The sequence below is a fragment of the Rhinatrema bivittatum genome, chromosome 3 (genome assembly GCF_901001135.1).
Source record: "Rhinatrema bivittatum chromosome 3, aRhiBiv1.1, whole genome shotgun sequence".
In the NCBI taxonomy this organism is placed as follows: domain Eukaryota; kingdom Metazoa; phylum Chordata; class Amphibia; order Gymnophiona; family Rhinatrematidae; genus Rhinatrema; species Rhinatrema bivittatum.
This window is the reverse complement of record NC_042617.1, coordinates 318,988,485-319,258,868: the sequence shown is the minus strand read 5'-3', so window position 1 is coordinate 319,258,868 and position 270,384 is coordinate 318,988,485. Positions and strand designations below refer to the sequence as shown.

General features: G+C 47.4%; 3 protein-coding genes across 7 annotated transcripts in view; all 3 read right to left on the bottom strand.

The window, feature by feature from the left end:
- The window catches only part of TRAF3IP2 (TRAF3 interacting protein 2), a 58,908-nt gene extending 50,768 nt beyond the window's left edge, over positions 1–8,140 (bottom strand). Inside the window, exon 1 of the mRNA XM_029595252.1 lies at positions 7,971–8,140. The gene's annotated coding sequence lies outside the window, so the exon portion shown is untranslated. The remainder of the gene's footprint in view (positions 1–7,970) is intronic.
- Positions 8,141–25,991: 17,851 nt separating this feature from the next.
- On the bottom strand, positions 25,992–111,689 carry LOC115087730 (CD209 antigen-like protein C). Of its 2 annotated transcripts, XM_029595250.1 has the most exons (9): positions 111,569–111,689; positions 108,423–108,554; positions 87,430–87,555; positions 76,347–76,409; positions 73,305–73,358; positions 52,168–52,248; positions 51,568–51,713; positions 44,029–44,135; positions 25,992–26,672 (listed from the first exon to the last, which is right to left on the bottom strand). In XM_029595250.1, the coding sequence occupies exons 2-9, from the start codon at positions 108,508–108,510 to the stop codon at positions 26,525–26,527; spliced, it is 813 nt and encodes a 270-aa protein (XP_029451110.1). In that variant the 5' UTR covers positions 108,511–108,554; positions 111,569–111,689; the 3' UTR covers positions 25,992–26,524. The 2 variants fall into 2 exon arrangements, with proteins under 2 accessions (XP_029451110.1, XP_029451111.1); XM_029595251.1 differs by lacking the exons at positions 52,168–52,248; positions 111,569–111,689 and having other exon boundaries at positions 108,423–108,596.
- Positions 111,690–144,887: 33,198 nt separating this feature from the next.
- Positions 144,888–268,301, bottom strand: FYN (FYN proto-oncogene, Src family tyrosine kinase). 4 transcript variants are annotated; one of them, XM_029595248.1, is made up of 13 exons: positions 266,944–268,301; positions 204,794–205,052; positions 200,718–200,814; positions 194,977–195,075; positions 191,272–191,375; positions 190,200–190,349; positions 180,974–181,138; positions 180,447–180,602; positions 177,759–177,938; positions 164,723–164,799; positions 157,916–158,069; positions 147,097–147,228; positions 144,888–146,093 (listed from the first exon to the last, which is right to left on the bottom strand). In XM_029595248.1, exons 2-13 carry the CDS (start codon positions 205,038–205,040, stop codon positions 145,885–145,887), a joined length of 1,770 nt encoding a protein of 589 aa, XP_029451108.1. In that variant the 5' UTR covers positions 205,041–205,052; positions 266,944–268,301; the 3' UTR covers positions 144,888–145,884. The 4 variants fall into 4 exon arrangements, with proteins under 4 accessions (XP_029451108.1, XP_029451105.1, XP_029451107.1 ...); XM_029595245.1 differs by lacking the exon at positions 180,447–180,602; XM_029595247.1 differs by lacking the exon at positions 180,974–181,138.
- Between the last annotated feature and the right edge of the window lie 2,083 nt (positions 268,302–270,384).

Sequence of the window (270,384 nt, the reverse complement as noted above, 5' to 3'; positions counted from 1 at the left end):
ATGCGGGGGGGGGTGCAGAGACACTCATGAACCTGTACTGATTGGAGGGTAGAGACACTCAGGTACCTAAAATGATGGGGGGCAGAAATCACATTCAATGCTCTGTTCATGCTCTCTCCATCTCATCCGGCTGGGAATAAGGAGGAGGGTGGAAGGACTCAGAGGAGGAGTCTCAGGGTGGGGAAGGGGGTCCCAGTTATCTCTGCCCTGCATGCTGCCCATTAGTTACCAGGCTCCAGGGCTCGTGCTGCAGCTGGGAAACAGGCAGGCACGACTGCACGTCTTCTCAGAAAGGAGCTCCCGAGCGCAGATCCCAGCTGCTGGCCTGGATCTCACCTGCTCAGCTCTGAAGGCCCCCACGCTGGCTCCCATGAAGCTGCTGCTCTCTGCCGAGGCCCTGGGCAATATGTCCTGCAGCTTTTCAGGAGGGCACCTTTAAAGGTACAGCCCTGACTTTGGCACCCTGTCAGTGGAAGTGCTTAGGGCCATAGCTTTAACCGGTTTTGTTTTATTTGAGCCCAGAGGACTCAAAAATGACCCACACAATGCAGAGATTACATAGTGCCCAGATGCTTGCCAAGACTTTTATATTCCAAGCGCTTTTTCAAGTTTCCCTAGCTAGCTATTTCTATTTACATTTCTCCTCATCCTTTCCATCTTTTTTGGCATCTTCGGGCCAGCTTTGCTGTGGCCCTGTCAGCCACGGTGCCGGCATGCAAGGGATCTGTTGTTATTACCCTAAAGTTCACGGGTATTGCTGATCGCGTCGCCTGTGGAACCCCTTGCACCGACCGTGTGCCAGCAGGAGTCACCTCTCAGCCTCGGGACCAGTACCTCCTGGGAGACTGGGTTCAGGGGGGTTTCTCCGCACTGCTCCAAACGGCAGCGGTGACACCGCCTCGGGCTTCCGAGAAAGCACTGAGGTAACCCGGATGCAGGGGCCCTGCTGACTCTCCCAGATGTTCCGGCAGCTGTGTGAATCATTAGGGGACCTGGGTGCAGGACTTAGTGCTGGTCCTATAGGGAACGCAGAGGGAGATGAAAGACCTGGGACTCGTACCAGTGCAGGCGGGGGAAGCAGCAGTTTAAAAGATTCTGGGAAGGCTTGGGACCGGTACGGAGGGCAGGGGTAGGGAAGGGGCTGAAACTTCAGGTAACAGACTTAGGGTGAGGAGCTGATGTTCGGCTGAGTTTGGGAATTTATGGAGTAACCACAGCTGGGTAGCCTGGATGGGCCGATTTCCTCTTTTTCTACCATCCTGTTACAGTGTCACAGGAGATGATCTGCCACTGCTCTAGCCTTACGCACAAAGCTGCATCCTAGCACTGTGCCTGTGTATGTACAGGAGCCTGCACTGTGCCTGTGTGAGGACAGGAGCCTGCTCTAAGACTGTGGGAGTACAGGAGCCTGCACTGTGCCTGTGTAAGTACAAGAGCCTGTATTGTGCTTGTATGAGTACAGGAGCCTGCACTGTGCCTGTGTGAGGACAGGAGCCTGCTCTAAGACTGTGGGAGTACAGGAGCCTGCACTGTGCCTGTGTAAGTACAGGAGCCTGCTCTATGGCTGTGAGTACAGGAGCCTGCACTGTGCCTGCGCGAGTACAGGAGCCTGCTCTATGGCTGTGTGAGAACAGGAGCCTGCACTGTGCCTGTGTGAGTACAGGAATCACAGCTGGGCAGGCTGGATGTGCTGATGTGCTCTTTTTCCACCATCGGTTACTGTTACAGTGTCACAGGAGATCTTCTGGCAATGCTCTAGCCTTACGCACAAAGCTGTAACCTAGCACTGTGCCTGTGTGACTACAGGAGCCTGCTCTGTGCCTGTGTGAGTACAGGAGCCTGCTCTTTGCCTGTGTGTGGCCAGGAGCTTGCACTGTGCCTCTTAAGTACCAGAGCTTGCACTCTGCCTGTGTGTGTACAGAAATCACAGCTGGGCAGCCTGGATGGGCTGATCTGCTCCTTTTCCTCCATCGATTACTGTTACAGTGTCACAGGAGACCTGTATGGCACTACTCTAGCCTTACACACTGAGCTGTACCCTAGCACTGTGCCTGTGTGTCTACAGGAGCCTGTACTGTGCTGTGTATGTACGGGAGTCTGCTCTGTGCCTCTGTATGCACAGGAGCCTGCTCCATGGCTGTGTATGTACAGGAGCTTGCATTGTGCCTGTGTGAATACAGGAGCTTGCACTGTGCCTGTGTGAGTACAGGAGCCAGCTCTGAGACTCTGTGAGTACAGAGCCAGCACTGTGCCTTGTACTTACAACAGCTTGCAATGTGCCTATTTAGGTACAGGAGCCTGCACTGTGCCTGTGTATGTACAGAGCCGGCACTATGCCTGTGTGACTACAGGCGCCTGCCCTGTATCTGTGTGAGTACAGGAGCTTGCACTGTGCCTGTGTTAGTACAGGAGCCTGCCCTGTATCTGTGTGAGTACAAGAGCTTGCACTGTGCTCGTGTGAGTATAAGAGCTTGCACTGTGCCCGTGTTAGTACAGGAGCCTGCCCTGTATCTGTGTGAGTACAAGAGCTTGCACTGTGCTCGTGTGAGTACAAGAGCTTGCACTGTGCCCGTGTGAGTATAAGAGCTTGCACTGTGCCCGTGTGAGTACAGGAGCCAGCTCTGAGACTCTGTGAGTACAGAGCCAGCACTGTGCCTTGTACTTACAACAGCTTGCAATGTGCCTATTTAGGTACAGGAGCCTGCACTGTGCCTGGGTATGTACAGAGCCGGCACTATGCCTGTGTGACTACAGGCGCCTGCCCTGTATCTGTGTGAGTACAGGAGCTTGCACTGTGCCCGTGTTAGTACAGGAGCTTGCACTGTGCCCATGTTAGTACAGGAGCCTGCTCTGTGCCATTGTGAGTACAGGAGCTTGCATTGTGCCCGTGTTAGTACAGGAGCCTGCTCTGTGCCCGTGTTAGTACAGGAGCTTGCACTGTGCCCGTGTGAGTACAGGAGCTTGCACTGTGCCCATGTTAGTACAGGAGCCTGCTCTGTGCCCGTGTGAGTACAAGAGCTTGCACTGTGCCCGTGTGAGTACAGCAGCTTGCACTGTGCCTGTGTGATTACAGGAGCCTGCTCTGTGCCTGTGTGAGCTGAATAAATGTAGAGTGTTGGTGTCGGCTTGCCGTCGATATGTATACATGTAACAAGTTGTTGTACACAATAAAAAGTAATAAATTAAAAAAAGAAGCCTGCATTGTGCCTGTGTGAGTACAGGAATCACAGCTGGGCAGGCTGAATGAGCTGATCTGCTGTTTTTCCTCCATCGGTTACTGTTACAGTGTCACAGGAGACCTGGATGGCAGTACTCTTGCCTTACGCACAGAGCTGTAACCTAGCACTGTGCCTCTTGTACAGGAGCTTGCACTATACCTGTGTGAGTACAGGAGTCTGCACTGTGCCGGTGTGTGAACAGGAATCACAGCTGAATAGGCTGGATGAGCTGATTTGCTCTTTTCCATCATCGGTTACTGTTACAGTGTCACAAGAGACTTGTATGGCACTACTCTAGCCTTACACACTGAGCTGTACCCTAGTACTGTGTGTGACTACAGGAGCCTGTACAGTGCCTGTGTTCAGACTGAAGCCTGCTCTGTGCCTGTGTACATACAGGAGCCAACATTGTGCCTGTGTGAGAACAGGAGCCTGCTCTATGGCTGTGAGTGTACAGGAGCTTGCACTGTGTCTGCATGAGTACAGGAGCCTGCTCTATGGCTGTGTGAGTACAGGAGCCTGCACTGTGCCTGTGTGAGTACTGGAATCACAGCTGGGCAGGCTGGATGTGCTGATGTGCTTTTTTTCCGCCATCGGTTACTGATACAGTACCAGAGGAGATCTTCTGGCAATGCTCTAGCCTTACACACAGAGCTGTAACCTAGCACTGTGCCTGTGTGACTATAGGAGCCTGCTCTGTGTCTGTGTGAGTACAGGAGCCTGCTCTGTGCCTGTGTGAGTGCAGGAGCCTGCATTGTGCCTGTGTATGCACAAAGCCTGCATTATGCCTGAGTGATTACAGGAGTCTGCACTGTGCCTCTATTATGTACAGGAGCTTGCACTTTGCCTGTGTGTGTACAGGAATCACAGCTGGGCAGGCTGGATGGGCTGATCTGCTCCTTTTCCTCCATTGGTTACTGTTGCAGTGTCACAGGAGACCTGTATGGCACTACTCTAGCCTTTCGCACTGAGCTGTACCCTAGCACTGTGTCTATGTGACTACAGGAGCCTGTACTGTGCCTGTGTATACATTGGAGCATGCTCTATGGCTGTGATGCACAGGAGTTGACACTATACCTGTTTATGTACAGGAGCTTATGCTGTGCCTGTGTGAGTACAGGACCCTACTCTGTGGCTGTGCGAGTACAGGAGTTTGCACTGTGCCTGTGTGAGTTCAGGAGCCAGCTCTGAGTCTGTGTGAGTACAGGAGCCAACACTATGCCTTGTACTTAACAGAGGCTTGCAATGTGCCTATGTGGGTACAGGAGCCTGCAATGTGTATGTGTGACTTCAGGAGCCTCCACTGTGCCTGTGTATGTACAGAGCCTGCACTATGCCTGTGTGACTACAGGAGCCGCCACTGTGCCTGTGTATGTACAGAGCCTGCACTATGCCTGTGTGACTACAGGAGCCTCCACTGTGCCTGTGTGAGTACAGGAGCCGCCACTGTGCCTGTGTATGTACAGAGCATGCACTATGCCTGTGTGACTACAGGAGCCTCCACTGTGCCTGTGTGAGTACAGGAGCCTGCTCTGTGCCTGTGTGAGTACAGGAATCACAACTGGGCAGGCTGAATGAGCTGATCTGCTGTTTTTCCTCCATCGGTTACTGTTACAGTGTCACAGGAGACTTGTATGGCACTACTCTAGCCTTACGCATAGAGCCTGGGTACATACAGGAGACTGCTCTCTGCCTGTGTTATGTACAGGCACCAGCACTGTGCCTGTGTATGTACAGGAGCTTGCACTGTACCTGTGTGTGAACAGGAATCACAGCTGGGCAGGCTGAATGAGCTGATCTGCTCTTTTCCACCATGGGTTACTGTTACAGTGTCACAGACTTGTATGGCACTACTCTAGCCTTATACACTGAGCTGTACCCCAGCATTGTGTCTGTGTACAGACTGCAGCCTGCACTGTTCCTGTGTATGTACAGGAGCCTGCACTGTGCCTATGTATGTTCAGGTCCCTGCTCCATGGCTGTGTAAGTACAGGAGCCTGCACTGTGCCTGTGTATGTTCAGGAGCCTGCTCTGTGCCTGTGTGAATCACAGCTGGGCAGGCTGGGTGGGCTGATGTGCTAATTTTCCGCCATCGATTACTGTTACAGTGTCACACGAGATCCTCTGGCACTGTTCTAACCTTACGCACAGAGCTGTAACTTAACACTGTTCCTGTGTGAGTACAGGAGCCTGCTCTGAGACTATGTGAGTACAGGACCCTGCACTATGCCTGTGTATGTACAGAGCCTGCACTGTGCCTGAGAGATTACAGGGATCTGTTCTGTGCCTGTGTGCACAGGAGCCAGCACTGTGCTCTGTTAAGTACAGGAGCTTGCAATGTGACTGTGTGTGTACAGGATTCACAGCTGGGCAGGCTGGATGGGCTGATCTGCTCCTTTTCCTCCATCGGGGACTATTACAGTGTCACAGGAGACCTGTATGGCACAACTCTAGCCTTACACATTGAGATTTACCCTAGCATTGTGCCTGTGTGACTACAGGAGCCTGTACTGTGCTGTGTATGTACGGGAGTCTGCTCTGTGCCTGGTTATGCATGGGAGCCTGCTCTATGGCTGTGTACACACAGGAGCCTGCTCTATGGCTGTGTATGTACAGGAGCTTGCATTGTGCCTGTGTGAATACAGGAGCCTGCACTGGTCCTGTGTAAGTACAAAACCAGCACTGTGCCTTGTACATAAAGCAGCCTGCAATGTGTATGTGTGACTACAGGAGCTTGCACTGTTCTGTGTATGTAAAGAGCGTGCACTATGCCTGTGTGATTACAGGAGCCTGCTCTTTGCCTAAGTATGCACAGGAGCCTGCTCTGTGCCTGTGTGAGTACAGGAGCCTGCACTGTGCTGGTGAACGTACAGCAGCCTGCAATATGCTGGTGGATGTACAGCAGCCTGCAATATGCCTGTGTTATGTACAGGAGCCTGCAATGTGTAAGTGTGAGTACAGGAGCTTGCACTGTGCCTGTGTGAGTACAGGAGCCTGCACTGTGCCTGTGTATGAACAAGAGCCTGCACAGGTTGTGTGTGAGTACAGGAGCCTGCAATGTGTAAGTGTGAGTACAGGAGCTTGCACTGTGCCTGTGTGAGTACAGGAGCCTGCACTGTGCCTGGGTATGAACAAGAGCCTGCACAGTTTGTGTGTGAGTACAGGAGCCTGCAATGTGTAAGTGTGAGTACAGGAGCTTGCACTGTGCCTGTGTGAGTACAGGAGCCTGCATTGTGCCTGTGTCAGTAGAGGAATCACAGCTGGGCAGGCTGGATGGACTGATCTGCTATTTTTATGCCATTGGTTATTGTTACAGTGTCACAGGAAACCTGTATGGCACACTGAGCTGTACCCTAGCACTGTGCCTGTGTGACTACAGGGCTGTAGCCTGGCATTTCTTTTGTCTTCTTTTGGGCCAGGTTACTTTACTTCTGCTCCTTTTGGGCTTTCAGCTCAGCAGGAACCAGGGCTGGGAGCTGATGTCGTGAGTCTTCAGTCACAGCTCCCTGGGGAATTTTGTCCCTGTGTTATATCCTTTCCTAACTTACTTTAGTACAGTCACTGCAGTGCCAGTCTTCATCCTGGGGCCATGCATCAGCGCACCCCCGAACCCACCCATCAGGTGCCCCTGTGGCAACCGCAGCCTTGACCCCAGAATTCAGTCCCGCATGACTGCGCCCCAGCCTATAATTCAAAGCCTCCTGCTTTCTAAACCCCTAATCCCAAGGGATTGGATGTTTACTATTCCCAGAACCCTTCATATGTTATTTACTTCTAGTTAATTCCTTTCTGTCTACTTCCTGGCTACTATAGCCCCCAAGTTCAATCCCCTTGTTATATGTAACTTGGCTTCGGCCTTCTTGTTAACTAGTTAACCCCTAAGTTCCATGTAAACCGGTCTGATATGAATCCCTTCATGAAGACCGGTATAGAAATATGTTAAATAAACAAACAAACAAACAAACAAACAAACAAACCAACACATAGATGTACCTGGAGAAACCCCAATGTGAGCAACTCAGCCGGAGTCGCACCCAGAGCCCGAGCCCAGACCTCTCTGCCTTTTCTCACCACAGGATTTTGTGCTCTGGGGACTACATGTCCCATCATGCTGCGGGAGTGGGGGGGGGTACTGCCACATTATCCTTTCAGGCCCCAGGAGCCTCCATGGGTGTCTGAACCCAGACAGAGAGGCCGTGCCCAGGCAGCAAGGACACAGCCACACAGGAGAGGGTGGGAGGGAGAGGAAGAGCATGCCCAGGGTGAGGGATGGAGACAGGGTGAGGGGAGGAGGGCAGGTCTTTGTGGGTACAGGGCTTCAGTACCAGCTCATGAGAGATTTCCTGCCACCAGGCCAGAAATGAAATCTGGCAGGGGCAAGATGGACCTGTCCCAGATGCTGTTCTTTCTGTAACCTGTACCTTTACCTGACTTATTCACTAATTTCCCCCTTCTTTTCCGATCCGTTCGTTTTAATCATTCTGTACCTTACTTTACACACAGGTAAAAGTGTCCTGCCAAGAAAGCCATCTGAATCTGAGAGGGAGGCAGAAGTGGGGCAGGTCCTTACCTGCTATCAGAAGAGAGGGAGACCTAGGAGCAGTCTGGGGGGGGGGTCTTACCTGCTGTCAGGAGAGAGAGACATGAGCAGTCTCGGAGTGGGGAGGGGGGCTTTACATAATCACAAGAGGGCGAGGTGGGGCGCATTAGCTGCTATCAGGAGGGATAGAAGCGGTTTCTGCGTGTCCTTACCTGCTCACAACAGCTGGGGTAGGGTCCCGGGAGGAATTGGGAGACACTCCCTTTCACTCTCTCGCTCTGTCCGTCTCTCGTCTCTCCCCTCCTGCTGGGCCTCACTTTCTTCCTGTTTCTCTGCGCCAGAGATTGCACAAGCTCTGAATCAGGAAGAAGAAATTCTATGCAAATGAGAGCAAGAAGACGATATGCAAATTCCATGGGCCCTGGGGACGAGGGACAGAAGCAGAAATAGAAATTAATGCATAGGACGCCATCTGCTGGCCCCTACAGGGATAGCACTCACACTTACACTGCTAGGGGATAGGGCTGTCTGCTGTTATAGAGGGGTCACTTTACTGCTGCTGAGGAATAGCCACTCACATTCACACTCCCCCATAGGGGTTGATGCAATACAGTGCACTCAGCCGAGCGCACTGTTAACCTGCAGTCAGATGCGGGTAGAATAGGTGCTAATCAATCCCCTAATGCAATAAGGGGATTAGCACATATTCAATGCAAGTCCAACACGGAGTGAATCTAATAGCGTTCTTCACATGCAAATGCATATGAATGAGGCTATTAGTCATTCACTCCTGATGCAAAAAAAAAGTGCATCTCGGAGCAGGAGTTAATAGCTGTGCACATCAAAAAAAAAGTACAGAAAAGCAGAAAAAACTGCTTTTCTGTACTGCCTCCTACTTAATATTGTTGTGATATTAAATAGGATGAAGAATAAAAGAAACAAAAGTTAAAAAAAAATAGACAGTCGGACCCATCACGAAAACTGACGCCGAGTTTATCGGCGTCGGTTTTCTGCCGGTGGACAGCCGAGTCACGAAAACCGACGATGGTAAACCCGGCGTCAATTTTCGTAACTGCCATCCGCTGGTAAGGAAAACTGATGCCGAATCTATCGGCATTGGGTTTTGTGACTACCGTTTGCCAGTAAGGAAAACCGACACTAACTCGGCATCAGTTTTCCTTACTGTCGTACACCGGTCACGAAAACCAATGCCAGGTAAGGAAAACCGGCGCTGGTAAACCCAGCATTGGTTTTCATGACCGGCGTACGGCAGTCATGAAAACTGATTGGGTTCGCGTTAGCATGACCCCCTAATTTAAATATTGCATGGCGGCCCCCCTTGAGGGCAACTTTATTGCATCGGCCCCATAGAGAGCAAGGAACAGGGCTGTTATAGAGGGTCAGCTGCTGCAGAAGAGCCACTCACACTGCCCCATAGAGAGCAGGGGACAGGGCTGTTATAGAGGGTCACATTACAGTTGTGGAAGAGAAGTCACTCACACTCTCCCACAGAGAGCAGAGGACAGGGCTGTTATAGAGGGTGTAAGCAAGGCACGTCAGTAGAAGCAGCCCTGTGCTTTTTCCCTTATGTCTGTGTGTCAGTACCCCAACCGTAAAAGAAAACAAGATGGAAGACGATCAAGCCATAGCCACAGCCAAAAAAAAACGAAAGCAAGACCGTATATCATGGAAAGAAGTTCCTTTATTAGTGTAATTAAATGACTTGCCCAACTCTGGCCGAGTTTCGCCTAATCTGCTGCATCAGGGGCTGAAAAAAACAACAAGCATAATTTAATTTAATTAAATAAAAGGGTAAATAATTTCTTATATATATTTAGCAATTAAAAATAAAATAGAATTAGACATGGATAAAAAGACATAAAAATCAATCAATTGAGACAGAATGTTAAATTAACCAGGCACACAATTAAAACTTAAATGGTCCTTATTTGTAACCAAAGAGATGTAACTTAAACATTACCTTAATTGTCTTTATATTGGAACAAAATATACAGTTGTTCTTGTGTGTATCGGTACAACAAAATAAACTGGAAAGGAAACAATTTTATAGACAAAATCATTTTGCTTAACATAACAAAAAATCCAAATTAAACAGCTTATAATCTAAAGAATAAATATTTAGGAGTAATCAAGATTTTCTATATAGAGACAACGTATTCATAAAAAATTGTTTTTTTTTTAAATTTATCGTAATATGTCTTTGAAATCAACTGTTAATTGTTAATTAATGAACATAGGCCTGGATTCATCATTCCTCGCAAAATGATGAATCCTGCGCAAACGGGGGGGGGGGGGGGGGGGCCTATGAAAGCCTGCAGCCTTCGCACCACGGCGGTGCGCCAGCTGCCGGCTTTCGCACTGAATAGTGCCACCGTGAAAGGTGGTGCTATTTGTTGTGCTACTGCCGCCGATAATGTTAGTAACATTATCGCCGGCAGTGAAACCACCGCCGACTCCGCCCCTCCCCTCCCCGACTCCTCCCCTCCCCCTAATTTGCATTCTATCGCATGTGAAAAGGTCCTTTTCGCATGTGACAGAGGCTTATCGCACGCGATGCGGCCATAACGCGTGCGATAAGCCTTTGATAAATGACCCCCATAGTTTTATCATTAGGATTATTATATAATGTATTTATTAAATACTTAATGTGTAAACACATTTTTCTTTTTAGAATGTGATATAATATAATAACATCTATTAAGTTATATAGAAAAAATTAAAAATAACAAGGTAACCATTTTTTTGACAATGGTATTATATTAGGTGCCATAATAATAATAACAAAATAGTGAAACAAAATTAATTACTTACTAGTGGTTAAAAATATAATTAACTTATCGAATTAACAACTGTACACAAACCATTGCCTCGTATTACGTCTTGTTTTGGCTGTGCCGGTGTAACTACAAAGCAATACTATTAAAGCATTGTTTATTTAAGGATTGTTTTGATATGACTTTACCGCGTATATATTGATTTAAAGATATCATTAATTGCTGTACTTTCAGAACTAGCTTTGAATAGGTAAGAGAGTTTGATCACAATGGTTAAGCATAACAATGGTTAAGTTTTTAGTAAAGAGTGATACTAATAAGGCAGTCGCATCTCTAAAACCGCACCGTTTTTTGTTTTTTTAAAAAGGGCTGGTTGGAACATTTTGAACGTTTGACAGTCAATGGAGAGGACGTGACAACATCAGTATTTTCGCGCTATTTTTGAACTGTCGTGTATAAAGAGAGACATACACGGGTGCCCTCTATCTAAACATCTTTCTTGCAGCGGCAAATTCTGACATGCTGGCTTATTACTTCAAGGTATGGTTTGATATAGTGAAATGTCGATATACAATAGTTAGCTAACCACGACCATGACTGATCAATTATCTGCACTGAATGAATAATATTGTTCTTTCCTGATAGGTTTCTATGTAAAATTGATTCCGAGCAATTTCTTATGGAAACTGCGTTTTTAGTGTACATGTTTAAAACACAAACTGACACAGTTTAACTTTATAACTGAAAGAAATCCATAATATATCGGGCTTGGTAATCTGTCCGTCAGTGCTCGCGCACCTTCCCCAGCCCGCCGATAGATGGCGCTATAATATATCGGGTTTGGGGGCGCAGGCAGCTCTCTGGACAACACCAGGTACAAAAGGTACTCCTGGGGGAATTCTGCAGTGGCCATCGCGGGACAGGCTGTAAACAGCTGAGGAGACCCTGGCATGCCGCGAACGGAGCGTGTCCTGTGGCACACGCTCCGTTCGCAGTGAAGATGAAGGCCTGGTGCGCCGTTCGTGGTGAAAAGGGAAGGCCCCTGTGTGCCGCGATCGGCGAGCTCGGGCCTTCATCTTCGCCACGAGCGGAGCGTGTGCTGCGGGATGTGCTCCATTTGCGGCATGCCGGGGTCTCTGCTGCTATTTTCTGCTCTAGGCAAAAATGGAAGGCCCTCGTGTGCAGCGAACGGCGTGCCGGGCCTTCATCTTCGCAGCGAGCGGCGCACTGGGCTTTCATCTTCGCCGCGAACGGCGTGGGTCCTGCTGCTTGCCTGTGAGAGAGAATGTGTGTCGGGGAGGGGAGGGTGGGAGAGAGCAAGAGAGTGTGAGAGTGTGAGAGAGAGCATGGTGGGGGGGATGCCAGTGAGAGAGAATGTGTGTGTGTGAGAGAGGGGGAGTGACAGAGAGCATGGTTCGTAAGAAGGGGGTGGGGAGGGTGTGAGAGATAGCATGGGAGGTAAGACAGGGTGAGTGGGGGATTGCTTGAGTGTTGGTTTCAGAGGGAGGGAGACTATATGAGGGGAGGGGGATGCCGGTGAGAGAGAATGTGTGTGTGAGAGAGGAGAGGGGGTGTGGGGGGAGTGCAAGAGACAGCTTGGTTGGTAAGAGGGGAATAATAAGGCTTGCCGCCCGGGCGTAGAATGAGTACAGTTGCTAGTTGTTTATATTGCTATTATTGATGCATTTTACTGTGAAGTTAATTTTAAATGATTCTTTATGGTAACTGTGTTTTTCAGTAGATTTGTTAAAAATATGTATGCTGACACAGAATGGATCAATAGCTGTACATAAATCATTGCCTCGTGTTATGTCTTGTTTTGGCAGTGCCGGTGTAACTGCAAAGCAAAACTATTGAAACATTGTTTATTTAAAGATTGTTCTAATATTACTTAACCGTGTATATATTGAATTAAAGATATTCATTGTTATACTTTTAGAACTGATTTTGAATAGATAAGAGAGTTTGATCACAATGGTTTAACATAATGGTTAAGTTTTCAGTAAAGAGGGATATTAATGTTGTTTTTGTAAGGATGTGAATCCTGGGCCAAGATGAGAGATGTCTCCGTCCACAGGGAGGAGCCCTGTGAGCCTCACCATCGGTAGGCGTGGTCTCAGTGGCATATCACACACTGCATGATAGAGACTTTATTATGAAGGAAGGAAAAGCAGAGCCCACAGAGCGGAAGATGCAAATAAGTACAGTTCTGAGCAGTGGGGTATACCCAGGGAGATACCACTGAAGTGAAGATCCGGTAGTTGCCCGCAGAGCGGGGTACGCCAGGAAGTCCCTTCAGATGAGTAGAGATTACCTCAGAAGTGCAGATCCTGTAGTGGCCCGCAGAGCGGGGTACGCCCAGGATGACTGTACTGAAGATGATGATGATGATGAAATAGTCTGAGGTGCAGGAACCCGGAAGTGGATCTTGTAGATGGTATGGCAATACCCTCCCCTGCAGCACTACTGAAGAGGAACAGTAGTGGCCCGAGGCACGGGGTACACCGCAGAGAAGCTTCAGTAAAGCTAGTATCGTTGAAGTCTGTAGTAAGGTACTCACAAGTGGTAGTTCCAGGAGAGTGACCCGAGAAGCGGGTCAGATAGAAGTCCAAGGCAGGAAGGCCCTCCGAGGAGCGGATAGCCAGCAACGCGGAAGGGCCACCGAAGAGCGGGTACCCAGAGCGTCCACACACCAAAAGAGGAATCTAAAACTGGAAGTCCAAGGATGGAGCGGATTCAGCAATGAGGGAACTCCTTGCTAACTCGTTGAAGCAAAGGGCCGGTCAGCTTAAGTACAGCAGCGAGTTGACATCATCCAGAGGGGACGCCCTCGAGGTTCCCGCCATGTTGTGTACAAAGGAGGCCCTTGCGCTCGTGTGCGCGCCTTAGGTGATTCCGATGATACTTTCTTGTGGCAGGTTTTCGTGAAGCTACTAGGACACAGGAAACCGGCTCTGAAAGGTTAAGAAGCTGAAGTATTAAGCTTTCAACATCCAGGCAGTCAGAGATAAGGCCTGGAGGTTGGGGTGATGTAGGCATCCATTGTTCTGAGTGATCAGAATCGGGTCCTTCCCCAGAGGAATGTGCCGGCGAATTGATAGGTCCTGAAGTATTGGAAACCACACCTGGCGTGGCCAGTGAGGTGCTATCAGAATCATCAATCCCCTGTCCTTTCGCAACTTTACAAGAGTCTTCGAAATGAGTGGAAGTGGAGGGTATGCATAAAGGAGATCGCTGGTCCACAAGAGGGAGAAAGCATCGCTTGGCTGCAATTGTTGGCTGCGAGTGAGAGAACAGAAGTTTCCTACTTTGCGGTTGTGGATTGATGCAAAGAGGTCTATGTGAGGGTAACCCCAGCGTTGGAATATTGAGTCTGCTACTGTGGGGTTGAGGGACCACTCATGCGGTTGAAAAGTGCGACTCAGCTTGTCTGCCAACACATTGTTCACTCCCAGCAAGTAGGTGGCCCTGAGGCACATCGAGTGGGAAAAAGCCTCCGCCCATATCTGTGCAGTTTCCTGACACAGAAAGTCGGAGCCCATTCCCCCTTGTTTTTGATGTACCACATGGCCACCTGGTTGTCTGTTTGAATCAGGATGACCTTGTTGGAGAGGTAATCCTGAAAGACCCTGAGAGCATATCTAATTGCACGAAGCTCTAGGAAATTTATCTGGTGTTTGGTTTCCTCTGGAGACCAGATGCCCTGAGTTTGCAGGTTTGCAACATGTGCACCCCAGCCGAGGTTGGAGGCATCTGTTGTCAAGGTTATTTGAGGTTCTGCAACCTGAAATGGAAGGCCTTGAAGAAGATTGGATTGGTTTATCCACCAAGCCAGTGATAAGCAGACAATGGTGGACATTGGCTGAGAATGTTATGCTCAGGCTTGTGGACCCTTGGCCGACAAGAGGATGGTATACCTATCGGAGGGTCCGTAGGGTCTCTTGTCGGGTGGCGAGGCAGAACAGGAGGCGGGACCAGCTGACCCTTGGCACTGGAGGCTGAGGCGAATACGGAGGTGATGAAGAGACGAGATGAGGTGCTGAGTCTTCACCACTGGTGATCTGCGGTCCCCCCGGGAGGAGCCCGTAGGGACCCAACCGCTGGGACTTAGGTGGACCTAGGGAGGTCAGAGCAATGGTGCAAAGGCCAACTGGAACTTCGCCCTGGAAGCCCGCGGTCCCCCCAGGAGGAGCTCGTAGGGACCCGGGCCGCTGGGACTTAGGTGGGCCCTTGGAGACGGAGTCTTGGAGGAGTCCTAGGTCGAGTGCCAGAGGGTCGTCACTCACCAGTCCAAGGTCGTGCACCAGAGAATCGCCGCTTGCCAATCTGAAGTCAGGAACCAGAGAATCACCGAAAGCCAATCCGAAGTCAAGAACCAGAGAATCACCGTAAGCCAATCCGAAGTCAGGAACCAGGAACACCAAGACGTAACAGGAGCAAGAAGCAGGAGCTCACCGAGGCAAACAGACTCAAACAACACTCGCAAGAGACGTTGCCAAGTCAAGGAATGAGCAGAGGAAGCCTCCCTATATACTTCCTCTGCTCTGGATCATTGGAAGCAGGTGAGTCTAGTTAAAGGGACCAGGTCCCTTTAAATGCAAATGAGTTGATGGCGGCCATCTTGAATCTCCCCGATGGAGGAGAGACGCCGCTGGGGGAAGCAGAACGGCTTCTCCTGCAGTGGGCAGCACAGGCCCGAGTCGAAGCCCTCCCCCGGGGCTTCCATGGCGCTGAGAGTCAGGTAGGGGAACGCGGTCGTGGGGCGTCACGGCCGCGGAGCACAACAGAGAAGACTGAATCCACTGTGATTTTAGAGTCCACCTCATTACTCTCATGGCAAGATGGGCCATCGGAGTGACATGCACCGAGGAGGCCATATGACCCAGTAAGATCAGAAAGTGACGTGCAGTTGAGTGTTGTCGAGACTGCAGTTGATAGGCCAGAGAAACGAGAGTGAGAGCCCGATTCCGGGGTAGGAAGGCTTTCGCTTTTAAAGTGTCCAAGTCGGCCCCTATGAACGATAGGGTTGGGATGGAACTAGCTTGGATGTTGGATAGTTTATGAGGAACCCTAGGGAGATCAAGATATGTAAAGTGAGACGTATGGACGTCAGTGCAGTTTGATGAGTGGGAGTCCTGATCAACCAATCGTCGAGATAGGGGTAGACGTGGACACTTTGAGTCCTGAAATAGGCTGTTACCATGATGAGACACTCGTGGGGCAGATGATAGGCCGAATGGCAACACTCGATACTGGAAGTGCTTTGGGCCTACTAGGAACCGCAGGAATCTGTGATGTGACGGAGTGATTGAGATGTGCGTGTAAGCATCCTGGAGGTCTAGAGAGCAGAGCCAGTCTTCCCTTTGCAGAAGTGGAAGTAGAGAACACAAGGTCACCATCTTGAACTTCTCTCTTTGTAGGTATTTGTTTAAGGCGCTAAGGTCCAGAATTGGGCTAACACCACCTGATTTTTTAGGATTAGAAAACACTGGGAATAGAATCCCTGGCCCTGCTGGTAGAAGGGTACTGGTTCTATTGCCCGATCGAGAAGGTGAGAGTGGTCAGATGTTTCCCACATCAGCCGAGGTGGGGAATCCGGTGGAACGGTGAGGAAGTTGCGGTGGTAACCTTGAGTCACTACAGCTAATACCCACTGATCTGTCATGATTGTGTGCCAAATGCTGGTGAAGTGGCACATCAACCTCCTACAGGTATGGAAGGAAGAGGAGGCTGGGCACTGCTCTCCAGGAAGGAGCCAAAAGCCGGATGCTGGGCCCAGCTGAGGGGCTGGCTGTGTCTTTTGGGTCCGAGGTTGTCTGGATTGGCCTTTTTGGTAAGCCTAGAGGGACGACCTCTGGAAGCCAGAGGGTAATATCTCCTTGGTTTATACGCAGGCCTCTTGGAGTCTCTTCTGAAAGATCTCTTGGAAGAGGAAGAGTAATCAGAAGGTACTAAGGAGAGTTAGCGGAGAGTCTCATGGTGGTCCTTGAGCTGCGCCACTGTTTCTTGAATCTTTTCCCCAAAAAGATTATCACCAGCACAGGGTAAGTCAGCTAACCTATCCTGTACTTCTGGTCTGAGGTCTGAAGACTTGAGCCAGGCCCATCTTCTTACACTTATTCCTGCTGCAGGGACTCTAGAGGTAGTGTCGAAGATGTCATATGCAGCACAGACCTCATGCTTGCCATTATCTAGACTTTTTGAGCAAGGGTATGAAGCTGGTCTTGAAACTGTTCTGGTAGAGATTCAGAAAAATCTTGGATCTTTTTGAACAGGTCCCTATTATACTGTGTCATGTATAATTGGTAGGAAGCAATGCAAGAAATTAGCATTGAACCATGAAATACACATCTGTCCAATGCATCAGGAACTTTTCTTCTTTTCCTGGAGGTATAGAAGAATGAGGCTTGGACCGTCTTGCTCTTTTCTGGGCTGACTCCACAACCACTGAGTAATGATCTAGCTGTGATCGTTGAAAACCAGGAGCTGGCTGTGATAAGTAAGCAGCATCTGTCTTGCGATTGACAGGAGGTACAGAACCTGGATGCTCCCAATTTCTTTTCAATAGATCAATAAGGATCTCATGTACTGGAATAGACATGATTTCCTTAGGAGCATAATGAACTGGAGTACTTCCAGTATCTTGTGCCTGGAGTCCTCTTCCGACTGAAGTTGAAATGGAATTGTTTCAGACATCTCCTTTATAAAATTAATGAAAGATAAGTCCTCTGGAGGAGAACATCTTCTTTCATCAGGAGGAGAGGGCTATGAACGTAGATCATCAGTATCCTGGGATGTGTCATCGGTCCAGAGATCATAAGGCTCATCACCAGCTCCCATGGGATCATCAGATGGGAGAAAAGGTGCTAATCCTGAAGGTCCAGGCCTAGGCACCGATGGAATCGGAAGAGGCATCGAAGGCATCGATGGCATCGATGGAGGCATCATAGGCATCAACGGGGGCACTGATGGAATTGATGACATCGATGGACGCGTCGGTGGCAGCATTCCGGAGGGTGGAATGGAGATCAGTGTTTCTTCTTCATCTGATGATAAGGCTATTGGTGTAGAAGGAATTGGGGGCACCGGCTCCCTCGGATCCACCGGTGGAAGGGCACCGATTAATGCATCCATTCTAGCCAGTAGCAGTGCAAGAGCCATGGGTATCGGGTTGGTGACTGGCTCAGGAACCGGCACTGCTATCGATGGAGGTTTGAACCCCTGGAGTGCTTTTCCGATGGCCTCTTGGATCATCCGATCCAATTCCTCGCGGAAACCTGGAGCATGGAGCCCCGTTACGGAGTAGGAGGCAGCACTGGCATAGCCAGAGGGTCCACTTGTGAAAGTGGAGTTGCGGCTTCCGGCACCTGTCCAGGTTGGGAACGCCTTGGTGACCCAGACACAGAAGAGGATGGTGCCTTTTCTGGACCCCAAACACATCACGCAGACCATATGAGGGTCAGTGATGGACATTGTTTGAGTGCAGTCGGGGCACCGACAGAAACCCGACGCCACGGCCTCGACAAAATTTAGACACAGTGCGGTTGATGGCCAGTAGGCCGCGAGGGAAAAACTGGACGGGAATCAACCGCAAGCAGGTAAAATACTTACCGGTCGACCATGGAATAAAGTTATCGATAGGGGGACCCCTGTGGGGTAAAAATTTCGAAATTTTCTTGAAGAAGTTCCGTGAGGAGAATTCCTGTCAGGAATATCTGAAGAGCTCCTTAACCCGCATGGCTACTGCTGCGCGGAAAAAAGAAGACTGAAGGCGGACCCCTGCTGGATTGGTGCTATGCTGGGCATGCCCAGAAGGTGCCAGTCAAAGTTCTAGAAACTTTGAAAAACGTTTTCTCTGATTGGGCTCCATCCTGATGATGTCACCCATATGCGAGGACTACCATCCTGCTTGTCCTGTGAGAAACCTTCCTACCGAGGGAGGAGAACTGAAGGACAGCAGCAGACCTGGAGGTGGTTTGGTCCCCTCCTTGAGTGAGGAGACCCTGGTGGCGGATCTGGAGATCAAGTTGTCCCCCTTGAGTAAGGGGACCCCAGTGGCAGACTGGGAGGTGGAGTTGGGTTCCTCTGGAGGGTGTAGACCCCAGCGGCAGACCAGGAGGTGGAATCAGGTCCCCCAGGAGGGCATGGACCCCAGCGGCAGCTGGAGAGGTTGGAGTTGGGTTCCCCAGGAGGACGTGGACCCCATCAACATACTGGCAGGCAGAGTCGGGTCCCCAAGGAGGGTGTGGACCCCAGTGATAGTCCAGGAGGCAGAGATGGGTACCTCAGGAGAGCATGGACCCAGCAACAGACCGGGAGGTAGACCCAACCTTTCACAGAGCAGAAGGAGACGGTTTAGATACAGTGGACCTCCCCTAGGCCAACACTGCCCACCAGTCCAGTTGCATCTGTTCCCATGGGTGAGATCTGGGATAAAATAGGGAGGATAATAATAATGCTTGAGTATGCGGGAACACAAGCGGTCCCTTCTATTCTATTTGTGGTATTTTGTGGGGGCCAACAGCCCCAAATTGCCAAATACTAAATGTTCTAGCTACCTTTTAGAAATGTATATAGATGTGTAGACTGAGACTATTTACCACAAGTAGATAAGTGTGATGTTTGACATCAATGTACATAGTCATGTAGAAATGTATATGTTTGTATGGTCTAATAAACCTGTATATATTTGTACAGACTGCCAGCCTTGTTCACAGCCCCATTTGTTTTCCAGGGCTGAAGGGAGAGAAATTCCACCAACTAACGCCTTCTTCCCCAGGTGGAGGCGCCAGGAACATGAGGACCAACGGAGTCTGCCCTGGTGGGGTTACCACCAGGTTGGTTCCAGACCCAGGAATGCCCCACAAGGTAAGCAGTCAAGGGGGCACTACAGTTGGAAATATATCTTTGAAGTGAGTCCCTGCTTTCTGGTTATTTAGAGTTTGGGGCAATGTGTATATAGCAGTCAGAGGGGGGGTCATGGAGGAGGGGTTTTCATAGGGTGAGATTCCTATCCAGTGCAGGCATTCAAAGCACCCTTCATAGCCTCTAGGCCCAGGGTCGATTCCAATTCCTTGTGAACTCTTCTGAGAGACCAGCACTTGGCTGACTCAGGCACCAGACCCTCTTACGTTTTATTTACCCTGTCCGGATGGGGTTATGTGTGTTTAGTTAAACTTAGCACACCACCTTTCTACAAGGAATCAAACTCATTTACAAAACTGCTCCTCTCTTCTTTGCTCTCCTTCACTTCTGTTTCTCTTTCCTTGCCTTGCACTGCTCGCTGATCTCCTATGTGGCATTATTCCTTTTGTTATTTTTTTTTTACATTTTGGCTTCTTTCCCTTTATTTTCCCTTTTTCTTTCTCTCTCCTTCCTCCCACTTTTACCTGCTTCTTGCATTCCTCCCTCCCTCCTGACACTCTCTCCTCCATCGCACCCACAAACACCCTGTCCTCCCTCCCTCACCCTCCCTTTGGGAACTAATCCTTCCTGCCAGCACTCTCTCCTCCTTTCTCCCAGCACTCTCTCCCCTTCCTCCCAGCACTCTCTCCCCTTCCTCCCTTCCTGCCAGCACTCTCTCCTCCTTTCTCCCAGCACTCTCTCCCCTTCCTGCCAGCACTCTCTCCCCTTCCTCCCTTCCTGCCAGCACTCTCTCCTCCTTTCTCCCAGCACTCTCTCCCCTTCCTGCCAGCACTCTCTCCCCTTCCTCCCTTCCTGCCAGCACTCTCTCCTCCTTTCTCCCAGCACTCTCTCCCCTTCCTCCCAGCACTCTCTTCTCCTTCCTCCCTTCTGGCCAGTACTCTCTCCCCCTTTCTCCCTTCCTGCCAGCACTCAGTGACAGAGGCCCTGCTGGTGGCTGCAGCAGCTTCTTTTACCCATCTGGACATGGACAGCTGCAGTGGCTTCTCAGACCCCCAACACTGAGAGTAGCAGTGGCCTCTCGATTCTGGTGGGCCCCTGACATTGGCAGTGTTTCCTCTCTCTTGCCCAGGTATAATCATCTCCTCCCCCCATTGCAATCTTTTCCTCCTCCCTCCCTCAGTGCAATCATTTGTTCTCCCTCCCTCTCTCCTGGCAGAATCAGCAATTTTCTTCCACATCTTTCTATTACACCCCCTCTCATACTCCTCCTCTCCCCCCACCATGCAATCTCCTGTCCTCCTTCCTGTGACCTTCTTGAATTGGCAGAAATTGGCGAGCAGTACTTTTTTGCCTGCTGCTGCCTCCTGTTCTGCCAGATTCCCTGGTGCATGGTGGTGAGACCCGCTGGCCCTGTGTGCTTCTGGCTGCGGAAGGAAGCGCTGTTCGCCGACACCTCCTGCCAGCGGGAGGGAGAATGAAGACAGAGATGTCCTGCAAGTGGCAGTGGCTCTCCCCCAGCCTTGCTCTTCTCTCTGCACACTCGCATGCTGCCTGGGAACCTCTAGCCTATGGGATTCCCTGACCACATGGGGCATCTCAAGGTCAAAGGGAGAAGTCACCTGCACCGGGGTTCTTACCTTTGGTTATATTCAGCTGCACTCAGCCCTTCCCGTTTGAAGTCTTAATGGCCATGCAGTTGTTGAGTTTAGCTGCATTTTAAGTTGAGGGGTTCTCGTCTCTCACTGCCCCTAGCAGCTCTTGGAAAATGTGAGTGGATGTCTGCCTTCTTCAGAGGAAGGGAGAGTACGTTTCTCCTCTGGCACTTCTAGATTGCAGGGCTGGACATAATCTTCAGAAAAACTATGGTCTTTCAGTGAAGAGAGAGGGTTAACTTCACAACAGTTAAAGAAAGAGCGACTTGAACAGCTGGCCCATACCTATGGCACTCACTTCCAGAAAACATAAGGCTTCAAAATGACACTATGCTCTTCAAAAAACTACTTGAAACTTGGCTATTCCGACAAGCCTACAAAGACGGTATCGGATAAGCAGATGGTACTGGACATGCTGAGTGTATCAGAAAAGCAGTGATCAACTTTTGCATTTCGTTTTGTTTAACTCATAGGTTTGCTACTTAACTGCGCTCCCATGATTTGTTATTGGCCTCTGATTATTTATATATTTTAGTCAACAATATTTTAGATTTTAACTGCTATTACCAATGCTTTACCTCTGATATATATTATAGCTGTTATCATTCCTTTACTATATCATTATTGTACTTTCCTTGCTAAATGTTTGTAAACCGTTATGAAGGTTCCCACTAATATGACAATATAGAAAACCAAATAAACCTTAAACACCACAGAGAAGAGATCCCTAATTATTTGGAGGCTCTGGGGGAGGCAGGGGTACCCTTTTGTGTATCCCAAACATTTATGCAGTAAGGGTGAAGACAACATTTTAATGACCTTTTTTCTGGAAGCCGGCCGAGTTTGCGAGGTGGCTTTAAGGGTGGATCCCCTGTTAGGCATCCCTTTTAGGGGCTGATGTAATAAAACAAGCGCTAAAACCTGCATCAGTTTTTTTGCATGGACTTTCATTTTCATTGCAGGATGCAAATGAGACGCAGAGTGAAAACAGGCCTAGGGATCCAAGCTGCCTGACACCGCACTCACACTGTAGGGCAGCACAAGGAAGCAGGCAGACAGCAACTCCGTGCAGCCCTGTCTGAGGCCCTCAGATGGCCATGTCCTAGGGGCTTGGTCCTACATGCAGTGCCCCCTTTACAGTGCCTCTGCTGTACCTCTCTCTCTGGCCCCCACTGTTCTCTGGCCACCTCTTTCTTACTGCTCAGGAGTCCAGGGAAGCTGGAACTGAAGATGCCGATCGGGTCAGCCACGTCCTCAGGCTCCGGCGGCAGTCGATCCGGAAGGCTCTTTTCAGCCCCGAGTGCTGCGGCTGGGGCAAGGTGGGAGTGGGCGCTGCTGCTCCTCTTTCTCCTGCTCCCTCCAGCAGCAGGGGCACCGCGGCGCACTGCCCACAATCTCTCCAGCTGTGTCCTCGAATTTTAGTCCTGTGGTGTACCCCATTCCCAGGCACTGCCGACCCAGGCAAAATACAGAGAGTCCTCTGGTGCTGTGAGCTGCGGTCCATTTTGGGCCTCAGACACAGGGCTCTGGCCACGGCGGCAAGGTCTGATCTCGGGCGAGCAGGACTGCCAGGTCAGCACCCTTGGGGTAAGCGAGTGTTGCAGGAGCAGGAATGATAACTCTTGGATCAGAGGTGGAGTAAAACTAATTTGTAAATGTTACAAAATTGCACGCAAAGTAGTCTGACCCTTATAGATTTATTAACATGGGATTTGCATGCAGATGCACATTTTGACCCTCAAAAATTAACACCAGCCCAGAGCTGGTGTTCAGTTTTGAAGCACCCCAAGCCATGCTCAGAAGAGCAAAAAAATACAATATTTATGTTGCTTTTCCTACTTAATATCGTTGCGATATTAAGCAGGAAGACCCACAGAAAGCTGCAACATGAAAAAAAAAAAACAAACAAACTTGACAGCGGTCAGGTTAGGAAAAGGGAAGCTCAGTTTATGAGCGTCCATTTTCCCAACCCGTGGCTGTGCATGTTTTTTGCGTGCATGATATCGCATCGGCTCCTATAAGCCCTGTTGCATAACGTGGTAAATCTGTGCAGATACATGCGTGCTAAAATGCTGCTTAAAACCTACAGGGGCCGCTGCAGTAAGACGCGCATTCCTAATGAGCGCCCATTGTCCTACCACAGGCAAAGCCGCATTCCCTATGCGCCCAATGCAGTATTTAAATGGGAGGGAAATCTGGCCAGTGTAAGAAAGGGCGCGCTACGGGGGGAATTGTGCGTCTGTAGTGCACAAAGGAGCTTACTGATTCGGGCACCCACAAGTGCCAGGGGCGCTCAGCATGAGAGTCGATTTTAATCGGGCTTCTTTTTGGCTGTTTTGCTGAGGTGTTGAAATTATTATATCAGGCGCTCATTGCTAGGGGGATCTAAATCGTGCGGCCATAAGAAAAGTGCAGTTCTTTTTGATAAAATCAATAGTCAGATATTTTTCTCCACCACAAGCAGTAAATTTAAGAGTCAGGGTGGAGGACACATTTATTGCAACACAGAGGAGGAATTTTTAAATGTTTCTCATGAGCCCTTGACTGTGAGTTAACTTTACTTCACCTATGGAGCTGGTGTTAAAGAATGTGCATCAGACGTTCAGCCTTTGGGCGCACTTTCCTGCGTTGGAGGGTAGCAGATAACGTCTTCATCTACAAGAAATCTGCATGCGTGGGTGCTATCAGGTATGTGTTTGTTAGGACATGTGTTTTGGTCGGTATAACAGGGAGTGCTGACTGTGCTGTGTTGGGTTGCAAGGTCTCAGTGTTCAGGTGTCACAGGGAGTGCTGACTGTGCTGTCTGGGGTTGGGCTGTCTCAGTGTGCAGGTATCACAGGGAGTGCTGACTGTGCTGTCTGGGGTTGGGCTGTCTCAGTGTGCAGGTGTCACAGGGAGTGCTGACTGTGCTGTCTGGGGTTGGGCTGTCTCAGTGTGCAGGTGTCACAGGGAGTGCTGACTGTGCTGTCTGGGGTTGGGAGTCTCAGTGTGCAGGTGTCACAGGGAGTGCTGACTGTGCTGTCTGGGGTTGGGAGTCTCAGTGTGCGGGTGTCACAGGGAGTGCTGACTGTGCTGTCTGGGGTTGGGAGGTCTCAGTGTGCAGGTGTCACAGGGAGTGCTGATTGTGCTGTCTGGGGTTGGGAGTCTCAGTGTGCAGGTGTCACAGGGAGTGCTGATTGTGCTGTCTGGGGTTGGGAGGTCTCAGTGTGCAGGTGTCACAGGGAGTGCTGATTGTGCTGTCTGGGGTTGGGAGTCTCAGTGTGCAGGTGTCACAGGGAGTGCTGATTGTGCTGTTTGGGTTTCGGCGGTCTCAGTGTGCAGGTGTCACAGGGAGTGCTGACTGTGCTGTCTGGGGTTGGGAGTCTCAGTGTGCAGGTGTCACAGGGAGTGCTGATTGTGCTGTGTTGGGTTGCAAGGTCTCAGTGTTCAGGTGTCACAGGGAGTGCTGACTGTGCTGTCTGGGGTTGGGAGTCTCAGTGTGCGGGTGTCACAGGGAGTGCTGATTGTGCTGTCTGGGGTTGGGAGTCTCAGTGTGCAGGTGTCACAGGGAGTGCTGATTGTGCTGTCTGGGGTTGGGAGGTCTCAGTGTGCAGGTGTCACAGGGAGTGCTGACTGTGCTGTCTGGGTTGGGAGTCTCAGTGTGCAGGTGTCACTGGGAGTGCTGATTGTGCTGTCTGGGGTTGGGAGTCTCAGTGTACAGGTGTCACAGGGAGTGCTGATTGTGCTGTCTGGGGTTGGGAGGTCTCAGTGTGCAGGTGTCACAGGGAGTGCTGATTGTGCTGTCTGGGGTTGGGAGTCTCAGTGTGCGGGTGTCACAGGGAGTGCTGATTGTGCTGTCTGGGGTTGGGAGTCTCAGTGTGCAGGTGTCACAGGGAGTGCTGATTGTGCTGTCTGGGGTTGGGAGGTCTCAGTGTGCAGGTGTCACAGGGAGTGCTGACTGTGCTGTCTGGGGTTGGGAGTCTCAGTGTGCAGGTGTCACAAGGAGTGCTGATTGTGCTGTCTGGGGTTGGGAGTCTCAGTGTGCAGGTGTCACAGGGAGTGCTGATTGTGCTGTCTGGGGTTGGGAGGTCTCAGTGTGCAGGTGTCACAGGGAGTGCTGAATTTGCTGTCTGGGGTTGGGAGTCTCAGTGTGCAGATGTCACAGGGAGTGCTGAATTTGCTGTCTGGGGTTGGGAGGTCTCAGTGTGCAGGTGACACAGGGAGTGCTGATTGTGCTGTCTGGGGTTGGGAGGTCTCAGTGTGCAGGTGACACAGGGAGTGCTGATTGTGCTGTCTGGGGTTGTGCTGTCTCAGTGTGCGGGTGTCACAGGGAGTGCTGATTACACTGTCTGGGGTTGGGCTGTCTCAGTGTGCGGGTGTCACAGGGAGTGCTGATTGTGCTGTCTGGGGTTGGGCTGTCTCAGTGTGCAGGTGTCACAGGGAGTGCTGATTGTGCTGTCTGGGGTTGGGCAGTCTCAGTGTGCAGGTGTCACAGGGAATGCTGATTATGCTGTCTGGGGTTGGGCTGTCTCAGTGTGCGGGTATCACAGGGAGTGCTGATTGTGCTGTCTGGGGTTGGGCAGTCTCAGTGTGCAGGTGTCACAGGGAATGCTGATTATGCTGTCTGGGGTTGGGCTGTCTCAGTGTGCGGGTATCACAGGGAGTGCTGATTGCGCTGTCTGGGGTTGGAAGTGAGATACACAGAGTGAGATATAATCTACATAAAGAATTCAGTCTTTATTGGGATAAGGCCTCTTTTTTTTTTTTAAATTTATCTTTTATTGACTTTTCAAAATAAACATCAAAGTATACACTTTGTACAGAAACATGGCATCATATACGCAATAACTTTATATAACAAGTAAGGTATTCACCTTTGTTATAATTTGTTATTTCCAATTATATAAAGGGATAAGGCCTCTTTTGATTGGTTCAATGCCCCCCCCCCCCCCCCTTCCCGTCAGTAGTTTTCTGTAGAAGCGAAGGATCCTGGATGGCATGCTCTCTTGACTCATGCATCCTGTCTTACCAGGCACAGCATAACAAACTAGAACCTGAAGCTAAGCTAGCTGGAAGCTCACCCAATAATGAATGCACAGAAAGCATGCTGTCTGATTACATTACTAGCATGTCTGAGCTTAGCCTGCGGATTACATGTTACTGCTCTGCACTTCTTTCTGGAATGAAAGCTGCTTACTGTTTGCATATTAAAAGCTTTGGGCTGAATTATCATGTCTTAGGGAATGGCCTGCCTATCTGTACTACATCTCCCAGGATGCACCCTATCCCATGATGTCATTCTGCAGCTCTTCGCAGCTAAGCTGGACAATCGTAGCACACACCAGCAACAAGCTGGGAATGTCGACCCTCCAGCGAACTGCAGAGCCTCCCTTCCCACACTACAGCTGAGTCCCAGGTGCTGATCAAGCCACGCTCGGTTAGAGGTGAATATGTGGGAGAGGTGGCTTGCACAAGCTAGATAGGCGAGGACATGGACTTCTCGCAGATCCAGTTCTGCGGGAGAGTGCAGGGTCCATCGTTCCAGGTCCCATAGCCGATCACCTCCACGCAGTCCTCCCCTCGCAGGGCATCAGCGTCGTTCGGCTCGCCTTCACTCCAAGCTCTGAAGGAATAAAAAACGCTATTACCAGTGACACTGCGCAGAGTCTGAGTAGCTGGATTGGGAAAAATGGCTTCTTTCTTTTGGGCTGCCTATGATATTTTTTATTGGACCAGAACGATCCAAAAATAATATTGAATTTGAGCTTTTTATAATACGCCTTCCCCTTCATCCCATGCCACCAGGGATCTATGGTAAGATCTGACTTACCGCACATCCACATCAGCAGAAGGCTCGGTTCTGCACTGGGCCAGGAGATCCCAGTGACAGTACAGGAACTGATCTAAGGGATTTACTTTCTTTCCAGCTTAATCAAAACCAGGCCTAGGATCTGCTGAAATGAGCTTCGTCCACAGCTGTTACAAAACCGGGTCGGCTCCCGGTTCCCCCGCTTACCCCGAGGCAGCTCCGGGCGGGTAGAAGAGCCCCGCACACTCCAGAGCCGGAATCGCTGCCTGCCGCGGCTCCTGCACAGCGTCGGAGACGCTGCCGACTTCCGTCGCTGGCCCCGCCCCCTAGATGCACGGGCGCGCGAAGAGGGCTGGTTCTTAAAGGGGCCAGCGCGGGAAATGCCTGGGATGACGTCAGACGCCCAGGGTATTTCTACCCTGCTCCTACAGCTCTCCAGTGCCTTGCAACAAGGTTCCTGGAGTTGGTGTGTGCCTGCTGTGGTCTTGGTTGCCTTCGTCCTGCTTCAGCCTTCCCCTTGCTGTTGACTCTTCTGGCTCTGACCTCTGGATTGGCTTGGATCGCTCTCTGGCTCTGATTCCTGGACTGGCTTTGGATCGCTCTCTGGCTCCGACCCCGGACTGGCTGCGGACCGCTCTCTGGATATCGACCCCTGGACTGGCTGCGGACCACCTTTGGACTTCGACTCCTGGACTGACTTTTGGATTTCCTACGACCTGCTGGAGGCGCCAGCCGTCCGGAACCACGACCTGCAGGAGGCGCCTGCATCCGGACCACCCGCATCGCCAGGAAGTCGCCTAAGTCCCAGCGGCCGTGTCCCTACGGGCTCCTACTGGGGGGATTTCGGCTTCCAGGGTGAATCTCCTAAAGTCCCAGCGGCTGGACTCCTAAGAGCTCCTCCCGGAGGAGTACCGGTCTCCAGGGCGAAGAGTCTTCTTCCTCTCCAGTCCAACACTGTCCATTCGTCCCGTGAGGGTCTAAGTCCTTGGTCGCAAAGGACTTCACAGTAGACCACAGCGTCAGCCAGCACTGAGCTTCCGGACCGCCTCCTGGTTGGGACATTTTGCTGTGGACTTCTACAGCACTCCATCTTCTGTTCCACCAGCCCAAGGGTCCACGAACATAACACAGCTACTTGGAGATTTTTTTTTCTCAGCTACTGCAGTGACGGTGCTTGGCCAGGAACCACAGACCATGGCTCCCCCTCTGGAACCCATCCAGGTGGACCTGCAGTCTGGCCGCTGGGTGTCACTGCTGCATGATGAGTGCCATTTTAATCCCCAGTTCTGCATGGTCTTATGGGTCAGGCTGTGCAGTACATGGGAAACGCTGGTGTGCGGGAACTGATAACAGGTATACAGGGAACTAACTGTGAGTTAGGAGATTACATGGGAACAAGCGAGAGATGCACAGGAAACTCTAAGTTAAGCATGTACACTAGAACTGGTGATGGATACACAGGGACCTCTGAGTTAGGTATACAGGATAGTCAGGCATGCATGCAGGAACTGGTGAGAGGTACACAGGAACTCTGAGTCAGGCATTTATGCGAGAAATTGGCGACGGGTACACAAGGAACTCTGAGTCAGGTGTATGCACGGGAACTGGAGAGGGGTACATGGAATTCTGAATAAGGTGTGTACACGGGAACGGGTGATGGGTACACAGGGATCTCTGAGTCAGGTGTGCATATGGGAACTTGTGACAGTACAGGAACTCTGAGCCAGGCATGTACGCAGGAACAGGTGAGTTGGTCACAGGGAACTCTGAATTAGGCATGTATATAGGAACAGGTGAGAGGTACATAGGGAACTCTGAGTCAGGTTTGTACACTAGTAACAGGTACACAGGGAATTCTGAGTCAGGCATGCATGCAGGAATAGGTGAGAGGTACTCAGGAACTCTGAGTCAGGCATTTATGCGAGAACTGGCGAAGGGTACATGGAACTCTGAGTCAGGTGTGTACATAGGAACTAGTGATGGGTATATAGGGATCTCTGAGTCAGGTGTGTACATGGGAACTGGTGATGGGTACATGGAGCTCTGAGTCAGGTGTGCTAGGGATGTGAATCGTTTTTTGACGATTTAAATTATCGTCTGATATTTTTTAAATCGTCATTAATCGTTAAAGAGTGCGATACAATAGAAATTCCCCCGATTTATCGTAAAAAAATCATTAATCGTCTTAGTGCGCACTAACGGGATGTTAGTGCGCACTAACAGAAAATGATACAATTTGGCACTTTTCAGGTCAAGTTAAGGTCAGTTAAGTCAGTTAGGAATGAATATGTATTCCTATTGGCTGCCCTCTCATTTATTGATGTTACCAAGGTTCCCACTGAGGTGATGTTTTAATATATGGGGGATGGGAAATGGAAACGGTTGGTAGCTTGACAAAAAAAGCTGCTGAATGCAGGGGCTGTCTCCCCCTTCACTGCTGGTATATGGGAGAGAGAAGGGGAAGGGAAGGGAAAGGGGGAGGTGAAGGGCCAAGCAGTCCCACTCCCTGGTCTCTGAAGACAGATCTCTTCAGAAAATCAGAGCTGCTGAATGCAGGGGCTGTCTCCCCCTTCACATCCCTCTCTCCCCCCCCCCCCCCCATTCACTGAGCTCAAGTTTGCAGTTCCTGTGTTAAACTAAACTTCTTTTTTTTCACTAGAGTAGAATAAAATAAAATGAAGTACTTTGTGTTTTAAACTAAAGAAACTTTACATAAAAGGAAATTAAGTACTTCTCTATTTAATATGCTACTTTAGTGAAACAAAACATTTAATAAAGAAACTTGCAACCTGAGCTTCAAAGTATTAACATACTATAGAAAAACTAAACAAAAAACTTTATTATTAATTTATTATACTCACAGTGGTTAAATTTAAAGAGCAGGCTGAGGCTAGACTGGCTACTGGCTAGGCTACTGCTGGCACTGTCACTGCTGCAGCCTGCTGGCACTTTTTTTCTCTTTCTGGCTATATCTGGTAGCAAAATGGCCATGGGGACAGCACCAAGCATGCACGTCTTAGTGCACACTAAATCGCGGTTAGTGCGCACTAACCTTCCGTTAGTGCGCACTATTCGGTAAAACGATTTTTTTCCCTAAAATAATCATGCCGATCAGATTTTTTTCTCCCTCCAGACGAACCCGATCATTAAAACGATCGGGCACACGATTCACATCCCTAGTGTGCACACGGGAACTGTAGATGGGTACACAGAGATCTCTGAGTCAGGAGTTTATATGGGAACTGGTGATGGGTACACAGGGAACTCTGAATTAGGCATGCATGCAGGAACAGGTGAAAGGTACATAGGGAACTCTGAGTCAGGTGTGTACACAGGAACTGGTGATGGGTACATAGGGAACTCTGAGTCAGGCATGTATGCAGGAACAGGAGAGACCTGTATGGTGAGACCTGTCTGGCGTGGCAGATGATACCATAGGCTTGCGGAGCAGACTGGAAGAAGCGTTTGGTCCTTTTCTGCCGTCATATTCTATGTTTCTAAGTACACAGGAACTCTAAGTCTGGTGTGTACATGGGAACTGGTGACGAGTACACAATTACTTTTCAATCAAAGGAAACAGAAAGTAGGATTAAATGGTCAATTTTCTCAGTGGAAAAGGGTAAACAGTGGAGTGCCTCAGGGATCTGTACTTGGACCTGTGCTTTTCAATATATTTATAAATGATTTGGAAAGGAATACGACGAGTGAGGTAATCAGATTTGCAGATGATACAAAATTATTCAGAGTAGTTAAATCTCAAGCGGATTGTGATAAATTGCAGGAGCACCTTATGAGACTGGAAGATTGGGCATCCAAATGGCAGATGATATTTAATGTGGATAAGTACAAGGTGTTGCATATAAGGAAAAATAACCCAAGCTGTAGTTGCACGGTTAGGTTCCATATTAGGAGCTACCATCCAGGAAAGAGATCTAAGTGTCATAGCGGATAATACATTGAAATCTTTGGCTCAGTGTGCTGTGGTGATCAAAAAAGCAAACAGAATGTTAGGAATTATTAGGAAGGGAATGGTGATTAAAACGGAAAATGTCATAATGCCTCTATCACTCCATGGTGAGACCACACCTTGAGTACTGTGTACAATTCTGGCCACCGCATCTCAAAAAAGATATAGTTCTGAAGGTACAGAGAAGGGCAACCAAAATGATAAAAGGGATGTACAGCTCCTCTATGAAGAAAGACTAAAGAGGTTAGGACTATTCAGTTTGGAGAAGAGACGGCTGAGGGGGGATATGATAGAGGTGTTTAAAATCATGAGAGGTCTAGAACAGGTAAATGTGAATCGGTTATTTACTCTTTCGGATAACAGAAGGACTAGGGGGCACTCCATGAAGTTAGCTAGTAGCACATTTAAGACTAATCGGAGAACATTCTTTTTCACTCAACACACAATTAAGCTCTAGAATTTGTTGCCAGAGGATGCAGTTAGTGCAGTTAGTGTAGCTGGGTTTAAAAAAGGTTTGGATAAGTTCTTGGATGGGAAGGCCATTAACTGCTATTAATCAAGTTGACTTACGGAATGGCCTCTGCTATTACTGGCATCAGTAGCATGGAATTTGCTTAGTTTTTGGGTACTTGCCAGGTTCTGGTGGCCTGGTTTGGCCTCTGTTGGAAACAAGATGTTGGGCTTGATGGACCCTTGGTCTGATCCAGTATGGCAATTTCTTATGCTCTTATCTTCTTTTATTAGCAGGTATTTATTTGCATCCTGTGTCCTAAGACAGGAGCTCCAGTTTTGGCTCAAGGGCCAGAGCTATCCTTTTTGCTGCCCTTTGCAAACAATTACAATGCTACCCCCTCCTCATTCAACTTTTTAAATTCTAAATTTATTGTTTTTCCAATGAACAACCCACAAAAGAAACAGTTTCTGTCTGTCTCGTTTTCTCTGTCTCTGTCAATCTCTCAGTTTCACACACTCTCTCTTTTCTGTCTCTGTCTCAGACTCTATCATGAACCCTCCTTTCCCTGCTGAAAAAGTCCAGCAATCTAAACTTTACAAAGTGGGGAAGGGGGAGACTTTTCCGAAAGGATGGGCTCCACCTTAACCAGAGTGGAACCAAGCTGCTGACACTAACTTTCAAAAAGGAGATAGAGCAGCTTTTAAACTAGAACAAGGGGGAAAGCCAACCATCACTCAGCAGTGCAAGGTTTGGAGGAATGTATCCTTGAAGGATACTAATGAAACAGGAGAGTTAGGGCATCCCAACAGAGAGGTTCCAATAAAAGCAAACGTAGTCCATGTGCCTATATATAAAAAAATCACCTGAGCTAAAGATTTCCTAATTATCCCTAAGTACTGAAAAGCAGGTTGTTAAAACAAGCAAAAACCACACTTTGAAATGTCTGTATGCCAATGCCAGAAGTCTAAGAAGTAAGATGGGAGAGTTAGAGTGTACAGCAGTAAATGATGAGATAGATATAATTGGCATCACAGAGACTTGGTGGAAGGTGGATAATCAATGGGACAGTGCTATATCAGGGTACAAATTATATCGCAATGATAGGGAGGATCAACTTGGTGGGGGTGTGGCACTTTATGTCCAGGAGGGTATAGAGTCCAACAGGATAAAGATCATACAAGAGACTAAATGCTCAGTAGAATCTATATGGGTAGAAGTCCCATGTGTGTTGGGTAAGAGTATAGTGATAGGAGTGTACTACCGTCCACCTGGACAAAATGGTCAGACAGATGATGACATGCTAAGAGAATTCAGGGAAGCTAACCAATTTGGCAGTGCACTAATAAATGGGGGATTTAAATTACCACGCAACAACACTGGTGCAAGATCAAGATTTAATCACCACAATTTCTATGGTGGTTATTAGCAATTACAATAATGGAAAGACTCAATTTTTTATAGTGGCAACTCCATGCGTTCAACGAAACAGAATTTGAACAGGTCCTCCGACACGGTCCCGTGTTTCGCTGGGCTGCTTCGGGAGGGACCAGGGATATATTTTAATCTAAGACATAAAACAAATATCAGTGAGTATAAACAATGGTGAAGAAAGGCTACACAGTACCGACCTTTACAAATGTACATACCTTTATGAAAATACCCGGAGCGCGCAAGCTCACACAGGTGTAGGGCATTTAAACACAGAAAAGGCGCGAACGTGACAGCTCTCGCGAGAGCTGTCAACTTACAGCTGGTCTCGGCGGATCCGCACAGTGGATACCCATCTAATAAAACAGGTACCACTCAATTTCTTTATTGAGGCCAGAGGGGGCTACCGTGTCTAGAATAAAGATCCATCTCTGCTCCCTCCTGCCTAGGATCTCGGGGTAGTTGCCTCCCCGGGGAGGGCGGCGCACAACCTCGATCACCAGGAAGGAGAGATCAGAGATGGTATGTTCGCATTCAAGCCAGTGGGACACCAGGGGTTCATCAAGTCTGTGTAAACGAATGTTAGAACAATGTTCAATTATTCGAGTTTTTAACATGCGTATCCACTGGGTATCCACTGTGCGGATCCGCCGAGACCAGCTGTAAGTTGACAGCTCTCGCGAGAGCTGTCACGTTCGCGCCTTTTCTGTGTTTAAATGCCCTACACCTGTGTGAGCTTGCGCGCTCCGGGTATTTTCATAAAGGTATGTACATTTGTAAAGGTCGGTACTGTGTAGCCTTTCTTCACCATTGTTTATACTCACTGATATTTGTTTTATGTCTTAGATTAAAATATATCCCTGGTCCCTCCCGAAGCAGCCCAGCGAAACACGGGACCGTGTCGGGGGACCTGTTCAAATTCTGTTTCGTTGAACGCATGGAGTTGCCACTATAAAAAATTGAGTCTTTCCATTATTGTAATTGCTAATAACCACCATAGAAATTGTGGTGATTAAATCTTGATCTTGCACCAGTGTTGTTGCGTGATACTTGCTTATGTGCAAGGGTTCGCTCCTTCTACATTTGGATTTAAATTACCCCAATATTGACTGGGTAAATGTAACATCAGGACTTGCTAGAGACATAAAGTTCCTGGATGTAATAAATGACTGCTTTATAGAACAATTGGCTCAAGAACCAACATGTGAATAAAGGTGAACCGGTAGATGTAGTGTATTTGAAATTTCAGAAGGCGTTTGACAAATCCCTCATGAGAGGCTTCTAAGAAAACAAAAAAGTCATGGGATAGGAAGTAATGTTCTTTTGTGGATTACAAACTGGTTAAAATACAGAAAACAGAGAGTAGGATTAAATGGTCAATTTTCTCAGAGGAAAAGGGTAAACAGTGGAGTGCCTCAGGGATCTGTACTTGGACCGGTGCTTTTCAATATATTTATAAATGATCTGGAAAGGAAAACAATGAGTGAGATAATCAAATTTGCAGATGATACAAAATTATTCAGAGTAGTTAAATCACAAGCTGATTGTGATACATTGCAGGAGGACCTTGTGAGACTGGAAGATTGGGCATCCAAATGGCAGATGAAATTTAATGTGGACAAGTGCAAGGTGATGCATATAGGGAAAAATAACCCATGCTATAGTTACACGATGTTAGGTTCCATATTAGGAGCTCCCACCCGGGAAAAAGATCTAGGCATCATAGTGGATAATACATTGAAATCGTCGGCTCAGTGTGCTGCAGCAGTCAAAAAAGCAAACAGAATGTTAGGAATTATTAGGAAGGGAATGGTTAATAAAACAGAAAATGTCACAATGCCTCTGTATCGCTCCATGGAGAGGCCGCACCTTGAATACTGTGTACAATTCTGGTCGCTGCATCTAAAAAAAGATTTAGTTACCCTGGAGAAGGTACAGAGAAGGGCAACCAAAATGATAAAGGGGATGGAACAGCTTCCCTATGAGGAAAGGCTGAAGAGGTTAGGGCTGTTCAGCTTGGAGGGGGGGGGGGGGGGATATGATAGAGGTGTTTAAAATCGTGAGAGGTCTAGAATGGGTAAATGTGAATCAGTTATTTACACTTTCGGATAATAGAAGGACTAGGGGCACTCCATGAAGTTAGCAAGTAGCACATTTAAGACTAATCGTAGAAATTTCTTTTTCATTCAACAGGGGATGTGGTTAGTGCAGTTAGTGTAGCTGGGTTTAAAAAAGGTTTGGATAAGTTCTTGGAGGAGAAGTCCATTAACTACTATTAATCAAGTTAACTAAGGGAATGGCCTCTGCTATTAATGGCATCAGTAGCATGGGATCTTCTTAGTGTTTGGGTTCTTGCCAGGCTCTTGTGGCCTGGTTTGGCTTCTGTTGGAAACAGGATGCTGGGCTTGATGGACCCTTGGTCTGACCCAGCATGGCAATTTCTTATGTTCTTATAAAGTGAACCTTCCCCTTCCCCTTCCCCCAACCCATCTCATCCTCTCTGCAGGTCCAGAATGCTTAAATGGAGTAGAAGCAATCTGAAGGCATTCATGCCTCACCTGCCCCTATATAAAAAGGGCAGAAGCCAGAAGTAGCTCCATACAACTAAACTGCACTAGCCACATATCCAGCTGGCGCTATTTCTGCATACGGGCAGACGGAGCAGGAATGCCTGGGGCTCGCTCCTGCCACATTTAGGCACTTTGGATCCACATATGGAGTAAAAAAGGGTATTTGGGGGAAGGGAGTAGGTGGGTGAAGGCCCAAGGGGAGGTGCAGGGCTGGTGAAAGGGTATGAGGCATCCTGTCACAGATTAATATGGTGTGGGGTCGATACAGAATGTCATATGAGATGAGACTGTAGGACCTTAATATGTTTACCCTGGAAGAGAGAAGAGACAGGAAAAATATGATACAGACCTTCAAATACCTGAAAGGAATTAATGAGGCACAAAAATCAAATATTTTCAGATGGGAAAGAAGTTGAAAATTAGGAGTCACGATATGAAACTCCAAGGGAGCAATGTCAGGAACAATGTCAGGTAATAATTCTTCATGGAAAGGGTGGTGGATGCAAGGAATGCCCTCTCGGAAGAGGTGGTGAAGACAAGAATTGTAGAGGAATTCAAAGGGGCATGGGGCAAACACAGAGGATCCCTGCTAGCTTGGGAATGGAAATGAAAGAATGGAATAGCCTCTGTTACATATATAGAGCCGACATTTAGGCTTGGGGGGCAACCTGTCTTCGGGCATCATGAAAGGGCTGACCCCAGGACTGTCCCTGAAGAGAAAACTGCCTTTGCGGACCTGGCTCTGCTCTTGCCGGACAAGTCCTCCTATTACCTCGAAAGCGGGAACGCACCTGAAAAAAAATCTCTTGCCCTTAGGCTTATCCTCCGGTAACCTGAGAACCTTACTGTCACCCAGAGACTGCATCGACTTCTCAAGGTCCTCACCAAACAAGAGCCGACCCTTAAAAGTCAGCCAGCCTAACTGCGACGTGGAGGACACGTCCGCCGACCAGTCACGCAGCCAGAGCAACCGCAGATACCATAATCCGAGATGACGCATGAACCAAATCATACAGAGCATCCGCCCCGTAAGCCACAGCCACCTCAGCACGCTCGACCCTGTCTGCCTCCTCGCCCGACTTCGGCAGGCTTTCTTGCAGCTGCTGCACTAGCGCAGACAAGCATGCTGCATAAAAATGGAACAAACTCAGAGCCGAAACCTCGAAAATCCACTTGAGGTGTGCTTCCAATTTATGATCCCGCACGTCCTTCAGCACCGCGGATCCTAACACCGGGATAGTTGCCTTTTTGGTAACCGCCAAAACTGCAGCATCAACCTTAGGAAGGGCAAAAAGCTCCAACGTCTGTTCCGGCAATGGATAAAGCTTCGCCATGGCCCTTCCCAACTTTAAGCCGGATTCGGGAGTTCCCCACCCTGCTTCCACCAGCTTCCTCAGCAGTTTGTGATATGGGAAGACCATCAGGGGAGCCTGCATCCCATCCAGGTCTGGATCCGCACCCTCCAAATCAGAGCCCTCCTGGGGAATTTTAACCCCAAGCACACGAATAGGCAGAAGAAATAAGGCATCTAGCTTTTCCTTCCTAAAAAGTCGGACTACCTTCGGGTCATCCCCCTCAGGGACCGGGATCCCCTCCAGACCATCCCCTTGTCCCAACTGGGGCATTGTCAGAATCCTCTGACTCATCCCTACCTGGGCCTGATCCCGAAGGCGGACCCAACAATCTCTGGAAAGGGAAACATGTTTTCTAGTAGAACGATCCTGCCTTGGTCCTAGAGAACACCCCTCAGGTGGCTGGGGCCGAGGCTCCACACCAGCACAAGCTGCCTGCTGCTTGGCAAATAAGCCTCATGCAGCAGCAACACAAAATCCACTGAAAACGGTCTTGATGTTCCAGCCCCCACAGGATAGGAGCTAGGGACCAGCAGTATGGACCCCTCTTCTTCTTCCAAGTCTCAAGGGTCGTGCCTGGAGACAGAACGGGATGGAGCAAATGTGGGGGAACATACCCCTCCCTCACCCCCGATGGCACGGGAATGGCTGAAAGCAAATCCAAATGGCCGCCGTTCACATGTTGAGCAGGAAGGGATCAGCACCCCAGCTCGAACCCCGAAGTGATGCAGGAGCAGAAGCGGTGGTCCTCCAATTTGTTTTGCACCTGCCAGGCCCTCAGAGGAACCCTCTCCACTCTCAGAACATCCAGCGCGCAAACCAAGCCGGTTGAGATGCGACTGCACCGAGCTCCACGCACAGCAAACTGACCCATGGCCCATCACGATTGTGGAAAAAGCTGCCTGAGAGCACAATCGGGGAAAAAACCTGCCTCAGCACAAGCCAAATATAAAAAACAAACACACCAGCTGCCAAAGCAATGAGGAGGAAGCCATCTGCACAGCAAAGCTGTGCTACTGCCTTAAACTCTCTTTTTTTTTTCTTTTAAACTTTATTTCACTCCTCAAAGCTGGGAAAGAGAGGCTTCAAAGAGGAATAGACTGCCTCAGCATAAAAGAATATCCCAAGCCTAAAGCCGCCTCAGCGGCCTGGTGAAGGGGAGGGATCTGGACCACTAGATTTACACCCCATGAGCGCAAGGACCGAGCACACAAAACGGTCAACAACTCCTGACTTGTCCAACTCGACCAGACAGGGAAGAACCCATTAGGATTCAAAACCCCTCGGGAGGAAGGATCAAAAAGAAAAAATTGTCCAGACTGCAGAACTGCAGGTTTTGTACCCATCCACCATCTGCTGGAGACCGAGAAATACTGAGGGACTGCAGGTGGCACACGTGGTAAAGTAGCAGCGTCAATAAAACTTTCTCTGTCTCCATCTGCTGGAAGGGAGGCATAACCCAGCAGTCTGGACTGATCTGGGTACATACAGGGAAAGGCAATTTATCAAATATATTAAACATTAAACATTATATCTGATGATGGCAGGAGTTTGTATTACTGTTATTGAAGGGATATCAGAATTTTATATTTATTTTATCTCTCATTATGAAAGTAACTGGGTAGGTAGTAGTTCCCCAACTCACTGATTGTACTGATTGATTGTACTGATTAAAAGTCAATGCACTTCATTCAAGGAAATCTGGGTTTTAGAGAATATATAATACCAAAACAGTACTGATAGCACTGACTAATGAAATCAGGATGAATATGCCTATGGTGATTTTTTAATGCAATGCTATCAGTGGAAAAGAATGGTCAGAAGTGTCTTTTTATATATTTGTTTTCTTTAAAACAAACATTATTGATTTCTTAGTCCTAATTTTTGTTTTCTTTATTTTATTTTAAAATATCTTTATCTTTAGATTACTTTTAATTTTTGCTTTATGTACTTTATTTTACTTTCATTTTAATTTTAATTTGTATCTGTTTTAACCAATCTTATTGTATTTCTCATTAACTCTTTGTATTTTAACTGTACACCATCTAGTTGGTTTTACAGATTGATGATATATAAAATAAATAAAATAAAATAAATAAATATTAATAGAGGTACCAATGCAATTTTGGTTTTGATTGACACAAGCTCTGCTTTTGATATCATTGACCATCATCTCTTTCTTTTATGACTCAATGAGTTGGAAATAGCTGGCACAAGTAGGTTGGGGTCAAGAAGTGTCGGACGTCATGGGGCTAACATGTGGAGTAACCTGAAGATTCTGACCTTTCCTACTTATGTTCAATTGGTTTTTAATCCCCTTTAGCCTTGATTCAAGACTGGGAATTTAGTTGTCACTTACATGCAGATGATATATAGGTTTCAGATTTTATTAAATTCAAATTCACCATTGGAAATGTCTAGATTTAATCAAGGCCTTGATGACATAGTCAATTGGTTATGCCATCACAAACTGAAAGTAAATCCAGAAAAATCACATGCTATCCAGTTTAGTAGGCGCAGTCTGGATATCAAACCGATTCCATAGATGAAGGGGATAAGTTATCTCTGTTGCGCTGGAGGTGGACCCTTGGGCCGAGGTGGGGTTGACGCAACCATGGAACCATGGTCAACCATGCTCACCTCTCCTCGCAGCCGACTGTCTGCTCTGGGCTGAGGTCAGCAGCGCGGTGGTTTCCCGTGCAGCCTGCTCTGCGAGCCAGAGGCCTTCTTCCACAGCAGGAACGCCGCCACCGTCTAAGCCCTGCCCCTGACGCTGCTTAGACGCACGCACCGACGACAGCCTCTTCTTTAAAGGGCCCAGGGCGGGAAACCCTGGGTCAACCTTCCAGATGTCATTACCCTGCTGGGGTATTTAAGGCCTCTTCTCTCTCTCATCCAGTGAGTTAGCAAGGATTCCTGTCCTGATATTTCTGCCACACTGAGATTTCGTCTCACTTTCCTACTGGGTGACCTAGGTACCCACTCCTCGGGGGCCTTGCCACACTCAGGGCTATCTGCTCCTCGGAGAGCCATTGCTTTCTGTTTTTCTGTTCCACTGAGTTCCTGCATTGTCCTTGGACGACCCTTGCTGTTCTTGTTCCGGACCTCCTCAGGTGCCTGATCATTCATCTACTTCCACAGTACCAGCGTGAGTACAGAACCTGCTTGTCTACCTTTGTGGCATGGATCCTCGGGTTACCCCACTTGCGGGCCACTACCGGATCTCTCCAGCCTTGTGCAATTTACCTTCTGCTACTGGCCTACCCCACGCTGTGAACCTCTACTGGATTTGCCAGCACAAGCTATGCCTAGATAAGGTATTCATCAAACTACTCCACGCTGCAGATTACTAATGGACCGACCAGCTGCAGGTCACTCTCTCTTTGGACTGACTCTGTTGATCCGCTCCTCGGATCACCATTGGCTGTATAATAAAGTTGTTTCCTCTGCTGTCCATCACTGCTGAGACCTTGCCTGTTGTGGTAAGGGCCCACAGGGTTCCTCCCTGTGAGTGGAGTCTTCACTCACCTTGACCCAAGGGCCCACTATTAGTTCAAGACACACAGAAAGTAACAATGGGAAAGAGAAAGTACTGCTGCAGGCTGGGGAAGGGCTGGCAGCAAACAAGCAAATCTTTTACATAACGATATGTCAGTGCTGGGGGGGGGGGTCACTCACTGAGTGAGCACATGAGCAGCAGCACAAAAGCAGAATGTGTTTGTGTGTGTGCGTGTCTGAGCCATTGCTGGCAGTGTGGCTGCCTTTAGGGCCTGTGGAAGCACTAGGCGAACTAGGCCTGGGCCTAGGGCACCAAGCATTAGGGGGCGCGGAGCAGTGGTATACCGAGGGGATGTCAGGGGGAGCCAATGTGGTCGCCGGTGGACCTCATCCCACTGGCGGCTGAGCAGTGAACTACTGCTGTGCTGTGCTATGTGCCGGACACACATAGCAGGAAGATCGGCAGGGCCGTGGTGGAGCTCATGTCACCACGGCCCGAAGAAAAAGGTCGTTTCCAAACCTGCAGATGTTCCTCCTCCTTCCTGCCCATGCAGCCCCGGAAGAAAATGTTGCCGGAGCCGCGTGGGCAAGAAGGAGGAGGAGCATCAGCTGCATGCAGAAGAAGAGCAGCGTTTATAGTCATCCGCGAATCTCAAGTCGCAGCGGACTGAGAAGAGGAGGATGCCCAGTAGCAGGGCCGCTGCCACGGATCCCACATTGTGGGCGGCCCAAGAAGATCAGGGCCGCTGCAGAGCCCATCCTGCGGCGACCCGTGAAGAAGAGGCCCAGAGCCAAGAGAGAGGCTGAGGATCTGTAGAGTGTGTGTGTGCGTGTATGAGATGAGTTGAGAGATTGTGTGGGAGTGAGGACCTGAATGTTTGCAGAGACAGCATGTGAGAGCCTGTGTGTGTGTGTGTGAGAGAGAGCATGTGACAGTGAGAGCCTGCTTGAGAAAGACAGCATGTGGGAGTGAGAGAGAGCCTGTGTGTGTGTGAGAGTCAGACAGCATGTGCAAAAGAGAGACTGTGTGTATGAACAATTGTATGAGAGAGAGCATGTGAGAATGAGAACCTGACAGTGTGTTTGAAGGAAGAAGATAGATGGAGAGAAAAGAAATAGAAAAAAAGACAATATAAAAGGAATTGACAAAAAAATAAGAAAGGGAAGGTGAAAAAAAAAGCCTGTGACCAACCGATTAGAAAGCTAAGATCAGACAGCAAAGGTAAAAAAAAATAAAAATTACTTTTTACTGATTGGTACATGTAATCTTTGGGAATGTGCAAGAGTAGCACTTTCTCTATGCGGATCTCACAATGTACGAGATCAGCATGGAGAAAGTGGAAGTCCATGGGGCCTGCACAGAGGAGGCAGCAGAATGGGCTTCAGTGCCAGTAGCAGCAATCAGCACCTCCCCAATAGCCATGCGGCATCAGTGACAGTGGCAGCAGAGGAATGAGAGAGGCTCCGAGGTTGCTGGCAAAAGAAAGAGAGGAGGTTTTCCTTTAGTGTGTGCATTTGTATGAATGGGGGTCTGCCTGGGGGTGTATGTGTGTGAGAATGAATGGGTGTCTTCCTGGGGTTTGTATGTGTGAGAATAGGTGCCTGCCTGTGTGTGGTGTATGTGTGTGTGAGAATGAATTGGTGCCTGCCTGGGGGTCTGTGTGTGTGAGAATGAATGTGTGCATGCCTGGGGGATGGTGAGGGAGTGGTGTGAAAAGGAATGGAAGCCTGCCTGGGGGTCAGTGTGTGTGTGTGTGTGAGAATGACTGGGAGCTTGCCTGGGTGTGTGTGTTTGTGTGAGAATGATGGGAACTTGCCTAGGTGTGTGTGTTTGTGTGTATGTGAGGGAACCATGAGAGTGAGAGCATGAGTGTGTATGAGAAAATCCAGGGGAGAAAGAGTTTGTGTGTGGGGGTGTGTGGAGGGGGAGAGAGTGTCTTAGAGCCTGAGAGTGGGTCAGTATCTGTGAGAGCGAGAGGTTATGGTGGGTATAAGAGCATGGATGTATATGTATGTGACAGTGTATGTGTGAGAGGGAATGGACATGTGAGTATGTGTGAGAGAAAGAGGATAACCTCCTAATCCTCAAAATATCAGGGAGACCTGAAATCAAGAGCTCCCACATATGGACAGCAGGGGCTCTTTAAAATCCTTATTAGTTTTAATTATTGGGTGTTATTTGATATATGTGCTGTTTTGAAATATTTTATTGGTGTTTGGGAAATTGTAAAAAATTAATAGAAATTCTATTTATCAGTAGTTTTAAAATATTCTTTTATTAGTATGGTTTTACTATTATAACTGATGCTTTATGTTTCTTGATTTTATTTGTTTTATGAGGAATAGTGGTTCTGTTTTTCCATTGTTAGACACAGAATCTGGCTTCTTGGGGTTTCCATTTGAGTTTTTTCTAATTTGTGCTCCTTTATTTTGTATTCTGTATTTAGTGAGGGTCTGTCTCTGCTCTGTGTGTGTGAGACCATGATGAGAGATTCTGCTAGTACATAGTGTCTGTATAGGGATCTATAGATCGGGTTTGTTTTGTTTGCTCAGTAGGTGGTGTATTGGTATTCTAGGACCCAGTGTAATATTTACCCTTGCTTTTTCACAGGTAGGGTTATTGTTGTTTGAGTCCTTGGTGTTATTACTGTTATGTTACGATGGGACTGCAGTATAGATTTTGAGTGTCTTTTTTGCGGGGTTTTGTGTTAGTTCACAATGTGCCTGGCAGTGGAAGGTGTTTGTGCTGCTGTTACTGTGAGGTGACACCAGAATTTGAAAATATCTTTTAGTATGATGAGCTGTAAGGGAAACATCCAAGCTCCATTGTTTGGGGGAATTTCAGTGGATGCACAGAGTTACAGAACTGAAGGTGCAGGATTTATATTGACATTCTGTCCCTTCCTATATATTCCAGACTTCACTCTCATAGCCACATAGAATTAGTTGAATGAGGCTATCAAATAATTTTATAGTAGTTTTACTAGAAGTGTGAAACTGGCCAGCTTTTTTAAATTACGCAGAAGACCCTTTGGACTTTTTATTAACACTTTTTTTTTATAACCAATTTTAAAGCAGGATCCATGCTATAGAGGTGGGTGTGATGAAGAAATGTCAAAAAAACTTCTTCTGTCTAGAAACGCCACTGATTTTCTGTGACCTTAAGCATTAGTAAAAGAAGGATTATGGGGGGGATGCTAGAGAGGCACACAAATGCATTGGCCCCTGGGTGCCGGAGACCCTTAGTGCGCCACTGGGTGCGAGTCATATGGGGCCGCAAGCGGTGGCAAAGAGGAGTGGAGATTTGGCGGGTCACAAGCAGTGCCCAAACTGCTCGCGACCCAGAAAACCACCCAGTCAGCGGGCGTGATCGAGAATGAGGTAGGAGTCGGGGCCGAGACCAGGGGGTGGCGGCGCGAGCGGGGGGTGGGGCGCAAGGAAGAAGGTTCGCCTAGGGCGCCAAATCCCCTTGCACCGGCCCTGGCTGCCTCATTGCTTGGTTCAAGAGCTATTGGTTGACAAGAGACTTTAACACCAGGCCAGGAATCCAGCTTCTGTCTGTCTGTCTGTCTGTCTATATGAGAGAAATTTGTGCTGGAGATATTTTTGAACAATTGTGCCAGCCTTCAAGACACATGATGCACATCTCAAAGTTTGGCTTGACGTGCTTTCAGGAGCTGTTGAAACATATGTGGCACAGAAAATGCATGAGGGAGCCAGACAAATATTCTATGGTCTGGTTTTGAAAAAATACCCCGGGCTGATAGTTTGCTACAATCCACCCCTGTTTATCTATGTACAGCTCTATGCTTTGGGTGCAGACAACTGGGAAGTGGAGCTGGAAGGCAGCCAGATAGTTAATTCAGCAAAGCTGAATTAACTATCTGGCTCTGCTACTTACGTAAATGTTAAAGGAGATTGATCAACCCATATCCATTCTCCTTCCTTCTCCGTGTCATGTAGGCCAAGCCATCTCCGTGTGGATCCAGTTTTCTTGTTGATATAACTCTAAGTGAAAGGAAAAAACACATGTACAAACAGAGATAGGACCTAAATGTGGATTCAGCTCTAAATACCCCTCTTCCCACTGCAGTAAGACATGAATAAAAAATGCACGTGGAATATCAGCATGGCACGCATTTTCTTCATGTGCTAAAGAAAATTAACTCCCGATGCAGGAAGCTAATAGTATGTAAATGCATCAAGAGTTTAAAAAAGCATGCAAACCTAAAAGTGAATAGCACACATAAAAATGCGGTTTATGCTTAGGATATATGACTTATAAACACAAACCAAAATATAGTAGCACAAAACATAATTTCTGCACACAAACAATGTTTGGCCTGCATAAGTCAATGTTTATGCACACAAAACAGAATTTAGGAGCATCTGAAGTTGTGCCCCCAAGCATTTTGCACACAGAATGAGGCAGGAGCACATAATGTGCACAAAAGACACATCGTGTTTTCTCTGCATTAATCCTGAGGACAGGAACCCGAGGTTCAGCCCCTTAGACTAACACCGGCCTCAGACACTTTACTCCATCTCTGACCAGGAGTTACATTTCCAGCATTAAGAAAACAGGAGTTAAGCCAGGGGAGCAAAAGCCAATGACCTCATTAACATGGGCTTTGCATGGAGGAGCGCTGATTTATGGCTCCAGTTTTACTCCTCGTTACATTGGTAGTAAAGTTATGCACACAAGAACACGCACAGAGCCTAATGCACCTTATTTCATTGGCCTAGGTGATTTCCAGAACTTGCCACTGCTAAAAATCCCTCCTCAGGCCTTTACATATGATCAGCAGTCCTCATGGACAGGATGAGTCGGTTCTGGCACTGCTGCACTACATCTGTGTGCACGGAGGGGTTTAAATACTGAGGTAGACTTAATCTCCTCCTTGGTGCTCCTTCATGGAGTAAAGAAAGGGGAAAGAGGAGGTCCAGCATCAAATTCCACCTTAGCCCCTGTGCCAACAATTGTAAGCAGTTACCGCCTGCACTGGGTGCCTACATCAGGACAAAGAAGCAACCAGTAGGCACAGGGTTAATTGCCAGAGGCTGGTGAAGAAATACTTGCTGCACAGTCCGACCTGGGTTCCTCTGAACCCAGTGTAGACTGAGCTTCTTCTTTCTTCCCTCTGTCCTGTGGAGTTTCGGGGAAGTTATGGAGAAACCTGCTGAAAGTTATCTGAGCAGTTCAGGCTTTGGGAAAAAGAGCCAGAGTCACAAACAGGAGCCTGGGAGATCAAGGGGATCTGGAGGAGAATTTCAGCACTTTCCCGAGAGCAGGAGAGCCTGAGCTGTTGAAATGTTCCCTGCTGGAACCTTCCCCTACGTGGCAAGAAAGCCATTTACCAGGATCTTAAAGCAGGGGACCAGAGGCAGGCAGAGCTCCATGCGTGCATGAGCAATGGTGCAGGGAAGAGGCGATTCGGTTTGTAAGGAACTGGGGAGACTTTTCCGAAGGGATGGGCTCCACCTTATCCAGGGTGGAACCAGACAGCTGGCGCTAACCTTTAAAAAGGAGATAGAGCAGCTTTTAAACTAGAACAAAGGGGAAAGGCAACAGTTGCTCAGCAGCGCATGGTTCAGAGGGAGATATCTTCAAAGAATACTAATGATGCATTAGAATTAGGGCATCCCGACAGTGAGGTTCCAATAATAAGAAAAGTAATCCAAGTGCCTATAATTAAAAACTTACCTGGGTTAAAAGATTCCAATTTATCCCTAACAATTAAAAAGCAGAGTGTAAATACACACAAAAAACACACTTAGAAATGTTTGTATGGTAATGCCAGAAGTCTAAGAAGTAAGATGGGAGAGTTAGAATGTATAGCAGTGAATGATGACATAGACTTAATTGACATCTCAGAGATATGGTGGAAGGAGGATATACTGGGGTACAAATTATATCACAATGAGAGAGAGAAGCATCTGGGAGGCGGGATGGCGCTTTATGTCCGGGATGGCATAGAGTCCAACAGGATAAAGATCCTGCATGAGAATAAATGCACGATCTAATCTTTATGAATAGAAATCCCTTGTGTGTTGGGGAAGAGTATAGTGATAGGAATATACTACCGTCCACCTGGCCAAGATGGTGAGACAGACAGTGAAATGCTAAGAGAAATTAGGGAAGCTAACCAAATTGGTAGTGCGGTAATAATGGGAGATTTCAATGGCGGATTTCTTTTTTCAATAAAGGATTATATTTCAGAATATACATTCAGGGATGATCTCCCAAATGAAGATCTATGTGATGAATTGAAGATCTGATTGTTCCCTTAGGAGGAATTTACATATCCATATGATCACACTTATTTATTTATTTATTTATTTATTTATTTATTTATTTATTTAAATGATTTTATATACCGATAGCCGTTTGCACATCGTATCGGTTTCCAGAAAACTAAAACTTTTTGACAGTGTCATTAAACAGAACTTTTGGCACTGCCATTACATAGAACAGTAAACTTTGCATACAATAGAAGAACATCAGCAAACAGAAACTGGGTAACTATTTACAAGGAACGAAGGTTCCTAAAATTGGGAGCAGATGAAGGAGAAGTTAACAAACGTATGAAAATGTATGTGGTGTTGAAGAACTAGCATGTGAGGAATTAAAGAACTAATTGTTTTCTCAGGAAGATATTTTAGTATTTAAAAGAATTAAGAACCAATACCTCTTTCTGGCCTTGCATTAGGAAGAATTGAAGTGTTTGTTGCTGGGATTTAGCTTTATATTGTATGTGTGTATGATGATTGGTATTATTTTATGTATATATTCTATATATGTTTTTGATACACAAATAGTATATACGTCAATTGCCTTCTACTTGTTTATAAGTATAGTTGATTAGATTAAATCTATAAGTTGTTTAAGTTACTAACATTTTTTTATGGATGTATGTTATTTGATATTTTTGAAATTGATTGTATATGTTGTGCGCCGGATGCGGCAGACCCGCAGCTCGGCCCCCTTACCTCTTTCAAAGTAATCCAGTATCTGGTCCCTCGTCTCTGGCGACTGTGGGCCACCGGCTCCATCCTCGGGCCGCCCCTGGTGCCTCCGGCTCTGCTGCAGCTCCTGATGCTCCGTGTCGGGCCTCTCCGTGTGGCCCGTGGAGAGACGCCGTCCCAACCAGCAAAGCGCCCCTCCCTAGGCGTGCGTGCACAGCTAGTCTTTAAATAGGGCCCGCAGTGGGAACCTGGCTGCAGCCCCGGATGATGTCATCGGCAGGGATCCGGTATATAAGCCTGGGCCCCGCTCTCTCAAATTGCCTTTGCAATAGGTCCCCTCGCTAGTCGAGTACTCGTTGCCTCTTCAGTTCCTGGTTCCCGATCCTGATTGCCTTCATTCCTGTTTCCTTGTTCCTGTTCCTGTGTCTCTCCTTTGGATTGCTGACCAGGTTTGACCTCTGCATTGCCTGACTACTCCGTTGCTTCTCTCCATGTTATGATTATTGATGTTTGGGTGGATCCTTGGACACTGTGGCAGCTGACCACGCCCAGTCAGGCCTAGACTCTGAACACACAAACACAGATTTGAATCTTTTATTAAACAGTTTTGGAAACTACCATAGGTGGCAGTAGTGAGTAGTGGATGTTGAGCCCGGCTGGGCAGGTCTCCCACAGAACGCTGGAACAGCAAATCCTCTGCTAGGCAGTGCTGTAGTGGAAAGAGACTGAGAGTTATGAGTACACAATAAGCATTCAGAGTCCCAGATAGAATTAGGAGAAGCACCGAGACAGGGAGAGCAGGCCCTCGAGGAGCGAGTGCCTGATCCCTTAGAGCAGAGAGACTTAGTTGTATTGTACTCATGTAGCAGTAACAGAGATTCCACTAGATGAGAGGTCTGGCACCGGAACAGAGGGCAGGCCCTCGAGGAGCAAGTACCTGGTTCCAGGGAAGCAGTACTGTGGAATAGATGGTAGTTGTACTCACAGATGGAAACTGTTAGTAAAGCCTTCCAAGTAGAAAGGTTTGAAGATGCAGGCAGCGACTCAGGGAACATGGGCCCTTGAGGAGCGAGTACCAGTTTCCTGATAGCACCTGAAAGAATCAGAAGAGGCCCCAGAGGAGCGGGTACCCCGTTAGTAACCCCGAAGGGTGTAAGAGTTCCAGATAGTGCTGGAGTGGCAGAGCAGCTTCGATACAGAGAGCAAATCCCATCCATAGGGTTTCCGTTGCTAACTTGATGAGCTAGCAAATACTGTAGGCTTAAATATCCGGGCAGTGTGACATCATATCAGGGGGATGCCCCTGAGGTTCGCACCAACGTGGAAATAAAGATGAGGGCGGCGTGCGCGCACGCACCCTAAGGTACCTTGGAGGAGCATGGCAGGAGGCAGCACCAAAGCCGGTCCGGGGACGCCGGAGAGGATGGCAAACAGACGCCGCAGCAGCCAGTAGTCCAAGGTGAGCGGGAGGAGCCGCAAGTAGTGAGAGAGGTAGGTGGGGCGAAGCCTTCGAAGACAGACGGTCGCAACACTCCAGCCCCGGACCTCTGCATTGCCTGACTACTCTGTTGCCTCTCTCCAGCCCTGGACCTCTGCATCACTTGACTATGCCATTGCTTCTCTCCAGCCCTGGACCTGCTTCGTCTGACCATCTTTTTGACTCTCTCCTTGTCTAGACCTCAGCCTTCTTTGCCACTGCTTCCAGATTGCCGCCAGCCCTGATCCCAGCTTGCTTAAAGACACCTCATCAGCTTTTGTCCTGGACGTGGTTCATTCAGGCTTCAGCCTGCTCTTGCTCGGGCACCCTCTGTCAAACTGTGTTCCTATTGGCTCCTGGGTCTCTGGGACTCCGCCTCATCCAGTACAGACTGATACCTACACTAGTTGCTGCCTCTGGGCTGACCAAGATCCACCCATCGACATCCACTGACGGAGGCCACATAATTTCAGCTGGCCCCGGCACCCAAAGGCTCAACCCGCGGGGAACGAGGGCTGATATTGGTGAAGCACCAGCTGGCCTTCGTCCATCAACCCTCTCTGCCTGCTGACGGTGGAGACCCGTAGGATCCTTCCTATGGGAAGCGCCAACTGCACCTTGGCCCAAGGGTGCACCTCTGGTGCAACAGTATACTTACCCTTAATGTGGTACTGAGATTTCAATTACCCCAATATTGGCTGGGTAAGTGTAAGATCAGGACATGCTAGAGAGATAAAGTTCCTGGATGGAATAAATGACAGTTTTATGGAGCAATTGGTTCTGGAACCGACAAGAGAGGGAACAATTTTAGATATAATTCTCAGTGGAACACAGGATTTAGTGAGAAAGGTAATGTTGGTGAGGTGATTTAGTGATAGTGATCATAATATGATCAAATTTGAATTAATGATTGAAAGGGGTCAGTAGGTAAATCCACGGCTCTAGCACTAAACTTTCAAAAGGAAAACTTTGACAAAATGAGGAAAATAGTTAAAAAAAACAAACCTGAAAATTGCAGCTACAAAGGTCAAGAGTGTACAATAGTCGAAGACATTGTTTAAAAATTCCATCTTAGAAGCGTAGTCCAGATGGCAGAAAGCCAAGCGATTACCAGCATGATTAAAAGGTAGGATGAAAGAGGCTATTTCAGTCAAAAAATCTTCCTTCAAAAACTGGAAGAAAGATCCATTTGAAGAAAATAGGAAAAAGCAAAAGCATTGGCAAGTTAAATGTAAAACATTGATAAGACAGTCTAAGAAAGAATTTGAAAAGAAGTTGGCAGCAGAGGCAGAACTCAGAAGAAAAATTTTAAATAATATAACCAAAGCAAAAAACCTGCAAGGGATTTGGTTGGACTGTTAGATGACCGAGGGGTTAAAGGGGCTCTTAGGAAAGATAAGGCCATTGCGGAAAGACTAAATGAATTCTTTGCTTCCATGTTTACTAATGAAGATGTCAGGGAGATATCAATTCCGGAGCTGATTTTCAAAGATGATGATTCCGATGAACTGAACCAAACCACGGTGAACCTGGAAGATGTTGTGGGCCAGATTGACAAACTGAAAAGTAGCAAATCACCTGGACCAGATGGTATACCTACCTGGGTTCTGAAAAAACTCAAAAAGGACATTTCAGACCAATCATAAAAATTTGTAACCTATCATTATAATCATCCATTTTACCTGAAGACTGGAAGGTGGCCAATGTAACCTGATATTTAAAAAGGGCTCCAGGGGTGATCTGGGAAACTATAGACCAGTGAGCCTACTTCAGTGCCATGAAAAATAGTGGAGACTATTCAAAGAACAAAATCACAGAATATATAGATAAACATAGTTTAAAGGGACACAACCAGCATGGATTTACCTAATGGAAGTCTTGCCCCACAAATCTGCTACATTTGTTTTGAACATGTGGATAAATGTGAACCGGTAGATGTGGTGTATTTGGATTTTCAGAAGATGTTTGACAAAGTCCCTCATGACAGTCTCCTAAGAAAACTAAAAAGTCATGGGATAAGAGGTGATGTCCTTTCGTGGATTACAAACTGTTTAAAAGACAGGAAACAGAGAGTAGGATTAAATGGTCAATTTTCTCAGTGGAAAAGGGTAAACAGTGGAGTGCCTCAGGGATCTGTACTTGGACCAGTGCTTTTCAATATATTTATAAATGATCTGGAAAGGAATACGACGAGTGAGGTTATCACATTTGCAGATGATACAAAACTATTCAGAGTAGTTAAATCACAAGCGGATTGTGATAAATTGCAAGAGGACCTTGCGAGACTGGAAGATTGGGCATTCAAATGGCAGATAAAATTTAATGTGGATAAGTGCAAGGTGATGCATACAGGGAAAAATAACCCATGCTGTAGTTACACGATGTTAGGTTCCATATTAGGAGTTATCACCCAGGAAAAAGATCTAGGCATCACAGTGGACAATTCATTGAAATCATTGGCTCAGTGTGCTGCAGCAGTCAAAAAAGCAAATAATGTTAGAAATTATTAGGAAGGGAATGGTTAATAAAACGGAAAATGTCATATTGCCTCTGTATCGCTCCATGGTGAGACCGCACCTTGAATACTGTGTATAATTCTGGTCGCCGCATCTCAAAAAAGATATAGTTGCGATGGAGAAAGTAGAGACAAGGGCAACCAAAATGATAAAGGGGATGGAACAGTTGCCCTATGAGGAAAGGCTAAAGAGGTTAAGGCTTCTGGATTGGAGCCTTGCCTTTGGAGATTTGATGAGTACAGCTTACTGATGCCTTGATTTTGTGTGAAAGTGATTCAACTGACCAAGTCATTTTGAAAGTAGGTCTATGTTTTCATCAAAGCAACATTTTAAATAATTGATCTGTAATCAGGAGCATGTTCTTTGATTTTTTTTTAATTGAATGATATGTGAGAATGTTTAGTGAATGTTCAAGGATTGTTTTTTCCTGACAGGCAACGGGTGAAAAGCAGGGCTGGCTGAGGTTGGGAGCTCATGGTACCTGTTCCTCCTGGTTGTTGACTACAACCAGGTCAGCGTCGTTGTCCATGCAGTACTTTCTGGCATCCTTCCAGGTCTTGCTGCTGCTGGAAAAGTAGTAGCAGCTGTTCTGGAACTGGACCCACTTCTCTCCACACTTTGGAGGCTCTGTGAAGCAGACAAGGTGCAAGAGTCATGCAGGCAGTGAGGAGCAGCACAGGACGCCCCAGGCTTGCTGCAGGGCCATGGAGAACAGAATGAGCAGTTAATAATTCTTAATATAACACCCTCTTCAGCTACAATCCATTCAAAGCAATTAACAACACTCTAAAACATAAAACCCCCCATAAAATATCGGTCTTATAACACCATACCTTTAAACCAAATAGCAAGCTAACAGAGTAGATTTTAATTTTCAGAATCCTGCAAAAAATAGTGAACATTAGCCTGCTTAGGAGAAGTCTTATAACTTAACAGCCCCCTGAAAGGAAAGGGTTGGGAATTAGCATTAGAATGAGGGATTAGCAGTAGAAGAAAGACTCCTAGGGGAGACCAGCACCGCGCAAATCTGACCCCCCCCCCTTCACCCCATACAGAGGGGCGTAGGAAAGAGGGGACGTACCGTAAGTCTTTGTTAAGAGTTTCTGCAGCACATCTCGCATCTTTTCCTGCTCCACCTGCAGCTGTTCCAGCTGCTGAGAAACTGTAAACACAGTGAAAAAAAATGACACTCTTGGGATGCTTTCACGTTGCCCTGATTTTGTACCACTTTTCCCACAGCTCCCTGCGTCTCCTGCTGGCGGGGACGAGGACTGCAGGCCACTGAATTCTGGAAACCTGTGGATGGGGCCCCTGGCTCTAGAAAGCGGGGTTCCCCTTCCCTGCTCGTGACTGTAATAATGCACGCGCGAACAATGCACGAGGCCATTGCTGCACGGGACCCTGAGCATCTGAAATCTTCCCTCCCTCGTGCCATGCAGCTAAAAGCACCCGGGCTATTTCCTGATGCATTACCAGCGGGTTTGCATGCGGGGAACAGGACGCACACTGCTAGCTCGGGGGACGGCTCCTCAGAAGTGGCGGGCACAAATCTGTGCAGAGGCTTTTCCCCGGGGCACAATAACAGTGTGCCTGGCTTTTTCCTTTGGAAATGGGTGCAAGATTTCGGTAAAAACGTCCCGGTGGACCCTGCAGCAGTGCAGGTTGTGCGGAGGCTCCCCCAGGCAGAGGAGGTGTTCGGCTTGGGAGTGTGGAAGAAAGCAAGCGTAAATGGCCCAGGTGCTAGGGTTGCCAACTGTCTCCAGATCTTCAGGACAAGTCGATCCGGTTCTGGGTTTATCCCATTGCATGCAGGGGACTCGTAGTCTTGCTTTTCTCAGGGAAACTGAACCATAATTTCATGCATGCAGGACTGCATCAGACTGACCTGAAAATCTGACATCGGTTGGCAACCCTAAGGGCGCAAGCAGGAGACCTTTCACTTTGAAACAGGTAAATTGCACCCGCAGATAACATCTGAAAATTGTGTCCCTAAACGCTTCTTCATTTTCCCAGGTTAGAGGACCCCCCAAAGAGTTCCCATTAGAAATAAGATTGTCACGCTTGTGTTTAAATGATGAAAGCCTCTGGAGCTGTAGGAAGGCTGCCTCCCTCCCTAGCCCTTCCAGAAGACCAGGCAAGGCCAGATTGGATGGGCCTTTTGGCCTTTATCTGCCTCTCTCTGTTTTCTGTTTCTATAGCTATTTTGCCCCCCCCCCCCCCGACCACAAGGAGCCATAGGTAGCTCTGAGTCCCTCTATAGTCACCTGTGGAGCTGCAATATATAATGCTGATCAAAAGATCAAACACTAGTCACCTCCAGGAGGAGAGACTTAACTTTAGATGCCAAGCTGAAGAGAAATGTTTTATTTAAAGCATTTATACACGACATTCAACCACTGAGTGGCTAGATAAATTAGCCGGATACACCTATCTGGCTTAACCAAACCAGGACATTCAGCAGCACAGCAGCAGCGCCACTAAATATACATGGCTATCTTAAAAGCTAGCCGGATATGTTCACCAGCTAACTCTGAATATCAGAATTAGCCGGTGAACCTAATAGGCTCACTCTGCTCCTCCCCGGAACACCTACCACCCAACCCAGGAATGCCCCAGACATATCCTGCTAAATTCTAGCCGGATAAAGAGTTATCTGGCTTGAAATTAGCTGGATATTCTTGTTGAATATCACAGCTAAGCCATTTAGATGGATAACTTTTGAATATCTACCCTTATCTGTTGTGATAGACAAAATCCGGAAGTGGATCCTTAGGCCGACTGCCCGACGGGAACAGTCGGGAGGCAGAACTCCCACTGGGTAACTGGAGCTTCACCTGGAAACCCGCGACTCCTCCAGAGGAGCTGTGAGAGCCCGGGTCGCAAGGTCTTAGGAGTCTTCGCCCTGGAAGTCCGAGGTCCCCCCAGGAGAAGCCCGTAGGGACCCGGACCGCTGGGACTTAGGCGAGGGTGAAGAAGCCCAGGAGTGAAGTACGGACCGGAGTCTAGGCAGATGGCAGGCAAGCAGGAATCGGAGTACGAACCGGGGTCAAGGCAGGCAGAAGACAAGCTGGAATCGGAGTCACGAACCGGGATCAAGGCAGGCAGAAGACAAGCTGGAATCGGAGTCACGAACCGGGGTCAAGGCAGGCAGAAGACAAGCTGGAATCGGAGTCACGAACCGGGGTCAAGGCAGGCAGAAGACAAGCTGGAATCGGAGTCACGAACCGGGATCAAGGCAGGCAGAAGACAAGCTGGAATCCAAGTGCAGGCAACAGGAATCAGGAACTGGGTAGCAGCAAGGCAACTAGTACTTCAAGGAAGGAACCTCGTTGCAAGGCAATTCGAAAAGCCCCGGGTCCCGGTTTAAATCCCTACCCGGCGTCTGACATCACGGGGGGCGTGTCAGCACATCCGGGTGCTGACAGCAGAAAAACCCTCCCGTCGCGCGCGCGCGTTCCCCCGAAGGGGAGGAGTCCCCCGCGACGGCCGGCGGCGTCTCCCACGAGGAGGAACTAGGCCCATGCTGCCCGCACGGGCTCCGAGCCCGCGGACCGCGGCCCAGACCCGGGACCTGGAGGGAAGGTAAGGGCTCGGACGCCCCCGTGGCGGCCGAGACCGCAACAGTACCCCCTCCCTTACGCCCTCTCCGCCGAGGGCCAAGTTTCCCAGGATTGTCCAAATGGAACTGAGTTAGCAGTGATTTGTCCAAGATGTTCCGAGCTGGTTCCCACGAGTCCTCCTCGGGACCGCACCCCTCCCATGCCAGCAGGTACTCCCAGCGACGGGCGTGGAAGCGGACGTCCAGAACCTCCCGTACTTGATACGTATTCTCACCTGAAGAAGCAGAAGAAAGTGCATCCGAGGAGGGGTGATGGAAGCGTGAAGAAACCACCGGTTTCAGCAAGGAGACGTGAAAAACGTTATGTATGCGCAGGGTAGTGGGAAGACGAAGTCTATAAGATACCGCTCCTATACGTTCCGCAACTTGGAAAGGGCCGCAGTAACGGGGAACCAATTTGCGAGAACGATTGGGTAGGTGAAGATTCCGGGTGCTGAGCCAAACCTTGGTGCCTGGCAGGAAGACTGGTGCAGGACGTCGGTGGCGATTAGCAAACTGCTGAGACTTCTTCGCTGCGCTGGTTAGTCTGTGCTGAATACTCCTCCAGAGACGATGCACTTGACTTGCTGTGGTTAGTGCAGCAGGGGAAGGAACGGAAACAGGTACTGGTATTGGGGGCCGCGGGTGGCGACCAAACACAATCTGAAAAGGCGTTCGTCCCGTGATGGCATGGGTGTGGTTGTTGTAGGCGAACTCAGCCCAAGGCAGAAGAGAAACCCAGTTAGTCCCCTTCTCAGAAACAAAACTTCGGAGGAAAGTCTTAAGAGTACGATTAGTGCGCTCCGTTTGACCATTGGTCTGTGGGTGGAAAGCCGTAGACAAATTCAGCTGTACCCCAAATTTCTTACAAAGGGCACGCCAGAAACGGGCCGTAAACTGTGGTCCTCTGTCAGATACGATACTCTGAGGTAGTCCATGAGCCCGGAAGATGTGTTGAGTAAACAAAAGCGCGAGCTCAGGTGCAGAGGGTAGTTTAGGCAGAGGCACCAAATGGATCATTTTAGAGAAACGGTCTACGGTTACCCAAATGACCGTATTACCTTCTGAGGATGGCAGATCCACCACAAAATCCGTGGCAATGTGGGACCACGGTTCCGCGGGAATAGGTAGTGGGTGCAGCAGGCCCCAGGACCGGCCATTCAAGGGTTTTTGCCGAGCACATACTGGACACGAATCCACATACAACCGTACATCCTGACGGATTTGAGGCCACCAGTAATAGCGATTTAGTAGATCGAGAGTCCTCGCTCTGCCAGCATGACCTCCTGAAAGGGAATCGTGGGCCCAGGCTAACGCCTTTCTTCGGTCCCTGCGGGAAACCACAACTCGACCTAGAGTAGAAACAGTGGAACTGGCCACCTGGATCTTAGCCGGGTCAATGATGTGTTGGGGACAATTTTCCTTTTCCTCCTGAATTTCATAACGGGAGAGTGCATCTGCCCGAACGTTCTTCGCGGCTGGCCGATATTTTAATATGAAATCAAAACGGTTAAAGAAGAGTGACCAACGTGCTTGTCTGGGATTCAATCGTTGGGCCTGGTTTAAGAACTCCAGATTCCTATGATCAGTGTAAATCGTGACCGGATGGAGAGAGCCCTCCAACCACTGTCTCCATTCTTCCAGTGCAAGTTTGACGGCCAGCAACTCCTTATCTCCTATGCCGTAATTACACTCAGCTGAAGAAAACTTTCTGGAGAAATAGGAGCAGGGTAGGAGATGTCCGGTAGTAGAAACTTGCGAAAGGACCGCTCCCACCGCAATATTCGAAGCGTCTACTTCAACAAAGAATGGCCGAGTGGGATCCGGGTGACGTAGACAAGTATCCTGGAGAAACGCCTTCTTTAACTGATCAAAAGCCTCGCAAGCTTCTTCAGGCCATAGACGGGTGTTAGCCCCCTTCCGAGTCAAAGCAGTTAAAGGTGCCACCAAATGAGAGTACTGGGGAATGAAGTGTCTATAGAAGTTAGCAAACCCCAAAAACCGCTGCAACGCTTTAAGCCCTTCAGGGCGGGGCCACTTCTTGATGGCGGACACCTTGCTGGGATCCATCCGGAAACCGGTAGAGGACACTATATACCCTAAGAAGGGTAACGACTCCCGCTCAAAGAGACATTTCTCAAATTTCGCATACAGGTGATGGTCCCGTAGGATCTGGAGGACTTGTCTCACATGTTGTCGATGGGAGGAAAGGTCTGGAGAATGTATTAGCACGTCGTCCAAATAGACTATTACACAGGAATGTAGTAACTCTCGTAGAATCTCGTTCATTAAGTGCTGGAAGACGGCAGGGGCATTACACAGCCCAAAGGGCATTACTAAGTATTCGTAATGGCCGTCCCGGGTATTGAACGCCGTCTTCCATTCATCCCCGGGACGGATCCGGACCAAGTTGTATGCACCGCGCAGATCCAATTTGGTGAAAACTTGAGCCCCCTGGAGTCTGTCCAACAACTCTGGGATAAGAGGCAGCGGGTAGCGATTCTTCTTGGTGATGGCGTTGAGCCCACGGTAGTCTATGCACGGCCGTAAGGCTCCGTCCTTCTTTGCAACAAAAAAGAAACCAGCTCCTGCGGGAGACTTTGAAGGGCGGATGAAGCCCTTCGCCAGATTTTCGGTAATGTATTCCGACATAGCCCGAGTCTCAGGCTGAGACAAAGGGTATACGCGTCCCCGAGGAGGAGTAGAACCCGGGAGCAGTTCAATAGCACAGTCAAAAGGTCGGTGGTGTGGTAACAGTTCCGCTTTCTCTTTGGAGAAGACATCCATAAAATCCGCGTACGGGGCCGGTAACTCCGGTTCGATGAGTGCCAATGGAATCCGGTGGACTTTCTTAGCTTGGAGACAGGACTGGAAACAGTCGGGGCTCCACTGGGTGATCTGAAAGTCCTTCCACCGGATTACTGGAGAGTGCTTTTGGAGCCAGGGTAGACCAAGGACCATCGGATGTACAGCTTTCTCCAGAATCAGAAATGAAATTTCTTCGGTGTGCAATAACCCCGTCTGCAGAATAAGCGGGAAGGTCTCTGTGGAAATGCACCCAGATAGAGGAGTACCCTGAATAGAGGTTACCCTCAAGGCAGGAGTCCTAGTTCGTGTAGAAAGAGACAACTGTTGCACGAACTCCTTAGAAATGAAGTTGCCTCCAGCCCCGGAGTCGACCAAGGCTTGCGTGGAAAAAGAACCACCCGGGTATTCCAAAGTTACTGGTATGGTACATGGAGGAGCAGTGCTAAGGCAGCCTAGGGGACACTCCTCCCTTACCTCTAGGCGCGGGAGTTTTCCGCTCGTTCCTTGCATTGCGCAAGGTAGTGACCCTTACCGCCACAGTACAGACACAACCTCAGGTCGCGGCGACGCTGCCTTTCCTCGGGCGACAAAGAAGAACGACCCAATTGCATGGGCTCCTCCGAAGAAGTTGCTGAAGAGGCGGTAGTACCTCGAGAGCCAGAATTCAGGGTCTTTGGTGCCACAGATGTCAGGCGTCGAAAAGGGCGAGCCTCTCTCGCCCTCTGCTGTAAACGCCGATCGATTCGACCCGCAAGGTCAATAAGAGAGTTGAGGTTTTCTGGCAGATCGCGAGCCGCTAGCTCATCCTTTATACGGCCTGCTAAGCCCTCCAGAAAAACGCCCCGTAGAGCTTCATCCTGCCAGCCTACCTCGTGGGCGAGTGTGCGGAAATCCAATGCATAGTCCGCAAGAGACCGTGTTCCTTGCCGAAGCTGGAGCAACTCAGTAGTAGCGGAAGCTTGTCGTGCTGGCTCATCAAAAGCCGCTTTAAACTCTTCAACAAAACGGTTCAAATCGCCCAGAGCCGGATCACTATTCTCCCACATGGGTGAAGCCCAGTTCAAGGCCCGTCCATCCAAAAGGGAAAAAATGTACGCCACCTTGGCGCCGTCAGTAGGGAACTGGTTAGGCAAAAGGGCAAAGCGCACGTAACATTGGTTTAAAAACCCTCGGCACGCCTTGGCATCCCCAGAGTAGCGGGATGGGGCTGGAAGCTGTGTCGGAGTCTGGAAGGTTACCAGCGGTACAGGAGCAGGTACCGGTACCTGTACAGGTGCGGGCGGCTCGACATCCATGCGAGCTGCCAACCGCTCTACAGTAGCGGCCAGAGAGTCCAAAACTTGTTGTTGCTGAACTAAGCGTTGGGCCAAACCCGGAATGGCCTGTAGCCCGGCGAGGTCTGCCGGATCCATGGCCTTGCAAACTGTTGTGATAGACAAAATCCGGAAGTGGATCCTTAGGCCGACTGCCCGGCGGGAACAGTCGGGAGGCAGAACTCCCACTGGGTAACTGGAGCTTCACCTGGAAACCCGCGACTCCTCCAGAGGAGCTGTGAGAGCCCGGGTCGCAAGGTCTTAGGAGTCTTCGCCCTGGAAGTCCGAGGTCCCCCCAGGAGAAGCCCGTAGGGACCCGGACCGCTGGGACTTAGGCGAGGGTGAAGAAGCCCAGGAGTGAAGTACGGACCGGAGTCTAGGCAGATGGCAGGCAAGCAGGAATCGGAGTACGAACCGGGGTCAAGGCAGGCAGAAGACAAGCTGGAATCGGAGTCACGAACCGGGATCAAGGCAGGCAGAAGACAAGCTGGAATCGGAGTCACGAAACGGGGTCAAGGCAGGCAGAAGACAAGCTGGAATCGGAGTCACGAACCGGGATCAAGGCAGGCAGAAGACAAGCTGGAATCGGAGTCACGAACCGGGATCAAGGCAGGCAGAAGACAAGCTGGAATCCAAGTGCAGGCAACAGGAATCAGGAACCGGGTAGCAGCAAGGCAACTAGTACTTCAAGGAAGGAACCTCGTTGCAAGGCAATTCGAAAAGCCCCGGGTCCCGGTTTAAATCCCTACCCGGCGTCTGACATCACGGGGGGCGTGTCAGCACATCCGGGTGCTGACAGCAGAAAAACCCTCCCGTCGCGCGCGCGCGTTCCCCCGAAGGGGAGGAGTCCCCCGCGACGGCCGGCGGCGTCTCCCACGAGGAGGAACTAGGCCCATGCTGCCCGCACGGGCTCCGAGCCCGCGGACCGCGGCCCAGACCCGGGACCTGGAGGGAAGGTAAGGGCTCGGACGCCCCCGTGGCGGCCGAGACCGCAACACTTATGTATATAAAAGGCTTGTGTCAGTTGGTTGGTCACACTGTCATAAGAACATAAGAACATGCCATACTGGGTCAGACCAAGCCCAGCATCCTGTTTCCAACAGTGGCCAATCCAGGCCATAAGAACCTGGCAAGTACCCAAAAACTAAGTCTATTCCATGTTACCGTTGCTAGTAATAGCAGTGGCTATTTTCTAAGTCAACTTAATTAATAGCAGGTAATGGACTTCTCCTCCAAGAACTTATCCAATCCTTTTTTAAGCACAGCTATACTAACTGCACTAACCACATCCTCTGGCAACAAATTCCAGAGTTTAATTGTGCGTTGAGTGAAGAAGAACTTTCTGCGATTAGTTTTAAATGTGCCCCATGCTAACTTCATGGAGTGCCCCCTAGTCTATTATCCGAAAGAGTAAATAACCGATTCACATCTACCCATTCTAGACTTCTCATGATTTTAAACACCTCTATCACATCCCCCCTCAGCTGTCTCTTCTCCAAGCTGAAAAGTCCTAACCTCTTTAGTCTTTCCTCATAGGGGAGCTGTTCCATTCCCCTTATCATTTTGGTAGCCCTTCTCTATAACTTCTCCATCGCACCTGGAACAGTGGAAGGTGCACTGTGCAAAGACAACATGAACTATCTGCAAAGCACATACACATACAAGCACACTGGTATGTGCATGGGAAGACACACACTCACACAAGCACAGGCGCCCACACATATGGGCACATGCCCCCCATACACACCCACAGGCTGTTATTGACCAGACAACCCAAGCAATGCCAGGTAACATTTGCTAATATGCTCTGTCTGTCTCTCATGCTGCCACCCACAGGGATTGGCAGGCATAGGCATACACACATAGGCATGCACGAGCACACACAAGCATACACAGGCTCGCACGTGCACACAGGCTCATACGCGTACACGCACACACACATTTTTATTTATTGATAACCCACAGTTTCTTGAACATCATTCGTTGCTGAATCAACATCAATTTGGTTTCCGTAAGGCACACAACACTGAGACTCTCCTCATCTCTCTTTCAGACATATTTCATCGCGGTTCTGACTCAGGCACAAGTTATCTCTTTGTGCTTTTAGATATCAGCACTGGATCATTGTATCCTGCTGTCGCAGTTGAGAGAAATTGGCGTAGGGGCATAGTTCTCAATTGGTTTTCTTCTTGTTCAATCAATGGTAATGGAACCCATGAGGGAGGGAGCTAAACTCAATTTAGTGCTCACTAACGGAGATAATGTCTCTAATGTCCAGGTGGGTGCCTTCCTCAGCACCAGTGATCATCAAACTGTATGGTTTCATATCACAAATAGGATACGGAGAAGTCGCATGAAGACCAGAGTTTTGCAGTTCAAAAACATGGACTTTGTTGAAATGGGGAAGTACCTGGAGGAAGAACTAGAAGGCTGGGAGAACAAGAGAGATGTGGAACAACAGTGGGCCAAACTAAAAAGAGCAATTACCAAGGCAACTAATCTATATGTTAGAAAAGTAAAGAAAAGCAAGAAAAAAATGAAACCTATCTGGTTCTCAAAGGAGGTGGCTGATAAAATAAAAGCTAAAAGAACAGTGTTTAAGAAATATAAAGGATCCCAAAGGGAGGATCACAAGGAAGAATATCTGGTGGAACTGAGGGAGATGAAGAAAGTAATCAAGACAGCAAAAGATCAAGCAGAAGAAAGGATTGCCAAAGAGGTAAAGCGAGGTGACAAAACATTTTTCAGGTACAACAGAGAAAGGAGAAAAGTCCAAAGTGGTATAGTGAAATTGAAAGGTGAAAAGGATCAATGTGTGGAGAGAGACGAAGAAATGGAAGAAATATTAAACGAATACTTCAATTCGGTGTTCACTAAAGAGGATCCTGGAGAAGGACCGTCACTAGTTAACAAGAAACTGGAGGGGAGTGGAGTAGATGAAACTCTGTTTACAGAAGAGAATGTATGGGAAGAGCTAGGAAAACTGAAAGTGGACAAAGCCATGGGGCCTGATGAGGTTCATCCCAGGATACTGAGGGAGCTCAGAGATATGCTGGTGGGTCCGCTGCGTAGCCTGTTCAATAGATCCCTAGAAACGGGAGTGGTGCTGAGTGATTGGAGAAGAGTGGTGGTGGTCCCGCTTCACAAGAGTGGGAGCAGATAGGAAGCTGGAAACTACAGGCCAGTTAGTCTCACCTCAGTGGTGGGAAAAGTAATGGAGTCGCTGCTGAAAGAAAGAATAGTGAACTATCTACAGTCAGAAGAATTGCTGGACCAGAGGCAGCATGGATTCACCAGGGGAATGTCCTGTCAGACAAATCTGATTGACTTTTTTGATTGGGTGACTAGGGAATTGGATTGAGGAAGAACGCTTGATGTCATCTACTTGGATTTCAGCAAAGCATTTGATACGGTCCCGCACAGGAGGCTTGTGAGTAAAATGAGAAGCTTAGGAGTGAGTGCCGAGGTGGTGGCCTGGATTGCAAACTGGTTGATGGACAGAAGACAATGTGTGATGGTAAATGGAACTTACTCTGAAGAGAGAGCGGTGTTAAGCAGAGTGCCGCAAGGATTCGTGTTGGGACTGGTTCTGTTCAATATCTTTGTGAGTGACATTGCGGACGGGATAGGTTTGTCTTTTTGCAGATGATACTAAGATCTGCAACAGAGTGGACACGCCGGAAGGAGTGGAGAGAATGAGACGGGATTTAAGGAAGCTGGAAGAGTGGTCAAAGATATGGCAGCTGAGATTCAATGCCAAGAAGTGCAGAGTCATGCATATGGGGTGTGGAAATCCGAAAGAATAGTATTTGATGGGGGGTGAAGGGCTGATGTGCACGGAGCAGGAGAGAGACCTTTGGGTGAAAGTGTCTAACGATCTGAAGTTGGCGAAACAATGTGACAAGGCGATAGCTAAAGCCAGAAGAATGCTGGGCTGCATAGAGAGAGGTATATCTAGTAAGAGAAAGGAAGTGATGATCCCCTGGTACAGGGCTTTGGTGAGCCCTCACCTGGAGACCATATCTCCAAAGGGACAGAGACAGGATGGAGGCGGTCCAGAGAAGGGCGACCAAAAAGGTGGATGGTCTTCATAAAATGACGTACGAGGAGAGACTGAAGAACCTAAATATGTATACCCTGGAGGAGAGGAGGAGCAGGGACTTTCAGATACTTGAAAGGTTTTAATGATCCATGGTCAACAACAAACCTTTTCTGATGGAAAAAAAATCAGTAGAACTAGGGGCCACGATTTGAAACTCCAGGGAGGAAGACTCAGAACCAATGTCAGGAAGTATTTCTTCACGGAGAGGGTGGTGGATGTCTGGAATGCCCTTCCGGAGGAAGTGGTGAAGACTAAAACTGTAAAGGATTTGAAAGGGGCATGGGATAAACACTGTGGATCCATAAAGGCTAGAAGATGGGAATGAAGAGAAGAGCCATGGGGGTGGCTTGCTGGAATGGAGGCTACTATCTGGTAATTACTACCCTTACTCAAAAAGCCTTCACACAGTTAATGCAGCTCCAACATTGCTCTCTGCTTCAACGGCAAGAGGAAATGTGGAAAAGATTTGCATTCAGACAACAACCAACAAGGACTGAACTACACAGTCTGGGTAAGCAAATAAGCATGGGAGTTGCTTGCTTATTGAGGCGGTTACTACCCTAAACCAATTAAGCCTGATACTTCACTTTGAATGCATATACAGCATTGCTCTCTGCTTCAATGGCAGGGAGAAATGTGGAAAAGAGGATTTACATTCAGAAAACATCCAACAAGGCATGGATCTGTGCAGTCTGGGTAACAAGCATCGGGGTAACTTGCTTGATGAAGCGGTTACTTCCCATAACCATTAAGCCTTATGCTCACCTTTGATGCAACTCCAACATTACTCTCTGCATCAATGGCAGAAGGGTGGCAGGAAATTTGAATCAAACAGTTACCAACAAGTGCCCTGAACATGGTGGTCGGTGAAACAGATAAGTATGGGAAAATAAGTGTGGGAGCTTGCTGGGCAGACTGGATGGGCTGATTGGTCTTTTTCTGCCATCATTTCTATGTTTCTACACTTATCAGATTAGGATCAATTCATTTACCTCTTCTTGGCATTACCCACAGTCTGCTGTTCCCCAGGGTTCATCTCTTTCCTCAGTTCTATTCAACATATATCTTATTCCATTATGTCAAATACTTGGTCAGCTTGGTGTATCATTTAAACTTTACGCTGAGGACATTCCGTTTTTTTTTCCTCTGAAGTCTACTTGGCATGACACAAATTCATTCTTTGCTCATTGTCTTTCTACTAACAGGACTGGCTCTCCAAGAATAATTTCTTGATCAATGTGAAAAAGACCGAGGTCTTATCACTTGGACAGCCAGTTTCATATCCCAATCCACCTACACTTATTCATAATTTTGTATATAATGCTTACCATGTAAGCACTCACGTTTCTGCTTATTTGCTTTGTTCTCCAGTTAGAAATTGTTTAACCTATCCTTTTTCTCTAACAACCAAGTTCCACATTCCCTGTTATAATGTAATTTCTTGCTTCCATTGTTAACTGGTTTTTTCCCCCTAGTTCATTGTAAACCGGTACGATAAGACCTGGTCTTGAGCATCGGTATATTAAAAGAATTTAAATAAATAAATAAATAAATAAATAAAGGTTCTGAAATCCCTTTATCAAAAAATGCCTGTAATTCGGGTGTGGTAATTGACTCACAACTTTCCATGAAACCACATATTCAATCAGTGGTTAAAGCATCTTTAAGTTAAAACTACTGCAAGATCTTAAGCCTCTATTAGAACCTTTCAACTTTCGTTCTGTGTTATAATTGTAATGCTCAGGCTTGTGAACCCTTGGCCGACGGGAGGATGGTATACCTTTTGGAGAATCCGTAGGTTCTTTTGTCGGGAGGTGAGGCAGAGCAGAAGACGGAACCAGCTGACCCTTGGCACTGGGAACTGGGGCGGCTGCAGAGACGGAAGAGAGACGAGAAGAGGAGCTGTGTCTTTACCCCTGGAAGTCTGTGGTCCCCCCAGGAGGAGCCCGTAGGGACCCAGACTGCTGGGACTTAGGTGGACCTTTGAGAGGTCAGGTGTTGGTGCAAGGGCTGACTGGAGCTTCGCTCTGGAAGCCCGCGGTCCCCCCAGGAGGAGCCCGTAGGGACCCAGGCCGCTGGGACTTAGGTGGGCCCTTGGAGACAGTAGTCTTGAAGGAGTCCTAGGTTGAGTGCCAGATGGTTGTCGCTCACCAGTCCGAAGTCGTGCACCAGAGAATCACCGCTTGCCAATCTGAAGTCGTACACCAGGGAATCACCGTAAGCCAATCCGAAGTCGTACACCAGAGAATCACCGTAAGCCAATCCAAAGTCAGGAACCGGGAACATCAAGACCGAACAGGATCCAAAGCTCAAGAGACTCACCGAAGCAAGCAGACTAGACAGTGCCGGAGGACGTTGCCAAGTCACTGGACGAGCAGAGGAAGTCTCCTTATATACTTCCCCTGCTTAGGCTGCTGAGGAACAGGTGAGGCTTGTTAAAGGGATCAGGTTTAATTTAATTTAATTTAAAACTTTTTCTATACCGCCCCTTTAAATCAGTGGAGGGGGCGTGGCCTCGCACCTAAGGATGGCGACGGCCATCTTGGATTTTCCCCCGCGGAGGAGAGACGCTGGAGAGACGCTGCTGGACGCTGTGAGGGGGGAGCAGGACGGCTCTCCCTGCAGCGATCAGCACCAGAGGCTGCGCGGGGGCGACGGCCCGGTTCAGAGCCCTCCCCCGGGGCTCCCGCGGCGAGGGGACAAGGTAGGGGGCCATGGCCGTGGGGCACCACGGCTGTGGAACACAACAGTACCCCCCTCTTTAGGGCGTCTCCCCGGAGGTCTGGGTTTAGCTGGATGGTCCTTGTGGAACTGCTCCAGCAAATTCCGGCGACAGGTTGTGGGGTCGGGGGCGTGCTGGAAGGCCATGATAATACCAGAGGCTTCAATAGGGAGACGTGGAATGTGTTGTGAATCTTGAGAGGTGGAGGGAGGCGAAGTTGATACGAGACAGCTCCCACCTGCCGGATGATGGAAAACGGGCTGGTGAATCGCGGGGCCAGTCGCAATGATGGCAGCTTTAAGCAGAGGAACTGTGTGCTCAACCAAACCTTTTGGCCCGGCTTGAGAGGCGGGTACGGTCTCCTGTGCTGGTCAGCATATTTCTTAGCTGCTTGGCCGGTCCTGATCAGGGCGCGTTGCGTGGATATCCACAGACGATGCAACTCGTCGGCAGAGAGTTGAGCTGTCGGAGATGCCACCGTGATGGGAACGGGCAGTGGCGGGCGTGACTGTTTCCCATACACTATCTGAAACGGGGAGGCTCCCGTAGCTGCGGAGATATGGGAATTTAGCGCGAATTTGGCCCAGGGTAGCAGGCTAGCCCAGTTATCTTGTTTCTCATTAACATATAGACGAAGGAATTGTTTCAAGGTCTGGTTGGTTCTTTCTGCGAGACCGTTGGTTTGTGGATGGTAGGCGGATGTGTAATCTAGGGTGATGTCGAACTTCTGGCAGAGAGCCTTCCAGAATCTGTCAGTAAATTGAGGCCCTCGATCAGACAGGATGCCCTTAGGTAGGCCATGAAGCCTGAAGATGTGCTGGTTAAAGGTGCTTAACGAATGCGAAAACACCATAACGCGATTTGATAAATGACCCCCTAAGTGAGCTACGCTGGGCACTTTTTCTTAGTTCATAATAAAACCAAGAAACACATACAGTACATAACCAATTACATACACAACCGATAAAATCACTCCACATTCTTACAGCAAGACAGGTGCAATCAAAGATGGAATTGAATGGGTCTGCAGATCAGCTGAAATGTACCCTTTTTAACATTCCGCTGTCCACGCATGAGGTCGCCTTTTCCACAGGGACCGAAAACAATCCTAGCAAGAGTTCTGCAGAGGCGAGCCAAGCACATAGAAGGAACATCAAGCAAGTCACACCCTGAAGACCTTATAGTACAGAAGTTGTTAACATTAAACATTAACATTAAAATCAGAACTTTAAATTTAATTCATAACTAAACTGGCGACTAATGCAGGGAAGCCCAAATTGGAGTGATACAGTCACTTAACCGTGCACCTGTTACAATCTGGGCCACTGCAGTTTGGACAGCCTGCAATGCTTTAAAACAATACAGGCAACCGCAGAAAGAGCGAGCCACAGCAGTCAATGCTCATTAACACTAATTGCTGTTAGTCAGGACTAGTTTCAGTTTGCCTAATAAACGCAATTTAAAAAAGACGCCTTCACTATTGAACTCATGTGCGGCTACAGAATCTGAAATTATTCCTAGCCTTTATGGCTATCAGAATCCATAAACCCTCAATTACCAGTCACTGATGGAAATCTAGTGAGATAAAGCATCTCTCTTTTCCCCAGCTCCTAAATTCACCCACAGTCTCCAGAGAGAACACAGGCAGATGTTACCAAGTAGGGCTGAGAGGACAGAACTCTATGGAGCCCCTGAATCCCTAGGAAAATAATTTCCCAGAACTATGTGCTGAGTACTGTTAAACAGGTAAGTCGTGAGCCATGAGAATACTGCAGAATCAAAAACATAGAAACATAGAAATGATGGCAGAAAAGGACCAAATGGTCCATCCAGTCTTCCCAGTAAGCTTATGGTAGTATCTGCTGTGCCATGTAGGTTACCCCATGCTTATCTGTTTCCCAAACCATAAAAGTCAGGGCCCTCATTGGTTGCTGTTTGAATTCAATTCCCCATTACCCCCATGCTTATCAGTTTCCCACACTAGCCCTTTTTGATTGCTGTTGAATCCAATTCCCTATTATGCCTTGCTTTTGAAGCAGAGAGCAATGTTTGAGTTGCATCAAAGTATCAGTCTTATTGGTTAAGGGTAGTAACCGCCGCCTCAGCAAGTTACCCCCATACTTGTTTTACCAGAACTCAAAACTCAGGGCCATCGGTTGCTGAATGAATCCAATTCCCCCTTTTCCCCCTGCCGTTGAAGCAGAGAGCAATGATGGTGTTGCATCAACAGCATTAAAGCTTATTGGTTAAGGATAATAACTGCCTCACCAACAAATTACTCCATGCCATCTTTTCTTCATTTCCATCCTTTAGCCTCTAGGGATCCGCAGTATTTATCCCTTGCCCTTTCGAATTCTTTCACTGTTTTGGTTTTCACCACCTCCTCTGGAATGGCCGTCCAGGCATCCACCACCCTTCTCCATGAAGAAATATTTTCTGATGTTGGTTCTGAGGCATCCTCCCTGGAGTTTCATTTCATGACCCCTAGTTCTACTGATTTCTTTCCAATGGAAAAGGTTTGATATTTGCACATCATTAAAACCTTTCAGGTATCTGAATGTCTGTATCATATCACCCCTGCGCCTCCTCTCTTCCAGGGTGTACATATTCATATCCTTCAGCCTCTCCTCATAGGTCTTCAAATACTGACCCCACACCATTTTTGTCTCTCTTCTCTGGACTGCCTCCATCCTGTCTCTGTCCCTTTTTGAGGTACTCCAGGTGAGGCCTCACCAAGGACCTGTACAAGGGGATCGTCACCTTCTTTTTCCTACTGGTTATTCCTCTCTCTATGCAGCCCAGCCTTCTTCTGGCTTTAGCTATCATCTTGTCACATTGCTTTGCTGCCTTCAGATCACTAGAAACTATCACCCCAAGGTCCCTCTCTTGGTCCATGCACATCAATCTTTCTCCTCCCATCATATAAAGCTCATTTGGATTGCTGCACCCCATTGCATGATTCTGCAGATCTTGGCATTGAATCCAGGCTCCCAAATCTTTGACCACTCTTCAAGCTTTCTTAAATCACTTTTCATTCTTTCTACTCCTTCAGATGTGTCCAGTCTGTTGCAGATCTTGGTATCACCTGCAAATAGACAAACTTTACCTTCTATTCCTTCCGCAATGTCGCTCACAAAGATATTGAACAGAACTGGTCCCAATACCAATCCCTATGGCACTCCACTTAACACGGCTCTTTCTTCAGACTAGGTTCCATTTACCATTACACGCTATCTAATGTCAGTCAACCAGTTTGTAAACCATGCTACTACCTTGGCGCTCATTCCGAAGCTTCTCATTTTTTGTTCACAAGCCACCTATGTGGAACCGTATCAAAAGCTTTGCTGAAATCCAAATAGATGACATCGAGTGCACTTCCTCGATCCAATTCTCTATTCACCCAATCAAACTAAATCAATCAGATTTGTCTGACAGGATCTTCCCTCTGGTGAATCCATGCTGCCTCGGGTCCAGCAACTTACTGGATTGTAGATAGTACAGTATCCTTTGTTTCAGCAGCATCTCCATTAATTTTCCCACCACCAAAGCGAGGCTAACCGGCCTGTAATTTCCAGCCTCTTCTCTGCTACCACTCTTATGAAGAGGGACCACAACCACTCTTCTCCAATCTCATGGCACCACTCCTGTTTCCAGGGATCTATTGAACAGGTCATTTAGTGTACCTGCCAAGGCATCTCTGAATTCTCATAGTATCCTGAGATGTACCTCATCTGGCCCCATGGTCTTGCCCACATTCAGTTTTCCTAGCTCTTCCCATACATACTCTTCTGTAAAAGGAGTTGTGTCTAGCCCATTCCCTTCTATGGTCTTGTCAACCAGCAATGGTCCTTCTCTAGGGTCTTCTTTAGTAAACACAGAAGTGAAGTATTTGTTTAATATTTCTGCCATTTCCTTGTTTGTCTCAGCACATAGGTCCTTGTCACCTTTAAATATCACTATACCACTTCGGGCTTTCCTTCTTTCTTTTATATATATCTGAAAAATGTTTTGTTAACTCTCTTTATTTCTTGGGCAATCCTTTCTTCCGTGTGACATTTTGCTTTTCTGATTTCTTTCTTCATCTCCTTCAGTTTCACCAGGTATTCCTTCCTGTGTTCCTCTTTTTGGGATCCTTTATACTTCCTGAACACTGATCTTTTTGCTTTTATTTTTTCAGTCACCTCCTTTGAGAACCAAATTGGTTTCTTTTTCCTCTTATATTTGATTACTTTTCCAACATATGGATTTGTTGCCTTTGTAATAGCTCCTTTTAATTTGGCTCACTGTTGTTCCACCTCACCAATTTTCTCCCAGTCTTCTAGTTCTTCCACCAGGTACATCCCCATTTTGTCAAAGCCTGTATAAATTCAAAACTCGGGTCTTTGTGTTACTTCTTTGTATTTTATTTGCAATATCAAACCATACCATCTAATGATCACTTTAACTCAGGTGGGCACCTGTCTGGACATTATAGACATTATCCCCATTTGTGTTTTGCGCTCGGGGGTGGACCCTTGTCCTGGGGCAGAGATGGAAAGCCTCCTGAAAGGGAACAGGAGGTAGCTGCCCCCAGGGGGGCAGAGCACTAGAAGAGACAGAGGCTGGGAAGAGCTTCACCAGTAGAAGTCCAAGGTCTTCCTGGGAGGAGCCCGTAGGGACCTGGGCCGCTTGGACTTAGGTGGGCCTCGCGGGGTCTCCTAATAGAATGAAAGTCCGGCATGCCCATGGAGACAGGGGGAGCGCGATCTGGTTCACAGGTGGCTGCTGGTTGGAACAAGGAGAACCAGAACAGAATTGGTGATGACAAGGTGAGGAACAGAGTCAGGATCTGGAGACGAAGTCAGGCAGGGAAAAGTCAAGATCCAGAGGTCAGACTGAGGAATGGTCAGCGAAGCAAGGGTCAGGTACCGGAGGTCAGACGAGGTCAAAGGCAGGCTGAGGTCTTGAGGCAGACGGCAGGCAGGCAGGGAGGTCAGGAGCAAACTGAGGTCTTTGAGGCAGGTGGCAGGCAGGCAGGCAGGTCAGGAACAGGTTGTGGTCTTTGAGGCAGGCGGCAATCTTAGAACAAACTGACCCGATTGCCAAGGCAAGGAAGTAGAGAAGGGAACTTCCTATATCGAGGGGGTCAATCAGGGCGCGCTGCGGAGCTAGGACCCACCCTTGGCCCTACATGAGTCCGGGCAGTCCACGCGCGCGTACGGACATGGTTAACATGGCTGAGGACGCCGAGCCTTGGCGTGAGGCCTGGCGCGCAGTGGAAGGCCCGGCAACTGTCGCCGCAGGATGCCGGGGCCTGGCAGGACTGGCTACTACCGCGAGGGAGGTCGTCCTGGGTTCCTGCTATGGGACCATGAAAGTGAGCAGGCCCACGGGATGGCCAAGGGTGGGGTGCGTAACATTGTGAGGACCAGGTCGAGTATCACACCCCCCTCTTGGGTTCCATTACCATTTGTTTGAGCAGAGCCCCTTGCAGGGCATCCACTGTCTCTCTACTTCTCGCAGATTCCGCAGAAGGGATTCTCCAGTCTACATCCAGCAGATTAAAATCTCCAACGAGCAACACTTCTCTCTTCTTTTCCATATTTTTGATATCTTTGATCAGATCTTTGTCCAGCTTTTCTGTCTGAATTAGAGGTCTATAGACCACACCATTGTAAATGGAAGCATCATCATCTTTTTTTAAGCTAGCCCATAATGCTTCTTCCCTACACCACATCCTTTATATTTGAATTGCTTGGATATTGCTTCTGACATAAAGTGCTACTCCTCCTCCTTTCCTGTCCTCTCTGTCCTTCCTTTTGCCCAACTCCACCAAGCATGGCAGCAAAATCTGATGTTTTAGGTGTCAATGCTGCAGGATGTCAAGAAAGATCCAGCAGAAACTGAACACCAGAATCAAATTATCTGCAAAAGACCTCAGAACACACCTGCAGCAACTCTACTGTGCTGTGAACTGAACAGAACTCAAAATGGGTCAAGATTCATGGTTAACCGGGAAATTTTCTCATTAAAAAAAAATTGGTGAATTGCTCACAAGAGGGTGACACATTACTGGTCAGAAGACTATAAGAGCTAGTGAGTTTCCCATCTTTATCTTACTGAACAGAAATTTGTTTCCTAGTTCTGTCTGTCTCAAGTTATTAGCTTCCTAACTTATGGGCCGATACAGTACAGTGCGCTCCGATGGAGCCGGCGTCCAGTTTCTGAGCCCGTGGCTGTCAGCGAGCTTGAGAACTGACGCTGGCAAAATTGAGCATCGACTGTCAAACCCGCTGACAGCCGCCGCTTCCATCAAAAAAGAGGCGCTAGGGATGCGCCAGGCCTAATTTAAATAAATTAAGATACTGTATCACGTGCATAGGAGAGTGCTCTCCCGCGTTTTTACTGTATCGGCCTGTTAGGAAGATATAAATGCTAAATTATCAGGTGACTCACACTTTTGTCATCTGTTTCAAGAACTGTAATGTCTCTCTTGAAGCCTCTAAACTAGAGAACCATGGCAAGCTACTTGTCCTATGATCAAGATCTGCCTCTCTCCCTAGCCCCTGAGAAGTCACAAGAAGGCCTGCCTTCTCCCCTAGTCCCCTTTCTCGTCAAGGAGTTACAGGAAAGTCTGTTTCCTTCCCTAGATCCCCAGATGCCTCTCTTTGTGCCTGACCCAAACCTGAGAAGACTCATGAAAGCCTACTTCAACCATAGAAAAAAACCTTGTTGTTGGCCAGTGAGGATCGTCTTTTTGTTTGTAATCCTTATAGGTAAGGATTGACTCTGAATACATTTTTACACTATGTGAGTTTTGAAAAGATAATCTGAATAATAATAAAAGCCAGTTTGTCTCACCTCCTCCTCTCCATGAGAAAGAGAATACCTGAGAGGTAGTTATTATAGCCCCTTGGGCAGCTTCCCCCTGGTTTGTGGAGGGGAGGGTAAAGGGGTGGAGTTTTCTGGGGTAAACCAACTTTTATTATTATTTAAAGTCTTTCCAAAGCTCACAGTGATGTAGAAGCACCTTCACAGCACACAGTCCATTGCAGTCAGCCCCGGATTTACAGTGATAGAATGCCAAGAGACTCTTATGAACATAAGAGCTGCCTGACATGTTTTCATTGATGCGAGCCCCACCTGAAATCTATAGAAGACGTCTGGAACAGGCACTCTCTCCCTACAGGGAAAGCTCTCATGGCACTGGATTGCTTGAGCACCCCAACTGGTTACATAGCAGTGTCTGTCTCTGCAGGCACGGTGCAGGGGGTCTCAGGCGCCTGGACACTTGAAGACTCTTATTCCAGTTCGCTTTTATTAAGATCATTTCAACAAGTATGAATTATTGCTGGACCTGAACATGTTTGTTAATACTTTGTGTGTGATTTAAGATGTTTTTCTGTTTTATAATTATAATAAATGTTTATGTAGGTGATATTTGAAAACTGCCAAGAACCTCAGATTGAGCAGCCTATACATTTTTTAAATAAATAAGTAAAATACGCTCAGAAAGTCGAGAGGGGTATGCGCATACAGAAAACATCTGGTTTTATTTCCTTTTTTGTTTATATTTTGTGTTTTTATTTCATTTTTATTTTGCTTTTAGTGTGTGCTACTGGCAGATAATGAGCACAGAATGACAGAAAGGAGAAAAAAGAAGCGACTGCACATCCCAACAAGAAACAGGACATACCGTTTGCTGCCGAGTCCTTCTTGAACCCTTTCAGCACCGACAGCATCTGGAAGTCTGAGACAGAAGCAATAACTTGAGGTGAGCCGCTACAGCAACAACTTTTATAGCCCCCAAATCCCAGTTACAGGGCAAGCAAGAGCCAACCTGCTATGGCTTTAACTTAAAAACAAGAACTCAGTTAGAATTGTCTAAGATTGGAAAGATGCTTCCATGGAGCGCCTACAGTTTCCAAAGACAGTCTTTACCTCCAGCAGTTATTTTAAGGGACTCTCATCACCTCAGCTACTCCATTCCCCAACTTAAAGACAATCCCTAACTCATGCCCCTTTTATTCCTTCTCAGTTCCCCAAATGACAACCCCAGACCTTTCTGAACCTCCCTTCCCCATTCTGTCCGCCAGTGATTAAGCTGAAAGGAGGAGAGTGGCAGTGCATTAGGTCAGATCCTCTTCATCTGAAACTTGGAGCCAACTTATGTTTTGAACCATGAATGTGTGTGTGTGAGAGGAGAGATGTGAGGAATGTATGTGTGTATTTGAAGAGTGTGTGTGTGAAGGAAGGGAGTCTATGCGTGTTTGGAGGGGTATGTGATGTGTGCGTGGGAGTGTAGGCTGTGTGTCTACATTAGTGTGCTCCAGCTACCATTGGGGTTGTTTGTGTGTATCGTGGGGAGGTGTATTGTGTGAGTGTGTGTGTGTGTGTGTGTGCGTGTGCTGCAGCTGCCATTAGGAGTGTGTGTTTATGTGTTTGTTGGGGGGAGGAATGGAGACTGTGGACTATGTGTATACAGTCTTGCTGCCAAATTTTCTTGCTGTTTTCTTTTTCCTTTTCATGTATGGACTATTGAAGTGCATAAAAGTCTGCAGCAGAAAAATACAGTCATAAGTTTCCTAACTTTGGAATTTTGCCTGTGTAAAATGTGCTAATGAAAAAGGACAGAGATGGACACGTCAGGTGCACAAAGTGTCCTACAGTAATTCATAGTAATGTAATATAAGACAGTGGAAAAAGACCAACTGGCCCTTTCCTGTCCACACTGCTAAGGATATATCTCAGTTGTCAGTCGTAGAGTGTACGACCTGCAAAATTTCTCCTTATCAAGGACAATCTTTCATTTTCATTTCATTTATAGAATTTATTAATCGCTTCCCACAAAAAGGCCGAAACAATGTACAATAAAATATACATAAAAAATAAAATGTATTCATATAAAACAAGTAAAAGACATAGAAATAATATATTCATTAGACAATAGGGATATTACAGCATAAAATCAACAACAAACCTACACATAGGTCATTAATCAATAAAATCAATAAAATCAAGATATCTGCTGTAGAAGAAAGGCTTGGTCAGAATCTTTCTTTGTTGCATAGCAACATAGGAAATTACAGCAGATAAAATTCAAAGTGGCCCAACCAGTCTGACCATCAGTAACCCATCCCCAGTTACCCTCTCCAGCAGTTCTCCTACTCCTTTCCCTTGCAGGCCACAGCAGACGCAGCAGTAGCTGCTGAAGCTGTCCTCACAGTCCTCTTCCTTAGGGACCACAACCAGTCTCTTCTCTCTCTCTCTCTCTCTCTCACACACACACACACACACACACACACACACCAGTCATACCCTCAAGACCAGTTTCTGTCTCTTACACACCAATCATCTCCACAACCAGTCTCTCTCTCACACACACATACACACACACACACACACACACACACAAGCACACACATACCAGTCATCTCCCTGATCAGTCTCACACATACACACTTCACCTCTCTGGCCATTCTCTCTCAATCACACAATGCTCTCGCTCCCTCTTACACACAGGATTTCAATCACACACATGCTCTCTCTATTTCACTTACACACAAGCTCTCAATCACACACATGTTCTATCTCACTTACAAACAGGCTCAATCACACACATGCCCTCTCTCTCACAGCCACAAGCCAGCCAAAAACATGCTCCATCTCTCTCTCGCACACACACATTGACTCACACAAGCACCCTCCCTGACTCACATATACACCGTACACAAACAGAAGTACTCTCCCTGCCTCACACACAGAAGCACCTTCCCTGTCACACACAGAAGCACCATTCCTTTCTCACGTACACACAAACACACACAGAAGCACCATTCCTTTCTCACATACACACAAACACACACACACACACAGAAACACCATTCCTTTCTCACATACACACACACACAGAAGCACCATTCCTTTCTCACATACACACACACACACACACACACAGAAGCACCATTCCTTTCTCTCATACACACACACACACACACACACACACACACACACACACACACACAGAAGCACCATTCCTTTCTCACATACACACAGATGCACCCTTCCAATCTAAGGCCTCCAGCTGAACAGCTGTCTCCGGCGGTGGTTAGCAGCACTGGTGTTCACTTCTTCGGCCCCCTCCGGCCTCGATTTTCATTTCTTCAGCCCCCGCTGGCTTGGTCTCCGGCGGGGGCCAAAGAAATTAAAATCGAGGCCGGCGGAGGCCGAAGAAAAGAAGATGGGCGCCTCCCAGCAGGTCCCTGCTGGAGGCCAAGCTGGCGGGGGCCGGAAAAAGGAAGATGGGTGCCGCCCAGCCAGCCCCCGCTTGAGGCTGGCTGGGAGGCGCCCATCTTCTTTTCTTTGGCCCCCGTCGGCTTCGATTTTAATTTCTTCGGCCCCCGCTGGCTTGGTCTCTGGCGTGGGCTGGCTGGGAGGCGCTGAGGCTGGGCTGAGGAAGAGCCACGCGGTCGAGACCACATGACCAGCTAGACCGGCCCACCGGGGGAAGCCCGATCCCCCAATAGGCCAATCTGCCCCTGCCCAGAGGCAATGGCTGAGAGGGTGCTGGATGCCTGGAAAGCAGGACCCTGACAGAGTTCTGCTTGGGATGGGAGGAGAGGACAGTGCTAGAGACATGATCAGGCCCAACTTTCACTCCCTCTGTCTGCCCTCATCTACTCTCTCACTGTGGCTGGCAAGTCACCCCTAACGGGAGGGACCGGGAGGGGACACCTACATTTGGTGGTAAGCTCTGAGAGGTCAGCCTGTTCTCTTTTCATCTCCGAGGACATCTTGGAATCTGGAACGAAAGAGAGAGAGGAAGAAATTGTGATAGGCTGTCATACTGAGGACATTCTTCCAGAAGCTTCAGTTCCTTTCCATTGCAGAAAAAAATGCAATTTCAGTCAGATTGTATCTTCTTGTACAATTGAACACTGCCAGCGTGTCTCCCCCCCCCCCCCACCCCCACCCCCTGTGTAGGTAATGGTCTTGAACAGGTCTTGTAATCAATGGAAGCATTATTTTAACTTCCTCATCTATTCCACCCTCGTCAGCACTTCGGGTCCTTAAGGTGTCTAAGTCTCTAGCAAAATCGTGCAGAAGCCTGCCAAATTCTGAGCCCTGGGGCAGGCCAAGTGAGGAGAGTGCCACAGACAAGCTGCTTCCCTACTAATGCCAGCAGTACAGCACTGGTGCAGAAGCCCCCAGAGCAGAGCCTAAGGTTAATGGGGGTGGTGGGGTTCCCCCCTGCAAGGGATAGCAGACAAATCCTGAGAAGGGGTGAATTCAGTCTGCTAGGCCAGCGGCAGGCCAGCCTGGTTCTCCAGGGACCCAAACAGGTCTGGGTTTTAGAACAGGACTAATGAGCTTGCATGAAATAGATTTGCAGGCAGTGAAGGGAGTGTGCATGCAAACGTCTCTCAGGACTGGCTTGCGGCGTTGCCCACCCTGTGGTAGTGTCTGGGAGTAATCGGGGGGGGGGGGGGGGGGGGGGGGGGGGAGGGGGGAGGAAGTTGTGCTTCTGAGTGCCGGGACTTGCAGGCCTGCACAGGAGAAGGAGAAGGCTCAGGGCCGTCGCATCCTATCAGGGGCACCATGCGGTGGCCAATAGTGGCGAACATTAGGGGGCGCCGAAGAGCGGCCCAGGCACCCTAATTCGAGCCGGGAAAACTGGCAGCGTGCATGAAACCCTTGTCTGTGATCTGGGGCAAAAAACGAGTCAGTGCACTACATCTTAGCCTGCAGATACTGCCGGTACGTCTGTTGTTTGCACACTTTGCCCATGAAGTGCAGGGATGGGGAGGCTTTAGTGTTTGCGAGGACTCGCTCTCCTCAGCTGCTTTTCTTCTCTCTCCCTCTCACTCCCCGACTTCCGATTGCCCAGGCACCCCTCCAGAGTGTGGCTTTCCAGTAATAGGAAGTGCAGACAGAGCACCGGAAAGCGATTGGTAAAGTGTGAGCTCCAGCAGAGGGCAGGACTGGCTGGTGGGGGAAGAAAGTGTGGGGGAAGGGAAGGGGCCGAGATGCATGCTGTTCGCCCGGGCCATCCCTCCAGACTGCGGCTCTCCGGTAATAGGAAGTGCTAACAGAGCCCTGGAGGACCGGACAGCGATCGGTAGAGTGTGAGCTGCTGCAGCAGCAGAGAGCAGGACCGGATGGAGGGGGAAGAAAGTGTGGGAGAAAGGAAGGGGCCGAAGTGCACACTGTTCACCCGAGTAGCCCTCCAGAGTGCGGCTCTCCAGTAATAGGAAGCACTGACAGAGCCCCAGAGCACCGGACAGCGATTGGTAGAGTGAGAGCTCCAGCAGAGCGCAGGACTGGCTGGAGGGGGAAGAAAGTGTGGTGGAAGGGGCCGAGCTGCACGCTGAATATTTACACCTGCAGCTGAGATAGAGGTTCATCTTGTACAGAAAGACGCTCTTCGTCTCCAGAACCTGCTTTACCAAGGACTGCGGCCTCTGGACAAGCTGTCCAATAGTTTGGACAAAAACATAGATACTTAGGTCTTTGTTGTCAGTTCAAGCTGCTAAGTTATTTCAGGTACACAGAGGCTGGCGCAAGGCAGAAGGGAAGGTCCAATAAAACAAATCGGTAGGCGGTCCTACGTAGCCAAGGCAAAAAACAACAAAGGGACAAATTTTTACCGTGGAAAGAATTTATTAACAAGCCCGACTCTGGCCGAGTTTCGCCAATTAAGGCTGCATCAGGGGCTAAAAATTAAAAACCAAAAAAAATTCTTAAAATAACACAAAATCTATTAAGTGTTATTACCTCAGGTCACAATTGAAGGCTATATGAAATCACATATTCTATGTTGTAAAATTCCACATAAATTTATACACAATCAAAAAATATATATATATAATTTTTCATATCAATCAAAAAAAATTTTTTTTTTATACATAATCAAGAAAAAGGCATTTCCTATCAGGATTAGAGATGAATCCAAATTTCATATCTATAAGCTTCACATAAGTACTATTTATTATCCTAAAATTAAAAACACAAATAATATATAAGAAAAAGTGATTACCTTAGTGCTGCAAGAAACTCTCACTGCTGCGTAAGCTGGTATATCTAATAAATATCTAATATTTATATCTAAATATCTAATAAATATCTAATATCTCACTGCTGCATAAGCTGGTATATCAGTCTAGGCCCGGATCTTGTGCCGGCACCAATTTTGAAAATATAGAAACTATTGAAACTTAAACAAGAAAAATGGCATGAATATTGCGTTTGAAATGCTACAAAAAGTGTTTCTTGTAAACAAAATAAACCCACTATATTTATCAGCTGCATTTCTAAAATATCTGCTATAAAAGTGGTCTAAAAAGTTGCACCAACATGATAGTTATAGCCAGTGTTCTATAACAATATAAACAGCATCCCAAAGAGAGCATAATATAAGCTTTATTCCCAGAAAAAACTGTTTGAATGAGTAGGCTGTTTTGAGTTATACAGCATTGAATAATTTTGGGCTTGGCTGTAGAAGTATAGTCGGATTAATAATATAAATAATACATTAATGTATATTTCAATACAGCTTTTTATAGTAGATATTTTAGAAATGCAGCTGATAAATATAGTGGGTTTATTTTGTTTACAAGAAACACTTTTTGTAGCATTTCAAACGCAATATTCATGCCATTTTTCTTGTTTAAGTTTCAATAGTTTCTATATTTTCAAAATTGGTGCCGGCACAAGATCCGGGCCTAGACTGATATACCAGCTTATGCAGCAGTGAGATATTAGATATTTATTAGATATTTAGATATAAATATTAGATATTTATTAGATATACCAGCTTATGCAGCAGTGAGAGTTTCTTGCAGCACTAAGGTAATCACTTTTTCTTATATATTATTTGTGTTTTTAATTTTAGGATAATAAATAGTACTTATGTGAAGCTTATAGATATGAAATTTGGATTCATCTCCAATCCTGATAGGAAATGCCTTTTTCTTGATTATGTGTAAAAAAATGTTTTGGATTGATATGAAAAATTATATATATATATTTTTTGATTGTGAATAAATTTATGTGGATTTTTACAACATAGAATATGTGATTTCATATAGCCTTCAATTGTGACCTGAGGTAATAACACTTAATAGATTTTGTGTTATTTTAAGAATTTTTTTTTGGTTTTTAATTTTTAGCCCCTGACGCAGCCTTAATTGGCGAAACTCGGCCGGAGTCGGGCTTTTTAATAAATTCTTTCCACAGTAAAAGGTTTGTCCCTTTGTTGTTTTTTTGGCAAGGCAGAAGGTTCACCCAGGGTGCCTAAAATCCTTGCGCCGGCCCTGAGAAGCCGACGTGCCTAAGGCAGGATAAAGGACCATGAATAACTGTGAAAGGATCGCAGACCTGCTTACAGAAGAGGAGGTATTGAAAGGCTTACAGAAATGAGATGGACTAAACCTCAGTGACCTGAAATCCGCGCCCCTCACAGCTCTGGTCAGCTCCATCTCTGGAGACAGGGGGCCATCCCAGGAGCCTGGAAGAGAGCACATGTACTTCTAGTCCTCAGTAGTCCCAAATGCCGCTGCCCACGGTGGGGCGAGGAAGAAGGAAGCATTTACCCCTCTCCTAACGGCACTTCATGTGCTGCCTTTAGACTGAGGTTCAGGCTGGTGGTGCTGGTGTTCACGGAGTTGCGGGGGAGGGCTCCAGAATATTTGTGTCCTCATTATAACCGCATGCACCAACACGGGCCTTGTGGTTCTTTGAGTCAGGGCATGCTAGCAGGAATTAAAGAACGCCATTTACCATTGGCTAGGGTCCAGGCCTTTTCAGTTGCCAGCTTGGTAATGTGGAATAAGCAGCCACTTCCCCTTAGAAAGGAAACTGGTATTATGAAGTTTTGTGAGTGGCCGAAAGCTGTCTTGTTTCAGGGGAGTACTGTCTTGAGAACTGATTGAGAATATAAGTCGGAACATGATGCTAGGGGTAGAGGCGCGGACAGTTTATCTGCTTTGATAGTAAAGTATATGTATTGTCTAACCCTGGAATCATTGTTAAATGGTTTTCTTTAGTTGTAATCTGCATTGTACAACATTGTCGAGAATGGCGCAATCTGAGTTTTTAAATAAATAAATACAGTGCGGCCCTAGGAGGGGCGAGCAGAGGGGCAGGGCTGTGCCTAGAAGCGAGCAGGTAACAGGACTCCAGACAGCACAGTTTCATGGCAGATCCTGTCCGACAAGGAGGAACTGCATTTCAGAATGAGGTGACGAGTGTGGTGGATTGGGAAGGTGGCACTAGATGTGGCCTGTCTGGGCTTCAGGAAGGCTTTTGATACATCTGTACAGAAGACTGGTAGATGAGCCGGGCACAGAGTGAATGTAGAAGGTGCCCTTTGAAAGCGCTTAGCTGGCTCATGCTGTGAGTTGCTAGAGGAAACCTCTGACATTAAACATTTTGCCACTGAAAGAGTGAGTGGCCATGTGGAGGTGGGTTAGGTGGCCGGTGCTGGCTGACTAAATTGGTGGGTCATTTACTAAGCCGCGTTGCTGCATGGTAGACGCGGTTCTGATTGCAAAATCTCTACACGTACCACCCTCCAAAGCCACTCGGCACATAACCGCCAGAGACAGGGCGTTCTCCACGGCAGGACCAACACTATGGAACTCCATCCCGTCAGATTTGCGACAGGAACCCTGCCTTCCTACTTTTAGGAAAAGACCTAAAACATGGCTATTCATTAAAGCCTTTCCAGACCTAAACTGAACCTTAATACACCATTAACCAATTTGCCTAGACTTTTCATCAACATGGCAATAATTAACTCCACTTCAATAGGGTAATCCACTAATGTTACAAATGCCGTAATTGGCATATTTGTTATCTATGTTTAAAATCCTAGCTTCTCTCTCTGTTCCAAGTTGTGTAACTCCCTTGTTTTATTGTAACTGCAATCTTTTGTCTTCACTTGTTTAATGTTTATTATTATTATTATTATTTATTATTATTTTGTTCCTTCTCCACTTGTTAATTGTAAACCGGCATGATGCGATATCCATCGCGAATGCCGGTATAGAAAAACTTAAAATAAATAAATAAATAAATAAATAAAATTTTCTATCAATAGTTCAGTTCTGTATGCTTTATGGGGGTGATTTCCAAAAGCATTTACCTGCTGAGGACACGCACACATTCACTTGCCTAAAGTCACAGCTCTTCTTCGGAGGATGTGATTTTCGCCTGCACATTTAAAGCATGCGAAAGTGCCAATCAGCCCAATGCCAGCCCTGAAGAGATTCTCTCCTGGTGTGAGGGGAAAAACGTGCAAAACCGGGATACGCACACACTGAGCTCGGGTATGATGGAAGCAGGAGCCTCGTTGCTGCGGTGTGGTGGGCACAGACCAGGGAGTGAACCCCTAGGCCCACACTGGCAGCTGGCGAATGTACCCTGGGATGAAACTGGTCAGGAGCTTCACCTTTACCCGCAGGTTGGGCCCTTGGGTTCTGGGGGCCGGCAGGACAGTCTCTCAGGGTACAGAGTGGAAGAGAGTCCAGGGCCAGGCAAGGGTCAGTGGCTAGGCCACAAGCAAGAGTGGTCGATGTCCAGGCAAAGGTCAGATCCAGAAGTCAGTCCGAGGGGAGAGAGACAGGAACGAGGCAAGAGGGACTGGCAGGGCAGGCTGGAGAGACGAGGCAAGGCTGGGCTGAAGAAACGATGGCAACGCGCCCTGCGAAGGCTGAAGCATCTGTTCATCCTCCCAGAAAGAGTTTATAGAGCAGGGAGACAGCTGTGTCCTCAGGAGGTGCGTTAAATGGCAGGACTTCGGACGCGCGTGGAGCTGGGGAGAGTGCGGCGTGGCGGCGTCCTGAGCTGCTCGAGGCAGCAGTCGGCAGCTGCGATGAGCGAGCCAGCTCACGGGGCCATCTCTCGAGCCACCAAACAGAACACCAGGTCACTTTTACTCTAAACTATAAGTGCATGAACAGCTTTTAAAATGAACCCTCCCCTAGTTTCCAACCAAGCCTCTGAAACGTCCCCTCCCTCCCACGGACAAGAGGGAATGTGCATGCGGTTGTCTGGAGGCTAAAACGTCTCCTAGCCAGAGGCGACTGATTTAGGGAGGTTAGCTCCATCATTAATCGGTTCTGAAGGCGTCAAAACCTTGGAAGATTTCCTCCAGAGTTAACAAGGAAAAGGGGATGGGGGGTACAGCCATTCAAGTCCTTAAAGATGACAGAATCGATTCAGAGACGTGAAGTTGCAGAGAGAGGCTCGGGGCAGCGTGAGAAGATGCTCCTTCACAGAGGGAGGCGGTGGGTGGGTGCGTGCAGTAGTCACCGCAAGAGGAGGTGCAGGGCAGTCCTGTGACAGAGTCTGAGGCTCTGCAGAAGGAGAGTTTGTGGGGGAGGACCAGGGATGGAACAGATTCTCTGCTGACGCCTGGGCGGACTTGGCTGCAGACCTTTCCCAGCATCATACAGGCCAGGGAAGATGCAGAAGGCAATGCCTGCAGCTCTCTTCCCATGTCCGGTCTTTCCGGCCTGGAGAGTGGCCAGTGAGGTACCTTGGGGAACAGCCCTGGGGCCAGTTGTTTTATGCTGGCAGATGTGCGTGAGGGACAAAAAAAGTGCATAAAACAAGCAACAGTCTGACTCAGCATAGCAAGTCTTTCATATTCTTATTGTGCAGACTGTGCACCATCTTAATTTTGTTTCTCTCTCTTTGTATCTTTTTGGAGGTTTGGCCTCTAGTATTGGACACAGCACTCCAGGTGAGATTTCACCAGTGAGCTGAACAGAGGCATTATCACCTCCTTTTTTCTGCTGGTCATATTTCTCCCTATGCAGCCTAACATTTCTCTGCCTCCTGCTACTGCCCTGTTGCACTGCTTTGCTACCTTCAGTTAGGATTACCCTGAGATCTCTCTCACTGTGCATTGCTACCTTGCATGTCTGCAATCCAAATGCATGACTCTGCACTTTATTTGCATTGAATCTGCCAGCACTTGGCCATTCCTCAAACTTTCTTAGATCACTTCTCACTCTAACTAGTCCCTTAATCGTGTCCACTCTGTTGTAAATCTGTCATCTGCCAAAAGCCAAACCTTCTCTTCATGACTTAATGGGTACTCATGATTAGTCAAGGTTCTCTGAGGGGTCTGCAATGATTGAGGAGCTTGTGTGTGTGTGTGTGTGTGTGGGGGGGGGGGGGCAATTTATTGATTTTTTTGACTGTTGTGTTTGCTGTTTTTATTTTCTCGGTGTTTAATATGGGGGGGGGGTTATTTATTTAGTTATTTTGATGCAATCTATCATTGTTATGATACTGATATTTTTGATTGTCTCAGGGAATTGTGGGCTATGAAACTGTAATGAATAACCTCTCTACAATACTACTTACTAGAACTAGACCCAGGATTGATCCCTGAGATACTGCCTTGATCACTCTTTTCCTCAGCGTGAACTCAATTTACCACTATCTTGTGTGGTCTATCATTTGAATCCCTGGCCAGACTGAGTGGACCAGCTAATCATTTTTTGCCAACATCTTCTCTATTTCTAACCCCTTGGGGCCCACACTTTGGTCACTCAGTTTTAGTTCCTGGAGGAAAAGTCCATAAACCATTATTAAGGCAGAGTTGCAGAAATCCCCTGCTTATTCTTGGGATGAGCAGCTTGGAATCTCTCTACCCCTTGGGATTCTGCCAGGTACTTGTCACCTGGTTTGGCCACTGTGGGAAACAGGATACTGGGCTTGATGGACCCAGTATGACAAGTCTTATGTTCTTATGTAATTATGAGCCTTCTATATTGAACAGAACCAAAATATTTGGCAAAATCCAAGTGCAAGACCCTGATTGAATTCTCTGGTCACCCATTGAAAGATGAGGTGATACAGTAAGACTGATGGAGAGAGATAAATGGAAAGATGAGAGAGAGGGCAGCAAAGGGAAGAGATTGGAGAGAGATGAGGGGAAAGGAGGAAAAGAGTGGAGAAAAAATGAGATGGATAGTAATTGGGAAGAAATGGGGATAGTGACGAGGGATGAAGTAACAGTGATGGGAAAAATGAATGACCAACAGAGGCATGATGATACAAGAGAAGGGGAGCTATAAAGAAACAGATGAAGGAGAGATAGATAGTGATGGGAGAATGATGGGGAGTGATGACAGGAAAGAAGTGGAGATATGAGGGGAGTGATGGGGGAGTGATGAGTGTGCAATGGGGAGTGATTAGTGGAGATATGAGGAATCAGATGATTGAAAAGATGAGGGAACGATGAGGAGAGAGAAGTCAAGAAATGAAGAAACAGATGGGAGAGTGATGGGGAAAATGGAGCAATGGGGGAGTGATGAGAGAAAAAGATATGAGGGAACAGATAATGGGAGTGATGGAGAGTGTTGAAGAAAGAGAAAGGGTTATATGAAGAAGTAGATGGGGAGTGATGGGAAAGGGATGGTGGAGTATAGAGGGGAGAGAAGAGGAGGTACAAGAAAATATGATGAAAGAGATGAGGGAGTGATGGGAGAGTGTTGAGGGTGCAATGGGGAGTGATTAGGTGAGATATGGGGAAACATGATTGGACAGATGAGGGAGTGATGAGGAAACAGAAGGGAGAGTGATGACTGAATGATGAGAGAGAATTGAAGATATAAAGAAACAGATGGGAGAGTGATTGAGAGCAATGACGGGAAAGATGAAGGAGCAATGGGAGAGTGAGGGGAGAGATGAGAAGATATGAGGGTACAGATGATTGAGAGATGACAAGGAAGGGGAGATATGAAGAAACAGGTAATGGGAGAGATGAGAGGGAACTGGAGATATGAGGAAATGGATGATGGGAGAGATGAGGAGGGAAATGGAGATATGAGGAAATAGGTGATGGGGCGATGAGGAGAAGGAACTGGAGATATGGGGAAACAGGTGATGGGAGAGATGGGAGAGGGAAGTGGAGATATGATGGAACATGATGGGAGAGATAAGGACAGGAAAGTGGAGATATGAGGAAATGGATGAGGGGAGAAATGAGAAGAGGGAAGTGGAAACAGGAGGAAATGAAGAGTGGATGAGGAAAAGGAATTGGAGATGTGAAGAAACAGATGGTGGAAGAGATGATGGAGCTATGGGTGTTCATGCATGAGTGAAGAGGAGTTTGAGGAAACAGGATGGGAAAGATGAGGAGAGGAAGTAGAGATCTGAGGAAACCTGATGATGGGAGAGATGAGTGGGAAGTGGAGATAAAGGAAACAGATGATGGAAGAGATGAGGATAGGAGGTGGATTTAGGTAGTAATGTATGATACATATGTAATTTAATAATTACATATTATTGTAATTACATATGTAATTTAATAACCTATCCTTTCTCTTCCTTCTCATCCAAGTTCTTATCACCCTGTTATATGTAACTGCCTTTTCAGCACCTTTGTTATAGTTATGTTTTCTATGCACCCCTGTTTTATGTGAACCAGCATGATGTGACTGCTGTCTCGAATGCCGGTATATAAAAATTTGAAATAAATAAATGAAATAAATGATGGAAGAGATGAGGAGAAGGAACTAGAGATATGAGCTAACTGATGATGGGCGAGATGAGGGAGCAATGGGGGTTGATTAGAAAGTGAAGAGGAGATATGAGGAAACAGATTGCAGATGATGGGAAAGAATGAGAAGAAATGTGATGTGAGAAATGAGGGGGTAATGGGAGAGTGATGAGGGTGCGATGAGGAATGATTACGGAGATGAGAGGAAACATGATGGGATAGTGTAGGGGGTGATAAGGGAAAGATGAATGAACAACAGGAGAGTGAGGGGGAGTTATGAGGGGAGAAGGGGAAATATGACATGGGGTGAGTGATGGGACAGCAATGGAGAGTGATGAGAAGAGAAGGGGTTATATGAGGAAACCGATGATGGGAGAGATGAAGGAGTGATGGGGGATTTATGAGGGAGAGAGGAAGCAATATGAGGAAAAGATGATGGGAGAGATGAGAGTGAAGTAGAGATAGGAGGAAATGGGTGATTGGAGAGATAAGGAGAGGGAACTGGAGATATGAGGAAACATGATGGGAGAGATGAAGGAGCGATGGTGGGTTGATGGAGAAGTGAGGAGATATGAGGAAACAGATGATGGGGGAGATGAAGGAGTGATGAGGGGGTTGAAGCAGGAAGAGGAGATATGAGGAAACATGATGGTAGGGATGAGGAGAGGAAGTGGAGATGTGAGGAAACCTGATAATGTGATAGATGAGTGGGAAGTGTAAATATGAGGAAAGAGATGATGGGAGAGATAAGGAGAGGACGTGGAGCTAGGAGGAAATGTGTGATGGGAAAGATGAGCAGAGGGAACTGGAGATATGAGGAAACTGATGATGAGAGAGATGAAGGAGTGATGGGAGTTGATGAGGGAGAGAAGAGGAGATAGGAAACAATGATTCGAGAAATGAAGGAATGATGGGGGATTGATGAGGAGAGTGAATTGGAGATATGAGGAAACATGATGGGAGAGATGAAGGAGTGATGGGAGTTGATGAGGGAGAGAAGATTGGATATGAGTGGATATGAGGAAACAGATGATGGGAGAGTTGAAGGTGTGATGGGGATTGGTGAGGGAGGAAGAGGAGATATGTGGAAAAGATGAGAGAGATGAAGGAGCGATGTGGGATTGATTAGGGAGAGAAGAGGAAATATCAGGAAAATGATGAGAGATGATGTGAAGGAATGAGATGGGAGAGTTTGGGAGTGATGGGTAGAGGAGAGTTAGGGAGGGTTGGATGAAAGAGACAATGGGGGAGAGACAATAGAGGAGAGAGAAAGGAAGAGATGAGAGGGAGAAGGAGGACTTACAATCTGAATGCATCACAGAGAAGAGAATGATCCACAAGACGAAGGAGAGGAGCAGCAGGCCGAAGAGGATGGTGATGGACTTTTTGTCCCCAGCTTTCCTCTGAAGAGATTCCAGCAAATGGAAACCTGCAGAGAGCATACAAGAGGTAAAGACCGGATGAGAGACATCACAAGCATGGGAATGCATCACAGCCTCCTTATATCTCATTCCTGGATAACGAATTTAATATCCATCCCTATCTCACTGCATGGTTGGATTCATTAATGAAGTCTTATTCTGTTAGGAAATGACTTCTCTTATTTCTGATTTAGTTATTTTTAATAGTCTTGATTTCTCAGGGGATAACAAATGTGGTAGTTAGTTCTGATGAGGTGTCCTCCTGGTTATTATTACAAATTGATTTTGAGGAAGTAGGGTTGCTAATGGTTTTAAGTAATAAGCTGGACCAGGGGCAGCTCAAGACAATCTGCTACCTGAGGCAAGGGATGAGATGGCGCACCCCCCCCCCGCGCCTGCCCAGTGTATTCTGGGACCCAGTGTAAATATTACACTGGGTCCCAGAATACCAATACACCACCTACCAAGGAAATGAAACAAACCCGATTGCTATAGATCCCTGTACAGACACTCATGCTAGCAGAATCTCTCATCTTGGTCACACACATAGAGCAGAGACAGATCCTCACCAAATACAGAATAAAGGATCACAAATTAGACAAAAACTGAAATGGAAACCCCAAGAAGCCAGACTATGTGTAACAATGGAAAAAGAGAACCATCATTCCTTATAAAGCAAATAAAATCAAGAATCATAAAGCATCAATTATAATAGTATAACCATACTAATAAAAGAATATTTTAAAACTACTGATAAATAGAATAGCTTCTAGTCATTAAAATCATATACATTTTTTTAAATTTCCCAAGCACCAATAAAATATTTCAAAACAGGACATATATCAAATAACACCCAATAATTAAAACTATTTAGGATAAAAAAAAAGCCCCTGCTGTCCATACCTGGGAACTCTTAATTTCCAGTCACCATGAGATGTTTGTGGATTGGGGGGAGCTGCACACACTTCATTCTCTCACACACTCATTTACATATATTCATTCTTTCATACACTCCCTCACATACTCTCTCTCTCACACACACACACACACACACACACACTCTCATACATATGCAGGCTTTCACACACATATATGCAAGCTCGCTTTCTCTCTTTCTCATACACATGTAGGCTCACACATACACACAGGGTAGCTCTCTCACATACAAACGCAGAATTTCATACAAACATGCAGGTCTTGCTCTCTCTCATACATATGCAGGGTCTCTATCTCTTTCTCTTACCAGTGAAGAACCCAGAACTGATTTTTTTTGGTGGGCTCAAGATTAACATGAATGGGCAGTACTACTGTGTTTCCCTGATAATAAACCCTACCCTGAAAATAAGCCCTAGCTTGATTTTCAGGATTTTTGGAGTAGGGCTTGAAATATAAGCCCTACTCCAAAAATAAGCCCTAGTTATAGGTGGACATGCGGTTGCACCCCAAGACTTGCCCAACCCCTCCAAGACTTACCGAAAGTCCCTGGGTGGGGGCCCCGAAACCCAGGGGGGGCAGACAGGGGTTGTAAAAACAAAAACAAACCCCCTCCCAAACCCACCCCAGCCCTTCAAATTTAATTCATTGCAAACCCCCCCCCCCCACTCTCCTGACCTCCCCAAAACTTGCCGAAATTCTCTGGTGGTCCAGTGGGGGTCCCGGGAGCGATCTCCCACTCTCGGGCTATTGGCTGCCAGTAATCAAAATGGCGCCGACGGCCTGAGGAGCTCCTACCATATGAGAGAGGCCGGCCAATGGCACCAATAGCCTGTCACATGGTAAGGGCAAACGGCCATCGGCGTCATTTTGATTATTGGCAGTCGACGGCCCGAGAGCGGGAGATTGCTCCCAGGACCCCTGCTGGACCACCAGGGAATTTCGGCAAGTTTGGGGGGGTTGGGAGGGTGGAGGGGTTTGCAATGAATTAAATTTGAAGGGTTGGGGTGGGTTTAGGGTTTTTTTTGTTTTTTTTTTTTTTTTACAACCCTCCGTCTGCCCCCCCCCCCCCGGGTTTCGGGCTTTGTTTCGGGGGTGGGGGGCAGATGAAATAAAATCGGCCCGAACCACGGGGAAACAAAATTTCCCACGGCGGGCCGATAACGAAGGCCGAACCAAAAGGTTTGGCCAAAAATTGAATCTGATTGGTGAATGAAAGTGGAGGTGGGCTTAGCCTTGTCCTCATTTACCAATCATGGAAAAAAATAAGACATCTCCTGAAAATAAGCCCTAACCGTTTTTTAGGAGTTAAAAAAGAATATAAGACCTGTCTTATTATCGGAGAAACACGGTAGTTGTACTCTTATCGATAAATAATGCCTTAGAGTGCACCTGACAATGGATTTCTAAGTAGTCTGCAACAGCTGTTATGCATCATGAGTGAATTTAAAAAATGTTTAGTTCTTTTATTTCAAGCACTTGCCAACAGTAAAAAAATCCTTATTAACGTATATTAACTTATTTTATATTTATTGCAGTTTATAAATACAAGTAGAATATCATGTAAAAAGCAAACAAAGAACATATAACAGAAACATCAGATCCAATAATTTAATAAAACACATATCCATGTATTCTTTCATGAATCCTCTCTCCAGAAAAGGCAGAGATCATCATAACTACAATAAAACAGCAATAATCATAATCATAAGACTAGGTGCAGAGCAGAATTAGGACAGTTCACATTACAACCGCCCAAACTCAGCAAAACAAACTCCCTCCACTGCCAAATATTTTGTGAAGTAACACAAACACCTGCAAAAATAAAAAAAGATACCTTGAACCTTGCCACACCATAGAATCACAGCAATAATTCTCAGGATTCAAACAGCAGCAACCTCATCTAGGAAAAGGCAACAATACACATATTACACCAACCCTGGAACACTAATGTACCAACTATTGGCCAAACAGTACAACCTGGACTGCTACAAATCTCTGCAGAGAAACTAAACCTCAGTCACACACAGACTAACCCTTACCTAACACAGAAATAAGGGACTACAAATTAGAAACAGAATCATGTAGACAAAACCAAGATAAAAATCCTAAAAAAACAAAATGAAGTGGAACTTTAAAGAAAATGCAAAATACAAAAAAATATAATAGTTCACATTCCCAAAGTTGGCATATCACAATTGCTAAAAACTCAACATTTTTTTTACCTTTGTTATCTGATCTTATTTTTCCAACCAGTTGGTCCAGGTCTCTTTTTTCCACTTTCCCCTTGTTGGTCTTCTGATTCCTTTATCAGGGTCTCTCTTCTCTTTCTGATTCTTCATTCTTCTTTCTTCTCTTCCTCCCTCCCCCGCACACACGCTTTCTCTCTCTTACAAGCTGTCTCATACACACACACACAAGCTCTCACTCTCTCATGCTCTCCCACACACATAAGCTTGCACTCTCACAAGTTCTCCCATTCACATAAGCAAGCTCACTCATATGCTCTCTTACACACACAAGCTCTCACATGCTTTCCTACACACACCTACAAGCTCTCACTCTCATATGTTCTCCCTTACACACAAGCAAGCTCTCACTCTCATATGCTCTCCCCCCACACACAAGTTCTCACATGCTCTCCCCCTACACACATGCTCTCCCCTCACACACAAACTCTCACTTGCTCCCCCCGCTACACAAGCTCTCTCACACACACATACATACAAGCTCTCACACACACTTCCTGGCCTCCCCAATGATCTCTGATTTAATTCACTTTGGTCGCACTGTGCGCGGCGGTTCCTGCAGCTTCCTGCCATCTTCAACTGTCAGTGGTTTGGCCTCCATCAGCGACCCTATGGCCTCCTGCCATCTTCAGCTGTTGGCAGTCTGCGCTCTGCTGTTGGCCCTGCAGCCTCCTCCCAGCTTTAGCTGCTGACAGCTTGGACTCCGCCGGGTGACCCTGCAGCGTGCTCCCTCTTTCACCATCAGATCTGGAGGGAGGCAACTAGCACCCTATTGGCTGACACGTCAGGCGATTACCTGATTGTTCCGGGCCCGCTCACATGCACGCAGCAGTCTGCAGGCAGAGCAGGACTTGAAAATCTGGACAATTTCCGGTTTTTCATCAGGAATTCTGGCAACCTAAGGCAGGGCAGGCAGTGTGAGTTGGACGCCACAACAGCGTACTGAGAGGGACTTTTTTTGATGCCTCAAAGTTCTGCCGCCTGAGGCGGTCGCCTCACCCTGCCTCATTATAGAACCGCCCCAGAGCTGGACTGTAGGACAGACATCGGGTGTCAGAAGCCTGATGTTGGGTTTAGCTTTGCCTATGAAGATAAGATTCTTCTTTGGTGATCTTCATCAGGTGGAGGAACTGTTTCTCTTAGATTTTCCTGATAAAGATTGTGATGGGGGAATTGTAAACATTAGCACTGTGATCTGGCAGCAGCTTGCTTGCAATGAAAAGCAGTAAAGCAGTGGAAGCCGTTTCTGGACCAAGAGGCTTCGGGTGATTTAAAGAAGCGCTGTTAGACTGGTGTATGGCAAGAATAGACAGGCGAGGGCTTCTCCACTCTTCGTCTCTATGTATTGCTTATCCATAGCACAGAGAACAAAATGTAAAATGCTAACAGTGTTTTTTTTGTTGTTTGTCAAGAAACGGCACGAAGCACCTGGTTCAGGACTTTTCCTGACAGATATGATACCAGGGTTGGGGGAAGGGTCCTGAGATTGTGCAGGGAGCAGGAAAGCCGAAAGAGAATCACAGTCCAGAGAGAGAGGAAAACCACCAAAAAAATCTGACCAAAACCAAGCAGAAAGGGTCAGGAGGGCTCTCTGAGGTGATAAAGTCACTAAGGTTTCCCCTGGAAAATTCTCATTAAAAAAAACATCCTTCACCTTATATTCTGCCCTGTGTAAAGGAGACCTGCCCCCTCCTCAGGCTTTAATCCTGTGCCCTGTGTAAAGGAGACCTGCCTCCTCCTCAGGCTTTAATCCTGTGCCCTGTGTAAAGGAGACCTGCCCCCTCCTCAGGCTGTAATCCTGTGCCCTGTGTAAAGGAGACCTGCCTCCTCCTCAGGCTGTAATCCTGTGCCCTGTGTAAAGGAGAACCGCCCCCTCCTCAGGCTGTAATCCTGTGTCCTGTGTAAAGGAGACCTGCCTCCTCCTCAGGCTGTAATCCTGAGCCTTGTGTAAAGGAGACCTGCCCCCTCCTCAGGCTGTAATCCTGTGCCCTGTGTAAATGAGACCTGCCTCCTCCTCAGGCTGTAATCCTGAGCCCTGTGTAAATGAGACCTGCCTCCTCCTCAGGCTGTAATCCTGAGCCCTGTGTAAATGAGACATGCCCCCTCCTCAAGCTGTAATCCTGTGCCCTGTGTATAGGAGACCTGCCTCCTCCTCAGGCTCTAATCCTGTGCCCTGTGTATAGGAGACCTGCCCCCTCCTCAGTCTGTAATCCTGTGCCCTGTGTAAAGGAGACCTGCCTCCTCAGGTTATAATCCTGTGCCCTGTGTATAGGAGACCTGCTTCCTCCTCAGGCTGTAATCCTGTGCCCTGTATAAAGGAGACCTGCTCCCTCCTCAGGCTGTAATCCTGTGCCCTGTGTAAAGGAGACCTGCTCCCTCCTCAGGCTGTAATCCTGTGCCCTGTATAAAGGAGACCTGCTCCCTCCTCAGGCTGTAATCCTGTGCCCTTTATAAAGGAGACCTGCTCCCTCCTCAGGCTGTAATCCTGTGTCCTGTATAAAGGAGACCTGCTCCCTCCTCAGGCTGTAATCCTGTGCCCTTTATAAAGGAGACCTGCTCCCTCCTCAGGCTGTAATCCTGTGCCCTGTGTAAAGGAGAACCGCCCCCTCCTCAGGCTGTAATCCTGTGCCCTTTATAAAGGAGACCTGCCTCCTCCTCAGGCTGTAATCCTGTACCCTGTGTAAAGGAGACCTGCCTCCTCAGGTTATAATCCTGTGCCCTGTGTATAGGAGACCTGCTCCCTCCTCAGGCTGTAATCCTGTGCCCTGTATAAAGGAGACCTGCTCCCTCCTCAGGCTGTAATCCTGTGCCCTGTGTAAAGGAGACCTGCTCCCTCCTCAGGCTGTAATCCTGTGCCCTTTATAAAGGAGACCTGCTCCCTCCTCAGGCTGTAATCCTGTGTCCTGTATAAAGGAGACCTGCTCCCTCTTCAGGCTGTAATCCTGTGCCCTGTGTAAAGGAGACCTGCCTCCTTCTTTAGCTGCAATTTTGAGCCCTGTATAAAGGAGACCTGCCTGCTCCTCGGGCTGTAATTCTGTATCTTTTGAATATTCCTCCATGTTACTATGTTGTCTGGTATCCTGTGTGCTACTTGTTTCAAGGAATGGCAGTATCTTTCCTTTAGATGCGTTTAATTGATCGTGCCATTACTGGAGTTAGAATTGAGGAGGTCAATATTCAAAAGCATTTCATAGGGTAACTAAGGTTAGCCAGTCAAATTAATATTTGGGCACTTATCCAGCTATATTCTACCCACCTAAGCTATGGGCATTGCAGGGGCATACCTGGGAGGAGTTGATTTACCCAGCTAAGTTTGGCTGGTCCAAAGACCTGTCCTAAAGTTAGCAGGCTGTCTTCAATACTATGGCTTGACCACTGACTATAAGTCCAGAGTGAGCTGCATCCATTTATCTGGTTAACTTTGCTAAGCGGACAGTGATTGAATATGCATCTCCTGGATCTGTAGCACTGTACCTGTTAAGCTCTGTGTATAGTGTGGCTGATCCTTCAGTTACTGTAGCACTGTCCCTGCTAAGCTGTGTGTGTAGTGTGGCTGATCCTTCAGTTACTGTAGCACTGTTCCTGTTAAGCTGTGTGTATAGTGTGGCTGAGCTCCTGTTACTGTAGCACTATACCTGTTAAGCTGTGTGTATAGTGTGGCTGAGCTCCCTTTGCTGTAGCACTGTTCCTGCTAAGCTGTGTATAGTGTGGCTGAACTCCCGTTACTGTAGCACTCTTCCTGCCAAACTGTGTGTAGTGTGGCTTAACTCCTGTTATTGTTTCACTGTCCCTGCTAAGCTGCGTTTATAGTGTGGTTCATCCTTCAGTTACTGTAGCACTGATCCTGCTAAGCTGTGTGTATAGTATGGCTTAACTCCCATTACTGTAGCACTGTCCCTGCTAAGATGTGTGTTTACGTGCATAGCTTAGGTACCTCCGGCACACAGTTGCTGATCGGGGATATTATTAGCAGTGAGGAAAGGCTCACTTACACCTTTTCCGATGCTGGCACAGGGCTGCTTTTGGAGCTCCTTCTAGTAGCCACCAGAGAGGAGGCCTGTATGCCACTGTAGGTGAGAGAGCGATGCTCGGGAAGGTAAGTACTAGAGATGGAGAATTCAAGCAGACCCACAGGTGTAGGATAGCAGTCAGGACGTGGGGTAAAAGTGTGAAAAAGCAGCCCAGCATGCAAAACCTCTCCTTCTCCAGTAAGAAACAGCCCACCATAGTGGCCCGCTCCACCCTACCTGAGGAACAGCATGCCATGGGGGGACTGCTTCTCCCTAAGTGAGAATCTGCCCTTCACAGGGGGATCGTTTCACCCTACATGAGAAATGGCCCACCATGGAGCACCACGCCACCCTACCTGAGAAACAGCCTACCATGGGGCACCTCTCCCCCCTACCTGAGAAACTCCATGAAGTTAGTATGTAGCACATTTAAAACAAATCGGAGAGCATTCTTTTTCACTCAACACACAATTAAACTCTGGAATTTGTTGCCAGAGGTTTGGTTAGTGCAGTTACTGTAGCTGAGTTTAAAAAAGGTTTGGATAAGTTCTTGGAGGAGAAGTCCATTAACTGCCATTAATCAAGTTGTCTTAGAGAATAGCTACATAAGAACATAAGAACATAAGAAAATGCCATACTGGGTCAGACCAAGGGTCCATCAAGCCCAGCATCCTGTTTCCAACAGTGGCCAATCCAGGCCATAAGAACCTGGCAAGTACCCAAAAACTAAGTCTATTCCATGTAACCATTGCTAATGGCAGTGGCTATTCTCTAAGTGAACTTAATAGCAGGTAATGGACTTCTCCTCCAAGAACTTATCCAATCCTTTTTTAAACACAGCTATACTAACTGCACGAACCACATTACTAGCATCAGTAGCATGGGATCTACTTAGTGTTTTGGTACTTGCCAGGTACCTGTAGCCTGGATTGGCCACTGTTGGAAACAGGATACTGGGCTTGACAGACCTTTGATCTGAACCAGTATAGCAACTTCTTATGTTCTTATGCTCTTAAGACATGCGACTATAGGACACTCAATCTCCCTAACTGGACAGCATCCTGAATACCCACCCTCACTCCCACAGAGAAGACAGGCAGCCAAGATTCAGAATCCTGGGAATAACTGGATTACAGTGGACACTGGCAGAATAAGGCCTGTGAAGAAGAGACACTCTCCCCACTGTTACCCTTACATAATGCTTTTTCTGCTTTGGGAAATGAAGAAGCCACAGCAAGAGAACATGAAGGGGAAGTAGTCACCCAATGCACTCAGAAACCCTCCAACATGGTCAAATGGCATAAAAGAAAGCTGCTTCTTCTGGGAGATTCAGTCATCAGAGGAACCAATTTGGGAGCTCATTTTGATGGGGACACAATGGTTAAATGCATTCCAGCATGCTCAACTAATAGAAATGCAAACCAGGTGGTCAGTGCAATTATAGAAGAAAGTAAGAACGCTGATATCAATGTTATCATCCATCTGTGAACCAATGAAGGTACAGGAAGATCTCCAGAATCTAGGGGAGAAGATTAGACACACACCAAAGACTATTGCCTTTTCAGACGTATTACCAGATCAAGGAAAGGTTATGCCATATAGATAATTTCAAAACCTGTGATAAGGAAAGTGGTTTTGGATACATTGGAGGCTGGGGCCATGTATGGGAGCAGTAACAGATTATTTGGTAAGGAAGGTCTCCATTTCTCTATGGCAGGAAAGAGGATGCTAAGTGGGAAATTCAGATTATGCATTATTAGGCATTTAAACTAGGGAGCGGGGGTGGCAGGAGATGGCCTGTTCATTTGGCATGTCACCCCCAAGCAATACAGGAAGTGGGAAGGGAAAGTAACAAAATCAATCAGTTAAAACAACAGAAAGCTATGACTACAAATGCTCGTAATCTGGGCAACAAAATCCCAGACCCGCAGGTTTCTAATGGTGGAGGCAGAATTAGACATTGTTGCAGTTAGGGAGACATGGTTCACTGAGTCTCATGATTGGTATGCAGCCATCCCGGGTTATAACTTGCTAAGGAAGGATAGAGAGGACAGAAAAGGGGGAGGAGTAGCTCTTTATGTCAAAAACAATATCTACCCCACATCCCTTGAACTGCAAGGAATGTGGGGTAGAGAAGAAGCATTATGTTCCATCCTAAAAAAAGATGATGGTGCATCCATTTTTACTGGAGTGCTTTACAGGCCTCTGACTCAAACGAAAGAACTAGACAGAGACCTGATCGAGAACATCCAAAAGGTGGGAAAGAAGGGAGAAATGTTGCTCGTTGGAGATTTTAATCTGCCAGCTGTGGACTGGAGAATCCCTTCTGCGGAATCTACCAGAAGTAGAGAGATGGTGGATAACCTACAAGGGGCTCTGCTCAAACAAATGGTAATGGAACCCATGAGGGAGGGAGTGATACTCGACCTGGTGCTCACTAACAGGGATAATGTCTCTAAGGTCCATGTAGGTGCCCACCTGAGCACCAGTGATCATCAGACAGAATGGTTCAATATCACAAATAAGATACAGAGAAGACGCACAAAGACCCACATTTTGAATTTCACAAATACGGATTTTGTCAAAGTGGGGATGCAGCGGGAGGAAGAACTGGAAGACTGGGAGAAAACAGGTGAGGTGGAACAGCAGTGGGCCAAATTAAGAGGAGCTAATACAAAGGCAACAAATCCATATGTTGGAAAAGTAATCAAATGTAAGAGGAAAAAGAAACCTATCTGGTTCTCAAAGGAGGTGACTGAAAAATTAAAGGCAAAAAGAACAGCGTTCAAGAAGTATAAAGGATCCCAAAAAGAGGAACACAGGGAAGAATACCTGGTGAAACTGAGGGAGATGAAGAAAGCAATCAAGAAAGTAAAAGGTCAGGTGGAAGAAAGGATTGCCAAAGAGGTAGAGGAGACAAAACATTTCTCAGATACATCAGTGAAAGAAGGGAGGCCTGAAGTGGTATAGTGAAATTGAAAGGTGACAAGGAGCAATGTGTGGAGAGAGCCAAAGAAATGGCCGAAATATTAAACAAATACTGCAATTCGGTGTTCACTAAAGAAGACCCTGGAGAAGGACCGTCGCTGGTTGACAAGACCGTAGATGGGGAGGAGTAGATGAAACTCCATTTACAGAAGAGAATGTATGGGAAGAACTAAGAAAACTGAAAGTGGCAAGGCCATGGGTCCAGATGAGGTTTCATCCCATGATACTGGGGGAGCTCAGAGATGTGCTGGCAGGTCCGCAGTGTGACCTGTTCAATAGATCCCTGGAAACAGGAGTGGTGCCACAAGTCTGGAGAAGAGTGGTTCCACTTCACAAGAGTGAGAACAGAGAGGAGGCTGGAAACTACAAGCCAGTTAGCGTCACCTCGGTGGTGGGAAAATTAATGGAGACGCTGCTGAAGGAAAGGATAGAGAACTATTTACAATCCAATAAGTTGCTGGATCCAAGGCAGCATGGATTCACCAGGGGAAGATCCTGTCAGACAAATCTGATTGATTTTTTTGATTGGGTCACTAGAGAATTGGATTGAGGAAGAGCGCTAGATGTGATCTACTTGTATTTCAGCAAAGCTTTTGATAGGGTCCCACATAGGAGGCTCGTGAATAAAATGAGAATCTTGGGAATGAGCACCAATTTGATGGTGTGAATTTCAAACTGGTTGACTGATAGGAGACAATGTGTAATGGTAAATGGAACCTATTCTGAAGAGAGAACAGTGTAGTGGCGTAATCACGAGTGGGCCTGGGTGGTCCATGGCCCACCCACTTTGAGCTGAGGCCCACCCAACCAAGACTGTCTGACCTGGAAAAGGGCTGGAGCCTGGAGCAGCAGTGCTGTCGCAGAATCCCATCCCTGTGATGGTGAAGAAGAGGATTGGAGCTGAAATGCCGTCATGGGTTCCCATTCCCACAACGGCAAAGAGGAGGGTCGGAGCAGAAAGGCCATTGAGGGATCCCATCCCCTGTAGTGGTGGAAGTAGGAATTTGGCTGTGCCTATTAAAAAGACCTCCATGTGTGTGTGGATGAGAATGGGAGGTTTAATGTATGTGGGGTGGTTATAATTGGAGCCTGGGGTGTGTGTGTGTGGGGGGGGAGCATGAGAATGGTAGCCTTGGCATGTATGTATGTGAGTGAGAAATGGAGCCTGAGTGTGCATCTGTCTGAGGGTGAGAATGGGAGCCTGGATGTGCATCCGTGTGTGAGAGAATGGGAGATGGGGGGGGGGGGGGGGGGCGGGGGGTTGAGAGAGTGAGAGCTTGTTGTTGTGGTAGAGCATGTGAGAGTGAGAACTTATGTGTGTGCATGTGTGTGTGTGTGTGTATGTGTAGAGAATGTGTGAGCTTAGGGGGGAGAGCATGTGAGAGACAGAGCTTGTGTTTAAGTGTGTGTGTGTGTGAGAGGGAGGAAGGGAAGAATACAGTAAGAGAAGAAACATCGAGAAAAGAGACCCTGAAAAGAAATTAGGAAGAGACTGACAAGGGAAAAGTGGGAAAAAACAGACCAGGACCAACTGATTAGAAAAATACAAAGATCAGACAACAAAGGTAAAAAAAAAATAAAAAAATTTGGAGATTTTAGTAATGGGAATGTTCATTTCTTATATTTTTGTACTTTGCTCTTTCTTCAGTATTCCACTGTTCAGAGTCTGGTTTCTCTGGCTTTCGATTTCATTTAATTTATTTATTAATTTGAAATCTTTTATATACCGCCTATACAATAGGTGTAGGTCTAAGAAGTTTACAAAGTAAAACATTCATAATTAAAACTGAGCAAATAAATCAAACAAGTAGTAAAACAAATTCAGATTATAGCAAACATAAAAGGCTCAATAAACTGGAACTAAAAAAGCCTCATGAAAGGGGGGTAGATGGACTCAAGCTGCTGGAAGCCTGCCAAACGCCACAGACACAGGTACGTTTCCAGTTTTTTCCTGAACTCTTCTGGATTGGACAGAAGCCTAAGGGAATCAGGAACCAAATTCCAGAGGACTGGGCCTGCGACGGAAACGGCACGCCTTCTACTTACATCTAGCCTTGCAAGCGATGTGTATCTGTGGAGTGGAGGTGGCGTGCGGGTGGTAGAGCGGAAGGTTTATATAAGAAAGCTTGATCCAGAATGACTTGACCTTGTAATGGTTCAGGCCGGATAATCATCACCTTGGACATTGTGTCTCTCTTTTTTTTCTCTTCTTCCGAATTGAGCTACGAAGGCCAGGGAATTTCAGGGGGGAGGGGGCGGGAGACTGGTTGACTGTAACTCTGTGATTTTCTGCGCCTGGGTGTAGCAGAATACACGCACCTTGGCTCTACTTGTTTATTTGTTTAAATAAGTATCTTTAACCATCAAAGGTTAGGGATAATTGTTAAAATTTAGTATTGGATTCGCTGCCGCACAGGGAGCCGGTGCAAGGTATTAAGAGTTGGAGTAATATGGTCTCTGATATTTCTTTTAGCAAGCAGGCGGGTGGGTGGAAGCATTTGTGTTAGTTGGAGTAGATGGGAGGGCAATGTCAGGGAGCCCTAGAAATAGTGCATTACAATAATCTAGTCCGGTCAGAATTAATACTTGTAGAACAGCACAAAAATCGTCAAGATACAGTAATGGTTTTAGTCGTTTTAACAGATGCATTTTGTAAAATGAATTTTTTACAACTGAAGACATATTAGAAGCCATAGGCAAATGTGAATCTAAAGTGACCCCTGGGTTACAATTTGGTTTTGTCTGCATGTTTCATTTCTAATTTGTGGTCTCTTATTAGGTAAGGGTCGGTCTCTGTTTTGCCTGTGTGTGTGAGACTGAAGTGCAGTATTTCTGCTCACGTGTAGTTTCTCTGTAGTAGTAGTTCAGCTTGTTCTGTTATCCCAGTAGGTGGTGTATTAATGTTTTAGGGCCTGGTGTAGTATTTGCATTGCTGCTCTTTCATAAGGTTGCTGTTATTTGAATCCCGAGAGTCAGTTCTGTGACTGTATGGTATGGCAAGGTTCTAAATGTCTCTCTCTTTGCAGGGATTTGTGTTACTTCACAAATGGGTAGACTTTAAAACCCCTGTGCGCGTAAATCCCGGGGTTTCCGCGCTTGGCTGGGCCTTACGCGCGCCGAGCTAATTTTCAAACAGGCCCAGCACTCACGTAAACCCCGGTACACGAATAAGTACCGGAGCCTGAAAAGGCGGTGTGTTCTGGGTGGGGAGGGGCGGGGTGGGATGGAGGCCGGCCCAGCGGCTGAGGTAGGTTAGGTTTAGGGGGTGGGGGAGGAGAGGGGAAGGGGAAAGAAGGTTAGACAGAGGGTTAGGGAAGTTCCCTCCCAGTCAGCTCCAATTAAGGAAGTGCCAGTTGCGGCGCCGTGCGGACTTCGCAAAAGTACAATCCCCCTTGCGCATGCTGCACACACGCATCCATGTGTGTGCACCGGGAAGCGCGTGCACAAGGACGGGCGCACGCGCGTATTAAAATCTACCCCAAAATATTTAGCATTGGAGGGATATTTTTTTGCAGAGGTGACACAGAATTTGAATATTTTTTTCATGTTGATTGTAATGTAAATTGTCCTAGCTCTGCTCTACACCCGTTCTGATGATTAATGATATTTTATTGTAGTTATGATGATTTCTGGCTTTCTGCAAAGAGGATTCATGAAAGAATACATTGATTTTTGTTTTATTACATGATTGATTGGATCTGTTTGTTTTCTTTGCTTTTTACATGATATACTTGTGCATTTATAAACTGCAATAAATATAAAATAAATTAATACAGATTAATAAGGAATTTTTAATTCTAGTAAGTGCTTTAAATAATTGAAGTAAAATATTTTAAAGTTTCATGCATGATGCATAATGGCTGTTGCTGCAAACTACTTAGAAAGCCACTGTAAGGTGCAGTATATGGCATTATTTGTCAATAAGAATATAACTACTATGTCTCAGACCTGCATGCCTACAGCCCACCCATGATAAACGTGTGCCCACCCAACATAATCAGTTTTGGTTATGCCACTGGATCAGTGTTAAGTGGAGTGCCACAAGGATCGGTATTGGGACTGGTTCTGTTCAATATCTTTGTGAGTGACATTGCGGAAGGGATAGAAGGTAAAGTTTGCTATTTGAAGATGATACTAACATCTGCAACAGAGTGGATATGTCAGAAGGAGTAGAGAGAATGAGACATGATTTAAGGAAGCTTGAACAGTGGTCAAAGATATGGCAGCTGGGATTCAATGCCAAGAAATGCAGAGTCATGCAGCTGGGGTGCAGTAATCCAAAAGAGCTGTATGTGATGGGGGGTGCAGGGCTGTTGTGCACGGAGCAAGAGAGGGACCTTGGAGTGATAGTGTCTGATGATCTGAATTTGGCGAAGCAATGTGACAAGGCGATAGCTAAAGCCAGAAAAATGCTGGGCTGCATAGAGAGAGGAATAACCAGTAAGAAAAAGGAGGTGATGATGTCTTTGTACAGGTCCTTGGTGAGGCCTCACCTGGAGTACTGTGTTCAGTTCTGGAGACCGAATCTCAAAAGGGACAGAGACAGGATGGAGGTGGTCCAGAGAAGGGTGACAAAAATGGTGTGGGGTCAGTATCGGAAAACTTATGAGGAGAGGCTGAAGGATCTTAATATATAAACCCTGGAGGAGAGGAGGTGCAGGGGAGATATGATACAGACCTTCAGATACCTGAAAGGTTTTAATGATGCACGATCCTCGAATCTTTTCCATTAGAAAGAAATCAGTAGAACTAGGGGTCATGAAATGAAACTTCAGGGAGGACGACTCAGAACCAACATCAGGAAATATTTCTTCCCGGAGAGGGTGATGGATGCCTGGACTGCCCCTCCGGATTTGGGGGTGAAGACAAAAACAGTGAAAGAATCCAAAGGGGCATGGGATAAAGACTGTGAATCCCTTAAGACTAGAGAATGGGAATGAAGAAAAGAGTGCATGGGGGTAACTTGCTGGTGCGGCGGTAACTACCCTTATCCAATAAGCTTGGTAATTTTTAATGCAGCTCTAACATTGCTCTCTGCTTCAAAGGCAAGGGGTAAAGATGAATTTAATTCAGACAGCAACCAACAAGGGCCCTAACTTTGATGGGCTGGGAAACTGATAAGTATGGGGGGGTGACCTGAACTGCATGGCAGATGCTGCCATAAGCTTGCTGGGCAGACTGGATGGACCGTTTGGTCCTTTTCTGCTGTCATTTCTGTGTTTCTATGTTTCTAAGTACTTCAGTGCTCCTCACTGGTTTAGACCCCAAAATATTATGAGAGAGGAGAGTGGTCTGTAGTTGCCTGCCTTCTCCCTATCCTGAGTTTTCTGTGTAAGGGGATGTCGCCCACTCCCCTCCAGTGCCTTCAAAAAGCCACTCGGGCAATCTTCAAAGCAGGCAGGTTGCGGGCAGAGTTTGAAAATCCAGGGCTGCTTTGCTCTTGCGTGACAGAGGGGATGGGAAAATGAAATGCCTGCAGGGTTTCTTTCTTCTTGCTCTCTTCAAGGCCACGTGCCCAGAGCTATGAGGGGCACCGTCAGCACTTCCTGGAGCTCCTTCTGACCTGGGGGCTGCAGTGCCTTATCTCTTCCCATTGCTGTATGTGCTTCAGGCTCTTCCTGCTGTATGATAATTTCGCAATCATTTCTGCTCCGTATCCTGCCTCTGGAAATTCATCTTCCTCTTCTTCTATAAATACCCTGAGCGAAGGGCTTCTGCAGTCTTCACGCGTCACAAGTTCCCCCTGTGTCTTAGCCTGGTGCCTCCGTGAGGTCTCCTCTGAGGAACACTTCATTTCTTCACTGCAAACACTGAGCGGCCTCCGTCCCACCCCTCCATCGGTTTTTCCTTTTGCTACAGATTTGTCGAATGCTCTTGGCTCTCACTATTTCTTTTTCTGCAGTTGCGAGTTAAGAAATAAGAACATAAGAAATTACCATGCTGGGTCAGACCAAGGGTCCATCAAGCCCAGCATCCTGTTTCCAACAGTGGCCAATCCAGGCCGCGAGTACCTGACAAGTACCCAAACACTAAGTAGATCCCATGCTACTGATGCAATTAATAGCAGTGGCTATTCCCTAAGTCATTTTGATTAATGGCAATTAATGGATTTCTCCAAAAACTTATCCAAACTTTTTTTAAACCCAGCTACACTAACTGCACTAACCACATCCTCTGGCAATAAATTCCAGAGTTTAATTGTGCGTTGAGAGAAAAAGAATTTTCTCCGATTAGTTTTAAATGTGCTGCTTACTAACTTCATGGAGTGCCCCCTAGTCCTTCTATTAACCGAAAGTGTAAATAACCGATTCACATCTACTCGTTCAAGACCTCTCATGATTTTAAACACCTCTATCATATCCCCCCTCTTCTCCAAGCTGAAAAGCCCTAACCTCTTTAGTTTAATGTTTAGTCCTCCCAAGAACCATTTCAGAGGACCCCCCCCTGCCACCCCGACTCTTCTCTCAGTATTCACAGCCCTTGTGTTTTTAAAGTGGGAGGTGGCCCATCCGACCCCCTTAAAAGCCAGTGGCTCCTGAGCTACCATGAGGACGTAGAAACAGGATGCGAGCCTCGCAACGCTCCTTCTCCTAACCTCCGTGCTGCCCTCCTCTAACCTTCCCATGTTTTCCCCCACCTACCTCCTGGCGTTCCTTTTCTATTTTCCCATTCCTCCTTTGTCATGGCCTCTTCCCAGGTTCTCTCACTCCAACCCCAAATCCCCATGGCCCCATCCTGAGATCTCTCCCTCCTCACCCCCATCCTGACATCTCTCCCTCCTCACCCATCTTGGCCCCATCCTGAGTGCTCTCCCTCCTACTCCCCCCACCATACCCCTTTCTGCCTGCTTTCTCTTCTGCTCCCTACACCCAATCTCCAGTCCTCCTCTCGCTTCAGGTCCTTTGGCTGGTGCCAGGCCCAGTGAGAATACCAGGAATGAAAATCAGTGTGGGGCCTTTGAAATGGTGTCAGGGCTGGATTTAAGACTGAGAGTGCCAGAGCAGTGCCCCTTTCAAGCTGTGCCAGCACATGGCCCTAAGGCAAGCAGAAGCAGGATCCTCCTGTTTGGTCTCAGGCTGTGGAGGAGGCAGGTCTCCTTTATGTTTTAATATTGTTTTTATTGCTCCTTCAGATCCTGGACAGTGAGTAAGTGGAGCACTGGATGCACTCCTGCTACCCAAAGGTAGTGTCTGTGTGCATGGGGGAGGAGAGAAGACGTTCAGCAAAAACTGAGCTTGGCTAAGACTTACACAATTAAAGGCCGGCGATTTTGTGTTCATTGTAACATACTTCCAGCAAGAGAAATGAATAATCTTCCTGATTAAAGTGTGATATCAGACTCGGCACTGTCATCCGTTACACAGAATCAGAGTGTGCATGGAGCCTCCCTAGGATCTCTCATCAGACACAGAACTGTCTTACGAGATCTTAGCAAATCAAAGACCACCAGTTAGACTTTTCAACAGTTTTGCATCCCAGATATTCCCTGCCCAATCACACACACACACGCACACACACATGTGATTTACACTTTTTTGACAGGTTTCGGGGCTGGTCTCCATTAGACAGTGTCTGACTTCAGGCTGTGGAGAAAGTAGGTCTCCTTTAGACAGCATCTGATTTCAGATTATAGGGAAGGCAGGTCTCCTTTAGACAGCATCTGATTTCAGGTTATAGGGGAGGCAGGTCTCCTTTGGACAGCATCTGATTTCAGATTATAGGGGAGGCAGGTCTCCTTTAGACAGCATCTGATTTCAGATTATAGGGGAGGCAGGTCTCCTTTAGACAGCATCTGATTTCAGATCACAGAGGAGGCAGGTCTCCTTTAGACAGCATCTGATTTCAGATCACAGAGGAGGCAGGTCTCTTTTAGAAGGCATCTGATTTCAGATTAGAGAGGAGGCAGGTCTCCTTTAGACAGCATCTGATTTCAGATTACCGGGAGGCAGGTCTCCTTTAGACAGCATCTGATTTCAGATTACAGAGGAGGCAGGTCTCCTTTAGACAGCATCTGATTTCAGATTACCGGGAGGCAAGTCTCCTTTAGACAGCATCTGATTTCAGATTACCGGGAGGCAAGTCTCCTTTAGACAGCATCTGATTTCAGATTACAGAGGAGGCAGGTCTCCTTTAGACAGCATCTGATTTTAGACTACAGAGGAGGCAGGTCTCCTTTAGACAGCTACTGATTTCAGATTATAGGGGAGGCAGGTCTCTTTTAGACAGCATCTGATTTCAGATTACAGAGGAGGCAGATCTCCTTTAGACAGCATCTGATTTCAGATTACAGAGGAGGCAGGTCTCCTTTAGACAGCATCTGATTTCAGATTACAGAGGAGGCAGGTCTCCTTTGGACAGCATCTGATTTCAGATTATAGGGGAGGCAGCTCTCCTTTAGACAGCATCTGATTTCAGATTATAGGGGAGGCAGCTCTCCTTTAGACAGCATCTGATTTCAGATTACAGAGGAGGCAGGTCTCCTTTAGACAGCATCTGATTTTAGACTACAGAGGAGGCAGGTCTCCTTTAGACAGCATCTGATTTCAGATTATAGGGGAGGAGGTCTCCTTTGGACAGCATCTGATTTCAGATTATAGGGGAGGCAGGTCTCTTTTAGACAGCATCTGATTTCAGATTACAGAGGAGGCAGGTCTCCTTTAGACAGCATCTGATTTCAGATTACAGAGGAGGCAGGTCTCCTTTAGACAGCATCTGATTTCAGATTACAGAGGAGGCAGGTCTCCTTTAGACAGCATCTGATTTCAGACTACAGAGGAGCCAGGTCTCCTTTAGACAGCATCTGATTTCAGATTACAGAGGAGGCAGGTCTCCTTTAGACAGCATCTGATTTCAGACTACAGAGGAGGCAGGTCTCCTTTAGACAGCATCTGATTTCAGATTACAGAGGAGGCAGGTCTCCTTTAGACAGCATCTGATTTCAGATTATAGGGGAGGCAGCTCTCCTTTAGACAGCATCTGATTTCAGATTATAGGGGAGGCAGGTCTCCTTTACACAGCATCTGATTTCAGATTACCGGGAGGCAAGTCTCCTTTAGACAGCATCTGATTTCAGATTACAGAGGAGGCAGGTCTCCTTTAGACAGCATCTGATTTCAGATTACAGAGGAGGCAGGTCTCCTTTAGACAGCATCTGATTTCAGATTACAGAGGAGGCAGGTCTCCTTTAGACAGCATCTGATTTCAGATTACCGGGAGGCAGGTCTCCTTTAGACAGCATCTGATTTCAGATTATAGGGGAGGCAGCTCTCCTTTAGACAGCATCTGATTTCAGATTATAGGGGAGGCAGGTCTCCTTTAGACAGCATCTGATTTCAGATTACAGAGGAGGCAGGTCTCCTTTAGACAGCATCTGATTTCAGATTACCGGGAGGCAGGTCTCCTTTAGACGGCATCTGATTTCAGATTACAGAGGAGGCAGGTCTCCTTTAGACGGCATCTGATTTCAGATTACAGAGGAGGCAGGTCTCCTTTAGACAGCATCTGATTTCAGATTACCGGGAGGCAGGTCTCCTTTAGACGGCATCTGATTTCAGATTACAGAGGAGGCAGGTCTCCTTTAGACGGCATCTGATTTCAGATTACAGAGGAGGCAGGTCTCCTTTAGAAGGCATCTGATTTCAGATTACAGAGGAGGCAGGTCTCCTTTAGACAGCATCTGATTTCAGATTACAGAGGAGGCAGGTCTCCTTTAGACGGCATCTGATTTCAGATTACAGAGGAGGCAGGTCTCCTTTAGACGGCATCTGATTTCAGATTATAGGGGAGGCAGGTCTCCTTTAGACAGCATCTGATTTCAGATTAGAGAGGAGGCAGGTCTCCTTTAGACAGCATCTGATTTCAGATTACAGAGGTTGCAGGTCTCCTTTAGACAGCATCTGATTTCAGATTACAGAGGAGGCAGGTCTTCTTTAGACAGCATCTGATTTCAGATTACAGAGGAGGCAGGTCTCCTTTAGATGGCATCTGATTTCAGATTACAGAGGAGGCAGGTCTCCTTTAGACGGCATATGATTTCAGATTATAGGGGAGGCAGGTCTCCTTTAGACAGCATCTGATTTCAGATTAGAGAGGAGGCAGATCTCCTTTAGACAGCATCTGATTTCAGATTACCGGGAGGCAGGTCTCCTTTAGACAGCATCTGATTTCAGATTATAGGGGAGGCAGGTCTCCTTTACACAGCATCTGATTTCAGAATACAGAGGAGGCAGGTCTCCTTTAGACAGCATCTGATTTCAGACCACAGAGGAGCCAGGTCTCCTTTAGACAGCATCTGATTTCAGATTATAGGGGAGGCAGGTCTCCTTTAGACAGCATCTGATTTCAGATTACAGAGGAGGCAGGTCTCCTTTAGACAGCATCTGATTTCAGACTACAGAGGAGGCAGGTCTCCTTTAGACAGCATCTGATTTCAGATTACAGAGGAGACAGGTCTCCTTTAGACAGCATCTGATTTCAGATTACAGAGGAGGCAGCTCTCCTTTAGACAGCATCTGATTTCAGATTACAGAGGAGGCAGCTCTCCTTTAGACAGCATCTGATTTCAGATTACAGAGGAGGCAGCTCTCCTTTAGACAGCATCTGATTTCAGATTACAGAGGAGGCAGGGCTCCTTTAGACAGCATCTGTTTGCAGACTACAGAGGATGCAGGTATCCCTAGGAGGTTTCACACCTACCTAATTTTGAAGGTGATTGCATGGCTTGCTCTTCTCCTTCCATCTCCCCGGTTAAGTAGATATTCCCACAGTCAAACTCTTTCTCCATGTATTGTTGTTAACTCGAATCAACGAAAGGAGAAGTTTGCTTTTCTAAAGAAAAGGAAATCAGGTTAGAAGCCACCCAGTCACACATCCCCGAAATAATATTGTTTCATTGACTCAGCAAAATACTATCAAAAGCAAGGAAGGCGTGCCCCCTTCCTAGGAATAAACAAGTCATGCATATCACGTAGATCTGTTAAGGAAGGAGTTGCGTACCTCTCCAGTGAGCTATTTCATGGGTTGCCTAACTAGGGAGACAGTGTGCAGTGTTGCCGGGGGAGGGGTAGATTTAAATATGCTTGGGACAATAGTGCAAGTGCGTCAGCAGATGGGGAGGGGGCCTGAGTATTTGCTCAGTCGTATGGAACTTTGGGGGGGGATGAAAGAGGGGAGATCACAAGGCAATGAATGGGTAGAGCGTGGAGGGATGATAGTGTTAGGCTTCCACAAAGTCCGAGGTAACCTGTACAGAGCATCCATAATTGCAGCCCTAACATCAGTGAGCACGGGGTAGCCAGACGTTTTGGACAGCAGGAGGCAAAGTTGTGTCCCCCAGGAAGGCATGGACCCCAGTGACAGATCAGGAGGCAAACTCAGGTCCGCCAGGCGAGCACAGACCTATCGCTAAGGAGCCAAGGAGATGGCAGCAGCAGTTAGGACACAACGGACGCCCCCCATGACCAGCTGCACCCATCAATACATTTGCATTTCTTCTCATGGGTGAGATTTGGGGGTAAAGGGAGGAAGATAACAGTTTTTGTGAATGCAAAAATTCCCTCTTTTTCTATCTGGTGGAATTCTGTGTGGACCTGACATCCCCAAACAGCTAAATGTGCATGCCTTCTTGTAGCAATGTACATAGCTGCATAGTCTGAGACTAATATCCATGAGTAGATATTACTAATATGAGAAACTTGCCAGGCAGACTGCATGGGTCGATGGTCTTTTTCTGTCGTCATTACTATGTTACTATAAATGTGCTGTTTGATATCCTGTGGAGATGTATATAGTCATGTAGAAATGTTCATAATCTGTACTGTTCACAGGTTCATCTGTTTTCCTGGGGTAAAGGGAGGGTCGTCCCAGCCACTAACACCTTCCCCAGATGGATGCACCAGGCACCAAGAACACGAGGACCAATGGAGTCTGGCTGAGGAGGGCTCCTGCCGGGTCGGTCCCAGACCCAGGAATACCTCCACACGATAATTGAGCACAGGGGCGTTATATACATTTTTGGAGGCACTACTGGGATTTTGATAATTTTCATTTATTTTAGTTGTGAACAGGACTGGCAGATTGGGAAAAATGGATGGTAAGGATGTATTGGTGTTGAAAATTGGTATAGCGTTGAAGGAGATAACTTCTCCCGGGCAATATTAGTGAATGGTGTCCCTATGGGTGTGGATTCAGCTGCCACTGAGCAGGCTATAGATGAACTCCAGGTACTGTCTCAGAGGTAACGGTTAGGGGAGACTGTATGATGATGCACAGGGTACTGTCTCAGAGGTAACGGTTAGGGGAGACTGTATGATGATGCACAGGGGAATGTGAAAGTTTTCTGCATTTGCTCTGTGCATTTAGATCCTACCAAATTACCTCTGAACCCTTTTTATTTGGGGGGGGGGCAGGTTGGATGTTTCCCAAAGGGCCATAAAAACATTGATATCTGGGGGCTGTCTACATCGGCTTGTTTTCCCCTATGCTTATCCCAAGGTGTTGGTCCTTTCTATTGCGGGAAAGCTGACCTTCAAGGCCCAGGGGCTGTAGTGCATTCCTTTTTTAGTGCATGCTACTATCCTCTGTATGTGCAGCTGCAGGGAATAAACAAGACACAGTATGCATGATTTTTCATCTGGACCAATGCTTGCTGCTATCCTCTGTACGTGCAGCTGCAGGGAATAAACAAGACACAGTGGGCCAGATTTTAAAAAGCATTTACATGCGTAAATCTGGGTTTTACGCATGTAAATGCACTTTACTCGAGTAAGTGGGCTTTTGAAAATTGCTACAATATATGCCATTGAATCGTCCATAGGATTTATTCGCATAAGTGCACTTTACGTGAGTAAATGGCTTTTGAAAATTGCTACAATAGTAGTTACATTTATGCGCGTAACTCCTTTGAAAATTACCCCCTTTATGCATGATTTTTCATCTGGACCAATGCATGCTGCTATCCTCTGTACGTGCAGCTGCAGGGAATAAACAAGACACAGTATGCATGATTTTTCATCTGGACCAATGCATGCTGCTATCCTCTGTACGTGCAGCTGCAGGGAATAAACAAGACACAATATGCATGATTTTTCATCTGGACCAATGCATGCTGCTATCCTCTGTACGTGCAGCTGCAGGGAATAAACAAGACACAGTATGCATGATTTTTCATCTGGACCAATGCATGCTGCTATCCTCTGTATGTGCAGCTGCAGGGAACAGAACACAATGTGGGTGATTTTTCAGAAATAGATAAACTCTTCCAATGTACATCTGTGCTCACACTGGGGTGTTCACATTGCAGACTCTTGTTCCTTTCCTTGGTGTATGTGTCCTTAAACTAATCTGCAACTCCATCATTGCTCTCTGCTTCAACGGCAGGGGGAAAAGAGGAATTGGATTCATACAGTAACCAACAAGGGCTCCAATTTTTACGGTCTGGGGAAAGAAGTATGGGGGTAACCTGCTGATGCGGCGGTTACTACCCTTAACCAATAAGACTGATACTTTGATGCAACTCAAACATTGCTCTCTGCAATGAGCAGCAAGGCATAATAGGGAATTGGATTCAACAGCAACCAACAAGGGCCCTGACTTTTATGGTGTGGGAAACTGATAAGCATGGGGGTAACGTACTCGGCGCAGCAGATACTATCATAATGCAGACTGTTTGGTCCTTTTCTGCCATTATTTCTATGTTTCTATGCCTGGGAGGATGGTTTATCGCTGTTATGTTTAGTAGTAAACTGTCCCAGATGGGCAGAGAAATCCTGATTATGAGGGGATCCCTTTAGTCCCAGAAACATCCTGCCTGAGGTCCAAATAACCAGCCTTCATTCACCTACCTGTGTCCTATGTCCCAAAGGGGCAGCCTCCACTTATGGGTCTTCAAGTTCTTGTCTCTTCTCCCCAAACTCCTCCTGAAATGACCTCTTATTGGAAAAGATATGTTGCTGGAAAAACAGGTTAATATAGCCCAGTTTGAACTGTGAGGAGAGGTAGTGTGAAGCCTCTTCACCAACCAAAAAGGAAAACCACTTTCCAAGCCCCAACACTTCCTCTAAAGTGATGAGTAACTGGCAGAAAGATGAGCTCATAGATCTTCTTGCATCTTGCCTCTGGATATGGGCCGTGTCCCTCAGCAGCAGCCTGGGCCAAGATCTCACCATAAGAAAAATCTAAAAATATCCAAATGCTAGTGAAAACCCTCTCCCAAGGGAGAGAGGGTAAAGAGCATGCAGAGAAAAAAAAGATGACAATTGCAGCAATGTGACATGAGTCACCAGCCCAGGAAACCCAGAAAGAGATTGAAAAGGTTGCCAGACCTCTTACTGTAAAAGTGCTTAAATGACCATTGAATAGATGAGTTAGAGACTCAAGTAGGGAATTAGAAAAATCCTAAATTACAGAACTATGACTGGAAAAGACTTACATTGGAAAATTCTGAATGAAATAGGAATTTGTAAGAAAAATGTACTGAAAAACAGTCCTAGGAAGCAAACAGATTCTCACCCTGACTAACAAGGGACGTCAGACCCTTGCGTACCCAGTTCTCAGACAACAGAAAAAAAGGCCTGGCAGGACGGAAGAGTGTGCACATATTCTCTTCCCATGGTCCTGCTTGGGTCTTGACCTTTTGACTGAGAGAAGATAACCCTTCCAGGCTGGGTAACAGTGAATGACTGGCCATGAGCTTAGTGGAACAAAAATCAATGAAAGCTGAGACTGCAGAGGGCCTGAATCACTGAACGCTAAACAAGCCATTGGTCTAGTGGAGCTGTAAACCTAAGCCAGAAAAAGCCCTCCTACCAAGGCAGAGGAACTGAAGGACAACATCAGATCTGGAGGTGGAGTGGTCCCTCAGGAGGAAGGGGCCCACAGTGGTAGATTGGGAGGTGATCCTGGGTCCCTCTTGAGCAAGGGGACCCTAGTGGCAGATTGAGTAGTCCACCAGGAGGATGTAGACTCCAGTGGCAGATTGTTGTGGTCCCCCAAGAGGGCATGGACCTCAGTGGCAGATCAAGCAGTCTTCAAGGATGGCGTGGACACCAGTGACAGATTAAGTGGTCTCCCAGGAGGGTGTGCACCCCAGCAGCAGATTGAGCAGTCCCTCTGGAGGATATGGACCCCAACAGCAGATCAAGTGGTCTCCCAGAAAGGCGTGGACCCCAGTGGCAGATCAGGAGGCAGAGTTGGGTTCCCCAGGAGGGTGTGGACCCCAGCAACAGACTAAGTGATGGAGTCAGGTCCCCACAAGGGCATGGACCCCAGTGTTGGCAAAGACCTTTCAGCAGAGCAGAATTGGCACTGAGGAGATGGCAGCAATTTAGATATAATGCCCCCCCCCCCCCAGGCCAACACTGCCCACTAGCCCAGTTGTATCTTTTCATATAGATGAGACTTGGGATAAAAGGGGGAGGATAATAATAATGTTTGATTAAGCAGGAACTCAAGAGTTCCCTTATATTCTTTATGGTGGTATACTGTGGGGGTTCCGACAACCACAAAATTGCCAAATTGTAAATGTTCTTGCTACCTTGTAGAAATGTATATAGTTGTATGGCCTGAGACTATTAATCAAGTGTAGATAAGCGTGCTGTTTGACATCCTATTAGCAATGTACATAGTCATGTAGAAATGTATATGCTTGTATAGTCTAACAAACCTGTATATATTTGTACAGACTGCCAGCCTTGTTCACAGTCCCATTTGTTTTCCTGGGGTGAAGGGAGGGAAATCCCACCCACTAACGTCTTTTTCCCCAGGTGGAGGCACCAGGCACCAAGAACATGAGAACTGATGGAGTTTGCCCTGGGGAGGGGCTCCCGCCAGGTCAGTTTCAGACCAGGAATGTCCCGTGAGGTAAGCAGTCATGAGGGGTGTTACGCTAAAAAAAATCTCTGCACCAAACTGGAGACAGATCCTGACTGCAGGAAATTCACCTCCCATAACAGTAAATTAGGCAAGGAGGTCCTAATTCAAAATAAGAGGAGTCAAAGCAGCTCCTATCACTGAAACAGCTAAACCCAACCCCCCCCCCCAATCTCTAGACTGCTAGCCCCAACTTGTGCACCTCTGAGGGAGGTGCTGTTAAGAAATGGTATCTCCCGCTATGCTGGAAAACCCAGGGCAGGGGTCTAGGGCCATCTAGTGGAGACCAGGGAGTATCTACACCCCCTGTGGTGTTCCTTTAGTCACTGCAGGGAGTGAAGGGTCTGTCCCCTTTATCTCCAGTGAGAGGATCGATGCTCCATCCTGGCCACCTGGTTACAGGACAAACTATTGACCCTGTTAAGAAGTGAAGGAGAAAGTCTGCAGTCTAAGCGGCTACTTCTGGGCAGTGACTCGCCCACTGCGGATGGCTAAGATGCAGTTATATTATGGGGTTTCTGATGTTGCCTTGGAAGTCACTCAATCCACAAAAGCTATGGTTCCCATCCTTTCAGTCGGGGTCTTCCAAGTAAAGAAACCAAGGGGACTGAAACCCACTTAGAGTTGGCGAGGAAAGGCAGGGTCTTTAGAATAAAAAGTCTCAGATGCATTCAAGGCGAACTAACAAAAGCAGTCTGCAAATTTTATTCTTCACCAAGGAAGTAACAACAAATTAGCAATTTCAGTTCTTTGAGTTATCCCTATGATCATGCAAAGCCATTTCCAGGTGTTAGAATGAATTTTAATCATTATTTAAAACAGGAAATGGGTCACATGGCTTCCCAATCAAATTTTCCCTTTTTCCAGTAGATTTTTCCCAAATAGAAACTTTTTAGGGCGTCTCCCCACCTTCCCCAGCTGGACACCACTGTTTTGTCACAGACAGGTCCCTGGTTGGTAGCTGTTTTGGACATTTTAAGCAGCGTTGTCGAATGCGGCCGTTTTTTGCCTTTTAAAGCCTTCCAAAATTCTTTTCAAATGCAGGATGGGGGGGAAGGGGCCTTCTTCACCTGATCTGACAAATTGGGGCTATTTTTAATATTTGGACACCCGTTTTCCGCAGGGTTCTCAGAGTGCTTTGGGGGCTCTATTAGCAACAGGGGCCACCTCAGGAGATCTCTCTGACCTGTTCCCCATCTTTACTTTTCCCCATTTTCACGTTTTTAGGGAGGGTTGGGCACTTTTAAACTCGGGGTGGTCGATGCACACCCGGGGTTCTGAAAATCAGGTGGGAGCTTCAGCGGGGTCCCACCACCCTGAATCGGCACTTATTTTGATTTTTCACCACTTCGTCTCACTTTTACTAAAGCTTTAAGATTGCCCTCGAACTTGCTGCAAAATCAGAAGTGACCCCGAGGTTCATTTCCTGTTCATGGCCTACATGCTGTTAGGGCCGGGGACTTTCCTGTGGGTACCCGACGCTGAGCTCCTATTCTCTCCAGCTGTGCCAAGGCGGCCGCTGCAATACTAACAGTGAATTGGGGCAGCCCGGCATGAATGCATTGATCGGGGCTCACGTCCAGCCCCCCATCCTTTCTATCACTGTGTGACCCGGGACCAAAGCTCGGAGCCGACTTTTCTCTGGAGGTCCTGCTGGGCTAAGAGCAGCCTTCAATTCATAGCCGCGGGAATCGGCTGCCGTCAAAATCATCTGTCCTCTGCTTCTTGTCCTTTCCCCGCCAAGGCTGCTCTCCTCAGCAGCCTTTCCGTGTCCGCCCCAGCAGCACTACACCAGCTGCCACTGCCAGCAGCCCCAGCTCTGGACCAGGACACCCCCAACATCCTGACTTCTCCAGAGTGGGCTATCGCACCCCACATAGGTGGCAGCTTTCTTAGCAGCTCCGTGACCAATCCAACAGCTTCTAACAGGACTGGGACAGAAAGCAAGCAGGTCTCATCCATGAGCTATGACATCCCATGCCACAGCTGCCAACTTAGAGCATCTTCTGCCCTAGAAGCCCTCAGGACTCAGGTCAGTTTTTGCTTTTTATTTTTTAAAAATTGTATTTGCCCCCTGCCTCTCATTTAAATCTTTCACCACTGGGTGGACAGAGAGCCTTTTCCCCTGTCACACTGGTTGCAGGCCTGGTGCATCCGGGTGTGCATACCGAGTTAATAAACATGTGGATAAAGGTGAACCGGTAGATGTAGTATACTTGGATTTTCAGAAGGCGTTTGACAAAGTCCCTCATGAGAGGCTTCTAGGAAAAATAAAAAGTCATGGGATAGGAGGCGATGTTCTTTCGTGGATTACAAACTGGTTAAAAGACAGGAAACAGAGAGTAGGATTAAATGGACAATTTTCTCAGTGGAAGGGAATGGGCAGTGGAGTGCCTCAGGGATCTGTATTGGGATCCTTACTTTTCAATATATTTATAAATGATCTGGAAAGAAATACGACAAGTGAGGTAATCAAATTTGCAGATGATACAAAATTGTTCAGAGTAGTTAAATCACAAGCAGATTGTGATAAATTGCAGGAAGACCTTATGAGGCTGGAAAATTGGGCATCCAAATGGCAGATGAAATTTAATGTGGATAAGTGCAAGGTGATGCATATAGGGAAAAATAACCCATGCTATAGTTACACAATGTTAGGTTCCATATTAGGTGCTACAACCCAAGAAAGAGATTTAGGCGTCATAGTGGATAACACATTGAAATCGTCGGTGCAGTGTGCTGCGGCAGTCAAAAAAGCAAACAGAATATTGGGAATTATTAGAAAAGGAATGATGAATAAAACAGAAAGGGGTAGATTTTATAAATCTACGTGTGCGTGTACTTTTGTTCACGCACCAGGCGCAAACAAAAGTACGCTGGATTTTACAAGATACACGCATAGCCACGCATTTCTTATAAAATCCGGGGTCGGTGCGCGCAAGGGGGTGCACATTTGTGCAACTTGCACGCGCTGAGCCCTGCGTGTGCTGCTCATTCCCTCCGAGGCCCTCCAAGGCCCTGCGTGCGCTGCCCATTCCCTCCGAGGCCGCTCCAAAATCAGAGCAGCCTCGGAGGGAACTTTCCTTCTGCCTCCCCCCACCTTCCCCTCCTTTCCCCTATCTAAACCCCCCCACCTTTGTCGCGAAAGTTACGCCTGCTCGAGGCAGGTGTAACTTTGCGTGCACCAGGCCGGCTGCAGCACGCCATATTCCGGTCCAGGGGCTGGTCCGGAGACCACAGCCACGACCCCGGAACGCCCCCGGGCCGAAACCACGTCTGCGGCGCCGCCCCCGGATGACGCGCCGGTTGCGTCACGCCCCCGACACGCCCCCCGATGACGCACGGATCGCAACACACTCCCGACAGACCCCCCCAGGAAAGCCCTGGGACTTATGCGCGTCCCGGGGCTTTGCGCACGCCGGAAGCCTATGCAAAATAGGCTCGGCGTGTGCAGGGGCATTTTAAAAGGGTTATGCGCGTCACCCTTTTAAAATCCGGCCCAAAATGTCATAATGCCTCTATCGCTCCATGGTGAGACCACACCTTGAATACTGTGTACAATTCTGGTCGCCGCATCTCAAAAAAGATATAATTGCGATGGAGAAGGTACAGAGAAGGGCTACCAAAATGATAAAGGGAATGGAACAGCTCCCCTATGAGGAAAGGCTGAAGAGGTTAGGGCTGTTCAGCTTGGAGAAGAGATGGCTGAGGGGGGATATGATAGAGGTGTTTAAAATTATGAGAGGTCTAGAACGGGTAGACGTGAATCCGTTTTTTATTCTTTTGGATAATAGAAAGACTAGGGGGCACTCCATGAAGTTAGCATGTGGCACATTTAAAATTAATCGGAGAAAGTTCTTTTTCACTCAACGTACAATTAAACTCTGGAATTTGTTGCCAGAAGATGTGGTTAGTGCAGTTAGTACAGCTGTGTTTTAAAAAAGGATTGGATAAGTTCTTGGAGGAGAAGTCCATTACCTGCTATTAAGTTGACTTAGATAATAACCACCGCTATTACTAGCAAAGGTAACATGGAATAGACTGATGGGCGGATTTTAAAAGCCCTGCTCGCGTAAATCTGCCCGGATTTACGCGAGCAGGGCCTTGCGCACCGGCGCGCCTATTTTCCATAGGCCGCCGGCGCGCGCAGAGCCCCGGGAAGGGCGTAGGTCCCGGGGTTTTTAGAAGGGGGCGTTCGGGGGGGCGGGACCGAACGACGTGACGTTTTGGGGGCGGGACACGGCGTTTCGGGGGCGGGCCCGGGGGACGTGGATTTGGGCCGGGGCGTTCTGGGGGCGTGGCCGCGCCCTCCGGAACCGCCCCCGGGTTGGGTCTCGGCGTGCCAGCAGCCCACTGGCGCGCGTGGATTTACGTCTCCCTCTGGGAGGCGTAAATCCGTGGATAAAGGTAGGGGGGGGGGGGTTTCGATAGGGCCGGGGGATGGGTTAGGTAGGGGAAGGGAGGGGATGGTGAGGGGAGGGCGAAAGAGAGTTCCCTCCGAGGCCGCTCCGAAATCGGAGCGGCCTCGGAGGGAACGGAGACAGGTTGCGCGGCTCGGCGCTTGCCGGCTGCCCAAAATCGGCAGCCTTGCGCGCGCCGATCCAGGATTTTAGAAGATACGCGCGTATCTTATAAAATCCAGCGTACTTTTGTTTGCGCCTGGTGCGCGAACAAAAGTATGCGAACGCGCTTTTTAAAAAAAATCTACCCCTTAGTTTTTGGGTACTTGCCAGGTTCTTATGGCCTGGATTGGCCACTGTTGGAAACAGGATGCTGGGCTTGATGGACCCTTGGTCTGACCCAGCATGGCAACTTCTTATGTTCTTTTGTTCTTTTACTTCTCTAGTACCTCCCCTATGGTACCAACCAGTCAGGGCTGGTTCTAGCATTTTGCTGCCCTGTGCAAACAATTATGGTGCTGCCCCCCATCCCCATTATGTTTTGTTAAATACAGAATTTTTGTTGTATTCCCAATAACCAACACACAATTGAAACTGTCAGTCTCACGCTGTGTCTGCTGAAAAAAGCTCTGTGCCCTCCAACAATCCACTATAAGAGAGAATGTAGGTCTCCCTCAGCTCCATGGAGAGGGGTGTGGAGCTCCCCAAATCCCTTGGAAATAAAAGTTTGTTTGTTCAAGATACTTTTTGGTGTGAGACCCTCTTTTAGCCCAAAACATGGGTTCAAAAGTGGCGGGTATCAATGTTGGAGGAAGGTGGGAGGCAGCCAGAGGGAGTCACAGGGGACAAAGAGGTGTTCTCGGGGCTTTGTTATTTATTCATTCAGTTTTATTGTGCATCCTATCATGAATACCCAGAACGGATCAGAACGTAAACATTTATAATAAACACATACAACACAAATACAAAACTCAACCAGCACATTAATTCCTAGCCCCGGGAAATACATGTTCTCGCAATATTTACCTCCTTCTTGGGGTGCTTTGCATGGGGGAGGCTCTGCCATTATCATGTTGGATATATTTGGGAAATGTTTGGTTTTTATACTGCAGTACTGCTAAAGGACCACTGGATGGCATTTTAGATGAGTGAGCACTGCAGCGCAGTCTAATAATTAGCTTTGAGAAAATGGTGTGCATGTTCCCTTAAGGTTTTGGGCTGTTATGATTGGGTGATAACTGTTTAGGGGGATCTATAAAGGTGGGAATGTTTGGTAGGCTTTTACCCTTTTGGGTCCTACCCTTTCCAAACTAGAGTGGGGAACAGGGATATGTGATCTGCCGGAGTGTTCAGTCTGAGGGCCAGTGGGCCTGGGCAGCCTCCCAAATGGATCAGTGTAGTGTTTTTTTTCCCCCTCTTCCGAAGAAACTGACCAGGAGGTGAAATTAAAAAAGAGGCCATTCCACCTTCTGAGGAAAAGGGCCAAGTGTTCACGCATGGGGATCTCCCAGAAGATGGAGTGCCCTGGTACAGCGCAGTGGTCCAGGAAATCTGTACCTGGAAAAGGTGTTATGAAGAACTTTATGGAAGATCTAAGACCCTGGGAGGGTGAGTGGCCTATAGAAACATGACTTGCACTGGAATTTTGGTATGGGTATGCTGAAGTGTAAACGCCAATCCTTACATAGGGTTTGGTTAGAAGTATGGCTGAAGGAGGATGGGAGTCCCAGGGGTACAAAACAGGGATGTACTTATCATTTTCCCAGAAGGATTCAGCTAATATACACGAGTTACTGAACCATGAAACCCATGAAATTCTGATTTACATATGTAACATTCTTGCACATCCATGTATACAGTTGCTGGCCATCTCATCCAGAGATTAAAGTTCAAGTTTGGTGTTTGAAACATGGTGGCAGTTTCTCTTCGTTAGCCAGCACTATTGGAATGCATGGGGACAGAGTTTCATGCAGGGGAGTGGATGGGACAGCCTCCCTGTTATGCTCCTGTCTCCGGACCCCATCCTGCAGACAGGCCCTCACCTCTCTCTTCAGGCCGACCCGATGCTGCGGCCTCCTCACTGTGGCCCGGACTTCTGCCGAGCTGTGCTGCTCCTCTTCGCGGCTGGGGAAGCCGCCGGCCATCTCTCTCCACCTGCGCAGTTGGAGCCGTGCCGCCGACGCTCCCTGTGGGGGAATCCCCTCGCCGAGATTCCCTCCTCCTCCGCAGCCCAAATGCCACTGCTGAAGTCCTTCTTCGCAGCATGGAGCCACCGCTGCCTTTTCCTCCTCTTTGGGGCTGCAGACTGGCCCAGCGCAGCTCCTCTTCAGCAGTAGGATCTGCCTCCGGCCTTCTCCTCTTCTTCAGGGCTTAAGAAAGCCCCTCTGCAGCTCCTCTTCAGCGGCAGGAGCCGTCACCGGCCTTTCTTCTATTCCTCCACGTCATTACAGGCCCATAGCGCTGCTTGCTTACCTTCAGGGCTCCCTCTAGGGGCTGGCCACGTGGCTTTCTTCTCCTTTTAAAGGGCCAGAGACAGGAAGCACTCCTGTGCCCTCCCAGTTGATGTCTTCAGGACTCTTCCTGGTCCTGCCCTATAAAAATGCACTGCTTCGGTTCCTCAGTGCCTTCGGATGGAGTTACACCATCTTCGGAGTTTTGTCTGCTCCATAATCCATCCTCGGAGTTACATCTCCATGGAGCTTCTCCTTCGTTCATGGAGTTCCACTGCTTCCATCGTGGTCCATCTTGCTGCTCCTGTCCGGAAGACGTCATGTTCCATGTCTTCTTCTTCCTGATGTCTGTCCGATGCTCCAGGTTTCATCCCTCGTTGGATCATCCTCGTGGTATGTTCCAGTCCTTGGATTTCCTTCCGTAAGCCTCAGGGTTCCTCATCTGTACCTTGATGTCTCAGATGTTCCTGTTGCTCAGATGTCTAGATGCCCTCTGTTCAGCTATCCAGATGTCCATCATCCTCTTCTCTACGACCTTCTGATCTCTACTCGTCCAGTAGTCCACTCTACTTGTATCCATCGCCCCAGATGTCCAGAGACCCTGATGTCCAGTTGTCTTCTTGTTCTGAGATCCAGATGTCCAGGTGTCCAGATGTCCTGATGACCTGCGCTTGAGGGTTCCCCTCTCACATACCCTCTTCTTTCTCTCCTCTTCTTGTTCCTGAAGAATCCGCCAGCAGCCTTGCTGTCCCCCGGACTTCTCCTCCAGTCATCCTTCGCAGAAGCGTCCGGCGTCCACGGTGTCAGTATTCAGGTGACCAGAATCGTCTCCAGTTGGACTTCTGTCCGGACTCTCTTCTCTTTGTGCACGTCCCACTATCATTGTGGTCCATGACCAGCCTTCCAGGTTGTGTAGGCTGTGCAGCGGGACAGGGTGGTCCGTGACCAGTCCACGTTGGGCTGTGTAGGGTGCCCTGAGGGTCAGCACTCTCCCAAGTCTCCCAGAGCCTCATCTCTTCTTCATCTTCAAGAGTATCCCCTTGTCTAAGTCTTCAAGAGTATCATCTTGTCTAAGTCTCCACGTCTTCGAGAGTCTCGTCTCGACTCGTCCAGTCCAGGAGTCCTCCTCTCGTCCAAGTTCCAGGAGTCCTCATTTCCTTATGCACTCTGACTCTTTGACTCTCACGGGTCCGGAATCTTCTACTCCGGTATCTTGCCTCAGAGTTTCCAGCCCTCTGTCATCTCTAGTACGAGTTGGTTCAATAGAGGGTTGACCCACTTCATCCTCCTCCTGTGTTCTTGCTCCACCCATGCTTGTACTTGCTCACCTGCATCGAGGTGTGTCTTGGGGCTCCTCCCTGAGCCACCTCTGGGCCTAAGGGTTCACTCTCTCTCAGGAGCAAGCAGTCGTGCCTCCACGCCCTTCCCAGGGCTCCCTGGGCGCGTTTGTACACTCTCTATCCTGCCAGCAGTGAGAATGATGGGAAATATTTGGGTTATCACCATACAGGTCCACATCCTTCAAGAAATGGAAAAGGTATCCAAATGAAGAAAACAGGAAACAGCATATGCACTGGCAAGTCAGAGGCAAAGCATTGATAAGGAAGGCAAAGAGAGAATTTGAAAAGTGGAAGCAATAACTCATAATAAAAACTTTTTCAGATACATTCAAGGTAAAAAGCCAGCGAGGGAGTCAGTTGGACCATTAGATGATCAAGGCATAAAAGGGACACTTAGGGATGATAAGCCATAGAAGAGAACTAATTTAATTCTTTGCTTCAGTATGTACTGAGGAAGATGTAAGAGATATATCCATCACAACCTCTTCCCCACAAGAACCACTGTATTCTAGCGTACCGTAGTGTGTATCCACAAATCCAAATAAATGGTACAACCAGTAAATCTAAAACTAGTATCCAAATCTTTCACCAGATATTTGTAGGCCCCTTATTCCAAGGGTCTGTATAACATCACAGACTCTGTTACGGTCCAGGGTCACCTTGCTTTAATTTATAACTTCATTTTTTTGTTTTTCATTTTTATAATAAAATCTCCAAAGTCTCAATGTACTCTTATTAATTTTCTCACGCTTATTTTTTCAAAACATGCACACTATCCACAGATATAAAAGGAGCTCTGATACTCATCCATTAGTTGGTCACCCGACATGATCATGTTTCGGACAAAAAAATGTCCTGCTTCAGGGGTTACCCTTCAACATTTGTATGAGAATCGTCCCGTATTTACTACTCCAACTTGAGCCTTCTTGTCTTCTGTTTCAATAGATGCAAGAATAAACTGGTGCGAAACGAGCCTTAGGGCTGTTGTGATTAAAAGACGGATACGCAAGCCAGGAACATAAGAAGGCTCAAGGTGGATTAGTCAATATGGAAGAAAATAAGGCTCGTTTCGCACCAGTTTATTCTTGCATCTATTGAAACAGAAGACAAGAAGGCTCAAGTTGGAGTAGTAAATACGGGACGATTCTCGTACAAATGTTGAAGGGTAACCCCTGAAGCAGGACATTTTTTTGTCCGAAACATGATCATGTCGGGTGACCAACTAATGGATGAGTATCAGAGCTCCTTTTATATCTGTGGATAGTGTGATAATTGCATGTTTTGAAAAAATAAGCATGAGAAAATTAATAAGAGTACATTGAGACTTTGGAGATTTTATTATAAAAATGAAAAACAAAAAAATGAAGTTATAAATTAAAGCAAGGTGACCCTGGACCGTAACAGAGTCTGTGATGTTATACAGACCCTTGGAATAAGGGGCCTACAAATATCTGGTGAAAGATTTGGATACTAGTTTTAGATTTACTGGTTGTACCATTTATTTGGATTTTTAGAGATATATCCATGCCAGAAATGATATTCAAAGGTGATGATTCAGAGGAACTGAAACATATCTCAGTGAATCTGGTAGATGTGGTAGGGTAAATTGACAAACTAAAGAGTAGCAAATCACCTGTACCAGAAGGTATCCATCCCAGAGTACTGAAAGAAATGAGAAATGAAATTGCGGACCTGCTATTGGAAATTTGCAAACTATCATTAAAATCATCTCTACTAGCTGAAGACTGAAGTGTTGCCAATGTAACACTAATTTTTACAAAGGGATCCAGGGATGATCTAGTGAGTTTGATGTCTGTGCCAGGCAAAATGGTAGAAATTACCATAAAGAAAAGAATTGCTGAACATATAGATAAGCATAGTTTAATGGGACAAAGACAACATGGATTTAGCCAAGGGAAGTCTTGCTTCACAAATTTGCTACATTTATTTGAGGGCATAAAAACATGTGGATAAAGGTGAGCCAGTTGATATAGTGTATCTGGATTTCCATGAAGCATTTGGCAAAGTCCCTCATGAGAGTAAATTAGAAAGTCATGGGATAGGAGACAGTGTCCTATTGTGAATTGCCAACTGGCTAAAAGATAAAAAGCAGAGAATAGGGCTAAATGGTAAATTTTCCCAATGGAGAAAGATGAATAGTGGAGTGCCCCAAGGATCTGTTCTGGGACCGATGCTTTTTAACAATTTATAAATGACCTTGAAATGGGAACAAATGAGGTGATCAAATTTGCCAATGACACAAAATTATTCAAAGTTGTTAAGTCACAAGAGGATTGTGAGAAGTTGCAAGAGGACCTTGCAAAATGGGGAGACTGGGCATGCAAATAGCAAATTAAATTTAATGTGGACAAGTGCAAAATGATGCACTTAGGGAAGAGTAACCCAAATTATAGCTACACAATGTAAAGTTCCACATTAGGAGTCACCACTCAGGAAAAGGATCTAGGTGTCATTCTTGAAAATACATTGAAATCTTCTGCTCAGTGTGCAGCAGCAGCCAAGAAAGCAAATAGAGTGCTAGGGATTATTAGGAAAGGCATGGAGAATAAAACAGAGAATATCATAATGCCTCTTTATCGCTGCATGGTGTGACCTCATCTTGAGTATTGTGTGCAGTTCTGGTCACCACATCTCAAGAAAGATATAGCAGAATTAGAAAAGGTACAGAGAAGGGCGACCAAAATGATAAAGGGAATGGAACAATTCCCCTATGAGGAAAGGTTGAAGAGGTTAGGACACTTCAGCTGGGAGAAGAGACGGCTGAGGGGAGATATGATAGAGGTCTATAAAATAATGAGTAGAGTGAAAAAATTAAAAGTGAATAGGTTATTTACTCTTTCAGAAACTTCAAAGACTAGGAGACCTGCAATGAAGTTATTAAGTTGTACATTTAAAACTAAGAGAACATATTTTTTTACTCAATGCATAATTAAGCTCTGGAATTTGTTGCTGGAGTATGTGGTGAAAGCTGTTAGTGTAAAATGGTTTGGACAAGTTCCTGGAGGGAAAGTCCATAAACCATTATGAAGGTGGAGTTGTTGTGGAATCCACTTCTTATCCCTGATATGAGCAGCTTGGAATCTCTCTACCTTTCAGGATCCTGTCAGGTGCTTGTGACCTGGATTGGCCACTGTTTGAAACAGGATACTGGGCTTGATGGTCCTTTGATCTGACCCAGTATGGCAAGTCTTAGGTTCTTATGTTTACTCTCTGCATAACTAAATACTGAACCCATTAAATTTGGGATGGAGGACTCTAAATCAACAGGGAATCCCAGCCCTTCATTTTGATTACCCTGTCAGGGAGTTACATAAGCCTCTTCTAAATTGTTTTAACAACACCTCCTAGCACAGCCTTATAGGTAAAGTATTTCACAATTGTGGGACTTTACAACAGAAAACATGGGCTCGAGCCCTTGCCTCCCTTATCGCATGTACTGAAGAATATGCAAATAGCATGCTGACTGGGACTGAAGGGTATGGTTCGCCTGGTACAATATCAAGCTATGTGCCAAATTACATGGGCCCATGCCATTTTGGGCCTTAAAGGCCATAGTTAAAGCCTTAAACAACACCTGCTGATATAAAGGCAGCCAATGCAGTATTTTTCAGGATAGGGCAAACATGATTTCTCATTCCAGCCTTTACCATATCTTTACCATAGCATTTTGCATCTTCTGCAAATGCTTGATACTCTGCTTCATGTTGTATTTGTGGACTCTGGGGCCGAGGCAGGATTGGATGTACCTGCAAGAAGTAATCCTGCAGGTTCCCACCGTTGGCAGGTGGTACCCAGGCAAAGCAGAGACCGGTCAGGGCCTTCATCTATACCAGCCCACATTTCCCCGAGATTGAGCCTTTGGGTGTCATGGCTGGTAGGACTTAGGTGACGGCAGAAGAGAGGTCCATAGTAGCTAGGGTGTTGGGCAGATGATAGTCGGGCATATCTGAGGTCCAGGCAAAGGTCAGAGGCAGGCAGCGGTCAGACATAGCTGGGGTTCAGACAATGGTCAGAGGCAGGCAGTGGTCAGTCTTATCCGGTGTTCAGGCAATCATCAGAAGCAGGCAGTGGTCATTCTTATCTGGGTCCAAGGTATCTGTCCAAGGGAAGAGAAGTGGGACAGATAGATAGGGCAGGCAGGCAAGGACAAGAACAAGCGGGCAACGTGGCTGGAGCAGTGTGGAATGAAGACAGAAGACAAGCTGGATGAAGACTGAAGACTGGAATTCAGGGAAGCAAAACATACTCTAGGCAGTAGCAGGACCTGTTGCTGAGGCAAGTTGCTTTGGGGGAGCTGCCCTTATATAGGGCTCTGCTGATGATGTCGTCTCTAGGAGCCGTGGGGACTTTCCCGCCACGGTCCCTTTAAATACCCGGAAGTGGTACGCACGTACCTAGAGGAAAGTGTGGCGCGCACTGATGGCTGCGACCTCCTGATGGAGTCTTGCCACTTGTAGGAGTGGCGTCCTTCCGCATTGCTGACCAGCAGCATTCATCGTCTTGAAGAGAGGCAGAGCTGACCTGCCCGGGGAGGGTGAGTTCAGGGGTGCTCGGGGGTAGCCCGTGGACCTCTGAATGCAATAGTAATTCAACCTCTTAAGCCCCCTCCCTGAGGCTCTAGGTTTCCTGGGGTACCGTTGATGAAAATATTTCAAGAGATTGGTGTCCAAGATGTTGGAGGATGGCTCCCATGAATTTTCTCCTGGCTCATAATTTTTCCATGAAATTAGGTATTCGACCTTCTTTCCAATCTGCCAGGAGTCCAGGATTTCTTGGATCTCATATACATTATCTCCAACAGCAACAACTTCCTGGGGTTCAGGTGGCACTGTTGTGATTCCACTTGTAGGAGTGCCCCACAAGCAGCTCACTCACCTCTAGGTGTGGCCTTGTGCTGCAGCTCTCTGTGGCAGTAGTGCCGTCACTGCCTTGTCTCTCTGCATGGCCGGAGAGTCACCACCGCATCCTGTTCCATGCAGTGCTGAGATGCCGCTGTCACTACTGCTTCTTTCTACAGCCTGGAGCACCTCCCACGCTGCCATCTGCTTTCTGTGTGGTCTCTCTCTTACCAGCATTTTCCCTAGGTGTGTGTGCACCTCTGTTGAAGATTTAAAGGGCCTGCAATGGGAAATGCCACGGCGCCTCCCAATGATATCAAGTCCTGCCAGCCCTATAAAAGGGTTCTTCATTCTTTGCTCCTGGCCTTCGCAAAGGTCTGCTAGCGCTTTCAAGGTCCTCTATTCTGCCTGTTCTATGTTTCTGGTCTCCTGGTTCCTGTGATGTGCTGGTCTCTTCATTATGTTCCTGAATCCAAGTCCTTGCCTTGTTCCCGGTTCCAAGTCTTCGTCCTGTCCAGAGTTTTCAGAGTCTTTGTTTGCTGGTTCAAGTCTTTGGAAGTCCATCCCTGGTTCCTGAGTCTGAGTTCTAAGTTCCTGAGTCTGAGTTTCAAGTTCCTGAGTCCGAGTTCCTGAATCTGAATTCCTAGTTCCTGAGTCTGAGTTCCTGAATCCTGTTCTGATCTTTGGTGTTCTTGTTCCAGCTTCCACCTTGTTCCTAAGTCCAGTGTCTGCACTGCTATTGTCGTGGTCTATGACCAGCCCATGGGATGTGTAGGGCACGCAGTGGTATCAGACCTCCTCAGTGCCGTTGTCTAGTTCCAAGTTTTCAGATTCATGTTCAAACCTTCGTCACGTCTTGTTTCTAAGACCTGAGCCTTCATCAGTCCTCATACAGCATCCGCTTCCAAGCGGCAGTCTGAAAGGGCTTTTGAGTGGCTGAGCGTTACTCCAGAGACCTGCATTGCATTGCTGGGACTCCATTCCTGGTGCATGTTGGACATCCAAGAGTTCCTGGATCTAAGTCCAAGTGTTCCTAGTCCAAGACGAGAGTATTCCTGGTCCAATCAGCCCATGCCCAGATGCATTCACCCGCCAGTGGCGTGGACCACGGCCAGCCCCAGGATTATACAGGTCCCACTGTGGCACAGGAGATCACGCTCTCAAGCATCTGTCCGTGCTCACAACAGATTACAAAGGCCATGAGCTCAGTGAACATGTCCTCGCGAAGGACTTTCCATGTTTGACTCTTATTCTTTCCTGAGTTTTTTTTTGCCTATGACCCACAGATTTTTTTCAAGTTCTCCAGCCTTGCCTTCAATATGTTTCAAGCTTTGTCTTCGTCCAAGTACTGCAGCCATGTCTTTGTCCAAGTACTGCAGCCATGTCTTCATCCAGCTTGTTCTGAAGGGTTCTTCACCTTAGTACCATAATCAAGTATCTTCAGATCCTGTGTCTGCCTTTCGAGCCCTTGTTGATAAGGGATTACCTAGGTCCCCTCCAAGTCGATGAGAAGAGGCTGGAGGGAGGGGCTTTGAGGAGGGGGTGCTGTTGTGATTCCGCTTGCAGGAGGTCCTCGCCAGCGGCTCACTCATCTCTTGACATGGCCTTATGCCATCGCTCTCCGCAGCAGTGGTGCCACCACTGCCACCTTGCGCAACTGGAGAGTCAACTCTGCTGCCTGTTCCATGAGGTGCTGAGACTCCACTGTCACCACTGTGTCTTTCTGTAGCCTGGAGTACCTCCCACGCTGCCATCTGCTTCCTATGCAGTTTCTCTCCTGCCAGTGTTCTCCCTAGGCATACACGCACCTCTGTTGAAGATTTAAAGGGCCCGCAGTGGAAAATGATGTAATCTCCTACCAGCCCTATAAAAGGGCTCTTCAATCTTCGCTCCTGGCCTTCGCAAAAGTCTGCTAGCACTTTCAAGGTCCTCCATGTTGCCTGTTCTATGTTACTGGTCTCCTGGTTCCTGTGCTGGTCTCTTTGCTATGTTCCTGAATCCAAATTTTCGCCTTATTCTTGAGCCCAAGTCCTTGCCTTGTTCCCGGTCCCAAGACTTCGTCCTATCCAGAGTTTTCAGAGTCTTTGCTGGTTCAAGTCTTTGTAAGTCCATCCCTGGTTCCTGAGTCTGAGTTCCGAGTTCCTGAGTCCAAAGTCTGAGTCCGAGTTCCTGAATCTGATTTCCTGAATCCTGTTCTTTGGTGTTCTTGCTCCAGCTTCTACCTTGTTTCTGAGTCCAGTGCCTGCACCGCTATTGTTGTGGTCCACGACCAGCCCACAGGTTGAGTAGGGCACACAGTGGTATCAGACCTCCTCAGCGCCTTTGTCTAGTTTCAAATCTTCAGAGTCATGTTTAAACCTTCATCATGTCTTGTTTCCAAATCCTGAGGCTTCGTCATGCTCACACACAATCCACTTCCAAGCAGCAGTCCAAAAGGGCTTTCAAGTGGCCAGAGGGCTACCCCAGAGACCTGTATTGCATTGCTGGATCTCCCTTCTTGGGGCGTGTTGGACATCCAAGGGTTCCTGAAGTTTGAGTATTTCTAGTTCCAAGACAAGAGTATTCCTAGTCCAGTCAGCCCATGCCTGGATGGTTTCGCTCACCAGCGGCATGGATCACAGCCAGCCCCATGGTTGTACAGGTCACGCTCACGCCGTGCAACAGAGGCTCATGCTCTCGAACATTCACCCACACTTGCAACAGGCACCCAGGAGGTCCTTCACATCACTACTGGCTTAAGCAATGAAACATGAAACATGTTATGGATTTTTAACATGGGTGGTAGTCTTAGCTGATATGTAATGGGGCCCACTTGTCACAGTACAGAAAAAGGCCCAATAAAGCATGGTGCCAAGTGCATTGATGGAAGTCATAGACGTAAGAGGCGGGTATTAAGCCAGACCTTCTCCCATATCTTGAATTGGGGAGCTGGCCTTCTATGGGTATCTGCTATTCTCTTGGCTCTGGCAGCGACTTTCTCTATCAGCTGATTGGTCCATTCCCATAGTTCATGCAATTCCTGGGTGGAGAGCTGGGCTGCCAGTATTGGAACTGTCGCAAGCAATGGCAGAGGAGGAAGAGGCTGTTTCCCATAAACCAATTGGAAGGGCAAGGAGCCCGTGGCTGCGTTGATATGATTCTTATGGGAGAACTCGGCCCAAGTTAGAAGAATGACCCAGTTGTCCTGGCGTTTGTTAACATATGAGCATATGAAAGTTTTGAGAGTATAGTTGGTTTGCTCTACTTGCCCGTTGCTTTACGGGTGGTAGATTGTTGTATAGTCAAGCAAGATGCCAAATGTTTTGCAGAGGGAACGCCAGTACTGTGCAATGAACTGAACTCTTCTATCCAAGAGTATGTGCTTCAGTAGTCCATGCAGGCGAAAAACGTGGAGGGTGAAAACATGTGCCAGATCTGGAATGGAAGGAAGGCCTGGTAATGGGACGAAGTGTGCCATCTTGGAAAAACGATCAATCACCACCCATATTAAGGTGGTGCTGTTAAAGCCGGGGAGGTCCACAATAAAGTCCATGGACAAGTGGGTTCAGGGTTCCATGGGGGCTGGCAATGGCTGTAACAGGCCCCAAAGTTGGCCATGCAGTGCTTTTTGCTGTGAGCAAGTGGGACACGAATTGACATAGACCTTGATGTCTTGCTTCATCTGGGGCCACCTATAGTGTCATTGAAGCAATTCAAGGGTTCGTGCCCATCCAGGGTAACCTGCGACATTGGAATCATGGGCCCGTTTCAACACTTTCTCATGCAATCTGGAAGGTATGACCATCTTCCCTGGAAGTACGGGAACCGTAGTGGCCAGAAGTATCTTAGCAGGATGATGATGTACCTGAGAGGTTCTGTAACATCTTTGGTCTGGAAGAATCGAGAAAGGGCATCTGCTCATTAGTTCTTGATCGCTGGGCAAGACCATAGTTCAAAATTGAAGTGAGTGAAGAACAAGGACCAATGGGCTTTAAGTTGCAGGTCCATGTATATTTTAACATGGTACAGAGCTCCTTCGAGTAGGTGGTGCCATTCCTCGAGAGCTAGTTTGATGGCCAGGAGCTCTCAGTCTCCGATGCTGTAATTGTGTTCAGCTGGGGAGAACCTCTTAGAAAAGAAGGAACATGGACCATGGACAGAGTACCCCTTCTGGAGTGTGTTGGCTGAGAGCAGCTCCTACCCCCAGGGTAGAGACATCTATCTCTAAGATGAAGGGTCGCATAGAATCCAGATGACAGGCAAGGCTTGTCAGCAAAGGCCTTCTTTAACTTTTGAAATGTGTCGATTAGCCTCAGGCGGCCAATCTTTGGGGTTGGTGCCCTTGTGGGTAAGGGCAATAAGTGGGGATGCCACAGAGGAGTAATTTAGAATAAACTGACAGTAATAATTAGCAAACCCCAGGAACCTTTGCAAGGCCCAGAGGCCCACAGGGCGAGGCCAGTCCATGATTCCTTTTATCTTCGTGTTCATTCGGAATCTGTCTCGTGAGACTGTGTATCTGAGGAAGGGGAGCTCCTCATCAGATTGTGATCTTGTGCCCTGTGTAAAGGAGACCTGCCTCCTCAGGATGTAATCCTGTGTCCTGCGCTCTGGTTCTCAGCATTTAATTAATGGTCCCTTATAGTGCATCTCTTAGGTGAATTGGAACTTGATCTAAAGTCTTCTCTGCATTGGGCCATGACATTGGAATGCGATACCTAATGAACTTTGCATTATAATAATTATATGAAATTTCAAAAGGCATTGAAAACCTTTTTGTTTATAGATGCTTTTAATTAATGATTGCTGGAATTGAATTGTATGTATTTTTATTATGTATCTTGTTTGTAGTCTGCATTAGTGCATTGCTAATTGTGGACTATAAATCTGTGAAATAAATAAATATATACGATGGTGCCATCACTCCACTGGCATATGCAAATCATTTACATAACTACGACTATTCTGCTATTTACCATTTCTATAAGAGACAGTCCCTGCTCCATAGAGCTTACAATCTAATCAAGACAAATATACTGAGCAAACAAATCTGTGGAGAGTGTATTTATTGTAGGGAAATGCATAGGATTTTAAAGCAGCTTCAGAAAGGTGAGTTTTTAGAATTTATTTATTTATTTATTTATTTATTTAAGTTTTTTCTATACCGGCATTCGCGATAAAAATCGCATCATGTCGGTTTACAATTAACAAGTAGATAGGGAACAAAAGGCAATAAATAACATTGATCTAAGTAATAATAATAATAAAATAATAGTAATAGTAGTAAAAAACGTTAAACAAGAGAAGGCTAAGGAATGCAGTTACAATAAAACAAGGGAGTAATATAACTTGGATCAGAGAAAAGAAGCAGGGGTTTAAATATATATAACATATATGCCAGTCAATGGATTTGAATGCAGCCAGAGAGGGAGCATGACGCACCGATTCAGGATGTCTATTCTAGACACATAAGGGGTCGAGTTAGCCTGTCTGAAACGTGTGCTAATTCAGCTCCTTTTTGCGTCTGTTACCATGTATCAATGAGAACATAAGAAGTGCCCTGCTGGGTCAGACCAAGATCCATTGAGCCAAGCATCCTGTCTCCAACAGTGGCCAGTCTGGGTCCAGCTCCTTTCTTGGAGGATTGCAATACAAACAAAGGCGTTGTGACTTACATTTCTGAAAAAGGATTTTTTTACTTTGCATTTTAGTTTGCTGTGCTTTGCTTGGTTTATGGAGAGGAATTTTAAAATGGAAAGGGCTGGAATTTATTTTTTCTCAAATTTTGGTTTCCCTTCCTCCCACCCACTCTTCATTCCATTCTTACCATATAGACTGATTCATTAATTAGGGAGTTGAATTACACAGAATAACTTGATATAGGTTGGCTGAGAAACATAAGGAAGTAATTTAGATCAATTATTAGACATTTGTGAACACAGAACTCTAAAGTAAAATTCTGGGGGAGCTTAATTAGTAATGTCATATTATATCATTCAGATAATTCTGTAATGCCCCCTTGATCACTTACCTCATGGGGTGTTCCTGGGTCTGTTGGTCTGTTCGTCCTCGTATTCTTGGCGCCTGGTGCCTCCATCTGGGGAGGAAGGTGTTAGTGGGTGGGATTTCCCTCTCTTCACCCCAGGAAAACAAATGAGATTGTGAACAAGGCTGGGTGTATGTACAAATATATGCAGGTTTATTAGACTATATAAGTATATACATTTCTACATGTCTATGTACATTGCTAATAGGATGTCAAACAACACACTTATCTACTCGTGGTTATTAGTCTCAGTCTATATAACTATATATATTTCTGCAAGGTAGCAAGAACATTTAATATTTGGCATTTTGGGGTTGTTGGCCTCCACAGTATACCACCATATAGAATAGAAGGGAGATCTTGAGTTCCCGCTTAATCAAGTGTTATTGTTAACCTCCCCCATTTTATCTCAAGTCTCACCCATGTGAAAAGATGCAACTGGGCTGGTAGACAGTGTTGGCCTGGGGGGTGTTGCGCCCGGTCGCAGATGGCTGCGTCCTTTGCTGCTCACCTTTTTTTGCCCTGCAGCTCCAAGTCTAGGGAGGATGTCCGCCTCGGCTTCTGCACGCCGCCCTCCATGGCGTTCCCGGGATGGTGCTGGCGCTCCAGGCAGCCATCTTGCTTCTGGGGTGACCTAGGGCACGCGCGTGCCTGCCCCCGTCTTAACCACATCATGGCAGGTACTTCGCGGGCGTCCCCACCGCATGACGTCACTGCCTACCTATATATAATCTCATCGGGCCAGCATACCATTGAGTTAGCAAGGATTCCTGTCCTGCTCAATTCTGCCATTCTGGGACTTCGCTTTTCCTGTGGTCCTGTCTGAGTGATCTAGGTACCCGCTCCTCAGGGGCCTTGCCACACTCAGGGTTATCTGCTCCTTGGAGAGCCATCTCTACATGCCTCATTTCTGTAACCCAGTGAGTCTCTTCCTATTTCCACAGACGACCCTTCAGTGCTCCTGTACCTCGGGTCTCCACGGTGCCTACTACTAGAGCTGGCTACTCTGTTCAGAGTGAGTACTGGATCTGCTCTACAACTTCCTCCTTCTTCTGTGTGGATCCTCGGGTTACCCCGCTCTGCGGACCACTACCGGATCCACATTGTCTTGGGCAAATGTCTACCACCAGCTTCCGGCCTACCCCGCTCTACGGACCACTACTGGAGACAGTCAGCACAAGTCTCTACGAGAGAAGGTATTCCCCGGGTTACCCCATGCTGCGGACCACTACCAGGACAACCTACACAAGCTTCATCTAGAGGAAGTATTCCCCGGCTTATCCTGTGCTGTGGGCCACTACCGGAGAAACCAGCTTACAAGTCATCTACTCTGGACTGAGTCTATTAACCCGCTCCTCAGGTTATCTTGCTGTATAATAAACTACTGCCTCTGGTGTCCATCACTGCTGAGACCCCGCCTGTCGTGGTGAGTCCCCACAGGGCTCCTTCCTGTGGGCAGAGTCAGCTCTTGCCATGGCCCAAGGGCCCACTAACTAGTTTTAAACACACAGAACGTAACAGGGGGATTCATTGTATCTAAACCGCTACCATCTCCTCGGTGCTGTGTCTGCTCCACTGAAAGGCCCGTGCCAACGCTGGGGTCCAAGCCCTCCTGGGGACCTGACTCTGCCTTCTGGTCTGTCATTGGGGTCCAAGCCCTCCTGACTATGCCTCCTGGAATGCTGCTGAGGTCCACGCCCTCCTGGAGGACCACTCAACTTGCCACTGGGGTCCATGTCTTCTTGAGGAACCGCTCGATCTGCTGCTGGGGTCCCTCCCTTCTGGGGGACCACTCAATCCACCAATAAGGTCCTTACCTTCTTGGGGTACCACTTGATCTGCTGCTAGGGTCCTCTTGCTCAAGGGGGACCCTTGATCTCCAGATCTGCCACAGTCCTGCAGGTGCTCTCCCTTGATAGGAGGGCTTTTCCTGGCTTGGGTTTACAGCTCTACTAGACCCTTAGCTTGTTTAGCATTTAGTGATTCAGGCCCTCCTTAATATCAGCTTTTAGTGTTTTTAGCTCTACTAAGCTCATGGGCAGTCATTCACTGTTACCCAGCTTGGATGGGTTACCTGCTCTCAGCCACAAGGGCAAGACCCAAGCAAGTCTATAGAAAGAGAATATGTGCAAATCCTTTCATCCTGCCTGGCTCTTTTCTACTGGTTGAGAACTGGGTAGCCAAGGCTCTGACTCCCTTTGTTAGTCAGGGTGAGAATCCTGTTTGTTTCATAGGAATATTTTTCAGTACATTTTTCTCACAAATACCTCTTTCATTCAGAATTCTCCAGTGTAGGACTTTTCCAGTCATAGCTCTTTATGATTTTAAAGTGATATTTCCTGCAAGTTCTCAACAGTAGTCCAGGGGGCTGGGACATGCAAATTCCCCTTCCTTAGTCTCTGACTCCTCTATTCAATGGTCATTTAAGCACCTTCACAGTGAGGGGTTTGGCAACCTTTTCAATCCCAGTTTCCTGGGCTGGTAGCTCATGTTACACAGCTGCATTGTCCCCTTTGTTTTCTCTGCTGTAATTCACTTAAATGGTAGCATGCTCTTTAACCTCCATCACCCTTGGGGGGGTTCAATTCATTTTAGTTGGTCTGACCTTTTTGTATATAAAACAGGATATTTTATAGACTACACACCAATGGATACCAAAAATACCTTTTATATTTTTGAACGATAAGAAGCATCATTCCATACCTCAAAATTATCTGTAAACAAGCAAACAGGGCTAAACAGAGGGACACAGAGCATGGAGGTGCTAGATTTCACAGAAAGGAATCCAAGTGATTATACTTGCAGGTCAGCTGAGGAAAAGGTAGGGATTTTAGTAGGTCTCTTTCCTCATTTTTTTCTACAAGTACCAAAGCTCCTAAGAAGGGATGAATGCATAGGAGGCAAACTCCTTTCAATGGAATGGAAGCTCTGGAATTAGGGTGAAAGGGGGTAGACTCAGGAGTATGCTAAGGAACTATTTCTTTACAGAAAGGGTGATAAATGCATAGCAAGCCTGCCAGCGGAGACCAGGTCAGTATCTGATTTTTATAAACTTTTATCACGTCTCCTCTCAGTCGTCTCTTTTCCAAGCTGAAGAGCCCTCACCTGCATAGCCTCTCATCACAGGAGAGATTTTCCTTCCCCCCTTTATCATTTTTCTCGCCCTCCACTGCACCTTTTCTAGTTTTGCTGTGGGTTTCTTAAGATGCAGAGACCAGAACTGCACACAGTACTCAAGGTGAGGTCACACCATGGATTGATACAGAGACGATAAGATATTTAATGTTTATTCTCCATTCTTTTTTCTGTCACATACATGTTAAATCCAGGTTAGATTGGGTCATGTCTATTTACATGTATTTTGATTTTAGTGGTTTACACAATTCTTGCCTTCTTATGCTTGAGGTAAGAGTATTCCTTGAGTATGGTCAGTTGGGGTCAAAACACCATTAATCAGTAGGGGGGGGGGGGGGGGGAGTGGCTTATGAGCAAAATGAATCCAGGGGAAGGAGGGTTGCCACTGCTCCAAGGTCATCCTGAACAGGTGGTCCAGTCTTGTTGTTACTTCATTCCATGCATGGAGATTGTTAGGAAAATCACAGCTGTATTTCCAGGCATATAGTGGGGCAAAACTAGGACTGGATTAAACTGATCAGTTTGATGTGAGTGAGGTGGCAACTTTATGGGGAAGAGATTCCTCCCCAGAAGGGGGTGATCACTGATATATACAGGAATCAAAATCAACCACGTTTGAAAGGCTGACTTTTCTCTGCCTCCCTTCCTCCCTGGCAGTCAGAACAGCAGCAGTGTGAGCAGGCTGGCAGCACAGGTACACAGTAAACACATACTCCTAGTGTGCATGGGCATTCCTCCTCTGCATCCTGTGCTTTCTGATAACAAAGAAGAACACAACATGGGGAGAGAGCAGCGCACACCCTACCTTTACTCTGCCTATAACACTGTGTCCAAAGAACTGAGAGAAACCTGAGGGAGAGGTGGAAGAGAGAGACAAAATGGGACTGTAAATCCCAGAAAACACTAGGTCCCTCAGTAGGTGGGGATCACTTGTCAGGGTGATTTAAAACCAGAGCACCAAAATGCAAATGTAAAACCTTCCATTTTAATTACTAAAATCAGAAAGTTAAACAATTTAAAAATGTAACCTTGCAAAGAAAGAATACTGTAAATGCAATTACGACTCTATAAATCTGCACATATTATAAACAAATAAAAACAGGAAGGGCTCAGTTTTGCCTTATTTTCCTGGGTTAAAACAATTACTCCAATACTGGTACAAAAAAAACCCAAACTGAAATAAAAAGTGACACTGCAGCATTTGTGTCCCCCATGGAAGGTGAAGAGGTGAGACACTCCCCCCTGGAACATGCAGCAGTAGGAGCGTCCCCTGGGGAACATGAAGCAGTACGTGTGGCCCCTGGGGAATGTGAAGTAGTGAGACACTCCCCCCCATGGAACATGCAGTAGGAGTGTCCCCTGGGGAACATGAAGCAGTACGTGTGGCCCCTGGGGAATGTGAAGTAGTGAGACACTCCCACATGGAACATGCAGCAGTAGGAGTTTCCTGAAGCAGTGAGACACTCCCCCCCATGGAACATGCAGTAGGAGTGTCCCCTGGGGAACGTGAAGCAGTACAAGTGTCCTCTGGGGAACGTGAAGCAGTGAGATGGCCCCCAGTGGAACATGAAAGACTATTAGTGTCCCCCTGGAAAGTGAAACAGTGAGATGGTCTACCAGCTAACTTGAAGCAGTGAGAATGCCCCCCGTGGAATGTGCAGGAGTTTGGGAAGCCCCATGTGGAACATGGAGCATTGAAATAATTTCTCTGTGGAATATGAAGGAATGCAAGACTTTCCCAAGGAATATGAAGCAGTGCAAATGTCCCCCATGAAGCATAGTCGGAGTGTGGAACATGATTGAGTGTAGGAAGCCCCGTGGTGTGTGCAATGCCAGGGTTTCTGGGTGGCATGTGAAGCAGTGCAGGAGTCCCCGGTGGAAGATGAGGCACTGGGAGAGTACTTTGTGGTGTGATGCAGTATGGGAGAAGTGTGAAGCAGTGTTCAAAGTTTTCGTGGAAGACCCCTGTGATGTCTGAAGCAGGGCAGTCATTCCATGGAGACCCCATATAAAGCTGTTTCACTAGCAATGCACAAAGCTAAGTATTGTAGGTTAAGGTCTGAATGTTCTGATGGACTAAAGTCATGCATTGGTCTCTGAGGTTGAAAGTTTATAGGATAAACCCTATGAGGTCATTACCGAGTTTACTCTGTACTAATCTTGAGTCATGGATCACTGTAGAAACTGTTGGGCAGTAAGCAGTAGGAGCTGTTGCCTTCCAAGTCCATGAGAGAAATCATAGCTGGGAGAAGCTTCTATGTCCTTAAGGGCATTGGGTTATCATACAGCTTCCTATCCGTGAAGAGCCTAATTCAGTCCTTGGCTTATGCTCAGTTAATTCAGGGATTTAACAAATAGGAATTACAAGTCCTAGGGAAACCAGAACTGGCTCAGCCTCTCCCCCAATACATAAGAGCTGTACAGTAACAATTGGAGGTACACAGCTCTGACTGAGAGAAGATATTTACTGCTCATACAGCCCAGCTCCTGGCATTACAGGAAATAAAGGTGGGTGAACTGACAAAATTCCACTCCACACCTGTTTGTGTGATCTCTATTTGTAACTCTGTGTGTCACTTTATCACCCTGTACCTTTGCTCTAATCCCAGCTCTGCCACAAACTCTGTGTGTGTGACCCTGGGGAGTAATTTTATCTCCCTGTGCCTCAGCTCTAATCCCAGCTCTGTCACTGACTCTCTGTGTGTGTCCCTGGGTGAGTCACTTTATCTGCCTGTGCCTCAGCTCTAATCCCAGCTCTGTCACTGTGTGTGTGTCCCTGGGTGAGTCACTTTATCTCCCTGTGCCTCAGCTCTAATCCCAGCTCTGTCACTGACTGTGTGTGTGTCCCTGGGTGAGTCACTTTATCTCCCTGTGCCTCAGCTCTAATCCCAGCTCTGTCACTGACTCTCTGTGTGACCTTGGGTGAGTCACTTTATCTCCCTGTGCCTCAGCTCTAATCCCAGCTCTGTCACTGACTCTGTGTGTGTCCCTGGGTGAGTCATTTTATCTCCCTGTGCCTCAGCTCTAATCCCAGCTCTGTGACTGACTGTGTGTGTGTCCCTGGGTGAGACACTTTATCTCTCTGTGCCTCAGCTCTAATCCCAGCTCTGTCACTGCCTCTGTGTGTGAAACTGGGTGAGGCCCTTCGGGGTCAATTTTAAGACCCATGCATGCACGTCCATATATGCGTGGTTCCTCGTGCGTACACATGGATGCGCCGATTTTATAAAATGCGCACATCAGCATAACTGAGAATGCCACCTGCAGTCCCTCACTATTGACCTGTACCCAAGCCATGATGTGTAACTCCCAACCACCAGGATTTCTTCCTCTAAAAGAGCTGGGGAACAAGTTGGAACTCCCAACCAAACTGACCCCTGAACTAGGGTGAAGAAAAAAAAATGTTTTTTTTTTTTTTTTAAATCTACAAACTGCAAGAACTATATACAATTATCTTTTGCAGAACAAAATTAAACTCTGCATCACCAGGAGTATCCAGAATCAGGAGAGGTCTTTCGAAAAATAATCATAATCATAATGGGTCTCGCCGAGCAAATCGCCACTAGAAACACCGCCTTCTGTGTAAGATCCTTCAAAGAAGCCCTGCATAAAGGCTTGAAAAGAGGGTCACACAAGACTCTCAGAACCAAATTGAGACTCCAGGATGGACAAAGATTTCGAACTGGAGGGCACAAATGCTTTGCTCCTTTCAAAAACGCACTACATCCGGATGCAAAGCGAAAGGTCTTCCCTGTAGCCTTCCTCTAAAACAACCTACGGCTGCCACCTGGACTCTGAGAGAATTATAGGCCAAACCTTTCGACAGCCCCTCCTGCAAAAAGGCCACAACCTGGGCTACATTTGCCTGCAAGGGATCAGTGTCATGAGCCACACTCTAGGACTCAAACACTCTCCAAACTCTGATATATGCCAAAGAAAGGAAGGATCTCCTAGCCTGAATCAGAGTAGTAATCAGAATACCGGCTCAGAATACTCCCTTCAGACGGAAACGCCGCCTTTCAAAAGCCAAACCGCTAGACAGAAGTGATCCCCCTGTTCCGACAAGATGGGTCCCTGACGCAGCAGATCCTTCAAATGGCTTAAGCGATCAGGCCCGTCCACCACCAGCAGCACCAGATCCGCAAACCACGCACGTTGCAGCCACTCCGGCGCTACCAGATTCACTCGTCCCTGATGCTGCTCGATGAGACGTAGCACCCGACCTACAAGCGGCCACAGAGGAAAGACATATAGCAGTAGCCTCTTTGGCCTCAGCTGAACCAGGGCGCCTATCCCTGCAGAGCCGAATTCCCTCTGGCAGCTGAAAAACTTGGTTGCCTTGGCATTCTTCCTTGTTGCCATGAGATCGAACTAGGGTTCACCCCACCTGCACCGAAGGAGTGCAAATGTCTCCGTTGACAACTCCCATTCTCCTGGGTCTAGTTGATGCCTGCTGAGATAGCCCGCCTGCACATTGTCTACGCCTGCTATGTGAGACGCTGCTAGATAAGCTCTGCTCAGGCAAAGAGCTTGTGAATCTCCTGAGCCACCAAACAACTCTTCGTTCTGCCCTGCAAATTGATATAGGCCACCGTTGTTGCATTATCCGAGAACACATATACTGCCCAGCCCTGAATCCAAGGGAGAAAGAACAGCAGCATTGTCTGCACCGCCCTTGTTTCCAGACAGTTGATGGACCACGACGCTTCCACTGGGAACCACTGCCCTTGGGCTGCCGATTCTTGACACACCGCTGCCCAACCACTGAGATTGGCATCCGTGGTCACTACCACCCAGTCTGGAACCTCCAGATCCACTCTCTTCTCCAAATTGGACCACGATAGCCACCATGAGAGACTGTACTGGCCTTTTCCTGAAGCAGCAATGTCACTTGAAACTCCTGCAACATCGGATTCCACTGGGATAGGAGAGCTTTATGTAAAGGATGCATGTGCGCAAAAGCCCATGGAGCCAGATCCAGTGTGACTGCAACTTGAGAATCCTTTCCAGGGTGAGAAACACCTTGCCTATGAGGGTGTTGAATCTTGCACCCAGACAGTCCAAGGACTGAGACGGGACCAGCTGACTCTTTGCCCGGTTTATCACCCAGCCTAGGGACTCCAGGCACTCCGTCAGTCGCTGAATGGAGGTGAAGTGCTTCAGACTTTGCCCGAATAAGCCAATCGTCGAGATAAGGATGAACCAGTATCCTCTTTCTTCTGAGGATCACCACCACTACTATCATCACCTTCATGAACGTTCTTGGCGCTGTAGCAATCCGAAGGGCAGGGCTTGAAACTGAAAATGCTCTCCTAGCACAGTGAATCACAGAAATCTTTGATGATCTTCCCTGATGGGAATATGGAGATATGCCTCCGTCATATCAAAAGAGGACAGGAACTCTCTTTTGTGCACTGCCACAATCACTGTTCACAGCGTTTCCATCTGAAAACGTGGAACTCACAATGTTGCATTGACTCTCTGAAGATCCAGAATGGGCCGAAATGAGCCCTCCTTCTTAAGAACCACAAAGTACACTGAATAGCTTCCCTGAGCGTGCTCCTCGAGCGGCACCGGGAGGATGGCTTCCAATCGCTGCAGGTGTAGCAGAGTGTCCTGCACTGCCGCTTGCTTGGTGGGCAAAACGCAACGGGACACTACAAAGGCCTCCTTGAGGGATCAAGAAAATTCTAATGCTTAGCTGTCTTATTACTTCCAGTATCCACTGATCCAAAGTGATTTTGGTCCACTCCTTGTAAAAACGGCATAACCTTCCTTCAACAGTCACGAGGGAGGAGTGGACCAGCCTGCCTTCATTGGGCGGGCTTGGCACCTCCGGATCCCTCTCCAGAACCCTCTCTGGCCGGTCTATGGGTACCCCGAAAAGACTGCTGCTGTCCTGAACCCTGTTTCTGTGAAGAACCGGACGAACCTCTGCTGGCACAAAATCTTCTTATCTCGCGGAAGCGAGAGTGAGATGGAAAGGTCTTTTTAGTGCCCTTCTTATCCTCAGGCAACCAATTCCTCTTAGAGTCTGCCAGATGCTTCATCAGCTTCTCCAGTTCCTCACCAAACAATAACTGTCCCTTAAAGGGGAGATTAGTCGAAGGCAAGTTGCGCCTTTGACTAAACATCCGCTGACCAATTGCGTAGCCACAGAAGCCTTTATGCTGCCATCGCAGACACCATGTTCCTAGCCAAAGCACGAAGCAAATCACAGAGCGCATCCACCATATAAGCCACACCCACTTCCAGGCGAGTATCCTGGCTAGCAGCCCCAGGGGTACCTCCAGTGGACTCCTGCACCTTCTGCACCCAGCAGAAATAAGCCCTCTGCATAACTAACTTTGGTGCAGACTAAGCCCTCAGGCTCAGAGCTGAGACCTCAAACAGCCTGTTCAACAGGATCTTCAGCTTCTGATCCTGGACATCCTTCAAAACCGCTGACTCTGCCACCAGAATGGTCATCTTCTTTGTCACCACCAATACTGCTGCATCCACTTTCAGCAGCTTCCACATCTCTAAGATGCTCTCAGGCAGGGAATGCAACCTGGCCATAGCCCTGGCCACTATCAGTCCAGCTTCCAGGGAATCCCAGTCCTGGTCAATCAACTTCTTCACCTGCTTCAGCAAGGGGAATGTCCTAGGTGGTCCACGCAGACCCTCCAACACCGGGTTTACCCCCTCCGTGTCAGAGTCCTCCTGTGTCACCTTAATCCCCAGTTCCTCCAGGGATGAGCAGTCGCAATTCATCCTTGTGAAATAACCTAACAACCCTAGGATCAACCCCTTCCATCAAAGGGACCTTGTCTATATCCAGATCCCCCAGCAATGCAGCCCCCAGATCCATGCCCTGACCAGCATCCTGGTCCTCTTGCAGCTCCTGCAGATCCATCGCCTGTTGGATCATCACCCTCAGACGAAGTTTCAACACCAAGTGAACGCTCGAGACTCAACAGGCGCAAAATGCCCCCCTTCTGTGGAGGCACCTCAGTCCCAGGTCTCTTAAGGCCAGTCCGGACCAGCCGAGAGGAAGGCCACTTATTCGCCATTGCTTGCCTAGCGAAATCAGCAAAACGAAATGCGCAGAAAAGCCACCGCGGGTCACCTGCTCTGCGGTCCCTGAGTCCTTTCCTGCGTTTGCTGACTCCTCTCCACCCCCATCTGATCCCTGAACCACAGGAGAAAGCGGGGGAGGGGAATCCCTGCTCTCCACATCCAAGGCAGGGCTCTTCCCAAATTGGCCACCGTCTCTGAGCCCCCCCCCCCCCCCCCCGGGGCCTCCTGCACAGGGCCTGCAGCCCGAGTGCAGTGTCTGCCCCTGGGAGTCAGTGTCGAAGCTTCCATGCCTCCAGAGACAAATCTCGGGCAGAGAAGGGCCACGTTGAGGTGAGAACGCCTTCCCCCCGCAGGCCCGACAGGATTTCCCGCGCTCAGTCAGCATGGCATGCGCAGCTCGCGGCTAAAAATAAACTGAGCAGGAGAAAAAATAAAGCCGCCACAGCAGCGCTGCTGTCCGGGCTCCGTGTGCTGAAAGGACAGCACAAGCCACGTGATTCTCTCCTCCCCCTGATGCTGAGCCAACCGACCACAGCAAGGAAACAATTAACCATACTGACGGCTCCCCAGTCCCTCTAGGAAGGACAGAAAGGGGACAGAAACACTCCAGGACACTTCCACAAGCTGGCTTCAGAGGGAGGCCCTCAGGGGGAGCGAGGGAACTAGAACCCCTGGCTTTCCCTCCCCCTGGAATCAAGGGTGGAGCCTGGCCAGGGATTTCCAACCCCTGCTCACCCTGCTCAACCAGAGGGATGGCCCATGAAGGAACCTAAGACCTCTAGGAGCACAGATCTTCTTTTCCCTACTCTGTACTAACTTTACTTTTCTTTTTAACTAACAGACTGCAGGGTTTGCACCTCTACCATCTGCTGGACACAGAGAAATACTGAGGGACTGCAGGTGGCACTCTCGGACATGTAGCAGTGCCTCAACGTTTTGTTCTCTGTCTCCATCTGCTGGTAGGCATGCATAAACCCACTCATTTTGACTGATCTGGGTATGAACAGGAACGGGAGTTACACAACCAGCTGGGCCCTTCTGAAAATGCGTGCGGCTTGCACAGGGCCCGGCCAAGCACCTAACTCCTGATTTTTACACGTGCGCATGTTTTAAAATCAGGCTATTTATTTCCTTGTAACTCAACTCTAACCTCAGCTCTCACTGGCGCTTTGCGTGTGACCCTGTGTGAGTCACTTTATCTCCCTGTACCTCAGCTCTAATCCCAGCTCTGTCACTAACTCTCTGTGTGTGACCCTGGGTGAGTAACTATATCTCCCTGTGCCTCAACTCTAATCCCAGCTCTGTCATTGATTCTCTGTATGACCCTGGGAGTTACTTTAATTCACTGTGCCTCAGTTCTAATTCCAGCTCTGTCAATGACTCTCTGCATGACCCTGGTAGAGACACTTTATCTACATGTGCCTCAGTTCTAATCCCAGCTCTGTCATTGATTCTCTGCATGACCCTGGGAAAGTCACTTTATCTCCCTGTGCCTCAGATCTAATCCCAGCTCTATCACTTACTCTGTGTGTGACCCTGGGTGAGTCACTTTATCTCTGTGCCTAAATTCTAATCACAGCTCTGTCACTGACTCTCTGCATGACCCTGGGAGAGTCGCCGTATCTCCCTGTGCCTCAGCTCTAATCCCAGCTCTGTCCCTGACTCTGTGTGTGACCCTGGGTGAGTCACTTCATCTCCCTGTGCCTCAGTTCTAATCCCAGCTCTGTCACTGACTCTCTGTGGGACCTTAGGGTGAGTCACTTTATCTCCCTGTGCCTCAGATCTAATCCCAGCTCTATCACTTACTCTGTGTGTGACCCTGGGTGAGTCACTTTATCTCTGTGCCTAAATTCTAATCGCAGCTCTGTCACTGACTCTCTGCATGACCCTGGGAGAGTCGCCGTATCTCCCTGTGCCTCAGCTCTAATCCCAGCTCTGTCCCTGACTCTGTGTGTGACCCTGGGTGAGTCACTTCATCTCCCTGTGCCTCAGTTCTAATCCCAGCTCTGTCACTGACTCTCTGTGTGGGTCCCTGGATGAGTCACTACCCTTGAGAGAAACATGGAGGTAACCTGCATGGAGCGGCAGGTACAACCATAAGAAGCTTGCTGGGAACTCGATGGGCCAGCTGGTCCTTTTCTGCAGTCATTAACTGGGTTAGTATGTGGTGTTACTTTATCTCTCTGTGCCTCAGTTCTAATCCCAGCTCTATCACTGACGCTCTGTGTGTGACCCTGGGAGAGTCATTTTATCTCTCTGTGCCTCCATTTACTCTGTTATAATAATAACAACCACCAAATGTCTTTCCTCTGCCTTTGGAAGCCTTCATGTAGCCAAGCCCTAGGAATATGCTGCCTGGCTCCTCCACCCCACAGGAGGCTGCATGTAAAGCACATCATGAGCCTGTCTGGATGAAAGGTGATGAATGAATTCAGTTTATCGCTTTTGGTGAATTTCAGCCAGCTTCAGTGCCAGTCAGAGGCAGGGGAACTCTGCAGAATCCTGCTAGGTCACAGCCCGCTGGTGCTGGCCCCTGCAGCAGTCCCATCGCACCCGTGTGTACAGGAGAAGCTCAGGCCTGCAAAGCAGAGAGCCCCGCCAGGGTCTTGCTGTTTGTCTTGCTGTTTCTTTAAAAGAAGAAATAAAAGATGGAGAGAACGTTTTGTTTCCCCTTGAAAAGCAGGCTGCAGGGCTCTGGCCTGAATTGAAAGTTTGCTCCAGGTGTGCATGGACTCAGCTTGTGGAAGTGCACACCCAAGGCTGAGTGCCAGGCTCGTGAAGGGGCCGCATCAGGCCTGGCCCATGGCAGTCATGTGGGCTACTGAAGATGATGAACAGGAAAGGGGAGAAGGGCCAGCTACAGTGCTGACGAGTAAGCCTAGAGCAGGCCGGAAGCTTCTGACTCCTAGGACAACCTTGGCAATTAACTGGAAGCTAGTGGAGGGGTGGAAGGCACGGATCCCAGGCCTGCAGCACGTTGGTGGGGCGAGTGCTGGGGGGAAGAGGGCATGGGAGCAGGAATTTATAAGTTCTCTCCAGGCTGGTACTGAGGCTCTGTAGCAGTGAAGTAATCTTCCAGGAAGCCCTGCAGGTACTCAAACGTGGGTCGCTCTTCAGGATCCTTTTTCCAGCAGTGAACCATGAGCTCATGCATGGAACTGGGACAGTCCTGGGGACATGGCATCCTGTATCCCCGCTCCACCTGCTCCAGCACCTCCCGGTTATTCATCCCTGAAAAACAAAGCAGAGCAGGAGGTCATAACTGGAAAAGGGCAGCCTTTGACAGGACAGCGGCTTCATATGTTTCAAGGGACACGTCACCACATCTGGTGCAATGCCTTGTTGTAATCTCTCTTGCACCACCAAAACATAGGTACTGTGTATGACCCCAGGGTCCATGTTGGAATAGGGGTGAGAGATTACAGGGCAAGAAAGAAGTAGGTCTCCATTGCACAGCAAACAGAATTTCACCCTGCAGAAGAGGCAGGTCTCCTTTACCCAGGGCAAAGGATTACAGCCTGAGGAGGGGGCAGGTCTCCTTTACACAGGGCACAGGAGTACAGTCTGAGAAGGGGGCAGGTCTCCTTTACACAGGGCACAGGATTACAGCCTGAGGAGGGGGCAAGTCTCCTTTACACAGGGCACAGGATTACAGCCTGAGGAGGGGGCAGGTCTCCTTTACTCAGGGCACAGGATTACAGCCTGAGGAGGGGGCAGGTCTCCTTTACACAGGGCACAGGATTTCAGCCTGAGGAGGCGGCAGGTCTCCTTTACACAGGGCACAGGATTTCAGCCTGAGGAGGAGGCAGGTCTCCTTTACACAGGGCACAGGATTTCAGCCTGAGGAGGAGGCAGGTCTCCTTTACACAGGGCACAGGATTTCAGCCTGAGGAGGAGGCAGGTCTCCTTTACACAGGGCACAGGGTTCAGCCTGAGGAGGAGGCAGGTCTCCTTTACACAGGGCACAGGATTACAGCCTGAGGGGGCAGGTCTCCTTTACACAGGGCACAGGAGTACAGTCTGAGGAGGGGGCAGGTCTCCTTTGCACAGGGCACAGGATTACAGCCTGAGGAGGAGGCAGGCCTTTCTGTCCTCTCTAGCTATACTGCTGACTAGGTAAGTGCTTACACAAACTCTTTCCATTGGGTATATAAAGATGATTAGAAGGAAGAAGAAGCTTTGATAAGACTCGCAGAGAAGCGTCATGCATGCGAGATTTGCTCTCTGTTCTCACCTGGGTAAGGCACTCTCCCCTTGGTTACCAGCTCCGTCAGTAAAATGCCAAAGGACCAGACATCGGACTTAATGGTGAACCTTCCGTACAGCGCCGCCTCTGGTGCTGTCCACTTTATGGGGAACTTTGCACCTACAGCAAGAAGCATGGACCAGTCACAGAACTGCATGGTAACACATTATGGACATGCATGAAGTAAGAGCTGAGGTCTACTGAGCCCAACTGCTGGGCTAGGCAACTCCGACCCTCGCGCACCGCGAGCTGGCTGGGATTTCAAGTTATCCAGACTGAATATCCATAAGATGCCTCCAGTGCATGCATATTGATTGTGAATCTCCTCAGCGCCCGACTGATTTGTGGTGCTCAAAGGCTAGAGCTGCCACCCCTGACCTAATGATTCCCTTTATGGTTAGCCTAAGGGAATGTGAAAAATCCCTGAGTATCTAAAGGCAACTCTGTGCACTGTGCTCGAGGACCCTTCACCCTCTGAAGCTTGTCCCACAGGAGTCCACAGGAAATCTGGGTCAGCTGTGGCCATGTAAAGCACAGATCACGGGGCAGCGCTATCTGAATTAAGCAGAAGAGTCCGTTTCCATGTTTTTTTTTTATTCGGCGAGGATTAAAGCAATGGTTTTGTGGGTATGGCTGGTCCACACTCAGCTTTTTCTGAGCCCTTCCTCATCGCTTCTTTTATTTTATTTTAATTAAATTACGAAAATATTTAAGGATTTATTGTTATTGTTCAATGTTCTTTGTATTATGAATGTATTATATGTTATTGTTCAATGTTCTTTGTAAAAAAAACCCTGATCTGACTTCCCAGACCAGGGCTATCTTTTCGTTCCATGTAAACCGGACTGATTTGTATTGTATACAGGAATTCCGGTATATAAAAATTAAAAATAAATAAATAAAATAAATTGGCTCTCGTGTCTGACTCATTGGTTCTGTTTAAAGCTGAACTTTCTGTTATACGGCTCAAAATTAAACCTCGCTCTTCAAATGTGAGCTGACGAACGTCTTCATTCCTGGCTTGCCACTATGCGCCCAGTTTTGGCTGCTGCGGCCTGGCCAGTGTTAGCGAGTGTCACCCTGCCCTGCACGCCTCCACATTCATCTCAGCTGTACCCAGGGGGCCGGCACGCTAAGGGGCTGAAACTCAGGTACTTTTATACCTGTATGCTTCGGAAGTCCTAAAGAACACGAGGGTATCATTTCCAAAGGAAAGGCTCCATATGCACACCTCAGTTTAGTTTAATGCCTTTCCTATTTATTTATTTAAAAGTCTCTTATATACCGCTTATTCATAGCATGGACTAAGCGGTTTACAATTTAGATAACACATACATAATTCAAAGGGTAAAAACAGAGGCATTGAAAATAAAATGCATTTGATTGAAATGATATAAAATAAAGTAAAAATTAATAATTTTAAACAAAGCAAATAAAAAGTAACAAAATACAACATAATGCAGAAGAAAGTATCGTAGGTGGAATAGTGATATTAGCCTGTGTATGTTAGATTGAAGGCAGTGCAGCAGAGATATGTTTTCAGTTTTTTCTTGAATTCTTTTGGATTAGATGTTGTTCTGAGAGAGGTTGGGAAGGAATTCCAAAGTAGAGGCCCTGCCACTGAAAAAGCACGTTTCCTGGTCATTTCTAATCTCGCAATTTTAACTGTTGGAACATCGAGAAGGTTTTTGTCTAATGACCGTAAAAAAGGCAGGGGTTGATATAGACGGAGAGTTGTACATAGCCAGATAGCCGATGGATTGTGGATTAAATTGAATATTAAGGTTAAGATTTTATAGTGAATTCTTTGTTTAATTGGCAACCAGTGTAGGTTTAGCAAAACTGGAGTTATGTGGTTTTTAAGTTTGGAGCCAGTTAGAAGTCGAGCAGCAGAATTTTGAATAAGTTGAAGCGGACGAAGTGTTGAAACTGGAAGGCCGTTATATAAGTAATTAATCCTGAAAGGATAAGTGCTTGGAGTACAAGTCTAAAATCATCTTGGAAGAGTAGAAGCTTGAGTCTTTGAGCTTTTCTGTGCAGTCAGCACAGTCACCCTCAGGACACACGCAAGAGGCTATGTCTGAGAGGAGCTTTTGTACAGGGAAACACATTTACCTGTGTAAAACATGTCAAAATGATTTTCCCCAAGGGAAACAGTATTTTAAATTCTTCCCTTGAAGGGAAATTTAATAGCTAGCTGACTGGTGGGCTGAGGATTGCCTGGTAACTTGCCTATCTGGAGTAAAGGTGGCGGACCTCACGCGTCACCTAGATAGGATTTTAGACAGTGCTGGGGAGGAGCCGGCTGTCATGGTACATGTGGGCACCAACGACATAAGAAAATGTGGGAGGGAGGTTCTGGAAGCCAAATTTAGGCTCTTGGTAGAAAGCTTAAATCTAGAACCTCCAGGGTAGCATTCTCTGAAATGCTCCCTGTTCCACACACAGGTCACCAGAGGCAGGCAGAGCTCCGGAGTCTCAATGCGTGGATGAAATGACGGTGCAAGGAAGAGGGATTTAGTTTTGTAAGGAACTGGGGAACTTTACACACCATCCATAGCAGAAGTAAAGTTACGTGGTAGGAAAACCTGGTGCATGCTTGTGTGTGTAAATACTTACATGCAGATTTCATTGAGAAATCTAGGAACACCCATGCCCTGCCCAGATCACAACCATTCCCCGCCCCTTTTTTGCAAATAATTTTTTGCACACATACCTGGAGATACGTGCATACTCACACGCTTTTTAAAATCAATGTGGCGTGTGCCAGCCCAATTTCTGTGCATATCTCCCAACTTTGGCGCACATGGGGCAGATTTTCAAAGGGTTACGCACTTGGCCGGCGCGCGCAACCTACGCCTGCCCAGAGGCAGGTGCAACTTTGTCAACAAAGATCGGGGGGGGGGGGGGGGGGGGGGGGGGCGGAAGGAAAGTTCCCTCCAAGGCCGCTCCGATTTCGGAGCGGCCTTGGAGGGAACAGGGAAAGCCATCGGGGTTCCCCTAGGGCTTGGCGCGCGCAATGTGCACAAGTGTGCACCCCCTTGCACGCATTGACCCCGGATTTATAACATGCGCGCGGCTACCACGCATGTTATAAAATTGGGTGTAGATTTGTGCGCGCCGGGTTGCGCGCACAAATCTACGCCCACGCGTAGGTTTAAAAATCTGGCCCACAGGGCTTTTAAAATCCTATGTGTGTTGGGGAAGAATATAGTGATAGGAGTATACTACCATCCACCTGGCCAAAATGATGAGATGGATGACGAAATGCTACGAGAAATCAGTGAAGTTAACCAAAGTGGTAGTGCAGTAATAATGGGAGATTTCAATTACCAATCCAGTAAGAAAAAAGTAATTGGCTAAAAATAAAATACTCTCTTACAAGAATATGTTATTAATGCCAAATGGTACGTATATAATCAATTTCAAACGGAATCTAATACATACATTCAACATAGATTTCTTTATTTTTTTAATACATAAAATAATTTTATGTATTTGTATTAAATTTATATTAACAATCAAGAAAGATAAATATGTTTTGCAAATACAATATTTTCGTAGCAAAATATAAGACATACCACACAAATACAGACATATAAAATAGAACATAGAAAATAAAAAATACCCTAACATATCACGTGTGACCAATCACACATCCACATCCATACAAAAAATAAAATCTAAACAGTACTATGTTAATCACAAAATGTTCTCAAGAACCCTTCTTCCAGGAAAGAACAAGTTCCAATCCAACTTCTTAGTACGTTCTGAAAAGGACAGCCAGATCTCTAATCCAATCCATAGAACTTTCTATGGGGAATAACTTCCAAAGGTACATTCTGGACAGGTTTAATAGCGGTTCTCTTGCTCAACTTTGGCACTTCAAGATCTCTTGACTGAAGGCACAAAGTGTGTGATGCCATTGGTGATGAAGGCAGAGGTTTAAATGCTCCCAAAGATTTTCTCACTGCGATAAATGGTTGTTTAAGCTCTTTGCAAAATTTGAACATTACATCGATCAGCTGTTTTTTGTCGTCTAATTGTTGAAGGTGAACTGATAATCCTGGCGTAATTGGGTGGAATAAGTAAAAGAATGCTCATTGAAGATCCCTGCCGCCCGATTTTGATTTAAATTGTTATATCTTGGCTTTCTGATATTTTATATCTTGGAGCTGTTCCCCTGAAGCAGCCTCGCTGTGTGAGGCGAAACTTGAGCCCTAGTTGGAGCTTCGTTCCTACGGAGAGTTCTTGCTCTTTGTGAAGATCTATGTCCAGAATGTAAATTTGGAAGTTGTTCCCGTTAGAAAGTTCTATGGATTGGATTAGAGATCTGGCTGTCCTTTTCAGAATGTATTAAGGAGTTGGATTGGAACTTGGTTCTTTCCAGGAAGAAGGGTTCTTGAGAAAATTTAGTGATTAACATAGTACTGTTTAGATTTTATTTTTTGTATGGATGTGTGACTGGTCACATGTGATATGTTAGGGTATTTTTTATTTTCTATGTTCTATTTTGTATGTCTATATTTGTGTGGTGTGTCTTTTGCTATGAAAATGTACTTGTAAAAAATATTTATGTTTCTTGATTGTTAATACAAATTTAAATATTGTATTAAAATTATTTTATGTATTATTAAAAAATAAAAAAAATCTGTATTGAATGTATTAGGTTCTGTTGGAAATTTATTATATATGTTCCCTTTTGCATTAATAAGATTTCAATTACGCCAATATTGTCTGGGTAAATGTAAGATCAGGACATGCTAGAGAGATAAAGTTCCTGGATGGAATAAATAACAGATTTATGGAGCAATTGGGTCAGGAACCAACGAGAGAGGGATCAATTTTGGCTCTAATTCTCAGTGGAGCGCAGGATTTGGTGAGAGAGGTAATGGTGGTGGGGCTGCTTGGCAATAGTGATCACAACATGATCAAATTTGAACTAATAACTGGAAGGGGGACAATATGTAAATCTATGTCTCTAACATTTCATTTTCAAAAGGGAAACTTTGATAACATGAGGAAAATAGTAAGAAAAAACTGAAAGGTGCAGCTGCAAAGGTAAAAAGTGTACAACAGGTGTGGACATTGTTTAAAAATACCATCCTAGACACGCAGTCCAGATGTATTCCATGCATTAAGAAAGGTGGAAGGAAGGCCAAACGATTGCTGGCAAGGTTAAAAAGTGAGGTGAAAAGAATATTTTAGCCAAAAGATCTTCCTTCAAAACCTGGAAGAAAGATTCATTTGAAGAAAATAGGATAAAGCATAAGCATTGGCAAGTTAAATGTAAAACATTGATAAGTAAGGCTAAGAGAGAGAATTTCAAATGAAGCTGGCCACAGAGGTAAAAACTCATAATAAAATGTTTTTTAAATATATCTGAAGCTAGGGATGTGCAGCAGGGACGGATACTTTCGATTCGGTATTCGTCGGGACCCAAATCAGTTACATCCGTTTTCGGGGGACCCCGATTCGCCCATTAGTTACATATGGTATTCGTTTCCCATTAAAATAAAATAAAAAACCATCCCAACCCTTTCAATTCAATTAACTACAACCCCTCATCCTCCTGACCCCCCCCCCCCAAGACTTGCCAAAAGTCCCTAGTGATCCAGCGGGGGTCCTGGAGCATTCTCCTGCACCGGCACCCCCTGTGACATATAAGGGAAAAGGCTATCGGCACCATTTTGAATACTGGCAGCCGACAGCCCAACTTCAAGAGATCGCTCCAGGACCCCCGCTGGACCACCGGGGACCTTTGGCAAGTCTTGGGGGGATCAGGAGAGTGGAGTTTTTATTCGTTAGTATACGTTGCATTCGTCGGGGTTCGCCATACGTTTCGGAACCCCACAAATGCAACAAATAGGGACCTATACGTTGCGGATTGCGCATTCGTTCAAAACGAATGCACATCCCTATCTGAAGTAGGATGCATGTGAAGGAGCTGGTTGGATTGTTAGATGATAGAAGGGATAAAGGGACACTTAGGGAAGATAAAGCCATCGCTGAAAGACTAAATTAATTCTTTACTTCTATGTTTACTAATGAGGATGTTGGGAAGATACCCATTCTAGAAACGGTTTTCAAGGGTGATGATTCAGATGAACTGAACCAAATCATGGTGAACCTGGAAGATGTAATAGGGCAGACAGACAAACTGAAAAGTAGCAAGTTGCCTGGACCAGATGGTATACACCCCAGGGTTCTGACAAAACTTAAAAATGAAATTTCAGATCTTTTACAAGTAATTGTTAACCTATCATTAAAACTGCTCATTGTTCCTGAAGACTGGCAGTGGCCTATGTAACCCGATATTTAAAAAGGGCCCAGGGGTGATCCGGGAAACTATAGACCAGTGAACCTGACTTTAGTGCCGGGAAAAATAATGGAAACTATTCTAAAAAACAAAATCACAGAAAATATATTTAATGAGACACAGACAGCATGGATTTACACAAGGCAAGTCTTGCCTCACCAATTTGCTACATTTTTTTGGAGGGGTGAATAAACATGTGGATAAAGGTGAACTGGAAGATGTAGTGTATTTGGATTTTAAGAAGGCGTTTGACAAAGTCCCTCATGAGAGAATGCTAGGAAAATTTAAACTTCATGGGATAGGAGGCAATGTCCTTTTGTGGACTGCAACTGATTAAAAGACAGGAAACAGAGAGTAAGATTAAATGATCAGTTTTCTCCGTGGAGAGAGATAAACAGTGGAGTGCCTCAAGGATCTGTATTTGGACCAGTGCTTTTTATTATATTTATAAATGATATGGAAAGAGGTATGACGAGTGAAGTGATCGAACCTGTGGATGACAGGAAACTGTGTGTTATATATCTGATGCTCGAGTTAGCAATCTGTTATGGATCTCCGTGAGGAGATAGTAATCTGTTGTGAATCTGCTATGGAGAAGATGCTTGATGGGAGGAGCAATCAGATAGGAGGAGCAATCTGTAGAGAAAGCTCTGTGTAGCGGGCTCGTGGAGAGGGAGGAGTCAGCAATCTAGTAGTGCCTCAGATATCGTCTTGTTAAGGAGTAGCAATCTGTAATGAATCTGATATAGTTGTGGGTGGATCCCTGGGCCGATGGCAGATGACCACGCTCTCGGGAGGATACCCCGAGAGGGACCACCGGCTAGGCTGGAGTATGGAGACAGACACACATTAGTTCTTTTATTAAACAGATTATTAGAAACCACCAGAGGTGGCAGTAGTGAGCTGATATGCCCGGCAGGGCTGTAGTCCCTCAGGTACTGGAACAGCAATCCAGGATCTGAGCTGTTGAGAAACTGTAGAAAGTGAGTAGGCAGAGTTCATGAATAGAACTAGAACTAGATGACAAAACTCACGTAAGGTCTCAAGTAAGCTCAGGAACTGGAAAGGTTTAGACCCTCGAGGAGCGAGTACCTGGTTCCAGGGAAAGCTCTGAGAGAGCGAGGGTAACTCACAATTGTTTGTATCTGCGATAGCTTCCAGGCAGTAGAGAATCTTCAGAGTGTCCAGGAACATGGGCCCTCGAGGAGCGAGTACCGGTTCCTATCTGTAATCTGAAAGTAAAGAAAAGAGCGAGGCCCCCGAGGAGCGGGTACCTCTGGTAAGTCCGAGGAGGCAGAGTAGTTTGGATTGCCAAAGCGAATACGTATCCGTATGCTTATCCTTATCCGTATCCTTGCTAACTCAGTTTGTTAGCGTTTTCAAAGACCTTTAAATATTGGAAGCAGATGACATCATCATCTCAGGGGGACGCCCCTGAGGTTCGCGCCCTTGCTGGTACAAGAGTCGGGACGTGCGCGCGCATGCGACCTAGGCATCAGGACAAGATGGCGGATCTGCTAAGTCGAGCCAGTCCGGGGACGCCAGAGGGAGGTGGCATGGAGACACCGCGGCAGCCAGCCATCCATCAGACCCGGAGGGAGTCACCACAGAGGTAAAAAGGGCGGAGTGAGGACGTCGAGCAGTGACGGCCGCAACACTATGCAGAGTAGTTAAATCATTGGATTATGATAAATTGCAGGAGGACCTTGTGAGACTGGAAGATTGGGCATCCAAATATCAGATGAAATTTAATGTGGATAAGTGCAAGGTGATGCATATAGGGAAAAATAACCCATGCTATAGTTACACGATGTTAGGTTCCATATTAGGAATTACCACCCAGGCAAAAGATCTGGGCATCACAGTGAACAATACAGTGAAATCCTCAGCTCAGTCAAAAAAGCAAACTGAATGTTAGGAATTATTAGGAAGGGAATGGTGAATAAAATGGAAAATGTCATAATGCCTCTGTATCACTCCATGTTGAGACTTTACCTTGAGTACTGTGTGCAATTCTGGTTGCCGCATCTCAAAAAAGATATAGTTGCACTGGAGAAGGTACAGAGAAGAATGACCAAAATGATAAAGAGGATGGAACAGCTCCTCTATGAGGAAAGGCTAAAGAGGTTAGGGCTGTTGAGCTTGGAGAAGAGACAGCTGAGGGGGGATATGTTAGAGGTCTATAAAATCATAAAACAGGTAAATGTGAATCAATTATTTACTCTTTCAGCAACAGAAGGATTAAGAGGTAATCCTTGAAGTTAGCAAGTAGCACATTTAAAACAAATCGGAGAAACATCTTTTCACTCAATGCACAATCAAGCTCGGGAATTCATTGCAGAGGATGTGGTTAAGGCAATTAGTGTGGCTGGGTTTAAGAAAAGCTTGGATAAGTTCCTGGAGGAGAAGTCCATAAACTGCTATTAACCAAGTGGATTTAGGGAATAGCCACTTCTTATTACTGGAATTAGTAGAATGGGATCTATTTAATGTTTGGGATCCTGCCATGTACTTGTGATTGGCCACTATTGGAAATGGGATGCTGGGCAATTCTTATGTTCTTAATTTCTACTGAAAGTTTGAATAAAGACATTGAAGCTGGGAATACTGAAGCCTTCCATTCTCCTCTACCAAAATTACTGCCATGAATATCTGGATTCTCCTGTAGTTTCCATAGCCACAGCAAAAACGAAGGGGTGCGGGGGATGACCCCACTCCAACACCATCTGAATACACTTCTACCATGGCAAAAGAGTTCGCATTAAGTTCTGAAACCCTAGAAATGAGTTCAAGGCAATCCCCAAATCTGTGCGTTATTTTAGAAATAAAATCCCGTTCAGTCCCATCAAATACATTCTTTGGTCTGGAGGAAAGTTTGAGACATGTCCGAGTGCATTAATAATTAACAGGATAGCATTGAAGGCCTGACTGGTCGAGAGTAATCAATCGGGGACAACAATCTTCCAATCTATGTGCAGAAGTCTGGGTGCAACTGAATTTTCAGGAGGGTTCCACGCATAAGACTGGAACTTACTCTTGTCAGAAGTACTTTGGAAAAGCCTACAATATGCGTGTACAACTACTTATGGTGTCACACGTAAATGTTACAGGGAAGAAAAAGGCGTTCCAGGCTGGGGTTGGGGAGTGAAAATTTTGTAAGCAGGATACGCGCATACATTGCACCCGCTAACTGAGGCATGCAAATGGCATTGCATGTGATCTCTGTCTGCACTTTTTGGGTGGGAGGTCAAAGTGAAGTGCTGAAGGGGCAAGGTGAACTTGTGGAGAGCTGGATGACCTGGTGACTACAAGTGCACGCATAAGTAAGCATTCCCTAAGCAGAGTGCATAGATACTTTAAATACCTTCTTCTGTGCATAAACTGCAGTTTTTATGCACATGTGTTACAATTATTTTGCCCAGAAAATGTGTGCATCTACTTTTAGAAAATAGGTGTGTAAAGTATGTGGCTCCCCAGGTAATGGGGAGGTTGCAGCCCACCTGTATACTTCTCCCAGCTGTCTCGGAAGTTGACTTTGGAAGTCACCACAATCTACCTCAGGCCTGAACTGTCCTCTGTGCTCCCCAAAAAGCCAGCCAGGTCCTGGGGAGGTTGCAGTCCATCTGCATACTTCTTCCAGGCATCACCACAACCCACCATGGGCCTGAGCTGTTCACACGCCTGTGCTCCTTGAGAGCCAGCCAGGTCCTGGGGACGTTTCAACCGATTTGTATATTTCTCCCACCTGTCTCAGAGGTCACTTCAACTTTCTTGGGCTTCCAGCAGCTGGCCAGAAGGTGTACGCCATAGTAATACCTCAGGTCAGTAGAGTTTTATACTCTCAGTTCCCTTTGGATCCAGTGCATCTACACTTCCTGATGCTAATCCCCCCAATCTTATTACCTGCTGCAAACCACTACCAACATCAAGTCTATGGTCCCATTCTCTGCATTCTCTACCTCCCCAGCCATTCTGCCTTCTGCCCTGTCCAGGAAGTGACAGGGGCAGTGGGCAGTCCATGTCTCAGAACGTGTTTTGGGGAGACGGCCCTATACATGTTAACATGTTGATCACACATTCTTAGTATGTTCTTAGTGTGTCATTTTATATTATTTGTATGTTGCTAATATGTGCTTAGCATTTATCCTGTTTCTGATGTTCTGAACACTTCCTCCTTGCTATATGAGATGTCACGTTACTAGGCATTATGGGTAATGTATTCTAGATGGCTGTCTTCACAATAGGAAATGCAATCTTCTGGACTATATTTCCCCAGTTCCCTTGGGATGGCAATTCCTCACCTTGTACCAGACTTGGTAACCCTAAGAAGAGGCAACATTGGGACCCATGAATTCAGAATATGAATTGAAGTCACTGTAGATGGCAACATGAAGATAATTCTCCTACAAGGATTTTACCCAGGGGCACTGATGACTTCCCAACATGCACTGTAATACTTGCCGCACTGGCTTTGCAGTGTCATCGTACCTTGCCGTGCTGTGTATTCATTGTCCTCAATCAACCTCGCCAGTCCAAAGTCTGCAATCTTGCAGATAAGGCCATTCCCTACAAGGATGTTTGCAGAGCGCAGGTCCCGGTGGATATAGTTCATGCGCTCAATGTAGGCCATGCCCCCGGCCACCTGCAGAGGGAGACACAGCACACTTAGGATGAAAGAACGTTGGCTCCCGTCTAGTCATATGGATAATAAATGTATCTATCAGTGCCTACACTACACATTCTGAGCTGCCATGCCCCGGCCACCTGCAGAGGGAGACAGCGAACGCTTAGTATGAAGGAACGCTGGCTCCCCTCCCCCAGTCATATGAATAATACATGTATCTTAGAGTGCCCAGACTACACTACCTGAGCTGCCATGCCCAACCACCTGCAGAGGGAGACATGGTATGCTTAGGATGAAGGTAAGCTGGTTCCTTCCCAGTCATATGGATAATAAATATATCTATCAGTGCCCACACTATACTACCTGAGCTGCAATATCCACAGTCACCTGCAGAGGGAGACAGAGAATGCTTAGGATGAAGGAATGCTGGCTCCTTTCCCCCAGTCATATGAATAATAGATGTATCTAGCAGTGCCCACCTGAACTGCCATGCCCCCAACCACCTGTAGAGGGAGAGAGAGCACGCTTAGAATGAAGGAAAAGAAAATTACTTCTTACCTGCTAATTTTCGTTCCTGTAGTACCAAGGATCAGTCCAGACGGTGGGTTATATCCCCCGTCCAGCAGATGGAGTCAGTGCAAGGTTTCGGAAGGTGCTGCCATATTAGCCAGTGCACCCTCTGTTATAACTCAGTATATCTCTGACTCCAGCAGATAGGAGTAGGGGAACTTGGTGCTTCCCCTTTTTCTGAAGGAATTTTCTTCAGGGATTTCTTCTTTTAGTCTCGCCTAGCTTGGATCAAGTTGGTTTTTCTTTGTGATTGCTTGATAAAGTTAAAAAAAAAAAAAAAGTCTCAATTGGGAGGAGCAGAAGTTTTGTTTTCTTCTCTCCTGGGCTTGTAGCAGGTCTGTTACAGTCTCTCTCCCTCTCCTGCTTCTTGTTCCTTTGCCTTCGGGTAAGTGTTTTTGTAATTTCTCCTTTTTAGATGGAGAGCTGCTATTGATCTGCTAGGGAAAGCTGGTGGTGCCAGCCTCTTCACACCAGTTGCCACTTAGTGCCCCGCAGCCCCGAGACATTGTTATTCCCCGGGGCCGCTGCAGCAGGGAGGGGACTTCCCCGACTGCCTTCCCGGGGCACTTGGGGGGAGTGCAGGGCTGAGTCCCTGCCTTTTGCGCTGCTTCTCTTTCGTTCGCGGCTCCCCTCGCGACTCGCCCCTCCGACTGCTGGCAGGCATGCCGCGGCCTTCCCGCTGTTCAGCCTGGGCGAGCCGGGGTAGAGGCTCTCCAGGGAGGGAGTCTGTGCTAGGTGCCTCCCTGGTGGGGATGGCACCTCGGGCCCGCTGGGCGGCCTTCCGACCCGCGCTTCGGCGCGCGCCTTGCCTCGTGGGTCGGCCCCTCCGCCGCCGCCGGTGGGAACGGCGGCCATCTTAGATTTACCAGACTGGACGCAGCAGCCTGCAGAAGAGGAAGAAGAGGACCATGGCGCTTCTTCCCCACCGATCCTCACTCCGTTTGTGGTCCCAGGGGTTCCGGGGCCCCCGGACGTCACTCCCATTGCCCCCCCCCCCGGGTCCCCCACCTTTTTCCCCGGAGTTTATTCTACTTATGCATAATGCCTACCTACAGCGTCTGGAGGCCCCCAGGATGCCCATACTGGACCCACCTCCCGCCAAGGCACCTCAGTTGGCGGAGCCTCCTCAGGGGGCCCAGGTCCCAGTGGGGGGGGGGGCCGGGACCCGCCCATGGGGCCTCCCGGGTTCACTTTGCCCCTATCTGGGCTGGAGGGGCGGGCTCCTCCTCGGATCCGGGGGGTTCCCCCGTCGCATCCGGACGACCCCAGCCTGGAGGCACAGTTGGAGTGCGATGACCCTCAGGTCCTCCGCATTTTTCGAAGGGAGGAGCTGGAGGACCTCATCCCTCAGATCCTGCAGGAGTTAGACCTGGATCCCCCACCCGAACCTCCAGCACCCCCTGTTCCAGCCGTCACTTCGTCTGCCCAGAAGGGGGATCCAGTCCTAGCTGGGTTATGCCCGCTGTCCCGGGCCTTTCCCACCCATCCCACCTTCCTGCAGTTGCTGGCCAGAGAGTGGGATGCCCCCAAGACCTCCCTTAAGGTCGGCCGAGCCATGGATAAACTCTACCCTCTCCCGGAGGATTTCTTGGAATTGGTTAAGGTTCCGAAGGTGGACTCGGCAGTTTCTGCGGTTACCAAGTGGACGACTATACCGGTGACAGGTGGCACTGCTCTGTGGGACACCCAGGATAAGAAGTTGGAGATCTACCTCAAGAGAATCTTTGAGGTCTCTGCTTTGGGCTTACGAGCTGCCGCCTGTAGCTCTTTGGCGCAGCAGGCGACTCTTCGCTGGGTTCAGCAGCTACTCACCTCGCAGGCTTCACCGCCCGAGGAAGCACGGCAGGCGGATAGTCTGGAGTCGGGGTGGACGCTTTGTACGACTTGTTCCGTGTGCTGGCAAGATCGATGGTTTCGGCAGTGTTCGCACGGCACCTCCTATGGCTTTGTAACTGGTCGGCGGACTCTTCTTCCAAGTCCAGCCTCGGTTCCATCCCTTTTAAGGGTAAGTTTCTATTTGGGGAGGATCTCGACCAGATCATCAAGTCCCTGGGTGAGAACTCGGTCCATCGGTTGCCAGAGGATCGCCAGTGGAACTTCAGATCTTTTACTCACGCCAGGACTCTGACCCGGACGCAACGTCGCTATCGCGGTTACAAGTCGCTGGCACCCCGGCCGCCTGCCAGGTCCCAGCCCTGGTCTCATTCCTTTCGCGGTCGGCGGCCCGCTCGGGAGGGGCCGAGTCCGGACCTCCTCCAAGTCCGTTCAATGATGCCAACCTCGCCCACTCCTCGACTCCTCGAATCGGGGGACGTATCTCTAGTTTTTACGAGGAGTGGGTCCACATCACCTCGGACCAATGGGTTCTCGACATCTTAAGGAACGGCTACGTCTTGGAGTTTGCCCGCCTCCCGAGGGACAGGTTCCTCTTCTCACCCTGCGGGTCGAGCCACAAGAGGCTGGTGGTACAACAGACCCTGGACAGACTCCTGAGGCTAGGGGCCATCGCACCCGTCCCCTTCGGAGAGGTGGGCTTGGGCCATTATTCCATCTACTTCGTGGTACCCAAAAAGGATGGGTCCTTTCATCCAATCCTGGATCTCAAGGAGGTCAACAGACACCTAAGGGTTCCTCGCTTTCGCATGGAGACACTGCGTTCGGTGATTGCAGCGGTACATCAGGGGGAATTCCTTGCATCCCTCGACCTGATGGAGGCCTATCTCCACATTCCCATTTTCAAGGCACACCGGAGGTATCTGCGCTTCAAGATTCTGAATCAGCACTTTCAATTCCAGGCCCTCCCTTTCGGTCTGGTGACCACCCCGCACACATTCACCAAGATCATGGTTGTGGTGGAGGCCACTCTGAGACGGGAAGGGATCCTGGTCCATCCCTACTTGGATGACTGGCTCATCCGAGCGAAGTCCTTCACTCAGGGGCAGTCGGCGGTCGCCAGGGTCGTTCAGCTTCTCCGGTCCCTTGGCTGGGTGGTGAACCTGGCCAAGAGCTCCCTCACGCCTTCGCAGCATTTGGATTTCTTGGGGGCCCGCTTCGACACGGGGCAAGGCAAGGTCTTTCTATGTCCGGACAAGGCCCAGGCCCTCCGGGAGCAAATTCAGCGCTTTACTGTATTGCAGACGCCCATCTCCTAGGACTATCTACAACTTTTGTGCTCCACGGCCTCCACGACTGACCTCGTTCCATGGGCCTTTGCGCACCTTTGGCCCCTTCAGGCGGCGTTGCTGTCTCGTTGGAAGCCAGTCTCACATGATTACCAGCTAGTGCTCCCTCTTCCACAGTTTGCCAAGGACAGCCTGGGTTGGTGGCTGGACCCAGAGCACCTGGCCTAAGGCGTGTCTCTCGAGTTACCGGATTGGGTGGTGGTCACCACAGACGCCAGTCTCTCTGGCTGGGGGGCGGTGTGCCACCGGAGCTCCGCGCAGGGGCAGTGGACGAAAGAGCAAGCGGCTTGGCCGATCAATCGACTGGAGACCAGGGCGGTGCATCTGGCCCTCTTACACTTCTTGCCTCTGGTGCAGAGGCAAGAAGTGTAAGAGGAGGATCCTCTCGGACAACGCGACCACCGTCGCTTACATCAACCGCCAGGGAGGCACAAAGAGTCGACAGGTGGCACTCGAAACATCCCTCTTGATGTCGTGGGTGGAAAAGCACAGAGCGCCTAGCGGCGTCGCACATTGCAGGCGTGGACAACATTCAGGCCGATCACTTGAGTCGTCAACAACTGGACCCCGGAGAGTGGTCTCTCTCCGACAAGGCAATGCAACTTATAATTCGTCGCTGGGGGCCACCTCGCCTGGATCTCATGGCGACGCCCGTCAACGCCAAAGCGGCTCGGTTTTTCAGCCGCAGGAGGGAGTGCGGGGCGGAAGGGGTAGACGCCTTAGTGCTCCCTTGGCCGGACTACCTTCGACTCTATGTCTTTCCCCCCTGGCCTCTGGTGGGCAAGGTCCTTCGAAGGATAGAGCTCCATCGGGGTCATGTCATCCTGGTAGCTCCCGAGTGGCCGCGTCGTCCTTGGTTCGCGGACCTGCTTCACCTGGCAGTGGACGGTCCGCTCAGGTTGGGCCATCTCCCGTACTTGCTACATCAGGGGCCTGTATTTTACGACCAGGCAGAACGCTTCTGTCTTGCGACCTGGCTTTTGAACAGTGCCGGCTCCGACGCAAAGGTTACCCCGAGGCGGTAGTCTCGACGCTCCTCAAGGCCCGGAAGACCTCGACATCGGTCGCATATGTGAGGGTCTGGAAGGTTTTCGAGGCTTGGTGCACGGCGCATGATACCCACACTTCCAGGGCCTCCATTTCTCAGATACTGGCGTTCCTACAGGACGGTTTGGATAAGGGCCTCGCATACAACTCCTTATGTCTCCAGGTGTCTGCGCTGGGTTCACTCCTCCAGTCCGCGGATAATGTTTCTCTTTTGGTTCAGCCGGACATTGTACGTTTTCTCAAGGGGGTAAAGCACTTACGGCCCCCGGTTAGGGACCCATGTCCCTCTTGGAGCCTTAATTTGGTTCTTCGCACTCTGACGGGGCCTCCGTTTGAACCCCAATGCAACGCCACCATCAAGGATGTCACGCTCAAGACGGTTTTTCTCGTGGCCATCTATTCGGCACGGCGCATCTCGGAGCTACAAGCTCTTTTGTGTCGGGAGCCCTACCTCCGTTTCACGGACTCCGGAGTGACGATTCGTACTGTGCCCTCCCTTCCTACCCAAAGTCGTCTCGTCCTTTCATCTGAACCAGACGGTGGAACTCCCGTCCTTCACGGCTACGGACTCTGTCTCTCTTCGTTCCCTGGACGTCAAGCGTTCTATCATTCGTTACCTGGAGGTTACTAATGACTTCAGAGTCTCGGACCATCTCTTTGTTCTGTGGTCAGGGCCGAAGAAGGGAGCCCAGGCTTCCAAGACAACAATTGCACGCTGGCTCCGGGAAGCTATTGTCTTGGAGTACATTTGCGCGGGGCGGATGCCTCCGCTGGGAGTCAAAGCTCACTCTCTTCGCTCACAGGCAGCATCCTGGGCGGAAGTACAGTCCGTTTCACCTCAAGAGATCTGTCGGGCGGCGACCTGGAAATCTCTCCACACTTTCGCTCGACACTACCGTCTGCACCTGGTGTCGTCTACTTCCGGACATTTTGGCGACCAGGTCATTCGAGCAGGGCTTGCTAGGGACCACCCGGTGTAGGGAAGCTTTGGTACATCCCACCGTCTGGACTGATCCTGGTACATACAGGGAAAAGAAAATTACTTCTTACCTGCTAATTTTCATTCCTGTAGTACCAAGGATCAGTCCAGACACCCGCCTCACATCTTGCTGGGTCTCTGGTTCTTTTCTTTTTCCCTGCTTGATCTATTCTGATGCTTTGACTGTTTGTCTTGTTCCTGTTTTCATGAGACTGTTTTACAGTTCTTCTGCGAGTTGCAGCTTTTGGCACTTGGTGCTTCAGTTTTGAATTGTCTTTTCATTTTCGGGTTGCACAACTTGATCCATCCTAATTGGTGTTTATTCTGGCTTTGATATTCTCTATACTGAGTTATAACAGAGGGTGCACTGGCTAATATGGCAGCACCTTCCGAAGCCTTGCTCTGACTCCATCTGCTGGACGGGGGACATAACCCACCGACTGGACTGATCCTGGTACGTACAGGGAACGCTGGCTCCCCCCACCAGTCATATGGATAATAGCTGTATCTAGCAGTGCCCACCTGAACTGCCATGCCCCCAACCACCTGCAGAGGGAGACCAAGCACGCTTAGAATGAAGGAACGCTGGCTCCCCCTCCCAGTCATATGGATAATAGATGTATCTAGCAGTGCCCACATGAGCTGCCATGCCTCCAGCCACCTGCAGAGGAAACCAGAGCACATGTAGGATGAAGGAACATTGGTTCCCTCCCACCACCAGTCATATGGATAATAGAGGTAACTACCAGTGTCCATGCTACACTACCTGAGCTTCCATGCTCCCAGTCAACTGCAGAAGGAGACAGAGCATGCTTAGGATGAAAGAACCCTGGCTCCCCCTGCCCCAGATGTATGGATAATAGATGTATCTACCAGTGCCCACGGTACACTACCTGAGCTGCCATGTCCACCAAGTTGGGCAACTTCAGTGCTCGTCCTTCTCCGTCTTTCAGGAAATCAAGCAAACTTCCTGCAGAAAGAAAGAAAACATAGCTGACAGTTCAGCAGTCTAGAGAACATTTTCCTGTGATTATTTAAATCCCTTACAAGTTGTGGGAAATGCATGGGTAACCACTAGGCCTCAGAGCACTAAGAAAGTCATTGGCTTATGCATGGATGATTGCTGTGAAGACTGGAATTTGTTTGCAATGTCAGTGGGTTAGAAATAGAAGAAGGCTTGACAGGGATGAGTAACTACAGCCATAGTTAAATTTAAGGCTTAATAATCTGGCTCTAGGTGTGATTATGAGCAGGAGACAGCAGGAACGTGCGTGATCTTATGTTCTAGAGTGGGTAAAGAACTTCTCACAAGGTCTCTTGGAAGACAGGAGAGGTCCCTGGGATTCGGAAAAGGCCAAGAATGATGCTTCAAAGAGGAAAAGGAGGAGCGCGGGAATTACAGATCAGTCACTTTCACTATGTACCCAGAAAAAGACTTCAATAAACCATCAATCAATTGATTTCCAAAGCTGCTAGAAATAATAATGAGCTAAGAGACAAACAACAGGGGGCTATGGTGAACAGATCAGGCAAAACCAACCTCATCCCTTTCCGTGACAGAGCACCAGGCCTTGTAGCTAAAGAGGAAGCAGTAGGTGTCACCTAACTTCCTTTCAGTAAGACGTCTGACTCTTTCACATGACCTGCTTCTGGTGTGGCCCATGCAGCTCTTACATAGGGCACAGCTGGATGGAAAAACACACCTAGAGTGGTTGTAAATGGTTCAATGTCTGCCTGGGAAGGCAGACATTGTTGTACCATACCAGACAGCAACGTTTGCTCCTTCTCTAGTGTTAGGTACCTTTCTGCCCCTCCAGGGCAGAATTATATGAACCAAAGGCACTGTGGCTCCTGGAAGAGGAGGGGAAGGAGTATCTCCTCTCTCGAGGGTCCCCAGAATGTGGAGAATGTGGTGAAGAAGGGGACAGACTGTGATGTTACCTCTCTGAGTCTCTAGGGCTGACCTTTGAATCCATCTATCCACACAGGGTCCCAGACCCTATGCGCACGGCAAAACATAGCGCAGAAGAAACCCCAATATCTCTTGCATTACCTTACTCAGACCTACACTTGGCTCGTGGCACACACATATGAACTCGGCTTATGAAAAGCTGCATAAAGGAAAATGTTTCTGCACGTAGTCTGTGAAAAGCTAGAGGGAAAGGAAAATTGGTTCTTACCTGATAATTTTTGTTCCTGTAGTACCACGGATCAGTCCAGACTCCTGGGTTTTGCCCCCCACCCCCTAGCAGATAGAGACAGAGAAGTTCTAAAGGAGACTGACGTATATAGCAGGGCGCCACCTACAGTCCGTCAGTATTGCGCAGTCACAAAGCAGAATGGATGAAAAAACCCAAACTATATACACTAACCTATAACCTTTAACTGGATCACTAATCCCAATTGGGAACAGAACCCGTTGACTACGGAAAACAAGATTGATCTGCAGACAAAAAGTATAAAATTGCTGACAGAGCGGACTCTCCATTACCTGTATGTGCCAAGTGAGCGGGACTCTGAACTGATCCGTGGTACTATAGGAACAAAAATTATCAGGTAAGAACCAATTTTCCTTTACCTGTACGTACCCGGATCAGTCCAGGCTCCTGGGATGTACCAGAGCTTTTCTTACCTGGGATGAGATCAAGTGCCGAGACTTCAAAAATCTTTTTTAATTGAAGCTCCAGCTTTCTATCCTGCAAATCCTTGAGAGCAGTTGCACCTGTAGCCGGGATGGTGGTCTTTTTAGTAACATCCGACACCCCTGCATCCACCTTGGGAATATGAAGCAGCTTTAAAGCTTCCTCTGGTAAAGGGTGTAGCTTGTCCATAGCAATTGCAACTTTCAGACCCAAGTCTGGGGAGTTCCATTCCCTGAAAACCAAATCCGTGGCCGAAAAATGAAAAGGAAAAGAAGAGGGTGGTCCACGGAGTCCCAACAATTCTGGATCTGAAGATCCCAGCTGAGATTCTTCATGGGGAGCCTCAATACCCAACTCCCCTAAAATAGCGGGAATGAGAGGCCCTAACATTTCCTTCCTAAAGAGTCGGACTACCTTCGGGTTGTCCCCGTCCACAACATGGGACCCCCGGGGAACCCCATGAGACTGGTTTGGGTCCCCATCAGCCCCCCATGGAGGCTGCTAAGGCTCATCCACTCCATCCAGGCTGTCAGAATCCATGGAAGTAGTGGAGTCAGGCTGAGGAATCACTAACCTCAAAGGCCGCTTAGACTTAGAGGGTTCAAGCTCATCATGAAATTTGGCCCTTTTCTTAGGCCTGGCCAGAGAATCTGATAGTAAGGATTTATCCCGCGCTCTCTTTTTTTCTAAGGAGAAGCAGTACAAAATCAGATGAAAAAGAGTCAGAAGCAGCAGCATCTGTATCCCCCTCGGGGATATCCGTGCTGACTTTTGCGCCCAGCCCTCTTGAGTTGTCCCCCTCAGGGACCACTGTTTGAGAGGATAAAGGTGACGGGAGAATCCCTTCCCTCGCAGCTGACAGGGCCACCAAGTTTGCCGACTCGAGCAAATTCAAAATGGTGCCCGTTCCCGTACTCAGCGGGAACGGGATGACAGAAGGAGACTAAGTCCTGAAAAACGCCGGAGACCAATTGGACCCATAAAACAACCCCCTTAGGTGTTGTGGAGGCTCCCTCTCCCCCAGACAAACAGAACAGAGGCTGACCCTTGACAGGCACGCGTGCGGCTCCACAAGCTCGGCAAGTTAACCTCCACGGCATTTTTACCTCATAGAAACATAATAGAAACATAGAAATGACAGCAGAAGAAGACCAAAAGGCCCATCCAATCTGCTCAGCAAGCTTCGCACTTTTTTTTTCCTCATACTTATCTGTTACTCTTGGCTCTTAGTAACCTTTTGGTTCTATTTCCCTTCCACCCCCACCATTAATGTAGAGAGCAGTGTTGGAGCTGCATCTAAGTGAAATATCTAGCTTAATTAGTTAGGGGTAGTAACTGTCGCAATAAGTAAGCTACACCCATGCTTATTTGTTTACCCAGACTATGTAATTCAGTCCTTGTTGGTTGTTGTCTGAATATAGATTCACTTTTCTTCATTCCCCCTGCCATTGAAGCAGAGAGCTATGCTGGATATGCATTGAAAGTGAAGTATCAGGCTTATTTGGTTTGGGGTAGTAACCGCCGTAACAAGCAAGCTACTCCCCGCTTTTTGTGAATGCAAATCCTTTTTTCCACATTTCCTCTTGCCGTTGAAGCTTAGAGCAATGTTGGAGTCGCATTAACCGTGTGTATGTTTATTAAAAAAGGGTATTATCTCCAGGTAGTAGCTGTCATTCCCGTGAGCCATCCACTCTTCATTCACGTCCTCTAGACTTTATGGATCCACAGTGTTTATCCCACGCCCCTTTGAAGTCCTTCACAGTTCTGGTCTTCACCACTTCCTCTGGAAGGGCATTCCAGGCATCCACCACCCTCTCCGTGAAGAAATATTTCCTGACATTGGTTCTGAGTCTTCCTCCCTGGAGCTTCAAATCGTGACCCCTGGTTCTGCTGATTTTTTTCCCCGACGGAAAAGGTTTGTCGTTGTCTTTGGATCATAAAAACCTTTCAAGTATCTGAAAGTCTGTATCATATCACCTCTGCTGCTCCTTTCCTCCAGAGTGTACATATTTAGATTCTTCAATCTCTCCTCATAAGTCATTCGATGAAGACCTTCCACCTTTTTGGTCACCCTTCTCTGGACCGCCTCCATCTTGTCTCTGTCTCTTTGGAGATATGGTCTCCAGAACTGAACACAGTACAGCAGGTGAGGCCTCACCAAGGACCTGTACAAGGGGATAATCACCTCCCTTTTCTTACTCGATATTTCTCTCTCTATGCAGTCCAGCATTCTTCTGGCTTTAGCTATCGCCTTGTCACATTGTTTCGCCGACTTCAGATCATTAGACACTATCACCCCAAGGTCTCTCTCCTGCTCTGTGCACATTTATTTATTTATTTATTTATTTATTTATTTATTTAAGTTTTTTATATACCAACATTCAAGACGGTGGTCCCATCATGCTGGTTCACAAGAAACAGGGGTGAAATTATAATAAACTTTACCATTTAAACAATAGTGCAGAAAAGCAGTTACATATAACAAGGAAAACAATAACTTTCTCCCCCATCGAATACAGTTCATTCGGATTTCCACTCCCCATACGCATTACTCTGCACTTCATGTCATTGAATCTCAGCTGCCATATCTTTGACCACTCTTCCACTCTTCCAGCTTCCTTAAATCCAGTCTCATTCTCTCCACTCCTTCCGGCGTGTCCACTCTGTTGCAGATCTTAGTGTCATCCACAAAAAGACAAACCTTACCTTCTATCCCGTCCGCAATGTCGCTCACAAAGATATTGAACAGGACCGGTCCCAACACCGATCCTTGCGGTACACCGCTTAAAACCTCTCTCTCTTCAGAGTAAGTTCCATTTACCATCACACATTGTCTTCTGTCCGTCAACCAATTTGCAATCCAGGCCACCAACACGGCACTCACTCCTAAGCTTCTCATTTTATTCACCGGCCTCCTGTGCGGGACCGTATCAAAAGCTTTGCTGAAATCCAAATAGATGACATCGAGTGCTCTTCCTTGATCCAATTCCTTGGTTACCCAGTCAAAAAAGTCAATCAGATTTGTCTGACAGGATCTTCCCCTGGTGAATCCATGCTGCCTTTGGTCCAGAAATTCTCCCGACTGTAGGTAGTTCACTATTCTCTCTTTCAACTGTGACTCCATTACTTTTCCCACCACCGAAGTGAAGCTAACTAGTCTGTAGTTACCATCCTCTTCTCTGTTCCCACTCTTGTGAAACGGGATCACCACCGCTCTTCTCCAATCACTCGGCACCACTCCTGTTTCTAGGGATCTATTGAACAGGTCACACAGCGGACCCGCTAGCACATCTCTGAGCTCTCTCAGTATCCTGGGATGAACTTCATCAGGCCCCATGGCTTTGTCCACTTTCAGTTTCTCCAGCTCTTCCCATACATTTTCTACTGTAAATGGAGTTACATCTACTCCACTCCCCTCCAGTTTCTTGTTAACTAGTGACGGACCTTCTCCAGAACTGAAGTATTCATTTAATATTTCTGCCATTTCTTCGTCTCTCTCCACACATTGATCCTTTCCACCTTTCAATTTCACTATACCACTTTGAACTTTTCTCTTCTCACTGATGTATCTGAAAAATGTTTTGTCACCTCTCTTTACCTCCTTGGCAATCCTCTCTTCCGCTTGACTTTTTGCCATCTTGATTAATTTCGTCTCCCTCAGTTCTACCAGATATTCTTCTTTGTGCTCCTCCCTTTGGGATCTTTTATATTTCTTTAACGCTGTTCTTTTGGCCTTTATTTTGTCAGCCACCTCCTTTGAGAACCAGATAGGTTTCATTTTTCTTTTGCTTTTCTTTACTTTTCTAACATATAGATTAGTTGCCTTGGTGATTGCTCCTTTTAGATTGGTCCACTGTTGATCCACATCTCTCTCGTTCTCCCAGCCTTTTAGTTCTTCCTCCAGGTACTTCCCCATTTCATCAAAGTCCGTGTTTTTGAACTGCAAAACGTGGGTCTTTGTGCCTCTTTTCCGTATCCTTTTTGTGATATTAAACCATACTGTTTGATGATCACTGGTGCTGAGGTGGGCGCCCACTTGGACATCAGAGACATTATCTCCATTAGTGAGCGTTAAGTCAAGTATAGCTCCTTCTCTCATGGGTTCCATAACCATTTGTTTGAACAAAGCTACTTGCAGGGCATCCACTATTTCTCTACTATTATTAGATTCTGCAGATGGGATTCTCCAGTCTATATCTGGCATATTAAAGTCTCCAATAATCACCACTTCTCCCTTCTTTCCTATCTTTTGGATGTCTTCAACCAGATCTCTGTCCAGCTCTTCCCTTTTGGTTTGGAGGCCTGTAAACCACTCCAATAAAAATGGATGCCCCATCTTTTTTTAGGTCGGCCCATAGTGCTTCTTCATTGCCCCATCTTCCTTGCAGCTCGGATGCTTGGATATTGTTTCTACCTCAAAAGAATTCAAACTTTTCACTGCTAAAAATAAGCGAAAATGACGACGAAAAAATAAACGGAAGGACCCGACTCGACTGCGAGGGAAGGGAGAGTCCAGGTAAAGGAAAAAGTAAATTTACAAAAAATAAATTTTTTTTTAAAATGTATTTTATACTCACCTGATAGCCTCCAGATCCTGGTCCAACTGAGGGGAGTGAGCTGGGCTCCCCGGTATCACTCCCAGTGCTGCACTAGGCTGTTAGTAGGGCCCTCGACCCACAACCGCAACTGCCTCTAAATCCAAGGGGGATGGTCCTCTCAGAACCTGACAACCCCTGGGAGGCTGAAGACCGTCTCACTTCTGTCCTCTTTGAAGAAAATATTTCATAAAGAAAACTAATTAACCTTACTCTTATTAGTTTCTTTTATTTATTTATTTTTTTAAAAGCTATCTGACTAACTATCACTGACTGTAGGTTTTGCTCCTGCTCCATCTGCTAGAGACAGAGAAATACTGACGGACTGTAGGTGGCGCCCTGCTACATATGTCAGAGTCCTTTAGAACTTCTCTGTCTCTATCTGCTGGGGGGGGGGTGGGGCGCAAAACCCAGGAGTCTGGACTGATCCGGGTACGTACAGGGAACACGTGTGTGTCCCCCACCTTATCTAAACATAGACTGAGTACTTACAATCCATTGCAGCTTTGGAGGACTTGAGAGGAAGGGATTCTGAGGGACGAGAGAGAATGCCTTATCCACTACCCCCCCCCCCCCATTTGTAAAACGTGTTTCCCGGGGAGGTGTGTCCTTGCCAAGATTTCTTGGGTTTCAGAAAGGATGCAAAATTATGACTCTTTAGGAAAGCCTTTGAAATCAGATAAGCAGGCTACCTTCGTGCTGATGGGTATATAATATGTTGTGCACTGCCTTGGGAAAAATCAATAAATCCATCTCTCTGTACACAGAATGCACTGTGGGTGCTGGAGGATGAGGAGGCCAGGAGACTCCCATCTGACGCGATACAGAAGGCGGCAAACACTGCGAGGCCTGGGATGGAAGGGAGGGAGCCAGGCCTACAGATCATATGTGATATACAGCCATTCCCCAGCTAACCAAAGCGGTTTCCTCCACAAAATAATGAATATCAACATTCATAAAGGACACATACTGCATATATATATAAGATAAACCCAAACTGACATTTATCACAAGCAGCCATCAGTAAAATCTAGCAGCTATGAGTTCAGCATTAAAGCCCGTTTCCTACATCTCAAATACTTTGTTTCTCAGCGGATGTGAATTCCAAAGCAAAGAGGCTCCCTGTCCACCTCTACTCTAATAGCAGTCTTCCAGGAAAGTGAGGGGTGGGGGACGAGTGTTACATTCTCCTGTGCCCTAAGTCCACCTTTCCAGCCCTATTTTGCAAGAGTTGTAGAGGCTGGTAACCTGGGCTCTAGCCAAGCTCCTGCAGGATCCCAGAGAACTGAATTTAAAGAGGTCGATATTCAAAAGCCATTTAGACGGATAACTGACAAGCTATCCATCTAAATGGATTAAATGGCATATTGAGCCTCTTATCCACCTAAATTATAGCTGGAAATGTTGTTAGCCAGCTATAATTTAGCTGGATAGAAAAGGGGCATTTTGTGGGCATTCTGGGGACACTAAGTTAGCCGCATAACTTATATGTACCCCAAAATATTTAATGCAATGGTTTTACTTATTTAAAACATTTGAATTCTGCCTCATGCAACTAATTGTCATTCTCAAGCAAAGTGTGATAAATTGCAGGAGGACCTTGTGAGAATGGAAGATTGGGCATCCAAATGGCAGATAAAATTTAATGTGGACAAGTGCAAGGTGTTGCATATAGGGAAAAATAACCCTTGCTGTAGTTACACGATGTTAGGTTTTATATTAGGAGTTACCACCCAGGAAAGAGATCTAGGCGTCATAGTGAATAATACTTTGAAATCATCGGCTCAGTGTGCTGTGGCAGTCAAAAAAGCAAACAATGTTAGGAATTATTAGGAAGGGAATGGTGAATAAAATGGAAAATGTCATAATGCTATTGTATCGCTCCATGGTGAGACCGCACCAAGAGTACTGTGTACAATTCTGGTTGTCGCATCTCAAAAACGATAGAGTTGCACTGGAGAAGGTAGAGAGAAGGGCGACCAAAATGATAAAGGGGATGGAACAGCTCACCTATGAGAAAAGACTAAAGAGGTTAGGACTGTTCAGCTTGGAGAAAAGACAGCTGTGGAGGGATACGACAGAGGTCTATAAAATCATGAGAGGTCTAGAACAGGTAAATGTGAATTAGTTATTTACTTTTTCGGATAACAGAAGGACTAGGGGGCACTCCATGAATTTAGCAAGTAGCACATTTAAAACTAATCGGAGAAAATTCTTTTTCACTCAACGCACAATGAAGCTCTGGAATTTGTTGCTGGAGGATGTGGTTAGAGAAGATAGTATAGATGAGTTTAAAGAAGGTTTGGATAAGTTCCTGGAGAAGTCCATCAACTGCTATTAATCAGGTTCACTTAGGGAGTAGCTGATACTATTACAAGCATTAGTAGCATGGGATGTATTTAATGTTTGGGTACTTGCCAGGTGATTGTAACCTGGATTGACCACTGTTGGAAACAGATACTGGGTTTGATGGACCCTTCGTCTGACCCAATATGGCAATTTTTGGAATCCAATGGGTTGCAAGATCTGAGGCAGCAGGGTTTTACCAGAGGCAAATCTTGTCAGACGAATCTGATCCATTTCTTTGATTGGGTGACCAGAGAGTTGGATCAAGGGAGAGCGCTAGATGTAATGTACTTGGATTTCAGCAAGGCCTTTAACATGGCTCCGCATAGGCAGCTTATGAAAACTGGTGGTACACATTTCTGTAAATAAATAAACTGAGCGCCCTTGGTATGGGCCCTATAATAAGTAACTGGTTTAAAAACCGGCTGAGTGTGATTTGGTCTCCTGTTGAATTGAGTAAAGCTTACATGATCCGGTATCAGTTTGTGCAGTTGGTTCTTTTTCATGCATTGTTTTTTTGTGGTAACCTGTGTGGATATGGGGTCTTTGGTTTGGTTACGGATCTCTACCATTTTTCATCTGAAGCATGATCTTACGTATAAAGTTGTGATCTGGAAGTCCCTGACCCCTGAGTTATCAATGGGGGAAGGTAAGCTTTTTGATTTCTTAATGTCTATAGCCTTGCGTTTGATATTATTACATTGGAAAGATATAAATGGGTGGGAAAACATGTGAAGCATCTGCTGCTGAACACAACAGGCACTTACTGTGAAGTTTGAAGATATGGGCTCCTATGCAACATTATGTATCTGCTGAAGGCAGACTGTTTGTTTTCTTTGCTGTCCTTTTGATTCTCCTGTTTTTTGTTGTTGCGTTTTAAAATAATAATAAAAAACGTAACAACTCAAAAAAAAAAAAAAAAAGAAACTGGTTGAGTGAGAGTCGCCAAAGGGTAGTGGTAAATGGAGTTCACTCCAAGGAGAAGGGTGGTGTGCCTCAGGGATCAGTCCTTGGACTGGTCGTTTGCAACATTGTTAGGAAAGGTTTGTCTTTTTGCTGATGATACTAATCTGCAACAAAGCCAGGAAGGTATTGAAAATATGAGGAGGGATCTAGCAAAGCTTGAGGAATGGTCTAGACTCTAGAGACTGGAAGCTAAGATTTAATGCTAAAAAATGCAGAGTAATGAATTTAGGATGCAAAAATCCAAGGGAGAGGTACAGAATTGCAGGTGAAATTCTTTTAAGCGTAAAGGAGGCTCGGGATCTGGGGATGATTGTATCTGATGATCTTAAGGTGGCCAAACAGGTGGATAAAGTGAGAGTAAAAGCCAGAAAGATGCCTGGCTGCATAGGGAGAGCAGTGGTCAACAGAAAAAGGGAGGTGATATTGCCCCTGTATAGGACTCTGGTGAGACCTCACTTGGAATACTGTGAACAACTCTGGAGCCTGCACCTTCAAAAGGATATAAACTGGATGGAGTCGGTCCAGAGGGTGATTGCTAAAATGGTCAGTGGCCTTCATTGTAAAGTATATGGGGATAGATTTAAATATCTAAACATGTATATCCTAGAGGAAAGGCAAGATAAGGGAGATAGGATAGAGACATTCAAATATCAAAGGTTTCCTTGTGCAGGAGGAGAGCCTTTTTTAATAGCCACTGCTATTACTAGCATCAGTAGCATGGGATAGACTTAGTTTTTGGGAACTTGCCAGGTTCTTATGGCCTGGATCGGCCACTGTTGGAGACACGATGCTGGGCTTGATGGACCCTTGGTCTGACCCAGTATGGCATGTTCTTATGTTCTTAATGGAAAGGAGGCTCTAGAACGAGGGGTTATAAGATGAGGATGAAAGGGGGTAGATTCAGGATTAATCTAAGGATATTGTTGTGATCGCGGGGGTGCGGTCCCTTGCTCTAGAGGGGTGTGAGCCCTTGGACCATGGCACGGCTCAGGGAGGAGCCCCAAGACACACACCATGGGAGGTGAGAGTGTCCAAGCACAGGCTGGAGCTGGAACAAGGTGGGACCAGGGTCAAGATGTGGAACATCGTAGGCACTAGAACAAGGCAAGCTCAGACCTCCACTGGACCTGCATGCACAGGTGAGACCCAGCAATGAAATGCTGATCTCAAGAGTAGCCCTCCAGCCACTCGGTAACCCTTCCGGACTCGCTGGTTGGAAACGACGAGTACGTGAGGCCAGATGGAGGCTGAGGGCAGGAACATGATGAGACATGGAACTAAGCAACTTGGAAGACTCAGACGAGGACTCGAGGAGCATGGAAGACTCAGACTCAGACTCGAGAAGCTTGGAAGTCTCAGACAAGGATTCAGGATTCAGGCACTAGTAAGGGTGAGTACTGCACCGCAGCATGCCCTACACAGCCACCCATGGCTGGTCGTGGACCATGCCGGAAGTGAAGCCGACTCCAGACGAGAAGATGAAGATTTGAAACTGGAAACATGAGGAAGATTCAGGAGAGGCCTGCACCAAGGTGTACCCTACACACTTGCCCATGCTGAAGCGGAGCAGGTTCTGGCTTGAGTCTAGGGCATGGACGGAAGCAGGAACAAGGAACTCCGAAGATCGGGAACAGGATTCAAGGATTCAAGACTCAGAATTCAGGAACAGACCTCGGTGTTAAAAGCAAGGGCCTTCCGGAGACTTGTGCTGCAGATATGAAGATAGGCCTTGTGCCACGAAGCGCCCTACACAGCACCCCATGGGCTGGTCATTGACCAGTACGGTGGCATGCCAGGAAAGGTGGACGAGAGGGAAACCTGGAAGCAGGACGAAGAACCAGAAGCTGGAACATCAGGACCAGGACTGGAACCTCAGGAACTTGGAATGTCAAGAACAAGGAACATCAGGAACTGCGGAGAGATGACAAAGGAGCTCCAACGAAGAACAGGAATATCCACGGAGACCAGGATCATCTAGGAATATCTAACACGGAACACGGAACCATCTGAACAGAAGCAGACCACGGAGGACCTTGTCGGATGAAGAGACCACAGGCAACTGTGAAGATCCAATGCGAAGGCCCGAGGAGAACAAGCAGAGCCCTTTTATGAGGCTGGACATAGCACAGGAAGATAACATCATCCGTTGGGGCCGCGGGGCTTTTCCCGCCGCTGGCCCTTTAAGTATTAAGAAGAAGCATGCACGCGAGCCTATGCCAGGCCCAGGTCAGGCAGGAGCAGAAAGGCAATGTCAGCGGCGTTCCTGCCGCAAGGTGAGGCACAGCGATGGCGGTACCAGGGCCTCAAAGAAAGGAGCATCGGCGGCGGCTTCCTCTGCCGCGCAGGGAGTCCCGGCAGGGGCTCCTGCCACAAAGAGTGAAGATTGCGGCGGCCCCGACTGCCATGCACAGTGATGTTGAGTCACGTGAGAGTGGCAAGTGGCGGTGGTCCGAGGGAACGACGTCGGGCCAGGGTGTCCAGGAAGGTGAGGGAGCTGCTTGCGGGCCTGCCCGTGGCAGCAAGCGCAACAGAAATATTTCTTTGCAGAGAGGGCTGCGGATGCATGAAACAGCCTCTCCATGGAGGTGATGCAGACAAGAACAGTATCTGAATTCAGGAAACATGGGAAAAAACACAGAGTATCCCTGAGGGTCTGGCAGGGATCGTAGAGCTGAATAGTTGGGCAGACGAGCAGACTAGATAGGCCAAATGATCTTTTTCTGCTGTTATGTTTCTCTGTTTCTAATTTTAGCACATTACTAACTTAAGAGCACAAAGTGGGTCATGAACATTCATAGCAACTAGATACATAGGAGTACTCAACTGCAGGTCACTTAGATTTGGAGGAATTGTGTTACGATCTACCCATAACACTTCTATCTTTTGGAGGTTACGTGCAAGTCTTTTGTTACCCATCCAATTTCCTATCTTATTATTGCATTCTGATAACTGCAGTAGAGTTAATCTGCATTATCTCCAACTGTCAAATACAGTTGGTTGGATATCATCAGATATGTTTTCCATGTTATTCCACATGAATTTCTAAGCTCCCACCAATGGATACAAATAGGCGTTAAATAGCAGCGCAGAGTGCTGAACCCGAAAAAATCTCTTTGGCGTGGGATTAATGTGGGATGTTTTATTGTTGATTTATTGTTAATCTCCTGACCCTGGCTACCACAGCTGGTGGTTGGATTGTGGTTCTGATGGGGTTTTTTTTTATTGTATTATGTATGTAGGTCATCTTAAATGTTGTAGCTCTATGCCCTGGGCGCCTTTGGTGATATTGTGTGTCACAAATATTTAAATAAAAATTCCTGCTGTCTGGAGGCTCTCCAAGCCCCGCCTTGGGACTGCGGACACACACAGTGCATTCTGACCTTTGCTCATGTACTCGGTGACTATGTAGATGGGCTCCTCTGATACCACAGCATACAGCTGCACCAGCTTCTCGTGTTTCAGCTTCTTCATGATCTGAGCCTCCTCCAGGAAAGACTCGGGAGACATCGTGCCCGGCTTAAGGGTCTTTATTGCCACCTTAGTGTTCCCATTCCAGGTACCTGCGTCCAGTGCGGAAAGATTAGTTCAGGCGAGCGCACTGCATATACAACCTCAGGACAGAGAAAACAAGACTGACTTGTGTAAACATGCAGTAATGTGTGGGTGTCTATGAACATGCATTATCACAAAAACTGAGGGAAGCAAAACAATCTGGAAACTATGAAAAACAGGAGATGATGCAAGGCTTTTTCTGGCCTCAAGGCACAGCTGCACGGTGATCTAGAAGAGTGAAGCACTGGTAGCCTCTGGTAGGACAAGCCCTGCGCTCTGGCTCATACTGCATCAGTGCCGAGACTCTGCCCCCCTTCCTGTCCCCAAATCTCCTTTCCAAGAACTTAACCATGCTGCCAGACGCAAGAGAGACGCCAGGCAGAAAGCTGGCGATAGGCGCACTGTTGAAAAAAATGGAGCTGCCCAGTGCTAAACCACTTTGGAAATTAATGGAGGTGCTGGCTCTATAGCTTTCCACTGCAGAAGCCCTGGAACGTTTCCACTTCTTCCGCACGTCTCAACAAGTTCCCAAGTCTTCATGTGAGCTTTTCTCCTGACAGCGCTGGGTATCCTTACATCTATCTGCTCCTTATCAGTGCATAGGACTTAATAGCAGCGTGAGAATGCTCTGCCTTTTCTCCCCACTTGCTTTCTGACTTGGGTGACTGGTCCTATCTCAGAAAGTACCCGCAGGGTTCACAATGCACGCACTTCTAGCCACAGGAGAAAGGGTGGTTTCCAGAGGCTGTGCATAGGCTGGGGGAGTACAACAGAATGTGTGCTTGGCCTTCTCCCCCACCCACCCACCTACACGCACACAGGCACGTTTAACCTGTCTACTTCATGCTGACTTTCAGAGGGAAACAGCATGTGTAAAATCCCTTGGAAAATAAATCTACAAAGTACACCCAGTAAACATGCCCTGCACTTGGAAACTACGAAGGCTACTCAAAAGCTTCCCTTAAATATGCAACGTAAAAGAAATCCAGGCATTGTTCTTAAAGACTGAGATATCACGGCACCTGGAAATTACATCTTTTACTAATTAGATACCAAAAACCATGTCATTACAACTACTTACCTTTTTATGTGTGGTCAAGTGTCCTTTAGCCATTATCCCAGATAAGGGGGATGCGTAGAAAGGCTGGTTACTTATTTACTATTGAAATCCGTGGCCTACGTTCATGCAGTGTGTTAAAATTTCAGTACTCATGCAGAATACGCACACACTAAACAATATGTAATTTTATATCCATTTCCTTTCATCTGCTTCCTTGTAGGCATAAAAGTGCACTTATATTTTCAGCTCCCAGATCTTTCAAAAAAGACTACAGGAATCTTGCACCTTGTTAAAGTGATCATGATTGATCTGCCTGCTCAATGTCTTTATATCAGTGTTAAACTCTCCAAGGCCATCTCTAAAAATACTAAGTATGTTTATGCTGAAGAAACCTTTTGATCTGTAACTTTTTGGTCATTTTATTTGTTTCCATTCAATTATTAATATAAAGTTTTTGAAAATGATAGAGAGAAATCACGTGGTGGCATAATAAAATACAACTAAGGTCCTTAGCTTATAAGAAAATATCGCAGTATATTACATGTTGAAGATAAGAACCAGTCCCTGCTTACTCCGCTCTAGATGAGGTTATCTCCCAGCTGTCACCCATTAAAGCCTGGCTGGCTGCAGTGGTCTAGCTCGGGCCATCTCTGCCTTGCTCTCACTTCCACCCACTGCGCTGGAGATAACTTGCAGCTGTTGCCTACAGGAGACCATTCCTTCTCTTAGCCCTTTGCTGGGAAGAGTAGCTAAGTTGGCCTTACCTCCTCTTTTTGGGAGCCTGGAGCAGCTTTATTACAGCTGTTCAAGTCAGCCTTGTCTTCTCCCATTTTTTGTCCTCCGCTGTTCCAGGTGCTTCAGCACAGAGCCACACTTTTACCTGCAGATACCCCAGCATGCTTACATTCTGTCCTAGTGCTGCCGGGAGGTTCTTCCTGGCGATCCCCATCCCCACAACCTTCCTCCTATACCTTTGTATCATGAGCCCTTGTCAATTATAGTTTTTGGAGGGTCATTTCCAACGTCTGCGTGTGTGTTGGATACACAGACGTTGCTGACGATTTTCAAAGCAAATTTCTGCGCATAAGTTTGCTTTGAAAATCCTTGGGCAATTGGCTGAGTGCATGCACAAATGACCTTGCACAGAATTACACTTCCACGAAGGCATTTTAAAATCAGTAAATGGTGAGTCCATCACAGCTGGACACCCTGGAATGTCTCTCCTCAGTGAGAGTCAATTGTACAGCAGCATAAAACCAAGTTTTATTTGCTTGCATGACTTTGCCAGTTACCCTCTCAGTGGAAAATGCTTCCTTCTTGCACCTGCTAAGTTGTTTCAGTTTTAGAAAGGGAGAGCCCTGGGCGCCACTCCTTGTTAACCCTGTGTCCAGGTAGGGGACTTGGACTGGAGTCTCTGACGAGACGCCCGACCAGAGCAATGAGTTGTCTGCCTTACCAGACCACACTTCCGCGAAACAGCCCTGGCCCAGCTTCTGTTCCAGGGACAGCGACTGGCGCACGACCTCCCAGGCGTCCTTAGCCAAGCCCACTGTCTGTGGTGTGTAACTCGAGGCAACCAGAGTTAAGTTAAAACACAAGCCATCAGCCTTTTCTACAGGAAAGGGAATGGATAAACAGAAACAAAACAGAGAATACTTGTAATTGCGTGCTGTGCATGCAGAGAGAGAGGGATGGAAGGTGATGGGGGAGAGCCTGGGCATTTGTTCTCTCCCATTTCCAGATGAAGGTATTGTGTGTACCACATCGTCTTTGGGTAATTCTTATGCTTAGGTCAGCCCTGCAGAAAGTCTCAGCTTTCCTCCCATGAGCAGAAGGCCGGACCAAATCTAAGGCCATCTTTGAAAATGGACAAGACTGGAAAACCCTGCCAGCAGGGCCCAGCCTCTTTCTCTCAGCTTTCACCTTCCATCTCTCTGGCTCTCCCCAGAGGGAGAGGTCACATTAGGATGCTTCGCTCCATACCCATCCACACTTCCCCAAACTGCCCATTCCCCAGCCTCCTGATGAGCTGCAGGGACTGACGAGGGATCTCCCAGACGTCGCGGGTTTTGACAGACAGGTCGGCGAGCCGTGGCATCCCTTTGTGGCAGGGCACCACCAGGCGACAGCAGAGGCCGGCGGCCCTCTCTGACGGGAGGAAGACAGGCAGCAGAAAGAGAGAGGGGAGGAAGAAGAGCAGCACACGTGAGACAGGCAGCAGAGCACAGAACCCACCCACCATTCTGCCTCCTCGTTTTATGCAAGAAGCATTTTTCCTTTTCATGCAGAAAATGGAAAACAGAGCACAATGGTCTCAATTTTGCTTTTAAGAATTCAATTAAGAAATGTAATTCCTATGGCTTTTTCATTCGCTTTACATATTTATTTATTTAAAAAAACTGAATATCCCGCACTATCACCACTTCCTGCTGGCTAACTAAGTGAACGCTCATGAAATAGCAGTACACACATATGAATACATAGGAGCACACAAGATGAAATGGAGGAGAAATGAGGAATGGAAAAGTGAATCCTCCATCGGGCTGGTGTCGCCCTTCCTTCAGAGCACAGGTCCTCTCTTGTTATTTGTCCCTGGGACAGGCTCGATGGCGAAAGTGAGGATGATCCAATAGCGGAGTACAGAGCAGGCACACACACTGAAGAGAGGTCAAGTAAGAGCAAAGGGTAAGGATAGGAGAAAGAGAGGGTGGTACAAAACGGTGGAGGAGAGAAACAGAGGGAGTGCCTCATCCCAATCAAATGCCCTTCAGACAGTAAAAATTCAGGGCCTTTTACACTCAAATACCTCAAGGGCATAGGAGAGCAACACGTGATTGCTATTCTACCCAGCAACTCTGCACCTCCTAAAGAGCTTTAACATCTGAACAGCTGCCTGAGACTGCTCCTTGCCTGGAACAGATATCACAGCCTTTCACTCGCCTAAGGAGCTTTAATATCTGTAGCAGCTGCCTGAGACTGGTTTCTGTCACTGCCTGCACAAATATCACAGCCTCTCACACTCCTAAAGAGCTTTAACATCTGTAACAGCTGCCTGAGACTGGTCCCTACGTGGCACAGGTATCATAGCTTCTCATACTCCTAATTAGCTTTAACATCTGTAACAGCTGCAAGAGACTGGTCCCTACGTGGCACAGGTATCATAGCTTCTCATACTCCTAATTAGCTTTAACATCTGTAACAGCTGCAAGAGACTGGTCCCTGTCACTGCTTGGCACAGATATCACAGCCTCTCACGCTCCTAAAGAGCTTTAACATCTGTAACAGCTGCCTGAGACTGGTCCCTGTCACTGCCTGGCACAGATATCACAGCCTCTCACACTGCTAAAGAGTTTTAACATCTGTAACAGCTGCCTGAGACTGGTCCCTGGCACAGATATCACAGTCTCTCACACTCCTAAAGAGCATTCACATCTGTAACAGCTGCCTGAGACTGGTCCCTGTCACTGCTTGGCACAGATATCACAGCCTCTCACACTACTAAAGAGCTTTAACATCTGTAACAACTGCCTGAGACGGGTCCCTGTCACTGCCTGGCACAGATATCACAGCCTCTCACACTGCTAAAGAGCTTTAACATCTGTAACAGCTGCCTGAGACTGGTCCCTGTCACTGCCTGGCACGGATATCACAGCCTCTCACACTCCTAAAGAGTTTTAACATCTGTAACAGCTGCCTGAGACTGGTCCCTGTCACTGCCTGGCATGGATATCACAGCTTCTCACACTGCCAAAGAGCATTAACATCTGTAACAGTTGCCTGAGACTGGTTCCCTGTCACTGCCTGGCATGGATATCACAGCCTCTCACACTCCTAAAGAGCATTCACATCTGTAACAGCTGCTTGAGACTGGTCCATGTCACTGCCTGGCACAGATATCACAGCCTCTCACACTACTAAAGAGCTTTAACATCTGTAACAGCTGCCTGAGACTGGTCCCTGTCACTGCCTGGTACAGATATCACAGTCTCTCACACTCCTAAAGAGCATTCACATCTGTAACAGCTGCCTGAGACTGGTCCCTGTCACTGCCTGGCACAGATATCACAGCCTCTCACGCTCCTAAAGAGCATTCACATCTGTAACAGCTGCCTGAGACTGGTCCCTGTCACTGCCTGGTACAGATATCACAGTCTCTCACACTCCTAAAGAGCATTCACATCTGTAACAGCTGCCTGAGACTGGTCCCTGTCACTGCCTGGCACAGATATCACAGCCTCTCACGCTCCTAAAGAGTTTTAACATCTGTAACAGCTGCCTGAGACTGGTCCCTGGCACAGATATCACAGTCTCTCACACTCCTAAAGAGCATTCACATCTGTAACAGCTGCCTGAGACTGGTCCCTGTCACTGCCTGGCACAGATATCACAGCCTCTCACACTCCTAAAGAGCATTCACATCTGTAACAGCTGCCAGAGTCTGGTCCCTGTCACTGCCTGGCACAGATACAACACCCTCTCACACTCCTAAAGAGTTTTGTGATCCATTTGGGGTCTGAGCCCATAGTTTGGGAAGTTCAGCTCACACTGTAGGCTGGCCCGGATAATCAGTAGCTAGCCCTCCCTCTTTCTGATGCTGGTGCTGTTGGTCTGGGCTTGGGGCGAGTAGAAAACTTCAAAGAAAAGAAGAAAAGCTGAGAGAATGCCAGAGTCAGAGCAGAGGGTGGTGACAAAACACACACAGGGGACTCAGCTTAGAGATGGAAGAGCTGGAAAGGAGGGGACCCCCAAAAGCAGAGCATCTCACTTCTGTCAGGTCATCAGGGCTGAGCTGAACTGGTCCTGGCTTTACATCAAAAGACAACATATGGAGATCTTTAAAAACGCTGAAAAAAATATTGCTCCTAGCACCAGATCTCCTAAGAAACAAGAAAAATCAAATATACCCAGCTCTAACGTGGTTTATTTGAATCCTGAAGCTGAAATACCAAGATGTGCAGGGCTTAAGGAATCAATCACTTTCCCCAAATTTAGTCTCTATTATGAAATTGGTGTGATTATTCCAAATATTTGAAAACTTGTTGAGTTCATATTCAGCTGCTGCACAGCTGTGCTAGCTAGCTGGATAAAATTCAGCAGTGCAGCCCTGCCATGCCCAGATAAAGTTAAGTTAGCCGGTTAACTTAGCCAGCCAACTCGACTCCTCCCAATTCATCCATTCCCTGCCCCTGAATTATGGGCCGATACAGTACAACGGAGCACACTGTTAACCTTCCATTGGACGCGCGTTTGACGCGCTAGGGTTACCCCTTATTCGGTAAGGGGTCGAAAACGCGCATCCAACCCCCCCAAACCTAATAGCGCCCGCAACATGCAAATGCATGTTGATGGCCCTATTAGGTATTCCCGCGCGATTCACAAAGCAAAATGTGCAGCCAAGCCGCACATTTTACTTTCAGAAATTAGCGCCTACCCAAAGGTAGGCGCTAATTTCTTCGGGCACCGGGAAAGTGCACAGAAAAGCAGCAAAAACTGCTTTTCTGTGCACCCTCCCACTTAATATCATGGTGATATTAATATTATGGTGATATTAATATCATGGTGATATTAAGTCGGAGGTCCCGAAAGTTACCAAAAGTTAAAAAAAAAATAAAATAAAATTTGAAGTCGGCCCGCGGCTCGCAAGCCGGATGCTCAATTTTGCCGGCGTCCGGTTTCCGAACCCATGGCTGTCAGCGGGCTTGGAAGACACAGGTTCTTAGCTGCCCAAAGGAACTGTAGAACATCCAGATGTGCAGACAGAGAATACCAATGCACCTTACCCTGGAGACAACCCAATATCACTACCTGGACTCTCAGAGAGTTAAAGGCCAGTCTCTTGACCAGAACCTTTCTGTATAAAAATCAAAATATGCGACACCATAGCTTGAACAGGTTGAGGCTGCATTCCGTTAACAGCAGACCAGGATTCGAAGTACCTCCAAATGTGCACATAAGTCAAAGATGTAGAAGGTTGCCTAGCCTGCAATAAGGTGGAAATAACTGTTTTGGAATATCCCCTCCATCTCAGTCTCCTCTCAGAAGCAAAGCCGCGAGACAGAAGTGAGCCACCTGACCCAAAAATATTGGGCCCTGATGGAAAAGTGTCAACTGATGTCTGAACCTCAGGTGCCCATCTATGGTCATGTTGATCAGATTTGGGAAGCATGCTCAATGTGGCCACTCTGGAGCTACCAGGGTCACATTGGCCAGATGTTTCTCTATCCGCCATAATCCTTTATCCACCAGAGGTCATGGAGGGAAGACAAAAAAGAATCCCTCGAGTCCACAGCTCCGATTCCTTCTGTATCGTGTTCTGTTCAGCGACTGTAAACTGTGACTTTGGTTGGGATACTCCCATCTTCCATGAATGAGACAAATCTCTGCTTCTGACAGCTCCCATGCCCCGGGGTCTAACTTTCTCCAACTGAGAAAATCCATCTCCAGCGATGTAATACACTGCTAGCCACTCCAAGTGCTGCTGTGCCCAGAGAATCAACTCCAGGGCCTCACCAGCCACTGCCTAATTCTTGGTTCCGCCTTGACGTTTGACGTAGGCCACCATCATCACATTGTCTGATAGGGTCCGTACTGGATGGCCGCATAACCTTGGCAGACAGGCAAGCAATGCAAAATGCACCGCTCTCATCTCTAACCGACTGATAGGCCATGAGCCTCCTGTTTTGACCACTGGCTCTGTGCCAACTGATCTTGCCACACCGCCCTCCATCCAGAGGGGCTTGCATCGGTGGTGACTATTACCCAATTTGGAACCTCCAGTTCCTCACCATGCTCAAAACTGGTGTGAGTAAGCCACCACGAAAGACTATCCCTGGCTTCCCTCTCCAACAGAAGAGGAAGATGAAACTCTTCCAATAATGGATTCCAGAGGGAGAAGAGCCCCCTGCAGAGGCCAGATATGTGCGAATGCCCAATGCATTAATTCCAGTGTCAATACCATAGAACCCAGACCTGTAAATAGTCCCAGACCCTGGGCACCGCAAGCTCTAGTAGAAGCCTAAAGTGACTGCAATTTCAGCAATCTTTCTCCACCAGCATGTCAAACTGAGCTCCCAGATACTCCAGAGTTTGAAAGAGGACTAAATGGCTCATTGCTAGGTTCACTACCCATCCTAGAGACTTCAAGCACATCGGTACCTTTTGTACTGATTGTTGACAGAGGTCCTCTGATATTGCACAAATGAGCCAATCATCCAGATACGGATGCACCTTATGTTTGCAATGCAGCTGCCCCACCACCATCACCTTGGTGAAGGTTCATGGAGCCGTCACCAGCCGAAGGGAAGGGCTCAAAACTGAAAATATTGCTTTAGGACCGTGAACCTCAGGAATCTCTGGTGTTCTGGCCTGATGGCTTTGTGCAGATACTCCTCTGTCAAGGCAAGTAATGTCAAGAACTCTCCCTTGCATACCGCCGCTATGACAGACCTCAGAGTTGGACCTCAGAGTCTCCATATGGAAATGGGGAACCTTGAGAGCCGCATTTACATTCTTTAAATCCAGTATCTCCTGAATAGGATACAGGAGGGAAACAAACTGGATGCTTAACTTAAAATGGACCTCCGGCCACACTAAGCGTTTTCAGCAACTGAGCCAACGGACTCTGGCGATGCCGAGCGTGTTCAGGGTCTAAGCCAACAAACTCAGCAAGATATCGCTGTGAAAAAAGAAAACGTTTGAGCGGAGTTCGAAGCGGCTCTCAGTCATATGCAATTCTCCCTCTTACAGAGGTGAGAAAGCCAATTCCCCATCAGAATCCTCCCATGTCTCGTGATCCACATCCCTTTGAACATTACCAGGGACAGCCTCCCTGTGGCATTTGCCCACTGTGACTGACAAATGGGAGGCCTGAGCACACGATCCCTACATAGTAGGTTGCATTGCCTTCACTGGGCGCCCCTACAGAAAGGTCTGCAGGCCCTGCAAACATTCCACCCAGGAGGAAGAGGATGGATCTATACCGGAGCCCATAGGCCCAAACGTGCTCTCTCCAACCTCTCTCAGGGAAGCTTCTGCCCTTGGGAACAAGGGAGAACTGACCATTGCCTCCCATTCCACTCCCCCTCCAGAGACACCATAGGCTGATGGTTTATGTCCCAACATGGGCAAAAGCTGTAGTAGTCAAATCGCTTTGATCATATAGACCGTGGTCATGCGCGCAAAAGAACCTGCGCAAATATACATTCCAGTCTAAGTCGCAGCCTTACGCGCACATTTAGCTACGCAAACATGTGCTCAAGGACCTGCGCAAATATGTGCTCAAATTTAGGTCACAGATGGATGTGCTCAAATCGAGGCTGCAGCCTTATGTGCACAGGTCCCCACGCATGTAACTGCCACGCAGTGAGTATGCATGCATATGCCTATGCACTCAGGAAAAGAACTGCTTCCGCTGCCTACCACACAGCTAAGCAAAGCTGCCTGCACCTTCAGTGCGTTTAGGCATGGATCCGTTCAACATCCGGCACCGAAAATCATTGAAGGCCTAAAGAGCTTCTCAACAGCTCAGGCCTCTTGACTGGCCGAGAACCAATGGAGGCTGGGGCCGAGAGCCAGCATCCCCCGTTGCTTGTTCTGCTAAACATGCTTTGCACATAAGCAAATTTAAACTGGCAGAAGACCTCTACCAGAACCAGAGACTCCTCCTCAGTGCATGTGCCACTCTGCACCTCTGTGGGATAGGGAACTGCTGGCGACAGTCAAGGAGGGGATTCCCCTTGCCTCTCCCGCCAACGCTACTAGGGAACTGAAAATGGCTGCCATTTCCATGCTGACAGGGAAAGCCTCGGAGCTAGACCCCGTCACCCGTCACCCTCGGAGCTAGACCCCCGTCACCCGCAAGAGACTTGTTCTACCGGTGCGGTCATGCTTGATGAAGACCCCCGAACGCGTTTGCTGCACACACCCGCTGTTCCTCCCCGCAGTCGCGACACCACCAGCACCTCAACAGAAAGCAGGGGAACAGTCCCTAGTGCCCCGGAGCCAGCACCCAGTCTCCTCCGCAGGCAGAGAAGCTGCTGAAAAACCCCATCGCTGAGCTCCCCGAGCTGCTAAGGTAGCTTCCCCCCACCCCACTGGAACCCCGATACTGCACAGATTCCTCTAACTAGTTCCTTGTTCTCTCTTTTTTTTCACTCTCTGGAACAAATAAAGATACATAGAAACCAATACTTTCCTTTGGTGCAGAAGTTCCAGCTCCAGGAGCGCAGGCTGCATGGCAGATCAGAAAAGATCCAGACCACCGGCTATTTCTGTCTCTTTTTGCCAAACTTTAGCGACCCAGCCCAGGATAAACCATATAAAAGGGATCCTTCCCTGCTCCATTGGGCTTGCAGTGCAGAACTGCCAGCAGGATCCACCGCTGTCTCATGGGGGATGAGGGATCTGGACCACCAGATGTTCACCCCACGGACCTCAGGACCGAGCTATCAGAAGGGTCACCAACCCCCTGCTCGTCCGCCTCAAACCAGGGGGGATGGCCCCACCAGGACCTTACAACCCCCTGGGAGGATCCAGAAATGTTGTCTTTTAATGTTTTTTTTTCCTTTCTCTCCAAACTGCAGGTTTTACTCCATCTATCATCTGCTGGAGACAGAGAAATACTGAGGGACTGCAGGTGGCACACTGGGTTATGTACAGTGTCAGTGAAACATTCTCTGTCTCCATCTGCTGGAAGGGAGGCAAAACCCGGGAGTCTGAACTGATCTGGGTATGTACAGGGAATGAGAATTATGTTAAATTAACTGGATGGAAGGGCAGACTGGATGTGCCATAAAGGTCTTTTTCTGCCTTCATGTTTCTCTAAGTGCTGTTTTGAATAACGGCCTCGTTATGACTACGTTTATGTTTTTTGCTAGGAGATCTACGAATGATATTTTTTTCAGCATTTTTTTGATCACCTCCATATTTTGATTTGGGGGTTTATTTCTTTCCCTCTTTTTATATTGTTTACGTCAAAAGACTCTAGGAATGGCCCTTCTAAGAGATACTGGATCCAGCAGCTGACAAAAGCCAAGGGGAAATCCAGGACCAGCTCAACCTATCCCTGATGACCTGGAGTCACCTGGCGACCCTGCCTCTGAACAGGACAAAGCCAGATTACAGAGAAATTCTGCTCTGTTTATGAATAAAAACACCATACAAATGCATCGCGAACAAAAATGATATGCCCCTTATTCTGAGTTAACCTGCTCTAAATTTCTCTAGCGGCTCTGAGCCACTCTTTCTTAACTGATGATGTTTTAAAGCAACCCAAATGCTTCAGCGTGGTTTCTTAGGTCATTTAAGTAGCTTGTTACATTTTATTTGAAGCAAAAAATGCAGAATTTCTTCCCTGTGAGGCTGCACTGGTCACAGCGTGATCCAGAGTCTGTAGGCCGTGAGACCTTTTACCAGACTTATGTAAAGGCAGCTGGAAAGTGCGAGCCTTGCAGATCACACGGGCCCCTTCTCATATGACCAAAAAAGATGGCAGTTGTTGGGGAGGGCGCTCAGGTGAAGCAGGGGCCTGGGTGGTCTTCAGAGCTCGCGTGCTATAGCAGCAGTTTGTCAGTCCTATACAAAGTTTTCCTCCAGGATCAACAGGGCTGCAGAAAATCTTTGCTGCAAACCACCCAGAAACCACTCAGAAAACAGCTTTAGCACATGCCCACCAATCACAAAGGTGCTTACCTGACGAGGGCTTTCCGATTGGCTAGTATTCTACCATTATAAGGTGGTGAGGGAAACATGCATTGGTGTAGTCCGTCTCCTGCTGTAAATCTCTTTTATTTAAAAAAAATAAAATAAAATGCAGAGAGACGTCCCCCAGAGAGAAGCACATATGCTGTGCGCTGTAAAAGTACATGTGCTAGGCATAGGGTTGCCAACCGGCCCCAAATTTTCAGGACAGGTTGTTCCAATCCTAGTTTTACTCCATTGCAGGCAGGGATTTGGTTTTCTAAAGACTGGCAATAAGGAAAGCAGAACTACAATTCCATGCATGCAATGGGGTAAAACCAGGACTGGATTAACCTGACATCTGGGCTCAGTTGGCAGCCCTCACTGTGCATGTTACATACATACCGGACGTGGCTTTCTCTAGGGCTGCTGATGACTCTGGCCAGCCATTTTTCCTTGTGAGCACATGAACCGTGGCCGTGAAAATGCACCCGGAAAATCTCGAAGACAAAGCTGCCTTCGGCAGAAGTACCTGAGTAATGCCGGACCAGCTGCTGGAGGGTTTCAAACTGAGCTCTGGTGGTGATGTAATAACCCCCGTTGTCCAGTTTCCGAATCTTGTAATGCTTGACGTGGTCTCCCTTTGTGTCATCCCAGTCCCGGATAGAGAGTGAGTAAGCACCTGCGGGGACACAACCAGGGTATACAAATATTCCGGGCTATGTCCGGTCTGCCAGTCATGGCTGGAATGTGATAATGTTTGGGAAAAACAAACTCAATTTGCCCCAAGACTCAGCTCTTACTGTGCAAGGAGCCACAGCAATGGAGTTCATAGATCAGAGCTGAAAGTGTCCCAAAGGGGAGCGAGAGGGAAGGTACCCGATCGCAGAAAAGCAGGGCAGATGGAGTTTGGAAGGCCTGCGACAGCAGATACACGCGAATGACCCCTCAGCAATCCATACGGAGCATTCCAGTCTCTCCCCTCTGGGGACTTTAGAGAAATAAAACTCCACTTTCTTTTCCTGCATGTTCCACTGACATTGCAGACTTATTTTGGCCCCTTAAAAAACAACAAGGCAGGCAGAGCTGAACAGAAGCAGTGGCAGTCGACCAAATTTTGAAAAAAAGAACTCGTACAATGTAAGACCGATTTAATGAACTTTAGATTTGACTTTACAGAGTATGGACCTCAATGCATATTTTTAGAACAGCGGCGTCCCTGTGGGATCGCAAAAGCTGTGGGTTTCCTGATTAGGTTGGGGTCTTCAGGACCGTGCCGGGCTGTGATGGATCAAGACAACGCCAGCTACAATAATGGAAGTGACTAAGCCGGACGATCTTTCAAAAGCTCAGAGAGAGGAGCTGGGGAGAGAAGGAAAGGGAGAGAGGCTGGAAGGAAGGGATGGGGAAGGAGAAGAGGAAAGGAAGGCGGATTTGCAAAACTGTAAAAAAAAACAAAACAAAAACAAAACAAAATCAAAAGGAAAAATACATTTTAGGGTGGAGAATCTCTGCCAGAATCTTTTGTGAAAGAATTGGGTCCTTGCTACACCCGGGGGGGGCGGGATTTCTGACTGCTCATGCAGGACCATAAACGGACCTACCTTTGGTGGTTTCACTTTCTCGGATCAGGTATGTGCCTCTTGGATTGCCAAAAGACAATAATTGCCTCTCGGCATCTTTTCGGCCGAGTTTGCCGAAGTACCACCTGTGGAAGATGGAGAGGAGAGTGTGAAAGCTCAGACAGATCGATCCTGGAAACTTTACCCCAGACAGCGCAGGCCGTTCTTCAGTTACGGGGCTGTGACTTGCAGACAAATAACACACAAGAGGGATGAGGCAGCCGCACGGGATCTTCTGCAGTACTGAGCATCAAACCAAAGCAGCAGCACCTCAGCGCATTTAAGAATGGAAACAGATTTGTTTTCTAGCCCAAAAAACCAGTGTTTCGGGCCTAGCAAGATAACGGTAACATTTTCTTCAGCAGCTTTCTCGCCGAAATCCGTGGAAAAGGCCTAAAGCAGCCTCCGTGTCTTTCCTTGCAAAGGTTTGGGATAGGAGAGAAATCAAGGTGCTGGGCGCTGCTGTTTTTAGCACTGCAGTGGTTAACAGCTGGAAAACAGACCCTTTCCCATCAGGCTAAGAGTCAGACCAGGCTGCTTCTCTTACCCCTTCCCCCCAAAAACATCAAAGGGCGCATGAGAATCAGAGAGATCACGATAAGATAGCAACTGAAGGGTTTGCTCTGCGTGCCCGACGTCCCCATCTTCTGCACAGACAGAGCCTTGGTGAGGAGAGTAGCAGACGTACGCAAGGACCTCGGAAGAGCTGAGGGGCATCTGACCCTCTCCCCTTCCCCACCGGCTAATGTCTAATGCCAATCTCTGGGGTATGATTCAGGGGAGATGGAGCAGCCAGGAAGTAGTGGAAGGAGAGACTCACAAAGAAGCTGGGACTGTGGAGACTGAGGAAACTGTCCTGATGCTCAGGAAGAAGGTTCTGCCAGTGCTTCAGTATACAGCGCGGCCGCAGTCCCGCAAATCACCAGGGCAATCTAATCTTTTATCTGGAACTCCAAAATGTGACTCCCTAAAGAGGGAAGGGGAGGGGGTGGTGGAAGAGAGTCCCTCCCCTCACCATCAGAGTTTGCAACCGCATCAGAATCACCATCGAGCTCAGCGTCCTGTCTCCATCAGTGGCCAGTCCAGGGCACAAGCACCTGGCAGATCTCATAAAGCAGATCTAATTCCTATTACTCACTCCCAGGGATAGCGATGGCTTTCCTTAGTCTCCCTGGCTAATAATGTGTTATGGACTTTTCCTCCAGGAACTTGTCCAAGCCTCATTTAAAACCCCGCTGTGCTCGTCGCCTTGACCACGTCCTCTGGCAATGGTTTCCACAGCCTGATAGTGCGCTGAGTGACAAAGTGCTTCCTGTGATTTGTTCTGAATTGGCTGCTTGTTAGTTTCATGGAGTGACCCCCTGTGTTAGTATATTTTCAAAGAGTAAATAACCTTCCCTTAACCCCACTCACCCGTCTCTTTTCCAAGCTGAAGAGCCCTCGCCTTGCTCTCATCATAGGCGAGATGTTCCTCCCCCTTTATGATTTTTGTCACTCTCCTCTGCAACCTTTTCTAGTTCTGTAGGTCTGTCCTTCTTGAGATGGGGGTGACCAGAGCTGCACGCAGGGCTCACGGCGATGCGATGTTTCCTGTTTTATTCCCCCATTCCTTTTCAGATCCTTCCCAGCATTCCATTTGCTTTTCTGACTGCTGCCATGCACTGAGCAGAGGATTTCAATGCATTCCCCACAAGGACTCCAAGGTCCTTTTTCCTGGGTCTTGACTCCCAGTGCAGAACCCAGTGTCTGTACCTGTCAGTATGAGAAAGGCTAATCCAGCTCTTTTGGAGGGGAGCAGAGTGGTGCAATTAGCAGCCGTTGTGGGTTTTGACTCCTGCATGGGGGAGATTCAGACGCTGTGCTCTGAAGGTTTATAGGCCCCTGCCAGCAACCTCAGGGCGTGGAGTTTTGGTTCACCTTTCACAGGGTAGGGTGCCCCGTCTCCTGTTGCTGTTTTTGTTAAGCCTTTGGATTCTTAGGGTTGACTCTTGTTCGGTTTCCCTCTTTTGCCTAAGAGCTTTCCTGGTTTTTATGTTTTACCGAGTGCCGCAGGGCCTAAGGACTCAGAGCCTGTGCCGTCTGCAGGAAGTGCCGCCTTTCGCCTATAGAGAACCTCAGCACAGCGAGGGCCTCAAGTCGCAAGTGGACTGGGTCGAGGGAGGCGGATTGGGTCACTCCAGCCCATAACTTTATATTTTAAACTGGGGGGGGGGGGGTGTCCAAGGTGGGTATCCAACCACTACAGTCTGAGTTGGGGTTTTTTCCAAGTTACCTTACTAACTTTGGCCGGGATATTCAGGGGCAAATAACTCTCACTGAATATACTATCCCACTGAATATACTATTATCCAGGTAAACCTACCTGAATACCCTGCTTTCAGGCCCAACCATTCTTACCCCGGGTAGCTTTTTACTTAATATCAGTGCCACCTGGCTAAGTTGGAAGCCCCACCCTCTTGGGAAAAGCAGCTTTGAACCTCTCTACCCCTTGGATTCCTGCTTGGCCACTGTTGGAGACAGGATGCTGGGCTTGATGGACCCTTGGTCTGACCCGGCATGGCAATTTCTTATGTTCTCATGTAAGTGCCTTCGTGGCAGTGCACCAAAAGCAGCAGCATTAGGAGTGGAAGTTAGCCTGGGGCTGCGAGCCAGCATGCACTCATGGGGCCCTGCAGTGCCCTGCGCGCCCATGATTTTCTGTGCCAACAGGAAACCCCGTGCAAGGCAAGGATCAGGGCTGCTGCTGTAGGGGCTGTGAGCGTGCACTGCTCGCAGACCCCATTGCTTCCGTCACTTGCAAATCACCATCGGGACCAGTCATGAGGGGAGGGGATGAGCGTGCGCCAGTGAAGACCGCTGCAGCTCCTCTCTCCTGCCCGCCACTGACCCTACCCAAGAGAAAGGCATTGCCTCTGTCATCGGCCTGCCCTCTCTTCCCACCAGCTCTCACCCACATTTGACCTGGGACTCGGAGGAAAACGTTGTTGCTGACCCTGGCCAGTGGGATGTTTAGATGCAGGAAGGCTTTTTCGGGTGGCTGTGAGAGCAAAAGAGGGGGAATGACAGAAGAGTGACTTGAGGATATAAAAGAGAAGCTAGCAGGAGCGAGAGGCTCATCTGAGAGGGTGCGAGAGAAGGGCTGGAGGGGAGTTGGTGATGCTGGAAGGTGAGAGAGAAGGGATGGAGATGAGCGAGAGGAGGGAATGGAGATTGGGGTGGGTGGGAGAAGATGACAGGGGATCAGTTGGGGGTTATAAGAAGGACTTGAGGAGAGAGATGATCAACCGGGGGGGGGGGGGGGGAATTATGGAAATGGCTGGAGTGGGTGACAGAGAGGGGGTGGAGGGGCAGAAGTTGAGAGAGGGAGTCCGCTGGAGGGGAGGAGGTTCTCTGGCGGGGGCGTTTGAGGGAGAAGATCAGCTGGAGTGTGAGGAGGGTGAGAAGCAGTGATTGCTGGTGGGAGACCAAGTCCTGATAATTGGTTTTGATCATCCCCTGGCATCATGTGAATGTTTCAGGTGCTAACATGGAGTCACGTCGGCTAAAAGTGCCAGTTTAACTGCTCAATCCAATCATCTGTAACCCGTAACCAATGGAGAAGAGCAGCTTGAGAGTGGCCAGAGCGAGCTCAGTACTTTCACTTTTACCAGCATAGTGTTACCGGGGTCAACAGTGAAGAAAACTTACTCCTCTGCCTGGATGGAGTCCACTGGAGCCACATAGTTGCTGGGAATATAACCAGTTCCTCCAGTCATTAAGGAGCGAGCCTCCCACCAGTCACCTTCCCTGCAAGGAAAGACAATTATACAGAGCGTCAGAGTGCCAGGCAAAACCCAGAACCCCGCACCCGTCAGCAGCACACGTTAGGTAATATCCCGGAAACCCCGCGCCCGTCAGCACTACAAGACAGATACTTGTGACACTATGTTTCATGGGTAGAAATAAAGAAAACTGGTGGTGGGGGGGGGTTAGAACCAAGATGGCCGCATGAGAGAATGCTACTCCTCGCCGCTCTGCAATTTGCCAGAGATTTTCCTATTGCTGCCGTCTTGCGGGTTGCCTTATTACTATACTGCACAAGAGGAAGGGGAAGGTTAGGGTTTTTCCATCCAAACCTAACCCCCCCCCCCCTGGGACCAGTGATCCCACCAGGGATATGAGAGTATGCAATTGTGCGATTCCCACCAGGGAGTTGAGGGCTTCTAGCTCCGCTGGTGAAACAGAGAGAGGAGCTCTGTTCTCACCTGGGGAGATATCCTTGAGCCCCCCCTGACCCACGACAACCGCTGATGGCTTCTCCCTCAGAAAGCACCGAGAGCAGACTGTCGGAGTGCCTCTGCTGGATGGAGCCGCCGGCGTTGTGCTTGATGGGGCATTGACGTCCATTCCTGCTCAGCGGCTGGACGTCTCCTGTGGAGAGTGTTGGGGTTAGCGGAGATGTTATCCCAGTTACACCTATTGGGAGCGTTTGTGCTGCTGGAGTTGGAAAAGCAGGTCGGTCTTCCCAGGAGATTTTGAGACCGGCCGTGGTCACTCTGGAATCCCTCTGGGACTTAACAGCAGGTTATGTCCTCTACTTTTAAAGAGCCGACCCGACGTTTAGAAACTGTTTCATTAAAATTGGATACGGTTGCTCAAGATCACCAGTGAATCCTTCAGGATCATTCTACTCTCATTCAGAAGCTGGAAGTAGATGTTAAAAATCTACAGGCTTCCAATGCGGCTATTATCCGGGAACGTTTGTCTTCTGTCAGGAGGCGGGAATTCTTGGAAAACTCTCTCCGACACTTGAATCTGCGGCTGCTTAACTTCCCTAAGGTTCTTGGTGAATTGCCTTTGATTACTCTTAAAAAAATATCTGGTTGAGATATTAAAGATCCCCTTGGATTTGGTTCCGGCTACCAAGAAGATTGTTTTTCTAACTCAGAGGCAAAGTTTGCCACAGTTCAATAATGAAGGGAACCTTTCCAACTTGTCTGAATATTTAGAAAACTCTACCATAGAAGTTACTGGTAGATTTACGTTGCTAGTTTCCTTCTTCTCTGAGCAAGATTTAAGCCTTGTTATGCGATATTATTTTAAAAGTTTAAATCTTTCTTTTTTGGGTGGTGTAGTTTGAGTCGACCCAGACTTAGCTAGGTCCACCCAGATGTGTCGGAAGGCTTTTTTTTGAATACGAGATCTGAAGTTGCTTCTCTTGGTGCAAGTCTTCTTTTGCATTTTCCATGTAAAGGTATAATTAAACTACAGGATAACACTTGTATTTTTTTTTAGTTCTGAACAGTTGCGGGAGTTCTTAAATGCTAGAGTGCCAGTTCCTGCTAGTAATCTTTAGTGCTAGTGGGTCATATTGTGAGTTGTGATTGTGGGGTTTTTCACGCTGCAATTTTTGTGTTTCTATTGATCTTTTTTTTTTTTTGTAACTTCCCCCCTTATAATTTCCTCTGATGAAAAGAGAGTTTGTAATGCTTTTGCTGTATTGACCAATTATCTTTAATTATATGCTTCCTTGACATGTACAGTCTTAAAATTTCTTTAACAAAGTATTACTTTGGGTTGTAATAACAAAGCTTAAGAACATAAGAAATTGCCTTGCTGGGTCAGACCAAGGGTCCATCAAGCCCAGCATCCTGTTTCCAACAGAGGCCAAACCAGGCCACAAGAACCTGGCAATTATCCAAACACTAAGAAGATCCCATGCTACTGATGCAATTAATAGCATTGGCTATTCCCTAAGTAAACTTGATTAATAGCCGTTAATGGACTTCTCCTCCAAGAACTTATTCCAGAGCTTTATTGTGCGTTGAGTGAAAAAGAATTTTCTCTGATTAGTCTTAAATGTGCTACTTGCTAACTTCATGGAATGCCCCCTAGTCCTTCTATTATTCGAAAGTGTAAATAACCAAGTCACATCTACTCCTTCAAGACCTCTCATGATCATAAAGATCTTTATCATATCCCGTCTCAGCCGTCTCTTCTCCAAGCGGAACAGCCTTAACCTCTTCAGCCTTTCTTCATAGGGGTGCTGTTCCATTCCCTTTATCATTTTGGTTGCCTTTCTCTGTACCTTCTCCATCGCAACTATATCTTTTTTGAGATGCGGCGACCAGAATTGTACACAGAATTCAAGGTGCGGTCTCACCATGGAGCGATATAGAGGAATTATGATTTTTCCGTTTTATTAACCATTCCCTTCCTAATAATTCCTAACATTCTGTTTGCTGTTTTGACTGCTGCAGCACACTGAGCTGACGATTTTCAAGTATTATCCACTATGATGCCTATATCTTTTTCCTGGGTGGTAGCTCCTAATATGGAACCTAACATCGTGTAACTACAGCAAGGGTTATTTTTCCCTATATGCAACACCTTGCACTTGTCCACATTAAATTTCATCTGCCATTTGGATGCCCAATCTTCCAGTCTCGCAAGGTCCTCCTGTAATGTATCACAGTCTGCTTGTGATTTAACTACTCTGAATACTTTTGTATCATCCGCAAATTTGATAACCTGACTCGTTGTATTCCTTTCCAGATCATTTATATATATATTGCAAAGCACCGGTCCAAGTACAGATTCCTGAGGCACTCCACTGTTTACCCTTTTCTACTGAGAAAATTGTCCATTTAATCCTACCCTCTGTTTCCTGTCTTTTAGCCAGTTTGTAATCCATGAAAGGACATCACCTCCTATCCATTGACTTTTTAGCTTTTTTAGAAGCCTCTCATGAGGGACTTTGTCAAACGTCTTCTGAAAATCCAAATATACCACATCTACCGGTTCACCTTTATCCACATGTTTATTAACCCCTTCAAAGAAAATGAAGCAAATTTGTGAGGCAAGACTTCCCTTGGGTAAATTCATGCTGACTGTGTTCCATTAAACCATGTCTTTCTATATGCTCTACGATTTTGATCTTGAGAATAGTTTCCACTAATTTTCCCGGCACTAAAGTCAGGCTCACTGGTCTATAGTTTAATAAATTGCCCAGCAAACACACAAGGTTAAATTAACAACAGAGAGAGGAAGTGGATAACAGTGAAATATAGCAATGAGCCACAAGGTGGTTGCAGGCTGAAACAAATTATTCCCTTGAAAAAGGCCTCCTGACAGATTGCTTAAGAAAAATCAATGGTCCACTCAACACTGCTGAAGCCTAACTTAAACACTAACTAAAGGCTCTGTCTCAAACCTCCCATTTCCCGCAGGGTTACTGAGAATGCTGTGCTACGTCCGCTGTGAGAAGTCCTGGTGAAATCACAGAGCCTTGACCCCTTCCAATCCGGCTTCAGGCCACACCACAGCACAGAAAGGGATCTGCCCAGAGCAGGGACAACCAGCAGTGCTGCTGCTTCTGGACCGCTCTGAATACGTGGCACAATCGATCACAGGATCCCGGTCACCCGACTGTGAGGGCCGACCTGGCTCTCCTCCTTCCTCCGTAACTTGCACCAGCACTGTCACGCCGCTCCCACCCATCCGGTCACCGGTGCTATTCAGGATTCCCATGTCCCCCCCCTTGGCAAGCTCATCAGGACCTATCCATTTTTACTAACCATTCCTACTCGGAAGGCATTCATCTGCTGATCCTGCCAGGCCCACGTGCCAGGGGAAGCAATTTCCAAGCTCAACATCTGCCCACAGGAAACATCGACCTGGCTGGGGCTACACAAACTGAGACTAGACCCGCAGAAGAAGGCGGGACCCCAGTAACATATGCTCAAAGGTGACTCTGGAAGGGACAGAGCTCAGCCCCAGAGCCCAGGCTTCCTGCTAGCCTCCCAACTTGCCGCTGAAGTCCAAATCCCAGCAGTGACAAAGCTGGCCCTATTCTACCTTCAAAAAACACACAAATCAGGGAACTGTGTTGTTACTATATGCTCTGGTGTCCGGTAGCACTAATATAAGTAATATTTATTTATTTTTCTATACCGACGTTCGTGGTAGCTTCACACCGGTGTGTACAATAAATAACAGCAAAAGATTAAAATACATCCATAATACATATCTTAAAACTAATAATACTAAAAAATTCATAATATATATACACAATAGAACAATTTTTCAATCAGTAACAAATAAAATTAAAAAAAAAACAAAATACAATGAGATAAAGTAATAAGAGCCTGTAACCTTCTTTAAGACATCAAGTAAAAGCTTGTAAAAATAACCATGTTTTAAGGTTCTTTTTAAAAGATTGTGTATTTTTTTCCAGCCGCAACTCAGATGGTAGTTCATTCCATACACCAGGGCCTGCCAAGGATAACGCTCTATCTTTCACTAACTTTCACTGGTTATAACTCGAATTTAAGTGTTTACCGTTTTTAATTTAACGAAACAGTGGGAAGTATAAGGGTTCTCAAAAATAATATTTTTATATTTTATCCTTTTTTTAAAAAATGCCTTAAGAAGGTATTGATTAAATACTTTTATAAAAACAACTCTCTCCTTGACGTCCAACCCAACGCACCTATTTTTGATAGGTCTCCTCACTTATCTTATTGTAATGCGGAACAGAACCATCATTTATTTCATATCTTCATTGCTTGCGAGAAGTGGGGCAAGGATGGAAGCGTTCTGGCCACAGGGCCGGATTTTTTTTTTTATTTGAAAGGGAGTGGTTGGGGCCTTGAGTCAGTGCCAGCATTGGACCTTTTATCTTTCATTAATATTTATTTTTTATAATATGGCCGCCTCTAGGGGCAGCGGGAAGGAGGAGAGGATGGACAGCGGGGTCTGTAGAGACTTTGGGTGGGGGGTTTGCTTATTCAGAGCTGTCGGTTCCTTTAAGGTAGGGCCCCAGAAGCATCAGGATGTGCGTTAGCATCCCTATGCTCCCGGAGGAGGTTAGCTACCCCTCTTGAGTTGTAGCTAACTTCACATCACATAACGCGACCTTCCATTTCTGAAGCAAGCTGCATCATTTGATTTGCATAGTACAGCTGACAGCAGAACACGAGGTATTTCAAATACCTTGCAATGTCCCTGCGTCAGGCTGTTTATCACATGGTAAATGGCCTAAGGCGGCTTTGTTAATGAACCCCTAAGCTTGTATCTGATGAAAAACTTCCTCTTCTTTTTTTTTATTTTTTTTGTAGCACTGTAAAGTGCTGTTGTAGGGGCTGCTGTAGGGGCTGCTGAGGCAGAAAAGAAGAGAAAAAGTCCAAATCAAATGAAATTTCCAACAAACAAGAAAGAGAGGGAGAGAGAGGTAAAGGTCTGGGGAGCAGAAGGTCTGACGAAGCAGCACTCACGTGGGAACTCCTGCACATGCTCAGAGCAAGGGCTCCACTCGGCGCCGCCAGATGATGTCATCTGCATGTCACAGTTAATTCAGCCCTGCTTGTCCATGGAGAATTGCTGTTACAGCTTTCTCAGCCCCACCCAGCCCTCACCTCCCAGTGGAAAGTGTTTACGCTTAAACTTACGAGCTATTAAGTATCTGAAATTTCTCTCCTTTCTGGAAACTGAGATCATCCTCTGTCCTGGCTTCGTAGTCGTAGAGCGCCACAAAGAGAGTAACCCCTGCAGAAAAGGAGAGACAGGTCACCCACAGCTGGAGCTTATAATCACACAGGGAAGATGTCTCACTCTCCTTGGTCCCTGCACCGACTGTCTCTTTCCTGCTTCTTATCCTCACTCTATCCCCCCCTCTCTCTCTCTCTCTCTTTTATGTCGACTTTCTGTCCTTCTGATTGTCTCCTACTCTGACTCTCTATCCACCAAACTGTCTGTTGTCTTGACTCTCTGTCTTTTCCCGATGCCCTGTCCTTATGTCTCTTATCCTGACAGAGGGACACAGAATCAAGATAAGAGACAGAAGAACAGAGAATCAGGGGAAGAGAGAGAGATAGACAGCCTAGGTAAAGGACAGAGAGACATGGAGTCCTTGTCTCTCTCTTTGCAACATCTTGCCCCTCTGACCCTTCTCTTGAATGCCTGTCTCTCTGACGTCTTCTTATCCTGACTCCATCCTTCTCTCTCTTACATCAAATTTCTGTCCATTTGGCTGTCTCCTACCCTGACTCTGTCCATCAAACTGTCTCTTATCTTGATTCCCTTTCTCTATCTCTTCTTCTGACTCTCTGTTTCTCTGACAGTCTCTTTTCCCTTGACTCCCTGTCAATTGCCTGTACATCTGTCTATCTCTTCCCATGATTTTCTGTCCCTCTGGCTTCTACCCCCGACTCTCATCCCTTTGACTGCCTCTTATCCTATCTCCTACCCCAACTCCCTGCCCCTCTGACTGTCTCTTATCCTGTCTCCTATCCTGACTCCCTCCCGTCTCTTATCCTGTCTCCTACCCCGACTCCCTGCTCCTCTGACTGTCTCTTACCCTGTCTCTCACCTGACTCCCTGCCCATCTTACTGCCTCTTACCCTGTCTCCTACCCAGACTCCCTGCCCCTCTGACTGTCTCTTACCCTGTCTCCTACCCCATCTTCATGCCCATCTGACTGACTCTTATCCTGTCTTCTACCATGACTCCCTGCTCCTCTGACTGTCTTTTACCCTGTTTCCCTCCCTGACTCCCTGCCCCTCTGATAGGGTAAGAGACAGTCAGAGGGGTAGGGAGTTGGGGTAGGAGATTGTCTCTTACCCTAACTCCCTACCCCTCTGTCTCTTACCCTGTCTCCTACCCTGGCTCTCCACTCCCTGCTCCTCTGTCTCTTAACCTGTCTCCTACCCCAGCTCCCTGCACCTCTGACTGTCTCTTACGTTGTCTCCTACCTCGACTCTCTGCCCCGATTGCCTTTTACCCTGTCTCCTATCCCAACTCCCTGCCCCTGTCTCTTATCCTGTCCTCTACCCTGATTCCCTGCCCCTCTGTCTGTCTCTTACCCTGTCTCCTACCTTTACTCCCTTCTTCTCTGACTGCCTCTTATCCTGTCTCCTACCCTTACTTCCTGCTCCTCTGTCTCTAACCCTGTCTCCCTGCCCCTCTGTCTCTTATCCTGTCTCCTACCCCATCTTCATGCCCCTCTGACTGTCTCTTACCCTATCTCCTACCATAATTCCCTGTTCCTCTGTCTCTTACCCTGTTTCCTACCCTTATTCCCTGCTCCTCTGACTGCCTCTTACCCTGTCTCCTACCCTTACTCCCTACTCCTCTGACTGTCTCTCATCCTGACTCCCTGCCCCTTTGATTGCCTCTTATCCTGTCCCCTACCCCGACTCCCTGCCTAACTGCCTCTTATCCTGTCTCCTACCCCGACTCCCTGCCCCTCTGACTGCCTCTTATCCTGTCTCCTACCACGACTCCCTGCCCCTCTGACTGCCTCTTATCCTGTCCTCTACCCCAACTCCCTGCCCCTCTGACTGCCTCTTATCCTGTCTCCTACCCCAACTCCCTGACCCTCTGACTGTCTTTTACCCTGACTCCCTACTCTTGTCTCTTACCTTGTCTCCTACCATGACTCCCTGCCCCTGATTGCCTCTTTTCCTGTCCCCTACCCCAATTCCCTGACCCTCTGACTGTCTCTTACCCTGACTCCCTGCTCCTTTGACTGTCTGTTACCCTGTCTCCCTCCCTTCCTGCCCCTCTGTCTCTTATCCTGTCTCCTACTCCCTGCTCCTTTTACTGTCTCTTATCCTGTCTCCTACCTCAACTCCCTGAAGCTTTGACTGCCTCTTTTCCTGTCCCCTATCCCAACTCCCTGACCCTCTGACTGTCTCTTACCCTGACTCCCTGCTCCTTTGACTGTCTGTTACCCTGTCTCCCTCCCTCCCTTCCTGCCCCTACCCTGACTCGCTGTCCCTCTGTTTCCTACCCTGTCTCCCTGCCCCTCTGTCTATTATCCTGTCTTCCTCCCTGCCTCCCTGCTCCTCTGACTGTCTCTTACCCTGTCTCCCTCCCTGACTCCCTGCCCCTCTGATTGTCTCTTAGCCAGTTTCTGTCTCTCTTCCGTCTCCTGATTGTAGGTCTCTGATGTCTGGTACTTTTGTTTCAGTTTCTGCCTCTGAAACATTGCAAGATACTGCAGGTAATATTCAGTAAATCGGAGAGCAGATGAGTTATCTGGCTAAAGTCAGTCGAATACCATTGTGCTGGATATTCAGCAGGATAAACGTCCCGCTGTGTATCCCCGAGTAAATTTATCTGCCTACATGCAACCGGATAACTTAAAAACCAAAGCGGCCTTGTCTGAATGTAAAAGCTTAGGTTTTAAAGTGGTCTGGCCACATGTGGCTGGATAACTTGCCACGTATCTGGATCTATTCAAACGATATAAACGCCCACCGCAAATCTCTGGGGGCCCTGAGGCCTGATCTGCAAGCACCTCCCTAGCTCCACAAACAGTAAGAGATGTGCGCGGGCCTCGCACCTGGTATCCACCCCCTACCCACCGCGACCCAACATTCCCGGCAAATACAAAATTTGAGCAGGGTGGAGGCAGCCCCCACCTCCTTCCTGGTATCAAACTCTGGCTCCCTCCGGCCTCCCTCTCCATCCTCCCCCCCCCCCCCTCTCTCCCTCCCGCTCCCCCCAGAGGGAGCCTGGAGGGGGAGGGAGGACGACCAAGAGGTTGTGGATAGAGGGGGGTAGGGTGGGTGGGGGGCATTTTTATTTTAAAGAAAACGGGAGAGGAGGGGGGCTGATCTTGGGGGAAGTAGGAGCTGCTCAAATTTTGTATTTGGTGGGTTGTGGGGAAAGGAGGGGAGATTGGGCGCTAGGGCCCACCCGAATCCTTTACTGTTTGTGTAGCTGGCGGGGCCTGAAGGTCCAGGCCTGAAAGCCCGGGAGTCCTTTCATTGTTGCTCACCTTTGCTGCCACTTATCCAGATACCTTTTGAATATATCTCTTTAAGTTATCTGAGGCAGGCCTGCAGTTATCTGGCTTACCTTAGCCAGATACAGTTGAAAATTGCCTAAGTTAGCCGCATAACTTCACCGGCCCCTGGAATGCACCCTAAAATACCTTGCCAAGTTTTAGCTGGATAGTGAGTTATCCGATTAAAATTTAGCCGGATAAGGGGCCCTCCAGCATTCAGCTGCATAACGTGTGAGCTCTCTGGCTAAATGCCTTTGAATATTGACCCCCCCCCCCCCCCCAGTACTTCTTGGCACCTTGAAATTTGCACGACAGAGACCCAGTAACGCAGCGCCTGTCTGTAGCTGAGAAGGCATGATGCAATATCCCTATGAATAAGCATGGATCAGGGGTGGCCAATTCTGGTGCCAAAGAGCCACAGACAGGCCCAGGCATGAAGAGAGATCAGCCTGCACTGCCTCCATGGGATGCAAATCTCTCCCATGCCCAGTCCCTTCTGGATATCCTGAAAATCTGGCCTGATTGTGACTCAGGAATTGGCCACCCATGGCGGAGACGCTACCCTCCGGTCAGCCACTAGGGGTCACACTTCAGGCCCACGGAGGCTGTGAGGACATCCGCAGACTTCCCAGCCCGGAGGCTCAAACCTGGAACAGGTCTGTTTTAACCCTTACAGTTCCTTGGGGAATAAAAGAGTCAGGAAAGACATTGTTAGACCACAGAGTGACGTACCGGTTCCTCCCCTGGTGCGCAGCGTCCCAGCGTGTGAGGAGGAGTTTACCCCGCCAAAGACCGTTAGGCCCTGGCCCGCAGGCCCCTGGAAATTGTTGTAGTTTGGTATGGCAGTCACGCCGAAGCTCGGGTAGTGCTGGGGGCTGGGGTCCGTCCCGTAGCGGAAGCCAGCGCTGTGAGTCATGCTCCCGTCCCTCTCGTCCGTCAGTTTGGCTGCCTCTTTGTCCTTGCATTGCACACAACCCATTCTCCCCCACGCCTAGCAAGAAACAGAGAAGGATGCAAAGAGTTAGACTGTGGCGCAGCAGTGGCGCAGCAGATAAAAAAAAAACCAGACAGGCCCACCCGCGTTGCCCAGTTCTCAGTGCACTCCGCAGCGCGGAAGGAGCCGTCCCAGCAGTCGGCCTTTGAAGCTTGGGCATCATCGGGATCACATCTGGTGTTCTTCATTGTTGGTTCTGGATAGGTGGATAGATAAGTTCCCATACCTATCCAGCACCCTCAGGCTTAGCAAGGCTGCTGCGGACCCTCCCGCCACTAGACGCTGGCTAGGGGAAACATTTGGGGGCTCTTACAAAGCACTGACTGAAACCTTTGCATGTGCCATATTCACTATTTTATTCTTTTCAGTCTGTTAAATTCAGCAAATAAACAGTAAATTTGTGTTAAATATTGCAGAAAGATGCTGTATTTGCGGGACAAGCTAGCTCCTTCAAGGTTCCCGTCAATGGCCATTAGTGAACCTATGACATTTACAGGTCACACAGCTCATGGAAATTGTACTTTTTCGGCCTCTGATGTTACCTTTGACAACTTTTGTACATCCTGCCTCTCAAAAAAGTTTTATGCTGCAGCTTGTGACCCATCTTTTGTGTGTGGCACCCCTTCCGGGTTGGCCATTAGTTGTCACTATGTCCCTGTAGACAGAGAAATGTAATATCGTTGGGGTGGGGGTGTCTGGACTGGGTGCCTAGCCACTGTAGAGCTCTTTGGGATCAGTTTTAGGAAGCCTTGCAGCAGTGTACACTCTGGTGAGGCCTCCCGCCTTCACGCGGGAGTTTCTGTCATAAGTGATAACTCACCATGCCCTCCCCGCCAGAGGGCCCTCCTCACACCAAGTTACAGAGAGGACCGAACACCTGTGAGTCTACTCTACACCTTAGGGGGACAAGCACCGGTGACAGATCCTGCTGCAAGAGACAGTGAGCGCTGAAGGTGCATCCAGCTTTGACTTTACAAGTAGTTTTTGACATTTGCTGTACAGGGGGGTTTTTTGGATTCCCCTTCTCTCCACTGGGATGCAGATCCCTTTCGACTTTCCCCTAAGAAAAGTCCCCAGAAACAACAAGTTAGGATGAAAGAGAAATACCGGGAGACTCCATCCGGATCCCCAGCCATGGGACCAGGACGGGCTGGGTGTCCAGAAAAGAGAGAGGGATTAAGGTAGGAAGTGGGGACCCCTCCAATAAGATTCCCATTTAGCCGCTGGCTGAGCTTTGCCAAGTAAAATCACCATGGCAGCTCTACCCAGACATCTGAAACAAAGGAAACCTACCCACAGAGAGAATCGTTCACGTATCAACCGTCAGATGGAAGTGCACTATTTATGGACAGACGGACTTTTATTTAATTATTATCAAATCAGTAAACTTTAATTTTAACACCCCCAGCCTGATCCTGCTGATTTGTCCCAGCATCTCACCCCATGGGATGCACCTACTCTCTAAATACACAGAAAGATGCAAGCAGTAAGTTGTATGGTTTGATTACTTGTTGGAATAAACACTGTTGGAATTTAGACAAGGGGTCTTCATTGGAGATTCAGTATCTGTTTAAATGAGTCCTGAAAGATCATTGACAAGGGAAATGAGAAGCATGGGGGTAACCTACATGGGGTAGCAGTTACTACTCTTAACAAAAGTATGGGATTACTACTCTTAACCAATTAGCCTTGATGCTTTTCACGCAACTACAACATCACACGTTGCTTTGACAGCGGGAGGGGAAAAAGGGGAATTGGATTCAGCGACATCCATCTCAGGCCCTGACTTCTACGGTCTGGGGTACTGATGCGCAGACATAAAGGAAAAGGGGCAGGTCTGCTTCTAAGGCCAAGTCCATAAGCATTACACGTCAAGCCACATTGTCTGAATTTTCAAGAAGGCTCCTCACTCATGAAAAATGTTACTAGCAATAATTTTTATGGGTTATCATAAAGTTTGGGGATAATGCACGGAGCAGCAGTTACTGCCCTTAACAGAAACATGGAGGTAACCTGCACGGAGCGGCAGTTACTACCCTTAACAGAAACATGGGGATAACCTGCACGGAGCGGCAGTTACTGCCCTTAACAGAAACATGGAGATAACCTGCACGGAGCGACAGTTACTACCCTTAACAGAAACATGGGGGTAACCTGCACGGAGCGGCAGTTACTACCCTTAACATAAACATGGGGGTAACCTGCACGGAGCGGCAGTTACTACCCTTAACAGAAACATGGGGATAACCTGCACGGAGCGGCAGTTACTGCCCTTAACAGAAACATGGGGATAACCTGCACGGAGCGGCAGTTACTACCCTTAACAGAAACATGGGGGTAACCTGCACGGAGCGGCAGTTACTACCCTTAACATAAACATGGGGATAACCTGCAAGGAGCGGCAGTTACTACCCTTAACAGAAACATGGGGATAACCTGCACGGAGCGGCAGTTACTGCCCTTAACAGAAACATGGGGATAACCTGCACGGAGCGGCAGTTACTGCCCTTAACAGAAACATGGGGATAACCTGCACGGAGCGGCAGTTACTGCCCTTAACAGAAACATGGGGGTAACCTGCACAGAGCGGCAGTTACTACCCTTAACAGAAACATGGGGATAACCTGCAAGGAGCGGCAGTTACTACCCTTAACAGAAACATGGGGATAACCTGCACGGAGCGGCAGTTACTGCCCTTAACAGAAACATGGGGATAACCTGCACGGAGCGGCAGTTACTGCCCTTAACAGAAACATGGGGATAACCTGCACTGAGCGGCAGTTACTACCCTTAACAGAAACATGGGGATAACCTGCACGGAGCGGCAGTTACTACCCTTAACAGAAACATGGGGATAACCTGCACGGAGCGGCAGTTACTGCCCTTAACAGAAACATGGGGATAACCTGCACGGAGCGGCAGTTACTGCCCTTAACAGAAACATGGGGGTAACCTGCACGGAGCGGCAGTTACTGCCCTTAACAGAAACATGGGGATAACCTGCACGGAGCGGCAGTTACTGCCCTTAACAGAAACATGGGGGTAACCTGCACAGAGCGGCAGTTACTACCCTTAACAGAAACATGGGGATAACCTGCAAGGAGCGGCAGTTACTACCCTTAACAGAAACATGGGGATAACCTGCACGGAGCGGCAGTTACTGCCCTTAACAGAAACATGGGGATAACCTGCACGGAGCGGCAGTTACTGCCCTTAACAGAAACATGGGGATAACCTGCACGGAGCGGCAGTTACTACCCTTAACAGAAACATGGGGATAACCTGCACGGAGCGGCAGTTACTACCCTTAACAGAAACATGGGGATAACCTGCACGGAGCGGCAGTTACTGCCCTTAACAGAAACATGGGGATAACCTGCACGGAGCGGCAGTAACTGCCCTTAACAGAAACATGGGGGTAACCTGCACGGAGCGGCAGTTACTGCCCTTAACAGAAACATGGGGATAACCTGCACGGAGCGGCAGTTACTGCCCTTAACAGAAACATGGGGATAACCTGCACGGAGCGGCAGTTACTGCCCTTAACAGAAACATGGGGGTAACCTGCACGGAGCGGCAGTTACTACCCTTAACAGAAACATGGGGATAACCTGCACGGAGCGGCAGTTACTGCCCTTAACAGACACATAAGGATAGTAACTGCTGCTCCGGGCAGTTTATCCCTAACAGAAACATGGGGGTAACCTGCACAGAGCAGCAGTTAGTACTCTTAACAGAAACATGGGGATAAACTGCAAGGAGCATCAGTTACTATCCTTAACAGAAACATGGGGATAACCTGCACGGAGCGGCAGTTACTACCCTTAACAGAAACATGGGGATAACCTGCACGGAGCGGCAGTTACTGCCCTTAACAGAAACATGGGGATAACCTGCACGGAGCGGCAGTTACTGCCCTTAACAGAAACATGGGGGTAACCTGCACGGAGCGGCAGTTACTGCCCTTAACAGAAACATGGGGATAACCTGCACGGAGCGGCAGTTACTGCCCTTAACAGAAACATGGGGATAACCTGCACGGAGCGGCAGTTACTGCCCTTAACAGAAACATGGGGGTAACCTGCACGGAGCGGCAGTTACTACCCTTAACAGAAACATGGGGATAACCTGCACGGAGCGGCAGTTACTGCCCTTAACAGACACATAAGGATAGTAACTGCTGCTCCGGGCAGTTTATCCCTAACAGAAACATGGGGGTAACCTGCACAGAGCAGCAGTTAGTACTCTTAACAGAAACATGGGGATAAACTGCAAGGAGCATCAGTTACTATCCTTAACAGAAACATGGGGACAACATGGACAGAGCAGCACTTACTAACCTTAACAGAAATAAGGGGGTAACCTGCATGGAGAGGCAGTTATTACCCATAACAGAAAAATGGGGGTAACCTGCATGGAGCGGCAGTTAGTACCATTAGACGCTTACTGGGCAGATTGGATGGACCATTCAGTCTTTTCCTGCTATGTTATGTTGCTATGTAATTTATTTACCATTAATTTTTTTGTGTGATTTCAGTGATTACTCACTGGGAAAGTTGTTTTGCTGTTTCTGTTTACGTTTGTACCATGCAGAGGTTGCATCAGCTTCTCTTCACTAAGATATTTGTTGAATCATAGAGTTTGAGCAGGGCGCCTAAACATTTGCACACAGCTGTGCACTTCCATAGATAAATCGTTGGCTTTCCCAAGTCTACCGGGTTAATAATTGTTTATGGATGACCCCTCCAAGAACCTGTCAAAACTCCTTTTACTCCTTGCTACGTTAACTGAAATTACCTGCAACTTCCAGTAACTAACTCCAGGGCTTGATTGTGCACTGAGTGAAATCCTGTTAGTTTCATGGAGGGGCCTCTAGTCCTAGGATTATCTGAAAGGATAAATAATGATCCCTAATTACCTGATCCACCTCACTCATTGTTTTATAGACCTCTATCATATCTCCCCTCAGCCCTCTCTTCTCCAAATTGAAGAGTCCTAACCTCTTTAGCCTTTTCTCATAGGAGAATCGTGCCATCCACTTTATCATCTTGGTTGCCCTTCTCTGTACCTTTTGTAATTCAGCTATATCTTTCTTCAGATGTGGTGACCAGAACTGCACCCAGAACTCGAGATAAGGTCACACCATGGAGCAATGCAGAGGCATGATGATATTGTCTCTTTTATTCTCCATTCCTTTCCTAATAATCCCTAGCATTTTATTTCCATTCTTGGCTGTTGCTGCTGCACCCTGAGCAGAAGATTTCAATGTGTTTTCAACAATGACACCTAGATCCTTTTCCTGAGTGGTGATTCCCAAATACAGAACCCAGCTTTTCCCTATGTCCATCAGTTTGCACTTTTCTACATTAAACTTCATCTGGCAATCACTTGCCCAGCCTCCCAAGCTCCTTCTGCAGTTCCTCGCAATCCGCTGCTGTTTTAACAGCTTTGGATAATTTTGTGTCATCTGCAAATGTGATGACGGGGAAAGGGCCCTCCAGCAGAGATTGCGGTTGCCATCCCTGTGACAGATTTTGGGCATGGAGAGCTATGAGAAGGGTGGGCAGTCAGGGAGCCGGTGTGGGGCTGCATGTGGGGGAACTGGTATTCGCATCCAGCCAAGCGCACGAACGTCAGCCCTGCAGGCTCGATGGGCCATTTGGGGTTTTATCTGCTATCATTTACTATGAGGCCCATATTCAAAGGGGTTTGTCTAGTTCAGCACCGCAACGAATGCAAAATCCTTCCAGGCCAGCAGGACCAATCCCCCATCCCCCTCCCAAAATCTGTCAAGATGATGATGTTAGGTTATAGCACCCGAGGGGTCTCTCCCCCCACCAAAGAATTACCGTAAGCTGCAGCCCATACTGGCCCAAAGAACCTCCTCACATCCCTCCAATTCCCGCCCCTTCTAGCCCCCACATGCACACACACCCCCCCCCAAAACCTCCGCTTGTACCACTCCCAGGGAGATGTTGTGTTGATCTGGCGCTCCTGCTGGCTGTGGGGGTGCCGGGTAGGTGGGAGCCTCGGGGTTAGCAGGCTTGCGGCCGACATGGGTTTTGTGCATTCATTGGGTGGGGGGGCTCCTCAGCTGATAGAGCCCGATATGGTAATCCTTTTGGGGAGCAGGAGGAAGGCTTTTGTGGCTGGGAAGCATTTTTTCCCTCCCTGCTTTTACAGTACTTACTTACCCGGCTGTATTTTGACGACAGAAACCCAGATAACCTTAAACCTAAGCGGTTATGTTCTTAGAGAGCCGGTTAGCTTTACAGATTACCCGCATAACTTTAGCTGAGTTTACCCAGCAGGAGACCGGTCCTGCTGAATAGCCCGTGAGAAGGTTTCCAGCTCCATCGAGCAGCGCACAAACCCCTCAGTGCCCGCCCATCCCCAGCAGGGGGGAGCGGAGTGCGGGCAGGCAGTCATTCACCACAGCTGACAATAATAAGGTTAGGGCGGCCTGCCAGAGCACAGCATCAGACCGTGTGCTGGAATACTTTGCAGCATTTCCTCTGTGACAACAGCTGCTTTGTGAAAACGAGATTCTCGGGCTGCTCATGTGGGACTTATCGGCTCGCAACTGCTCATGTCAGCAGTACAAATCACTTCTTTACGGTCCCAGATACTGTCCAGTGTAAGCAGCTGACAAAGCTCAGGCTGAGTTCCATTGGTGTGCAGGCCAGCGCCAGCAGCTAATTAGCTGACATTATTAGGCAAAGGCAGCCATAGGCTTTCATGAGAGTGTAACGGCAGCCTGAACTTCCTAATCTATCTTCCCTCTACTTTGATAATTTTTGAAAGGCAATATAGAACCAGGGGGGGTCACAATATGAAACTCCAAGTGGGACGACATGGAACCAACTTAAGGAAATATTTCTTCAAGGAGAAGGTGATGGATGCCTGGAATGCCCTTCCGGAGGAGGTGGTGAAGAAAGAAATGAATTAAAAAAAGCATGGGCTAAACACTTCAGCTCTCTAAAGCCTAGAACTGGAAATTAAGAAAAGGGTGCATGAGAGGTAACCTGCACGGAGCGGCAGTTACTACCCTTACCATAAGCTAAGGGGGTAACCTGCACGGAGCGGCAGTTACTACCCTTACCATAAGCTATGGGGGTAACCTGCACGGAGCGGCAGTTATTATCCTTACCATAAGCTATGGGGGTAACTTGTACAGAGTGGCAGTTATTGCCTTTAACAGAAACATGGGGGTGATTGCATGGAGCAGCAGTTACTGCCCTTAAAAGAAACATGGGGGTAACCTGCACATGCCTCACCTTTTGCAACCTGCCTCTTGTGAATTTGTAAATAATACACCCCTGTTGACTTATTTTAATGTTGTTACCTATTTTTATTCTACCGACTCTTGTTTATAGCTCTACCAGTTACATGTATTTCTCTTATTTTGTTTCAACCGTTCGGTGTAAACCGATATGATGTGCAAACGAATATCAGTATATAAAAAACTTTAAATAGATAAATAAATAAATAAATAAAATAAATGGAGCAGCAGTTACTACTCTTAACAGAAAGCATGGGGTAACCTGCACAGAGTGGCAGTTACTATCCTTACCATAAGCTATGGGGGTAACGTGCATGGAGTGGCAGTTACTGCCCTTAACTGAAACATGGGGATAACCTGCAGGGAGCGGCAGTTACTACCATAAGAAACTTGTTGGGCAGTCTGGATGGACCATTTGGTCTTTTTCTGCCATCATTACTATGTTACTATTTAATAAGAAAAATTTTTTTTTTACTCAGCACAATTAAGCTTTGGAATTTGTTTTTGGAGGAGGTGGTGAAAGCTATTAGTGCAGCTGCATTTAAAAACAGTTTTGGACAAGATTCTGAAAGAAAAGTCCATAAACCATTATTAATTGCTTTGGGCAATTTTTATTTTTAAAGCGATTAACAAATGAAGATAAATAAATAAATAAGGTGGATCTGGGGAAATCCACTGCTTATCCCTGCTTATCCCCGCTCGCGGCTGCGCATGCATGTTATAAAATCGGGTGTACATTTGTGCGCGCCAGATAGCGCGCACAAATGTATTCCGCGCGCATAGGTTTTAAAATCCGGCCCTTTATCTACAGTACTTTGATTTTCTTACAGCCCATCAAGCGACGAAGTGGTTGAACCTCCACAAAACTGTGAGATGGATGGTGAAATGCTAAGAGAAATTAAGGAAGTTAACCAAATTGGTAGTGCAGTAATAATGGGAGATTTCAATTACCCCAATTTTGACTGGGTAAATGTATCATCAGGACATGCTAGAGAGTTAAATTTCCTGGATGGAATAAAAGACAGTTTTAAGGAGCAATTGGTTCAGGAACCGAGGAGAGAGGGAGCAATTTTAGATCTAATTCTCAGTGAAGCACAGGATTTAGTGATAGAGGTAACGGTGGTGGGGCCACTTGGCAATAGTGATCACAATATGATCAAATTTGAATTAATGATAGGAAGGGGGACAATAAGCAAATCCACGGTTCTAGTGCTAAACTTTCAAAACAAAAACTTTAAAAGGGCTCCAAGGGTGATCTGGGAAACTACAGAACGGTTAGCCTGACTTCAGTGCCAGGAAAAATAGTGGAAAGTGTTCTAAAGATCAAAATCATAGAACATATAGAAAGACATGGTTTAATGGAACAAAGTCAGCATGGCTTTACCCAAGGCAAATCTTGCCTCACAAATCTGCTTCATTTTTTTGAAGGAGTTAATAAACATGTGGATAAAGGTTATGAGAGTATACTCATATACATTAAGACTAACTATATACAGCCCCTAAGGCAGCCCCTACGTAGGGCGAAACTCGGCCTGAGTCGGGTACATATATATGATCGCATCTCCATTCAAATAAAGCTCAAAATTGGACTACCTTTTGGCTTCTAATCCAATCTATTACTCTAACAGCTTGGAGAAGAGACGGCTGAGGGGGGATATGATAGAGGTGTTTAAAATCATGAGAGGTCTAGAACGGGTATATGTGAATCGATTATATACTCTTTCGGATAATAGACTAGGGGGCACTCCATGAAGTTAGCGTGTGACACATTTAAAACTAATCGGAGAAAGTTCTTTTTCTCTCAACGCACAATTAAACTCTGGAATTTGTTTCCAGAGGATGTGGTTAGTGCAGTTAGTGTAGCTGGGTTTAAAGAAGGTTTAGATAAGTTCTTGGAGGAGAAGGTCATTACCTGTTATTAATCAAGCTGACTTACAGGCCGATTCAGTAAAGTCTGCGGGAGAGCGGACAAACGCCTGTTCTCCCGGCGCGTGCGATTCAGTATGCAAATTAGGTGGCACGGTAGAAACAGGCGCTAGGGACACTAGCGTGTCCCTAGCATCTCCTTTTGACCCGGAGCGGCGGCTGTCAGCGGGTTTGACAGCCGATGTTCAATTTTGCCAGCGTCGGTTCTCGAGCCCGCTGACAGCCACGGGCTCAGAAACCGGAAGCTGGCATAATTGAGCATCTGGTTCTCGGCCCGACAGCCGCCGGCCCATTTTACATTTTTTTTTCTTTTTCTTTTTTTTTTTTTTTTTTTAACTTTTTTTACACTTCGGGACCTCCGACTTAATATCGCCATGATATTAAGTTGGAGGGTGCACAGAAAAGCAGTTTTTACTGCTTTTCTGTGCACTTTCCCGGTGCCGGCAGAAACTAGTGCCTACCTTTGGGTAGGCGCTAATTTCTTAAAGTAAAATGTGCGGCTTGGCTGCACATTTTACTTACTGTATCACGCAGGCATACCTAATAGGGCCATCAACACGCATTTGCATGTTGAGGGCGCTATTAGGTGCCGCGGGTTGGACGCGCGTTTTCCTCCCCTTACTGAATAAGGGGTAAGGGAAAACGTGCGTCCAAGGGCAGGTTAACAGTGCGCTCCGTTGGAGCGCACTGTACTGTATCAGCCTGTTAGAAAATAGCCACTGCTATTACTAGCAACGGTAACATGGAATAGACTTAGTTTTTGGGTACGTGCCAGGCACTTATAGCCTGGATTGGTCACTGTGGGAAACAGGATGCTGGGCTTGATGGACCCTTGGTTTGACCCAGTATGGCATGCTCTTATTACAGCACCCCAGTAACTGTGAATCAGATCCAGGTAACTGAGTGGATGAAGCATGAGGGTGCTATTCATCCTGGGTGCAGTGCCACTGTGGCTCTGGCTAATGGCACCCCAGACACTGTACCTATTGCCCATGTATACCTGCACTGGGAATAATGAAGAATATGCCAGTACCAGTGCTGTAATGGAACCAACATGGGTCTAGTGAACATTAGCCTTGTCAGTGGAGCTAATGTTGCTGCCACGGTAACCCGAAATCAGACTTAGAGGGTCCAGAGGCAGAAGGAGCGGAGGTCACCCCTCCAGTTGCAAATCCTTCGCTAATCGTTCTGCCATGATTCCAGATGAGTCAGTCCCTGAGGGGACCAGAGTGGCTGACAAGCCGCTGATGAGAGCACCGACTGATTCAGGCCAATTGTACACGTGTTGCCACAGTAATATACAGACTGATTAACAGAAAAGGATGGGAAAATATTACAAACTGGTAATAAGTCGAGGTAACGGTTACAGAAAGTGCAGCATCAGGGACAGGTCTCAGGTTCTGGTGCCGGTTCGGATTGTCCCTGCTCGTTCATCTCTGGATACCCCAGATTTTTCTCCTCTTTCCCCTGGGATTGTAAGGAGTGTTTCCTGCTGTTTTTTTGTGGGAAGTCTTGAATTTTCTCTCTCAGCTCTGGGAAATGCGCAGCTCTGATCTCTTTGTGTTGTGCACGGCTCAGGAGGGAATGTATTTATGTTTCTCTTTCTCCAGTGTTGCACTGCATGCCGAGTCTGACTCCTTGGGGTTTCCAGTTTAGTTTCTCTTTGCATATTTCTATGTCTGGTCTATGATCTAGTCTGCCTGATTTTTGGATTGATGACGTAGATGAATTATACAGCTATCGTGTATTTTCTGTAAGAGATCTGCAGCAGTTCAGTTTGCCCTGTTTCCCAATTTGTTCCTCTCAGTAGGATGTATATTGGTGTTCTAAGGCAGTGGTTCTCAACCTTTTTTTTTTTCGGGACACACCTGACAGATGGTTCTCACATGTGTGACACACTGAACCAATGACCATCATAGGGCTAAATGTAAAAGTACAGTTTGCATCCACAGGAACCCCGCTGACCCACAATTATGGATGTAAAGCAGAATTATGACATTCCCCGTACAACTCAATTTACAAAAAATATATTCTGGTTCTAGTGTCATCTCAGTAACAGCAACACAAACTCCTAGTACAAGGCTCAATAGCCTTACTTATGAAAGGACAGCAGTTTATCACCAATACATGTTCTCTTGAGAAAATACAACAAATAAGACTGATACAATTGCTTACATGTTAGTAAAATACCTCACCTCGGTCACATACACAGAACTGACCTAGCATACTCCCAGGATCTGCAGTAATGCACATAAACTAATCCGCACACAGTTACACCTGTATTATGGAATGCACTCAAACAGTAACAACCCTACCTATGAAAAGGCAACACTACAAATATTAAATCAGGCCCTAAACACCAATACACCTCCTATTAGGAAAACAGAACTAGCCAAGCAGCTATAGCTCTCAACACAGAAATAACTGTATAACTATACTAATAAGCAGAATAAATGTTTCACAACAACTATAAACAGAATAATATCCAACAATTAAAAACTCATAAAAATTATTTAAAATTCTCCAAACACCAATAAAATATTTCAAAACAGCAGACACATCACATAATATTCAGTAATTAAAATGGCAGACAATCAAGAAAAATAAACTTAAAAAGCCACCTTTACTAACCCCCTCCAGTAGCTCTCCTACTCCTCTTCCATGCAGGCCAGTAGCACACACCAGAAGCAGTAGTGGCTGAAGCTCTGTACTCATGGTCCTCTTCCTTAGGGCCCATGACCAGTCTCTCTGTCTCTCACAAACACACATACCAGTTACACCCCCATGACCAGTTTCTATCTTTCACACACCAATCATCTCCCGACCAGTCTTTCTCTTACACACATACCAGTCACCTTCCCGAACAGTCTCTCTCTCATATGCGTGCACACACACACACACACACACACACACACACTTCCCACTTCCATGTTCTATCTTAAATATACAGGCTTCTCACTCCCATGCTGTGTCTCACACACACCCAGGTTTCTCACTCCTATGCCAGCTCTCGCCACATGCACAGGCTTTTCATTCCCATAATCACTTTCTTTCTCTCTCACACACACATACCAGTCACTCTCACATATGTTTCTGTCTTTCACATACCAGTCTTCTCCTGACCAGTCTTTCTCTTACACACACACACACACCAGTCACCTTCCCGAACAGTCTCTCTCTCATGCACACACACACACACAGGCTTCCCACTCCCAAGTTCTATCTTACATATACAGGCTTCTCACTCCCATGCTGTGTCACACACAGACACACAGGCTTCCCACTCCTATGCTAGCTCTCTCCACATGCACAGGCTTCTCATTCCCATAATCACTTTCTCTCACACACACATACACACCAATCATCTCCTGACCAGTTTTTCTCTTACACACACACACGCCAGTCATCTCCCTGACCAATCACTTTTATTGTCTCTCCTATATACACACACATTACTTCTCTGACCAGTTTCTCTTAATCACACACATGCTCTCTCTCACACACTTACATACATGATCTCAATCAAATGCTCTCACTTACACACACACAGGCTCTCAATCACAGTTACACAAACACTCTCAATCACACATACATTCTCTCACTTACAGACAGGCTGGCTGATTGGCTCTCTCTCACTTCCTGCCCCCCCCCCCCCCCCCCCAGCACAAATACGGTAGTAGATGCAGCAGTCTCCTCCTCCAGCCCCTGCAGGCCAAGAAAGAAGAATCCTATCGGCCACGGGAGGCTAATTCTGCTGTCTCCTGTGCTGATTTCTGGCTGCTTCTGATTTTGCTCCGGGCCCACACTACTGCTAGGGGCTGCTGCTGCCACTGCTACTTTTTCGTGCAGCATGGCTCTTTCTTCCCGCGCACCCCACTGCACATCACTTCCTGTTCCGGGCCAGGGTGGGGGCAGGTGCGGGAAGAAGAAAAGGCCCAGCCGCAGTTGCCAGCCTCCACTAACACTGCTGCCGTTCCCATCCGGGCTTGAACGTGCTGATAGCCCGGGCGGCAACGGCAGCAGTGGAAGATCGTCCTTCTCTTGCTTGGTGAAGGAAGAGGAGGGAAGAGCAGCAGGAGACCGGTAGCACGCGACACACCTGCCGCTGCTCGGATCCCACAACACATTCCTTCAAAAAAAACCCAAAAAAAACGTCAAAACATGGCTTTTTAAAAAAAACTTTCCTGTCAGCTACCTAACTCCTTTCTTCCAGTCACTCTTCAAAAACAACCCCCCTCCTGACCTCTTTTCAACCTCCCCCCCCATCCATTCCACCAACTCCCCTCCTCCCTCATTCCTCCTTCCACCACAAGCTGCACTCCACAACGCTGGCTTAGACAATGCCTCTCCTCACCCCCCTAACTCTTTATTAAATCGACTACCAATCATCGTAATAATCCTTCATAACCCCCAATGTTGCCCACTGAGTATATTCTATCCATTGAATCTAACTATAAAATGTGTAAATACTACCCTATATCAATCTGTATACTGTTAAAATTCTTGTTAATCTTGTATGAATCTAAACCATGTTGTTGCTGCTATTACTTCGTACTATCACTTGTTACCAGTTACTCGTTTTCCTTGCCTGATTCTAAGCCATGCCGTTGCTACTACTTATTACCTAAATTATATTGTTACAGATGATACAAAGTTGCAATGTAAAATAAGAATCCTAACTCTTATTGAATACTGTTGTAATGTAAACCGTTGTGATATGCCAGATCCAACAGCGGAATATATAAAAACACATAAATAAATAAATACATTTATAGGAAAGAAGTCGACAAAAATCAACTGGAGACACACAAAGAGCTGAAGGAACCATGCTTAAGCCTAGATATTAATGGCAAAAGCGGATTACCTTCGACATAGGAAATAAGAAATTAAACCAATCAGAATAGTTTCTCAAAGGAGGAAAAGATCTGATATCTCTTAAAGAAAGCAGTCCCGTCAGTAAAGGACATCCTCTCTCAGCTGCTATCCTGAAGGGACACCATAATCATTGTTTCTTTCTGACTTGCTCTTCCAGTCAGGAAGTTCAAAGCCTGCCTCAGGTAGAGAGGTCTTAGAATACAGCAGTAACGATGCAAGCACATGTGCCTTATTATTTGCTATAGTAGTTAAATAACATAGCCCGGCCAAGATGGCAGAGAAGAGCAGACTGCAAACTTGTGTGCCCATCCACAGCAGGCCTCAGTTCAGGCCCTCAGAGATCTCCTGTTCTTGTCCCAAGGTGGTAAATTGCGGTGCGGTTCGGGTCTAAGTAGTGTAAAGACGTTGAGTAGGCACAGGTAGTATAGTGCACTCTGAGGATAGTGCATTGTCTAAAGGGCTCCATACAGAGTTTGTGTCATTGACTGGGCAGAATGCTTTCACCAGTTTCCTGAAAGACAGACAGCAGATTTGAGGCGAACCTGATGACAGGAGGTGAGGAATTCCATAAGGTCAGAGCTGATCCAGCAAAGATTTTCTTCCTGTTGCTGGACATAATCATTGTTTTTGGGGAGGGCACCTCCAGACATGCCTGACTTTGTGATGTATGTATATAGACATGAAGAAAAGTATTCAGAGCAACTATGCTGCACACCTCTGTGATCAAGTGCGTCTCAGTGCACGAGGGCTCAGAATATTCAAATTACCGCAAACAGGAAAATGTGTTCCCACACAAGGACAGGCAAGAACTAATACTGTATGAACAGGAGCAGAGGATGCCCGGATATGGGAAAGAATCACAGGATCAGCATAGAAACACACACGGGACATCTACCAATGCTCAGTACAGCTCAGATGAGGAAAACAGAACCACAATGAGAAGGGGATGGAGCGATTCCCCTATGAGGAAAGGCTAAAGAGTTTGGGACTCTTCAGCCTGGAGATGAGATGGCGGAGGGGAGATATCATACAGGTCTATCAAATAATGAGTGGCGTGGAATGGATAAATGCGAATCAGTTATTTACTCTTTCCAGTAATACTAGGACTAGGGTACACACAATGAGGTTACTAGGTAATACATTTAAAACTAATAAGAGAAAATATTTTTTTACTCAATGAAAAATTAAGCTCTGGAATTTGTTGCCAGAGGATGTGGTGAAAACTATTTTATAGCTGTGTTTAAAAAAAGGTTTGGAAGAGTTCCTGGAGGAAAGGTCCATTAACCACTATTAAGGTGGAGTTGCAGAAATCTCCTGCTTATTCTTGGGATAAGCAGCTTGGAATCTATCAACCCCTTGGGATCCTGCCAGGTACCTGTGACCTGGATTGGCCACTGTTAGAAACAGGATACTGGGCCTGATGGACCTTTGGTCTGATCCAGTATGGCAAGGCTTCTGTTCTAATGTAACCCCTGGGCTGGAAGTCCTGGATATAAGGTCCCAGAGGCCCTTGTGCACCCCCTTGTGTGCGCCGAGCCGCGCTGCCTTCCCCCGTTCCCTCCAGGCCGCTCTGAAATCGAAGTGGCCTGTGAGGGAACTTCCATTCCCCCTAACCTAAGCTTCTCACCCCTTCCCCTATCCCCCCCCCCCAAATTCTTATTGTACCTTTTCCGCCTGCCTCGAGGCAGGCGCAGATTGCGTGCACCAGCAGCCTGCCAGCACGCGATCCTCTGCCACAGTGGCAAATGGGGCTTTACGCGAGTCGCCGGGCCTTTTGAAAATAGACCCGGCGAGCGTAAGACCGGTTACACGCGTAACCTTTTTAAAATCCGGCCCATAGATTTTACTCTATATCTTTCCATGATGTTGCAGGATTCCCTGAGTGGGGGGAAGACATTTTTTCTAGGACCTGCGCCTTGCATGTACTTATTTCCCAGAATAAAATTCTTATATACAGCAGTAATGAGTGCTGATGTATTTTATGTATTTGGAAACGCACTGAAAGCTGATTTGGTTTCTGAATTATGTGCAATGATTAAATGATCTTTACCGCTGCATTTTTCATGTATGGATGTTACAATCAAGTTTCTTAATACATTTGTGACGTCTTCAGTCTTTTAATTTTTTAATAGATGTATGCAAATTCTTGAAATGTATCTTTTCTCTTCTTTCCCATGCTAAGGGGCAGTTGTACGCTCCCCTCCTATAAAGCTAATGATTTAAGTGTACAATCAATCACACACAGCTCCTAGCTTCCCCATCCCTTTTCTTTCACCTCTCCTGTTCTCTCCATAGTACCAGAAGGACACTTCTTGTACTCCTCTTCTCTCAAAGATCTTCAGCAAATGTACGGGAGCCTCACACTCCTCACTCACCCTCTCTCCTCTGGAAGGCTGCAAGTCATCTCTCCTCGGGATCCAGATGATCCCAGGTTCCTTCGAAGACAGGGAATCTCTCCTTTTCTGGAGACTGAGCCCCCAGTTGAAGGGAACCCAGAACAAGTAACGTAAAAGACATTGCACCAAAAAGGGAAAAACAGATGAGGGTGGAAAATCTCCCAGCTCAGCAAAAAAAAAAAAAAAAAAAGTGGGTCCTCCAAATAAAGGGAGGCTCTCTGAGTCCATATTCTTCCCAGGTCTCACTTCTGAGAAACCCCTTCAACACAATCAAAACAGGGAACAGCTAGCAGCTTGCTGCCCCTGCAAGGGAAACTAAAAGCTTCCACACAGTAAAATGGTGGTGAGAGGGTTCCAGAGCAGAGGAGCTCACCATTTCATGTTTCCCATATTGGGGGGGGGTGAACCACTCACACTATTATTATGCTTCCTTCCCAAACAAGAATTGGTTTAATCTGAACTGGTAGAGAACCAAAGATCAGTACAGAAACACACATAGGAGTGTCCTGTCTCCACAGATGTTTTCTGTTTGTTCATGGTGATCCTGTTTTCACAGCAGCTTTTTCTGTTTCTGTCGCTAATGCTGTGATCATGTTTTTTTCTCTGCATAAAGTTTCTTTGTTTACTTTTTTATGGTGCCAACTGGTGGACAGCCTGCACATTCTCTGCTTCTGCTGTATTCAGTAAAGTTGGCTCTAAAGGGTTAACCTCTGACTTGGGAACAGAGGTTCCTGGGTGTTTTTCAGTCAGCCTTGTCCTGGGTGATTCAGCAGCCAATCTGGACAAGCCCTGCAGAATTATTCTCATTTTACCTATCTTTATTTCTGTGGCTCAGACTGCTCTGATCATTGTTATCTTAAAGTTTATGCACAGTAAGACTCTGTTTTTTCTGTTAATAAAGTTTGGAGTAGAAGAAGTGCCTCTTCTGTCTGTATAAATTGCTCTTAGCTGTAAGCTAAGCTGTATAAATTGCACTTACGCTAGAGAAAGGTATGAAATTGTCAGAGACCAGTATCATGAGAAACCAAACAAAGCCTGGAAAAGGACTCAGAATAATGTGTGTAAGAGGCATTGCTCCTAATGTCCCCCTATTTACCTGTGCTGGACCAGGCTAGCTGCCTGGTCCACCTTAAATCCACTAAGGAGTGTATGCTCTATGGACGGGATCCTGTGGGGGAGGTGGGGCTCAGAGGGCAAAACCAGAGACTGGGGAATAAGAGCTGGGATCCAGGTGGGGATAACCAGGCCTAGGTCTCCAGGAGGAAGGCAGCTCCTGGGCTTAAAACTGCCCAAACACTGAGCTGAGAGTAGAGAGAGTACACTGTCTGAAGGTAAAGTCAGTCTACTGCTGTGTATATGATTGAAGCTGGGAATAAAGTTCATGTTTTAAGAAAGGCTGGAGTCAGACTGGATTTCTGCCTCCAGGCCTGTGGGACTCACCACTTGTTCCCACAGTGTGTAACATTACAAGTACAGCAAGAATGCAAGCTGTGAGCCAGTTCAGGTGTGCTTACAGACGCTACCAATTCCGCTTGTGAGAATAGCTCACTTTCCTAACATGAATGAGTTTGGAAGAAAGCTTACCCACATAGAGATGAGACAGCAGAAAAAGATGGTCTGCCCATCCCCGCCAATCAATTTAACTTTATAATTCCCATCACTCCCTCGGAGATCTCCTGTGCTTATCGCATTCATTCTTGAATTCAGATACTGGTTTTTTATGTCCACCACTTCCACTGGGAGGCTGTTCCACACATCCACCACCCTCTCTGTAAAGAAATATTTCCTAAGATTACTCCTGAGGCTACCACCTTTCACCCTCATCCCATGACCTTACCATTGAAAAAGGCTCACCACCAGTGCATGGAAACCTTGGAGATATTTGAATGTCTCTATCCTATCTCGCCTTTCCTGCAGGATGTACATGTTTAGATCTTTAAGCCTATCCCCATATGCTTTAGAACGAAGATCACTGACCTTTTTAGTAGCCTCCCTCTGGACCGGCTCCATCCTGTTTATATCCTTCTGAAGGTGTGGCTTCCAGAATTGTACTCAGTATTCCAAGTGAGGTCTCACCAGGAACCTATACAAGGACAATATCACCTCCCTTCTTCTGCTGACCATTCCCATCCCTATGCAGCCAAGCATCTTTCTGACTTTTACCATCGCTTTATCCACCTGTTTAGACAACTTAAGATCATCAGATACAGTCACCCCCGATCCCACTCTTCCTTTGTGCTTAGAAGAATTTCGCCCCCAATACTGTATCTCTCCCTTGGGTTTTTGCATGCTGTATGCATTACTCTGCATTGTTTAGCATTAAATCTTGGCTGCCAGTCCCTAGACTCTTCCTCAAGCTTCGCTAGGTCCCTTCTCATGTTTTCCACACCTTCCTGGCTGCACACATACCACAGACATGCTTATAGGGAAGGCTGCATGCATACCACAGGCTTGCAGAGCAGGCTGCGTGAATATTTCAGGGTTTCAGAGCTGAGCAGCATGTGGACGATAAGCAGTGCATCTTTTGAATGAGAAGACCCTAATAATCATCATAACGAGGGCTGCATTTAGAGCTTAGGCTACTTAGGCTCAGATGGAAGAAGAGATGAGTAAAAAATGTGCACTGAACCCTCAGCACACACTTGGTTTACTCACGCACTAAGAAAACACTAAGCTAATGACACACAGGGCTGGCTGGAGGCATTAGGTGACAAGGCGGCTGCCTAGGGTGCCGTAAGCAGGCAGGACACCGCGGGCGCTGCAGTCAATGTGAAGGCATCACACATCACGATGCATACATTGCCGAGATCGCCGGAGAGAGAAGCTCACGAGGTACGGTGACTGAACATCTTGCACCAGCACGGATGACATGCTAAAGCATCCAGGGTTTAAAGAAGCAATCTAACCCTAATATATGTGCTTTATGGACTCAAATGCTGAGTGCAGGACCCCAGAAACTTTACTCCATCTCTGACCAGGACATCTCCTTGAGCTGGGGAGAATAGCTCCTGCGATAAGAACATAAGAAATTGCCATACTGGGTCAGACCAAGGGTCCATCAAGCCCAGCATCCTGTTTCCAACAGTGGCCAATCCAGGCCACAAGAACCTGGCAAGTACCCAAACACTAAGAAGACCCCATGCTACTGATGCACTTAATAGCAGTGGCTACTTTCTAAGTCAACTTGATTAATAGCAATTAATGGACTTCTCCTCCAAGAATTTATCCAAACCTTTTTTAAACCCAGCTACACTAATTGAACTAACCACATCCTCTGGCAACAAATTCCAGAGTTTAATTGTGCGTTGAGTGAAAAAGAACTTTCTCCGATTAGTTTTAAATGTGCTATACTCTACCTTCATGGAGTGCCCCTACAGTCCTTCTATTATCGAAAAGAGTAAATAACCGATTTACATCTACCCATTCTAGACCTCTCATGATTTTAAAGACCTTTATCATATCCCCCCTCAGCCGTCTCTTCTCCAAGCTGAACAGTCCTAACTTCTTGACTAACATAGCATTTGCATGGAGCAACTCTAATTGTTGCACACAGTTTCAGTCACATTTGTGTGAACATTTTTTTTGTGCACTACACTCCTTGTTAAATGTTGAATTAAGTTGTGTGCACAAAAATGTGCACACAAGCACACGTGAACATAGCGAGTGCAGCTCTCCATGCAGAAACCGTAGAGAGCGAGGCAGCTTCCCAGCACAGGCCCAGCCCTGCCTCTCCTCTGCAGGCTCCCTTACAGATGCACCCAGAAACTCTGTGTAATTCTTTCCAGCCCGCGGAGCATCACAGGCTTGCCCATTCTCACAAACGTGGCATGCGCCGAGAGCCTTCTCAGTCTTGGTCAGGGCTGCCGGAAGAATGTGGCCTGCATCTGCATCAGCTGCAGTCCTGGTGAAATGCTGACTGATCCGGCGCCATTCAAGCGGGAGGCAGGTGAATCCGGAGAGCAGGAAAGCCCTGTGGTATTCTTGCCAAGAGGGCTCGGAGCAGACACAAATACCCAGGGGTCCAGAAAAATGTCTCACTGTGACAGCCCTGCCCCTGTGGCTCCATATCTGCTTCGGGTCCGGGTATCCTGAGTCCAGGAGCCCTGCTGCCTGCCTCTGGGGGCGCCAGCATCCCTTCTATCAGACAGGCCTCTTCCCATTCTGGGCTAAAAATGTGGCCATTTTCCGACCCACTCCCGAGCCCCGATTTAAGCAGCTCCTTCTTTCACATACTAAATGCTTTCTTCAGCTTTTCTGTCCTTCCTCCCGACCCCCCAACCAAAGCCTGTGCCTGGATTCCAGCCTCAGATCTACTCACGGAAGGGGGGGGGGGGGGGTGCGTTCGATCTTCAGGGAGAGAGAGGGACGGTCACGGCTGCAGCCACGCCGTCCCCTGCTGGCAGAATTGGCAGGACCGAGGGCTTCCGTCTCCAGAGGAGACCTCCCTCCAGCCTTCAACCAGTGGGCACCCACGCAAGCAGGCTGGGAGGTGAAGGAGGACGACAGAGAGCAAAGGGAAAACTCACATGATTAGGAAGTGCAGAAGGTGGTGTTTTCCCCGAACGGCTTTCTAACGCCCGATACAGGTGTTTCCACGCTCTCGTGTTGGGATCCGAGTGACCCAGACAGTGCATGCCTGACCTTCTCACTCTCATTACCAGGGAAGGCCCCCGCTTACCAGAGTGTCTCCCCTTGACTACTGCAAGTCTACGCACATCTCATGGGCTTCAGAGCCGGTGAAAGACCCTGCAGCAAGAGAAACAGGAATTGGGCCTGGCTCGTGTCGCCCAAGTTCAAGCAGGACAGCAGATTAGGGCAGATCAGCGCCGGGAAAAATCCTGGAAACTATTCTGAAGAACAAAATCGCAGAACATCTAGATAGAAGTGGAGCCCCCCTCTTCCATGGGGGGTGGGGGTCATCTTCGGAGGTGATGAGTTACACTGCTCAGCCCCGGGAGAAGTAAAAGTCATAAGAACATAAGAAATTGCCATGCTGGGTCAGACCAAGGGTCCATCAAGCCCAGCATCCTGTTTCCAACAGAGGCCAAACCAGGCCACAAGAACCTGGCAATTACCCAAACACTAAGAAGATCCCATGCTACTGATGCAATTAATAGCAGTGGCTATTCCCTAAGTAAACTTGATTAATAGCCGTTAATGGACTTCTCCTCCAAGAACTTATCCAAACCTTTTTTTAAATTCCACCAGGCAGTGGTGCGGAGGGGCGGCCCACCAGTACCGGGCACCTTTAGGGGAAATCGCTGAGAGAAAAAGAGACCAAAAAGACCAAAAAAATTGAAAAAACACTTCGCTCTGAAACTGAGAATGCTGTGAACTCAGGGATGAAGAGACCCACCCCCCCTGACGTCATCACGCTACGCTTATTTTAATTCCCTTAAGTTTTCCTTTGTTAATTAACCTTTTTCATAGTGTTTAGTAATCCTTTGTTTATTAAATATGTTCAATGTATTTGACTTAGGAAACCTATTTTCCTGCATACTCTGTTTTTAATGTAAACCGGTATGATTTGTATCTGATACAAGAATGTTGGTATATAAAAATGCAAAATAAATAAATAAATAAATCCAGCTACACTAACTGCACTAACCACATCCTCTGGCAACAAATTCCAGAGCTTAATTGTGCTTTGAGTGAAAATGAACTTTCTCCGATTAGTCTTAAATGTGCTACTTGCTAACTTCATGGAGTGCCCCCTAGTCCTTCTATTATCCGAAAGAGTAAATAACCAATTCACATTTACCCATTCTAGACCTCTCATGATCTTAAAGATCTCTATCATATCCCCCTCAGCCGTCTCTTCTCCAAGCTGAACAGCCCTATCCTCTTCAGTCTTTCCTCATAGGGGAGCTGTTCCATTCCCCTTTATCATTTTGGTTGCCCTTCTCTGTACCTTCTCCATCGCAACTATATCTTTTTTGAGATGCGACGACCAGAATTGTACACTGTATTCAAGGTGCGGTCTCACCATGGAGCGATACAGAGGCATTATGACATTTTCTGTTTTATTAACCATTCCCTTCTGTTGGGACCGTCGCTGCCCGACGTCTCCACTACGCCCACTTACCGGTTTGGCGACTCCCTCTTTGCCTGTGGGAAGTTTGGCTGCCATGGCATCCTCTTGCCGTTCTCCTCCGGCGTCCCCGGATTGTCTAGACGCTGCACACCGCCATGTTTCCATGGAGTCTAAGGGCGTGCGCGCGGTGCGGCCCCGACCTAAGTATCAGCAGTGGCGCGAACCTCAGGAGAGTCCCCCTGAGATGACGTCATCCGCACCGGATATTTAAGGTCTCTGAAATCGCTAACGTATCGAGTTAGCAAAGGTTAGCAAGGACATGGGTTTCTCTACCTAAGCTTCTCTGCCTCCATGGACTTCCCAGGGTACCCGCTCCTCGGGGAACTCGTTTCTCTTTTGCTTTTCAGATCGCAGCCTGGAACTGGTACTCGCTCCTCGAGGACCTACTTCATTCCAGCTCCTGGGCTGCTTCTAAGAGACCTTTGTGTGAGTGTTACCATCAAGGTTCTGTTCCTGAACTCTGCATACCCTGCCTACTCCCTATATTCAGTTTCTCTACAGCTCAGTTATCCAGGATCGCTGTTCCAGTATCTGAGGGACTACAGCCCAGCCGGGCAATTCTGCTCACTACTGCCACCTCTGGTGGTTCAATATACTGTTTAATAAAAGAACTAGAGTGTGTCTGTCTCCAAACTCTGAGCCTGACCGGTGGTCCCTCTCGGGATCTTCCCCCGGGAGCGTGGTCATCTGCCATTGGCCCAAGGATCCACTCACAACTACCTCAAACACTATCACCGTCCTAATAATTCCTAACATTCTGTTTGCTTTTTTGACTGCTGCAGCACACTGAGCCGACGATTTTAAAGTATTATCCACTATGACACCTAGATCTCTTTCCTGGGTGGTATCTCCTGATATGGAACCTAAGATTGTGTAACTATAGCATGGGTTATTTTTCCCTATATGCAACACCTTGCACTTATCCACATTAAATTTCATCTGCCATTTGGGAGCCCAGTCTTCCAGTCTTTTTGTGGATGCAAATAGGTTAAAAGACAGGAAACAGAGAGTAAGATTAAATAGTCAGTTTTCACAGTGGAAAAAGGTAAACAGTGGAGTGCCTCAGGGATCTGTACTTGGACCAGTGGAAAGCAAACAGAATGTTAGGAATTATTAGGAAGGGAATGGCGAATAAAACGGAAAATGTCATAATGCCTCTGTATCGCTCCATGGTGAGACCATACCTTGAGTACTGTGTACAATTCTGGTCGCTGCATCTAAAAAAAGATATAGTTGCAATGGAGAAGGTACAGAGAAGAGCGACCAAAATGATAAAGGGGATGGAACAGCTCCCTTATGAGGAAAGGCTGAAGAGGTTAGGGATGTTCAGCTTGGAGATGATCCTTCAAAAACCACTAACCACAAAGTGAAACCAATCACTGTGGTGAGCCAGTGAGAGAATTGTTTGGCTCTGTAGCTCACCACAGTGGTTGGTTTTGCACTGGGCTAACGCCTGTTTCTTATGAGATGTAGCCAGGTGGCAAGTGACAGCCCTAGTTTATAAGGTATGGTTCCGGGTGTAAGCAATTATCTCTCAGAACTCGGGGAGGACATGAGAGGACCCAGAGATCTGGAAAAGGGCCTGTCTGCCGGCCTTCAAAGGACCCAGGGAACTACAGACCAATCTTCACTAAGTAGCCAGAAAAAGACTTCAACAAATCGATTTTCAAAGCTGCTAGAGGTAATAAGGAGCTAAGAGACAAACAACTGGGGGCTATGTTGAACAGGTCAGGCAAAACCAACCTCATCCCTTTCCGTGACAGAGCCCCAGGCCTTGAATCTAAAGAGGAAGCAGTAGGTGTGGCCTACCTTCCTTTCAGTAAGACGTCTGACTCTTTCACATGACCTGCTTCTGGTGTGGCCCATGCAGCTCTTACATAGGGCACAGCTGGCTGGTAAAAAAACAACAACTGTGAGTGGCTGGGTCCATCTGGGAGGATGTGTCAGGTGGGGATCCCCGGGGGTCAAAGGCCACCCGTGTGCACCAGGCAATGCCATGATGACACGGCACTCAAGGGAAGCGGGGGGGCCACCAACCAAAGTAGCCAAACAGAGAAGCGATACAGCCCTGATGCCATTTCACAACACTAACAAGGGCTTTAGCAAGGGGTCTGGGGTAGTCACGAAGGCACTTTGCTCCTGCTGTTTGGCTAAATAAAGGGTTGTCTGCTGTGTGCACCGTGTGTTTCTTAGTCCTCTGCTGAACGCATACCTATCCAGTTGAGTTTTCGGGACTGCCACAGTGAATGTGAAAGAGAGAAGCTTGCACATATTGGCGACCCAATGTATTCAAATTCATCTCGTGGCATATTCATCGTGGCAATCCTGAAAACCCGCCTGGATAGGTGGGCCTGCAGGAGAGGGTGGGGAAACGGCACCGTACACATTGCTTCTGGATCCGGGACGGTCCAGTACTTTTTATTAACCCTGTGTATGCTGGAATGGATAATAACCTGGGGGAAGTTACAGGTAGCCGGACTTTGCAGAGGAAGTGCTGGGAATGCAGTAAATAAGATGAAGCGCATCCAGGAAGGAGAAACGATCACCAGCAATGAAGCATTATACAGCGGAAAGCTGCCACTGGCCTGAGGCCTGTTAGCAGGAGTACTACCGTTCACCTCCAGACCGGGGAAGAGCCAGGCAGTGTGTGTGTGTGTATGCCTGCCGTCCTCTGGATTGCTGCCAGAGAGCCAGGGCTACGTTTCAGGGACCCATGCAGGCTATTGCTTCAGTGCAGGCAGGGCACAGGCGTCTCCTGGGGTATTCTCGCGAGAAGGATTCTGCATGGCGCAGCCACACGTCTGCCCTGTAGCCCACCTGCCACTCAGCCAGGTGACCAACCTCTTCTCTGCAGATGGAAACCGAAACCTGCCCCAGTATTTCGCTGTGAGAGAGCTCTGCAGCTGGCCAGGGTTCGGCATCCCCCGCAGAATCTCTGGGCTCAGGAAGGAAAGCGTTCGCCACGGCACCGGAGCTGGGGACCCCGTTTTTCAAAGTTTCAGCCGTTGGGCAGAAAAATCCTTACAAATCAGGTCCAGAGAAGGGTGTACGGAGCAGATTTACTATTTTCCTTTGGCTTTACCACCACTGCAAGGTTCTCAAGATAAGGGTGGCCGTGATTGACCTCTGGTCTCTCTGCCAGCTGTGGCTATAGTTATTAGGCTTCAGTTAACGTTAGCACCCCTTCCACTGACGTGTACAACCAGTCACAAGCTGCTCTACACTAGGAGAACGCCCTGAATTTGACCCTATTGGACCAATACGTTTAAACTTTCTATCTTGCGAAATGTCCCTTATCCATGGTCACTGTATCCTGTCTCATTCGAGTCTCTTCTGGTCTCCTATCACCACCCTAGAACAGACCACGCCAATCCCCCAAACCCCCTTCCTAAACCATCATCATCCTCTGCTACCTGCTGTCCTCAGTAACACGTAAAAAAGGTTAATAGTTTGAAAACTGTGTCCCTGACGAGAGCACCCAGGAAGCTATGACATCCAAGGTACACAGAAAGGATTTTATCATTACTCCTTAGGTTTGGCAGTCTCCAACTGTAAACATCCTTTGAAGTCATCAAATGAGTTTATGTTTTTGGTATCTATTTGAGTCTTATACGATTATCAAATAATACTCCATATTTTGTGATCTGCAGCTATTTAACTAGCATGTTTATGCAGTGGAAAATTGGCAACTAAAGAACATTTGGATTTGAGAGTACAATAGGCTGTGTTTGTTAAAACAATATGTAGGATACTTTTTAGGATAAGTAGCCTTTTAAGGGTTGGGTTTATCCCCTGAAGAAGACGGCATATGGTCAACAAAACTAGGCACCTAGTTGGTTGTTTTTAAATATGGGATGATTGTTTCAGATTGTCTGTAGTATTAGATATGTTTTTGTAAAATTACTTAAAATAAATATTCTAATGTATTTCTGTATCATTGTGGCGTCCTCTAATATTCATCGTTAATCACACTGATGCCAACGTTTGGTACCTTCCATTGTACCGCACCGTAGCAGTCTCCACAGAGCGCCGTGTAACTCTGTCTGCCCTTGGTTCTCACCCTCGGCTGCAGCCCTCTGTACAAGCAGGTTGAGGCCCAGATTTGACGTCTTGCCTGCATGCATCCATCAGAGGATCCTGAGGTCTGGAGGGGGGGACTTCTCCATATAAAAAGCACATTTAGGGATCCAGCATTTGGAGAAGTGCTCTTTAAAGAGATATCAACAGAACAGAAAAACCCGAGTCCAGCAAGACTGGCAAAGATCAATCAAAGATTCGAGAAGCCGATCGCCAGTCCTCTACTCCACCTCCAGCAGGCGGACTCAGGCATGGCAGAGACCAAAGTGAGGCTTCACCTTTACCAGCCCTCGTTCCCCTGGAGTTGGGCCTTTAGGTGCCAGGGCCAGCAGGACTTAGGCGAGGGTATCTGGGAGTAGGCGAGGTAGTGGAGTCCAGGGCCAGGCCAGGATCAAGATGGGCAGCTAACAAACGAGATGAGGGGCCAAACAAAGATTAGTACCATGTATCCATCTGAGGAGCTAGGAAAGTGGAAGGTGGTGGTGAAGGAATGGGTGAAACAGGGCTTATGAGGCAAGGTTAGGCTGGCAACACACACTCCAATGTAGTTGAACCTATAGCTGAGGCACTGGGAGAGCTCGATGACATCATCACAGGGCATCTCGGGGGGGCCTTCCTGCCACGGGTCCTTTAAATCCTGCAGTGTTTGTCGTGCGTAAAAGAGGCCAGCAGCGTCCTGCCTCGTTGGGGTTGCTGGCGGCGTCATGCTGCGAAGATGCCGGGGGGGGAAGTTGAGTTGTGTGACTTGTGGGGGAACTGCCTCGAGCCACGGATGTAACGGAGAGAAATTGAAGCAGCGTACAAAAATGGAGACATGAACAATTCTGGCACTCAAAAATCTATTGCATCGGGCGCACTGACATCGAAATTATGCGTTCCTAGCAAACGCGCATCGCTTACATGAAGTTACAGAAACGCGCAATGCTTGTTGTTTACCAAATGGAAAGGGATCACGTACGGTTTTTCAAGCTGCCCTTTAGCTAATCAGCGTGCTCCACACCACTACTCCCTACATGCATGTTTTAATTTTTTTCTTCTTACTCCAAATAACTATATCTTACACTAATCTCTCTATACAGCCCTACCCTACAAGGGGCACATTATTTTCAGCACAGAGGACCACCTTTTTTATGTTTCTCATGCGACCTTTTAAGTAAACTTTACTCTACCTCCTGAGCTGGAGTTAATTTTCCGGTGTAAAAAAAAAACCGTGTGTTGGGCGCCAGCCTTTGGTGCGCTTTGCTGCATCGGGCAGTACTACTTAAAGTCTTCATCTGCATGCAATTTAAATGCCATGGGCGCTATTGGACACCCTTTGGTGAGGGTGAACTTTTCAGACGCGCTAATTGCCTTGCTGCATCGGATGCTATTATCGTGCGCCCACCCACGAGTAAACCCACGCGCTTGGCTGGGCGCATCTTATTGCATCTTCTTGCAAGGATGCCCGACCTGGCTCAAATCCCTTCTTGAGGAAAGTGGTTCAGTTTTGTATAAATCCTGACTGCCTTCCGGCTGTTATCTATGCAATCAAGGAGATAATGTAATGGTGAAAGGTCCAAATCTCTTTAGGGGCATCCAAGGTCAGCAAGTTATCAGTCTTGAGTTGGGGATTGCTTAGGGATAATTAATCGCCTCGTTTCTGGCTCTAGGGGAGGGCTGTTGCAAGTGGAGACCCCATAGGGCCATAAAAGTTTTTTTTGTTTACTTTTAAAGAGGTTTTCCATCATCAGCAAACCATGCAAACTATTTCTCCAAGACCAAAAGGAGGGAGTGATGAGTCACACACCACGTTTGCAAAATTACTTTTTTTCCCAACCACACATGCTGTCTAACAAATACGATAATGTTCTTTCGTTTTACTGACATCCAAAAGAGCCCCTTTGACCGTCAGGTTCACAGACTGCCCCAGCGCAGATACCAAGAAACAGCGTACCTTGTCCCAGAAACGTTTTATAAGCGGGCATAACCAGACATTGTGTCCCAATGTGTGTGTGTGTGTGTGTGTGTGTCGTCTCCCCCCCCCCCCCCCACACACACACACACAGCTCGGTCTCCAGAGGGCCTGCTTTATATCATTGGATAGGAGATAGCTATGCTCCACACAAAACTGTATGAGACGAGCCAGTTTTATGCTTTCATTTTAGATGGAGTCTTGCTAATGGAATAAAGAATAATTAGCCTGTCTTTACCCACCCACCAGAAGTGCTGGATCTCCTTATCATCCGGTACCTCAGCTGGTCAACTCTGGTCTTGAAGAGCCACAAACGGGCCTGGTTTTCAGGATATCCTCAATGAATATGCAAGAGATAGATCTGCATGTATCACATGCATATTCATAATGGATATCCTGAAAACCAGGCCTGTTTATCTTTTCATGAACATCAGCTATTCCGCGTCTTCCCAAAGTCTCAAGGCGGATTACAATATATTTAATGAGCAGCTTAAATTGGAATCCTAACCTGCAATTAGCATAGCATTGGGAGCAGGTACAGGAGAACCCAGTGCTGACCCAGCCGTGTCCCTGTTGTGCATAACACCGTCCTTCCTAGAGGGTTCAAGACCTTGTGGTGCTTAGGGGAAGGCTTTTGAGGTTCAGCGTTGGCCTCCCCCTGCTGTAGGACTGCAAGGAGGATCTTGGAGAGTGGAAATAAGTGAGACGTGATGCAAAGGAACTTGGTGCCCGCCTCCTCATCCTGTGGGGGAGATTGCCATGGTGTTGGAGTCAGCTTCGCGCCTTCAAGACTGGGACATTTACCTGCAGAGGCTCCTCTGGAGTGTATTCCTCCTGGGGAGGGGTCTGCATGCAGGGAGGGCTCCAGGCAGGGTCCCTTTCTCAGACGTTTACCAGTCACTCCATTTCCGATTTCTGGCACTCGCCCCTTTCCATATTTAAGTTAATTTTTACCTACAATGAAGTGAGCCAGGAAAAGCATCTCCTTTTGGAACAATCTGAAATAGGTGTTGTGTATTTTATCCTTTTTCTTACTGGGACTTGGCCAAGGGCCTCCCCTCCCCCCCCCAAGTCAGAATGTGGCCCCAGAATTCCCAAGTGAGCCCCTAGGCCAAGGGTCAGCAGCTTCGGTGCTGGACAGCCACACACAGGCCCGGTTTTCAGGGCATGTGCAATGAATCTGCATTCACTGCCTTCCTTGTATACAAATCTCCCTCCTGCAGATTCATGGCGGATGTCCTGAAAACCAGGCCTGTGTGGGGCGAGCCCCTGCTTCAGCCTTTTTTTTCCCTCTCCCTGGCTGTCGGCAGTTATCCTCTGGAATTTTTTTTTTTTCTTGCAATGATATGTACATGTAATGCATTGCTGATGCAAAAGGGTTTTCTGAGCTGACAGTTCAGCTGCTAGGCCGCAGAGCCCGGTGATTACAGGACGTAGGCGGCCTTCGATTCCATTTGATCAGATTTCCACAGGAAGGGAGCTTTCTGACTGCAGCCCGCGGCTGCACACTCACACACACCCAGAGACTTGTGCAGCTGCGGCAGTGATGTCACCGTGTACGGGACACTCGTGCACGCCCAGAAACATCTGGACAGAAGGCAAACGGTGAGCTCAGCAATTCCACAAGCCTGCCTGCATCCTTCCGTCCTGCAAGGAGACGCACAGGGCAGGGGGAACGCTACCAAAAGTCAAAAAATTCAAAGCACAGGTGTTCAGATCGGGTCAACGAGAGCCAAGAGGAAGTCTGGAGCCGATGGAGGGTACAGAGCTTACCCACCACCACAGAAACATGGAAAAGCCGGCAGACAATGGCCCAGCAGTCACTTCGCTACTTTGAATGGATGAGAATACAAATTCCCATGGGCAGCCTAACATCTAGCCGTCTTTACCTGCATCCCTCCTTCAACTGAAAAGCACGAGGGGCCACAGGGAAGCTGCGAGATGTGGAAAGCATCTCTGACATCTCCCTACTGCCAGCTTCCTTCAGAGTCCTATCAAAAAATGGGGAACCTTAAGTTAGATCATTGGAAACACAACTACTCCCACTTCAACAAGCCCCTTCCAACACAGGGCGATGGCCCCTAAAACAAGGAAAAAAGAAACTTGCTACACAAATACAGCCCGAGGGGGCAGGTCTCCTTGCACAGGATTACAGCCTGAGGAGGAGGCAGGTCTCCTTTACACAGGGCACAGGATTACAGCCTGAGGAAGGGGCAGGTCTCCTTTACACAGGGCACAGGATTACAGCCTGAGGAAGGGGCAGGTCTCCTTTACACAGGGCACAGGATTACAGCCTGAGGAGGGGGCAGGTCTCCTTTACACAGGGCACAGGATTACAGCCTGAGGAGGGGGCAGGTCTCCTTTACACAGGGCACAGGATTACAGCCTGAGGAGGGAGCAGGTCTCCTTTACACAGGGCACAGGATTACAAGCCTGAGGAAGGGGCAGGTCTCCTTTACACAGGGCACAGGATTACACAGCCTGAGGAGGGGGCAGGTCTCCTTTACACAGGGCACAGGATTACAGCCTGAGGAGGGGTCAGGTCTCCTATACACAGGGCACAGGATTACAGCCTGAGGAGGGGGCAGGTCTCCTTTACACGGGATTACAGCCTGAGGAGGGGGCAGGTCTCCTTTACACAGGGCACAGGATTGCAGTCTGAGGAGGGGGCAGGTCTCCTTTACACAGGGCACAGGATTGCAGTCTGAGGAGGGGGCAGGTCTCCTTTACACAGGGCACAGGATTGCAGTCTGAGGAGGGGGCAGGTCTCCTTTACACAGGGCACAGGATTGCAGTCTGAGGAGGAGGGCAGGTCTCCTTTACACAGGGCACAGGATTGCTGCCTGAGGAGGGGGCAGGTCTCCTATACACAGGGCACAGGATTGCTGCCTGAGGAGGGGGCAGGTCTCCTTACACAGGGCACAGGATTGCAGCCTGAGGAGGAGGCAGGTCTCCTTTACACAGGGCACAGGATTACAGCCTGAGGAGGGGGCAGGTCTCCTTTACACAGGGCACAGGATTGTTGCCTGAGTAGGAGGCAGGTCTCCTTTACACAGGGCACAGGATTGCTGCCTGAGGAGGGGGCAGGTCTCCTTACACAGGGCACAGGATTACAGCCTGAGGAGGGGGCAGGTCTCCTTTACACAGGGCACAGGATTACAGCCTGAGGAGGGGGCAGGTCTCCTTTACACAGGGCACAGGATTACAGCCTGAGGAGGGGGGCAGGTCTCCTTTACACAGGGCACAGGATTACAGCCTGAGGAGGGGGCAGGTCTCCTTTACACAGGACACAGGATTACAGCCTGAGGAGGAGGCAGGTCTCCTTTACACAGGGCACAGGATTGCAGCCTGAGGAGGGGGCAGGTCTCCTTTACACAGGGCACAGGATTACAGGACAATTCCCTTAGGTTTCGCAGAAGCAGGGTCCTGTGGTCAGCCCAGTGACTGGACTGGGTTCTATTCTGCAGTGACTGAGTGGACCTGGCTGGAAGCAGGAATGATTTCTGCAGCTCTGAAGCTCGAGGAGTTTAAAAATATCAAGGCAAAAAGATCAGCATTCAAAAAGGACAAAGAATCTAAAAAAAGAAAGAATACAGGGAAGAAAATGTGCAGAATGAAAAAACAGGAGGAAGAATGGCAAAAGCTGGAATGAAAGAAAGATTGACAAAGAGATAAAGTGAGAAGTATAGCAGAGAAAGGAGGTGGAAACTGTAAGATTGAGAGAGGCAAGGAAAAACAGAAATACTAAACACCTAAGGAATCCGCTAGAGCCCACATTAGATAAATTGTCCCTAGCTTCTTGCCTCTCTGGGACTTAGGGACCGATGAAATACACTCTGGCTCTCTGCTAGAGAGGAGAAGCAGAGAGAGAGAGCGCTGGAGTCGTTCCCAGCCTGATAGCAGAGAAGCAGCATTCGAGGTCTGGCTCTCTGAGTTAGAGAGGAGAAGCAGAGATAGAGAGCGCTGGAGTCATTCCCAGCTTGATAGCAGAGAAGCAGAATTCGAGGTCTGGCTCTCTGAGTTAGAGAGGAGAAGCAGAGAGAGAGAGAGAGTGCTGGAGTCGTTCCCAGCCCGATAGCAGGGAAGCAGCATTCGAGGTCTGGCTCTCTTAGTTAGAGAGGAGAAGCAGAGAGAGAGAGAGCGCTGGAGTCATTCCCAGCCCGATAGCAGGGAAGCAGCATTCGAGGTCTGGCTCTCTGAGTTAGAGAGGAGAAGCAGAGAGAGAGCACTGGAGTCGTTTCCAGCTTGGTTCTAGAGCAGAATCCTTTTCCCTTGTCCACTACCTCAGGGTCTGGAAGGAGGGGTCTCTGCAGATCCTGTTCCTGCCTGGGGACATCAGGAAGGTGCTCTGATTCATGGAGAAGGGACTGCAGCTGTGACAAAGGAAGCAGAGAGAAGTTTTTTTTCATTTGCTTTAGGAGGAATTTTTGCTATCATTTCTTGCCCGCTGAGGAGGAGAGAGATTTTGGATCTTTTTCACCATCATTTGGAACTTCCTGGCACCAGAATTTGAAGCTTTTGCCATCAGGAGCCCTCTCTCTCTGACTTAGGAAGGTTGGCCGGTCATCCAGAGGGCCACTGACCCAGTTGTGTACTACTTTGGGAATTTTGTTGTGAGACTATCAATGACTGCCATAGATTTTTGTTGAAGACCCTCCAGAGTGTCCAGCGTCTTCATTCAAGTTTAGAGGTGCCGTGAAGGAAGGGCATCCCAAGCTCGAGTTCTCTGTCCCAAGAGAGCTCAAATAAACTGAGAGACTGTATGTGATGAGGAGTGAAAGATTGATATGCACGGAGCAAGAGAGAGACCTTGAGGTGATAGTGTCTAGCAATCTGAAGATGGCGAAGCAATGTGGCAAGGCGATAGCTAAAGCCAGAAGAATGCTGGGCTGCATAGAGAGAGGAATAACCCGTACGAAGAAGGAGGTGATGATGCCCTTGTACAGGGCCTTGGTGAGCCCTCACCTGGAATGCTGTGTTCAGTTCTGGAGTCCGTATCTCAAAAGGGACAGAGTCAGGATGGAGTCGGTCCAGAGAAGGGCGACCAAAAGGATGCACGGTCTATCCCAAAAGCCATATGAGATGAGACTGAAGGACCTAAATACACAGAGTCTAGAGCAGTGGTTCTCAGCAGGTGTGTCGGGACACACTGGTGCGTCGCGAGGCCTCGCAGGGCCAGCAGATGGCTGCCTCCTTATCAGCCCGGGTGGGAGTTGGTTGGCTTCACTTACATTGGGCCTGATGGGAGGCTGCTCTCACTCCCTTCTCTTCTTTCTGGCCCAGTGGGGGGGCTGTTTCCTCCTCCGCCCAGATCAGAAGGAGACAGTGCCAGCTCCTGCTGTTCTAGGCCTGATGGGACACAAACTTTATCTTCCCCTGCTGAGTCTGGGAGGGATGCTGCTGCTGATCTCTTCACCCTGTGGGGGGTGGGGGAAGGAGGTTGGGGATGCTGGGAAGATGAAGGTGAAACGGAGAGGGAGTGTGGGGGCTCCTGAGCAGGAAGAGGTAGGAAACGGGGGGGGGGGGGGGGGGGAAGGTCGGTGTAGGGAGAGTCAAGCAGGGGAGCGAGGAGCACAGGGAAGAAGATGTGGGGGGTCAGGAATGCTGGGCAGCGATACGAGTGTGAGTGGATGATGGAAAGGGAGTAATTGGGAAAAGTGAAGGATGATGGAGGCATGGAAGGGGAGTGATGTCAGTTTGGGGAAGGTGCATTTCTTCTCTCTTTGTGAGGGAGGATATGTATTTCTGTTTCCAGCTCTCCAGGTTGGCACTGCATGCAGAGTGGCTTCTTGAGGTTTCCACTCCAGGTTTTGGCTCCACATTTCTGTATGTGTGAGTGAGGTGAGGTATTTTACTAGTATGCAGGGATTTGTGGCAGTCTTCTTTGTTGCGTTTCCTCACTCTCAGTAGGACATGCATTGGTGCTGCTCTGCTGCCTTTTCCTAGGCAGGGATATTGCTATCCGAGGTCTTGGAGTTAGCTTTGCTACGGTACGGCAGGTTTGCTCCACGTGGGCTGAGTGGGATTTTTTTTTCAGGTTTTGCATTTCACAATGCACCTGGTAGTAAGGGAGTTTGTGTTTCTGTTACTGAGATAGAATCAGTACCAGTACCAGAATATCTTATTTATATGCTGAGTTGTAGGGAGATATCCCCTCTGCATCTATTGTTTGGGGACCTGGGGAGAAGGTGGGGGAGGGCAGGTTCCTGTGGATGCAGAGTGCATGTTTACATTTAGCCCCACGACTGTCACGTGTTCGGTGTGTCGCGCATGTGAAAACCATCTGTCTGGAGGAGGGGACCCTGATCCTGGCTTTTAAACACCTGACAGGTATTAACAATGCACAAGATGAAACCTTCCCCCCTGGAAAGGAAGGTGAAGGCGTGGGAAGCGTGATATGACGCTGCAAGGGAAATATTTTTTCATGAGTTGCTTGGGATGCCTCCTGGAAGGCGAGAACTCAGAAGGGAGCAGAGTGAAGAGGAAACGAAGAGCTTGGTGGCAACATTTCTGCATGGAGCGGCAGCTGCAAGCAGCCAGCGGTGTATTCAGGGGATCCATCTGGGCTACGTCTTACAGCTAGGGCCGCCCCCGCCGGTTTAGCTTGCGCTGATCAGATAGGGCAGGAGCTGTCCGCTTTTGTGCTTCTCTGGCTGGGAGGGGGAGGTCTGGCCATCACTTGCTTCTATGGCTCGGATGGGCCTGGGCACAGGGCAGCAGTTACCACCTTGCTGGGCAGACTGGACCATTTGTCTTTATCTGCTGACATTTCCTGTGAGCGCTCTGCACCTGACCGAGGAGAGCTTCAGAGGCCCTGTCTTCAGGCCCGTCTTATGGATGCAGAGTGGAGGGGGGGGGGGGGGGGGGGGGCGGTGATCCCGCTGACCTGTCCCATTACTGCAGGGAGCTCTGGAGTCTCTGTCCAAGGGCAGATAAGGTGCCTGGACTCTGTTTTCTGGGTCAGTGCTTTAGAGCAGATGAAAGCAGCTTCGCATCCAGTCTTCGGTAGGGTGGGCGACACTCCCGGTGTTATTCAGTGCGAGCCCTGGTCTCCCCTCCTCTGCATTCAGTGACTTTTTCTGCATGACTCACTCTCTGCACTGTTAGTGGTGTTTTTATCTCATGCTAGTCTCTGTATTCAGATGGTGTCATAAAAATACATCCTGCTGCCAAAACATAAATAGCTGCTGACAGAATGTGTTAGTCCCTGATGTGTCATGAAAGTATTAGGTCGGCGAATAAAAATACGAGGGCTCACCGTCCTCCGGTGCTGGTCTTCCTGGGCACGTCGGGTGCGGGCCTCTTGCGAGAGCGCGCTCTCCTCCCCCCGACCTGCCCATGACGTCATCGGACTGCGACGCATTCCAAAGAGCGCCTCGTGGCGCCGATATAAGCCTGCCTCGCCGCTGCCATTGCCCCCTTTTCAGCAGCGGCGACGGCAAGCGACCCCATCTCAATCGTATATATGCATGTATTAGGAAGAGCAAATAACAGTTAACGAGTCTCTAGAGTGATTGTTTATATTGTAATATTGATAATGGCTGTTGATTTCTACTGTTTCAATGTTGTTTAGTTCTCTGTTAATTATTGCAGTGTACAAATGTAGCAAGAATTGTCGCAGCTTTTGGCAGGTGCACGAGTCGGGGCCGAATTTGGTAGGCCGGGAAGGGGGTCCTCCTCTTGCTAGAATGAACATGGCGGGGGGGGCCGGTGGAAGGGGCCGCCTTGCTTGGAGACACGGCGGGTGGCACCCTGGACTGTTGGTTAGACACTGATATGATGAGAGACTCGTGCATCTCCAGGTTATTAATTATATAATAAAGCCGCGGCCTTTATTACCACCATAAAAAGCGTGTGCCTCGTACTGTTCTGCGTTGTGTCTGCGATTCCAGATTGCGACAGCGAACGGAGCACTGCCCCGAGCATCGGCGGTCGCGACGTTAAGGTCCTTAGTGCTTTCCTGAAAGCCGTGGACTTACTAGGAAGCCAACGGCTCCTGCTGCTTTGCCAGTCCTTTCTGAATGTGCAAGGTGAGGGTGTGTGAGGGCGAGCCCTGTGATGGAAGGCCCACAACACATGGGGCTCGGGTCAGTCCTTAAACCTTACTAAAAATGAGGGATGTGCATTTGTTTCATATGTTTCCTATACAAGCATGTAATATGAAATGTATGAAACATATGAAACGAATGCACATCTAATTGACATGTAATGGGAAACGTATGAAACGAATTAAACGAATGAAACGAATGCACATCCCTACTAAAAATAGCAACTTGAATAGTTGCCCCAGGTCACCTGAACAGAAGGAACATTAAAGCTTCTCGCTTTTTCCAAGCAGGAGTCAGTAATTGTGTCCAGTTTGCCAGAACAAGCCAGAAATGCTGAGCTATGGGTTTTTATGAAATCAGAACAAAATACATGCAAGCTTTACACCTCACTTGGCCAAGCTGGCTGAGGGGGCCTCTTTGCCAAATACCATGTTCAGGGAAGGTGACGGAGAAATGTTTGGGTTATTCAGAAGGTGCTGGAGAAGCTTTTATGTCAACGCTGACTTCTGTCTCTGTCACTTAGGGGTGACTTTTAAAGGCATTGCTTGCCCGAAAAGCCCCATACATGTAAGTTGGCTGCGTGCAAGCCATGTGTATTTTAAAAGCCGGAGATTATGTGCATATATATGCAGCAAGAGTTAAAAAAAAAGGGGAGAAGCTAGGGTGTGTCAGGGGTGGACCCAACAGTTACGCAGGTAAATCCGTATTTTAAATCCAGCGGCCGCAGCACGCAGCGGCTCGTTAGCAGCGAATATTTAACTGCTGCTCCTGATGAGAAGCGTCTGCAGAAATTGCGTTTTAGGCCTATCACGACAGGGCGAGGGCTGCGGGTCAACTGGGCACGTGTAGGAAGAAGAACCAGAGGGGTCTGGATGATCTCAAGATGGACTGGGCAAACTGGTGGGCTAACTGGTAAAACTGGGAATGTCCTTCATGCAAGCGTGTTTTAAAAATCCGCTTATGTGAACAGAGGCCGTCTCCAGTATAGTCAGCAGACATGCCCTGTACTTCCAGGGCCACATCGATTTTAATTGCTACGCTCAAAATTTTGAAAACAGTAGCCGGTAACTTTAAAACACGCACACAGGTGCCCATACAAACGGACATATGCGGGAACTTTAAATCATGTGCACATTTCCACGCGTATGACTTAAAATACGCCAACCGCGGGTAAGTGTGCTCCTAATTTTAAGGGGTTACTTGAGCGAACATACTTTGTGTTACCTTCCTTGGCAGTTTTCGGGTTCAGCACACGCAGGTAGGTGTGAATCTTTCAGATGCGGTGAGATTTAACATGTTAATTCACTAGGAATGGGAGGTTACATGTGTAAGTGGACAGAAACTGGGAAGGACACGCGCTCACTCGCACAGGGGCCTATGGTGCCTGCAGAACATTTGCTGCCGCGATGTGACCAACCCTCCTAGCTGCCTCCCAGCTTGACCTCACCATTAAGGGCCAGGCTGAAAACCTCTCCTTTGACTGCTAACCCGCGGCGCGACCTTGAGCCGGCCTCTGATGCTGATGTCAGGCTGTGGGAGGCAGTTCAGAGCAGGGGCAGAGCTGTAACTGATGCCGGCACCCTCGCCCCCTGCTAAGGTACTCGAAAGGGATGCTCTCTCCGAGAGACAGCCCTCACCAACTCGCCATACGAAAGAAAACTAAAATTCTGGTGCCACCTCCATAACAGCCACACAAGCTCCTTTCATTGCCAGAAACCTTTAGAAATAACACCTGGGAGCTTTTGATTTTCAGTCACCCTGAGGTTGTAGAGCATTAGTGGAGAAGAGGTGGAGGGGAGCAGGGAACAGAGTGGAGGAGTAGCCTAGTGGTTGAGCAGTGGGCTACAGGAGACCAGGGTTCGAGTCCTGCTGTTGCTCCTTGTGAGCTTGGGCAAATCACTCTACCCTCCATTACCTCAGGTACAAACCCAGATTGTAAGCCCTCTGGGGATAAGGAAGTACCTAAATGCCACTTTGAAGTGCTGAAAAAAAGTGTGAAAAGCAGAATAAATAAATACACACACAAACTTTCTCCTCCTTCTACCCTCTTTTCTTCTTACTCCCCTCTTCCACTTCTTCATTCCCCCTTTCCTCTCACTTACCCCTTCTTCCCTTCCCTCTTAGTCACTCACCTCTCCCCTTCATCACTTCTTCCCTTGGCTCTGTCACTCATCCCTTTCTTCCCTTGCTTCTTGCTTACTCACCCTCTTCCCTTCCCTCTCACTCACCCCCTCTTTCTTTTCCTTTTCAGTCACTCACCCTCTCCTTCCCTCACCCCTCCTCTTCCCTCTGTTACTCCCTCTCCCCTTCCCTCCCCTTCCCTTATCCCTTCCTTTCCCACTTAGTCACTCACCCCATACCTTCCCTCAGTCACTCAACCCCTTCCTCCCACTCATCACTTCGCAGGGGTCTCTTCTCACTGGGGAGGGATGGGAACCCCTCTAGCGCATCACTACAGGGCGCCGCACCAGAGCTAACTTTTTTGAAGCCCTGTTTGAACAATTGCAGTGCTGGCCCTTTCTCATTCTGGGTTTTTTTTTTGCTTTTTTTTTTTTTTTACATTTTATTTGTATTCTTTTTCTAATCAGGGTCAGTGCAAGGGTATTAGGCATCCTCAGTGAATCTTAGGGGTACATTTTAAAATACAGCGTGCGCGCGAACAAAAGGGTCGGCGAGCGCAAGGGGGTGCACATTTGTGCAACTTGCACGTGCCGAGCCCTGCGCGTGCTGCCTGTTCCCTCTGAGGCCGCTCCGAAATCGGCCCTATCTAAACCCCCCTACCTTTATCGCACAAGTTACGCCTGCTCGAAGCAGGCGTAACTCGCGCGCGCCGATGGCCCGCTGCCTCACCATCACCCGACCCGGGGGCTGGTCCGGAGGCCTCGGTCACACCCCCCGGAACACCCCTGGGCCGGCACCACGCCCCCCGGAACGTCCTGAATGTCGCACTGCCCCCGACACGCTCCCCTAGCAAAGCCCTGGGACTTACGCGCGTCCCGGGGCTTGCGCACGCCGCCGAGCCTATGCAAAATAGGCTCGGCACGCGCAGGGTTTTGTTTTTTTTTTAAGGGTTACACACTTAACTTAAGCCCATAACCCTTTTAAAATCCGGCCCTTAAGCTTTATGCTCAGCCTTCCCCCACCACGGCCCTCTCCACACACAATTTCAAATTATGCATTTATAATAAAAGATTTTACATGAAAAAGGACACTGAAAGTGCAGTCTTTTGAAATAAAAATATCACAATAGCACGTATATTATATTTACATGCACTGCTGTGGTGTCAACCAGAAAACCCTGCATAAAAGCCAGAAAGACCCTTGGAATAGATATGGTATTAGGACTATTGAATGCATGATAGGTGTGGGCTTGGTCCTCAGAAAGCCATGAGCAAACGGAATTACAATTACAATATAATAAACCTCCCATTCCAAAACAACACTAATTGCCAGCATTCAGTTATAGCTCTATTTAAGAAAAGGCAGCACTGCAAATATTATAGCAGGCCCTAAAGCACCAATACACCTCCTATTAGGAAAACAAACAAGCCAAGCTGCATTTGATCCCTACATAGAAATGACACGATAGCAGAATACTTAATCTCACTCACACATGCTGAACATAGACAGACCTTCACTAAATACAGAATAAAGTGACCATAAAGTATAAATGGAAAAGTGCAGACAAAAACTGAACTGGAAACCACAAGTCAGACTCCATATGTAGTGCACCAATGGAAAAACAGAAACATCACTATTCCTCAGAAAACATCAAGCAATAAAATCAAGAAATATAAAGCATCAATCATAATAGTAAAACCATACTAATAAAATGAATTCATATTTCAAAACATCTGATGAACAGAATAACATCCAATAATTAAACACTCATATAATATATACATTTTTTAACTTCCCAATTATTTCAAAACATCATACAGATCAAATAACACTTGATTAATTAAAATCAACAAGAATAAAAAAAAAAAAAATCACTCTCCATACCTGGGAACTTTTGACTTCCGGTCATCCTCAGATTGTCATGAATTAGTGGGAGGGGAACAAAGAGGCACAAACTTTATCCTCTCTCATATAAACACATGTTCATTCTCATGCTCAAACAGACATATGCAAATGCTCTTTCAAAACTCACACATACTCAGACACACACTGGCTCCCTCCCTCCTTCTCTCTCTCAGGCATACATACACGCTGGCTTCCTTTCTCTCAGGCACACACAGACACACACTGGCTCCCTCTCTTAGGCACACACTCATGCTTGCTCCCTCTATTTCAGACACACATACTAAATTCCTCTCTCTCAGGCGTACACACACACATACATGCTGGCTCCCTCTTTCTCAGGCACACAAACAAAATGGCTCCCTCTCAGGCAGGCACACACACACACACACACACACACAAAACACACACACACACTCTGGCTTCCTCTCTCTCAGTCACACAGAGACATACACTGGCTCCCTCCCTCACTCTGTCAGGCGAACATACACACGCTGGCTTCCTCTCTCTCAGTCACACACCGACACACACTGGCCCCCTCTCTTAGGCACACACTCATTCTTGCTCCCTCTCTTTCAGACACACACACTGAATTTCTCTCTCTCAGGCGTACACACACACACACACACACACACACTGGCTCCCTCTTTCTCAGGCACACACACAAAATGGCTCCCTCTCTCTCAGGCAGGCACACACGCACACAGACACAACACAGACACACTTCTGGCTTCTTCTCTCTCAGTCCCACACAGACACCCACTGGCTCCCTCCCTGTTTCTAAGGCACACACATAATCTGGCTCCCTCTCTCTCAGGCACAAACATACACAAAGAAAATTGGGTGAATTTTCAAAATATTTCCATGTGTAAAATTAGCATATATGAATGTAAATAGCATGTAAATAGTATGTACTCGCATACATGCTATTGTAAAAGCATGAAAAGTGTGCACATATTTTCGGTCTCTTGCACACATTTACACGCTACAAAAAGGGGGGGTTCTAGAAGCAATCTGGGACGGGGGCCGAGAGCCACGCATGCAAATTGCTATTTTTTTTTTAAGAGACTTATGTGCGTAAATTTGTCAATTTGTTTGCGGAATTTCACACCTGCTAATTATCTTGCGCAAGTGATCTCTAACTCGCGTATTGGCACTATTGGTTACACAACTACAGAGGATGACAGATGAGCAGGGTAAACCAGAGGTGGTCAGTGCTGCACCAGCGAAACCTTCGCCACCCCAAATCTAGCTCAGAGCTCAGAGGGCAGCAGCATATCTGCATCCTCTCAAAGCCTTTCAGCGTGCAGGAGTCACAAGTGCATCCGCTGACAACATGGCCTCTAATTTAGGTGCAGTTGTGTCCCCTGACCTTGGAGCTTTGGTGAAAGGCTTGTTTCTCTGGATGTCACTTGCAAGGTCGCCGTGCTCTCTCCGCCGCTGTGCATCAGGGTTTGACGCGAGCTGAGCATGACAGTGAAAACATAAGACCCTGCCATGATGGCTCAGGCTAAGAGTCCTTCCAGGCCCCTCTGGCTGAGAATGAGAGCCTGTACAAGATGGGGAGTGGGGGGGGGGGGGGGGGGGAGGTTAACTTCCTGCCAACCGGCCCCACTGCGGGCACGATAATGTTTGGTTCACTGTGGGTATGAGCCTGATAAACCCTGTCTGCATTTACAATCTAAGATAAAGCAGGTCTATAGAATATACACAACTCGTTGTTCCTACAAATGCTAATCTTCCTTGCTATTTAATAGAACGCCTTTCCGTATCACAAATCTGGGCTACACCGCCTGTTTTCCAAGTGAGGACTTGGGGGATTTTCAGTCGGGCACCCCAGCAGACTATGAACATTCATGAAACAGATTTGCATAAAACTCAGCCTAAGCAGCAGATTATTCCACTGATTACCCCGAAAAGCAGAGCTGTGTGGGGGAGCACAAGGAGCGAGTCTTACCAGCGAGAGGATCCCCCTCCTTCTCCTGAGATGAAGCTCTTCCACCTCCTCTGCAAGCGCTGAACCACCAGCAGGGCTCATTCAGTGTAAGTGTGGCCCCCTGTAGCGTGGCATCTTATCCATGGGAGAGGGACCTCGCACTGCCTGCCTGCTGCAGCAGCAATGCCTGCCAAGCAGCATCCTCCCCTGTAACCCTGGGACTTTCACACCCACGGCACACTACCACAAACAAGTTTCCACTCTCGGCAGACACACACACACACTCACGCCTAACCCACCACAAATGACTTCCTATTCTCACCAGCACTGCAGCTGAGCGTCAAACAGCGAGGGAAGCTTTCAGGCTGACAGAGGTGCAGAAGGGGAGGATGCACTGGGTGCATGCACTTTCTAGCTGTCAGGAAGCCTTACCTTGGGGCATTTCTGAAGAGGAATCAACTCCAGCCCTGTAACGTAACAGAGGGACACAGGAGGGGAGATTGCAGGCAAGACCTGTGGTCCCTTCTGCAGCCCAGAGGGAGGCAGAAAGCCACTGCTTGTTATGGAATAGTTAAAAAAAAACATAATAGCTTCAGCACCTCCAGGAATAGGAGCTACTCGTCCAGAAACTGCTCAAATCTTTCTCTTAGCAAGCCTGAAGATGCCTTTGGCTGCTTTATCTCTTTGCTCCTGTCTCAGAGGGGGGCCCAGCACCCTTTAAATTGCTTTGTGGGTAACAATCTCTTGCAGACCCTTATAAAGCATGTAAGCCATATAATCATGATCCTCTGAACCCCCAACCTCCTGCGCCTCCTACACACTCTGTTCTAGCTAATCCGTTCAGACACCGTGGCATTCATTCCCAGATCTCAATTAAAAATTATTCTTTTTTGGTTCCTTCATTTAAAATGACTGCATAAGTTAGTAGCTGCTCTGTCACTGACTCTCGTGACCCTGGGTGAGTCACTTTATCTCCCTGTGCCTCAGCTCTAATCTCAGCTCTGTCCCTGGCTGTGTGTATGTGACCCTGGGGGAGTCACGTTATCTCCCTGTGCCTCAGCTCTATTCCCAGCTCTGTCACTGACTCTCTGTGTGTCCATGGGTGAGTCACTTTATCACCCTGTGCCTCAGCTCTCATCCCAGCTCTGTCACTGACAACATGTGTGACTCTGGGTGAGTCACTTCATCTCCCTGTGCCTCAGCTCTAATCCCAGCTCTGTCACTGACTCCATGTGTGACCCTGGGTGAGTCACTTTATCTCCCTAAGCTCAGCTCTAATCCCAGCTCTTAGAATGAGTTGCAGCTTGCTCTAACTGTTGGTGAGTTGATTGCCTCAAGTTGATTAATTCCTGACGCTTCAAGTTGGCAGTTGTGCAGGTTACTGGAGTGGCCAGAGGCATGGGTATTTGAGGATGCCACCCATAGACCAAGAAAAAGGGGAGGATCCGGTGGATTTATTGACATGGTTATTATGGCAGGCATCTACCCAAGGGAGTAAGGGAGCCCAGTTGTCCTGGCATTGATTTATGTAGGAACGAAGGGAAAATTTGAGAGACTGATTCATCTGCTTGGTCTGTCCATTGGTCTGGGGGTGGTAAACAGATGAGAAGTCCAACAAAATACCAAATTTTTTTGTATAGAGACTGCCTGTAGCATGCAGTAAACTGGACTCCCTGGTTAGAAAGGATGAGAGAGAAGTCTGCAATCGAAAAATATGTTGTTGGAGATGAAATGCATTGCCAGATGTGTCCACAGTTCCATAAGAGCGGGTAGAGGTTGAAGTAAGCCTTAGGGCCAGGACCGGGAACTCTTGTTCGCAGCACAGACCGGACAAGATTCTATATAGTTTTTCACATCCTTCTGTAGCTAGGGCCACCAGTAATAATGGATAATTAGTTCCTGTGTGCTATTGACCCCTTGGTGCCATGTCAGCTGTGAATCATGGGCCCATTTGAGAACAGGCTCTCAGAGTCGAGAAGGAACTACTGATAACCCTCGGGGCACTATTATGGTGGGAGCTAGCATGACCTTTCCTGGCTCAATGATGTGACTCAGTGGATCTGGGCAGCTCTCGGTGTCAAAGGAGCATGATAACACATCAGCACGAGATTCTTCTCAGCCGGTAGATACCACAACTCAAAGTTGAAATAGTTAAAAAAATAACAACAATCGAGCTTGCCTAGGATTTAGCCGCTGGGCTCATGTTAAATTTTCCAAAGTTTTATGGTTGGTGTATATCTTTGTCCTGATGTTGAGCCCCTTCCAGCAGATGGCGTCACTCCTTGAGGGATAATTTAATGGCTAACACCTCCTGATCCTCTATGGTATCATTTCTCTCAGCCGGAGAGAATTTCTTTGAGAAATAGGCACAGGGCACCAGTACTCCGTGTTAGTCATGTTGCAAGAGGACAGCCCCCAGCCCAAGGATGGAAACATCTACCTCGATGACAAAAGGCTTGGTTGGTGGGGTCTGGGTGACGCAGACAGGGGTCTCACGTAAACTCTTCCTTTAAGCACTGGAAGGCCTGTACTGCCTCTTCATTCCATGTGTGAGGGTTCACTCCCTTCCTCGTAAAAGCCATGAGAAGGGCCGCCAGGAGGAGTAACCATGAATGAATTGCCGATAGTAATTGACAAAGCCTAAAAATCACTGCAAAGCATTGAAGCCCTCTGGCTGGGGCTATTCCAAGATAGCCTTCAACTTTACCAGGTCCATGCACAGCCTGGTCTGCACAGTGCAGAAGAATCAGCCATAGAGAGGAAAAGATGACTATCACCAGGAATAAAGTGCCTGGGAAGGTTAGGAAGAGAGGCAAGAGTGTTTGCCAGGGTCTTAGAGGGGAGAGAAAAAATGATACCACTAGAGATCGTAAGTTGTTAGCCATCAAGCTAGCCTTGGAAGAATGACAATATATGCTGGAAGGAGCCAAGCATCTAGTAACTATCTATATAGATCACAAGAACCTAGAGTATTTAGTGCAAGCGCAGAGACTGACCCCTCAGCAAGTCCGCTGGTAATTTTTTAAAAAATTGATTTGACTTCGAGTTGCAGTACCGTCCTGCTGGGAAGAATTGACGAGTTGATGCCCAATCACACTCCTTTGATACTGAGGGCTCGCTGGGATCCCCAAGGCTTATCATCAACCCTGCGAAGACTGTGGTTGCTGCTACATTTACAGTTTCTCCTGGGAAGACTGTGGTTCCCTGGTGCCTACAACAGAAAGTTCTTCAGTGGGCCTATGATTCCCACTTGGTGAGACACCCAAGTATCACTCAAACGTTGGAAACAGTCGTTTGACACTACTGGTGGCCTCAGATGAAGACTGACATGAAGTGTTACATAAAGTCTTGCCTCATATGTGCCATGAATAAAAGTGTGCGAGCATGACCTTGGGGGTTGTTAAAGTCGCTGCCAGCCTCCAAGGAGCCCTGGACCCATTTGGCCACTGACATCTTCAATGTCTTTACCCTCTCCGGTGGCAACACCACCATATGGGTGGTAGTGGATAGATTTTCTAAAATGGCTCATTTCACACCCCTCCCGGTCTCCTATCTGCACCTGAACTAGCTAAAATCTTTGTCCAATACATCTTTTGACACACTGGACCACAATATTATAATTCAAAGATTGATAGAGATTGGTTTAGATGAGAAAACCCTTAAATGGTTTAAGTCATTTCTATCAAAGCAGACATACCAGGTTAGAATGGGATGTGTCTCTTCTAATATAATAAATATAGACACGGGAGTACCTCAGAGATCTGCATTGTCAGCAACCTTTTAAATATGTACATGCTACCTCTATGTCGATTACTGTCAGAACTAGGAGTAAGCTATTATATCTAGGCTGATGATGTTCAGTTCACTATACCGAATGAATTGTCTATTCAATATTTCCCCGAAGGTGCTGGAAGTAATCCTTTTCAACAATTCATCAATTATTAAAACATACGAAGAAAAAATGGAAATCATTCTACTAAATAGGAAAATTCCAACAAAAACTCCTATAAATATTTCGATAGACTCCACCTGTATAGAATTGACTGATCATGCACGAGACCTGGTAAGAAGAGAAGGTAAATTAACACCGAAGAAACTGCCGATAAAATTTAAAATGGCTATAATAAGCTACATATGCTGCAGCACTTGAAACCATTATGGAATTATGATGATTTCAGGACTATTCTCCAAACTTTAATATTCTCTGAATTTGACTACTGTAATGCTTTATTGCTTGGGTTGCCAGAAATTTGACTGGGGCCCTGCAGTTGCTTCAGAACGCAGCTGCAAAAGTCCTTGCAGGCATTAAAAAAATATGATCACATTACTCCACTTCTCAAATTATTATACTGGCTACCTGTTAAATTCAGAGATTATTATAAAACACTATCTATAATTCATAAAATTATTGATACGGGTTAAGTTCAACTTTGCACTTTTTCACACCGCAAAGAAATCTAAGATCCGCCAATAATGGATTGCTGAGGGTTCCATCGATTCAATCTGCACGCTATTTCAATTGCTGGCCCAAAATTATGAAATTCTTCCCTCTGAGCCAGCACTGACCCAGTGTCCCAGCATGGGGTTAGGGGACACTCTCCCCTCTGACCCAACACTGACCCAGTGTCCCAGCATGGTGTTAGGGGGCACTCTCCCCTCTGAGCCAGCACTGACCCAGTGTCCCAGCATGGGGTTAGGGGACACTCTCCCCTCTGAGCCAGTGTCTCAGCATGGTGTTAGGGGGCACTCTCCCTTCTGAGCCAACACTGACCCAGTGTCCCAGCATGGTGTTAGGGGACACTCTCCCCTCTGAGCCAGGGGGCACGCTCCCCTCTGAGCCAGCACTGACCCAATGTCCCAGCATGGTGTTAGGGACACTCTCCCCTCTGACCCAATGTCCCAGCATGGTGTTAGGGGACACTCCTCCATCTGAGCTAGTACTGACCCAGTGTCCCAGCATGGAGTTAGGGACAACGTTCCTCATGAGAGACTTCTAGGAAAAGTAAAATGTCATGGGATAGGTGGTGATGTCCTTTCGTGGATTACAAACTGGTTAAAAGACAGGAAACAGAGAGTAGGATTAAAAGGTCAATTTTCTCAGTGGAAAAGGGGAAACAGTGGAGTGCCTCAGGGATCTGTACTTGGACTGGTGCTTTTCAATATATTTATAAATGATCTGTAAAGGAATATGATGAGTGAGATGAGCAAATTTATGGATGATACAAAATTATTCAGAGTAGTTAAATCACAAATGGATTGTGATACATTACAGGAGGACCTTGTGAGACTGGAAAATTGAGCATCCAAATGGCAGATGAAATTTAATGTGGATAAGTGCAAGGTGATGCATATACGAAATATAATCCATGCTATAGTTACACGATGTTAGGTTTCATATTAGGAGTTACCACCCAGGAAAGAGATCTAGGCGTCATAGTGGATAAAACATTGAAATCGTCGGCTCAGTATGCTGCAGCAGTCAAAAAAGCAAACAGAATATTAGGAATTATTAGGAAGGGAATGGTGAATAAACTGGAAAATGCCTTAATGCCTCTGTATCACTCCATGGTGAGATCGCACCTTGAAAACTGTGTACAATTCTGGTCACCGCATCTCAAAAAAGATATAGTTGCGATGGAGAAGGTACAGAGAAGGGCGACCAAAATGATAAAGGGGATGGAACAGCTCCCCTATGAGGAAAGGCTGAAGAGTTTAGGATTGTTCAGCTTGGAGAAGAGACCGCTGAGGAGGTATATGATAGAGGTGTTTAAAATCATGAGAGGTCTAGAACAGGTAAATGTGAATCAGTTATTTACTCTTCCGGATAATAAAAGGACTAGGGGACACTCCATGAAGTTAGTAAGTAGCACATTTAAGACTAATCAGAGACAATTCTTTTTCACGCAATGCACAATTAAGCTCTGGAATTTGTTGCCAGAGGATGTGGTTAGTGCAGTTAGTGTAGCTGGGTTCAAAAAAGGTTTGGATAAGTTCTTGGAGGAGAAGTCCATTAAGTGCTATTAATTGAGTTGACTTAGGGAATGGCTTCTGCTATTACTGGCATCAGTAGCATTGGATCTTCTTGGTGTTTGGGTACTTGCCAGGTTCTTGTGGCCTGGTTTGGCCTCTTTTGGAAACAGGATGCTGGGCTTGATGGACCCTTGGTCTGACCCAGCATGGCAATTTCTTATGTTCTTATGTTTTCCCCTCTGACCCAGCAGTGACCAAGGGTCCCAGCATGGTGTTAAGGGACTCTCTCTCCTCTGAGCCAGTACTGACCCAGTGTCCCAACATGGTGTTAGGGGGCACTCACTCCTCTAACCTAGTACTGACCCAGTGTCCCAGCATGGTGTTAGGGTACAATCTCCCCTCTGAGCCAGCACTGACCCAGTGTCCCAGCATGGTGTTGGGGGACACTCTCTCCTCTGACCCAGTGTCCCAGCATGGTGTTGGGGGGACACTCTCCCCTCTGACCCAGTGTCCCAGCATGGTGTTGGGGGGACACTCTCCCCTCTGACCCAGTGTCCCAGCATGGTGTAAGGGACACTCTCCCCTCTGACCCAGTGTCCCAGCATGGTGTTAGGGACACTCTCCCCTCTGACCCAGTGTCCCAGCATGGTGTAAGGGACACTCTCCCCTCTGACCCAGTGTCCCAGCATGGTGTTAGGGGACACTCTCCCCTCTGACCCAGTGTCCCAGCATGGTGTTGGGGGGACACTCTCCCCTCTGACCCAGTGTCCCAGCATGGTGTAAGGGACACTCTCCCCTCTGACCCAGTGTCCCAGCATGGTGTTAGGGGACACTCTCCCCTCTGACCCAGTGTCCCAGCATGGTGTTGGGGGGCACTCTCCCCTCTGACCCAGTGTCCCAGCATGGTGTAAGGGACACTCTCCCCTCTGACCCAGTGTCCCAGCATGGTGTTAGGGGACACTCTCCCCTCTGACCCAGTGTCCCAGCATGGTGTTGGGGGGACACTCTCCCCTCTGACCCAGTGTCCCAGCATGGTGTAAGGGACACTCTCCCCTCTGACCCAGTGTCCCAGCATGGTGTTAGGGACACTTTCCCCTCTGAGCCAGCACTGACCCAGTGACCCAGCACAGTTTTAGGGGACACTCTTCCTTCCGAGATAGTATTGACTCAGTATCGCATCATGGTACTACAGAATATGTTCCTTCTCACATCTCAGGGTACATTTTTTAAGATTAGAGATTCTCATCCTGGTGCCATCATGGTGAATCCCAACAAAGGTTAACAAACCTGGCACCTGCCAAACTTTATAATCTATACAGTGCCAGCAGGTAAGAAGCATTTAGCTCACCCAGTCTTTCCAGAGTTCCTCCTGCCTCTCTAGCTCAGGTCACCTCCCTTGATTGCCCTTACCACTGCTTTTTGTTCTAAGGATATCTCCCAGCTGTCAGCTGTACAGCTTGAGCATCTGAAGGAGATTGTACCTTTTCCTTTTTTGCTTTTACCTAGGGACTGTAGCCAGCACACCTTGCTGGCGTGCCTGAGAGGACTGGAGACTCCTACTTCTATCCCTTGCTGATTTGGTTTTCTCAGCTCCCCGTTCTGGCCCTTTGCCAGTCTGGGTGGAGGAGCCTGTAATAGTCACATGAGCAGGATGCAGCCTGTCCGCCACTGCTCTCCATAAGAGCGAGTTTTCCAATTCTTTCCTTGGTATTCATGGCATTAGCCAACATCAACCCAAAATATCATGGGGATCGTTGGCACCATACGTGCCTGCCTCACCTCTGCTTAAATGAATAAATACCAATATGTATTTATATATTATTTCAATGTATTAGTCACTCAACGTTCCCCCTCAAAAATAAAACTCTGAGCAGCTTACAAAAAATAAAAAAAAACATACATTACAATAAAACTGAACAGGAAAGTAAAAACTCAGCCCAGTTTTTAACAGTTTTCAGATACCATCCTAAAACTCGCAGCATTTGATAGGAAGACTTCCCCTGCGTGGGCTCTGCATTATGGACTGTAGATGGGCAAAGCTCTGCAAGGCTTGGCTTTTATTCTGGGAATGATGGGGAATTTCACATTATTCACCGAGGTTTTATTACTGTGGGGGTCTGGGCTCTTACTGGATATGCATTGATAATTTCATTTATGTGTTACTAGATTTTTTCCTCTGATTTAGTTGACTGTTGCTTCCTGCCATTTTGGGTAGGTGGTTAATAACTGTAATAATAATCGTACTTCTCCATACCTAAAGGCTTCCTAATTCTATTGAAATCAGGGCCATAGGGACCATAGGGGCCCTGCAGCAGGAAGGGCTTATCAGAAATCCAGGACTGGCCTCACATCTCCCACCTGGAACGGGGCCACTTGGCAGCTCTGTAAGAATGATAACTGTGCACAGTGTCCGCCCTTCAGCTCCTCGAGTCCCTTTTCTCTTTAACTTGCAAATGCTTGACCTCCTAACTGATAATTGGCTAATGGATTTTTTACATGCTCCTCTAATTAAGTCTTTACTCCATTTTGCTGTATTAGTCCCATAGAGTAAAGCCCTGGATCAGCAGCCTGCACCCTGCTGATAAATCCAAGAGGAGAGTCAATCTCCAAGGAGCAGGGACTGTCTATTCTCTGTCTCTGCACTATACAGATCAGGTTAACAATAATTATGATTACACTGAACCCTCCCAGCCTTGCAAGGTTGTTAGAGAGGGATGGTCTTCAGCAGGCCGCACCTTCCCTGTGAATATAGGCTTCAAGTAACTAGCATGAAGGCGTTTTCATATGCAGGCGCGAAGCTGAAAGACGAATGGGGCTAGGGTAAGTCTGCGAGGACACTGATGGTTTCTCTATTTTTGCAAGCTTTTGATTGCTAAGGGGTTTTATGTCAAAGATGTTCTTCCATCTGTTGTGTTTTTAATGTATTTGCTCTTTTTTACAGATTTGTGTTTATTAGAAGGTTTTGGAAGTTGCAAAATATTAAAAAAATTCAATATTTTAACAGGTTAATGTCCTGACTCGTCGATGCTGCTTCAGGGGCCAGCAGCTCTGGCTCCCAAACGCCTCACATGTTAACAGAGTACAGCAGTGCACTCTCCCTGGGTAAAGGCCTCCAGGAAGTGGCACAGAAGCCAGGTTTATGTCTACAGCCGCCTTTTATTCTCCCAAAAACGGCTGGAAATAATTAGGAAAGGGTAGGGAGGAGAAAGCAGAGCAGGCTGCATGAGAATCCAGCCCGCTCAGCATTCTGCTAGTCACTTCTCCACTGAAAGGCCTTTTCACACACACCCCGGGAGATTTACTACGCTGTGTGAAATCTCTGGACCTCTTCCTGGCTCTGCTGCTGGGAAGAGATAAACCTCAGAAGAGTCCCTTGAGCAAAACGTAATGAAGGAGCAAAATTCCTCAGGAAAGACGAAAGATGCATCAACAGCAAAACAGAAACCACCTTGCACACTCCTATGACATACATAATGTTTTGTGTTACCCGAGGGGCCACATGTGGCTTGGGCAAAGTGTACCTAGTGTTTCTGAGTGAAGGGGCCACATGTGGCATGGATAACGTGTTCCTAGTGTTACTGAGGGGCCACATGTAGCATGGGTAATTTGTACCTAGTGTTACTGAGTGAGAGGTCACATGTGGCATGGGTAATGTGTTCCTAGTGTTACTGAGGGGCCACATGTGGCATGGATAATGTATTCCTAATGTTACTGAGTGAGGTCACATGTGGCATGGGTAATGTGTTCCTAGTGTTACTGAGTGAGGGGCCACAGGTGGCAAGGGTAATGTGTTCCTAGTGTTACTGAGGAGCCACATGTAGCATGGGTAATGTGTTCCTAATGTTACTGAGGGGTGACATGTAGCATGGGTAATGTGTACCTAGTGTTACTGAGTGAGGGGCCACATGTGTATCTAGTGTTACTGAGTGAGGTGCCACATGTAGCATGGGTAATGTGTTCCTAGCATTACTGAGGGGCCACATGTGGCATGGGCAATGTATTCCTAATGTTACTGAGTGAGGGGCCACTTGTGGCATTGGTAATGTGTTCCTAGTGTTACTGAGTCAGGGGCCACAAGTGGCATGGGTAATGTGTACCTAGTGTTACTGAGTGAGGGGCCACAGGTGGCATGGGTAATGTGTTCCTAGTGTTACTGAGGAGCCACATGTGGCATGGGTAATGTGTTCCTAGTGTTACTGAGTGAGGGGCCACAGGTGGCATGGGTAATGTGTTCCTAGTGTTACTGAGGAGCCACATGTGGCATGGGTAATGTGTTCCTAGTGTTACTGAGGAGCCACATGTGGCATGGGTAATGTGTTCCTAGTGTTACTGAGTGAGGGGCCACAGGTGGCAAGGGTAATGTGTTCCTAGTGTTACTGAGGAGCCACATGTGGCATGGGTAATGTGTTCCTAGTGTTACTGAGGAGCCACATGTGGCATGGGTAATGTGTTCCTAGTGTTACTGAGGAGCCACATGTGGCATGGGTAATGTGTTCCTAGTGTTACTGAGTGAGGGGCCACAGGTGGCAAGGGTAATGTGTACCTAGTGTTACTGAGTGAGGGGCCACAGGTGGCATGGGTAATGTGTTCCTAGTGTTAATGAGTGCGGGGCCACAGGTGGCATGGGTAATGTGTTCCTAGTGTTACTGAGTGAGGAGCCACATGTGGCATGGGTAATGTGTACCTAGTGTTACTGAGTGAGGGGCCACAGGTGGCATGGGTAATGTGTTCCTAGTGTTACTGAGTGAGGGGCCACAGGTGGCATGGGTAATGTGTTCCTAGTGTTACTGAGTGAGGGGCCACAGGTGGCATGGGTGTGTTCCTAGTGTTAATGAGTGCGGGGCCACAGGTGGCATGGGTAATGTGTTCCCAGTGTTACTGAGTGTGGGGCCACATGTAGCATGGGTAATGCCTAGGGTTCTCTCAGACATGTCATGCTATGAGACTCCAGGAGCTGGATTCAAGTGTTAACATAAGGAAGTATTTTTCATGGAAAAGTGGTGGCATTTTATAGGTTTCTTTGAGATTGATGTAACATGGGTAAGGCCTAGGGTTCCCAAGACTAAGACAGCCACACAGTGACAAAGTAGATGACAACATATAAAGTTTTTTTTTACTAGATTTGAACAAGCCTTCTCACAATGATCAATAACTAATCTGAAATGCAGCTATCCCATTTTTTTACTTACCTGCACCATGTTCTTATTCTCTTCATATGTTTATCTCATACTGCCAATCCCGCTGTTCCGCTATTACCCCCATCCATTATTTAATTTCTGCTTATTGACTTTAAAGGAACATTGGTTTTTGCTTTTGACAGTCAATTACTCCTGCGTAACATTTGAAAATTAATATATTTTGGTTATCATAGTTAATGAAGTTAGCATATTACCCTTGAAACCCGTTATTTTTGTAAAGCCTGTAGCTGTTAAATGTTCTTCTGTTTAACCTGTTATATGTAAAGCCTGTTGCTAATTTGTTTCACTGTAAACCGAGGTGATGAATAACTATATGTACCGCGGTATATAAGAATCTATAAATAAATAAATAAATAAATAAATAGATTCACCTTATTTTATTATTTCCTTTCTATCTCTGACTATTTTTGTTAAAAAATTAGTATATCTATTTTATGAGTAGGGATTATGGCAATATAATGTATTTTTATTCTTTCTATTTCTTATCTATACTTTTTTAAATTTGATGTTTTATTTTATTTTACTTTTTATTTTTGTTTTTTTTCTTTGGTTAATGGCTCTATATAATCGAAATCTGTAAACCGTCTTGATCAAACTAGTTTGAAAAGACGGTATAGAAATATTTTTAAATAAAATAAATAAATAAATATATTATCCATTTTTAGTCCTGTACTTTATTCCCCCTGTATTTCAGTATATTTTATGTCTTGTATTTCAGTGTTTCTTACGCCTTGTATCTCAGTATATTTTTACCTCGTTTTTCAGTATTTTCTTTGCCTTGTTACCCCTGTACCATCTAGCTGTTATTTATTAGTTACGCCACTTTTTGTCTGAATCCTCTTCCCCTGTGTATTTTAGTACCCTTTTTCCCGTGTTACCTTCCTCTAGCTTCCTCGTTCATATTAGTTTCTCCTATTATTCCATTTTACCCCTCCTCACCCCCCTTGTAATATGGGTAGCCAGGACAGTCGCTTCTGCCCACGCCCGTTCCTTTACAACCAATAAATACACTTAACATAGATTGGGATCCACAGGCCGCAGCTTTTATTAACAACAACATCCCGGTGCCCGAGCCAGTTCAACATAACAACCAATTACCCCTCCCCCCCCCCGCCCGTGTGCCACGTGCCAGCAAGATGGGCAATCCGAGGCTATCCCAGCCTGTATGCAGTTACATCATGACCATTCCCCCCACGACTCCCGCTGCCGCCAAGCAAGGGGACGACCCCTTCGACCCACGCCACCGCCCAAGCAAGGAGCCGTACCATCAACAACTGCACCCAGTTGTTAGTTAGGAACCACTGACCTGTCAAGTCAGACACTTATTCCCGCTGCATAATCCCCCAATCGGCTCGGGCTACCGCCACAGGCGCAGGTGAATTACCCGCGACCCCCAAAGGTGCAGCCAGGATCCCCACTCAGTATAAATTGCAAGGCCTCCTGCAGCGCGTTCAGAAACATATCCAAACCCACAAAAGATAGACCAGACGCCACAGCAGGTAAATTCGAATGCCTGGCGAACCCCCAGGACCCTCCCCAACTCCTCCCATTCCCATCTGCCCCTGCTGGAAGGGAATCAATAGGTTCCCAGAAAAATCGTCATGCGGCACGAGCCTGGATACAGGCCGTCGCACCTCCCCCCACCAGCGCTTAACCCCCGGCGTGCCAGCTAGTAGCCTGACACCATGTTACAGTGGCCAGGCAGGTACGGGACCTTCCTGACCTTACATTCTTTGGTTCCTCTATCGTTCCCTTGTTTCCCCTACCCTTGTTCTCTGTAATACGTTAAGTTATCCGTAAACCGATATCATGTGCCCACGAATATCGCCATAGAAAAGTTCTGAAATAAATAAATAAATAAAGTTCAATTGACCCATCCAGTCTGGCCCTTATTCTAATCTACCCGGCTAAGGGTTTCCCAGCCGCCAGCCTCAGAAGCTTAGTAATCAAATTGCAAAGGGAGTTACCCCATTAAAATGCTGCTTTTAAAAATCTTCCCTTCTGACTGCCTAAAATTAACTCTCTTAAATTCACAATTTGAGCACATATCTGGGGCAGGCTTAGGATTTGGCTGGTCAGCGTTGATGTTTAATCCTTGTTGCACATATAGCAGACCTACAACTAACTGGTCCAATTTTGTCCAGCTAGGTCTGAAAGATTAACTGATTACCTTTGCCACTTACTGGCGTTTGAAAACTGATACATTGACTGCTTGTTGGATTTCACTTCTTTCCCCGAGGCAGGTTTTGCTGCCTTCTCCTTTGCGCTCTACCATCCTGGCCACATGAGCAGATAAATTCCCAGTCTTGTTCTAGTACTCAGGTCTCACCCTCAACCTGTGTGGTAATCTGAGCAATTAACAAGCATCTGGCCACTTATGATCCCGTGGTCTTGCTGGCAGTACCCGGACACCATGCACTCGCCAGCAGCCACATCATTGCTTTCTAATTCCAACCCAGCAGCATCTGGAGTCCTTGCTTCCTTCATCTGCCCTTGTTTTGTCTCTGATCTCCCTCCCCTTACCTCTGCTTTCGAGGGAGTGAAGGGTGGTTCGTTTCTCAGTCTCGGCCTGAATTCTGCCCCAGTCCTGGCTTTCATCGCCTCCGCATGGAGGTTATTCCAGGCATCTGCCACCCTCGCAGCAAATGGATATTTTCTCCTCTTGGAGGAGGACTACCTAGAGGTAACAGAAGCAGATCACGAACCGAGCAGCCAGCGCTGAAACCCTGCTTCTGCCACTGATGCTCCTTGCCATGCTGGGAAAGTCACTTCATCCTCCAGTACAAACTTAGGGCCTGATTTACTGCAGGGTTTCTCCCATGCTGTGTCTGTAGGAAAAAAAAGCTTTCTACATGAGGCTCTTAACTCGTAAGCCCTTGTGGGCTGGGACCTAGCAACTGTCCTTCAATTTATAATTCCCCTTCAACTCAGATTTGGAAAGATAACTGAGTCCAAATGCTGTGATCTCGGAACTATCATTAAAATCTCTAACCTATCATTAAAATCATCCATTGTACCTGAAGACTGGAGGGTGGCCAATGTAACCCCAATATTTAAAAAAGGCTCCAGGGGTGATCCGGGTAACTATAGACCAGTGAGCCTGACTTCAGTGCCGGGAAAAATAGTGAAAACTATTCTCAAGATCAAAATCGTAGAGCATATAGAAAGACATGATTTAATGGGACACAGTCAACATGGATTTACCCAAGGGAAGTCTTGCATAACAAATCTGCTTCATTTTTTTTGAAGGGGTTAATAAACATGTGGAAAAAGGTGAACCGGGAGATGTAGTGTATTTGGATTTTCAGAAGGCGTTTGACAAAGTCCCTCATGAGAGGCTTCTACGAAAACTAAAAAGTCATGGGATAGGAGGCGATGTCCTTTCGTGGATTACAAACTGGTTAAAAGACAGGAAACAGAGAGTAGGGTTAAATGGTCAATTTTCTCAGTGGAAAAGGGTAAACAGTGGAGTGCCTCAGGGATCTGTACTTGGACCGGTGCTTTTCAATATATATATATATATATATATATATAAATGATCTGGAAAGGAATACAACGAGTGAGGTTATCAAATTTGCGGATGATACAAAATTATTCAGAGTAGTTAAATCACAAGCAGACTGTGATAAATTACAGGAGGACCTTGCAAGACTGGAAGATTGGGCATCCAAATGGCAGATGAAATTTAATGTGGACAAGTGCAAGGTGTTGCATATAGGGAAAAATAACCCTTGCTGTAGTTACACGATGTTAGGTTCCATATTAGGAGCTACCACCCAGGAAAAAGATCTAGGCATCATAGTGGATAATACTTTAAAATCGTCGGCTCAGTGTGCTGCAGCAGTCAAAAAAGCAAATAGAATGTTAGGAATTATTAGTAAGGGAATGGTTAATAGAACGGAAAATGTCATAATGCCTCTGTATCACTCCATGGTGAGACCACACCTTGAATACTGTGTACAATTCTGGTCGCCACATCTCAAAAAAGATATAGTTGCGATGGAGAAGGTACAGAGAAAGGCAACCAAAATGATAAAGGGAATGGAACAGCTCCCCTATGAGGAAAGGCTGAAGAGGTTAGGGCTGTTCAGCTTGGAGAAGAGACGGCTGAGGGGGGATATGATAGAGGTCTTTAAGATCATGAGAGGTCTTGAACGAGTAGATGTGACTCGGTTATTTACACTTTTGAATAATAGAAGGACTAGGGGGCATTCCATGAAGTTAGCAAGTAACACATTTAAGACTAATCGGAGAAAATTCTTTTTCACTCAACGCATAATAAAGCTCTGGAATTTGTTGCCAGAGGATGTGGTTAGTGCAGTTAGTGTAGCTGGGTTCAAAAAAGGTTTGGATAAGTTCTTGGAGGAGAAGTCCATTAATGGCTATTGATCAATTATTCTTAGGGAATAGCCACTGCTATTAATTGCATCAGTAGCATGGGATCTTCTAGGTGTTTGGGTAATTGCCAGGTTCTTGTGGCCTGGTTTGGCCTCTGTTGGAAACAGGATGCTGGGCTTGATGGACCCTTGGTCTGACCCAGCATGGCAAGTTCTCATGTTCTTATGTTCTATGAAATTCCATTTGTATACAAAATTTCACCTTCCCATACCTTATTGAAGTCGCTCAAACATTTGAATATCTCTGTCTTACTCCCTTTCCCTTCATCTTCACAGGAATAAATGGTGAGAATCTGAAGCCTCTCTAAGGCGGGTTTCTGTTGCAGGCATGTTTGTAAATGGTCCATGAGTAACGCCTACCACTAGGTATTACCCATGTACCATGCAGCCCCCTCAGCGTAATGCAACACTGCGCACTGCTTGAGGCATCAGAAGCAGGAAAAGGGAAATAATATCACCATTACAGAGGCAACTAGTGTGAACTGACCTACACAGGGAATTGTAGAGACCACTAGTGAGAGCCCACCTTCAGTACTCTGTTCAGTTCTGGAGGCCAGACCTTTATAAGTAACAAGGTAATGACAGCAGATAAAGACCAAATGGTCCATCTCCTCTGCCCAGCATACTTCTTATGGTAGTAACTGAAGCTCCATGCATAATACACCCATGTTCCTTTTAAGAGTAGTAACAGCAGCTCCGTCTAGGTTACCCCCATGTTTCTGTTAGGGGCAGTAACTATTGCTCCATCCAGGCTACACCCATGCTCCTGTTAAGGGTAGTAACTGCCGCTCTGTGAAAATTATCCCCATGTTCCTGTTAAGGGTAGTAAATGTACTCCGTGCAGATTACCCCAATGTTTCTGTTAAGGGTAGTTACTGCCGCTCCATGCATGTTACCCCCATTTTTCTGTTAAGGTCAGTAACTGCCGCTCCATGCAGGTTACCCCCATGTTTCTGTTACGGGCAGTAACTGCCGCTCCGTGCAGGTTTCCCCATGTTTCTGTTAAGGGTAGTAACTGCCGCTCCATGCAGGTTTCCCCATGTTTCTGTTAAGGGCAGTAACTGCCGCTCCATGCAGGTTACCCCCATGTTTCTGTTAAGGATAGTAACTGCCGCTCCATGCAGGTTTCCCCCATGTTTCTGGTAAGGGTAGTAACTGCCGCTCCATGCAGGTTACCCCCATGTTTCTGTTAAGGATAGTAACTGCCGCTCCATGCAGGTTTCCCCATGTTTCTGTTAAGGGCAGTAACTGCCGCTCCATGCAGGTTACCCCCATGTTTCTGGTAAGGGTAGTAACTGCCGCTCCATGCAGGTTTCCCCCATGTTTCTGGTAAGGGTAGTAACTGCCGCTCCATGCAGGTTACCCCCATGTTTCTGTTAAGGGTAGTAACTGCCGCTCCATGCAGGTTTCCCCCATGTTTCTGGTAAGGGCAGTAACTGCCGCTCCATGCAGGTTACCCCCATGTTTCTGTTAAGGATAGTAACTGCCGCTCCATGCAGGTTTCCCCCATGTTTCTGGTAAGGGTAGTAACTGCCGCTCCATGCAGGTTACCCCCACGTTTCTGTTAAGGGTAGTAACTGCCGCTCCATGCAGGTTTCCCCCATGTTTCTGGTAAGGGTAGTAACTGCCGCTCCATGCAGGTTTCCCCCATGTTTCTGGTAAGGGTAGTAACTGCCGCTCCATGCAGGTTTCCCCCATGTTTCTGTTAAGGGTAGTAACTGCCGCTCCATGCAGGTTACCCCCATGTTTCTGTTAAGGGCAGTAACTGCCGCTCCATGCAGGTTTCCCCCATGTTTCTGGTAAGGGTAGTAACTGCCGCTCCATGCAGGTTTCCCCCATGTTTCTGGTAAGGGTAGTATCTGCTGCTCTGTGCATTTACCCCCCCATGTCATGAGATTTCTGCATGCTACATGGGTAATATATATCTGGTGTTACTGAAACTGAGAAAGCCACTTATAATTATAATCAGTGAAATGCCTGCAGTCATTTCCCCGGAGACTGAAGGGTCCCATGTTCCGTGAGTAATGCGTCTGAGTGAAGACACTAACTGGCCGATACAATAGAGTGCACTCAGCTGAGCACACTGTTTAACCCTCGGTTTGACGCGCGCTTCGGATGCGTGTCAACAGCCCCCTTATACCGTAAGGGGTTTAGCGCATCCAAAACACGTGTCCATACCCCTCCCACCCAAAACTAATAGCGCGCATCACATGCAAATACATGTTGATGGGGCTATTATCTATTCACTCCAGTTAAAAAAGAAAATATATGTGCCCGATCCGCACATTTTTACGCTCAGAAATTAAAGCCAGGCATTATTTCTGAGCAGCCCAAAATACACATTTTCTGTATTTCCTCCGACTTAATATCGTGGTGATATTAAGTTGGAGGAACCAAAAGGTTAAACAAAAATAGTAAAAAAAAAAAAAAAAAAAAGTGTGCTGGCAGTCAAGTTAGGAAAAGGGACGCTCAACTGACAACACTGAGGACCCATTTTCCGCGTCTTTACTGTGTTGCCTGTGGGTGCTGCTCACCGTGAGCCAGAGGGGATCATATGTGGCGCGAGCAATGCCCAGTGACGCTGCAGAGAGGTGGCGGGCAGGCTGTACAGTTCAGCGTTACTTTTAATACTTTGACAGGCAGGGACCACACCTGAATGCTCAGTACCACACGGAGCTCTTCAGCCTCACCCAGTGCAAACGAAGCCCTCCATCTCTCTTCATTCAGCCTTTCGGGATAAAAAGAGCTAGAGAGGAAATGCAGTACTGAGCGTCTGGAGATTTCAGGCCCATCTTTAACTTGCAGCTGTGCAGCCCTAATCCCTCCCAGGATTTAGTGGCAGGGACAGCCTGCGGGCCCCACCCTGATTTGCGAGCGGCGGAAGGGGAGGACGGGCCAGCACACACACACACACACACACACACTTACATACATTACTAAATGTACACGTAGAGCAAATCTGCACACCAGACATATGGCCCGTCAACAGCGGGCCTGCACACCATGAGAGCAAGAATGAAAGCCCACTCCAGGGTAAAATGCTCTGGCTTTTTGATGACTGTATGCGCTCTTGGGGCAGGAATAATCAGAACACAAAAAGGCTGGCACGACATCGTGTGGGGCAGTATCAAAGCACAGTTCCCGTGCGGTTTGGCTTGGATTGTTCCTGCAAACCTAGTGGGTGAACGCTACCCGTGAGGTAGCACTGAAATGGGTGCAGTTTGCTTATTGTCTCCTAAAGGTGACACGCAGGGCCCTACATCTGCAGAAGGGCGCCTGTGTTCAAGCACAAGGTGTCAGCCTGTTATTTGGCCAAAAGAACATATTCACACTTTAAAAGTGCGTGCAGCTGCTGTGCCAAGTATGTGCTTGAAATTTCAATGTACATGTCTTCAAGTTATGCCCTGGAATGCTACTGTTGACTAAGGGCCTGATTTTCAAAAGCATTTACACACTTAAAATTGGATTTTACACATGTAAATGCACTTTACTCAAGTGGGCTTTTGAAAATCGCTACTATATATGCCACTGAATTATCCATAGGATAATTGTAAATTGTAAATGCACGTTACACACATTATTGGCTTTTTAAAAATTGCTACCATAGTATGTTATATTTACACGTGTAACTCCTTTGAAAATTCACCTCCTTACTGTGCACAGGTAGCAAGGGCAGGGTTATAGCATTTTGTGTATTCTTTGTGTAGTTTGTTACCTGATGGTGTACCTTCGCTGCAGGCTGTGCTTCTTTCACATGTCCCCAGGACTCTGGAGGCAATGCTGGATATAATCCCGTGGTGTATGTGTCGTCTCCCTGACTCTTCCCAGTGATGCTGGAGGCAACACTGGATATAATCCCGTGGCGTATGTGTCGTCTCCCTGTCTCTAACCAGTGATGCTGGAGGCAACGCTGGATATAATCCCGTGGCGTATGTGTCGTCTCCCTGTCTCTAACCAGTGATGCTGGAGGCAACGCTGGATATAATCCGTGGTGTATGTGTCGTCTCCCTGTCTCTTCTCAGTGATGCTGGAGGGAACGCTGGATATAATCCGTGGTGTATGGTTCGTCTCCCTGTCTTTTCCTAGTGATGCTGGAGGCAACGCTGCATATAATCCCGTGGTGTATGAGTTGTCCCCTGTCTCTTCCTAGTGATGCTGGAGGCAGCGCTGGATATAATCCTGAAGTGAATGAGGTGTCTCCCTCTATACCCAGGGATGCTGGTGACAGCCTGGGTATAATCCCATGGTGCATGTGGTATCTCCCACTCTGTTCCTAGGGATGCTGGAAACAATGTAGAATGTAATCCTGTGGTGTATGATGCGTCTCCCTCTCGCTTCCCCAATGATGCTGGAGGAGTATGAGGTGTCTGTCTATCCCTAGTGATGCTGGCGGAAGGCTGATTATAATCCCATGGTGTATGAGGTATCTAGCTCTCTCCTCCAACGGGTGCTGGAGGCAACGCTGGGTTTAATTCCATGGTTTATGAGTTATCTCCTTCCCTCTTTCTAGCGATGCTGAAGACAGGTTGGGTATAATCCCATGGTGTTTTAGGTGTCTCACCCTCTCTTCCTAGTGATGGTGGTGGCAGGTTGGGGATAATCCCGTGGTGTATGAGATGGCTCCTTCTCTCCTCCAAGGGATGCTGAAGACAAGGTTGGGTTTAATTGCGTGGTGTACAAGGTGTCTCTTTCTCTCTTCCTAGTGGTGCTGCTGACAGGCTGGACGTAATCCTGTGCTGCATAACGTGTCTCTCCCCCTCTTTGCAAAGAGGCTGGATATAATCCTGTGGTGAAGGAAGTGTCTCCCTCTCTCCTCTCAGGGATGCTGGAGGCAGAGCTGGAATTAATCCCGTGACTCTCCTGCTGGGGATTCACAGCACGGTGGAATCACATGTTGTGTGTGCCATCTCTTCTCTCTGTGCTCCTCCTAAGGCTGCTGGGTGCTTGTCTGTGTGGGGTAGGTCCCCAGGCCTCCCTTGCTGATACATGCAGCGGCTGCCGATGACAAGAAGCCGCAGTCCGAGCTGCTGCTGCTGGCAAGGGGGGACCAGAGAGACAGAAGCAGCAGCCCCTTCTCCTCCCTCCTCTCCTCCTCCTCAATTCAATTCCAGAAACTTTATTGCTCTGACAATTTGTACGTGCACTGTCAAAGAAAGGTACTATGTAACAAAATACTTTGCATTTTTCTATTTAATCCCTTCTAAATCTGAGGTTTGTGTATTATTTTATGCATGCTATCATGTATATTGCTTAGGGCTTAGACATTAGCGATTAATACATTTTAATACAGTAAAAATAGAAACGAATTCCATAGTAGAGAAAGGACAATTCCCAGGATCTGCTGAGGCTGATTTAGGTCTCTGGTGGCGGCTATCACAGATTGTGCTGCTCTCGCTGCCTTTTCATTTCTTTCCCCAGGATTATACAAAGACTTTCCTGCGCATTTTTAGGGAGATGTCTTTGATTTTCTCCTTTAGCTTTGGGAAGTGTGCAGCTCCGATCACTTTGTAGTTTACACAGCACAGGAGAAAATGCATTTCTGTTTTCTTTTCTCCAGTGTTGCTCTGCATGCAAAGTCTGGTCCAGTTTAGTTTTCGGCTGCTTCTGTTTCTAAGGAATCTGTATTTGGTGAGGTTCTGTCTGAACTTTGCATATGTGAGAACCGTGAAGGATTTTGTTGGTTTGTATTTTCTGGGTAGGGCTCTGTTGCAGTCTGGCTTCTACTGCTTTCCCAGGAGGAGGTGTATTGGTGCTCTAGGGCAAGTTGTAATATCTGCAGAGCTCTCCTTTCACAGTAGGATTGTTGCTGTGTGAGTTTTCTGTTGGTGCTGTTTTGGAATTTCAGATTTGCCACATAGTTCGTAGGGTGTCTTTTTGGCAGGATTTTGCACTGCGTCACAGAGTGCCTGGTAGGGAAGAGAGTTTGTGTCACCCCTTCCTGAATCCTGAGGCCTTTTAGTGTCCTTTCTTTGAAAGCTATTTATGATTTGTCTGCCCATGTGGGCATTCTGCGTGTGGTAGAAACATAGAAACACAATGGCAGAAACAGACCTTACAACTTAGCAAATTACAAAAAACTTATCCATAATACAAAGAAAGACTTCTACTCGACCAAAATAATCAAATACCAACAGAACTCCAGAATGCTTTTCACCATCGTAAAAAACCTCATCAAATCACCTAATGAAACAAGAACACCTCCCAACACAAGCAAAAGCAACGTCTTTGCATAATACTTCACCGAAAAAATCAGAAAATTAATAAACAACTCTAATATCAACACCACCACACACACCCAAACTCCAATACCATCTCTCGAAATATCAATAACCTGGCATGAATTCGACTTTGCCTCATCACTGGAAATCCAAAAAATAATCAAAAAAATTAATCCAGCAAATCACCCCATTGACAGCATCCCCATACAAACAATTAAACTGCTTGACACCTCAATAATAAAAACAATAACGGACATAGTCAACCTCTCCCTCACCGAAGGAATATATCCTGAATGTTTAAAATCAGCAATCATCAAACCATTAATAAAAAAGAACAACCTAGACCTGGAAAACATCCAAAATTATAGACCCATATCAAACCTACTTTTCATTGCAAAAATCATAGAAAAAATCGTCCTCTCCCAACTCTCAGAATTCCTAGAAACGAACATATTTCACCCCGCACAATTTGGTTTCAGAAAAAATTTACATACGGAAGCATTACTCCTATCACTTAATGACACAGTCCTTAGAGGATTCGACAAAGGATTAAGTTACATTTTATTATTACTTGATTTGTCAGCTGCCTTCGACACAGTCAACCATTCCATTCTACTAGACAGACTATCTAAAATAGGGATAACAGGCACTATACTAAAATGGTTCACCTATTTATCTCAAAGAAGTTTCCAAGTAACATTCAACAACAACCTATCAAATAAAGTGAACCTAAATACAGGAGTCCCACAATGATCTGCCCTGTCAGCTACACTTTTTAACATCTATCTCCTACCAATCTGTCACACATTGGATCACCTGGGACTGACCCATTTCCTTTACGCTGACGACATTCAAATACTGGTTCCAATTCAGAATACGCTTGAAGAAACCTACGAGAAAATAACCTTCTATCTCTCAAAAATCAAACAATGTCTATC

Bases quoted from the DNA above. Each gene is read 5' to 3' on its own strand.
- LOC115087730 (XM_029595250.1), bottom strand. From the start codon at position 108,510: ATGGAGAAAGAGTTTGACTGTGGGAATATCTACTTAACCGGGGAGATG. The intron at 73,359-76,346 runs GTAGGTGTCCCC...CTTCTGTCTCAG, and splicing joins CTCAGAGCTTACCACCAAAT to ACTTCCAGATGCTGTCGGTG. The intron at 51,714-52,167 runs GTACGTCCCCTC...TCTGCTTCACAG, and splicing joins ACTCTTAACAAAGACTTACG to AGCCTCCAAAGTGTGGAGAG.
- FYN (XM_029595248.1), bottom strand. From the start codon at position 205,040: ATGGGTTGTGTGCAATGCAAGGACAAAGAGGCAGCCAAACTGACGGAC. The intron at 195,076-200,717 runs GTAAGTTTAAGC...CTTTCCTTGCAG, and splicing joins TTTCAGATACTTAATAGCTC to GGAAGGTGACTGGTGGGAGG. The intron at 147,229-157,915 runs GTACGATGACAC...TTCTTGCTGTAG, and splicing joins TGAATACACAGCACGGCAAG to GTGCAAAGTTCCCCATAAAG.